The sequence below is a fragment of the Bufo gargarizans genome, chromosome 2, assembly GCF_014858855.1.
Source record: "Bufo gargarizans isolate SCDJY-AF-19 chromosome 2, ASM1485885v1, whole genome shotgun sequence".
Lineage (NCBI taxonomy): Eukaryota > Metazoa > Chordata > Amphibia > Anura > Bufonidae > Bufo > Bufo gargarizans.
Window position 1 is genome coordinate 554,646,123 of NC_058081.1, and position 288,358 is coordinate 554,934,480.

General features: G+C 44.1%; 2 protein-coding genes and 1 long non-coding RNA gene across 5 annotated transcripts; 2 read left to right on the forward strand and 1 right to left on the reverse strand.

Moving 5' to 3' along the window:
• Positions 1 to 21,938: 21,938 nt before the first annotated feature.
• Positions 21,939 to 79,041, reverse strand: LOC122928603. Of its 2 annotated transcripts, XR_006387902.1 has the most exons (4): positions 78,983 to 79,041; positions 78,492 to 78,591; positions 24,128 to 24,267; positions 21,939 to 22,138 (listed from the first exon to the last, which is right to left on the reverse strand). It is a non-coding gene; the product is annotated as an uncharacterized LOC122928603 (long non-coding RNA). The 2 variants fall into 2 exon arrangements; XR_006387903.1 differs by lacking the exons at positions 78,492 to 78,591; positions 78,983 to 79,041 and adding an exon at positions 46,051 to 46,188.
• On the forward strand, positions 47,535 to 163,293 carry LOC122928602 (tetraspanin-4-like). Of its 2 annotated transcripts, XM_044281599.1 has the most exons (8): positions 47,535 to 47,761; positions 133,277 to 133,356; positions 138,802 to 138,993; positions 141,199 to 141,273; positions 142,993 to 143,094; positions 147,862 to 147,990; positions 159,468 to 159,551; positions 159,638 to 163,293. In XM_044281599.1, the coding sequence occupies exons 2-8, from the start codon at positions 133,288 to 133,290 to the stop codon at positions 159,704 to 159,706; spliced, it is 720 nt and encodes a 239-aa protein (XP_044137534.1). In that variant the 5' UTR covers positions 47,535 to 47,761; positions 133,277 to 133,287; the 3' UTR covers positions 159,707 to 163,293. The 2 variants fall into 2 exon arrangements, with proteins under 2 accessions (XP_044137534.1, XP_044137533.1); XM_044281598.1 differs by lacking the exon at positions 47,535 to 47,761 and having other exon boundaries at positions 133,039 to 133,356.
• A 102,932-nt stretch (positions 163,294 to 266,225) lies between these two features.
• LOC122926142 (pleckstrin homology-like domain family A member 2) lies at positions 266,226 to 266,618 on the forward strand. The gene has a single exon (XM_044277521.1). It carries the CDS (start codon positions 266,226 to 266,228, stop codon positions 266,616 to 266,618), a length of 393 nt encoding a protein of 130 aa, XP_044133456.1.
• The last annotated feature ends 21,740 nt before the right edge of the window (positions 266,619 to 288,358 follow it).

Sequence of the window (288,358 nt, forward strand, 5' to 3'; positions counted from 1 at the left end):
GGCGGGGATCATGAATATGAGGACTTGTGATCTTAAATGGAATCATTCACCACGATTTTGGTGTATATTCTGTATCATCTTGGGTCACTGTCACTAGTGGGGTACCACAGGGGTCAGTATTGGGCCCTATTCTCTTCAACATATTTATTATTAATGATCTTGAAGAAGGGCGGCACAGTAAAATATGACACTAAACTGTGTAAAGTAATTAACACAGAAGAGGACAGTATACTACTACAGAGGGATCTGGGTAGATTGGGGGCTCGGGCGGAGGAGTGGCAGATGAGGTTTAATGACTCATTCACACGTCAGTGATTTCCATCAGTGATTGTGAGCCAAAACCAGGAGTGGTTCTAAACAGAACAGGTGCAGATCTTTCCCTTAGGCCTCTTTCACATGACCGTATTCAGTGTTTTGTGGTCCGTTTTTCACGGATCTGTTGTTCCGTTTTTTGTTTCCGTTGTGTTTCAGTTTCTGTTCCGTTTTTCCATATGGCATATACAGTATACAGTAATTACATAGAAAAATTGGGCTGGGCATAAAATTTTCAATAGATGGTTCCTGCAGAAACAGACATGGGAGCACTAACACCTTTAGGCCCCTTTTACACGGACGAGAATTTCACGCGAGTGCAATGCGTGAGGTGAACGCATTGCACCCGCACTGAATCCGGACCCATTCACTTCAATGAGGGCTGTGCAGATGAGCGGTGATTTTCATGCATCACTTGTGCGTTGCGTGACAATCACAGCATGTTCTATATTCTGCTTTTTTTCACGCAACGCAGGCCCAATAGAAATGAATGGGGCTGCGTGAAAATCGCAAGCATCAGTGAGCAAGTGCAAATGCTGTGCGTTTTTCATGCATGGTTGCTTGGAGATGATAGGGATGAAAGCAACTCCGGACCCCATTAAAGTCTATTCACTGTATTTTTTTCCCTTGGTTATAAGGGAAAATAATAGCATTCTTAATACAGAATGCTTAGTAAAATAGGGATGGAGGGGTTAAAAAATAACAAACATTAATTCACCTCATCCACTTGATCGCGCAGCTGGCATCGTCTTCTTTTTTCTTCTTTCAGGACCTGCAAAATTACCTTTTATGTCGTAATCGCGCTCACCATCTTCATTCAGCAGGACCTGCGCTGACCTCATCAAGTGGATGAGGTGAGTTAATTTATTTTAATTTTTTAACCCCTCAATCAACATTTTAGTAAGCATTCTGTATTAAGAATGCTATTATTTTCCCTTATAACCATGTTATAAGGGAAAATAATACAGTGAATTTACTTTAATGGGGTCCGCGGTTGCTCCTCAATCATCTCCTAGCATCACCTATCATCTCCTAGCAACCATGCGTGAAAATCGCACCGCATCCGCACTTGCTTGCGGATGCTTGCAATTTTCACACAGCCCGATTCATTTCTATGGGGCCTGCGTTGCGTGAAAAACGCTGAATATAGAGCATGCTGCAATTTTCACGCAACGCACAAGTGATGCATGAAAATCACTGCTCATCTGCATTGAAGTGAATGGGTCCGGATTCAGTGCGGGTGCAATGCGTTCACCTCACGCATTGCACCCGCGCGGAAAACTCGCCCGTGTGAAAGGGGCCTTAGGGTGAATAGGAGAGGGGATCAAAAGATCCCATGTACTAGGCCCCTAAGGGGGTTAACAGTTATAAAAAGAAAGTGAAAAAAATAAAAAAAACACCAATATATTAAAAGTTTAGATCAGCCCTTTTTTCCCACTTTTACATATAAAAATATATTAACCAATAAAAAAATAAACATATTAGGTTAAAATTCCTGTACAATGAACACTGTAACGAAAAAAAAAAAATGTAAACACTTGATTCAGCATTTTTTGGTCATCCTGTCCCCCAAAAATGTAATAACAGTGATTAAAAAGATGTACATACCACAAAAATGGTACCAATAAAAAATACAGTTCATTACGCAAAAAAAAGCCCTCATACACTTCTGGAGACCGAAATATAAAAAAGTTATAAAGTTATGGCTGTCAGAATATGGCAATGCAAAGAAAATGTTGAGTTTTTTTTAAAGAGAATCTGTCACTAGCAATTTACCAATTTTTTTTTTTTAATCCATGTTTAACAGAGTACCTGTTTTCCATCTGTCTTGTTCTTTTGATTGTGAGTCTTGTCATTTCTTCAAAAAATCGATTCTTATGATATGTAAATGACGCTGTAAGGAGCCCAGAGGGGCGTTATTCTTTCTCCACTGTGCCCAGGAACGCCCCTCTGAAGTGCCGTGCCCGCCTTAATTTGAAAACTAATAAAGCCTCCAAGTTCATCTAAATCGCCTCCCAGAGGCGCGGCTAAGTGCTCAACCCCCCCCCCCCAGCGTCGCGCTCTGCGGCAAACACCCCGATCCTCCTCTCGCCGGCATCCCAAATCCCGCGCAGGCGCAGTGCCGGCACTATGATAAGATGACTGACGGCACTGCGCCTGCACGGGATTTGGGATGCCGGCGAGAGGAGGATCGGGGTGTTTGCCGCAGAGCGCGGCGCTGGGGGGGGGGGGTGTTGAGCTCTGGGAGGCGATTTAGATGAACTTGGAGGCGTTATTCGTTTTCAAATTTAGGCGGGCACGGCACTTCAGAGGGGCGTTCCTGGGCACCGTGGAGAAAGAATAACGCCCCTCTGGGCTCCTTACAGCGTCATTTACATATCATAAGAATCGATTTTTTGAAGAAATGACAAGACTCACAATAAAAAGAACAAGACAGATGGAAAAAAGGTACTCTGTTAAACATGGATTCATGAAAAAAAAATTGGGTAAATTGCTAGGGACAGATTCTCTTTAAAGGTTTTTATTTTTTTTAAAGTAGCAAAAAAAAAATATATATATATATATATACAAGTTTGGTGATGGACATGCAGTTGTGAAGTCACAGCAGTTTACCAGTCTGAAATCCACTTGTGATGTCACCGCAGCTTACCTGATAAAAAGCCACTTGTGATGTCACAGAAACTCGGCTGAATAATCCTCACTGTCTCAAAAGCTTGACAAAAACCCACTTGTGATGTCACAGCAGCTTACCTGACTGAAACCCACTTGTGATGTCACAGTAGATTACCTGACTGAAACCCACTTGTGATGTCACAGCAGCTTACCTGACTGAAAGACACTTGTGATGTCACAGCAGCTGACCTGACTGAAACCCACTTGTGATGTCACAGCAGCTTACCTGACTGAAACCCACTTGTGATGTCACAGCAGCTGACCTGTCTGAAACCCACTTGTGATGTCACAGCAGCTTAGATGGCTGAAACCCACTTGTGATGTCACAGCAGCTTACCTGACTGAAACCCACTTGTGATGTCACAGTAGATTACCTGACTGAAACCCACTTGTGATGTCACAGCAGCTTACCTGACTGAAAGACACTTGTGATGTCACAGCAGCTGACCTGACTGAAACCCACTTGTGATGTCACAGCAGCTTACCTGACTGAAACCCACTTGTGATGTCACAGCAGCTGACCTGTCTGAAACCCACTTGTGATGTCACAGCAGCTTAGATGGCTGAAACCCACTTGTGATGTCACAGCAGCTTACCTGACTGAAACCCACTTGTGATGTCACAGCAGCTGACCTGACTTAACCCCACTTGTGATGTCACAGCAGCTTACCTGATGGAAACCCACTTGTGATGTCACAGTAGCTTACCCGACTGAAACCCACTTGTGATGTCACAGTAGCTTACCTGACTGAAACCCATTTGTGATGTCACAGCAGCTGACCTGTCTGAAACCCACTTGTGATGTCACAGCAGCTTAGATGGCTGAAACCCACTTGTGATGTCACAGCAGCTTACCTGACTGAAACCCACTTGTGATGTCACAGCAGCTGACCTGACTTAACCCCACTTGTGATGTCACAGCAGCTTACCTGATGGAAACCCACTTGTGATGTCACAGTAGCTTACCCGACTGAAACCCACTTGTGGTGTCACAGCAGCTGACCTGTCTGAAACCCACTTGTGATGTCACAGCAGCTTACCTGACTGAAACCCACTTGTGATGTCACAGCAGCTGACCTGACTGAACCCCACTTGTGATGTCACAAATTCTTACCTGACTGAAACTCACTTCTGATGTCACAGAAGCTCAACAGACTGAAATCTGCTTGTGATGTCACAGATTCTTACCTGACTGAAACACACTTGTGATGTCACAGTAGCTTACCTGACTGAAACACACTTGTGATGTCACAGCAGCTTACCTGACAGAAACCCACTTGTGATGTCACAGCAGCTTACCTGACTGAACCCCACTTGTGATGTCACAGTAGCTCCCCTGACTGAAACCCACTTGTGATGTCACAGCAGCTTACCTGACTGAAACCCACTTGTGATGTCACAGTAGATTACCTGACTGAAACCCACTTGTGATGTCACAGCAGCTTACCTGACTGAAACCCACTTGTGATGTCACAGCAGCTGACCTGACTGAAACCCACTTGTGATGTCACAGTAGATTACCTGACTGAAACCCACTTATGATGTCACAGATTCTTCCCTGACTGAAACACACTTGTGATGTCACAGATTCTTACCTGACTGAAACCCACTTATGATGTCACAGCAGCTTACCTGACTGAAACCCACTTGTGATGTCACAGTAGCTTACCTGACTGAAACCCTCTTGTGATGTCACAGCAGCTGACCTGACTGAAACCCACTTGTGATTTCACAGTAGCTGACCTGACTGAAACCCACTTGTGATGTCACAGCAGCTGACCCGTCTAAAACCCACTTGTGATGTCACAGCAGCTTAGATAGCTGAAACCCACTTGTGATGTCACAGCAGCTTACCTGACTGAAACCAAATTGTGATGTCACAGATTCTTACCTGACTGAAACCTACTTATGATGTCACAGTAGTTTACCTGACTGAAACCCACTTGTGATGTCACAGCAGCTTACCTGACAGAAACCCACTTGTGATGTCACAGTAGCTTACCTGACTGAAACCCACTTGTGATGTCACAGCAGCTGACCTGTCTGAAACCCACTTGTGATGTCACAGCAGCTTACCTGACAGAAACCCACTTGTGATGTCACAGTAGCTCCCCTGACTAAAACCCACTTGTGATGTCACAGCAGCTTACCTGACTGAACCCCACTTGTGATGTCACAGCAGCTTACCTGACTGAAACCCACTTGTGATGTCACAGCAGCTTACATGACTGAAACCCACTTATGATGTCACAAATTCTTACCTGACTGAAACTCACTTCTGATGTCACAGAAGCTGAACAGACTGAAATCTGCTTGTGATGTCACAGATTCTGACCTGACTGAAACACACTTGTGATGTCACAGATTCTTACCTGACTGAAACCAAATTGTGATGTCACAGATTCTTCCCTGACTGAAACCCACTTGTGATGTCACAGCAGCTTACCTGACAGAAACCCACTTGTGATGTCACAGTAGCTTACCTGACTGAAACCCACTTGTGATGTCACAGCAGCTGACCTGTCTGAAACCCACTTGTGATGTCACAGCAGCTTACCTGACAGAAACCCACTTGTGATGTCACAGTAGCTCCCCTGACTGAAACCCACTTGTGATGTCACAGCAGCTTACCTGACTGAAACCCACTTGTGATGTCACAGCAGCTTACCTGACAGAAACCCACTTGTGATGTCACAGCAGCTTACCTGACTGAACCCCACTTGTTATGTCACAGTAGCACCCCTGACTGAAACCCACTTGTGATGTCACAGCAGCTTACCTGACTAAAACCCACTTGTGATGTCACGGCAGCTTACCTGACTGAAACCCACTTGTGATGTCACAGTAGATTACCTGACTGAAACCCACTTGTGATGTCACAGCAGCTTACCTGACTGAAACACACTTGTGATGTCACAGCAGCTTACCTGACAGAAACCCACTTGTGATGTCACAGCAGCTTACCTGACTGAACCCCACTTGTGATGTCACAGTAGCACCCCTGACTGAAACCCACTTGTGATGTCACAGCAGCTTACCTGACTGAAACCCACTTGTGATGTCACAGCAGCTTACCTGACTGAAACCCACTTGTGATGTCACAGCAGCTTACCTGACTGAAACACACTTGTGATGTCACAGCAGCTGACCTGACTGAACGCCACTTGTGATGTCACAGTAGCTCCCCTGACTGAAACCCACTTGTGATGTCACAGATTCTTCCCTGACTGAAACACACTTGTGATGTCACAGTAGCTCCCCTGACTGAAACCCACTTGTGATGTCACAGCAGCTTACCTGACTGAAACCCACTTGTGATGTCACAGTAGCTTACCTGACTGAAACCCTCTTGTGATTGTCACAGCAGCTCCCCTGACTAAAAACCCACTTGTGATGTCACAGCAGCTTACCTGACTGAAACCCACTTGTGATGTCACAGTAGCTAAGGGTACTTTCACACTTGCTGCAGGACGAAACCGACAGGCTGTTCACCCTGTCGGATCCGTCCTTCCGCTGGTTCGCCGTGCCGCCGGCCCGCCTCTCAGTCCCGTTGACTATAATGGGGACAGGGGCGGCGATCCGGCGCAGTACGGCAGTGCACGGCGAAAGACCGCCGGACTAAACGTCCTGCATGTCCGACTTTTTAGTCCGGCGGCCTCTGACCGCGAACTGCCGTACTGCGCCGGAGCGCCGCCTGTCCCCATTATAGTCAATGGGGACGGAGCGGTGGCACGGCGAAACAGCGGAAGGACGGATCCGACAGGGTGAACAGCCTGTCGGATCCGTTCTGCCGCAAGTGTGAAAGTAGCCTTACCTGACTGAAACCCTCTTGTGATGTCACAGCAGCTTTCCTGACTGAAACCCACTTGTGATGTCACAGCAGCTGACCTGACTGAAACCCACTTGTGATGTCACAGCAGCTGACCTGACTGAAACCCACTTGTGATGTCACAGTTGATTACTTGACTGAAACTGACTGATTGTCACAATATCGTAACTGATGGTAACAGAATTGTGATATCACAGCAGCTTAGGCTACTTTCATACTTGCGTTCGGGGCTCCGCTTGTGAGTTCCGTTTGAAGGCTCTCACAAGCGGCCCCGAACGCATCCGTCCAGCCCTAATGCATTCTGAGTGGATGCGGATCCGCTCAGAATGCATCAGTCTGGCAGCGTTTGGGCTCCACTCCGCTCAAAGTTTAATGGTAGGAGCTGCTGGCCAGAGGAATTTCAGGATTCTGATGCTTTGAATTTATATACAGATGCGGCAGGTAGCTGTGGATTTGGCGCATTCTGGGATAACCGTTGGAGTGCAGAAGAATGGCCCTCCTTTTGGATAGAGAGCAGTTTTACAAAAAACATAGTGTTATTGGAGTTGTTTCCAGTATTAGTGGCAATGGTTATATGGGTAGCTTTTTTAAGAACAAGCGAATTCTCCTTTTCTCAGATAATAAGGGTGTTGTGTTCGCTATTAACACTTTGTCGTCAAAATGCGAGAGGGTTGTTCGCTTATTAAGGCATTTAGTGTTATGTTGTCTATCATTTCATATTTGGTTGAAAGCTAAATATATAGAGGGTAAGTCTATTGTCATTGCCAGGGCCGTCTTTAATATTGATTGGACTCTGGGCAAAAATTTACTTGGGCCCCCTGGATCCCGCCTTCCCACACCTTAGCATGCAATCACGCCCTCCACCACAACACACACACACAAAATCCACACACCTGGTAGAGTACAGTGAATGACTGTAAATACTTCCAGTTCTGAAGACTCCAGCGGCTCAGGATCAGTGCTCTGGGCAGCCGGGCTCAGGCTGGAAGTGGGCACCGCTCTGCAGGAAGGAGACCAGGGCTCGGCTCACCCTAGTGTTACAGTGCACCCCAGCACCCCACAGTATGCAGTATAGCACCCTATAGTATACAGCAACCCACAGTATGCAGTATAGCACCCTATAGCATACAGCACCACACAGTATGCAGTATAGCACCCCACACTATACAGTACCCCCACAGTATATAGTAGAGCAGTATAGCAGCCCACAGTATACAACACCTCACAGTATACAGTAGAGCAGTATAGCACCTCACTGTATACAGCACCCCAAACTATACACGATACAGCCCCCCACACTATACAGTACAGCAGTATAGCACTCCACACTATACACCACCCACAGTATACAGTATACAGGCCCCCCACAGTATACAGTCCCACACAGTATACAGTCCCACACAGTATACAGCCCTCCCACAGTATACAGGCCCCCCACAGTATACAGGCCCCCCCACTATATACAGTCCCGCACATTATACAGTCCCGCACAGTATACAGTCCCCCCACAGTATACAGTCCCCCACACAGTATACAGCCCCCCACACAGTATACAGCCCCCCCCCCACACAGTATACAGGCCCCCCACACTATACAGGCCCCCACAGTATACAGATCCCCCCCCCACAGTATACAGGCCCCCCACAGTATACAGTCCCACACAGTATACAATCCCACACAGTATACAGTCCCCCAACAGTATACAGCCCCCACAGTATACAGCACCCCACTATACAGTAGTTTACAGTATATTAACATAACAGCCCCTGTCACCTTTTTCTGATGTAATCTTCACACAAAAAAGCTCCACAGTTAACTTCTGCAACACTCAGTAGGACCTGTGATGACCTCATAGCCATGTGACTAGTAATATTGCTAGGTTACTGGTCACATGGTGATGATTTCATCTAAGGTCCTAGATCACATTCACAGCTCTAACAGTACAATGCATGGACTCAGTGCCGGCAGGCATGGCATGGCAGCCCCCCCTGTGAAGCTGACAGCCTGACACCCGGGGCAGTGGCTAACAGGGCTCAAGAGGCCGCTGCCTTGGGCCCCCCAGGAGCAACTGGGCCCGGGGCAGCTGCCCCTTTTGCCCCTTGGTAAAGACGGCCCTGGTCATTGCGGACTCTCTATCTCGGTTTTTCAGTGGTCCAGATTTCGGGAATTGGCTCCAACTGCAGAAAAAGTGGGTGTTCCTTTCCCCCCGCATTTATGGGACCTGGTTCTGGATTAATTGTAAATAGTATCCGTAATTCCTTAGCACCAAGGACGTGAGCTGCCTATGCGTCGGCTTGGAATAGCTGGTTAAATTTTGTCAATTCAGTGGATCAGCAGGATAGCGTGGATTTTGAAAGTGTTGGGCTGGGATTCGTGTCATCTCTTTTAATAAAAAATGTATCTCCATCCCATATTTCTAAGTTGTTAGCGAGAATTTCCTTTTTTCAGAAGCTATGTGGTCAACCCCCCTTGTCGTCTTTATTTTCCATCAAACAGGTTTTAAAGGGTTATCGTAAGTGTAAATTCAGTAGTGATGTCCGTCGTCCTATTTCTTGTGAGCTATTGCATCGTTTAGTGGAGGTGTTATCATCTGTAGCTAAGGATCAATTTGAGTTAGTGTTATTTAGAACGGCATTTATTTTAGCATTTTTTGGTGCCTTTAGAATTGGGGAATTAGGTTGCTCTTAAGAAATCAGAAGATGCAGGATTATTGCTGTCGGATGTAGTGGTTCATGCGGATAAGGTTTTAATTAAAATCAGATGTTCCAAGACGGATCAGCTGGGGAGAGGTCAAAAGATATCTTTAAATAGTTGGGCTCAGTCGGGTCTTTGTCCAGTCAGAGCTGTTATAGCTTGGCTGAACATTAGACCAGCAGTGCAAGGTTCCTTTTTGTTACATAAGGATCTGAGTCCTTTGACAAGGTTTCAATTTAATGCGTTGCTCAAGAGGAGTCTTGCTTTGCTAGGACTAGGGCATTTAAAAATATCTGCTCACTGTTTTCGCATTGGGGCTGCTACAGAGGCAGCGGGTTTGGGGTTGGAGGAGTCAGTTATAAAAAGATTAGGTCGCTGGAACTCTAATTGTTTTTAGAATTAACATAAGGCCGGACTTACTGTAGATTACTTTTCCTTATATTTTTCAGGTGCCCAGTATGTAGTTTGGGTGGTGGGGCACTCCTTTGTGTATTGGGCCCAGAAGAGAGCCAGTAAGAGGAATTATACTGAAAACTTATCCTTTGACTCTAATCGGTTTAAAATATTTTGGTGGGGAGTAAGAGGTCTACATTGGAATGATGTGCTGCCTTTACTTTACAAATTGCTAGTTAAATGGCCTCTGTCTCATTTAGTAATCATTCATTTAGGTGGTAACGATGTAGGCAAAATTGGAACATTGGAGTTTCTGTGGAGGATTAAACAGGATCTAGTTTTTATATTAAGCTTGTTACCAGATTCGGTTTTAATTTTCTCTGAAATTGTACAAAGATTCCTTTGGTCGTCTGTTGAGGGTCGACCTTTTGAAAAAATATAGAAAAAGAATAAATAGAGCAATGTTCAAATTTTTGCCTACCATAGGAAGGCTCAGTTATAGGCACGCTGACCTTGAAGGTTTTGTGCCTGGTTTGTTTAGGTTTGATGATGATGTACATCTGTCTGATGTAGGCCTTGACATTTTTAATTTGGGTTTACATAATGCATTGGAGAAAGGTGTTGCTTTTGGGGGGGGGGCTCGGCTTTTTAAGCCTCGGCCTTGTGTGTAAAAGTCACCCAGTAATGCTGGGTGGACTTGGTGGTCATTGGTTTTATTGGTCTAATATTTGACCTTGGTTCATGGTTTATTAAAGATTCACTGGTTCATTAAATTTCGGTAACCCCATAATAAAGCAACACGGCCTAATTTCTCCAATAAAGTGGTTGGTGTCTTATTTACTAGTTATAGTTATGGTTGGGTCATTATGTGTCCTATGTCCTCCATGGTGCTAATGTTTAGTCACTGTATTGATTATAATTTGGGGCTAGGTCTAATGTGTATATACAGATACTAGATTCTGGTATAGCAGTGTGAGAGTATGTGAGACAGTCCACACCACTGAGCCCCAGGGCCTGGCTGTGCACTGTGTAAATGTCACTGTGAGCAGCATTTACATGTATTCATTGTGCCACTGATGATTATTTTACAGCATTATCAATGATAAATAATGGTTTTAGTGTGGACCTTCTCCTTGTTAACACTGACCAATTATCATGTCGATGGCTGAAAAACACACAAAGCATTCCAATAATTTCATACAGTAAATGGATCTTTAAAGAGGACCTGTCACCACTCATGGCATGTCTGTTTTAGAAAATATTTGTTTTCTTTGTGAAATAACAATTCTAGAACATTGTGTGTTGTTCCTCTGTTATTCCTCCTGAAAATGTATGAATAAATTGATAAGTTGGGGGTGTTTCCCTACACACTGTCCAATCAGTGCCAGACTGTGTAAAACAAAGGAAGCCATAACACCCAGTTGCTAATTTATTTATGAATATTCAGGAGGAATAACAGAGGAACGACACAACACAGAGTTAGGGCTTATGCACACAACTACCCTGTTTTCCCGAAAATAAGACAGCGTCTTATATTAATTTTTGCTCCCAAAGATTCGCTAGGTCTTATTTTCAGGGATGTCTTATTTTGCCATGAAGAAGAATGGCACAGGGGTATCAGGGTGGGGAGGGGGATCACGTATGATGGCACAGGGGTATCAGGGTGGGGAGGGGGATCACTTAAAATGACACAGGGGGATCAGAAGGGGGAATCAAAATGGCACAGGAGAATCAGAGGGGGGGATTACCGTACCATTTTAGTAGCCCCTTCTGATCCTCCTGTGTCATTTTGATTCCCACCTCTGATCCCCCTGTGTCATTTTAAATGATCCCACTCCCCTGTGCCAGTGGACAGTGGATTACCGTATTTAGTCTCCCCCACCTTCACCAGACATCCCCCACCTTCCATCAGATATCCCCCCCCCCATACCTGTCACCCTGTGTGTCCGTTCCAGCCAAGTTGTGAGTCAGCCAGACTCCGTCAGGGCAGAGCGAGCAGCGGGCGGAAGAAGGTGGCAGCTTGTCCTGGCGGCGGCGCGGGCTCTCTGATTTAAAGAGACCTCACACCGCCTGCGCTGCGGCCAATCAGTGAGCTGCGTGGCGGTGCCCGTAGAGTCCAGAGGAGTCAGACGCCTTACGCTGCCATAGCTTCGGGGGCCTTATATTCTGGGGTGGCTTTATTATCGGGGCGGCCTTATTTTTGGGGATGTTTTATTATCGGGGAGGTCTTATTTTCAGTGGGATGCCTTATATTACAGTGAGAGGCAAAACTAGAAGTAGGTATTATTTTCGGGGGATGTCTTATTTTTTTCGGGGAAACACGGTATATGTTTGGTCCGCATTCGATACAATTTTTTTGCGAATCTGATGTGGACCCATTCATTTTAATGGGGCCGCAAAAGATGCCTATAGAATACCACGTTCTGTTGGTATCAGCGTGTCTGTTCCGTGGCCCTGCAAGAATGATAGAACATGTCCTATTCTTGTCCTTTTTGCAGACAAGAATAGGACATTTCTTCAGAATTTTAAAAATAAATGGCGGCATGCACTTGGCCGGGATCCATGTTTGGTGGATCAGTGATTTGCAGACAGCAGAACACGCCAGTGTGCACGGGCCCTTATGAGAAAAGATGCTCCAGAATTGTTATTTCATTGAGACTATAAGTAAGAAGTGATAGGATAATGGTAGCATATTTATTCATTGTACTTATAGCCCCATGTGAATACGGCCCTGCCAACATCCGACGAGACGCCTGTTTGTCTGCATTAGTCACCTATAGCGCTATACAAAACCTCCACAGAGCCTTCAATCTGTCTGCAATAATTCAGAGTGTTATCTAATATTGCTATGTACGCCGTGCAGTTAATCGCAGCTTATAATCATCGCCTTCAAGACCGCAGCGGTTAATCAGGTGGCTGACATTCACTTCTTCATGGTAACCATTTCCAGGCCGTACCTACTTATAATAAGATGCAGTGAAAGGCTCCATCCATGTAATGTGCGGGGCACAGGATAAGCTGGTGGTGGCAGAGGTCTCCCAGCACTATTCATCACTGAGATGTTCTGCCATTTCCAGTAATATCTGCAGGTTCATGAAGTATGAACCCATACAAGCTGGTAATAAATAGCTGCAATCCTCTGTATACCGCGCTGACCTGTGTGAACCCTGATCCGCCATCTCCAGCACTGTTGCCTCCGTTGACAGTATCTGCATGGAGAACCCTTGCCTTTCTCTGCTTCTTGTCGAGTTTACTTCCCATGTTCTACTTTTCTACTCAAAATGTGTCTTTTAAAGGGAGCCTGTCACTGGGAAATTCACTCTTAAACCAGACACATTGGGGCAGATCTACACTTTACACTGTCTAAGAACACGTATCACGTACACGTATACGTCTTCCTATTAGACAGATTTACTATTCTGTAGCATGGACTTTGTAAGTTTGGAGTATCGTTAATCCTGTGCCATAGTTACACCAAAATAATGTCAGTGCGCCGGTTCTGAACCCCTAGAACCCTTGTAAAGGCAAAGTATAAGACATCATTTCAGTGGAAGCAATAACTAGTCTCCGACTCGTACAATAATAGTAAAAGGAACCAACACAATTCACACAAGACGTATTAAAGGGGTTCTGCACTTTCATTTAACTGATGATCTATCCTATGTCAGTGGGCGGGCGGCCCGGGTGTCGCCAATCAGAAGCTGATCATTAGTTAAATGAAAGTGCAGAACCCCTTTAAACTATAAAATGTTCATAGATGAAAACAGTGGCAACAATCTTCCACACCTTACATCACCAAAGGTGCTTTTGCAGGTCCTAAAAGAAGAAGCAAGAAGAGGATGCCGGCTGCGTGATCAAGTAGAACAGGTAAGGCTCCTTTCACACCTGCGTTCAGGTGTCCGCTCGTGAGCTCCGTTTGAAGGGGCTCACGAGCGGCCCTGAACGCAGCCGTTTGGCCCTAATGCATTCTCAGTGGAGGCGGATCCACTGAGAATGCATCCGTCTGCCAGCGCTCAGCCTCCGCTCCGCTCAGTGAGCGGACACCTGAACGCTGCAAGCAGCGTTCGGGTGTCCGCCTGGCCGTGCGGAGGTGAGCGGATCCGTTCCGACTTATAATGGAAGTCAATGGGGACGGATCCGCTTGAAGATGACACCATATGGCTCAATCTTCAAGCGGATCCGTCCCCCATTGACTTTCAATGTAAAGTCTGAACGGATCCGCTCAGGCTACTTTCACATTGGTTTTGCTTGGTTGTTGGCTTGGTTTTGCGTAGCCCTTCGGCTACAGCAGACAGGGTCTAGGTCTGAATCATATATACTGTTTTACTTTTTTACTGTTGTAATCCCCATTTAGTATGTGTTGCACAATTTACAACGCAGTCCAGTGCACATCTTGCATGATGTATGCAGTCCTGGAACAGGAGTTCAAGGGTGCATATCTTTGTTCTAGATGTGAGCAAATAACCCCTTTGGAATCGCAAATCGAGTCTCTAAACGGGCAAGTTGCAACACTGAGAGGCATTGATAATTTGCAAAAGAGTTTGCTTCTCACCGAGCAAGCACTCTTTGGGGTAGATGAGGGGGAGGGTGACAGAGAGGAGTCTGAGGAAAGTGAGGTAGCTAGCTGGGTAACAGTTAGAAAGCGGGGTAGAGGGAAGAGTGCCAGGGAGGCTAGCCCTGATCTGACACACCCCAACAAGTTTGCACGTTTGGCAGATGAGGGGGATGTCAGTCCGGGGACGGCACTGCTGCAGCCGGACACTTCCTCTGCCAGTCAGGGGAATGTCAGCTCCAGTAAGCAGGGAACCAGGAGAGCAGGGCAGGCCAGACAGGTGCTGGTAGTGGGCGACTCCATTATTAGGGGAACAGATAGGGAAATCTGTCACAAAGACCGTGATCGCCGAACAGTGTGCTGTCTTCCTGGCGCTAGAGTTCGACACATTGCGGATCGGGTTGACAGATTACTGGGAGGGGCTGGAGAAGATCCAGCGGTCATGGTCCATATCGGAACCAATGACAAAGTTAGAGGTAGGTGGAGAGTCCTTAAAAATGATTTCAGGGATTTAGGTCAAAAGCTGAGGGCAAGGACCTCTAAGGTAGTATTTTCCGAAATACTGCCTGTACCACGAGCCACACAAGAAAGGCAGCGGGAGATTATAGAGATTAACAAGTGGCTCAAGAACTGGTGTAGGAAGGAGGGGTTTGGGTTCCTGGAGAACTGGGCCGATTTTTCTATCGGCTACAGGCTCTATCGTAGGGACGGGCTGCACCTCAATGGGGAAGGGGCAGCTGTGCTGGGGAGAAAGATGGCTAGAAGGTTGGAGGAGTGTTTAAACTAGGGACTGGGGGGGAGGGTAATTACGTTATAGGACGGGAAGATAGTGCAGATAGAGACCGGGGGCAAAGTAATGGGACTGGGGGAGGAATGGAAGGAGGGACTAGAACAGTTCAGAAGGAAAGGTGTAGGGTAAAAAATATACATAAACCTCTCAAATGTATGTATACTAATGCCAGAAGCCTGACTAATAAAACTGGTGAACTGGAATTAGTGATGTGTGAGGAGAACTATGACATAGTGGGAATAACTGAGACATGGCTGGATGATAGCTATGACTGGGCAGTTAATGTACAAGGTTACAGGCTGTTTAGAAAGGATCGTCAAAACCGGAGAGGAGGAGGGGTCTGCCTCTATGTAAAGTCCGGTCTAAAGCCCATACTCCGCGAAGATATAAATGAGGGACATGAACATGTGGAGTCACTGTGGGTAGAGATACATGGAGCTAAAAACAACAATAAATTACTAATAGGAGTTTACTATAAACCACCTAATATACCAGAGTCCACAGAAAATCTATTACTAAACGAGATAGACGAGGCGGCAAATCATAATGAGGTGGTTATTATGGGGGACTTCAACTACCCAGATATAGACTGGGAAACTGAAACTTGTATATCTCATAAAGGAAACAGGTTCTTGGCAATAACCAAAGACAATTACCTCTCCCAACTGGTTCAGGATACGACTAGAGGGACGGCCATACTGGACTTAGTATTAACCAATAGGCCAGACAGAACAACAGATGTGCAGGTTGGGGGACACCTGGGAAATAGTGACCACAAAGTAATAACCTTCCAATTATCATTCAAAAGAGCGTTTCTACAGGGAGGAACAAAAATACCAAACTTCAAAAAAGCTAAATTTAGCCAACTAAGAGAGGCCATAGGCCAAACTAACTGGGACAAAGTCCTCAAAAATAAAAATACAGCCACAAAATGGGATATCTTTAAAAACATCCTAAAATCTCATTGTGAGAGGTACATACCGTATGGTAATAAAAGGTTAAGGAATAAAAAGAAACCAATGTGGATAAATAGAACTGTAACGAAAGCAATAAATGACAAAAAGAAAGCATATCATTCACTGAAACAGGAGGGGAGCACGGAAGCACTGAAAAACTACAAGGAAAGAAATAGAACATGTAAAAAACAAATAAAAGCGGCCAAACTAGAGACCGAGAGATTAATTGCCAAAGAGAGTAAAACTAACCCTAAAATGTTCTTCAATTATATAAATGTTAAAAAGTATAAATCTGAAGGTGTCGGCCCTTTAAAGAGTAATGAGGGGGAAGTCGCAGAGAGCGATGAGGAGAAAGCAAAGCTGTTAAATATTTTTTTCTCCAATGTATTCACTGAGGAAAATAAATTGTCAGATGACATGCAGAACGCAAAAATAAATTCCCCATTAAAAGTGTCCTGTCTGACCCAGGAAGAAGTACATCAGCGACTTAAAAAGATTAAAATAGACAAATCGCCAGGACCGGATGACATACACCCCCGTATCCTAAAGGAATTAAGTAATGTCATAGCCAGACCCTTATTTCTGATATTTGCAGACTCTATACTGACAGGGAATGTCCCACAGGATTGGCGCATGGCATATGTGGTGCCAATATTCAAAAAGGGGCCAAAAACAGACCCTGGAAACTATAGGCCGGTAAGTTTAACATCTGTTGTGGGTAAACTGTTTGAAGGTTTTCTGAGAGATGCTATATTAGAGCATCTCAACAGAAATAAGCAAATAACGCCATATCAGCATGGCTTCGTGAGGGATCGGTCATGTCAGACTAATTTAATCAGTTTCTATGAGGAGGTAAGTTCTAGACTTGACAGCGGCCAATCAATGGATGTCGTATATCTGGACTTCTCCAAAGCATTTGACACTGTACCACATAAAAGGTTAGTATATAAAATGAGAATGCTCGGACTGGGAGAAAACGTCTGTAAGTGGGTAAGTAACTGGCTCAGTGATAGAAAACAGAGGGTGGTTATTAACGGTACACACTCAGATTGGGTCACTGTCACTAGTGGGGTACCTCAGGGGTCAGTATTGGGCCCTATTCTCTTCAATATATTTATTAATGATCTTGTAGAAGGCTTGCATAGTAAAGTATCAATTTTCGCAGATGACACTAAACTGTGTAAAGTAATTTACACTGATGAGGACAGTATACTACTCCAGAGGGATCTGGATAGACTGGAGGCTTGGGCAGATAAGTGGCAGATGGGGTTTAACACTGATAAATGTAAAGTTATGCACATGGGAAGGAAAAATGCAAGTCAACCGTACATACTAAATGGTAAAACACTCGGTAACACTGACATGGAAAAGGATCTAGGAATTTTAATAAACAGCAAACTAAGCTGCAAAAACCAGTGTCAGGTAGCTGCTGCCAAGGCCAATAAGATAATGGGTTGCATCAGAAGGGGCATAGATTCCCGTGATAAGAACATAGTCCTACCACTTTACAAATCGCTAGTCAGACCACACATGGAGTACTGTGTACAGTTCTGGGCTCCTGTAAACAAGGCAGACATAGCAGAGCTGGAGAAGGTCCAGAGGAGGGCAACTAAAGTAATAACTGGAATGGGGCAACTACAGTACCCTGAAAGATTATCAAAATTAGAGTTATTCACTTTAGAAAAAAGACGACTGAGGGGAGATCTAATTAATATGTATAAATATATCAAGGGTCAGTACAGAGATCTATCCCATCAGCTATTTATCCCCAGGACTGTGACTGTAACGAGGGGACATCCTCTGCGCCTGGAGGAAAGAAGGTTTGTACACAAACATAGAAAAGGATTCTTTACGGTAAGAGCAGTGAGAATATGGAACTCTCTGCCTGAGGAGGTGGTGATGGTGAGTACAATAAAGGAATTCAAGAGGGTTATGGACGTATTTCTGGAGCTTAATAATATTACAGGCTATAGCTACTAGAGAGGGGTCTTCCTCTGGATCAACTTGCGGGATGGCAGGCCGAACTGGATGGACAAATGTCTTTTTTCGGCCTTATGTACTATGTTACTATGTTACTATGTTACTTTCACATTTAGAAATTTTTCTAAGTTATAATGCAGACGGATCCGTTCTGAACGGAAGCAAACGTCTGCATTATAGGAGCGGATCTGTCTGATGAAACATCAGACGGACCTGCTCCGAACGCTAGTGTGAAAGTAGCCTAAGTTAATTTTTTTTATTTTTTAACACCTCAATCTACAGTTTACTATACATTCTGTATTAAGAATGCTATTATTTTCCTTTATAACCATTTTATAAGGGAAAAAATGTAAACCTACAGAACACCTAACCCGAACCCGAACTTCAGTGAAGAAGTTCGGGTCTGGGTACCACAGTCATTTTTTTTATAACGCACGTGCAAAACGCATTGCACCCACGCAAAAAAACTGAACATCAGAACGCAATGGCAGTCAAAACTAACTGCAATTGCGTACCTACTCGCAAGATTTTCCCGCGACGCACCCGCATCCTGTCCGGCCCTCACACGCGACGCCCGTGTGAACCCAGCCTTAGGGTACTTTCACACTAGCGTTGTTTGAATCCGGCAGGCAGTTCCGGCAACGAAACTGCCTGCCGGATCCGGCTAACAGTATGCAAACTGATAACCATTTTTTTTTTCCGAATCCGGTCAAATACCGTAAAAGGGACGTAACGGAAGACATCCTGATGCATACTGAATGGATTGCTTTCCATTCAGAATACATTAGGACAAAACTGATGCCTTTTATTCCGATATTGAGACCCTTTACCAGATTTCAATACTGGAAAACAATAATGCTAGTGTGAAAGTACCCTTAAAGTAATTCTGCACATTGCCACATAACTTTCATACATTCCATCCCATCCTGTGATCTGTTTCCCACATGCTACATATGCAGTAACTCCAAATGTCACAAGGAGCCAAGAGCCCTGCCTGTCTAAGAAGCCAAGTTATTGGTGCTGCAGCCACAGAGCAGTGTAGTCTAGTTTATACACTGTGACTTGCTTTTGCTGCCAGGTTTATTTCATAGCAGCTGAGAGTATACTGTGATTACATTTTTCTCTCTCTTCCTTCTTCAGGGTGTTTCACAGGTGAGTAATTAGGGTGTGGCTATCTAATTAGGAGAGGTTAAATAGCCAGTCTTGAGGGCAGCTCAGTCCTTTGAATCCAGAGGGGAAAAAAAAACAGTCCTTTGAGAGCTGCACTTTTACAGGCAGGCAAACAACGCGTGTTTGTGAGCATTTGCGTTCAAGTGTGTGCTTGTATTAAGCGTGTGACTTAAGATTACATGACTTGAGATTCAGGGACTTTTAGAGGGGACTACAGTAAGTCAGATTCTTATCACTGCACTATATTGTATTTTTTCTCTTTTCTTGTGTAATCCCCACTTAGTATGTGTTCCGTTATTGACAGCGCAGTCCTGGAACAGCTGTTTGAGGGTGCAAATCTATGTTCAAAATGTGAGCAAATTGCCCATTTGGAATCGCACATTGTGTATCTAACCGGACGAGTTTCAACACTGAGAAACGTTGACAATTTGGAAAAGCGTTTGCTGCTCACTGAGCAAGCACTCTAGGAAAGTGAGGTAGGTAGCAGGATAAGGACTCATGCACACAAACGTATTTTCTTTTAGTTCCGTGTTTTTTTTTGTTTTTTTTGCGGACCGTATGCAGAACCATTTACTTCAATGAGTCCGTCAAAAAAACAGAAATCACTCCGTGTGCATTCCGTGTCTATGTCCGCTTGGCTGCTCCGCAAAAAACTAGTGCATGTCCTATTGTCCGCAAATCGGTCCGTGGCTCCATTCAAGTCAATGGTCTGGAAAAAAACACGGAATGCCACTGTATTTCATCGTGTTTTTTTTTTTTTTTTTTTTGCGGATCCGTGCTGTGGTTTCTTAGGCCAGGCCTTTAAAAGCCATGTGCTTTCAGTTTGTAAATAAAGTTTTGAAGGCAGGTGTAGTGTTTAGTAGGCCACAGCAGAGCTTCCAATATGCCCGATTAGATATAGAGGAGCTGACTTCTTTAATACAAGAATGGCCAGAGGTTTGGGATACCCGGTCGGATCACTACCGTGACCAGGTACGGAGAGACTGGTCCTGGGTGGTGACTCGCACCATCTTCGGTTCCGAGTGGGAAGGATGCCCAAAAAGCAAACACGCAGGCCTTGGTAAGCCAACTTTTGCAGATCTTTAATGTTTGCATATAAGGCTACTTTCACACCTGAGTTGGGTGCGGATCCGTCTGGTATCTGCACAGACGGAGCCGCACCTATAATGCAAACGCTTGTATCCGTTCAGAACGGATCTGCTGGATCCGTTTGCATTACCATTAACATGAAATTATTTTATTTTTTTGTTCATGATAATGCAAACAGATCCGTTTTGACTTACACTAAAAGTCAATGGGGGACGGATCCGTTTTCAACTGCACCATATTGTGTCAGTGAAAACGGATCCGTCCCCATTGACATTGTAAGTCAGGACGGATCTGTTTGGCTCCGCATCGTCAGGCGGACATCAAAACTCTGCAAGCAGCGTTTTGGTGTCCGCCTCCAGAGGCTGAACGGAGGCAAACGGATGCATTCTGAACGGATCCTTATCCATTCAGAATGCATTGGGGCTAAACTGATCTGTTTTGGGCCGCTTGTGAGAGCCCTGAATGGATCTCACAAACGGACCCAGAAACGCCAGTGTGAAAGTAGCCTAAAGCAGAATGTCTAGGTGATTTTAAATTTAGCAATCAGCGGCATTCCGTATCCATATAATGGCCACCATCATAGTGTTAATATCAGCATGTCTGAGTATGTTTCAGCCAGCAACTGTCATATAATGTCCTAAATGACTTTTGTGCCACCATAGTGTGACCCATCAGTAAAGTGTGTTTGCAGGTATTGCATCATTTACAGTCTGGCAGCCATGTGCTTTCTATTCACTGCATGTTCTCTCCTGTACTAAGTGATGGCTGTTTCTGGTTATGACGTGCCTCTTGTCCCTCTGTAAGCACATTTAAAGTTTGAAACTTTTCTTGTCATTATAACTAAACACCATTAACTAGTTATGTGCCATAATGTGGGATGCAGTTAGTCATAAGTTTGTGTACTTGAATAAGCGAGCAATAAGTAAATTATGTATTGTATGTTTTGTTTTACAGTCAACAAAGTGAAAACACGTTGCCAGTCCTGCCGTGACCAGTACCGCAGGGAACAAATGCTCTTAAAGGGCCACAGTGGGGATGGTGCCCTGAAAAAACGTATTTATACACTGCACAGTTGCAGTTTCTTGCTCCAGTTCTGGAGCCAAGTAGGTAAGTTACATTGTGTTTTATTATTGTATCATGCAATGTAATTTGGAACCTATGTGTATATGCACATAATGTAATTCCCTATTTGTGTGTATTTTCATGCTCTTTAAATGTTTGTCATTCTCCTTTTTAGTACTGTGGACAACCTTCATCCAGAGGCTTCCGGCGAGTCCTCCTCCAACCCAGATGAGCCAGCAGGGCCCCACCTCCCAGCGGCACATTTCTCAGAGGGACAAGGAATCCCGGCCCATGAGTCCCAACGCCAGGAGCTAATTAAAGAGGCTGCCGATCCCGAGCCACCGGAGAATGTGCCGTCCAGCCCAGAGCCACTCCAGAAAAGGCTGATGTAAAAGCCATATTTATTTTATTTTTCTTATATTATAAAAACTGTTATTTACACTAAATCCTTTATTGGCTACTGTGTTTATTCAACATAAGTATATTACAGTAAAACATTGTATGAGACTTTTCATTACACATACATTTTATTAGCACATACACTTGTACATTTAAACATTATAATATATTGAGCCATTTCTGGGATTTCAAGGACGTCCATGGTTTGCTACGTACACTTCTCATCTTGACAATATGACCTGAAAGAACAAAAATGACAAACTAGTAATACATAAGCACACTTTTCTAAATTAAGGGGCTGGATAACGTATACAATTTTAAATTCCTATGTGATAAAGTTAATATAAGCAGATTACTAAGACTGTTAGTAGCTATATTGCTTCCTATGCTGTGGTTATTATAAGCCATTATACATTGCTCATTTCAAAGGTATAAACACCCTGCTATCAATCAGTGCTGGTAGTGACTTAACACTAGACTAGGGATCAGCAACCTTCGGCACTCCAGCTGTTCAGAAACTACAAATCCCAGAATGCTTCATTCAATATATTAGTAACTGGCTGGTATGATTATGGTATTAAACTGTTATTTGCAAATGTAAGGCTACTTTCACACTAGCGTTCGGGCGGATCCGTTCTGAACGGATCCGCTCATAATAATGCAGACGGAGGCTCCGTTCAGAACGGATCCGTCTGCATTATATTAGCTAAAAAAGCTAAGTGTGAAAATGGCCTCGGACGGATCCGTCCAGACTTTCAATGTAAAGTCAATGGGGGACGGATCCGCTTGAAGATTGAGCCATATTGTGGCATCTTCAAACGGATCCGTCCCCATTGACTTACATTGTAAGTCTGGATGGATCCGCACGGCCAGGCGGACACCCGAACGCTGCAAGCAGCGTTCAGCTGTCCGCCTGTCCGAGCGGAGGCTGAACGCCGCCAGACTGATGCAGTCTGAGCGGATCCGCTCCATTCAGACTGCATCAGGGCTGGACGGCTGCGTTCGGGTCCGCTCGTGAGCTCCTTCAAACGGAGCTCACGAGCGGACCAGCGAACGCTAGTGTGAAAGGAGCCTAAAAAAAAACAAAACTTTAATTTGAACATTTAATGAGGTATTAGAGGGTATATATACTTATTCAAATATATGCTCACTTTATCGGCAAACGTTCTTATGGCCAATATACTGGCACACAAGATAAAATTATTATATTGACCATGTTATCTGCCTATTATATACCCCAGCCTGCAAGGCCACGTCAAGGGTCCTCATTGTCTTGTGAGTCCCTACACTCTAACAGGGATGGGCAAACTCGGCCCTCCTGCTGGTTTAAAACTACAAATCCCATCATGCCCTGCTGTAGGCAGACTGGGAATGATGGGATTTGTAGTTTTAAACCAGCTGGAGGGCTGAGTTTGCCTATCCCTGATTTGGCACATAAAAAAAAAGGACCTAAGGTGCCCAGAATCTAGCATTCATCAATATCTGCCATGAACTGCATCCATTTGCTATGGCAATGTCCCCCTCGGGGATGAAGAAATAGTTGGCATACATTTCTCGAACAGCCATTCCAAGTTGTCTATGGCGGCTCATATCCAACAGATGCAGCTGTCAGATTTTGGTCCACTCCAAGATCTGAAGGAGCATCATGAATCCTGACTAAGTTGTGCAGGATCACACATGCTTGAATAACCTGGGTGGCATTGTCTGGTGACATCTGTAAGGATGACAGGAATACTCTCTATTTGTTAAGTATTCCAAATGCACACTCAACATACTGATGGGCTCTTGTCAGCCGATTGAATATACGTCTGCTGTCCTCAATGTCGCATCTGAGTAAGGGTCGCATGACATAGGGTGTCAAGTGTCAAAGCAAACCCTTCATCAGCCACTATTGCAAACGGAGCCGGTGGTCCTGTAGATCCTGGCAGCTGTCTGGGCTCTGGGAGGGTAAGTTGGTTGGCTTGAAGCCAATCACCTATTCTAGAAGCCCTGAAAATATGGGCCTCTACGGTGCTCCTATAGGCCCCAATATCAACAATAATAAACTTGTAGGTACTATCAGCCAAAGCTAAAAACGCTACAAAAAAATATTGTTTTTAATTGTAGAACTGCGACCCTAAGTGAGGCGGCTTCGTCAGACGGATGTGTTTGCCATCCGTTTCCCCAATGCAGTTTGGGAACTGCGCATCACGTTCAAAGCCCTCAGCGATTCTCAGCCAATCATCTACCTTGGGGGCTCTAGCATCAACGTGTCCTGAAGTTGCTGCCAAATAAATGACACGTTTGACGAACAATCCTGGAAATGGTTGAGACGCCCAGCAGGAACTCAAAATGCAGTGAAGTAAATGAATTGCCGGTTGCCAGGAATCTAAAGTGTAAAAATAAAACAAGAAAAAAAAAAATTCTATTACATTTGACTATATCATAGCCATCGGGAAATGTATTGAATATGACTATAAATGGTAACAGAAATTTAATACACAAACTCATGTAGGAAACCTACCTCATTCCCTGTCGTCCTAACCAGCAGCACAAGTGGGGATTCCTCCCCTGTGAAGCCGAAAAAAGAAAATTACTGCCAAGTATAATTAATTAAACCCACCCCTATATAGGACTCCCCGCCCTGGCAGGAGGTGCTATTTTTTCTGTCCTGTGATCCTAGGACAGGCCAGACTCCGGGTGGGCGCACGGCGCTTACGGCCACGAGGGTTGTATTTTCTTCACCTCCTGTCCTCTATGCGTGTCTGAGGACAGGAGGCAGGTGCCAGAAATATTTATATTTTTTTCTAGATATAGGGCTCTTAGAGACGGATCATTCCTTCTGACCTCACTTTCAGGTAAGAGGTCATCTTCTCCGCCCTCTAGCTATTTAAAGCCAGTCTGCCTAGCTCAGCATTGTTGCTTAGAGTCAGGTGGTCAGCTTGCGATATCTTGCGGTATCCTTGCTATTTTGTATTCTTACTGTATACTGCTAGTGTACTATACTCTGTCTTAAGTATGACATCTCCAGGTTCCGGACATGGGAAATCTAAGAAAAAATAAAAGCATCTTGCGTGCTCTAATCATGGCACTCCATTACCAAATTCGTATGAATTCCACTGTTTCCCTGGGTGTCAGCCCATGCCTCCCAATACGGAGCCTACAGTTCGTGATATGTTTTCCTGGATGAAGGAATACATTTTTCTGGCCGAAAAGACTCAAGGGACCAGGATGTTGAGCAAGGGGAAGCTCCAGAGTCCACCTCCAGGGGCCCAAGGGCATTTAAAGTGGACGAGTCTCTAAGGAAACTAATGACAACTGAGTGGAAATACCCCAAAAAGGATCCGGTTCTCACCAAGAGATTCAAGTTAATGTTTCACTTGCAGGAAAAAGAGTCTGATCTTTGGATACCGCCTCCGAAAGTCGATATGGCGAAATCTAAACTTTCTAAGAGGACCCTCATGCCATCCGATGATGGCAGTAATCTCCTGGACCCCCTGGACAGACGAGCAGAATGCACCCTTAGGCGCAATTATGCCGCCGCAGCTGCCTCAGCATCAGTTGCTATCGAATCTAGTGAGGTAGAAAATTTTATCCGTGCCCGTGTCCTTCGGATCCAATCCGATTTAGAATCTAGTATTGCCAGAAATAATGTCCTGGACCAATTTAGGAACCTCCCCCTTGGAATCGACTTCCTATGCGATGCTGCACCTCAACATCTTAAGCTAGCAGCCAAGACAATGTCTCTTTCTTCGGTCAGTAGACACCACCTTTGGCTCAGTCCATGGGTGGCAGACAACACCTCAAAGTTCAACCTTTGTGGTCTCCCCTATGAGACCGGAAGATTGGGTCCAAGCTCGATCGCTTGATGGAGAGCTTGGCTGACAAGAAAGGGAAGTCCCTTCCGCGACAGGCCTTTCGAGGCAGAGGAAGAGCTAGAGGAGGAAGATATCAGTTTGTCCAGGTCCTAAAGAGGCTCTGAGAGCCACAGACACGGTAGAGGTCGCGGTCGTGGGAAAGACCGCAAGGCTGACCCATCACTCTCATCAACCTTTTACAAGTCACCCTCCCCTACCCCCTGCATGTGGCACTAGTCCCCAATCCTCATCCAGTCGGAGCACGTTTAATTTTGCTCAGGAATCTTTGGTTTTTAAGAAATTCCGGATCTCTCGGTTTTGCATGTAGTGACATCCGAGTACAAGATCGAGTTTATTTCCCCCCCTCAGGAGAAGTTTATCCTGACAAAACCCCTTGCCTACGACAAGCAGCTAGTCATGAAGGACTCCATTCTCCAGTACGTCCAAAAGAGAACTCTAGAGGAGGTCCCTCCTCGCGAACGTGGTCTAGGGGTCTATTCCCCGATTTTTCTTGTCCCAAAGCCGTCGGGCAATTGGCATATGATTATCGACCTACGCTATCTGAATCGCTTTATCAGGCAAAAGTGCTACTGGATGGAGACCATACGCTCAGTAATCAATATTCTGAATCCTGGAGACCTTATAGTCACCATAGATCTGAAGGACGCTTACCTTCATGTTCCCATCCATCCAGAACACAAAAGGTATCTTAGAGTTGCTGTATCCATAAAAGGTGTGGTGAAGCACTACCAGTTTGCTGTACTGCCCTTTGGCATCTCCTCCGCCCCCTACACCTTCACCAAGGTTGTGGCTCCGGTTGTCGCCCAGCTCAGGATTCAGGGACTAGAGATCGTCCCATACTTAGACGACTGACTTCTAAAAGCCGCCACTCTAGACGTCTTGCAATCTCATCTTCAGCTGGCTCTTCAAACTCTTCAACACCTTAGGCTGGCTTATAATTTGGGACAAGTCAGAATTTCTTCCTTCCACCACAAGGAAATTTCTGGGTTTTGTGATCAATTCAGATCACATGACTCTTTATTTTTCTCCGGAGCGGAAAGATCGTGTAATAAGAGCAGCGGAGTTCCTTCTGGTACCCAGACGGGTTTCCATCAGAACTCTTATAAAGATGTTAGGCCACATGTCAGTGTCTGGAGAGGCAGTTCCTTGGGCCTTGTGGCATCTACGTCCCCTCCAAGAGGAAGTGTTAGCGGTTCGGAATCGCAATTCCAGGGGTTTGAACAAGACGCACTCCCTGTCCACCGAAGTCCGTTCTTTACTCAGGTAGTGGAAGAACCTATCAGATGGGAGGTCTTTGATTCAACTTCGTTGGATCATGTTGACCACGGTTGCCTCCCTTCTAGGTTGGGGAGCCCATATGGAGGAGAATCCAGTACAAGGTACTTGGAGTCCTCAAGATAAACTTCTCTCATCCAATATGAGAGATTTGAGAGCAGTCCGTGTAGCTCTCAGTCACTTTGCTCCTCTTATCCGCAACAGGCAGGTGAGAGTTCGTACCGACTTTGTTCTTCCCCATTTTAACCTTTGGAAAGTGTTGACCTTAGGTTTTTGTCCCTAAAGGTCACCTTTTTGTTGGCCATTACCTCGGCCAAAAGGATTGGAGAACTTCAGGCCCTGGGGGCCTCTGCGCCATATATATTGTTTCTTCAGGACAAGGTCCTGCTAAGATTCCTTCCGACCTTTGTACCAAAAGTTCAGTCTTTCAGGAATACCAACCAGACAATATCTTTACCAGTCTTCTGTCCTTCCCCATCATCTCCAAAAGAAGAAATGTTGCATACCTTGGACATCCCTAGAATCCTAAGAATTTATCTGGACAGAACTGTGGGCTTCAGAAGATCTGAAAATCTCCTTTTATCATATGCCGGTAAAAACAAGGGTCTTAAAGCCTCTAAACCTTCTTTGAGCAGGTGGGTAAAGGAGGCTATCCGGGTAGCTTTCCTATCTCAGGATTTGGCTCCTCCATCCTTTGTGACTGCCCATTTCACCAGGGCAGTCTCCACTTCCTATGCCAAAAAGAATCTGATTCCGCTAGACCTGATCAGTGCTGCCGCTTCCTGGAGCTCCCAGAGCACCTTTATTAGACATTATCATCTAGACTAGACAGTCTGAGGGAGTGGCCTTTGGACAGTCTATTCTAAGTGCTGCTCTCGCTTAACAAAAAAAAAAAAAAAGGGGGCCCTCCCAATTTGTGTGCTGTACTCCTTGCTAAGTCCCCACTTGTGCTGCTGGTTAGGACAACAGAGAAGCATTAATTTTTAACGTAAAATTGTTTTCCCTTAGTCCTAACAGCAGCACACAAATTTCCCACCCTATCTGGGTTATTTCTACTTGCTAAAAAGCACCTCCTGCCAGGGCGGGGAGTCCTATATAGGAGTGGGTTTAATTAATTAATTATTGATTGTAGTGGATGGCACTCCTGGATATGATGTTCGGTGCTCAGTGGAAGAAATCAATCATATGTATATATAAGAACCACGGCACTCGAGAAGTCGTTTTTCAAAATTCAATTCATTTATTAGTTGTCCATCCCAAAAGGATCTTTTTTATATATATTGCAAATTGGCCAACGTTTCAGTCCTAATAGGACCTTGATCACGGCCTGAAAATAGTTATAGTATTTTAATATTACATAAATGCAGTTTTATAGAACAATATATAAATGGACTTTGTTAGAGAAATAAGCAAAAATTATTATAATATTATAATCTCAAAAGATGTCTACTACCAGTAGAGAATCAGGTATATAATCAGGTATATAATCTGACAAAGAGATGGAGGTGTGGCAGAATATATATGGTGATAGATAAGGCGATATCGTGTAAATGGTCTTCGTATGGTCTAGCAGGGTCGGTGTGGGCGTCTATATATAGGGAAATTATCGAGAGGTGTGTTACAATATGGCATAATATGCATACAGGGTATCATCTTATGTATAGTAATTATAGACATAGAAAATAGCTGTATAATGAGTCTAATAGATAGTGTATTGAAGATATGGTGGGGACAAAGGGTCAAATAGGTAGGAGTATTGACAACGGGTTTAGTCATAGTAATATTGATCCCATATCTCAGTACCATATATCCACACTATCTATATACTAGACAAAGAGCATTACTTATTGCATATTGAGGCTTATAGAAGAATAATGTATGAATATTATTAGAACCAAAGGTGAACCTTAATATTGATATTTATCATCAAAAGGAGGTAAATATACAGTTCATAAATAAACAAACAAAATCATAATTGGAGGTAGGAAAAGTTAGGAACAGGAATTCTAATAATACAGAGTGAGATGAGAGCAGTAGGGGGAAGATATATGAGCAAAAAGAGGTTAGCTGATATTAGTCATATATGTTTAATGATAATGCCAGGGGTAGGTAGTGTCCAAGTATATAAAGCATATAAAGCAAAGTTATAGACAAGGTACATCAATATGCGCATTATAAGGGGGGCATAAGCGAACGGACAAATCATAAGTGGTGACCATAGGAGGCATGAAGCGAGGTAAGGGACTATATATTGCAATCATATAGTGCCAGACTAATTGTGAACGGCAGGAGCATCTTTAGAGGCGGCAAAATAGCGCAGAATCGCAGTGGAGACACAAAGTAGCTGTGTCGTTACCAACCTGTTGCTGGAGATCATCAGGAACCGGGAGGACTCGCCAGGGTTAGTGAAGAACCCGGCTTTAAATGGAGCTGGGGGAGGTCCGTGCATAATCGGTCAAGCCGAGATATCGCGAGAGTATTAGCGCGGTTCGCGCATGCGCATAAGAAGCGTGATCCGAGCTGGATATTGGCAAAGAGTCTGCGCGATCTATCGCGAGAGCGGCCGCGCGGTTCGCGCATGCGCATAAGCAACATTGTCGGATCGTTTGAAATCTAGTATTGGCAGTGTACTCTGTATATGAAAAGGAATAAGGTTAACTATATGTTAGATAGTATGTATACATTAATTAATTATTAGCGTTATGGTAGTATATAGATCTCTGCAAGACAAATATATAAAGTAATCGAATATATGACTAAATATGGCTCTATGATTATGTGATGATATACTACCTGTATAGATGAGGCTATGGGGATCATTTTGTCTGAAAATAGGAAAAAGGAGAAGTTAGAGAAAGTAATATTAAAACGACTTATGAGTATATAAGACTTAACCTATAGACACATAATTGATTTATAGACACATAATTAGACCTGTATAAGTGTGTATCCGTACACATGCGTAGAATTGCATATGAACAAGTATACACACCCACACACAGAGGCACATCGCCTTATTCAATTCAACAATCATTGTACTTGTTTAAAGGTAATAGAAGACAAGAATTGTCAATTATAGCGACCGATAGGCGAAAAAGTCTCATTCTTATTTGTTCCTTAGGAGTAAGAAGGATTAGATCCGAAAGTCAAAATTTGCAATATATATAAAAAAGATCCTTTTGGGATGGACAACTAATAAATGAATTGAATTTTGAAAAACGACTTCTCGAGTGCCGTGGTTCTTATATATACATATGATTGATTTCTTCCACTGAGCACCGAACATCATATCCAGGAGTGCCATCCACTACAATCAATACATATACTGGATTATTTCCTGTGTGATTGAGCACCCTCCAGATGTCTCTATCTACCTTCTCATATGAAAATTCTACTGCAGAAGAAATAGTATCACAAGTGCACACGTCTAGCAACTTTCTTCATATATTACCCAGCGAATTTCGGTCACGTGATTGGGAACGTGAATCCAAGAAACTGATTGCTACAGAATTGCACTGCACTACTTTGGCAGAATATTTTAAACAGAAGAAAATTCCGAGAGGCCTTCGGGTCCACCTTCGTCCAACTCTTTTTCCCAACAACAACGAGTACTGCAATAAATTTGAATCGATTATCAACAAGTGCTCTTTAGACATCATAGTCTTAAGCATAGAATTTCTCCAAAAATCGATTATCGACTCAAAAGAAAAATTAACAGCGATCGAGACGCAATTAGTCTCCACGATTCCAGCAGAGGAGTGGGCTGATCTTAAACAGAAGACCGAAAGAATCCTCAACGATCACCAGAAATACCTTGAAACAACTAAACGCAACAAATTTTTCCGCGATTCAGAAGACTACCAACTACAGCGAGTCTACAGATGGCAGTGGCAAAGCTCCTCGACGGGCAACGACTACTCTACCTACACCGGCTATGCTTCATCCTCCTCAGGGAGCGAACGATCAACCGGTTACCGGAACCAGCGGTTTTTTCACAGGCGCGGATATCGCCCAGGAAGGAGAAGACCAGCCGCCTACGCCGAGGAAGGGGAAGAAGCCAATCGAAACACGACAGGGATACAGACACGGTCACAGGTACGGACATTGTAGTTAATATATCATCCCGTACATTATCCCCTGCGGAACTAAACACATTAGCCAAAGGTCTTTCTTTTTGCCCATCCGGTTCTTTCCACTCCTTCGCCCTAGAACAGGATTTACAACGGTTTTATAGATCCATTCGACTAAAGGCACATTTCGATCAACAACCTCAAGGTCCCACACATCAAACACCAAGTCCAGTCTCAGACTTATCAATAAATTCCCTTAACCTTAAAAATAAGAGCTCATTTATGCCACCTAAAAACTACCATGCAGCTGAGGCCTTCATTGACCTCGTGAGAAAAGATATAGAGAATATTTTAAAAGAATCGAAAGACAAATCCATGTATATACCTCGTAATATCAAAAGTGAAGAACTGATTGCAATTAATACATTAAGGAAGGACAAAAGCATTATGATAAAACCTGCCGATAAAGGCGGGGCCATTGTGGTCATGGACACCACAGCCTACATTAGCGAGATCAAAAGACAATTGTCTGACACTACTACCTATTGCAAAGTGGACCACAATCCCGTATTTCGTATTAAAAAAGAAATCACCTCCCTCCTAGACAATCACCTTCTCCTGGGGACAATTGACAAACCAACCTATACCTTTCTCCTTAACGAACATCCGGTAACTCCTGTTCTTTACATATTACCAAAGATACATAAAAACTTGACGAATCCCCCTGGCAGACCCATAGTCGCATCGACAGACTCAATTCTTTCTCCACTTTCCATCTTCTTAGAAAAAATACTTACACCACTAATCAAAACTACACGCTCTTTTTTACTTGACACTACTCATTTCTTATCTATTATTTCCTCATTACACAATATTCCTGACAACAGTTTACTGGTAACCCTAGACGTAAACAGTCTTTACACCTCCATCGCCCATGAAAAGGGCATTGAAGCAGTCTCCAGACTTATATCAAATTCTAACTACACACTTAACGCACAAACTTTTTGTCTTACACTTTTGAGATTAGTTCTACACAACAATTATTTTTTGTTCGGAGATGAATTTTACATCCAGAAACGGGGGACAGCAATGGGGGCCAACGTAGCGCCACCCTACGCAAACGCCTTTATGGCAAAATTTGAGGAAGACAACGTTTATTCCAATCCCCTTTTTCAACGATTTGCATTAGTTTGGCATCGATACATTGATGACATCTTCTGCGTCTGGACGGGTGATAATGACTCACTATCACACTTCATTTACCATATTAACAAACAAGATCCGGACCTCACTTTTACCTCTCATACAGACCCAAACAGAATAAGCTTCTTAGACACATTGGTATTAAAAACTCCGACGGGCTCACTAACCACCGACCTTTACCGAAAACCTACTGATCGGAATACACTATTACATTATTCCAGTTGTCATCCTCGCAATACCAAGCAATCTCTACCACGATCACAGTTTACTCGAGTAGCCAGAATAGTACCAGATCCATCTCTCCGTACACAACGCCTTCAGGAAATGGCAAACAAATTCACGAATAGAGGCTACCCCATTAAATTATTAGAGGAAGAACTGACCTTGGCACAACAGACTTCCACACGCCCCACCAGATCCAAAGCATCCGCACGAATCCCGTTTGTCACTACCTACCATCCTTTTGTATCAAAAATTCAAAATATAATCAAAAAACATTGGTCCATCTTGGGACGTTCATACCCTAAAATAACTGAATTCAGAAACCCAATCCGCATGTGTTACAAACGTCCCAGCAATCTTAAAGACCAATTAGTACACGCCGATATTGGCACAATCGCATCTCAAATAAGACAAACCACTTTGGCCCCCCGCAAGACAGGTACCTACCCCTGCTTGCATTGCGCACAATGTACCAATGTTATAAAGGGCAATAGGATTACTCATCCCCACTCGGGCAAAATTTACCAAGCAAGAGACTTCTATACCTGCAATTCTTCTTTTGTCGTTTATCTTATCAAATGCCCATGCGGCTTGGCGTATGTAGGCGAAACCACTCAATGCGTCCGGGACCGTATATCTAAACATAAGTCCGACATTCGATGTAATAGAACAGAACTTCCGGTCCCACACCATTTTGCATCCAACAAACACCAAATCAGTCAGCTTCAATTCCAGGTTTTAGAACAAGTGCCACAACTACGACGAGGTGGCAATAGGATTGCTCGCCTTAAAGAACGAGAAGCTTTCTGGATTTTCGAGTTAAAGACCCTTTTTCCTAATGGAATGAACAGGGATTTTGACTTTCGGATCTAATCCTTCTTACTCCTAAGGAACAAATAAGAATGAGACTTTTTCGCCTATCGGTCGCTATAATTGACAATTCTTGTCTTCTATTACCTTTAAACAAGTACAATGATTGTTGAATTGAATAAGGCGATGTGCCTCTGTGTGTGGGTGTGTATACTTGTTCATATGCAATTCTACGCATGTGTACGGATACACACTTATACAGGTCTAATTATGTGTCTATAAATCAATTATGTGTCTATAGGTTAAGTCTTATATACTCATAAGTCGTTTTAATATTACTTTCTCTAACTTCTCCTTTTTCCTATTTTCAGACAAAATGATCCCCATAGCCTCATCTATACAGGTAGTATATCATCACATAATCATAGAGCCATATTTAGTCATATATTCGATTACTTTATATATTTGTCTTGCAGAGATCTATATACTACCATAACGCTAATAATTAATTAATGTATACATACTATCTAACATATAGTTAACCTTATTCCTTTTCATATACAGAGTACACTGCCAATACTAGATTTCAAACGATCCGACAATGTTGCTTATGCGCATGCGCGAACCGCGCGGCCGCTCTCGCGATAGATCGCGCAGACTCTTTGCCAATATCCAGCTCGGATCACGCTTCTTATGCGCATGCGCGAACCGCGCTAATACTCTCGCGATATCTCGGCTTGACCGATTACGCACGGACCTCCCCCAGCTCCATTTAAAGCCGGGTTCTTCACTAACCCTGGCGAGTCCTCCCGGTTCCTGATGATCTCCAGCAACAGGTTGGTAACGACACAGCTACTTTGTGTCTCCACTGCGATTCTGCGCTATTTTGCCGCCTCTAAAGATGCTCCTGCCGTTCACAATTAGTCTGGCACTATATGATTGCAATATATAGTCCCTTACCTCGCTTCATGCCTCCTATGGTCACCACTTATGATTTGTCCGTTCGCTTATGCCCCCCTTATAATGCGCATATTGATGTACCTTGTCTATAACTTTGCTTTATATGCTTTATATACTTGGACACTACCTACCCCTGGCATTATCATTAAACATATATGACTAATATCAGCTAACCTCTTTTTGCTCATATATCTTCCCCCTACTGCTCTCATCTCACTCTGTATTATTAGAATTCCTGTTCCTAACTTTTCCTACCTCCAATTATGATTTTGTTTGTTTATTTATGAACTGTATATTTACCTCCTTTTGATGATAAATATCAATATTAAGGTTCACCTTTGGTTCTAATAATATTCATACATTATTCTTCTATAAGCCTCAATATGCAATAAGTAATGCTCTTTGTCTAGTATATAGATAGTGTGGATATATGGTACTGAGATATGGGATCAATATTACTATGACTAAACCCGTTGTCAATACTCCTACCTATTTGACCCTTTGTCCCCACCATATCTTCAATACACTATCTATTAGACTCATTATACAGCTATTTTCTATGTCTATAATTACTATACATAAGATGATACCCTGTATGCATATTATGCCATATTGTAACACACCTCTCGATAATTTCCCTATATATAGGCGCCCACACCGACCCTGCTAGACCATACGAAGACCATTTACACGATATCGCCTTATCTATCACCATATATATTCTGCCACACCTCCATCTCTTTGTCAGATTATATACCTGATTATATACCTGATTCTCTACTGGTAGTAGACATCTTTTGAGATTATAATATTATAATAATTTTTGCTTATTTCTCTAACAAAGTCCATTTATATATTGTTCTATAAAACTGCATTTATGTAATATTAAAATACTATAACTATTTTCAGGCCGTGATCAAGGTCCTATTAGGACTGAAACGTTGGCCAATTTGCAATATATATAAAAAAGATCCTTTTGGGATGGACAACTAATAAATGAATTGAATTTTGAAAAACGACTTCTCGAGTGCCGTGGTTCTTATATATACATATAATTAATTAATTATACTTGGCAGTAATTTTCTTTTTTCAACAAAAATTCTGCCATTCCTGACCGGCTTCACAGGGGAGGAATCCCCACTTGTGCTGCTGTTAGGACTAAGGGAAAAAAATTTACGTTAAAAATTAACATATGTCACGATGAGCCGTTCCTCATATTTGTGTGACAAAATGTCAAAGCTTCTCACAGACATATGACAAAACCCATGAAATTTCTCAGGATGCTGTCGCAGATCCATGTACAGCGTGTAGAAGTGGACCTTCTTGCGCGCTGAGAGAAATTAAGCCAGCACAGGAGGACCTTTTCCTCTGAATCGTCAGACATGATCCAAAAGATAGCAGTAGCTAGAAAACAATGCCAGCCAAGCACAGTATTCCAACAAAGCTCTCAATGCTAAAACAAGCTGAAGACCATGCTGTCAAGGCAATGACATGACCATCTTATATAGGGTGTGTGAAAAACAGGCAGTGGCTAAAATTTGTAACTCTTTATTGCCTCATTCTTTCGTCCGTATACGATCCGCAAAAAACTGAACAAATACGGAAACCATACGGATATGTTTTGTAGCATAACGGAACGGATGCAGAGACAAAACAGGAAAAAAACAAACCTCAGATACGGAACAACGGATCCGTGAAAAACGGACCGCAAATCAACAACAGTCGTGTGCATAAGCCCTAAGGGCTCTTTCACACGAGCGGATGCCGTACGGGTAATCTGCTGTGTGAAAGAATGCCAAGCCCCACTCCGCACAGCAGAGACAAGGAGCTTTAATATGATTGATAATGCTCTATTCCTCTCTGTGACCTTTTTACTACAAAATCACAGTGAGATAAAGTTGTCACCGTGATTTTAATCTCACTGTGATTTTGTAGTAAAAAGGTCACCGAGGCACAGAGCATTATCAAACATGTTAATGCTCCATGTCTCTGCTGTCCGGACGGGCTTGGCATTCTTTAACGCAGCGGATTACCCGCACGGCATCCACTCATGTGAAAGACCCCTAACAGTTAGAAAGCGGGGTAGAGGGAAGAGTGCCAGGGAGGCTAGCCCTATTCTGACACACCCCAACAAGTTTGCAAGGTTGGCAGATGAGGGGATTGTCAGTTCAGGGAGAGCACTGCTGCAGCCAGACACTTCTTATGCTAGTCAGGGGAATGTCAGCTCCAGTGCTGATAGTAGGAGACTCAATTATTAGTGGCACAGATAGGGCAATCTGTCACAAAGACCGGGATCGTTGAACGGTGTGTTGTCTTCCTGGCGCTCGAGTTCGACACATCGCAGATCGGGTTGACAGATTACTTGGAGGGGCTGGAGAAGGTCCAGCGGTCATGTTCCATATCGGAACCAATGACAAAATTTGAGGTAGGTGGAGCGCCCTTAAAAATGATTTTAGGGATTTAGGTCACAAGCTTAGGGCAAGGTCCTCAAAGGTAGTGTTTTCCGAAATACTACCGGTACCACGAGCCACACAAGAAAGGCAGCGGGAGATTAGGGATCTTAATAAGTGGCTCAAGAACTGGTGTAGGAAGGAGGGGTTTGGGTTCCTGGAGAACTGGGCCGACTTCTCTATCGGCTACAGGCTCTATCGTAGGGACGGGCTGCACCTCAATGGGGAAGGGACAGATGTGTTGGGGGAGAAGATGGCTAGAAGGTTGGAGGAGTGTTTAAACTAAGGAGTGGGGGCAAGGTAATGGGACTGGGGAGGAATGGAAGGAAGGACTAGAACAATTCAGAAGGAAAGGTGTGGGGTAAAAAATATACATAAACCTCTTAATTGTATGTATACTAATGCCAGAAGCCTGACTAAAACTGGGGAACTGGAATTAGTGATGTGTGAGGAGGACTAGGACACTAGTGTGAATAACAGACCTGGCTGGATGATAGCTATGACTGGGCAGTTAACGTAGGGCAGTTAACGTACAGGGTTACAGTCTGTTTAGAAAGGATCGCCAAAATTGGAGAGGGGGAGGGGTCTGCCTTTATGTAAAGTCCTGTCTAAAGCCCACAGTCTGAGAAGATATAAGTGAGGGACATGAACATGTGGAGTCACTGTGGGTAGAAATACATGGAGGCAAAACAATAATAAAATACTAATAGTAGTTTCTTATAAACCACCTAATATACCAGAGTCCACAGAAAATATGCTACTAAACGAGATAGACGAGACAGCAAATAATAATGAGGTTGTTATTATGGGGGACTTCACCTACCCAGCTATAGACTGGGAAACTGAAACCTGTACATCTCATAAAGGAAACTGGTTCTTGGCAATAACCAAAGACAATTACCTTTCCTAATTGGTTTAGGACCCGACTAGAGGGACAGCCATACTGGACTTAGTATTAACCAATAGACCTGGCAGAACAACAGATGCGCAGGTTGGGGGACACCTGGGAAATAGTGACCATAAAGTAATAACCTTCCAGTTGTCATTCAAAAGAGTGTTTCTTCAGGGAGGAACAAAAATACCAAACTTCAAAAATTCTAAATTTAGCTAAGAGAGGCCATAGACTTCACTAACTGGGACAAAGTCCTCAAAAATAAAAACATAGCCACAAAATGGGATATTTTAAAAAGTATCTTAAAATCTAATTGTGATGGGTACATACCTTATGGGAATAAAAGATTAAGGAACAAAAAAATAACAATGTGGATAAATAGAACTGTAAAGAAAGCAATAAATGACAAAAAGAAAGCTTTTAAATCACTAAAACAGGAGGGTAGCGAAGAAGCACTATAAAACTATAAGGAAAAAAATTGAATATGTAAAAAACAAGTAAAAGAACTAGAGACCGAGAGATTAATTGCCAAAGAGATCAAAACTAACCCTAAAATGTTCTTCAATTATATAAATGGAAAAAGGTATAAATCTTAAGGTGTCGGCCCTCTACAGAGTAATGAGGGGGAGTTGCAGAGAGCGATGAGGAGAAAGCAAAGCTATTAAATATATTTTTTTTCTCCACTGTATTCACTGAGGAAAATAAACTGTCAGATGAAATGTAGAATGTAAAAGTAAATTCCCCATTAAAAGTGCCCTGTCTGACCCAGGAAGAAGTACAGCATAGTCTTAAAAAGATTAAAATCGACAAATCGCCAGGACCAGATGGCATACACCCCTGTATCCCAAGAGAATTAAGTAATGTCATAGCCAGTTTTGTCCCAATACATTCTGAATGGAAAGCAATCCGTTCAGTATGCATCAGGATGTTCAGCTCAGTCCCTTTTACAGTATTTGGCCAGAGAAAATACAGCAGCATGCTGCAGTATTTTCTCCGGCCAGAATTCCGGAACACTTGGTGGATTGCCGGATCCGGCATTACATTTCCATTTGAAATGTATTAATGCCAGATCCGGTACCAAGTGTTCTGGAAAAACGGATCCGGTTTCCTGGTCTGTGCATGCGCAGATCTTTAAATCTGTGACAAAGATAAATACCGATCCGTTTTTCCGGATGACACTGGAGAGACGGATCCAGTATTGCAATGCATTTTTCAGATGGATCCGGAAACAAATAATAACCATTTGCATACGGATTTCCAGATTCTTTTAACGCTAGTGTGAAAATACCCTTAGAGATGCTATCTTGGAGTACCTCAATGAAAAGTAGCCTTAGTTTGCTGTTCACTAAAATTCCTAGGTCCTTTTCCATGTCAGTGTTACCCAGTGTATAACCATTTAGTATGTACTGGTGACTTGCATTATTCCTTCCCATGTGCATAACCTTACATTTGTCAGTGTTAAACCTCATTTGCCACTTCTCCGCCCAAGCCCCCAATCTATCCAGATCCCTCTGTAATAGTATACTGTCCTCTTCTGTGTTAATTACTTTACACAGTTTAGTATCATCTGCGAAAATTGTGCAAGCCTTCTACAATAGCATTAATAAATATATTGAAGAGAATAGGGCCCAATACTGACCCCTGAGGTACTCCACTAGTGACAGTGACCCAATCTGAGTGTGTACCATTAATAACCCCCCTCTGTTTTCTATCACTGAGCCAGTTACTTACCCACTTACAGACGTTTTCTCCCAGTCCGAGCATTCTCATTTTATATACTAACCTTTTATGTGGTACAGTGTCAAATGCTTTGGAGAAGTCCAGATACACGACATCCATTGATTCGCCGCTGTCAAGTCTAGAACTTACCTCCTCATAGAAACTGATTAAATTAGTTTGAGATGACCGATCCCGCATGAAGCCATGCTGATATGGCGTTATTTGCTTATTTCACTCTCACAAGCGGTCCAAAACTGATCAGTTTTGCCCATATGCATTCTGAATGGAAAAGGATCCGCTCAGAATGCATCAGTTTGCCTCCGTTCAGTCTCCATTCCGCTCTAGAGGCGGACACCAAAACGCTGCCTGCTTGACGAAACTGAGCCAAACGGATCCGTCCTGGCACACCAGGGGTGTCGCTAGGTTAAAACATTCGGGACCTGGGCCCCGGATGTTTTGTCCCATGACCCGAATGTCCTGCCTGCTAGATACAACTGTATTGCCGTACACAGAACGCCAATACAATTGAATCTTACACTGGGAAGAGGCGAAGGACCTGTGGTGACATCACAGGTCATGTGATCAGCAAAACAGGCTGTGATAGGATGACCTGGATGATGTCACCATCATGTGACCAGTGCAGGCTTGGACCAGAATGAAGAGGAGAAGGAGCCTAATGGTGATATCTGTACATGAGGAGAGGTAAGTTAAGGGAGAGGCAGATGCTGGGAGTTGTAGTTATTTAACTGGGATGTATGTTAGGGCTGAAGGGAGGGATGTTATTGACATGGAACTGTATGCTTGAGGTGGCTGGGGAAGGGAGTGATGTTATTTACATGGAACTGTATGTTGAAAGTGGATGGTGGGGGAGAATGATGTTTATGTACATGGGAATTATTGTTTAGGCTACGTTCACACTTGCGTTTGGGGATCCGCTTGTGAGATCCGTTTCAAGGCTCTCACAAGCAGCCCCGATTCGTTTGTATTAGATTTGAATTTCTAAGTCTCAATACGGATCCGTCCTGACTTACATTGAAAGTTAATGGGGGACGGAACCGTTTACAATTGCACCATTTTGTGTCAATGCAAAGGGATCCGTCCCCATTGACTAACATTGTAAGTCAAGACGGATACATTTGGCCCTGCAAGGCCATGCGGACACAAAAAAGCTGCGTGCAGCATTTTGGGGTCCGCCTCCTAAACGGCTGCATGCAGCGTTTTTGTGTCCGCATGGCCTTGCAGGGCCAAACGTATCCGTCCTGACTTACAATCCGTCCTTTACAATTGCACCATTTTGTGTCAATGCAAACGGTTCCATCCCCCATTGACTTTTAATGTAAGTCAGGACGGATCCGTATTGAGACTTAGAAATTCAAATCTAATACAAACGAATCGGTCCTGAACGGATGCATTCGTTTGTATTATCGGTGCGGATCCGTCCTGTACAAGTACAGGACAGATCCGCACGAACGCAAGTGTGAAAGTAGCCTTAGGGGGTGATGTTTACATGGGATTGTGTGTTGGAGGCGGCCGGGGAGGAGGTGATGTTATTTACATGGGACTGTATGGTGGAGAGTGGAGTATAACTGCAGGGGGCACTGCAGATCCAGGGGACATTATAGGCGGTCTTATTACTACTGGGGGCTCTATAGGAGGGTCTTATAGATCCGCCTTATTTCTACTAAGCGCACTATGGTGGCCTTATTACTACTGAGGGGTCTGTAGGGAGCTTTATTAACACTGGGGGAACAATAGGGGGCCTTATTTTTACTGGGGACTCTGTGGGGGTATTATTAATATGGTATGACTCTTCTAATAATGGGGGCATTGTTGAGGAGCATTATCACGGTTGGGGCAGTGTTACTAATGAAGGCATTCTAGAAGGGAATTACTATTGGTGGGACTATGAGGAGCACTATTACTAAGGGGGCAGTAATGTTTCTTCAGGATAGTATTTGGGAGTATTGGGGGGGCAGGGGCGTAACTAAAGGCTCATGGGCCCCGGTGCAAGAGTTCAGCTTGGGCCCCCCTTCCCTCAGTGCTTTGTGTGTCTTCTTATGCGGCACAAGTGTCTTTGGGCCCCTTCAGGCTCCTGGACCCGGTAGCGACTGCTAGCTCTGCACCCCCTAGAGCTACACCCCTGGGGGGGGGCACAGCAAGCAGCAGGATAAGACTGTGGGGACTCCAGTTGGGGGATAATGATAGAATGTGAGGAAGCTAAGATGTCTGTGTGTCACACTCTGCAGAGACGAGGCAGCTGAGAGAAGTGTCCGGACCGAGTGGAGAAGATCTACAGAGAAGATGATGACAGAGCGGAGACGTCACCTGGAGGCCCTGGATGTGACATATTGGGGCTTGTGCCCCGGATCTTTTGAGACCCTAGCAACGCCCCTGTGGCACACAATGTAAGTCAATGGGGATGGATCCGTTTTCTCTTACACAATCTGGCACAATAGAATCCGTCTTGGCTCTGTTGCAGATAATGCAAACGGATCCGTTCATGACGGATGCATGCGGTTGTATTATTGTAACAGATAAGTTTTTGCAGATCCATGACGGATCCACCAAAAATGCAAGTGTGAAAGTAGCCTTAGCTGTAGAAACCAGTGTCAGGCAGCTGCTGCCTAGGCCAATAAAATAATGGGTTGCATCAAAAGGGGCATAGATGCCCGTGATGAGAACATAGTCCTACCACTTTACAAATCACTAGTCAGACCACACATGGAGTACTGTGTACAGTTCTGGGCTCCTGTGAACAAGGCAGACATAGCAGAGCTGGAGAGGGTCCAGAGGAGGGCAACTAAAGTAATAACTGGAAAGGGGCAACTACAGTACCCTGAAAGATTATCAAAATTAGGGTTATTCAGTTTAGAAGAAAGACGACTGAGAGGAGATCTAATTACTATGTATAAATATATCAGGGGTCAGAACAGAGATCTATCCCATCACCTACAGTATTTTTCCCCAGGACTGTGACTGTGACGAGGGGACATCCTCTGCATCTGGAGGAAAGAAGGTTTGTACACAAACATAGAAGAGGATTCTTTACGGTAAGAGCAGTGACACTATGGAACTCTCTGCCTGAGGAAGTGGTGATGGTGAGTACAATAAAGGAATTCAAGAGGGGCCTGGATGTATTTCTGGAGCGTAATAATATTACAGGCTATAGCTACTAGAGAGGGGCCTGGATGTACAGGGAGTGCAGAATTATTAGGCAAGTTGTATTTTTGAGGATTAATTTTATTATTGAACAACAACCATGTTCTCAATGAACCCAAAAAACTCATTAATATCAAAGCTGAATATTTTTGGAAGTAGTTTTTAGTTTGTTTTTAGTTTTAGCTATTTTAGGGGGATATCTGTGTGTGCAGGTGACTATTACTGTACATAATTATTAGGCAACTTAACAAAAAACTAATATATACCCATTTCAATTATTTATTTTTACCAGTGAAACCAATATAACATCTCAACATTCACAAATATACATTTCTGACATTCAAAAACAAAACAAAAACAAATCAGTGACCAATATAGCCACCTTTCTTTGCAAGGACACTCAAATGCCTGCCATCCATGGATTCTGTCAGTGTTTTGATCTGTTCACCATCAACATTGCGTGCAGCAGCACCCACAGCCTCCCAGACACTGTTCAGAGAGGTGTACTGTTTTCCCTCCTTGTAAATCTCACATTTGATGATGGACCACAGGTTCTCAATGGGGTTCGTGATCAGGTGAACAAGGAGGCCATGTCATTAGATTTTCTTCTTTTATACCCTTTCTTGCCAGCCACGTTGTGGAGTACTTGGACGCGTGTGATGGAGCATTGTCCTGCATGAAAATCATGTTTTTCTTACCTTGCAGACTTCTTCCTGTACCACTGCTTGAAGAAGGTGTCTTCCAGAAACTGGCAGTAGGACTGGGAGTTGAGCTTGACTCCATCCTCAACCCGAAAAGGCCCCACAAGCTCATCTTTGATGATACCAGCCCAAACCAGTACTCTACCTCCACCTTGCTGGCATCTGAGTCGGACTGGAGCTCTCTGCCCTTTACCAATCCAGCCATCTGGCCCATCAAGACTCACTCTCATTTCATCAGTCCATAAAACCTTAGAAAAATCAGTCTTGAGATATTTCTTTGCCCAGTCTTGACGTTTCAGCTTGTGTGTCTTGTTCAGTGGTGGTCGTCTTTCAGCCTTTCTTACCTTGGCCATGTCTCTGAGTATTGCACACCTTGTGCTTTTGGGCACTCCAGTGATGTTGCAGCTCTGAAATATGGCCAAACTGGTGGCAAGTGGCATCTTGGCAGCTGCACGCTTGACTTTTCTCAGTTCATGGGCAGTTATTTTGCGCCTTGGTTTTTCCACACGCTTCTTGCGACCCTGTTGACTATTTTGAATGAAACGCTTGATTCAGAAGCTTTGCAATTTTAAGAGTGCTGCATCCCTCTGCAAGATATCTCACTATTTTTGACTTTTCTGAGCCTGTCAAGTCCTTCTTTTAACCCATTTTGCCAAAAGAAAGGAAGTTGCCTAATAATTATGCACACCTGATATAGGGTGTTGATGTCATTAGACCACACCCCTTCTCATTACAGAGTGCACATCACCTAATATGCTTAATTGGTAGTAGGCTTTCGAGCCTATACAGCTTGGAGTAAGACAACATGCATAAAGAGGATGATGTGGTCAAAATACTAATTTGCCTAATAATTCTGCACGTAGTGTATTTCTGGAGCGTAATAATATTACAGGCTATAGCTACTAGAGAGGGGTTGTTGATCTAGGGAGTTATTCTGATTGCCTGATTGGAGTCAGGAAGGATTTTTTTTCCCTTTAAGTGGGGGAAAATTGGCTTCTACCTCACAGGTTTTTTTTTTTGCCTTCCTCTGGATCAACAGGATGACAGGCCGAACTGGATGGACAGATCTATTTTTTCGGCCTCATGTGCTATGTTACTCGTCGCATAGGTCAAAAGAAAACTTGACTAAGGGCTCTTTCACACCTGCGTTCTTTTCTTCCGGCATAGAGTTCCGTCGTCGGGGCTCTATGCCGGAAGAATCCTGATCAGTTTTATCCTAATACATTCTGAATGGAGTGAAATCCGTTCAGGATGCATCAGGATGTCTTCAGTTCCGGAACGGAACGTTTTTTGGCCGGAGAAAATACCGCAGCATGCTGCGCTTTTTGCTCCGGCCCAAAATCCTGAAGACTTGCCGCAAGGCCGGATCCGGAATTAATGCCCATTGAAAGGCATTGATCCGGCCTTAAGCTAAACGTTGTTTCGGCGCATTGCCGGATCCGACGTTTAGCTTTTTCTGAATGGTTACCATGGCTGCCGGGACGCTAAAGTCCTGGCAGCCATGGTAAAGTGTAGCGGGGAGCGGGGGAGCAGCATACTTACCGTCCGCGCGGCTCCCGGGGCGCTCCAGAGTGACGTCAGGGCGCCCCAAGCGTATGGATCACGTGATCGCATGGCACGTCATCCAATGCGCATGGGGCGCTCTGACGTCATTCTGGAGCGCCCCGGGAGCCGCACGGACTGTAAGTATACCACTCCCCCGCTCCCCGCTCCTACTATGGCAACCAGCGTCCTGGATGCCATAGTAACACTGAAAGCATTTTGAAGACGGATCCGTCTTCAAATGCTTTCAGTACACTTGCGTTTTTCCGGATCCGGCATGTAATTCCGGCAAGTGGAGTACACGCCGGATCCGGACAACGCAAGTGTGAAAGAGGCCTAAGGCTACTTTCACACCAGCGTTTGTCTTTTCCGGCATAGAGTTCCGTCACAGGGGCTCAATACTGGAAAAGAACTGATTAGTTTTATCCCCATGCATTCTGAAAGGAGAGCAATCCGTTCAGGATGCATCAGGATGTCTTCAGTTCAGTCATTTTGACTGATCAGGCAAAAGATAAAACCGTAGCATGTTACGGTTTTATCTCCGGCGAAAAAAACTGAAGACTTGCCTGAATGCATTTTTTCCCATAGGAATGTATTAGTGCATTCAAAATACCGGAATGCCGGCTCAGTCCTTCCGGCCTGCGCATGAACAGACCGGTAAAAATGGGAAAAAAGATACAAGATTGATCCGTCTGTCCGCATTACAAGCGGAGAGACGGATCCGTCCTTGCAATGCATTTGTGAGACGGATCTGCATCCGTATCACAAATGCTTTCAGTCAGCGGCAGATCGGCGGATCCGGCGGCCAGTTCTGATGACGGAACTGCCCGCCGGATCACACTGCCGCAAGTGTGAAAGTAGCCTTACTGCGCAGTGCACTTTTATTATATAACACAGTATAATATTGCACCCTATTAGAGGCTTTCCTGAAATGAATTTAGCAATTTAAAGTAATTCTTTACATTTTCCAGACCTTCATGGTCTGACAAAACAGTCTCTGTATGGCACATGACTTCAATGTGTGCTTGTTGGGTGCAGCCATTAGAATGATTGCAGATGGAGCTCATACCAGCACTTACCACTAGGTGGCACAAAACTTTTGCATCTTAATATATAGTATAATAATGATACCATTTTTGAAACTGGACTTCCTACAAATATAAGTTCCATCAGATTAATGTTTGAGTTTCACAAGAATTGCATCCCCCAGCTTATTACAGGCACGTTATAGGGGTTGTCCACAATTTATCTTTTTTTTCCCAGTGGGACCTGTGAAGGGAACTATACTTACCTGCCCCCTGTCACTCGGTTCTTGATCGGTGGGTTTTGGGCTGTCTTGACTGCTCTTTTGGTCTCCTTATGTACACTTTCTGCAAAGACCCGGCATGATTGATGATATGGAGGTGGATTGGTGCTCGTTTAAGGTGCCTTTCACAGGGCCCAATGCAAAATGAAAGTGAAATTCAGTCTGTTAGCAGCACAGCCCTTATTTACACAGGGCGATGTGCTGCCAACAAATGACGATATTTGGTGCCATATGAAATATGATGTCACACAGAAAACCAGCATTTGCTTGCTCATTTGTTAGCTAATTGGTGGGAACTTCACTTGGGCCAATTATCAGGAACGAACATTTGTGCAGACTTTTGTTCCTAATAATTGCCAGCCAGCATAAAAGGGCCCTGGATCTGATAAGTGCCTAATTTAAGGTCTTCTTACACCTTATGGTAGGTTTACAAGGGCCAAGGAGCAGCCGATTATTGAGAAGAATGCTCGTTCAGTGGGGATGAAGAGCTACATTTCCATGCAGCGATCACCTCCACAGTATAGGAACGAGTGATCGCTGCTGCTATCCCCTGTCCTCATACAGCTGCATTGTTTCTGGGCAGCAGAGTGCTGTTCACACTGTACGATCTGCTTCCCAGAAACAATAAGTTGCTTGCCTGCTCAAACGACCAATGAACTTGCGTTTCGGTCATTCATCGGGTGATTGGCTGCACCTTTACATAAATTGTCAGGAACGAGTGTTCGTAGGAATGTCCACCCCCGATAATCTGCCTGACAACTGGGCCGTGTAAACCCACCATTAGACAACTGAGTGCTCACTTGGCTTTGGCCTACAACTATTCCTCCCAAGTCCCCATATACACATATGCTTGCTCAGCAGAGTTTGTGCTGCAGTATAAAGCATGATGAAGAGATAAGTGGTCATTCTATAGTTCTTGGACCAGTGTATCACTGTGATAGTCATGTATCCCTACCGGAGGCATCTGGGTTAGTCTTTTGTGCCCAGACATTACATCTTCAGTGTAACAGCCTCTCCACTTGCTCTTATTAACGGGAATATAAAAGATTGCTAAGTGCTCAAAAGTTAAACCAGATGTTGTGAACAAGCAATGCAAATGCGGAGTTTAACATTTCCCCTAAATGATCTTATGTATTACAGGAAAAAGTTTGCATCACTCTGGTCTGAATGGCATCCAAAACGCCAAAAAAAACTTCAAAATGTTTAAAAGGTAAAAGCTCTGGGGACATTTCTTCTGTGTTCAGATTGAGTGCGATCCAAGTATGGAGAAAAGGTTGTTATTGCTGAGCAGAAATTCCTTCAGTTTGTGAAGTGGAAAAAGTTTGGGAAAACTTCTCGGCAGTATTAAAAATAGCCTGTCACACACATATTGTCTGAATTAGCCAGCACCCCTTGCGCTGCTCCCATAGGAGTGCATACCCCCTCCCATTTCCTCCTGTAAGACCCTCACCTAAAAGCTCCCAATCACAAGACTAGTCCCAGCCCCTCTTTGAGCAGTGCCACTACCCCTGCAGCCAGACACTTTGCTGAGCGGACACTAGGGAACTGCAGACACCGAGAGCCTTACAACTGAAAGGGGATTACTGTACAGTTCATGGTGCTGTGGAGAAACACAGAGGAGGAAGAACAACATCTCAGGCGCCCAGCCATCTACTAGAGCTTTGTGAAGCCCCCTTGTTTCTACATCCGTACAGAGGTAAGAGGCATCCATTCTTAACCACTTCATTAGCAAGTGAGAAGGCTCCTGTAAAAAGTTTCACCATTGTTTTCTATGGCAGGCGAGCCATGTCCTGTATGGGTATGAGACTCAGCTAGTGTATTCCCAAGTGCATAGACCCGCGTCAGGAGCAGTGTACAGAGAACCCAGTGCTTTAAGCCACAGAGCTTGCATTCTACACTGAAATATGGCAAACTTGTACCGTAATTATATGACGCAGTGATTTCTACTTTAGTTTCATTCTTAGTCGCCGGTTTCTTCCATTATGATGTGATATCGCTTCCCCGTTTATATTAGGTAACTATATTCCTAATTATTATTCATTTCATTTACTTTAACGCATTAGGTAATCTCTCTATTAGCAATTTCTGAATACTCATAGCCATTACCCAAATGGCGCATTTTAATTAAAGATGGTGATGATGATTAGAGCCCTCTGATATCAGAATTTGTCTGTACCCCCCCACATATCTATTTGGCCTAAGAAATAGCGTACTGACCATACAGGTGGCCCGCGGGATTTGGGCCCTTAAAGAGAGGGGACCCAGAACAGAACAATATGGCTGAATCTATTAATGGGTCAGGAGGACCTGTGCAGATCCTACAATAGTAACAAACATTGGAATGAGGAGTTAGTTTTAGTATCATGGACATGAGATGGGGGGGGGGGGGGTAAACAAGTCCACTTATAGGGGTGTAATAGTATTAGGGTGCATTCACATGTGTCTGGCAGCCTCATTCCCAGCATCCCTTACGTTGGTCCATAGCCGGAATGAAACGGCGGATAACTACACCGGTTTGATGGACATATGTGAACACACCCAGCATCATTTCACTCTTTCAGGCTCCAAATGTTTCAGTAGTTACTCAGTTTTATCATTCACATTGCACTGATGGAACTTCACAATACATTTTAGGAGGTCTGTCAGATTGGTCAGATTTGATCATGTTGTTACCATAGGCATATCTTCAAACATCTATGGAAAGTCTGTGGTCCTCCATAAGAGCCATTTAAGCTGAATATAGTGCGCTCACCAGATGATTCTGTCAGCAGTTAATACTGACACAAGCCGCAGGTTCCAGTAAAACCACAGTTTTGTGCTGCTCTCTCTGCCGTTTACTAGTATTAGCGTAAGATTTTACTAGCAGGTAAAGAACGGTGGTTCCTTTCCACTGTCATTAAATGGACTGACATTTGGCAGGGATAAACATGCAAAGTGATGGTAGCCAAGTGTCTGAAGTACACAAAGTTACTGGCCGCTGCTCCACAGACATTTACAACCCAAAGTTCTGGCGTTGGTGAAGCTTGAAGTGAATTACTTCATGTAATGGCTTAGTCTCCAATGTTTTGAATCTGTTTTCTTGGTGACGGGTCAATAGTATTGGGAGGAATGGTGGGACTTTATTGACTACATCGGTTAAGGCTACTTTCACACTTGCGGGAGTGTGATCCGGCGGGCAGTTCCGTCGTCGGAACTGGCCGCCGATCTGCCGCTGACTGAAAGCATTTGTGAGACGGATCCGAATGCGGATCCGTCTCACAAATGCATTGCAAGGACGGATCCGTCTCTCCGCTTGTCATGCGGATCGACGGATCCGTCTTGTACATTTTTTCACATTTTTACCGATCTGCGCATGCGCAGGCTGGAAGGACGGATCCGGCATTCCGGTATTCTGAATGCCGGATCCGGAGCTAATACATTCCTATGGGGAAAAATGCCGGATCCGGCATTCAGGCAAGTCTTCAGTTTATTTCGCCTGAGAGAAAACCGTAGCATGCTGCAGTTTTCTCTTTTGCCTGATCAGTCAAAATGACTGAACTGAAGACATCCTGATGCATCCTGAACGGATTACTCTCCATTCAGAATGCATGGGGATATGCCTGATCAGTTCTTTTCCGGTATAGAGCCCCTGTGACGGAACTCTATGCCGGAAAAGAAAAACGCTAGTGTGAAAGTACCCTAACTCTGGCAGGGCACAGTTCTCTGCATTTTCAGGCTGGTATTGAGATGGCATTCTGTTTGCTGCTTTGGCTTTTGGAAATTGGAACATGGCAATGGTTAAAACAATTAACTATTGCCATGTACAGCTCCCTTACTCAGTGAACACTACCTAGGACCATTTCCCTTTATGCTGGCATTGGGCATTGAGCAGTAAAGTGTGATACTTACTCAGAAGAGCTGTGTCTGGATATGTAATGTAAGGAAACATAAAGTAACAGGTATAGGATATAACACTCATTAAATTCTAGGAAGGTCTAGTTTATACTAAAGAGATTGGCTCAGTAGGTAAGAAAATGGAGGCGGTTGATATGACTATATAAAGAGGGGTAAAGTATCTGCTCATACTTAGAGCTGCAGATCATCTATGTAGTATAGGTAAGGGTATGTTCACACAATGGTTTGGACAGTGTCAAAATCCGCCACATATCCCATGGCAGGAACCATTGTGGTTTCTGCAGTGGGTTTCTACTTAGAATAGTGCAGTCACGCTCTTGGTTTAGCTCCATTGAATGGTGCGAAAGAGCAAACAGGCTTCTGACGCGGCTTCCTGAGGTGTTTGGGCGATAACTACTGCACCAAGTATTTTTGGTATGGTCTGGAAAACTTCACATGAAAAATCTTCAGCCACAAAATAGGAGGCGGTTTCAGATCGGATTCGGCGCAGTTTTCCACACTGAATCTGTGCTGAAACCCACACCAAAAGTCCGTAGTCTGAACCTGTCTTGGATTGTAGGTTCATCATAGATTAGCTGATTGTGGACGGTGAGGGTTAGCTTGCTGGGGGTGCCCACTGATATCACACACTTCTGTACAGCTGGTAACACAGGGAACCCAACCATCTATTGATTTCAATGGCAACCTATGGTAAACAATTCACTGCAAAAAATGCACCAAAATAACACGCAACTGACAATACTAGCTAATTCCTCAGGCCGATGTTTAAAGCTGAGAACTTTGTCAATATCTTCCAGTCAGGAACATATCGGAGCCCCTCATGCACCTGTGGTAAAGCAGTAAATTAAAGGGGACCCACAACTTAAAATGTGATGTTTTGTAATATAGAAAATGGGGTGTCCATATGAAACATCTTCTTTTCTTTGGTCTTTAAATATGGCGGCTCAGTGGTTAGCACTGTTGCTGCGCTATGGCGGTTCACAGGTTCAAATCTGGCCAAAGGCAGCATATGCATAAAGTTTGCATGTTCTCCCCATATTTCTGTGGTTTTCTCTGGGTGTTCTGCTTTCCTCCCACATTCAAAACTATACTGACACTAAGAGATTCTCGGCCCTAGTGTGTGTGAGATGAGGGAAATTAGAGTCATGACATTCTCTGTGCCGCACTGTAGTATATGGTAGAACTATATAAAAGAATAATCAGTCTACTGAGTAGTCCACCTTGGTTTACATGGTCTTTCTGCAGAATGAATTGGTCATATATGGGAATTAAATGAATAGGTCTGTCTATTGACACGTCCTGTACGTACAAAGCAGACTGGTCAATTGATCCACAGGGATCCCAGTTACAGCTGTGGTCCTCAAGAACAACAATGGCCTCACCCCCATTGTGATGAGCTTTTGGCAAGAGGAAATGTCTCCAGCTTTCTGCTGGAAAATACCACTTCCACCATACTAGACGTCTGTATTTTGCAGCATTGTTAACTTATACGTTGTTTTGGTTGGAAGAAGAACTGACATGTTTTCAACTACATGGAACATCTCTTTTTATGGGTATTGGTGCAGATGATTTTACAAGAAAACCACAAAACCAGCGTCTAAGTTCAACAAGTAATAAAACTGTCACTTGGATGGAAATGCAGACACAGAGGAGGGGAGACGATTGTTAATTGTTAAGATCCCATGTGCATAATTCTGGTCTGGAGATGGTGACATCATCTTACTTATCCAGCCTGCCCTATATACATTCTGAAGTCAAACTGCATCTTCCATCTTTCATAAGTTCTATGTATGTTTACCCAAAGACATTCATGTCCACTGAACTCCTTTTACTCTGGTCTTAATCTGACCTGGTACCAGATTATGAAATGTTCTGGATTTCTGGCTGGTCATAAAAAAGTATAAAGGTGTACTTGTAAGGAGAGGTAACGTCTATGAGGTTCCTCAAAGTGAAATGATTCCATACAATATGGTACTATTACTATTTTAATCCGAGTTGTATTATAATCTTCTGCTCCTGGTTTTGTGTTGTAATGGTCTTCAAAATGCTCTACAAAGAGTACTAAGGAAATCAGAAGTCAACGTCAAGCAATGAACAGCACATGGGAAAGCTGCAGATGTGTACACAAGTCACACATGTTTGTCAAAGGTCACATTCTTTGCAGAGAACAGAAATAGCCAGACTTCATTCAAAGCCTGAGACTTTCGATTTGACTGCAGTTAAAGGGGCTTTAACATTTTCAAAAACCACAATATGCACAGTTGCATGGTGCCACTTATGTGCTTTACTTGATAAGTGTATGTGGCAACCAATCAGTAGCTGCATCACTTCTCCATACGGATATCACCTTCACCTAGAGTTTGACCGCCACCGCAACGTGATGAGTTTGGAATGTCACTGCATTAGCTCAGTCAACAGGCTTCAGAGGATGGATTGTCTGTGTGAGAACATCAGGGGATTTGAAGGGTCAAAATGTGAGAAATTATATTTAGCAAAATACATGTTACACTGTTTTTGTTTTTTATATCCCAACATTGGGGAAACTTAAATATACTGTTCATGCGCAGATGACAGACTCTACAGTACATGCACAGGATTACAGGGCCAGGCAAAGGCACAATGAAGATGCCTGTCAATCAAGAGAATGGGAGTGTGGCTAAGTAGGGAAAACGGAGGAGCTGCGGTGCATGGAGGGTCAAGGATACACCCGCACCACACTGAAGCCCTAAGTAGTAAGATATCTCTGCAATGGCAATAATCATCACAATCAACCTTCCCTGGCAGTTCCTGGATTCCAATACTTTGGCACAGGTGCTAAACAGAAAGGTAATGTGTCCAACACATGTGCACATAAAGGTTACAAAATCCTTGACTGTTTATGGCATTTTTAGAAATTTCTGTCTGATCAGCTGTTCTGTGTAGCTTCAGCACTTCTCCCATTGAAGTGAATGGGAGTGACAAGCACTGTACACTGCAATATTGACAGTGCTGTGTAGCTCCGGTGCCGACTTCCGGCAACAGAGCTACACAGAGCAGCTGTGGGGTTGTCGGATCCCAGCCGATCATGGCTTATCCTAAGGATGGTTGGACAACCCCCTTAAATTTATCAATAATGCTGCAATAAGTCGGAGTGAGAGTTGGCATTTTACTCAGCTGGAGCAACCCTACCAGGCACTGCGCCTGATCTAATACTTCTGGTGACAAATGCTCTTTTTTATTTAAGGAAAGTTTTGAGTTGCTCTAATGCTCAGCATCTTGTCCTCATGTAATGTGATGCTTTCATGCTGTTAAAATGGTTGTAATGTTATGCATTAGGCTTGCCAATTCAGCCATACAATAAAAAAGCAGACATGTAGGTTTCGTGGCCGCATTACTGGAACTCGAGATGTGAGTTGATAACTCAACCTGACCACACAGTTCAATTCGTTACCTTTTTTAAATGGGATATAAGTAGCTAATCTTTGAGTTGGCGTGGCATTGGCAGCATTCATAAAGTATTTCAGGGAACACGGGACCATGAAAACAGAATATGATAGAGAGTCACGCACTACTTGGAAGAGCTTGAGCTAAAAAGAAATTGTTTAGGTCAGAGGGCTTTTAACATAGAAATGAGCATCATGAATACAAGATTAGAATAGGAAGTGTTGGTGGGAATTAGAGATGAATTTTGAGAGGAAGGTGTCCCACCCTGGGGGTCTTCCCTGCAGGAAAAGATGGTACATTGTGTTCTGTCTGGACTCAAAGCTCTTACCCAGAGATCAACATCTGAAAAGCCATTCAATTAAGTAGTGTTTTGAGGCACTAGGGCATATGTTCCTCTTAAAGATACGCCTCAGGGCAAACCACTTGTTATGTCTAGTCATGACACAGAAAGAGAATCAAAGAGGAAATCAAAGCAAGCTAAGATGATGATGACAAGAAAGTTGTTGTCCCTAGCAAGTAGTCAGATTATTCAGCTCTTCAACTAAAGGCTAAATTGAGGGCAGAAAACAGGAAAGCTTTTGGCAGTACAAGCCACAATCTCATTTATCCCTTACTGCCTTATTAATCAGATTTATGTTAACATAAACAAAAGCGGAGAACCACTTTAATGGCTTATGCCAAGATTGGGAAAAGGGGTAGATCCCATGTTCTCCATTACTCTTATAAGCCAAGGGCAAAAGAGTAGAGGACCATTGTCTATGGTGAGTGACAAGAACATCCATGTCTTCCCTAGACTGGTGTAAGAGATAACACACATTTGTACGGGTTAAGGGATATCATAGGAACCGCAAGACCGCCATTCCTTCAATTGTAGGGAGTACCAGAAATGCGACCTCCACTGATCAGAGGTGTATGGTGTATCTTATTAATGTGTTATGGATGTTTATTTGTAGAAATTCTATTTTAAATAATTAGAGGGATTTTCTGGTACTTAGATATTGATGGCCTATCCTCAGGATGGGTTATCAATATTAGATCAGAGTAGGTCTGACACATGGCACCCCTACCAGTCAGCTGTTTTGGGTAGCCTCCAGCACCAGAACCTGTAGAGTGGATGGAAGGTCCCATTCCCTGTGTAGTTTGTGACACTGGTGTACTGCACCTCAGCTCCTATTCATTTGACCGAACCTTGTGCTTTCGTCTCCGCCCACTGTATAGTTTTCTAAACCTACAATAAGCATTGGTGCTATAGCCCATACCAAAATTCATCCACCAAAAAAGTAAACACATATTTCCTTTATTAAATTCAATTAAAATACAGGCAAATGGAAATTAGAGGAATCCATGTGATTGTAGGAGAAGAAAGGGTTAAAACAACCAAACCAAATTTGCTTGTATTTTATTTGAATTTAATAAAGGAAATATATTTTTACATCTCTGGCGGATAAATTGTTGGTATTGGCTACAGCACTAATGCTTCTTGTCTTCTTAAATTTCTGGGTGTGCCCGATAATCGGTCTGGTTTATATAGGATTTACCACTGTATAGTTAACACTGGCGGCTGCGCAAAACATCTGATTAGTGGGTGTACCGAGTGCAGGACCGCATCGATCTGATCTTGATGACTGTCATGAGAATAGGCCATCAATATCTAAGTATCAGAAAACTCATTTAATGACGTTAAAAATAAAATGCCCAAAAAATCTTTTTTTTTGTTTCATATATTTTATTGATTTTTAAACCAAATATTTATATCACAAATCTCCAATTCACATATTCAAATGAAAACAAGTATATTTTAAGGCAGCATGGTCAAGGACAACATCTGCATGGAGTTTGTATGTTCTCCCCGTCGTTGCATGGGTTTCCTCCCACATTCCGAAGACATACTGCTTAGGTTGTGAGCACCATTGGAGGACAGCTTGATGCTAATGTCTGTAAAGTGCTGTGGAATATAGCAGCGATATATATAAGTACATACGGTAAATAAAAAGAAAGAAACCATCCCATCAAGATCATCTTCCACTTTCTAGAAAAACTTGCCATAGCCTCATATTTTACATTTTGTCAACTAATTGCATCTAATGTTTCTCCACATTTAATGAAGTTTATTCTTTCTATCACTCTTTCTAGCTCGACCGCAGTGCTCTTCCAGTTATTTGCATGATGCACTTTACTAGCTTCATAAACATGCTGAATCAGAGCATTCGTCTTCTTGAAGACTTGATCTAAGTGCATCCCCAAAAGACAACTCTAAGGGGACATTGTAACATCTCTTCCCACTACCTTATCCATCCTTTTACTTACTTCCCCTCAAATCCCTCATCTCACAGTCCCACCACATATACTTTAATGTTCCTTTCTAACCACCTCCCCTAAAACATTTGTCCTCCTCAGTGTTATATATCCCTGCTATTTTACGTGGAGTTTAATAAGCTTTATGATACAGTTTTGAAGCTGTTTCCACCACTGACATTTGTTTACGACTTCTACTCTTACTACTTCTCACTTACATCATTGCATTTCTCCCTTGTCCAATTAATCTCTAAATCCTGCCCCCACTTCAGCATATTTTCTAAGTTATCATCCTGTGAATCATTAATGTCAGCTTCGCCATCATACCTGCATATATCATTTCTTAAAGAGGACCTTTCACCAGAAAACAGTATCTAAACTGACTATACAGACGTGTAGAGCGGCGCCCAGGGATCCCCCTGCACTTACTGTTATCCCTGGGCGCCGCTCCGTTCTCCGGTTATAGCCTCCGGTATGTTCATAGTTAGGCTCCACCCAGGGGAACCTGACGGCGTCTCTTTCTCTTATGCTGTAGCGCCGGCCAATCGCAGCGCTCAGCTCATTTTCTGGTGAAAGGTACTCTTTAAGCCATGATTCTTTAGCCCCCTCTTATTATAAACTTGTTTCAGAAAGCCAAAAATCTGTGGTAGCCTAAAAAATTCTCAAACCGAAACATCCCACTTTGACAAATAGCTTTCTAAATTTCCCAATTTCAAACATTTTGGCCTCATAATTCCCTTCTCTATCTACTAATTAATATTCTCATTCTTTCATCCTGGTTTAATCAATTGATTTCCAAAAGTATTAATTACTGAAGACCCTACTGTCCTCAAAGTTCCTGTGAACGCTTGTTCCCGATCTGCCCGTCTAAACGTACCGCAGATCACTAGAAGAACAAGCACAGCGCTCATTCATTAGGTAAAACAATCGTTCATGTGTTCAGCTAAATGATCATTTCTGGCCAGCCGATCATACAGTGTGAACAGACCCCTGATGCCCAGAAACAATGCAGCTGCATGAGGACGAGCGATAGCGGTAGCCATCGCTCATCTTCATACTATGGAGGTGATTGGCAGCGTTTTACGTGCACTGAACGAGCAGTCAGTTGTCGGGAACGCTTCCTTCCTGACCATCGGCAGCTGGTCTCATCATGTAAATCCAGCATTACACAGCACAGTCCTTCTAACCACTGGTTCCTTTGCCAAAGCAAAAATAGCTGGTTAGAGGTTACTATTTAGTCATCAACTCTAGTTTAGCAGTTGGGTGAGAATATAAGGCTTTTAAAGCATTTAAAAGTTTTGTGACAACACTTACAGAGAACATGGATCCGTTGTAAGCAGGATCACATGTGCAGCATGTGGTTTCCATCAGACAGCGAGATCCTGAACACATCTGCCCGGCACCATGTCTCAGGCCTGTGTTGTGTACTTACCATTAATTTAAGGGTTTTCCCCATGACCTCTCCATATCCTGTATGTCTGCTTAGTCACCACTTGTATACAAAGTGAAGATAAGTCTTCATGATCCAGCAGCATCAACCAACACTTCATCCATAGATAATATGTAGGCAGTTCACAGCAAACCACAGCTTGTAGTCAGGGCAGAAAAGTAACATATTTGATGTGGTCACTTTTGTGGGGTCAGCGCAAAATTTCCCTGTAAGGTCCATGGAAACTCTATGGCCATGAAATGGAAACTCTATGGCCATTTCCATTTCGTATGTGAAAATACGATGCATTTTGACTGCAGACCAACATAACTTTGCCACCCTTTAGAGCAGTTGAGCATGTGTAGGGGCCCTCTCATAAATGTATGCCCCCCCCCCCTGCATAATAAAGTCAAATATATATACTTGTAGCATCTTTTTTCCAGCTTTTGTCTATGGGATGTGTGTGTTGCCGATCACCTTGATTTCAAGTAGAAGGGGCTGAGCTTCAGTACCAGACACAGCCTATGGACAGGAGTGGCGCTCTTCATAGAAGAAAATAGCCATGTGTCTCTTATATCACACAGTCCCTTTAGTTATCAGGACATCCATTCAAGATGGTTGTTTTTGAATAGGTGGTGCTTTCTCAAAGCATTATGACAAAGTACAAGATGGCCATCACCTGTGGGGAAGACCCCTATTTGCCACATTCTTCATGGCATACTATTATGCAGAAATATATAAAGATTGTGTGGGCAGGGGCACATTGAGCTAAGGATTTGTCATTTTTTATGGCAGATCTCTTTTTTTAAACATTGATTATGTATTTGTAATTTAATACAGATTGTTGGTGGGAGTGGTAAAAATCAGTGTCCTTTTCATAGTGCCATTGCCTTCCACCACTCCACTCATACCAGCATGGAGCCCAGACTTTTTCTCTCTTCCATTTTTCAACTCTGTAAAGGACTAAACCAGGGGCGGACTGGGAACTTAAAGTGGCCCTAGAAAAAATGATAAAAGTGGCCCTGTTTTCTAGTTGTGTACAAATTAATAGAAGGCAGGGCCAGCAATACCATATTGTGGCACATTATACCACCCCAACAGAGTCAAATACCATAGTCCATCACTAAATCATGCCAGCAGCACAAAATATGTCCCCAAAAACTTCCACTGGATGGCTGTGAGGAGGGCTCAGGCCGCCCCCTGGGCATCGGCCCACCGGGAAATTTCCCTGTAAGGTCAATGGCCAATCCACCCCTGGACTAAAGTGTGTTGTGACCCTTGCTATTTTTACTGAATTTGAGTAATGAGGTGGCCAGCGGCAGCTTCATGACCAAAGGGATTGCACCTAGAGGTGTCACATAGTGTCCAAGAGTGGTGGGGGTCCCTATGTTAAATAATGAACCTTGACACCATATAACCTTTCCAAGGGATCTCAGAATCTAAGTTCTCTACCAGTATGTCTTTGGAGTGTGAGAGGAAACCCATGCAAACACAGAGAGAACATACAAACTCCTTGCAGATGTTGTCCTTGGTCAAATTCAAACCTAGAACCCAAGCGCTGCAAGGCACCTGTGCTAACCACTGAGCCACAGTTAACCTGCTCAGTATTCTCAGTATTGAGAATTGGTAAAATGACAATAAAATCTACATATATGGACCAGAACACCAAATTACGTTAAACTTGCATTTCCTATTCCAGGATTACTGGGAACCTTAAAGCATTTACTGGTTGTGTAGAACATGAAGCATTCTCTGTCTGAAAGGCTTCTACCTAAAGCCTCACTGGCTGTCGCACGCTTTGAGCGCCAAAGGCCCTGAGGTGGGACCATTAAACTCACATCTGGAATTTACATGAATCAATCCACTTTTTCAGTTTTTATTACACACATGTGCTGCCAGCAGCGACTCCCTTGGCCAGTCTACATGGAGCCGCACGAACGCTAGGTTGCGTGCATTGTGTCTCATTCACCTCAGGGCCACACAGATTTCCTGCTGCCTGTTGAGCCCCTGGGACCTCACTATTAGAGGTGCTCGGTGAGGCCTGTCCAGGTTCCTCCCATGTCTCGCTTTATTTTTGTTACTGAGCTTTCAGAAAGTGCATGCACCTCAAACATTGCGCTGTTCACAAATGCAATTAAGGGAGAAACTGGGAAGTTGACAGAAGATAAGAACCAAATGGCCCATGCGGTCTGCACTTTTTCATTTTCTCACTCTTTCTTGAAGGGCAGAAGGTGATAATGAGATTTGGATGGTGGGAAGAAAAGCATGTTATTATTAGTTCTTTTGCCTATATAGCGCCAACTGTCCCACAACTACCTTATGCCAGTTCTACGGGCTGTATTAGACCTGCAGATAGTTGGCTAGATCATCACTAGAGATGAGCGAAGTATTGGAAAATTTGATTCGGCTGCTTCGCCGAATTTTACAAAAAAAGTTTGCTTTGTGACAAAGGACTTTGCGCATTTCTTTTTAAGTAGTGGGTGCAATGACAGGGAGTGGCAATTTCACAGCTTCCTGTCATTGTACCCCTCAGATACGGCGTCCATACATGACTGCGGCATCTGATATACATAACACGGTGTAAAAATAAAAATAAAAAAATACCTAATCCATTTGCTCACGACAGAGCAAATCTGTCATCTTGCTTGAAGACCTGGTGCGAAGTGTTGTGTGGCCCGAGATGACGCCATCTTGTTGGCCGGCGTGGTGACATCATACTTCATCACGCACGGGATTTTGCATAAGATCTTCAAGCAAAATGGCGGCGGTCGGCCCATCACAAGCAAATGGAGCAGATAAGTGATTTTTTTTTTTTATTTCAAGTTAAATCAATTCGATGCCACGAAACACGAGGAAATTTGGCTTTGCGGTGAATCAAATTTATCCTGAAATTTGGATCGCTCAACACTAATTATCGCTAACAAGAGTTCACACACACTCATTCACGAAGCAAGGATCTTCAAACATGGGCAGACATCTGCCTTTAATAGGCGCAGGTCAACGATTTAGCAAGTCGATCGCCATCTGTTTAAGGAACTATTATACAGGCAGATCATTGTCCAAATGAATAGCTGCATGAACAGCCAACTGGTCACTGCTTATGATCCTTTGTGTGGTTGTTCACTTACATAATTGTTGGCAGCAGCTCCCCTTACACAGTATGATGTGCTGCCCAGAGTCAAAGTCAAGCGTTTTTATCCCCACCTAAAAGATCGGGGCAACAAATGAATTTTCCTACATTTATTCCCATTCAATAGCTTTCGTAAAAAGCTCTTCATAAATAGATGCTCTGTCCAGGTTACTAGAAGGAAGCTGGAATGAAGCTTATAGGACATGTTCACCTTTAACTATTTTCTCACGTCCTGAGATACAATTGATAGTGGTCAACGAGTTGTGACTGTCACCCAATGCAAGAATGAAGAGGTCGTATGGACATTATAATGTCATTGCTTTCAGCATATTTCACATCCTTTGGCCTCATGCACACGACCGTTGTGTGCATCCGTGGCCGTTGTGCCGTTTTCCGTTTTTTTTCACGGACCCATTGACTTTCAATGGGTCCGTGGAAAAATCGGAAAATGCACCGTTTGGCAGCCGCATCCGTGAGCCGTGTTTCCTGGCCGTGAAAAATATATGACCTGTCCTATTTTTTCCACGGCCAACGGTTCACGGACCCATTCAAGTCAATGGGTCCGTGAAAGAACACGGATGCACACAAGATTGGCATCCGTGTCCGTGATCCGTGGCCGTAGGTTAGTTTCATACAGACGGATCCGAAGATCCGTCTGCATAAAAGCTTTTTCAGAGCTGAGTTTTCACTTCGTGAAAACTCAGATCCGACAGTATATTCTAACACAGAGGCGTTCCCATGGTGATGGGACGCTTCTAGTTAGAATACACTACAAACTGTGTACAAGACTGCCCCCTGCTGCTTGGCAGCACCCGATCTCTTACAGGGGGATATGATAGTACAATTAACCCCATCATATCCCCCTGTAAGAGATCAGGGCTGCCAGGCAGCAGGGGGCAGACCCCCCCCCCCCTCCCCAGTTTGAATATCATTGTGCGGCCCCCCCCTCCCCTGTTGTTAACTGTTGGTGGCACAGTGTGCGCACCCCCCTCCCTCCCTCCCTCTATTGTTTTAATACATTGGGGCCAGTGTGCGCGCGCCCCCCAACCCCCCCTCCCTCCCTCTATTGTTTTAATACATTGGGGCCAGTGTGCGCGCGCCCCCCCAACCCCCCCTCCCTCCCTCTATTGTTTTAATACATTGGGGCCAGTGTGCGCACCCCCCCCAACCCCCCCCCCCCCCCTCCCTCTATTGTAATCATCATCGGTGGCAGCGGAGTAGAAGATTTTCATACTTACCTGGCTGCTGGCTGCTGCGATGTCTGCGTCCGGCCGGGAGCTCCTCCTACTGGTAAGTGACAGGTCTGTGCGGCGCATTGCTGTCACTTACCAGTAGGAGGAGCTCCCGGCCGGACGCAGACATCGCAGCAGCCAGCAGCCAGGTAAGTATGAAAATCTTCTACTCCGCTGCCACCGATGATGATTACAATAGAGGGAGGGAGGGGGGTGGGGGGGGTGCGCACACTGGCCCCAATGTATTAAAACAATAGAGGGAGGGAGGGGGGGTTGGGGGGGCGCGCGCACACTGGCCCCAATGTATTAAAACAATAGAGGGAGGGAGGGGGGTTGGGGGGGCGCGCGCACACTGGCCCCAATGTATTAAAACAAGAGAGGGAGGGAGGGGGGGTTGGGGGGCGCGCGCACACTGGCCCCAATGTATTAAAACAATAGAGGGAGGGAGGGGGGTTGGGGGGGCGCGCGCACACTGGCCCCAATGTATTAAAACAAGAGAGGGAGGGAGGGGGGGTTGGGGGGCGCGCGCACACTGGCCCCAATGTATTAAAACAATAGAGGGAGGGAGGGAGGGGGGTGCGCACACTGGCCACCAACGAGTTAACAACAGGGGAGGGGGGGCCCACTGGCCACCAATGAGTTAAAAACAGGGGGGGGGGGTCTGCCCCCTGCTGCCTGGCAGCACCTGCCAGGCAGCAGGGGGCAGTCATGTACACAGTTTTTTTGTATATTCTAACCTGAAGCGTCTCCATCACCATGGGAACGCCTCTGTGTTAGAATATACTGTCGGAAATGAGTTTCACGATGTAGCTCATATCCGACAGTATATTCTAACATAGAGGCGTTCCCATGGTGATGGGGACGCTACAAGTTAAAATATACCATCGGATTGGAGAAAACTCCAATCCGATGGTATAACAGAACTCCAGACTTTACATTGAAAGTCAATGGGGACGGATCCGTTTGAAATGGCACCATATTGTGTCAACATCAAACGGATCCGTCCCCATTGACTTGCATTGTAATTCAGGACGGATCCGTTTGGCTCCGCAGGGCCAGGCGGACACCAAAATGACTTTTTTTTCATGTCCGTGGATCCTCCAAAAATCAAGGAAGACCCACGGACGGAAAAACGGTCACGGATCACGGACCAACGGAACCCCGTTTTGCGGACCGTGAAAAAAAACGTCCGTGTGCATGAGGCCTTTCTGGTAAGCTAGGCTTTTTGTCAGGCCAGGTGCAGATAATTTGTCTTAAAGGTTTTTTTTCCATGACTAAAGTAAAAAATGAAATCTCTTTCTAACAAAGCTAGAACCAGCCCTGTACCTCACATGGATCTAGAGATCTCCCCATTCATTGCTTTACTAGATTTATATCACACTGGAAGCTCAAGGGGAGTGTCTTTTCTGCTGCAGCTAAGGGGGCGTGTCCATGCTCTCCCTATCACAGCGCAGGAGGCAGATGAAAGATGGAACTGAGCATGTGCGGCCTTCTCAGTGAGCAGGTCACAGAAATAAGAAACAAACAGCAGGTGGCGCTACACAGATACATTTTATTTTATTGAATATTTTATTCAGATCCAGGTGCTGATTTGAAAACGGTATAATATTGTTGTGAGACAACCCCTTTAACCTACTTGCGCCACATTTTGGAGCAATTTACATCAGACTCTAGGTGCATTCCCATGGGATAAGTTATCTTAAGTGAGGCCCAGATGGCTTTGGTTATCTACTATTGTTGACAAATGTATACTCAAGCCTTGGGTGTAGCAGTTTGTTACTGTGGCCATGTTGAATATGAAAACCAATGGATGCATGTGTGCTTTTTTGAGTGCAGTGTAGAAAATCTGGACGGAATTTTCTAACATTTTCCAAAAACATCCTAAACCTGTAAGAAAGGAACAGAACAATTTGTGGTTTACTTGCCATTACAATTGTCCTCCAGTCCAATAACACTACTCGCTGATGGTCTGTAATCAGCTTGTGTGCAAACTAGACCTCAACAACTCTGCGTCCATAGTGTTATACCATCATGTGCCCACATTGTCCAATCACATTACTTCACTATGGACAAATGCCACTGGGGACTGCAGTGTTCTGACAAAACGGGCATGTGGACATCACTGAGGGCTATTGTATAGCCAGGGAGATGGCCAAAGATGGACACCTTGGGAAGGTTCAAAAATGACCGATGTGGTTGTGTGTGGTGTCCTGTGTTAGCCTACTTACTGGACTTTGATGAACAAAGAGGGATTTGTATCAAAAGAAGGGCTGTCCCTCTAAATAGATGAAATGTATGATGTTGGGTTCTCACCCACCGAGATAGATTATAATATGTTATTTTATCAGTGGCTATGCTATAGGGGGTGAAGAGGTAGCTTTCACATCTCGGCCCCTCTATCACAGAAGAAGATGCCAGTATTATAAAGGACACATGGTAGGTGGGGGCCCTCCCTGTTATGGTTTTCTCATTGGGGCCCATGAGCTTTACGTTTCACCTCTAAGTGGAATGTTACTGTACAGGCATTAGATACTGTGTAAAATGGAATATACTGTTACACAAGTGTGAAAAAGGCTTAGGGTACTTTCACACTAGCGTTATTCTTTTCCGGTATTGAAATTCGGTAAAGGGCCTCAATACTGGAAAAAAACGCATCAGTTTTGTCCTAATGCATTCTGAATGGAAAGCAATCCATTCAGTATGCATCAGGATGTCTTCCATTCCGTCCCTTTTAGGTATTTGACCAGAAAAAATACTGCAGAATGCTGTGGTATTTTTTCCGGCCAAGATCCCGAAACAATACCTCACTTGCTGGATCCGTAATTAATTTCCATAGAGATGAATTAATGCTGGATCCAGTACCAAGTGTTCTTGAAATTGCTGCATCGCCGGATACGGTTTTCCGGTCTGCGCATGCGCCGGGATATAGGAGGAGTGATTTTTGCTTTTGATATTTGAAAAAAATTAAAATACTGGATCTGATACCTGATGAGACGGATCCTGTATTTCACTAGATCTGTCTAATGGATCCGGAAAACAAGGATTTCCGTTTGTATACGGTTTGCCGGATCCGGTGGGCCGGATTCTAATAACGCTAGTGTGAAAGTACCCTTAAACAAAAGTTTGGGCCTACCATATAAGAAAGGGTTATTTAGCCTTGAGAGCCAGAACAGAAGGATTACGCCCCCTCCCCACGTGCGCCTTGCAGCAGGGATTCTCTCCAATCTTCTGGCATTTCATCCAGAAGAACTAACATCTGGGTTGCATTAAGTTGGGCTGTTTAGGCAGCGCTTGCTTGACTCTTTTCTAATAATATCCCCAAGAAGGCCCTCCGGTGTACAAACAATTGATGGAAAACAGTGCAGCATGCTTAAAATAGGAAAAGAATGTTTAATAGCATCGCTCGGGATAACGCTGGCTTTATGAAACAAGAACTTTCTGTCTCATTGTCCAAGTGGAATTTATGAACAAAGGAAAAAGGGAGGAAATAAATCTAAAAAACATTTCATAAGAAATAGCAATTATTATTATTATTATTATTTATTAAAAGAGCAATTCCAGATTATGTGGCTCCATCCTCGGGGAGGTACTGTTTCTCACTGAAGAGTTACTTTGGTGTTTGGAGATTACTTAGGCAACACTTCATGGGAAAAATATATGCAAATTAATTTATACCACCCAAAACGGAGACACCCATCTGTAGACAGCTCTGGGTTCTTGCCCCACATCAGTACAGAGCAGCACTGAAGTAGTAACCTCTTCACATAATGAGAGGCACATAATGGGGTTACTATTAATGTGAGGTACTTGGTTTTATCAGTTTGGACCTTCATGTGCCTCACATTAATAGTACATGATCCCATCATGTACCTCACATTAACCCCATATTGTCCATTATGTTAGGAGGTACATAAAGAGGTTACTATCAATGTGAGGCACATGGTGTTATTCATTTTAATAGTGACAGCATCCTTAACCCCATGTTGCCCATTATATGAGGTACACAATGGGGTCACTGTTACTATTAATGTGAGGCACATGGTGGTACTACAATAATAAGACCATGTGCCTCACATTCATACAGGCATACAGCATGAAGCACATACCGGTCTCCTGCAGCAAGATCCTCCTGGATGTTGTAGGATAAAGAACCTGTGATGATGTCATTGCCATGTGACCAGTAACAAATGGATTCTGATCGCTGTGAGACCTCAGCACACGTTTTGTCAGGTGGCTTTTGTGGGTGCACGTCTCCTAACAGGTTCCTTCCACCCGAGGAGTAGATAAGTAGCTTCTATTAGTGGTACGGAGACAGCACACCAGAGTCAGCAAGTAGATTTGTATTCAATCTTTATTTTACCAGTGGTATAATCTCATAACATTTATTGCTTATAGCAACGTTTTGGGCCCAGTTCGGTGCCCTTTGTCAAGCTGTGAGGCCGGTCATGATATTTCCACGGCGTGCAAACAAATGGATGTTACTGGTCACATGGTGATGACATCATCACAGGTCCTTTAATTTAAAAGCAACCAGCACCACGAGGACCATGGTACGCCCCCCTTCCCCGACAGTCCCCCATCGGGCCACTTGGCATCTCAACTACAACCCTATGGCATCTCGGTGGCATTTCGGTATCGAACTGAACTGGGTATCAAAGTATCGAAAAGGTATTGAGTATTTGATACCGATCTTTCTTTGAACGTCAAACGTTTTATTTTAAAACGTGCATTGCCACCTTAAAATCAGTAGCATATGGGCAGTTTTATATCTTAACTGATTCTGATATATACAGAATGACTTCAACTTTCACATCTGCGTTTTTGCTGGATCCATCATGGGTTCAGCAAAAACGCATCCGGTATACACTCACCTAAAGAATTATTAGGAACACTATACTAATACGGTGTTGGACCCCCTTTTGCCTTCAGAACGTGGCATTGATTCAACAAGGTGCGGATAGCATTCTTTAGAAATGTTGGCCCATATTGATAAGATAGCATCTTGCAGTTGATTTGAGGGATGCACATCCAGGGCACGAAGCTCCCGTTCCACCACATCCCAAAGATGCTCTATTGGGTTGAGATCTGGTGACTGTGGGGGCCATTTTAGTACAGTGAACTCATTGTCATGTTCAAGAAACCAATTTGAAATGATTCGAGCTTTGTGACTTGGGTGCATTATCCTGCTGGAAGTAGGCATCAGAGGATGGGTACATGGTGGTCATGAAGGGATAAACATGGTCAGAAACAATGCTCAGGTAGCCCGTGGCATTTAAACGATGGCCAATTGGCACTAAGGAGCCTAAAGTGTGCCCAGAAAACATCCCCCACACCATTACAGCCTGCACAGTGGTAACAAGGCATGTTGGATACATGTTCTCATTCTGTTTACGCCAAATTCGGACTCTACCATTTGAATGTCTCAACAGAAATCGAGACTCATCAGACCAGGCAACATTTTTCCAGTCTTCAACAGTCCAATTTTGGTGAGCTTGTGCAAATTGTAGCCTCTTTTTCCTATTTGTAGTGGAGATGAGTGGTACCTGGTGGGGTCTTCTGCTGTTGTAGCCCATCCGCCTCAAGTTGTGCGTGTTGTGGCTTCACAAATGCTTTGCTGCATACCTCGGTTGTAACGAGTGGTTATTTCAGTCAACGTTGCTCTTCTATCAGCTTGAATCAGTCAGCCCATTCTCCTCTGACCTCTAGCATCAACAAGGCATTTTCGCCCACAGGACTGCCTCATACTGGATGTTTTTCCCTTTTCACACCATTCTTTGTAAACCCTAGAAATGGTTGTGCGTGAAAATCCCAGTAACTAAGCAGATTGTGAAATACTCAGACTGGCACGTCTGGCACCAACAACCATGCCTCGCTCAAAATTGCTTAAATTGCCTTTCTTTCCCATTCTGACATTCAGTTTGGAGTTCAGGAGATTGTCTTGACCAGGACCACAACCCTACATGCATTGAAGCAACTGCCATGTGATTGGTTGACTAGATAATCGCATTAATGAGAAATAGAACAGGTGTTCCTAATAATTCTTTAGGTGAGTGTATAATACAACTGTCTGCATCCGTTCAGAACAGATCCAGTTGTATTATATCGAAAATGAACACAACGGATCCGTCGCTAAATCCATTGTAAGTCAAAGGGTGCCGGATTCCTTTTTTTTTGTGTCCAAAAAAATGTCTCCGTCTCCATTTACTTACATTGTGTTTAATGATAGATCTGATCTGATCTGTTTTTCCCATTACGTTTGATCTGTTTGATCTGTTTTTCCCATTACGCACTCGAAAAACGCAGCTTGCTGCACTTTTGTGTGCGTCATGAGAACGGAATGCATTTTGGAGCACTCTGTTCTGTTCAGTTTTGTCCCCATTGACAATGAATAGGGACAAAACTGAAGCGTTTTCCTCCGGTTTTGAGATCCTATGATGGATCTCAATAGCGGAAAGGAAAATGCTGATGTGAAAGTAGCCTAACAGAGTAGCCCCTGCTGACTTTATTATTCAGTGGTCTAAGGTTTAAAGAGGTCGTTGGAGCTACAGATGTTTATGACCTGTCCTCTGAGTAGCTCAATATACGGTCAGTGGGTGTCCAACTCTTGGCACCCCTACCGATCAGATGTTTGAAGGGGCCACAGTGCTCATGGGAGCGCTGCTTCTTCTTCGTTTTCATGCATGCCGTCTCCATTGTACTGGCATTGCAGTGTAATTATACCTTGCAACAGCTGTGATTACACTGCATCACCAGTACAATGTATACAGCACGCAGGTAAACATTGAAGAGGACATAGTGTCTTCTTCAAACATCTGATTGGTGGGAATGCCAAGAGTTAGACCCCCACCGATCTGATATTGATGACCTATCCTGAGAATACGCCATCAAACTTTGTAGCTTGGACAACCTTTTTTACTATAAATGTCAGGGCCCCATCCAAAATCTTTAGCAGGACCTACCACCAAGGCTGGAGTGAAGTTTCCTAAAAGTATTCTAAGGACAGTCCACTTCTAATATTCATGACGCTCCTCGCACACGTCTCCCTGGACTTAATGGCAGCACCTTCATTTTACTTAGTAATAAAACAAGGTAATAGATTGTGAAAATACACAGCGCCTTCCCTGGAGGAGTCTGTCTAAAAAGAAATAATGAAATAAAGAACTCAGGCGAGAAGCTGCTGTAAAACGCTCCCGGACAAATTTATTGGCTCCTGGTAAAAACAAAATAAAAGACTTGCCTGGTTTTACTGTATCTCCTACATTGGGGAGACAAGTCTGACATTCTATATTTCACTAGAAAGAGAAGATTAAAAGCCAGAGAAGTCATAGGCAATGGAAACTAGTGCAACGATATGACACACATGGGGGCCCATACCACAAACTGGATTGGGGCCACACTTAGTTATTACAACCGGCAACGGCTAGAGATTTCAGGAATTAGATAAATACTATTGGTCTACATTAATGGTCTCCCCCTTGTGGCTCTCTAGTTCTTGCAAAACCTCAACTGCTGCTGCGTATTAGGACATGCTGGGGGTTGTAGTTGAAGAAGAACTAGAGGGCCAAAGGCTGGAGATCACATATCTATGTTTTTTTCAATGGTACTTTCCTCTATTTTTCTTTTCCTAGCATCTTTTGCTACTTCTCCAATAAACCATCGCTAATAAATCGCTAATAAACCATCTAATAGAGACTGGCCTGGTTGGTAGGAAATAATAAAGAATCAAAGAAAGGGGTGAATGGGAAAGGGAAGGAAAGGGGAGGTGAGGAGGGAAACAGAAGGAGGGAGGGAGAATGACTGTGCACAGACCATTCTGTAAAGACCACCATTTAGAGAAATGGAATATATTAGGGAATTGGCAGTGTCCCCGCTATAGTTTGGTTTAGGTACCAGTTCGTGTATTGGAAACTGGTACGTAATTTTGTCCTGGTTCTGGTGGGAAGGATCTCAATAAATGATTCCCATAAAGTTAAAAACTTTTTGGCATTAGTCTCTTTCTGTTGAGTAGTTTTCACCCAGTTCATTCAAAATAAATGGGATCGTTTTTGTAAAAACAATAGGAAATGTTGGGCCTGGGGGAGAGCCAGTCATACAGGATAGTCTTACATTCCATACTGGGGAGAATAAATAATTGCTTCTGGGGTACAAGGGTAAGTTTGGGAGATGGCCAAATATCGCCCTTGAGGGTGTGAGACGAACAAAGTTTGCCAAGTGGGCAAGGGCTTAATTATTAAGAGGTGCATTCCTCTCAATAATTGTGAGGAGTCAGTGCAGTTTTGTGCGCCAAACTTTGTGACTGAAAAATAGATTAAGATAGAACATTCTGCAATATTTTCTGAACGGACAGATGGTCAGTGAAAAATGCTCACATGCATATACCTATTTAAATGAACAAGTCCAGATTCTGTCTGTTGTAAAATCGGACAACATCTGGACGGAAACCTCTCGTGTGGATGGAATAAATTTCACACTAGCAATGTTTTTGTGCTAAAAATGCATCAAAAACTGATGGTTTCCAAGGACTAAAGCGGAAAGGAAGAGTATTTGAGAAGAAATTACAATAATTTTTCCATCTACAGGCGGAGGAGATGTGGAAAATGGTAGTCCTTGGAAGAAAACACTTTAGTCCTTGGAAACCATCAGTTTTTGATGCATTTTTAGCACGAAAACATTGCTAGTGTGAAATTTATTCCATCCACACGAGAGGTTTCCGTCCAGATGTCGTCCGATTTTACAACAGACAGAATCTGGACTTGTTCATTTCAATAGGTATATGCATGTGAGCATTTTTCACTGACCATCTGTCCGTTCAGAAAATATTGCAGCATGTTCTATCTTAATCTATTTTTCACGCACAACTGTTCAATGGGTCAGTGAAAAAGACAGCATACGGGCGGCATCCGTGTGTGTTCAATTTTTTCCCTGATGGTTTCCAGTAGATGCTATGTGTTATGCTTCAGTTTTTCTTGGCATGCCTGAAAAATACATGAAATTCTGACATCTGTGTGGAAAAAATGCAAGAACTTAACAGATTTTCAGAAAGCACTGAAGCAAACTGAAAAATCTGAGAGAAAAATGCCAGTTTTTTGCTGATTGCGTTTAAAAGCCAATTTAAAGGGTTTGTCCCACAAAAAGCACCTGATTCTGAATACTTTTGTAATTGCATGTACTGTATTTAAAAATTTAGCATAGCCACTGAGTTATTCCAAATAAAATTTCTGTATAGCGCCACCTGCTGTTTTTTCTTTTCTTATTTCTTTGACCTGCTCACTGAGAAGGCCGCACATGCTCAGTTTCATACTTCAACTGCCTCCTGAGCTGTGATAGGCAGAGCTGAGACACGCCCCCTTAGCTGCAGCAGAAAAGACACTCCCCTTGATCTGTCAGCTTGATATAAATCTAGCAGAGCAATGAATGCTCACATCTCTGGATCCATGTGAGGTACAGGGCTGGTTCTAGCTGTGTTAGAAAGAGATTGTCATGTACTGTATGAGGTTTTATTTTTATTTTTACATTAGTCATGGGATAACCCCTTTAAGCCTATTTTTCATTAATTTCTGATTTAAGAACAGTTTAAAGGACTTTAACTACTTTCTTTCTATGGCGACTTTATATTTAGATAAGTCATAAATAGATAGATACAGATTTCATACACAGCAGGAAATTTTCAGATAAATAATCATGACTTCCGTTTGTTTAAAAATGAACCAGAAACTAAGTTCATTTGTCTTAATGCTTATCTTTTCCACAGGGGCATTTTCCTCTGGGAGTTTCCGTGTCCTGCGTATGGTTCTGTAGACAAATGCAATGGATAGAGTCAGTCTATGATAGGGTGACCATACGTCCCATTTTTCCAGGACATGGTTTCCAGGTCCTCTTTCTGGAACCTAAAAACATTATTTAACTGGGATTTATAAATTACCAAATATCCAAAAATGTTTAGGGGTGTCTTCTTTCTGCTGCAATTCTCCTCCTGTAATTGCTACAGTTTCAAGCTTCAACAGTAGATAGGGCTAGTGGAAGTTTAAGGATGGAACTGAGCATGTGCGACCATTCTAGTAGGTCGATGTGCACATTACAGATTAAACACCAGGGGTCACCATTATTATGAAGTAAAAAGAATATCACGCAACTAGAGCATTTTTGTAACAAAAAGTAAATTACCAAAGTTATTGATTTTTCATGCTAAATTATAGTAACCTGTTACTTGCAGCCTCAATGGCTGCTGTAACCATCTCTGTCCACAGTCGATGGAGATGTCTAGTTCTGGAGCCGATTTCCTGCACCAGAGCTACTGTTGATCGTGGGGCTATGGAGTGTTGGACCACCCGCTGATCAGATATTGATGGCCCATCCTTAGGATATGCCATCACTAGTAATATCCTGGACAACGCCTTTAAGACAAGTCAGCCAGACAAGGGGCATAGCTATTGGGTGTGCAGAGATATGTTACCACATATTAGAAACCAATATTATAAATGGCACATAGTAGGTCGGAGGGCTTCTTGCATAGAAACATAGAAGATGGATGGCAGAAAAAGACCACCTGGTCCAACTAGTCTTCCCTTATCCTAATTCTTTTTATCTTAGGATAGATTTGTGTATCCCAGGCAGGTTTAAATGTTTCCCAACCACATCTGTGGGAAGTTTGTTCTAAGCTTCAACTACTCTTTCAGTAAAATAATATTTTTACATTGGGCCCTGAGAGGTTCAAGATACACCACCAAACCATATAGTCGGGGGGGATGGGGGTGGTTCTGCTGCTGTGATCCCCAGAGATTTGCACGCCTATGAAGAAGAGACCAGGTGGGTTTCTGTAATCCTCTGTAATGACCACTTCTTCTTTGATAGACAGGTCTAACTTTTCTTATTTGATGGCCAGGTCTACCATTTCTTATTTGATGGCCAGGTCTACCATTTCTTCTTTGATGGCCAGGTCTAGCACTGGCCTGCTCCGATTTTTGCCTGGGTACCAAAGGGAAGACCATCACTGACCACACTATCATGTGGCGTCAGACTGACAGGTAATAAAAGCACATTGTTTAGACCAAGGGTGCACAACCTTTTCTGTTTGGGGGCCACATTGTCAACCTGAACCAATTCCAAGGGCCGAAAATAAACTTTAAAGGGGTATTACCAAGTGAAATACTATATTTAAGGCATATTGAACATACAGTATATATTATAAATGTCTAGTTACACTTCCAGAACTCCCATCTAATGGGACAATACATTAAAGATTCATGTGAGCAGCCACAAGACATAGACATACATGTCTGCTACCAGGTGGTTGGGGGCCGTATAGAATGGTATTGAGGGCCGCATGTGGCCCCCGGGCCGCAGGTTGTGCACCCCTGGTTTAGACCATAGCTTTAGTCCTGTCACTGTGTACATAACCACAGCTACAAACAGTGAACTAGCACACCTGGCTCTACTACATCTACACCTCTGTGAGCTGCTTTCCGAATACGTAGGATTGCTGTGGGTTCTGCTCTGTAAATCCTGTTAGCGTGAATGTCACTCAGAAGTAAAGACCTAGATCCTGCAGGCTTGGATTTATGGACATTAATATAACATATATTACAGCGGTTGCAGGCACTGCTACTAATCCCATAATCCACATCTGAATGGAAATGGTTTTTGTCTTTCCAAGTTACTACTGACAGAGCGCCAGCCTGCATTGGCACAGATAACATCGCTCCCAGCCGCCCCTCCCTGCTCTCAGGGTTAGCCCTAAACAGCTGACAGGGGGATAGGCCGGGAAAATATGCGCAGCGCAGGAAGCGCTGCTCTGGCTTGGGAAGTGACTGCAGTCTGTCATGTCACAACGCCATTGTTCTACCATAATCTCTGCTTGTAGGTGTCAGCAGTTGTTCGGGGGAAAGATTTTTTTTCTGCCTCTGGTTGGCCAGTGGCTCTGGTTCTTGTTCCAGTGGGATGCTTGGCTGATAACATATCCATATTCTAAGCACGTACATGGAGAACAGTTGTATGTTCTGTGTTGTCTTTACAGCAAATTATTCCAATGATTCAGCTTCTAGGACAGAGCGAAATACTGGTGCACTCATCTGCTGGGGGAAATAATTTAAAGGAAAATGCTGGTTTATAATTTATTATGGAATTTCAAGCATTTGTAAGTATTTCCTTCTTATGATAATATAATAATTATTGGAATTGCTGGAAGCCGATTCCCTATCGGTGTCCTGCACAAGGAACTTGCTTGAAGTTCCTGCCACTTCCTGCAAAGGCAGTGTCTATGATGTTGCTTGTCATAGACTTCCTTAATATAGTCCCCCCCATGCCAATTTCTTAACCTAACCCCTTTGCCACAATGAAAATGCTCATTGCCCATGGCCCTTCCGCTGTCCCCCTCTTGCTCCTACCAGGTGCTGCCTCAGCTGGCCTCATTGGTGGTGCACCCCTGAGTCCACAATGGAGCTACATAGATGTGTGTCAATTATTTGGAGGCAGGTTTTTTCCATGCCAGTCCCTTTATAGCGTACCACTATTACTGGTGTATGCAACTAAGAACGGAAAAAGGCTTGGATTATTCAATTCAAACTCATCGATGGAAAAAGCCATGCACATGCACTCATTTACATTTCACCCGTGGAGGCTGCTAGGACCAGCCTTATGTTGCATCTTCCCTGCGCGGTACTTTGCTTTTTTGACGAATAAAAGACACACAGAGCAGTAAGAGTGGGATCATTTAATACAAAACAAGGAGACTGATGGGCACATATGAATTTCTCTGTAGGGTAAATCCTGGCGACAGAATCCCTTTAATATTGCATAGATTGTAGTGGGAAGCTGGAAAAAATTAAAAATGGGGTAGCATTAGAAAAAAAAAAGAATTCCGCCACAGTTTTATTTTATTTTTTCTACAGTGTTCGCTATACGGTAAAACTAACTTGTGCTTTTCATTCTCCAGGTCAGTATGATTACGGCGATATCACATATAAATAGTTTTTCTTGCGTTTTAATACAAAAAAATATAATTTAAATAAGATTAATAGATTATTTTTTTCTTTTCATTGCCATATTCTGACCTCCATAACTTTTTTATAGTTATGTCTACAGAGATACTGTATGTGTGAGGGCAAATTTTTTGCGACTTGTAGTTTATCGTATTAGGGTCCATTCACACATCCGTGAGTGTTTTGCGGATATGCAAAACACTGACACCGTCCACGTGCACATGGCCGGCACTATAATAGAAAATGCCTATTCTTGTCCGCTATTGCGGACAAGAATAGGACATGTTCTATTTTTTGGTGGAGCCGCAGATCGGAAGTTCGGGGCCATGCAACGGAAGTGCTGATTGGGACAGCACACTGTGTGCTGTCCACATCTTTTCCAGCCCCATTGAAAATGAATGCGGAAAGGATCCAGACTATTCATACGGACGTCTGAATGGAGCCTTAATGTAATGATAAGAAGCTTAGTACAAGCTCAGGCTCGTTACTGACATGGAATGCCTTCCCCGATCTCCACCGGGGGGAGGAGTTGCTGCCCGTGATGCGCGTGCTTCCAGCTTTCCGGCTTCTCAGATGCCGTGGTCAAATGTGCATTTGAGGGGCATTACTGCCGATCGCGGACATTAGCCACGGGTGTCCTCTGTTTGAAACAGCAGGCACCCACTAGCTATGACCCTAGCTCTGCTCCGTCTTCAAAGACCCGACATCCGCCGTACACGTACGGCAGATGCTGTGTAGGAGATTCGTGCTTACTGGGTTTAGTTGTGTATAGTCAATTGCTACCATGATATCTGACAGGTCTTTACCCTAGAGTGCTGCGTTTCCAGGGCCTGAACGGCTTCCCCGCACTGAGATCAAGGGAGCCATTCGGCTGCTTTGGTGGCCTCGAGCCCTCTGAAGGATCTGAAGCCTGTCACAGCGATTTTCCTATGAAACATAAGGAATTATACAGAAGCACTCCTTTAGGGAGAGATTTGCCTAACTCTGCTCCTTGTGATTTAACTTGCAGGACAGTCCCGCAAAAATCAGGTCTGTTGTCAAGTGTGCACCCCACTACTCCCACTGTAAATGTGTCTTTTAGTGTCAACCTGTGACTTTTAAGTCTCTTACAGTTTTAGTCATGAGGGTGCAGTTATTTTTATAAATGAGTAATCCTCAATGGTCAGTAGGAAACTCCCGTTCTTTCCTTGTTCTTTTTATCCATTGTTCCACAGAGCAGTTTCGGGCTGAACAATACGAGACTGGCGGCGGTGTGTGTGAATTTACGGATGACTCATACTTCCATACTTACTACTTTCCTTCCTTGTCGTCATATCTTCTTCTTTATTCTCCAGCAGTTCCCTGCGGCTGAGTTATAGTTTGTAATGCATAAAATTATCAGTGCTCAAAGGAAAACTAGATGAATAATATTTGTCCTCCGGACAGGTCATCGATATCAGATCAGGGAGGGGTCCAACAACCCTGTTTCGGAAACTATACAGTGGACAAAGTTGTAAGCAGCAGGTTCCATCCACTGTGTCGTTTCCAACATCAGTGTACTGCCGCTCAGCTACTATTCATAGCTTCAGCACCGCGGCATGGCCACTATACAATGGATGGAGAGTTCTGCTTCCAGCTCCATCCACTGCATGGTTTCTGGTGCTGGCAGTTGTCTGAAACAGCTGATGGGATATTCAGATTCCCCAACCGATCTGATATCCTAAGGAATAAAGGCATCACTATCTAAAGGCAGGTTTAGACGGAGCGATGGAGCGTTCCTTCCTGACAATCAGCTGCTCGTTCAGTGAAGGAGACTGCTCCATTTACATGCACCGATCTCCTCCACAGTATGAGGACGAGGGATTGCTATAGCGAATCATACAGAATCATTGTTTCTGGGCAGCAGATCACTGTTAAGACCGCACAATCTGCTGCCCAGAAACTATAATTTAGGTACCTGCACGAACAACAGGACTGTTCGCGGGAAAGTTTGTTAACGATAATCTGTCTGACAATCGGGCCATGTAAGTCCAAGTGCTGGAAAAGTCCTTAAATAAGCATTCCAGTGTTTGTTTTTTAGCTAAAATGATAAGGAATTCAGGATTCTCACTTAACACTTCAGTTTCCAGCAGTATTTACTGGTCCAGTGTCTTCTTGAGTTTCCAGATTGGCAGCTATCTTTGTAGCATGTTATCCTTTTCTTTTCTCTGCAGTAAGCACTCTCTCTTGCGTTGTTACCTTCATTCATGCAGCCCAGCGATCCTTAAGGCGGGTCTACATGCGCCAAGCTAAAGCCGATTCTCGGGAATCGTTAGCAGATTACTGCATTTCAGGTTCTTGCACACATCACTGGATAATCACCAACAGGGAAATGTTTGCTTCTTGTTTTATCTAATTCCAGGTCTTATGTTCCTTGGTTTGAAGCTTTGACCAATGCAATACCGCCCCCTCCATTATTAGTGTCAGAATGGCGTTCCTTGAGGCCTACCAGAGAAAATGACTCTTGAAGGCAACCCCTATATAATCAATAAAGTTTAATCGGTTTTAAATCAAAGAAACAGACCCTGGTAGCAACTGATTGGCTCCAAAGGTAGTCCAATTTTTTTTCTCTAGGATCCTTGGGGCTTATTATGGCATCAGTGCTTAGGCCTACACAGGATCATCTGGTATTCTGGTGGACCAGTACCACCCTGTAGGGCCAGGGGGCCTTGATGCACTCACCAAGTCCAGAGGGCCATCCCTTAAGAAACGGGTGGGATGGCTTGTCTATTCTACACTTGCCAAAATATGCTCTAGCTGCTAGCAGTATTCCAGTCAGTACAAAACTGCTTTTTTTGACCACTCTCCTGCCTCTGTGGACATCGCACCCTCTGCTGGCATACACACACACACAAAGGTGCCCTCACCTGCTGATGTGCATGGTTGCACACATGAACAACAAATGAAGTTGTCATAGCTGCCACCAGGGAGGTAGTTTGTGATATCTTCGCTCCTGGATGCTGAGGGGCCCATTGTAACACGTGCAGTGTTCCCTATATGCAGATTTTCATGGGGGCTGCGATACAGATTTTTTAGTGGCTGCCACTTTGGTTTGCACTTGGACAGTCCAGTTAATTAGCACTGTGGTGAATTGGTTGGATTGCAATAACAAAGCCAAAAAGAAGGCATACTAGTCTCCAGACAGACAGCAGTGCTTGCGGCTGAACCAGAACGCTGGGCTGGATTGTGCTTTCAGAGCCTGGGTCCACCGAAAGTCCTCCTGGTACTCTGCTTGGCCAGTCCAACCCTGATTTTTAAAAGGGCTTTCCAAGATTTTGATATCCTCAGGATAGGTCATCAGTATCTGATTGGTGGGGGTCCGACATCCCAGACCCTGCAGATCATCTGTTTAAGAAGGCACCGGTGCTTCTGTGAGTGTCACAGCCATCTCACAGCTGACCAAGCACAGCGCCGTACATTATATAGTGGCTGTGCTTGGTATTGCGCTCAGCCCATTCACTTCAATGAGATGTACCTAGGCCATGTGATTGATGAACGTCACATCACACAGCCTAGGAGAAGCTGGCGAAAGCCGCTGACAGCTAATCAGCAGGGGTCTTGGGTGTCGGACCCCCAGCGATCAGATACTGATGACCTATCCAGAGGATAGATCATCAGTATCAAAATCTCAGAAAACCCCGTTAAAGGGATTCTGTCACCAGTTTAACCCCCTCCAGATAAAAATATGGATATGTTCAGGGAGCTTTACTGATTCCTAATGTGGTCTTATAAATGTAATCTGTAGGGTCATTTTGCCTAAAAAACGCTATTACTAACCTGTCATTCATAAAAATAAGGTGAGAAATCACTGGAGTATTAAACCTACTTTAAAACGTAACTTTTATATAACGATATTAGCTAAAATAATTCCCACAAAAACAAATGTTATTTTAGATAGCTGCAAATAAATCTAGCGAAGTATAGATAGGGTATGCAGTACTCCGGACAGACAAATGATACACATTAGGTCATATGTGGCCACTCATGATTCATGAATAATACACATTAGGTCATATCTGACCACTCACGATTCAGACGTATGGTGTTCGCTGATGGACATTCGCGAGGTTCCCAGATTCCCGGTCATCTGATGTCTAGATCGTGCTGGGGATATGGTCCTTCCGGCTGCTGGTATTCCAGGGTTCAGAAGAAAGGGATGTATTAGGGCACAAAAATGGGAGATCTAGCCCTGCAAAAATAACTATCCCTACCTAAAAGTGGAGATGACCCCCGCCTAAATGCAGAAGTATCACTCCCTAATGGAGCGACCCCACTTATCGATGGCTGTACCCTGGATACTAACCCTAAAAAATTACACCCAATAAGCAGTCCTAAATCCCGACGCGTTTCCTCTGTCACAATAGTGTGACAGGTTCATCAGGGGATGAAAACAATGTATGATGGCTTAATAGCCTAGCTAGATGCTGCTGCTGGTCGTGCTAGATAAAACAGACAGTCCAGAACGATGCTGGATACTGCTGCTCTTAAATACCCCATAGTTGGTTAGAAATGTTCTTACCGGTGTGTGTAATTACTGCACACATCGCGGCGTGCGTTCCACATGGCGCTGGTTTCCTCGTGGGTAAATGAGACGCATCGGCGTCATTGGATAGCATACAGGAAGTGTGTCGCTAATTGGCGACGTCACTTCCTGTATGTGAGCCGCATCGTGGAACGCACCTTCTATGGCAATTCAAAGTGCCGGAAGTGAGTCAGTCCTTTTGTGACGATGCTTCCTGTATATGGGACGCATGTGGAACGTATCTCCGTCTATCTGGATCCACAAGACACTGCACTTCCTGTATTTGATACGCATATGGAGCGCACTTTTGATTTATATGTATAAGGAACGCTGTCAGGCACAGTGAAGCATTGTCTCTAGATTTATAATTTAATATGGAACGCCGCAATTAGAGATATAATTGACTTATTTGGAGATATAATTGGATAGATCTCAGTTAAATATGTATATTGGTATTTAAATATAAAACATTTACCATTTAACCAACTATCGTCATTCCTGGGGATCAATATAATTAGAAAACAGGGGTGACCATATCTAAAAATATACAGGCGGGCAAGGTGATTCAAGGAAATGATGTCTGCATATTCATTTAGCAGTCATCATTCAAAGATACCCTATATCACCCTATGATAGGTTGTGTTAGACCTCTTGCGGTCAGATATCACTTATTTTCTAACGGATACGTTTTCATATACACAGAGGTCTTACAGGTCACTTATTTTGACAGGCAATAACAGTATATAGTCAAATGAAACATCCAAAGGAGAGGATCTCATTGAGGCCCAGTGGGCTCACAGTTTTTAGTCTGTGGGTCCACTCCGCCTCCTTTTGTAGGATCCTGCTATCCAGGTCTCCACCTCGAGGGGAAGGGCGTACCACCTCCACCACGCAGAAGTTGATAACCTTATCTTTATTGTCATGAAAAATTCTGACGTGTCTGGCAATGGCTGTATCTTTTTTGTTCCTAATGTCCCCCAAATGGTCCCCAACCCTTCTCCTCAGTTCTCTTTTAGTTTTTCCTATATACTGTAATCCGCAGATACAGTTGATCAGGTAAACCAGTCCTGAGGTTTTGCAGTTTGCGAAGTCCCTATTTGTATACATCTTGTTGGTGATGTTACTTTTAAATTTTTTGTTTGATGTATAAATGGACAGGCTACGCATTAGGGCTGCGCATCTTCACTCGTCTCACGATTCGATGCGATTACGATTATCAAGTCCACGATTCGATTCGATTCGGCGATGCATCACGATGCATCAAGATTATTACCCAAGTCCCCTTGTTTTTCAATTTTACATCAAAAAATTAATTCAATCAGTCAGAAATTGCACAAAAATATTTATTTGTATCTATTGTCAGGCGGATCCGTCTGACAAATGCATTGAAATACCGGATCTGTCTCTCCGGTGTCATCTGGAAAAACGGATCCGGTGTTTATTTTTTTCACAGATTTAAAGGTCTGCGCAGATCGGAAGAACGGATCCGTCAATGCAGCAATTTTAATGCCGGATCTGGCACTAATACATTTCAATATAAGTTTAAAGCTGGATCCGGCAAGTGTTCAGGATTTTTGGCCGGAGAGAAAACTGCTGCATGCTGCGGTATTCTCTCCGGTCAAAAAACGTAAGAGGGACTGAACTGATGCCTCCTGAACGGATTGCTCTCCATTCAGAATGCATTAGGATAAAACTGGTCAGTTCTTTTCCGGTATTGAGCTCCTAGGACGGAACTCAGCGCCGGAAAAGAAAAACGCAAGTGTGAAAGAACCTGAGAGACCATCAGTATTAGGCTAGTTTCACACTAGCGTTCGTCGGTCCGTTCGTGAGCTCCGTTTGAAGGGGCTCACGAGCGGACCCGAACGCCTCCGTCCAGCCCTGATGCAGTCTGAATGGAGCGGATCCGCTCAGACTGCATCAGTCTGGCGGCGTTCAGCCTCCGCTCCGCTCGCCTCCGCACGGACAGGCGGACAGCTGAACGCTGCTTGCAGCGTTCGGGTGTCCGCCTGGCCGTGCGGAGGCGAGCGGATCCGTCCAGACTTACAATGTAAGTCAATGGGAACGGATCCGCTTGAAGATGTCACCATATGGCTCAATCTTCAAGCGGATCCGTCCCCCATTGACTTTACATTGAAAGTCTGGACGGATCCGCTCAGGCATCTTGCGCACTTAGAAAATTTTCTAAGTTATTAATGCAGACGGAACCGTACTGAACGGAGCCTCCGTCTGCATTAATATGATCGGATCCGTTCAGAACGGATCCGATCAAGCGCTAGTGTGAAAGTAGCCTTAGTCCTGGAGGTTTCAGGTTGATAGATCCTGTGTATCCACAATCACCATCCTCTCAGTAGGGACTGATACACGTGTGAAGGGGCTCTGATGGTGCAGGATCAGTAACTGTCAGTAAATCTGACACCCCAGCAGTTTCAGATCCCTGCCCTTAGCTGAGAGTTGTCAGTGTGGATCACCTCCTGCTGGGAGCAATCTCCTGAATAGTGTGAGATAAATGTAGACATTCCCAGACTGGCCACTAGGGGCCGCTGTTTGACCGCCTTTCATAGACCCGGAACCTAAAGTTCCGTCCACTGTAGACGGAGGGGAAGAATAAGAAGATACACAACCGGAAAAATAAAGAAGAAACATGGCGCGGGCGGCAAAGGTATGAGAAGCGGCAATATGAGCTGTGTAGGTGGCAGGCGGTAGGTGTATATGCTGTGTAGGTGGCAGGCGCTTTGGAGGTAGATAACTCACCTCGCCGCCAGCCACCGCACGTCCGCACTGCCGCCTGCTTCTGAGTGTCTGACTGGGAGCCGGAGATGCGCGGAAACCACGCCTCCGGCTCCTCCTCACTCAGTCAGACCCGGCTCACTCAATGTTGTGGCCACCCCCTCTGACACGTCAGCGGGAGGCGGGAAAGAAGGCGCCCAAAAACTTTTTTCCGACTCGGCTGCACGGCGGACGCGTCGCTAACGTCATTAACATGCATCGATTATTTAAAGCAACCGCATCGATGCAGAATCGCCGGGGGTCGAATCGCGATGCATCGCTGCATCGATTATATTCGACAGCCCTACTACGCATGTACCGCAACGAAATGTGCCAAGAGGTCTTCTGTCCAGCCAGGTACCTGGTTTAGGGATAGGAGTATAGTGGCTGTGAATAAATCTATCCCCAAGAGATCTTCCTTTTCTATATGTAATGGCTGGGTAACAGGGGAGCATGTCTCTTATATCAATATCCAAACGAAGCATTTCCCAGTATCTTTTTAGAATTTCCCTGACCTCTTTGTTACAATCATCATAAGTTCCTATTATGCGAAAAAACGATTCTGTCTCTTTTCCTTTCTGACCTTTCCTAGGATTAAGTAAATCTATTCTAGTGGCCTTCTCTGCTGACCTAAAAGCTTTATGTAGTGGTTCATCTGGGTAGCCTCTTTCATTAAATCTGGTTTTTAGATCCTTAGCTTGATGGTAAAAGTCATTTTTGGAACTACAGTTCCTCCGGATCCTCAAATATTGACCTTTAGGTATACCACACTTTAAGTTGTAAGGGTGGTGGCTCTCCCATCTCAGTAAACTATTTGTGGCCGTAGGTTTTCTGTAAGTTTTTGTACTGATATTGCCATTGTCTAGTGAGATGTACAGATCCAGAAAGGCGAGACCCTTCTCATTTATCTCCGATGTGAAATGCATACCGATCTGATTTTTATTCAGATCGGTTACAAAATCCGAGAATGACCCTCTGGGGCCGCTCCACAAAATGAGGATGTCATCAATATAGCGGCCCCAGAAGGCTATCCTGGGTGTCCAAACGCTCCCTTCGGTGAATACCACCGTATCCTCCCACCAGCCCAGGAACAAATTAGCATAAGTGGGGGCGCAAGCGCTCCCCATAGCTGTGCCCCTGAGCTGGTGGAAGAACTTCGAATCAAATAAAAAATAATTGTGTCGTAGGACAAAGCTCATAAGAAGTGAACCGGCCACAAATAGTTTACTGAGATGGGAGAGCCACCACTCTTACAACTTAAAGTGTGGTATACCTAAAGGTCAATATTTGAGGATCCGGAGGAACTGTAGTTCCAAAAATGACTTTTACCATCAAGCTAAGGATCTAAAAACCAGATTTAATGAAAGAGGTTACCCAGATGAACCACTACATAAAGCTTTTAGGTCAGCAGAGAAGGCCACTAGAATAGATTTACTTAATCCTAGGAAAGGTCAGAAAGGAAAAGAGACAGAATCGTTTTTTCGCATAATAGGAACTTATGATGATTGTAACAAAGAGGTCAGGGAAATTCTAAAAAGATACTGGGAAATGCTTCGTTTGGATATTGATATAAGAGACATGCTCCCCTGTTACCCAGCCATTACATATAGAAAAGGAAGATCTCTTGGGGATAGATTTATTCACAGCCACTATACTCCTATCCCTAAACCAGGTACCTGGCTGGACAGAAGACCTCTTGGCACATTTCGTTGCGGTACATGCGTAGCCTGTCCATTTATACATCAAACAAAAAACTTTAAAAGTAACATCACCAACAAGATGTATACAAATAGGGACTTCGCAAACTGCAAAACCTCAGGACTGGTTTACCTGATCAACTGTATCTGCGGATTACAGTATGTAGGAAAAACTAAAAGAGAACTGAGGAGAAGGGTTGGGGACCATTTGGGGGACATTAGGAACAAAAAAGATACAGCCATTGCCAGACACGTCAGAATTTTTCATGACAATAAAGATAAGGTTATCAACTTCTGCGTGGTGGAGGTGGTACGCCCTTCCCCTCGAGGTGGAGACCTGGATAGGAGGATCCTACAAAAGGAGGCGGAGTGGACCCACAGACTAAAAACTGTGAGCCCACTGGGCCTCAATGAGATCCTCTCCTTTGGATGTTTCATTTGACTATATACTGTTATTGCCTGTCAAAAAAAGTGACCTGTAAGACCTCTGTGTATGTGAAAACGTATCCGTTAGAAAATAAGTGATATCTGACCGCAAGAGGTCTAACACAACCTATCATAGGGTGATATAGGGTATCTTTAAATGATGACTGCTAAATGAATATGCAGACATCATTTCCTTGAATCACCTTGCCCGCCTGTATATTTTTAGATATGGTCACCCCTGTTTTCTAATTATATTGATCCCCAGGAATGACGATAGTTGGTTAAATGGTAAATGTTTTATATTTAAATACCAATATACATATTTAACTGAGATCTATCCAATTATATCTCCAAATAAGTCAATTATATCTCTAATTGCGGCGTCCCATATTAAATTATAAATCTAGAGACAATGCTTCACTGTGCCTGACAGCGTTCCTTATACATATAAATCAAAAGTGCGCTCCATATGCGTATCAAATACAGGAAGTGCAGTGTCTTGTGGATCCAGATAGACGGAGATACGTTCCACATGCGTCCCATATACAGGAAGCATCGTCACAAAAGGACTGACTCACTTCCGGCACTTTGAATTGCCATAGAAGGTGCGTTCCACGATGCGGCTCACATACAGGAAGTGACGTCGCCAATTAGCGACACACTTCCTGTATGCTATCCAATGACGCCGATGCGTCTCATTTACCCACGAGGAAACCAGCGCCATGTGGAACGCACGCCGCGATGTGTGCAGTAATTACACACACCGGTAAGAAAATTTCTAACCAACTATGGGGTATTTAAGAGCAGCAGTATCCAGCATCGTTCTGGACTGTCTGTTTTATCTAGCACGACCAGCAGCAGCATCTAGCTAGGCTATTAAGCCATCATACATTGTTTTCATCCCCTGATGAATCTGTCACACTATTGTGACAGAGGAAACGCGTCGGGATTTAGGACTGCTTATTGGGTGTAATTTTTTAGGGTTAGTATCCAGGGTACAGCCGTCGATAAGTGGGGTCGCTCCATTAGGGAGTGATACTTCTGCATTTAGGCGGGGGTCATCTCCACTTTTAGGTAGGGATAGTTATTTTTGCAGGGCTAGATCTCCCATTTTTGTGCCCTAATACATCCCTTTCTTCTGAACCCTGGAATACCAGCAGCCGGAAGGACCATATCCCCAGCACGATCTAGACATCAGATGACCGGGAATCTGGGAACCTCGCGAATGTCCATCAGCGAACACCATACGTCTGAATCGTGAGTGGTCAGATATGACCTAATGTGTATTATTCAGGAATCATGAGTGGCCACATATGACCTAACATGTATCATTTGTCTGTCCGGAGTACTGCATATCCTATCTATACTTTGCTAGATTTATTTGCAGCTATCTAAAATAACATTTGTTTTTGTGGGAATTATTTTAGCTAATATCGTTATATAAAAGTTACGTTTTAAAGTAGGTTTAATACTCCAGTGATTTCTCAGTTTAAGATACCTACTCAAATATGCATCTTACATTACTGTGAATCATAAAAATAAGGTGCCCAAGGGGATGTAAATGGATCCAAGCTGCCGCCCGCACCTGCCGCTGTTCGTGCCCACCGCCGCCTTTCCTGACCTCAGCGACGCCTCCGGCTCTCCCTCCCTCCCTCCCCCCTCCTTCTGCTCTAACATCTCGCGCGTGCGCACAGGCCTCTGCCTGATGCGCCCGTGCGGACTTCTCCGTTCGGCTTCATGGAGCGAGTGTGCAGGTCATCGGGAGGTTGAGCAAAGTGCCAGCGCATGTGCACTTCGCTCCATGAAGCCGAACGGAGAAGTCCGCACGGGCGCATCAGGCAGAGGCCTGTGCGCACGCGCGAGATGTTAGAGCAGAAGGAGGAGTGGGGAGGGAGGGAGAGCCGGAGGCGTCACACAGGATTATGAGGCGGCGCTGAGGTCAGGAAAGGCGGTGCTGGGCACGAACGGTGGCGGGTGCGGGCGGCAGCTTGGATCCATTTACATCCCCTTGGGCACCTTATTTTTATGAATGACAGGTTAGTAATAGCGTTTTTTAGGCAAAATGACCCTACAGATTACATTTATAAGACCACATTAGGAATCAGTAAAGCTCCCTGAACATAACCATATTTTTATCTGGAGGGGGTTAAAACTGGTGACAGAATCCCTTTAACCTTCTCCTCCCCAACTGAGACAACTTACCTCCCCTGTAGAATGGTCATGTCAATCCAAAGTTACTGGGATGAATCTGCATTTTTTCTTTAAAGCTGGCCTATAAAATACTGTCCTAAGCTGCTGCAGATCTTTTCACAAAGCCTCATACACACAACCCTATTTTTCTTCCGTTTTTAAAATGGATAGCACACTGACCCATACTCGTCAATGGGGCTCTGCACACCTCTCTTTTTGGATCCAGGTGCCCGATCTTACAATCTCAGCACAGGTCCTATTCTTTTTGCAGATTAGGCTATCCCTTAGTATTGAGGGAAGTGAGAAAAAACAACAACCAGAAATTACACAGAAGCTATCCATTTTTCAAGGATTTGTTTTTTTAACAGACCAAAATGGATATGGCTATGTGCTTGAGGACTAAGGAAAGCATGCCGGTTATAATGTGGTTCATTTGAAGGTCATCCTACCCTTCTCAAAGAGGTCCTGCAGCAGCTGAGTTTAGTATAATGCGGATCTGCAGCAGTACATAACAAACATTCCACCTGATGCAGAACTCATATTCTAATTTACAGCAGAGCGTACATTATCCCAGAAATGTGTGCATGTATGATACATGTTTGGTCTAGTGACCCCTGTATGTTTTCAGCATAATTTCTCATGTTATAAGTATAGAGGTTTTGTTATGTAGTCGGTTTGTGAATGTTTGGTTTTGTATGATTTAGAGGAGCAGCTCCGTCAATTTTTCCTTAACCTCCTAAGTAACATAATTTAGTTCATGTTGGGGAGCGGAAAAGGGAGTGTCGTAAAAAGCAATATTTATAGATAGGGCTGAAACAGGATGCAGAGGGCCTGGAAGTGGTGACCTCACTCCTCACCGGCAACGTCTTAGTGTTCTATATAGAATGCTAAGTCTGACCTCACAGCGTTTACATGGCTTATATATATATATATCCGCACATATTCACATCTAATCCTACACATTAGAATACCCCAAATGTAATAACCTATTTACATTTCCAGCTCCTCATTAGTTAAACATACATGTTTTAACCAAGAGGGAAAAAAAATAATAAGAAAGGATAAAAGAAAATTACTAAGTAAGAAAATGAAAATGAAGGTAAAAGGAGTCAGTCCCAATTTTTCCCTCTTGTACTCTTCCCTCAGTCCTAATTTTTCCCTCTTCCCTCTTGTACCTGCATCCAAATCAGGCGCTGACGCAGACTGGCAATCTGCCTTCACATTACAGTACATACTGTGGGCATCGGCCTTACAGTATGTACTGCACATGCGCCTCTGATGTCTCCAGGACACGAGATTCAGATGTAGCGCAGATGCATAACTAGCCCCATAGCAGTCATAGTGCCTGCTATGGAATCTGGACCAACTGGGCCTGGGCCATCAGGCCTGAGAAGGCAGCCAGCACTATTGCTTATTTAAATACATGCACCACCAACCACAGCAGCAGCGGGCTTGGGCCCAACATACCCTACAGTCTGACTTGGAAGCTAACGGAAACACTTGAAAGCCCTTTCTTGGGCACGGACGCCTTTGGACCACAAAAGATAGGACATGTCCTATGTTTTGTCATATATTGCGGATCGCGGACCCATTCCCTTGTGAATAGGGTATAAATTGTTATGGGTCCTACTAGTTCTACTACTAGTTTGATATTTTTAGTGTGCACGGCTACAGTATGTCACTGACACCTTTTTATGGAAATGCAATGGTAATTCCTGCCACAAAATGGCACTCCTTCATTAAACACAGCCAGCCACTGAGAAGTGTCTGTCATAACGCTCATGCCACATCGCATTCCCATATAAAAAGTGTCCATGTAGGTATCCTAATGAAGCTAGATCCTCCGCTGTCCGCAAACACAGCTGGATGCAACATTCTGGGAAGAGTTGCTAGAGGCTATTTTAAATAATTCCTGGAGAACCCATCTAAGCTGTTAGGGATGTGTTGACAACAAGGTTGTGGACTGTTACCAATAGCAACCAGAAGAATTATAAATGCGACTAAAATACAGGCTGTACTGATAGATCAGTACAAGGTTTGTAATACATCGGCACTAGCGCTGATTAATCACATCTCCATCTCCACAAACTAATACTTTGTGGAATGGGGGCGAAAATAGTTCCCAATTTTCTGTCCTTTGTGACCAAGCAGGAGCTGAGAGGCTTTGCTTGCTTCACTCCAAACTTGTTTGAAGCAGTTCCTGCTTGACAAGGTCTACTGGGTTGTGATGGGCCTAATGTAATAATGTAAGCAACCTCCACACTTCTCAATGGTCAACAACTTTCATCCCCTGATCAGCACTCTAGGGGCATTTACTGTGGCAGAACAACACCCTCTCCATAACTTTATTCTGGCTTCAGATACGTTTGCTCATAGACTGTGATATAAGACTGATGATTATGGCTTATAGCCGATGAAAACTACAAAAGTCAGTATCTCAGAAAATGTAATATTGTAGACTGAAGGTGTCACACTCTAATCAGCTAATCTGCAAAGGTTACCTAAGCCTTAAAATGATCTGGTTCAGTAGGCCACACAATCATGGGGAAGACTGCTGACTTGATAGTTGTCCAGAAGACCACAAGGAGGGTAAAGCCACATAAGGTCATTACTAAAGGAGCTGGCTGTTCACAGAGTGCTGAATCCAAGCATATTGATGGAAGGTTGAGTGAAAGGAAAAAGTGAGGTAGAAAAAGGTGCACAAGCAACAGGGATAACCACAGACCTGAAAGGATTGTCAAGAAAAGGCCATTCAAGAATTTGGGGGAGATTCACAAGGTGTCGACTGGTGCTGAAGTCAGTGCTTCAAAGGTAACCACATACAGATGTATCCAGGACATGGGCTACAACTGTAGCATTTCTTGTGTCAAGCCACTTATGACCCAAAGACAATTCCTGTTTTTAGATGAAAGTAAATTTTACATTTCATTTGGAAATCAAGGTCCCAGAATCTAGAGGACGAGTGGAGAGGCACACAATCTAAGATGCTGGAGGTCCAGTGTGAAGTTTTCAGTCAGTGATAGTTTGGGTAGCCATATCATCTGCTGGTGTTGGTCCGCTGTGTTATATCAAGTCCTCCTGTCCATTGTGTCTGTGGCCCATGTAGCATCTCTCAAAAGACAGGAAGTCTTTCACATATTAAAGGGTTTCTACCACTTAGGTGTCACATATTTAGCTGTCAGACACTAGCGATCCGCTAGTGTCTGCTCTGGCCAACCATCCTAATATAATTGCTTTTGGGGCGGTGGTTTGGCTAAAAAAACTACTTTTATTAATATGCTAATGAGCCTCTAGGTGCTATGGGGGCGTCATTAGCACCTAGAGGCTCCGTCTACCTTCAGAAACTGCCGCCGCCCAGCGCGTCCCTCCAGCCCGCCCATCTCTTCCTGAATGCGATCCTCCTTGTGAGCGCCTGTATTCTGCGCATTCGCAGTGAATGTCTGACAGCTTCCCTGCTCAGACATCTCCACTGCGCCTGTTCCTCGGAGCACTATGGCGTCATCGCGCAGGCGCAGTGGAGATGTCTGAGCAAGGAAGCGGTCAGACATTCACTGCGCATGCGCAGAATACATACGATCGCATTCAGGAGGAGATGGGCGGGCTGGAGGGACGCGCTCGGCGGCGGCAGTTTCTGAAGGTAGACGGAGCCTCTAGGTGCTAATGACGCCCCCATAGCACCTAGAGGCTCATTAGCATATTAATAAAAGTAGTTTTTTTAGCCAAACCACCGCCCCAAAAGCAATTATATTAGGATGGTTGGCCAGAGCAGACACTAGCGGATCGCTAGTGTCTGACAGCTAAATATGTGACACCTAAGTGGTAGAAACCCTTTAAGGGCCCAGTGTGAAAACTGCAGGATTACAGTATATACATATTTTAAAATATAGATGGTGACATTGAAAAATAAAAATATGTTTAACATAAAAACATGATCTAAACTATAGGTCACTTTCTGATAACACATTCCCTTTGAAGGGATTGTCCTATCTGGGAGCCGATTTTATCTAAAAAATGGGACCTCTTTGCACGCTACCATGAATTTAGAGCAGGCCGCACATGGGTGGCTCTCTCCCTTCACTGCTATCTGACATTCAAAAATAGCCAAGTAAGGGTACTTTCACACTTGCGTTTAAGTTTTTAAATATTAAGTTCCGTCATAGGGGCTCAATACCGGGAAAAAACGCTTACGTTTTGTCCCCATTTATTGTCAATGGGGACAAAACTGAACTGAACGGAATGCTCCAAAATGCATTCCGTTCCAATTAGTTGCGTTCCCAGACCGGAGAGCAAACCGCAACATGTTGTATTTTGCTTTTCGGCCTGGAATGCGGAGCAAGGCGGATCCGGCATCACCCCAATGCAAGTCAATGGGAATGGATCCTTTTTCTCTGACACAATCTGCAACAATAGAAAACGGACCCGTCCCCCATTAACTTTCAATGGAGTTCATGATGGATCCGTCTCGTCAATGTTAAAGATATGTTAAAGATAATACAACCGGATCCGTTCATAACAAATGCAGATGGTTGTATTATCAGTAACAGAAGTGTTTTTGCTGGACCATGCCGGATCCAGCAAAAATGCTAGTGTGAGAGTAGCCTAAGCACACTCATAGTAGTGAAATGAGAGAGCTGTGCATGTGAGGGGTCCTGTTCTTTAGACAGGCCCAGTTCCCACTTCTGGGATCTCCTATTATCAGACATTTCTCCTGTGGTTATGCCATAAATGTGCAGATGGGGATACCACTTTAACGCCTTAAGGACCCAGGACTAGAATGCTCATCCTAAATGTCTGGTACTTTGCGCCCCAGGATGAACAATCTCGTCATGCGGTCCTTTCTCCCCCAATATGCGGTGCCATGATCAGCGGCAGAGACCTGGCTGTTACTGACAGCCAGATCCCTGCTGCATCCACTAGCATCGGTGATAACGCCGATGCCGGTGGATTAACCTCTCATATGTGTATATGGGAGGTTTGCGCTCCCTCTCCTTAGCCATCGAGTTCCCGTGCCATTCCAAGGCCTTGGCGCACAGCATGTACGGAGGCCCATGAGGCCCAGCCCCCAGGATGGTTCTCATAGGCAAACTATCAGTGTATTAGGCCTCATGCACACGACCGTTGTGTGTTTTGCGGTCCGCAAACCGTGGATCCACAAAACACGGATGGCGTCTGTGTGCATTCCGCAATTTGCGGAACGGCACGGACAGCCTTTAATATAACTGCCTATTCTTGTCTGCAAAGCGCAGAACAAGAATACGACAGGTTATATTTTTTTTGCCGAACGGAGCAACGGATGCGGACAGCACAGGGAATGTGCTGTCTCTGCATCTTTTGCTGCCCGAATGAAGTGAATGGGTCCGCATCCGAGCCGTGTGCATGAGGCCTTACAATGTGTAATACACTGATAGTCAATGCAGTATAATACAGATGTATTGTGCTGCATTGAAACAGGGATCAGACCCTGTAATGTTGAAGTCCCATAGTGGGACAAAAATTAAAAAATAATAAAAGTTTAAAAAAAAGTGTTTTTAACAATAAAAAATATTAGTTCTAAAAAGCCCCTTTCCCATACAAAGAGACATAAAATTGCAAAAAAATAGAATAAAAATAAAAAACAGACATAGGTATCACTGCATGTGTAACAACCTGCTCTATACAAATATCACATGATACACCCTGTCTGGTCAACACCGTTAAAAAAATTAAATAAAAACTGTGCTAAAAAAGCAATTTTATGTCACCTTACATAACAAAAAGTGTAATACCAAGCGATCAAAAAGACATACGCACCCCAAAATCATACCAATCAAACCTTAATCACGCAACAAATGAGCCCCTACATAAGACAGTCACCTAAAAAAATAAAAATAAATATAGCTTTCAGAATATGGAGACACTAAAAAAAAATGTTTTTTAAAATGCTTTATTAAGTAAAACTGAAACAAAAACAAAAAAGGAGTTATATTTGGTATTGTCGCGTCCGTAACAACCTGCTCTATAAAAATACCACATGATCTAACCTGTCAGATGAACATTGTAAGTAACAAAAAATAAAAACGGTGTCAAAACAGCTATTGTTTGTTACCTTGCCTCACAAAAAGTGTAATATAGAGCAACCAAAAATCATATGTACCCTAAAATAGTACTAACAAAACTGCCACCTTATCCTGCAGTTTCCAAAATGGGGTTATTTTGGGGGAGTTTCTACTCTAGGGGTCTTCAAATGTGGCATGGCAGCTTAAAATTATCCCAGTAAAATCTGCCCTCCAAAAACCATATGTCGTTCCTTTCCTTCTGCACCTTGCCATGTGCCCGTACAGCAGTTTACAACCACATATGGGGTGTTTCTGTAAACTACAGAATCAGGGCAGTAAATATTGAGTTTTGTTTGGCTGTTAACCTTTGCTTTGTTAGCGGAATAAAAAGGATTAAAATGAAAAATCTGCAAAAAAAGTGAAATTCTGAAATGTTATCTCCATTTTCCTTTAATTCTTGTGGAACACCTAAAGGGTTAAGAAAGTTTATAAAATCAGTTTTGAGTACTTTGAGGGGTGTAGTTTCTAAAATGGGGCCATTTATGGGTGGTTTCTATTATGTAAGCCTCACAAAGTGATTTCAGACCTGAACTAGTGCTTAAAAAGTGGGCTTTGGAAAATTTCAGAAAAATTTCAAGATTTGCTTCTAAACTTCTAAGCCTTCTAACGTCCCCAAAAAAGAAAATGTCACTTAAAAAATGATCCAAACATGAAGTAGACATATGGGAAATGTAAATTAATAACTATTTTAGGAGGTATCACGATCTGTTTTAAAAGCAGAGAAATAGAAATTTTGAAAATCGCAAATTTTTCTACATTTTGGGAAAATTTTGGTATTTTTTTATAAATAAAAATTTAATATTTTGACTCAAATTTACCACTGTCATGAAGTACAATATGTGACGAGAAAACTATCTCAGAATGGCCTGGATAAGTAAAAGCGTTTTAAAGTTATCACCACATAAAGTGACACATGTCAGATTTGCAAAAAATGGCCTGGTCGTAAGGTGAGACATGGAAGGGTCCTTAAGGGGTTAATCATTGCTGCAACTATAATTACTTCTATTTATTATACACGATAATGATGTGATAGCTGGGATCTGATTGGTAAATTCCACCATTCTCAAATTTGTCCAAAATATATTGACTCTATGCACGCCGTCTAGGGAAGATGTTTAGAACTTGCATCTTGATTGATGGCAGGACACATGATGAGTTGGCACATTTCTGTACGGTACAGTGCATACACTGTATATACAATGCTTCACTTCCTCATGTCACCCTGACACGTCCTCTTCTGAAAAGCAATGCTGGCTCAGCATTTGCTATAATCATTATTGATAGTGGGTCCGAAGTTGGCTAAGTTTTAATCTGCTCTCTTCCTCCTCTGATACATTTCTTGACCTTTGTGGTCACCATTTGCAAAACTGCTCCTCGGATCATTTATAAGCACTAAATTAAAGGTGATTAGTCCTGTGGCGCACAGGGAAGGTTCCTCATTGTGTTGCTCCTGTACGATTGGTAGTATGTTTAGAAGGATTATACCAAAAAGTGTTTGACATCAAAGCTATCTGTGCCCCTCTCCCAATACAAATATTAATATCATAACAATACTAGGCATTAAAAGGCATTTACCATTAACAGGAGAAGATACATTATCAAATTTTCTGACTGTCATATAGAAGTGAGTTGTGTTACGACGCTCTTCTTCCCTGCTACTATCTCCTAAGAGCCTTTACCTTGCCATCTGATATGATTTTACATTATGTCATTCACAAATCTTCATAAACCATGCTAAATACAATTATTGTTGTAATTTTCCATGTTCACCAGTAGGTGGCAGCAATGTGTTGGTAAGGAGTTAGCTTCAGTTTAGTATATCTAAGCTGGAATGGTTCATTCCAGCTTAGCTCCCCCTCTGTGGAGGTGTGGACTATTCCCACAGCCTACACCCTGGGTGGAGAAGGAAGTTAGTGAGTAGTGTAGCCCAGCCCCTGCTAGGGGTAGGGTGTGTGTGTTAGGAGCTCCTGGTTTAGGGAACCACGCCAGGATCTTGTCTCGGCTGAGACATTGATCACAATCCCCAGCCTGAGCCCTGCAGCCTCAGCTGGATGAAGCAAGCAGACAACCACCAGTTCCAGGAAGAAAGCATTCCCTGAGAATATATATGTGAGTAAAGTTCAGAGACCCAAGAGAAGACATATTCCTCCTCAAATAGTCAGTCCCCATAAAGCAGAAGATATAAAGAAGTGCAGAAGCCAAATTCCTACCACCGTTTTAGAGCTACAAAGCAGACGTCCTTTCCTGCAAGCTCCAGGTTTATAGAGCAGAAGATTCATTCCTGCCAACCATTGCTGAAAACCTGCTGGGACCTAAGACCAAAGCTGTACCTTGCTTGGATGAAAGTTACCCTCAGTAAAGACGAGTTTGAACTTTACCAAAGGTCTGGATCTCAATTTCTGCTACAAAATCCCTCTATTACTCCTACCATCACTACACTCCATTTATTGCCAGGAGTCCAGCCATACCCAGGTAGGAGACACTGTTGACACCATTATCACTACCATACAGAGACATTACATCACTCTGGCATTCCTAACTTGGGGCGTGAGTTATAACACCTTTGAAGGGCCCTGTGATAGTACCCTGCGTATGCTGCAATTGGCGTCACGACAGATACAGAACATTTTAACCACCCGTTCCTGGCCACTGCACATTCGCATCCGAAACAGCCCGTCGGATCTGCTGTGGTATATGTGAGCGTACCCTAAAAAATAATTGCTACTTGTCATTGCACAAGTCATCAATACCTGATCGGTGGGGGTCCAAGCATCACAACCTCCTCGTAGTATACAGTGTAGATCGGGTTTATTTGCTATTACAGCCCAGGCCCATTTATTTGAATGGGACTACGCTGCACATAGACCATGTGACCCATGAGTGTGACCTCACTGGCCTAGGTAGAGGCCACATCGCAAACCATAGCACCGCTGCCTCTTCTAGTAGCTGATCGGATGGGGAGCCAGGAGTCAAACCTCAACCAATCTGATATTAAGGACCTATGCTGAATATAGTTTATTAGTATTTTACAGAAAACCCCTTTAATCAGCTATTTGCACTAAATATACACTTAGTTTATGGGCTCTGCTTAATATATACGGCTGGGGCATAATGCCTTGTAGGGCTGATCCTGCTGAGTAAAAGCATACCTTCCATTGGTTTCTACAACGCAGCATTGTGCAAAAAAGCTACTTTTATTAGATATGCAAATGGGAGCTTAAGTGCTCCGAGGGGCGGGCCGTAGCCCCTCAGTGCACCTTAGCCTCACTGCTAAGCCTTGTTGTGCCCTCCCCTCCTTATGACTGACAGGGGCAAGCATCAGCAGCATTATACCTGGCCCTGGAATCCTTCACCTTGCACATCTGCAATAGTAACTCTACTGTACATGCGCACAGGGGCGTAAATATACTGTAGATGATTGGACCTGTTAGGAGGATGGTACAACAAGGCTTTGCTGAGAAGCTAAGGTGCACTGAGGAGCCAAACCCCGCCTTTCCGTGCACTTAAGCGCTCATTTGCATATTTTATAAAAGTTGACTTTCTCCACAATGCTGCATCATAGAAACCAATGGAAGGTATGGATTTACTCAGCAGGATTAACCATAGCAGACGTTATGTTGGATTTAAGAGGATTGATCCTGCTAACAGATGCTCTTTAAATGTGTGCCTCTCACGGGCGTCGTGCAGTGGCATCTCTCACCATAGTTGTATGGAATAGTGCAGTCTACTAATACAGTTTTTTGCAGTATACCTGAAGTATTCTGGTCAGGTGGAGGCCAAAACGACATTTATTTGTGCACCCAGTCTTAGGCCTCATGGACACGGCCGTGCCGTTTTTTGCAGTGCGCAAACCGCGGATCCACAAAATTGCTTTCCGCAATTTGCAGAACCGAACAGGCGCTGGCAATATAAATGCCTATTCTTGTCCGCAAATAGCAGACAAGAATAGGACATGTTATATTTTTTTGCGGTGCCGCGGAACGGAGCCACGGATGCGGACAGCACACGGAGTGCTGTCCGCATCTTTTGCGGCTCCATTGAAAAGAATGAGTCCGCATCTGAGCCGCCAAAATGGCGGCTCGGATGCGGACCCAAACAACGGCCGTGTGGCTTTTTCAGTGTTTTGCGGTCCATTTTAAACGCATCCGTTGTTCCGTTTTTTTGTTTCCGTTGTGTTTCGGTTCCGTTTTTCGGTTCCGTTTTTCTGTATGGCATATACAGTATACAGTAATTACATAGAAAAAATTGGGCTGGGCATAAAATTTTCAATAGATGGTTCCGCAAAAACGGAACAGATACAGAAGACATACGGATGCATTTCCGTATGTGTTCCTTTTTTTTGCGGACCCATTGACTTGAATGGAGCCACGGAACATGATTTGCGGGCAATAATAGGACATGTTCTATCTTTCAACAGAACGGAAAAACGGAAATATGGAAACGGAATGCATATGGAGGACATTCCTTTTTTTTGCGGAACCATTGAAATGAATGGTTCCGTACACGGACCGTATACAGAACGCAAAAAACGACCCATAAACGAAAAAAAAAAAAACGTTCGTCTGCAGGAGGCCTTAGGCTCCATTCACACGTCCGCAACGTGTTTTGCGGATCCACGGATCCACAAAACACGGACAGCAACAATGTGTGGACCGCATTTTGCGGAACGCACATTGCCGGCACTAATAGAATATGCCTGTTCTTGTTCAATAGGACATGTTCTATTTTTTTGCGGACCAGAAGTGCAGACCTGGAAGTGCGGACAGCAGAGACACGGAGCATTAACATGACTGATAATGCTCTGTTCCTCTCTGTGATTTTTTTACTACAAAATCACGGTGAAAAGATCACAGAGAGGCACGGAGCATTATCAGTCATGTTAGTGCTCCAGGCCTCTGCTGTCCGGAACGGGGCTTGGCTCTCTCACGCAGTGGATTACCCGCACGGGATCCGCTCGTGTGAAAGAGCCCTAAGGCCCCACAGACAGGGCACAGATTCACTGAATTCAGTAGGTACATTGACGTTTTTTCGGTGGCCTGTGGATCCATGGAAGAAAGAACAGAAGCACGCACTACTTTGTTCTGTTTTCCAGACCGAACACACCCATTCACCCAACATCTATGAGTGTATGAGAACCACTCTCAGCACACGCATGCCATCCATTTTCGGTCTATTTATCACAGACATTGGTGGAATACGCTCTGGAAAGTGGGATGGGAAAACTTCTTTTTTTTTATTTAACAAAAGTGAGGAACGGGTGACAGACAAATGTAAAAAATTGGACACGTGGACCAAAAACTGATAAGGCACGGAGTATTTTCTCACACACGGAAAAAGGACCTGGACGTGTGAATAAGGCCGCAGCTGAGAAGTTGCAGGTCTGGGGCTTCTGGATGTAGAATGTTTCCATCCACTGACAGCAAGCTAAAATTTTAAAATCGCAGCTCATGGTCATTAGGGGTCTGATTCATAATGCAGTTGTGTGCATGGGTCCTTTATGTGTATAGTGCAGTGCGTTATGTATACTGTTTGGAAGCCTTATGTATGCTATAATGTGGGTGCTGTATAGGGGAGCCCGGGGTCCATGCAGAACACCTTCATACAAGGCATCATGCATTTGTGGATATTCAATGAATGTCAGATAACTGCAAGTCCTACCACTGGGACCTACTTCTATCTTCAGAACGGGGTTCTGAAGTGAAGGGAGAGCAAGCCGCGCATGCGCGGAAACCCTGTGATATTTCCAAAAATAGCCAAGCTGGCTCAGCAATTTCGGAAGTTCAATAGTAATGAATAGATAGGTGGCCGGATCACAGTGATGAATGGATAGGTGAGGGGATCCTAGAGTGTGTAACCACACTCATCTAAGGCTACTTTCACATTAATACCATTCAAAGTGAATAGTTGCCGGATCAGTTTTTTTTTTTGCGTCTGATCCATCTTGCTCCGCATCCCATGGTGGACAGAAAAACACGGCTTGCAGTGGTTTTCTGTCCAGTATCAGAACGCAACCAAACGGAACGGAATGCATTCTGGTGCATTCAGTTAAGTCTAGTTTTGTCCCCATTCATTGTGAATGAAAACTGAAGCGTTTTTCTCCGGTACTGAGATATCCATGGATCTCAATACCGGAAAGGAAAAACGCAGATGTGAAAGTAGCCTACCATATGTGGCATCAATGCGGAGTGGACGTGCCATGGGCTACAGAAAATAGCGCACAGTAGGGTAGTACGTCCTAGTTTATGGATAGGACAGAAATGCTTTGCGATTAGAGGCTCACCTTTTGGGTTGTGCTATGGTAGACACAACTCTACTGAAGTCATATCAAACAAGACACGATTGCCTTTTGGGTGTGCAGCCGCAGGATGAGGATCCAATGTAGAAGGATGTCCGGTCCCTCTTCACTGGTCGTTGCATGAAGGAAAAGAGAGATTCTCCAAAACCCAGGCACGGCAAACTTGAGTGTCAAACTTCTTTTATTCCAATTAAAAGGATATCATTAAAAAAAACAATGCGTTTTGGAGAATTAAGATCCCCTTCCTCAGGTTGGATAACATATGTGGCATAACCTAGTGATCTGCCGTAAATGTCCCAGAGGCGATGACCCCTTTAACCAAGCTCTTCTTGTGCATTTTTATTCGGACACGTGTTTTGTTGTAGGTTCTTGTGCTTCTGTTGTATTAGTTTAGTTTTAAGGGCCTCTTCTGTATATTAATATTGAATATAACTGACAGTGGAATTTCCCATTTAGTTGCTGTTGTAGTAAATTCTGGATAACTTTTCTAATACACTGTCCACCTCGTACACATCAATGGCGGACGTACTGTGGCATTTACGAGACTGATCAGCACATATTATCTTAGTGCATCCTGTAGGAAAGTGTACCGCTGTGGCTGACTGAACCTATAGCTCTTCTTGATATAGGATGTATCTGTAACTGGAGATGTTGGCTGAGCTTCACAAAGGAAATGCTCCCAGCAATGTTTACACTGAAGGAACATCACCAAGAGGTTTGCGGTGCAGGAAGGAAGGATGAGACGATGCTTGGATGTTTGCTGTTATATATTCGGGAACATACAGTGCCACCCTTCCTAGCTCCCTGGATTCATGACCATTTGACATTTTTAACATACTGTATAATGCTAACTCTCCAGCAGTGCAGTTTGCTTCATCCCTGCATGAATCTGAACCATTTTCTTACGGACAGCTGTGTTATGTGTCCGCCAGTTTGACCACAAGTCCAGAGCTTACTCTCCTGTGTAGAAAGGAGGCCAGTCTCTCCTGTGTGACTGACTTCCTGTGAATGACAGGAGGACATCACCATTGATTACATCTCTCCTGACTGCTTTCAGATTCCTTCTTTCCCTACCAAGCCCCGTCCACCTTGTTTCTCTGCATGGCCACCCATACACAGAATGCTCAAAGTATCACTTTTGCCTTATTTTAGAGACTAGGGGGACATTTACTAGCCGTTATACGCCACAATAGTGGCGTATTTAAGTCGCAGATTTTGCAGTAAAAAAGGCGTTTCGACAAAATCTGTGACTTAAAAATGCCACTTTTCCCTGCTCACGCCACTTTTCTGAAAAGGAGGCGTGGCATGGGCGGACAAGCGGTAGGCCCGGCTTTTATCATTTTCCAATGGCAATTTTTGCTGTGGAAAATGGCTTAAATCTACAAAGGGAGTATAGATCTAAGTCTGTTTCACAGCCTGCTTGAGGAATCGCCAAATTTATGTAGAGGCCTGTGGCGCTACATAACTTTGCCATTTCCTCCAGCAGCACAGAGGGACTTGAGACAGTCTTTTTTTTTTTTTTTTTTTATATTTTTAAATGGTGAGGAAAAAGAGGCGCTTAGAGAGAGAGGGTAGGGCCCATCACAGCCCTCCGAGTTTACTATAACTTACGCCGGAAACTGGAGTAAGTTATAGCTCAAGTCTATGCCAGGCCCTAGCTGGACTTTTTTGTTTTTTGTAATTCAAAAAATTCATATCCAAATCATTATTACTTTTATTCCTTTTAACCCAACCCCTAATACCCTCCCTACCCAGCCTCCCACTGCGATGCGCCTCTCTAAAAGAGGAAGGAGTCAAGGCAAAGAAAATCTACATTTCCAAGCACCCCATATCCTAGTCCATTTTTCCTCTATATTTCTTTGTTTATAGAGAACCTTTTCATATCTTTTGATCTTGTTAACCAGGTTTAGCCATATAATCACATTTGGAGTATCCCGTGAAAACCAGACCCGTGTAATCAAGCGTCTTGCCAAAAACATTAATTTTATCAAAAGGATCTTTTTATGTTTATGACAGTTTACCTTGGAAAGATCACCCAATATCCAGCATTCCACCATAAAAGGGATCACTACTTGCAGTTTTTAAGTAATAAAATCATCGATTGCACCCCAGTATTCTTTTAGTTCTGTACAAAGCCAGAACATATGCATAAAGTCAGCCCCAGGTGAATCACACCGTGGACAATTAGATGTATTTCTTAAACCACATTTATTAAGCCATTTATTAAGCCGTCTCACAAATGCATTGCAATACCGGATCCGACTCTCCAGTTGTCATCTAGAAAAACGGATCCGGTATTTATCTTTTTCACATTTTTAAAGGTACGCATGCGCAGACCACAAGGCCGGATCAGTTTTTCCGGAACACTTGGGGGCAGACCTGGCATTAATGCATTTCAATGGAAAATAATGCCGGATCCAGCATTCCATGCTGCGGTATTATCTCCGTCCAAAAAATGTACAGTGACTGAACTGAAGACATCCTGAACGGATTTCTCTCCATTCAGAATGCATTAGGATAAAACTAATCATTTTTTTTCCGGTATTGAGCCCCTAGGACGGAACTCAATACCGAAAAAGTTTAACGTAAGTGTGAAAGTACCCTTATAAAGATATTCCACTTTGAGTAGTACACGCTTTCTTCCCCAGATTACATCATTAATAATTCTCTCAGTTAGGCCTCATGCACACGACCGTTGTTGTGTCCCGTGTCCGTTGTTCCGTTTTCCGTGATTTTCTGCGGACCTATTGACTTTCAATGGGTCTGTGGAAAACTCGGCTAATGCACCATTTGTCATCCGCGTCCGTGATCCGTGTTTCCAGTCCGTCAAAAAAATATGACCTGTCCTATTTTTTTCACGGACAACGGTTCGCGGACCATTCAAGTCAATGGGTCTGTGAAAAAACAAGATTGTCATCCGCGTCAGTGATCCGTGTCCGTTTTTTTCCTATCATTTGCAAGGCAAACTTGACTTTTTTTTCACTTTCCTTCATGTCCGGTGATCCTCCAAAAATCAAGGAAGACACACGGAAACGGATCACGGAACAACGGAACCCCGTTTTGCGGACCATGAAAAAATACTGTCGTGTGCATGAGACCTTAGTTTAAAAAATTTGTCCTCAATCCATATTGGGGAATTCCTAAGAATACATAAGAACTAATTAAGGATATTCTATCGGCTCTGGATAAAGGAAGTCTAAGCCATGTCGCAATTTTAGATCTCATTTTACTTATCAAAGGAATCAGATAAAGGTGCAAGTAATCTTCGATCTTAGGAGATATCATCATACCCAAATATTCAAAGGAATCAAAGATCTTCAACATATTCAGGGGCCCCTCTTTGGAAAGCTCAAGTCTATCTACGGGCATAAGAGTGGTTTTTAACCAATTAATATCAAGACCTGAAACTTCACCAAAGGAATTAACTATTTGTATAATTCTTGGGAGTGTGATATTAGTATTATGTATAAAAAATAATACATCATCTGCATATAGAGAGATGCGATCCTCTCTTTCCAATATTCCAAACCCTTCAATCCCACAGTCTTGCTTTACCCTAGCTGCAAGAGGCTTGATATATGTGGAATAATAATGGGGAGAGTGGGCATCCTTGACAGGTACCTCTAGTCAATACAATGCTATTTGTCAAGCTCCCATTAATAGTCAAACTCGCCTTAGGGGACTTGTACAAAAGCTTAATCATATTTATGAACCTGACACCAAATCCCATTTTTTCCCAAACCTTCCAAAAGAAATCTCCACTCCACCCTATCAAAGGCCTTAGAGGCATAAAAAGACAGGATGGAGCGAGAAACCCCCCGGAAGATTGTATATTCGCGATGTAAATTATAATGCATACCCTTATTGGGAATAAAGCCATTCTGGTCAGAATGTATAATTGATGTAATAACCTTAGCAAGCCTTGTGGCCAGAACCCTTGAAAGAAGCTTCACATTGGCCTGTATGACTCCATATCTAAGGGATCCTTACCTTTTTAAAATATTAATAATGTATCGTAATGTTATTACGGCTTCTGTCATTGATTCCGGAAGGATACCATCCTCCAATGATTCTGTGAATACCCTCAATAAACACTAGAGAATGCCCTCCCTATATTTACAATAGAATTGATATGGGAATCCACCTGAACCAGGATCGGAGTTTCCCGAACAGGCCTTTATTGCAGCCTCTAACTCCAGCAGGGAGAATTCAAGATCAAGAGATTGTCTTTGAATATCCGTAAGAACTGGTAAAGAGATGGAATCCAAATATACATCCATCATTTCATCTGGAATATTCTTATCCGATTAATATAAATTAGCAAAATGTTTAACAAAGATTCCTTTTAAAGAATCCTGATCTTCTATAATTATTCCTTCAGATGAACAAATACTTGCTATCTCTTTTTTTTGGTCCTGATTCGAGATCACCCTAGCCAACAATTTCACTGGGCGGCCCGATTCGGCAAAATATTTTTGTCCATTGAAAAAAAGCGTCTGCTGGGCCTTATCCAGGAGAAAATCGGAATACGCCTGGCTTGCGTTCTCCATAATTCCCCTATTTTCTGTTTTGTTCCTGGAAAATTCCTGCATAGCGCCTGCCGCTGCTTCTTCTAAATCCCTCTCTTTCATACCATACCCCTTTCTTAAAGTAGAGTGGAAGGTCTGCACGGCCCATCCCCTACCGATCCGCCTGGCTTTCTCCTCGGTGAAGTGAGTCTCCACTAGGCAAACAGTCGCTGGTGAGTGTCTCTGTACCAAATCAAAAACCGCCTGTCTTTTTAGTTTATCCCCCAGACCCTGAACATTCCAAGTTATAATTTTAGTCGACATCGCAATCAGTCAATAGAGAACCCCCCCAAAAAAACTATTCAACCTCTCACCCCACACCCCCTCCTCCAAAGAGACCCACCACAATCCATCCCATACACCCCCCAAACATCTTGATCCGCCACATTACTGCACCAGATCTCTTAACCAAGACCACTCCTCCCCCTCTCCTCCATCCCGGCCACAATCATAAAAAAAAAAAAAAAAATCATATAGAAACAACTGCTTAGGTATTATTCCGGTCAAGCCAGTCTGTCACGAGACCAGGCTTATCAAAAAAGATAGTTTCCCCATTGAAAATGATCCGAAATTTAGCTGGATAAACAAATGAATACTTAATGTCCCTTTCTTGCAGCCGTTTTTTGACTGCAGTAAAACTGCGTCTCTTTTCTTGAATCTCATTACAAATATCGAGAAAAAGGGATACTTTACTTCCATTATATAGGATAGGAGGGCATTCCCTAGCCCTTCTCAAAATCGTATCTCTGTCTCGTGAGACCATTATCTTCACCAGAAGTGCCCGCTCTCACGGGGTGCCACTGCCAGGCCCAGAAGCAATAAGCGCTTCCATCAATACAGATGGAAGCGCTCATTGCTTAAGCGCTGACGCCCACATAATGCGGCGGGGCACGGGAGCGGAGCGCATAGTTCCCTGCCCCAACACCGATCACCTCCATAGGCCCTATGCGGTAGTGAAATCCTGGCGTGTCATCGCGCGCCTGTGCCGGGACTCAGCAGCACAGAGCCGGGACTCTGCGAGCAAGCCAGGTGAGTATTCAGCTTTTAGGTTTCTTTTTCTTTATTTTTTTTATTTTTTATTTTATGTGGCAACTTTGGAGGCATGAGGGGGTGCACACAGGAAGACATGTGGGAGAAAAATTTGGTGGGATACTATGTGGGGGCAAATTATTATGGGAGGGATTACTATGTGGGGAGCAAATTACTATATGGGCAATGTGGGGGAAACTACTGGGTGGGGGCAGTGTGGGGGAAACTACTGGGTGGGGGCAGTGTGGGGGAAACTACTGTGTGGGGGCAGTGTGGGGGAAACTACTGTGTGGGGGGCAGTGTGGGGGAAACTACTGTGTGGGGGCAGTGTGGGGAAAACTACTGTGTGGGGGGACACTAATGTGTGGGGGCAGTGTCGGGGAAACTACTGTGTGGGGGGCAGTGTGGGGGAAACTACTGGGTGGGGGCAGTGTGGGGGAAACTACTGGGTGGGGGCAGTGTGGGGGAAACTACTGGGTGGGGGACACTACTGTGTGGGGGCAGTGTGGGGGAAACTACTGTGTGGGGGCAGTGTGGGGGAAACTACTGTGTGGGGGCAGTGTGGGGGAAACTACTGGGTGGGGGCAGTGTGGGGGAAACTACTGGGTGGGGGCAGTGTGGGGGAAACTACTGGGTGGGGACACTACTGTGTGGGGGCAGTGTGGGGGAAACTACTGTGTGGGGGCAGTGTGGGGGAAACTACTGGGTGGGGGCAGTGTGGGGGAAACTACTGGGTGGGGGCAGTGTGGGGGAAACTACTGGGTGGGGGCAGTGTGGGGGAAACTACTGGGTGGGGGCAGTGTGGGGGAAACTACTGTGTGGGGGCAGTGTGGGGGAAACTACTGGGTGGGGGCAGTGTGGGGGAAACTACTGGGTGGGGGCAGTGTGGGGGAAACTACTGGGTGGGGGCAGTGTGGGGGAAACTACTGGGTGGGGGCAGTGTGGGGGAAACTACTGGGTGGGGGCAGTGTGGGGGAAACTACTGGGAGGGGGACACTACTGTGTGGGGGCAGTGTGGGGGAAACTACTGTGTGGGGGCAGTGTGGGGGAAACTACTGGGTGGGGGCAGTGTGGGGAAACTACTGGGTGGGGGCAGTGTGGGGGAAACTACTGGGTGGGGGCAGTGTGGGGGAAACTACTGTGTGGGGGCAGTGTGGGGGAAACTACTGTGTGGGGGGCAGTGTGGGGGAAACTACTGGGTGGGGGCAGTGTGGGGGAAACTACTGGGTGGGGGCAGTGTGGGGGAAACTACTGGGTGGGGGCAGTGTGGGGGAAACTACTGGGTGGGGGCAGTGTGGGGGAAACTACTGGGTGGGGGCAGTGTGGGGGAAACTACTGGGTGGGGGCAGAGTGGGGGCAGTGTGGGGGAAACTACTGGGTGGGGGCAGTGTGGGGGAAACTACTGGGTGGGGGCAGTGTGGGGGAAACTACTGGGTGGGGGCAGTGTGGGGGAAACTACTGGGTGGGGGCAGTGTGGGGAAAACTACTGTGTGGGGGAAACTACTGGGTGGGGGCAGTGTGGGGGAAACTACTGTGTGGGGGGCAGTGTGGGGGAAACTACTGGGTGGGGGCAGTGTGGGGGAAACTACTGGGTGGGGGCAGTGTGGGGGAAACTACTGTGTGGGGGGCAGTGTGAGGGAAACTGCTGTGTGGGGGGACACTACTGTGCGGGGGCAGTGTGGGGGAAATTACTGTATGGCGGAAACTACTGTGTGGGGGGCAGTGTGGTGGAAATTACTGTATGGGGCAGTGTAAGGGAAACTACTGTATGGGGGCAGTGTGGGGGTAATTACTGTATGGGGCAGTGTGGTGGAAATTACTGTGTGGGACAAATTACTGTATGGGGGCAGTGTGGGAGAAACTATTGTGTGGGGGAAACTACTGTGTGGGGGAAACTACTGTGTGGGGGGACACTACTGTGTGGGGGCAGTGTGGAGGAAACTACTGTGTGGGGGGACACTACTGTGTGGGGGCAGTGTGGAGGAAACTACTGTGTGGGGGAAACTACTGTGTGGGGGGCAGTGTGGGGGAAACTACTGTGTGGGGGGACACTACTATGTGGGGGCAGTGTGGGGGAAATTATTGTATGGCGGAAACTACTGTGTGGGGGGCAGTGTGGTGGAAATTACTGTATGGGGCAGTGTAAGGGAAACTACTGTATGGGGGCAGTGTGATAAAAACTACTGTATGGGGCAGTGTGGGGGTAATTACTGTATGGGGCAGTGTGGTGGAAATTACTGTGTGGGACAAATTACTGTATGGGGGCAGTGTGGTAGAAACTATTGTGTGGGGGAAACTACAGTATGGGGGCAACTACTGTGTGGGGGAAACTACAGTATGGGGGCAACTATGTTGTGGGGGCAGTGTGGGGGAAACTACTAGGCACGCCACTGCCTCTACCGATCTAATAGTTATTCCCCACCCTGTGGATATGGGATATCTTGATGTAACTAGAATACGCATTTAACAATCTAATGAAAATTCACTACAACCGGTTAGGGCTGTATTACACTGGCCGAGGATCAGACAGATAATTGCAAATAAGAGTTAGCAGGAATGCTCGTTAGCGATGATTTGCAGTTGTAAAGGTGCCTTCAATTACCTGATGAACGAGTGAAACGCTCATTAATCGGGTAATTGCATCTTTAATTCAGTCACAAAAATCATCGTTTACCGGCGGCAGATTGTGCCATCTAAACTGCCTCTGCTGCCGGCAAATGATGATTCTGTATGTGGACAAGCTATGGCATTAGCAATCACTCCTCTCCGTACTGTGGAGGAGATTGCTGGCTGTAAATACAGTGGTTTCCTTCACTGAGGAGCAGGCGATTGTTGGGAAGGAACACTTCCTTCCCGACAATCTTCTGCTAAATCTAGCAGTGTAAAACAGCCCTAAGTAAATTCACAACTTGTCAAAAAGCCAACAATCTGCAAAAAACCATAGCAGGAGATGTTTTTGTTTTGTATCATACTTTTTCTTGGCTTATGCAGATCAAGATTCTGTGGATTTAGCTATGACATTGGGAATTGTGCAATATCTCATAAATGGAACATTTTCATTGCTAAGTTCCTCTTCTGGAGAAGAATACTGGCTGCATAGAGACCATGTTGTTTTCACATCTTTCTTCCTTTCTTCTTGCTTCATATTTATCATACAGCTGCAAATATTTTTAAGAATGTAAGACCACTACGGACGTTTACAGGGTCCCCACAGATCTCCACTTCCTGTTCCGACGTGATACACAGGTGATGCCTGCTCAACCAATCACTAACAGACAGGGGCGGACTGGGAATTTAAAGTGGCCCTATTTTGTAGTCGGGTCCAAACTGATGGTAGGCAGGGCCAGCAATACCATATTGTGGCACATTATACCACCCCAACAGAGCCAAATACCACAGAATACTGCCAGCAAAAACAAAATACATCCCCAAAAACTTCCGCTGGCCAGCTGTGAGGAGGGCTCAGATGGCCCCCTGGGCATCGGCCCACCGGGAAATTTTATTGTAAGGTCTATGGCCAATCCGCCCCTGCTGGCAGAGGCAGGTCACCTCTTCAACCATTGATTGAAGAGGTTTGTCAAGCCAGAACCAGGAAGCAGAGACCAGTGGAGTCACAGTAAGCATCGGAATGACAGTGGTGAGGGAATAGTTAGATGGGTAATTTTTTTTAACCCATTCCCCCCTTTTTATAAAAAAAATTAAAACTATCCCATCAGACAGCCCATTAGAAAGGAATATCCCTGCAAACAGCAACTACTTGAACCTTCCTCTTGCCTTATTTTGTTATAAGACATTTTATGTCCCACTTCATTACCTTGCTGAGCTTAGATTAGGTGTATAGTATGCTTGAGCACCACTGGCTTAGGTGCCCGGTCACAACCGCGACCCCTATATCTACGCCAGTGTGGGCAGTAATATATATATATATAAATAAAGAATTAGAGCACTAATACTCATATCCAGATATTTAGGACACTGATACTGAGACAGATACTTATTTTTAGGTTTAATGGTTCTTGCTGCTTTTTTGTCAGAACTGCATACCTCCCAACTTTTGAATAGCCTAAGCCTAATTGCAGTAGTGCAAGTTTTTTTTTCACTAACTCCGCCCAGCATCTGACTCCCTTTTGTGCCCCCATACAATAATTATTCCCCCTTACTGCTTCTTTAAAGTAGTTATGCCTCCTTAGTGCCTCCTCACAGTAAGAATGCCCTGTTAGTGAACTCACAGTTATTCCCCTTAGTGCCCCCACACATTAGTTATGCCCGCTTAGTACCCCCACACTGTAGTTATGTGCCCTTTGTGCCCCCTTACAGTAGATGTGCCCCCTTAGTGCCTCTACACAGTAAAATGCCCCCACACATTAAAACAACCCCTTAGTGCCCGCTTACAAGAATGTTTCCCCATTAGTGTTAATAAAAAAAAGTAATACTCACCTAGCCCCGTTCCCCCAATAAACTGAGCACATCAAGCTCTCCCTAGCAGGAAGGCGTGATGCATCGCCTGTTGAGCTTAACAGGACATACATGATCCTTGTCTGTGCACTGTCTAGTCTCCAGCTTGGCAGGCGTGATGACATCACTGCACCGTGCCTGCTGCAGGGCAAAGCACCGGCAGGAGTATGGTGACGGCTCCCTGTTTCATTTTATTCAACTGTGCCCAACAGATACTGTTGAAATCAGCACATATCTCAGCTGTCCCGGGACCGCAGGACAGCTGCTGAAATCTGGGACTGTCCCACCAGATCTGGAATTGTTGGGAAGTATTGAACTGTGCAATATATTTTTCAATATTCAAAGAAAAGTATAGTGTATATATGACAGTTCAGACTGTTTTGGTTTTAGAACAGTCATTAGTATTATAACAACTTATCATCTGCAACCTTTAAATATAGCCCAAATGTTTTACACAGCGCCAAACCCATCCCATCCCAACAACAGTATTGATAATTCTTCTCCACTGTTTCTTTACAGTTCCCCCTCCCCCATGATTTTGCTTGAGACAGTAAAAATTGATTGAAGAAAGTATACAGAATTTCTACCTATAAAATGAGTTACTTGGTTGCTAGGCAACAGGATATATTCCAGGGTGGTTTTGAATTTTACACGGTCCTATTCAACGTAACTTTAGAAAGGAACTGAGATTAAATGAGTGATCACTGAGAGTCCAACCTCAGGGTCTAAGACTGCAACAGAGCTCCTTGCACTTAAAGTTTTTTTTTATTATAATACTAGACGTGGGTAAGGGGAGCATAGCAAGCTGCCACCCCCCTCCCCCTACTTCTAGGGAACAGGGGAAGTTTCAGCAGTCGTACTGCCCAATCAGAAATTCATGACAAGTGCTAGCAGAATACTAGCATTATCAGAATACCCCTTTAATGTTCAAAAATGAGACAAAAGTGCAGCACCGCAGTGCAGTATTTGCAAGTGATATGTTATGTATTGTGTTATGTATTGTGTTATGTAATGTATACCAAGCGTGACATGGTATGGTTGTCAAGGACATGGTTAATCAACCTGTTCCTCCCATCCTGGCAGGAGTGGGCAGCTCCTGCTCCCTGACTAGAGGAGGGAGTTCTGGTCTAGTGTATGAAGGGGAAGGAACCAAGTCCTTGTGCACCTTCTCCTTAGACCTCAGAATCCAGAGACTTAGCAGTTCTCCGAGAGAGTTAGTACTTCTGCTACAGAAAGAGAGAGAAAGATCAGCAAGAACCTAGAATTTGCATGGCTAAAAAGCATAGGAGTCAGCAAGGTAAACTGTGATTTCAGCTATTACAGACTTTGCTGCTTGTGAGGCATTACAGATTAAGACACCCATCACACTTAAACACATCCTGGACAGACGTGCCTCTAAAACCTGTATCCTGCAGTGGACACTACAGCCACAATTGCCAGATTACAGTTGCTAGCCAGAGATTCTAGAAGAGACTTTAGCAAGATAGGATACCAAGAGAACTATTATCTGCCACTTCAGCCTCCATACTTCACCATCTGGGAAAAGGATTTGCACTGTTTAAAGATTATTGACGAATGAACTACAACTCCTATTTTGCACTCAAGTAAAAATAAACATTTATTCTACCTCTGGCCTGGTCTCCTGACTCCTACCACACCATATGCGGACCATTGCACTACTACACCACCTGCCAGGCACCCATACAACCACCAACATCAAGGGCACTCCCAAACTACCATCAGGCAGGACCTCCAGCTACAGGGAGGTTACAGAAAAGTTACACTTTCCTCTGCATCTGACCTAGGGAGCAACGGCCTGAGGGAAATGAATGTGTCAAATTCTATAGGCAGAGCCACTACCACTTCCATCCTCAGCTCCGGCTCCTCAAGCTCGCTAAAATAGTTGGACAAAGACAGTCCACTTATGAATGCAGGAGATAGTGGACTAGACACATGAACAGCAGGGGGCGCTACCAAAAAAAAAAAATGGAACGTACATAAAAATCTAACAATATTTGTATGGCATATATATTGCAGTAATACTTATTATTGCAAAATAATACTTTTTATGGGAAAAGGGGGCTTCACCGTATTCACCGCAATCAAACAACTGAACCTTGTCATGCTGGTTGCTGCATATGCCCTGAATTATCGTGACGCAAAAGTGTTTTGCTAATTGTAGTCCAGGCTTGGATATAATTGCTTGCAGCCAGTCATTCTTCTGCCAATTAAAATGGACATTTTCCGGCAGCTCTCTGCCACTTATAATCATTAGTCTTCCGGATTCCTGCGCCATACTGTGGTCACTGTGAAATGTTTATACAGATGTGGGACCCTCCCAGCACCACTAAGCTATTGACACTGGCCTAAGAAATGCGCTCAGTGTCTTAGACACTCTGTCACCTAGCAACCGAGGATTGTGATGTCAAGGAAATTCCAAGTAGCAGAAGTGATTTACTGTATTTAGAGTAATCTGAAATGTTCGGCCATTTTTTACCTTTTTTTTTTTTCTGTGAAAGTCTTGACCACCATTTGGCATTAAATAATAATTTTAAAACACCAGGAGCTGGTTTTATATTTAAAAAAATGGGCACCTGAGCAACAAGCAAAGTAGCCTACCACTTGATGTTTTTATTTTATTTATTTTTTTAAGTTTAGTTTGAATCAGTTAATTGTAATTTACTTGGTGGTCTAAAACGAGGAATTTTTTATTTATTTATTTATTTATTTTTTTTCTTGTCGGTCCTGGGCAGTATCAACAGTAAATTCAAGTTGCTCCTTTGTTTCCCATCCTCAAGGGACAGTTGTCCAATTTGCCATCCCCTAAAACCAGACCTAGTGAGATGCACTCATTTAGTGGGCCCGTTCTATGACTAAATTACCTCCCAAATTACTATTAGGAACAAAAAAGATAGAGTGTACTATAAACATAATAGGGCACCCATACCAGCTTAGTCACCGAAAAGCTTTGAGAAGGTCCACTTTTAGTCAATTCTCGCTTCGACTGGGCCAAGGAGAATCACTTGCATCTTTTTTGATTGGCCGAGAGGGCTCAGTGAGGGGTCGGAGTGTGATACATTCTAGCCCTCTCTTCCTCTAGGCCCCTTTATTGCAGCTTATAATTGAACCCATCAGTTAACCTTTTTAAGGGCATCTTGTAAATTTCAGGAATTTGCCGAAGTGATGGATGATGCCCTTTTAAAGCACCTGTCCTAGTGTCAGACTCTCCTTATCAAGATCACAGTAAACCTTTCTTTTTTGGGCTTTAATAAATTTCTTGGTAGTGTGATCTATGACTAAATGCAGGAATTTGCAGCAAGTGATAGACGGTAGGGGGTGAGCTTGGTTCTCGAGCTCCAGGCTTCATGTCTTTATTGATAAATTGCATCGATTTCACAGTAGTGCTATTCTAGGACTGTGCTTATCTGACACATTAACTGGCAAAGACTGGAGTTTTTATTAAAAGGATATCATTTATATTAGAGAAAAATGCAATCCTCGTAGAAAACTTTAATAAAGAGGAGAAAATTTTATATTTTTAAAGGTCATCCAAATTGTCAGGTAGAAGTAAGATTAGGACAATTACATTTAAGAATGAGGGGTTGGGTTTCACTGGAGAAGTGAAGGCAATGGTGAGAAACGGAGCAAGATCATATTGGTTTTGACTGTAGATTGAAATCAATTCTTAATACGCCATCACTGTGGATGAATATATGATGCATCAATAGGATAGGTGTGTGGTGGGCTTTGATTATTTACAGGTGAAACTCGAAAAATTTGAATATTGTGCAAAGTTCATTTATTTCAGTAATGCAACTTAAAAGGTGAAACTAACATATGAGATAGACTCATTATATGCAAAGCGAGATATTTTAAGCCTTTTTTGTTATAATTTGGATGATTATGGCTTATAGCTTATGAAACCTCAAAGTCACAATTTTGAGGTACCTTTGCTCAGGGGTGTGGATTAATTAGCTGACTAGAGTGTGACACTTTGAGCCTAGAATATTGAACCTTTTCACAAAATTCTAATTTCAAGCTGCATTAATGCGATTCCTTTTTATTTGCATTACTGAAATAAATGGACTTTTGCACAATATTCTAATGTTTCAAGTTTCATCTGTAGATCCAAAAGTATGACATTTTTAGTCAGAGGAGTAACTTGAAAATTCTAGACCCAAATGAAAAATGAGTAACAGGATCTGCGTGTACCATATTTTATTTATAATATGAGTAAGGACTGCTTAGTCTGAAACGTGTTGATGGACTAATTATGACTCCTCATTTATGCTGTTAATTGCCAGTTGTAATGAAGAAAAGTTTTCAAGGCACTTCAGTGCTGGTTTAAGTTCCTGTTGTTCTTCCATTTATAATACTGGTGTCATCTTATGTAATGGGGGTGAGGGGTGGACACTAAGGCCTAGGTGCAACTGATACTTATGCACCCCCCTACAGCTATGCCACTGGCTTAGTTGTGCTCATGGGGGCAGTGTAGGCCACATATTTGTGATCTTTCCTGATTAATAATAGAAAATGGTTAGAGCTGGCCTGTTTTAGGGAATGGTGGGGGTCCTGGTGTTTGAATTCCCACTAGGGAATGTATATTTATTTATTTTATGCACTTATATAGCGCTACTATATTCTGCAGCGCTTTACAGACATTAGCATCCAACTGTCCCCAGCGGGGCTCACCCTATACTTTTGATCGGCCATAAACCCTCCTTTGGAAAAACCAATTTAAAATGAACCTATCACTAGGTTTGTAGGCTTGTTGTTACAGAATAGGAGCAGAATGGTGTGTAGGTTTATGAGAAGAGAACCAGTGTAAATCCAACATGCCTGATCCTTCTTTCCCTCAAAATCTGCCACTCGGGAAGAGTCTGGACACCCTCAGACATGACATAGTTGGCTCACTATAACGGTCAAGTTTGGCTGACTTTTATCTAATGTCTGTATCTCTATGGGCCCCTTAAAGTGGGTGTCCAGACAAAAGATATTAATAATTTATCTATAGGATAGGTCATCAAGATCAGATTGGCGGGGCTCAGACTCCCAGCCCCCCTGTTGATCAGCAGTTTAATGGGTCTGCTGTGTCTGCATCTTCTTCGATGTTTACCTGCCCATGGTGTCCTCTGTAGCAGTGGTACAGTGTAATTACAGCTGTTCATCCCATTCAAGTAAATTGGTAAGGAAGCTGTAATTACTCTGCACCGCCACTACAAGGGACATAGCGTGCAGGTAAACATTGAAAGGGATGCAGCAATTGCTTGAGCACCATGGCCCCTTCAAACAGCTGTTCGACAAGGGTATCAGGAGTCAGATCCCCACCGATCTGATATCGATGATCTTTCCTGAGAATAACCCCTTTAAGCGGTTGTTCACAGGAGTTAAATTGTATGCATATTGTGGCACATATTCTTTGCCGAAATCCGTGGGTAAACCTCTGCAAATCAGTGTCCCACTGTTTTCAATGGGAATCAGTGTTACTGTTCATATGACAGGCAGTGGCGGATCCAGAGCCTGGTCTCGGGAGGGGCACTTTCAGATTATTTTCTGTCCGCCACCACAAAACAATGGTGCTTATAGAACAGACTACACAGTGTATGCTATATGTGTATAACAAACATATTCCACATGAAAACTTACAGTCACTTGGCCCTTGGGGGTCTCAGTCGCCACTTCCACACTTTGGCCGGGGGCTCGGCTGAGCTGATGTGTTTTATCCTAATGAGAAAGATTTCATAATAAGTATTTGGAGAAGGGGCAGAGGGAGAGCAGAGCAGGGAGAGGCTGGTGCTGCTACTAGGGGGTCATACCATGGGGCAGTAATAACGCCCACCATAATGCCCCCCCAGTAGTAATAATTCTCCTTATAATGTGACAGTGCAAAAAATACCCCCTTGTAATGCCCCCAGTTGAGCTAATGTCCCCATAGTGCCCCCATAATGTGCCAGTATAAAATACCCCTATATAGTGCCCCTAGTAAATGACCCCATAGTGCTCCACACCCTCCTTCCTCCTAGTGCCCCCCATAATGTACCAGTATAAAATGCTCCAGTAGATGCCCTCAGTGTCCCCCATAATTTGCAAGTATAAAATACCCCTTCTTAGTGCCCCCGTAGATGACCCCATAGTACTCCTCTCCCCCCTTCCCTATAGTACCCACCATAATGTGTCCCAGTATAAAATTGTACTGTACAAAGAGCCCATATAAAATACCCCTTCTTTGTGGCCTCAGTAGATGCCCCTATAGTGCCCCCAATCATGTGCCAGTAATAATAGCCCCCCTGTGCCAGTAATAGCAGCCCCCAGTAATAACAGCCCCCCCTGTGCCAGTAATAATAGCCCCCCTGTGCCAGTAATAGCAGCCCCCCTGTGCCAGTAATAGCAGCCCCCAGTAATAACAGCCCCCCCTGTGCCAGTAATAAAAGCCCCCCCTGTGCCAGTAATAACAGCCCCCAGCAATAAGAGCCCCTCTGTGCCAGTAATAACAGCCCCCAGTAATAAGAGCCCCTCTGTGCCAGTAATAACAGCCCCTCTGAGCCAGTAATAAGAGCCTCCAGTAATAACAGCCCCAGTAATAAGAGCCCCCCTTTGCCAGTAATAACAGCCCCCCTTTGCCAGTAATAAGAGCCCCCCCCTTTGCCAATAATAAGAGCCCCCCTTTGCTAGTAATAGCCCCCTTTGCCAGTAATAGCCCCCCCTTTGCCAGTATTAGCCCCCCTTTGCCAGTAATAGCTCCCCCTTTGCCAGTAATAGCCCCCCCTTTGCCAGTAATAGCCCCCCCCCTTTGCCGGTAATAGCCCCCCCTTTGCCAGTAATAGCCCCCCTTTGCCAGTAATAACCGCCCCCAGGTGCCAGTAAAAGTATTGTATATAATGAAAAAAAAAACACATACTTACCTCCATGTCAGCGATGCGATGCAGCCTCTTCTGGCCTGTGTCCCACGCTGTATGGCTCAGGCAGCGCGATGACGTCATCGCGCCGCCTGCGCCGGCCTCTGATAGGCTGCAGGCACTAGGCCGGCAGCCTATCAGAGGAAGGGAAAGGGACACGCCTCTCCCTTCCCTGCCGCAGCACAGGCAGGCATCTGTATCGCTGTCTTGAGGACGGCGATACAGATGACTGGAGATGAGCGCTTCCACAATGGAAGCGCTCATCTCCCTGTGCCCAGCCGCCGCCGCCGCCCGCCGCCAGCTCGGGGGGGGGGCAATTGCCCCGTTGCCCCCCCCTGGATCCGCCACTGATGACAGGTGTCTACACGCAGGCTCGGACTGGCCCATAGGGGAGGCGGGGGATTCCTCGGTGGGCCCCTGGTCTCCTGCGCCCAGAGATAAGATGGAGGAGTAATTATTTCTCTTGTTTCTCAGGAGAGATAATTATTGTAGCCACTAGGTGGCAGTATCGCACAGTGATGCAGTCCCCTACTGGTGTAAATATTACAGGAGGCCCCGCAGTATCTTCTAAACTTCCTGGGCGGCTGGCAGTGAAGGAGGAGAGAACATGTCTGGCCATCCTCCTGCCCTCCCTGCTGTCAGAAAACTGGCTGCTGGAGAGAAGAACTCCTCTGCGGTGCTGGGCTGATTTCTCAGGTGTGTGACAGTAGTGAGCAGTAAAAGACTGTAAGGGGGAAATAGGGGATTTTTTTATAGCAGACACAGATCTATGAATGTGTGCTGCTCTCTGCAGAGTTCAGAGTGGCATTGGGGGGACTCTGCCCTAGGTCCCCCCAATGCCTCTGCTTTAGGTGCACCCCCATTAGTGCCACAGGTCCACATGCCCCCACTCTAAATGCACCCCTAATATTGCCTCTTCTCCAGTTGCCCCCCTAATACCTCTGCTGCAGGATCACCACTATTACCCTGCCTCAGGCGACCCTAATGCCTCTGCTTTAGGTGCCCCCCCATAAATGCCAAATGCCCTAGCTCCAGATGCCCCCACTCAAAATGCACCACTAATACTGCCTCTTCTCCAGTTACCCCTGCTCCAGGATCCCCACTATTACCCTGCCTTAAGTGACCCTAATGCCTCTGTTTCAGTTATGACCCTCCATTTGTGCCCTTTGCTCACGTTGCTCCTCTAGCACCTTTTCCCCTTTTTGATGTCCTGCTGCTCCATTTATTCTCTTTGAAACCACTGAAAATAGCCAGCGCTGTACTCTGACATCTCCAGAGAATTGATGGAGAGGCAGGGCATATGCTCGACCTGCCACTCAGTCAAGAAGGGGGATCAGTGGGGGCTCCAGCGTTCAGACCCCCACGGATAACTTAGTTATCCCCGATCCTGTGGATAGAGGATAACTAGAAAAGTGGACACAGTGCCTTTAACAGGCGAGCATTTCTATTTTAGTTTGACACATATTTTGGGCCAGATTTTTTATTTTTATTTAATTTTTATTTTTTACACCCAAAGAAAGCCTTTAAGGATAGGGAATGTGAAAAGGTCCAACAGCTATGACACGAAAGGTGATAAGTGTCTGATTGGTGGGGGTCTGACTGCTGGGACCCCTATAATCAAGGGATCGTGTTCTTAAGACGCTTGTGTACATAGATTGGTGGTAATGTAATTGAATGTCTCAGGACCCCTTTTTTCATGATCAGTGGGTGCTCCAGCAGTCAGACCCCAGCAATCTGATATTTATCACCTATCCTGTAGATAGGCAATAGGTCATTATGGTAGGACATCCCTTTTAATTATTATGGAGATTATGTACAATCTGAGGAGGTTAAGATTTGGTAAATTTCATGCCAGGCATTTATGCTTAAAGGGGTTAAAGGGTTTGTCTCACTTCAGTAAATGGCATTTATCATGCAGTTAATGCAAGGCACTTACTAATGTACTGTCATTGTTCATATTGCCTCCTTTCCATCACATGATACACAGCACGTATCCGTGGTTATTACCACCGTGTAATCCAGCAGTGGTGGCCGTGCTTACACACTATAGCGAAAGGCTGGAAGTACGCATAGGCCAACACCTTTACCTATAGTGTGCAAGCACGGCCACCGCTGCTGGATTGCAGAGTGGTCAAAACCATGGATACGTGCAGTGTATAATGTGATGGAAAAGAGTCAATATGGACAATCACAATACATTAGTAAGTGCCTTGTATTAACTTTCTCTTCATGATAAATGCCAGTTGCTGAAGTGAGACAACCCCTTTAGGTGTGCTTCACGTAATAGGGTTAGGCATAAATGTCTTGGCGTGTGCATTGCGTGTTTCCTATGTGTGATTGGTGCTATATATGGTCTATGTATCAGTGGTGTATGTGCAGTATGTGACATATGCATCAGTGGCATGTGAGCCATGTATAAGTGTCTTGTGTCCCACATCTGTCCAATGAGTGATTGGTGTGCGCTGCGTGTGTCCTTTTTCTGACTGACTTAAGTGCAGGATATCCATATATGTAAATTCGGCCACATGAATATTTGCCGTCATACTTCATCTTTAATGTTTCTGTTATCACTGTAAGGGCTCATGAACACGACCATCGGATGTTTTGCAGTCTGCAAATTGCGGATCCGCCAAACATGGATCCATGACATAACAAATTACAAATCCACAGCAGATATCCTAGGGTCCGGATTTCTGCTGAGGGTTCTGCAGCAAAAGCACGTCTGATTTATAGTTTGCAGTGTGAACTTGACCTAAGAACTTTCTAATCAAGTTGTGTTCTATGTATCTGTAATTAATGCAATGAAATGTGTGTAAAATATGCAGATCTCCACAAACAATGTGGAGATCTTCCTGTGTCACCTGCAATCTATCTTGGCTTCAAAATTTGAAAAAATACTGGACATCACATCATACTGGCAAAGGCAGAAAGCAAGATCAAGATTCCACACAGCTGGGCAATGTCCGCTTAATGTTTTCTTCCAGAGACTGATTAGCTTGTATCTTAAATGTGAAACCATCAGCTTTGGGTCATGGTGCTTGCATAGTCTTTTGGGCTGCCAGGTCTGTTCTAGGAGATGGATTTGGGTTAACAATGTAGGGTTACGCCTATGGAAACCTGTGGGATGACCACTAAGTCCATAATGGGGAATGAAGTGTGCAGGCGCGTCAAATCTTTTGAACGGCGCTGGATTTCTCACTAAGTGGAGGACGTAATCAGAAGAATCTAGGACGGGCCAGAGGGGTGAAAGGGGAGGGGTTTCGTATGAAAAGCACCGAGTGGCCTGGGCACCGGCCGCTTGAACGCCGCCCCTAGGCACCTCTATATTGAATAAAAGTGTTTTTTCTGAGAAAATCAGCAATGGACAGCAATATGCAAGGTAGCATTCTAATATGGGGAATGTAATGGAGATTCTGATGTTAGTTTTCTCTAATGGTGATTTTAGGTGAAAGACTCCCTTTAAGGACTAGGCCGTTTTTTGGAAATTTGACATGTGTCATTTTATGTGGAAATATCTTTTGAACACTTTTACTTATCCAAGCCATTCTGAGATTGTTTTCTCGTGACACATTGTACTTCATGATAGTGGTAAATATCAATCAATATTTTTCATTTTTATGTATTAAAAAAATCCCAAATTTATCAAAAATGTTTTAAAATTTTTAACTTTCCAAATTTCAATTTCTCTGCTTTTAAAACAGATAGTGATACCTCATAAATTAGTTATTACTTTACATTTCCCATATGTCTACTTCATATTTGGATCATTTTGTGAATGCCATTTTATATTTTGGGGGATGTTAGAAGGCTTAGAAGTTTAGAAGCAAATCTTGAAATTATTCTGAAAATTTCCAAAACCCACTTTTTTAAGGACCCGATCAGTTATTTAGTCACTGTGGGACTTACATGATAGAAACCACCGATTAATGGCCCCATTTTAGAAACTACACCCCTCAAGGTATTCAAAACTGATTTTACAAACTTCGTTAACCCTTTAGGTATTGCACAAGAATGAAAGGAAAATGTAGATGCAATTTCAGAATTTCACTTTTTTGGCAGATTTTCTATTTTAATAATTTTTTCCGGTAACAAAGCAATGGTTAACAACCAAACACAACTCAATATTTATTTCCCTGATTCTGTAGTTTATATAAACACCCCATTTGTGGTCGTAAACTGATGTACAAGCACACGGCAGGGCGCAGAAGGAAAGGAATGCCATATGGTTTTTGGAGGGCAGATTTCACTAGGATAATTTTAAGTTGCCATGTCACATTTGAAGACCCCCTGATGCACCCCTAGAGTAGAAATTTCATAAAAAGTGGACCCATTTTGGAAACTACGGGATAAGGTGGCAGTTTTGTTGGCAATTTTAGGGTACATATGATTTTTGGTTGCTCTATATTACACTTTTCGTGGGGCAAGGTAACAAAAGATAGCTGTTTTGGCACCGTTTTTATTTTTTGTTTTTTACAATGTTAATTTGAAAGGTTAGATCATGTGCTATTTTTATAGAGCGGGTTGTTACAGACGTAACAAAACCAAATATCACTACTTTTTGGGTTGTTTGTTTCAGTTTTATATAATAAAGCATTTAAAAAAAAATAATTGTGTCTCCATATTCTGAAAGTCTAAGTTTTTTTTATTTTTGTCCAATTGTCTTAGGTAGGGTCTCATTTTTGTTGGATTAGATGACGGTTTGATTTGTACTATTTTGGGGTGCGGATGACTTTTTGATTACATAGTATTACACTTTTTGTGACAAAAATTATTATTATTTTTTTACGGCGTTCGCCTGAGGGGTTAGATCATGTGATATTTTATTAGACCTGGTTGTTACAGATGCAGCGATACCTAATATAATATAATATATATAATATAATATATATTTTTTTTAACTTTTAACACAATAAAAGCATTTTTTTAACAAAAAAAAAATCATGTTTTAGTGTCTGACTAGCCAATATTTTTTGCCCGATTGTTTTATGTTGGGGCTCATTTTTTGCGGGATGAGGTGACGGTTTGATTGGTACTATTTTGGGGGGCATATGCCTTTTTGATCACTTTGTAAGATGACAAAAAAATGGTTGCAGAGGTAGCAGAGTGGTAGCAGAGTTTTTATTAAATTTTTCCTACGGCGTTCAGGTGAGAGGGTGAAACATGTGATATTTTTATAGAGCCGGTTGTTACGGATGTGGCAATACTCAATATTTTCAATTTTTTTTTTTTACAATTTTATGTGTTTTATTTTGGGAAAGAGGATTTTTTTTGTTAAAAATGCATTTTTTTTAAATTAAAAACACTTAAAAAAAAAACTTTTTTACACCGCAGGGGCCCAGCTGTCAGTGACTGCTGGGTCCGTGCGGTTGATTGGGCGCTGCACCCGCCTGAGAAGCCCATCGTACATGTATGGTGCTGGTCCTTAAAGAGGACCTTTCACCTAAAAAAAAAATTTAAACTAAGACTATAGCGTTACTTACATGCCCCCATGATTTCTTGAACGTTAATTCTTTTTTCATTCTGTGCCCCCATTTGTCCGCTATGCCCCCCGGAATAATTCCCGCCGTCTATGCTAATGAGCCAGCCTCAAATGGGCTGGCTTTAAAAGTTCTCCCGGTCGTGCCTTCCATCTTCTCCCTGGCACGGAGCGCATCCAATCAGCGCGCTCCACTCTTAGCCAGGGAGAAGACACTCCAGTTCTCGCGAGACTTCAGAGAACTGGAGCGATTTCGTCTATCACGACCGGGAGAACTTTTAAAGCCAGCCCATTTGAGGCTGGCTCATTAGCATAGACGGCGGGAATTATTCCGGGGGGCATAGCGGACAAACAGGGGCACAGAATGAAAAAAGAATTAACGTTCAAGAAATCATGGGGGCATGTAAGTAACGCTATAGTCTTAGTTTAAATTTTTTTTTTAGGTGAAAGGTCCTCTTTAAGTCACGTCCACCAGCGTCGTACATGTACGGGTTAATAATAAATAATAATAATAACCTGTGGTCTGCTTCCCCTGCCCACATATAGAGAAATTGTGTGAATCCTGCTTCCTCTGCCTCCTCATAAAGTCTGTGAGTCCTGCTTCCTCTTGTTAATCATAGAGAAAATCTGTGAGTCCTGCTTCCCTGCCTACTGATAAAAAACCTGTGTGCACTGCTTTCCCAGTCTACTGTGGGATTCACAGCTCCCCTTGTATACAGACTCATACATTAAACGTTATCAATCACTGTGGGTGGTAGGACTCACAGACTTTCTCTATGAGTCCTGGCAGCAGTTAAGCAGCTTTTTACATGAAAATACTGAATCAAAGAGAAACCTATAAATCCCTCAGCTCAAGTATCTATTTCTATCTTTTATTTTAATCTAATTTTATCGCAAAGGCTACAGCACTCTGGAATAATACAGAGCTGTGGACATACAGTGCTCTAGGCCTCTTTATTTTAGACCCCCTTGGAGGTTCTTGCTCACGGACCTCTTATCAATGCAATCTTCTTAAATGTTTAAAGGTGGATAAAAGTGAAGGTGGAGGTATGCCGCCTATTTGAAGTGGTTGTGTTATCACAAACAAACCCTTTAAATTGAGAGTGCCCTACACTGTTGAGATTTAGCTCTCCATTGGCCACTGCTAGGGAAATGTAGTATTAGGCAAGTTTCACACTAGTGCCTGAGATCCAGCCGGCTGTTTCGGCTGATCTTTTTGCATTGCTGGAAGTTTGTAAGTCTCCGTCCAGCCCCATTAACTATAATCTCCGCCGGTCACCATTATAGTTAACAGCCAGCCGGATCGCAAGCGCTAGTGTGAAACTAGCCTAGTAGTGTATTACATGAGTCCACAAGAGCAAGAACCACTGCTTATTAACAGCTCTTTACTCAAGCTCATATAGGGGTCCCTATAAGATATATGGACAGGGATTATTCGGATGCCACAATCCCTAAAACTTGCATACCAGAATCCAGTAAGACCTTTGTAATGGATGAAATGTGTACACAAGGAACATCTTTCATTGACTTCATCTGCAAACCGCTAGATCTGTTTAGCTAACCTAAAGTCTTAAGGTCCACTTCCAAGAAGGTCAGGAGGCCTCTGGAGGTCACATCATTGTTTCAACCTTAAGACGTGGGGTTTCAGTGTCTGGAATCTCACTTGTCCCACAGATGTGCTGCAGATATCTACATGGTCACGTACATACAGTTAGTTGTGGATTGTTCTACTCATTCCAACACATTAATATCTCATCTCTCCAATGAAATCAGAACCTTGCAGACTATTCAGGGAATGTGTGTCAGAATATGCAGGAATAAATGTTTATATGGAGGCAAGCACGTCATCCACAGGTGGGATATGTCGGGCCTGGCGTTGTAAAGAATCCATTGCTCATCTTGACATTGTAGCGGCTGGTTTTCATTCCCTGGATAATATCTCCATGCAGTAACAGCCGTTTATATTGGCATTTATAATGCGGCAATGGAGAGATGGGTCTGACAGTTAGTTTGTAAAACTAATACCAGATTATAACAATGAACGTTAATAACGTTATTCGTCTTTTCCTGGGTAAATTAAAATAAACACATCCCATATGATGAATTAACCAGAACATTAGCAGGGAAAGAATGCACACGATTGAATAGGACTTCACTTGACATCTTTCTGACAAGAGTCCCTGGCGGATACCTTTCTAATAAACAGTTACGCTAAGAATGCAAAAGATAACATTTTGGTTACATTTTTCAAGCAACCATTATAATACTATAATGAACCTGGTTCTGAGCTACTCAAGGAATTAAACTAGATTGCATATTTCACCTATAGGACCATACTTTCTAAAGACTTAGGCTACTTGCGTTCGGAGCGGATCCGTCTGGTGTCTTTACAGACGGACCCGCTCCTATAATGCAAACGCTTGCATCCGTTCAGAACAGATCCGTTTGCATAACTTTTTTTCAGAGGCGTTCCCATGGTGACGGGGACGATTCAAGTTAGAATATACTAAAAGAACTGTGTACATGACTGCCCCCTGCTGCCTGGCAGGTGCTGCCAGGCAGCAGGGGGCAGACCACCCCCCCTTCCTGTTTTTATTTCATTGGTGGCCAGTGCGGGCGGCCCCCCTCCCTCCCCCTGTTTTTAACTCATTGGTGGCCAGTGCGGCCGGCCCCCCTCCCTCCCCCCCCTGTTTTTAACTCATTGGTGGCCAGTGCAGGCGGCCCCCCTCCCTCCCCCTGTTTTTAACTCATTGGTGGCCAGTGCGGGCGGCCCCCCTCCCCCCCCTGTTTTTAACTCATTGGTGGCCAGTGCGGACGGCCCCCCTCCCTCCCCCTCCTGTTTTTAACTCATTGGTGGCCAGTGCAGCCTGCCCCCCCCTCCCCCCCTATTTAAAATGACCGACCCCCCATCATTGGTGGCAGTGGAGAGTTCCGATCGGAGTCCCAGTTTAATTGCTGGGACTCCGATCGGTAACCATGGCAACCAGGACGCTACTGCAGTCCTGGTTGCCATGGTTACTTAGCACTTTGTAATTTTAGAAGCATTATACTTACCTGCGATGTCTGTGACCGGCCGGGCGCTCCTCCTACTGGTAAGTGACAGGTCTGTGCTATAAGCAATGCGCCGCACAGACCTTTCACTTACCAGTAGGAGGAGCGCCCGGCCGGTCACAGACATCGCAGGTAAGTATAATGCTTCTAAAATTGCTACGTAACCATGGCAGCCAGGAATGCAGTAGCGTCCTGGTTGCCATGGTTACCGATCGGAGTCCTAGCGATTAAACTGGGACTCTGATCGGAACTCTCCACTGCCACCAATGATGGGGGGTCGGTCATTTTAATTAGGGGGGGAGGGGGGCCGGCCGCACTGGCCACCAATGAGTTAAAAACAGGGGGGGCCGCCCGCACTGGCCACCAATGAGTTAAAAAAAGGGGGAGGGAGGGGGGACCGCCCGCACTGGCCAACAATGAGTTAAAAACAGGGGGGGCCGGCCGCACTGGCCACCAATGAGTTAAAAACAGGGAGGGGGGGTGGTCTGCCCCCTGCTGCCTGGCAGCACCTGCCACGCAGCAGGGGGCAGTCATGTACACAGTTCTTTTAGTATATTCTAACTTGAAGCGTCCCCGTCACCATGGGAACGCCTCTGTGTTAGAATATACTGTCGGATCTGAGTTTCACGATCTAACTGAAATCCGATGGTATATTCTAACATAGAGGCGTTCCCATGGTGATGGGGACGCTTCAAGTTAAAATGTACTATCGGATTGGAGAAAACTCCAATCTGATGGTATATTAATAGGGACTCCTGACTTTACATTGAAAGTCAATGGGGGACGGATCCGTTTGCAATTGCACCATATTGTGTCAACTGTAATAAATTGCGTGTGCCGCAAGATGTTACGCTAACATCTTGCGGCACACGCAATTTATTACGGTTATATACCTCTCCTTGCTTTGATACTTAAGGCACTGCCCCTGGTCACCCTGTAATTAGGGTCACATAGGGACTCCGTATCAGGGCAAGGCTCCAGACGGGGCCACCCCTTGCGGGGCACGGACCCCGTGTTAGGTCACTAGGGCCAGACAGGTCAAGCAGGGTGGTACTAGGGTAAGTTTCTCTGTTGATGCTACTCTAATACCAGGTCTGACTGAAATTTCGGATATCCTCTTTACCCATGGACATCTGATGAACGACCAGCCTGCTGCACGTGACCACCTCCTGTACTAACCCACTATACGTGGTTAACAAGTGAGGCCTTTCTAAGAATTGGTAAGACCTTTCCATTGTTATTCATCTTGGTCCCAATACCCTATTTTGGGATCAGAATTAATGGATCTTACGGTCTATCCCCCATGGGCCTTTGTGACGTTTGTCACAGGCCTAGGGAGGACGACACCTGATTTGGTGTGCAGACAATACATGCGGCACACCAATCCAGGATCCACATCTGTCATTGTGTGTTTTTATGTTTGTAAGGGGTCTTTTATTCCCTACCCAGGGAGAATAGACATATTAAAAGTTAAGTTTTATTTGTTACTGCTCCCCTTCTCCATTTGTGCTTCACTCCTTTGAGCGGTATCCAGGAGAACTGCACCCGCAGTCATCTACCCTGGAAAGACACCATATATTTTTTCTCAGAAACACAGCTGATCCTGCGATCAGCTGTGTTTCTGCCCAGAGCGCCACACAGTGGATGGATCACAGGTTTTGCTCCTGCACCGTAGCAGGAGCGGAAAGGGTCCCCGGCTATTAGTGAAAGCGGGAAGCCGAGGAGAAGACAGAAGCGCTTTATCAGCGCTTCTGCCTTCTCCTCTATGAGCCCTCTGCAGTGTGGACCTGGCGATCACGTGATCGCTGGGTGTGTCAGGGGTAAAGGAGCGCAGAACTGCAGGGTCAGTAGACCCTGATCAGCTCTGTCCTGGTACAAAGCCCCCCCAGCAGGCTGGTTTCAATGTAACTGGGGCTTCTTTGGATGCTCCAGTTACAGTGGAAATAGTACAAAAAAAAAGTCACTTATTGTCTCCCAAAAATTCTTTCAGTGACCTATTGGGGACAAATTATGTGGTATAAAAATATATATAAAAAATTTACTTAAAAATTATTTTAAAAAAATTGAAAACTAAATAAAAAATATAATAAAATATAAATAAAAGAAAAGAGAAATAAAATATTATGTGGCACAAAAAAATAGGAAAAAATAAAAAGTGCTAAATAAAAGAGTGTTCATTGTCCCGCAACAGTCTTTTTATGACCCCTTGGGGGACCTATTATGTGGCAAAAGTATATTTAAAAAAAATAATGAAAAAAAAATACAAATAAAATAAAAAGGAAATTAAAAAGGAAAAATTATAAAATGCAAAGAAAATAAAAAATAAAAAGGAAAAGTGTTTTTATGACCTCTTGTGGGACATATTATGTGCCAAAAATATATTTAAAAAAAATAAGTAATAAACCAATACAATTAAATATTATTAAATAGCAAATAAAAGTAAAAAATAAAAAGGAAAAAGTGTAAAATTTTTAAAAGCGACGATGTCCCCCACGGTCTTTTTATGACCTCTTGGAGGACATATTATGTAGCAGAAATATAAAAAAATGTTTCAAAAAAAGAAAATACATAAAATAAAAAACACCCACACCAACCAAAACCGTCACCATTACTGCCCCATTCACATGAAACTATACAATATATAAAATGGCCTACACAAAATAGGGAACTAATTATAATAATTTATTTTGGTGTCAGTTTGCATATTTAAAAAATAAGGAGCTATAATTTGAGAAAAAAAATACTTTTTAAAAACATTTTGTACAGTTTCCCCCCCAAATAAAAATTGTTGCAAAAATGATATTGGTAGTCCAACAAATAAGATAGTTACAACCGTTTGAACCACCACGTGTGCTAAATCACTAAAAAGTTTCCGGTCATTAAGGCCTTTTCAGGCCTGGTCATTAAAGTGTTAACCAATAAGCACCTTCCCCACTAGCAAGGTAAAGTTCTTACTGGTTATTGCAGGGCCCCTAAAACTGGGGGCAGGAGGAGGTAATAACCAGTGAGCTCCGTCCTATGCAGTGAAGGAAAGCACTGATTCATGAATAGGAGGGTAGGATGGCAGGAAATGTTGCCACTTTTCTGGTAAAAATGATTTTTAACAAATTCCTGCAGAATGGCCTATGAAATAGAAGATTCATAATTACATGCTCCACGCCGCTCTGGTCCTCTGTGCTGCCTCCATCTTTTGGTCCCCGTGCTGTTTACACCTGGCAGTGCCTGGCAATGGTCACTTGCACAGCTCCAGTCAATGACTGGCTTCAGAAGTGACATGCTGCTTGTGGCCCCATCACCGCGTAAGCCAGTCATTGGCTGGAGTAGGGTATGACCATGTCCATGCACTGCCATGTGTAAACAGCGGGGGCAGTGCAGAGGACCAGAGCGGCGGGGAGCAGGTAAGCATAACTCTTCAGTTTCAGGGGCCATGCTGCAGCACAATATTTGGAACAATTACTGGGAAAAAGTGTTCATATGAACGCTGATATCTTATATCTGGCCGGTCTAATCGTGCAGCTGATCAGTCGATAAATAAGCAATTGTGTAGTAAAAATGAAGGCGGAATGACTATGGCAGCGATCACTCCTCCCCAGTCACTTTGCACTGGCTTGTGTAATAGGCAGATGAGTGCCGATCAACATTTTTTTATTTGCGGCCCCTTGAAATAGAGCAATGTGACAATGCGACCCCCAGACCAAAAAAGGTTGTGCACCCCTGCACTAGTTAGACCACACATGGAGTACTGTGTACAGTTCTGGGCTCCTGTGAACAAGGCAGACATAGCAGAGCTGAAGAGGGTCCAGAGGAGGGCAACTAAAGTAATTACTGGAATGGGTGGATTACAGTACCCTGAAAGATGATCAAAATTAGGGTTATTCATTTTAGAAAAAAGACGACTGAGGGGAGATCTAATAACTATGTATAAATATATCAGGGGTCAGTACAGAGATCTCTCCCATCATCTATTTATGCCCAGGACTGTGACGAGGGGACATCCTCTGCGTCTGGAGGAAAGAAGGTTTGTACACAAACATAGAAGCGGATTCTTTACGGTAAGAGCAGTGAGACTATGGAACTCTCTGCCTGAGGAGGTGGTGATGGTAAGTACAATAAAGGAATTCAAGAGGGGCCTGGATGTATTTCTGGAGCGTAATAATATTACAGGCTATAGTTATTAGATTTCTGGAGAGGTCGTTGATCCACGGATTTAGGGTGCATTCACATGACTGTAATGTTTTGCGGTCCGCAAATTGCGGATCTGCAAAACATGGATACCCACATACCGGCCGTGTGCATCCCGCTGCTATATAGAAAATGCCTATTCTTGTCCATTGTGGCCCAGTGGCCCAGTTTACGCAAAATTATACATGAATAAGGACCCAGCTATGGAGGTCCGAAACGCGTAGACGCTTCATGGAGAGTATGGATTTTATTTGCACATTTGTTGTCTAATAAAGTAAATCACTTTTGGATAAACTGGACTTCACTTCACTATTGCCATTTTTTTCTGTATCCATAATATATTTAGCAAAATAGCCAACACAAAATAGGAAACCATTATCATAACACCTTATTTTGGGGTCAGTTTGCGTATTCAAAAAAAAGAAAAATTATAGCTTGAAAACAAAACAATTCCCCCCCCCAAAAAAAAATTAAAATCTCTAAAAAACATATAAACAAAAAGCCTTAGGTGTCACATAAAATGTTGCAAAAATGATTTTGATAGTCCAACAAATAAAAAAGTTAGGACCATTAAACCACTATGTGCGCTGAATCACAAAAAAGTGTCTGGTCATTATGGCCTTTTTTCATGCCCGGTCGTTAAAGGGTTACAAAAAGGTTTTGTTTTTTTTCTAGAAAAGGCGTAATTCTTATCCATGGGCTGCTTTTTCTATCACACTTCAGTCCCATTCACTTCAGTGGAGCTGAACTGCAACATAATGAGCGACATCGTATGGAGTACATCAACTTCTCTGGAATTACCGTAATCACTTGCTGTCATATGCATAATGTGCTTCCTTCATTTACGTCCGTGCTCAAATCCGTGAGCAGCTGGTCAGTGATGCATCCGTGAAGCTGTCCGTGATGGGTCCGTGTGTCCGTTTTTTGCTGTCCGTGTTGCATCCGTGTTTCACTGACACTGCACAGCTGAAAAATAATTTTCAAAGCATGTCTTCTTAATGATCCGTGAATCATGGATGCAACACGGATTGCATCCATGGTTTTCACAGACCCATAGACTATGATGGACGTGATGGATCAGTGAACACGGACAAAATAGAGCGTGCATCGGTGCTAAAAACACGGATCCAAGGAACGTGCTAAAACACTGATGTCTGACTGCACACATTAAAATGAATGGGGACGTGTGCTGTCCGTGGAGAACACGTACAGCACACGTCCGTGAAACACTGATGTGTGAATGAGGCTTTACTCTGTGTATAGAAATGTAGAGACTAGGTTACCTAAAAGAAGGACTGATGACAGTGAACAATAGCAGAAGCACAGCACATAGAGATGTGGCGCACTAGCAGTTAGTGTCCCTTTATTATAGGCTTTAGGTTTAGTGCCATTGAAAGGAAATCCATCTGTAATGGGGTCATTAGGAAGACTCCCGACACCCCACCTAATTATCACAATAGCACTGCAGCCTCTGATACATAATTCAGGAATCTTTGGCGCGACTGCGTCTGACACTATTTAGAGGGGGCTTCATTATGCTACTTTGGGAGTTGCAGGGACAGAGGAGATCATTATCTACATAGCTTCCCATATTGCATCTGTCACCTTCCATCTGTCTTTGATCTAGGATGGGTCATGTGTCTTTAACATTGCAACCTCTCAGTGGAGTAAAGGCAGCAGGCAGATGACCCTATAGCTGTGCAAGATTTTTTTTTTTAATGCTTTTTAAGTCAAAAGTACAAGTTACTGCATTGCAGTGCAGGGTGACATCCCAGCCCCACACTCAGCTCTTCTGCTCCACTTTCTTTTGAGTATCCCCCCCCCCCCACGTTTATATATATGAATGTGTTAGTGCCTCGCTTTCTGCCTGATCTCTTCCCATCTGTCCCAGTTATCCGCTCTAACCCACACTCTCTCCTCACTGAATATATGTTCCACTGCTGTATCTACCAATTCCCTCCTCTCACATCCCTGACCCTCTCTGTGCCTTGACTACCAATATTTCCCCCCCCCTTAGCTCTGCTGTCCTCCCCCCCCCCCCCATCTCCCATGTCCTCTTACCACCGTGCCTTGGAAGGAGCAGGACCACAAGCTGTCAGCACTGGAAGGCTTTTTTTTGGGGGGGGGCGGATGGGAATCAGGCAAGACTCGATTCTCTGGCGTAAGACAGATTCCTGCAGTTCTGAGATCTCATAATCGGAATTCTTTTCTAATTATTAATAATGGAATTCATGAGCCTAATGATGAGATGCATCCTGAAAGTGCCTTCGGAATATACACAGCTCCCTGAAGATTTAGCTGCTGAGGACTGGAGGATCTGAGAGCAAACTCCAAGAGAGAAGAGGTGGAAAGTGGTTATTTGCTGAGAATGCAGAACAGACAATGAAAAAGCTCCTCTGACGACAAGACAACCCAAGATGCATATTGTTACTGCAACCATTGCCTGCAGTTCGCCTCCTCTGCATCCCGTCTCCTTGTGTTAGTCCCTTATAGGCTTTCTATTCTTTAATATCTTTCATTGATTACAACTGTTCATTTTTTGCATTGGCTGGAAACTGTCTTAAAGGACCCCACTCATTCAGAGAAGAACTTGTTTTATTTAAAAGGGTCCTAGAAGCTTGAGAAGCCAAGGGCTAGCCTCTAGCCATCTCTCTCCATAGACGTATATGGTAGCAGTATGTCAGTTTATTTTTACATCTAGGTAGACCTGCAATGTACCAGGGATAACCTTGACGATCCCAGCTTGAGGAGCAACGGTTTTACTTCAATGGCTTGCTATGCCAGCTTGTCCCTCAGGAGCTGACAAGGGACTTTTCGGACATCTCTGCGGAAACTGAGTGCATACCACTTTAAGAGGCGATGTTCATTTGCTAGAACCTGCAAGAGGAGGACCATACTTTAAAAATAGGCACCCCACCAAGATCCTGTTACACATGAGGACACATGATCCACACATGGTGGACTTTATCCAGCTGGATCAAGTGCTTCATCATGAATAGCTAAACAGTGGAAGCTATGGAAAACATGACCTTCTCACCTCCTTCTATCCACCATGCTTGCTTCTTGACCTCTCTTGTTATCTGACTTTCTTCGCATCTTTAGTTCTGCTTTGGAAATTCCCCCATGGTTTTGTTCTTTGTCACCCTCTTTTGTCTTTATTAACCTCTTCATCTATATTGTTGACCAAGAGTGCCCTCCTCCAGCTTTGTGTATTTCATCATCACCATCAATAATCATGTTGTTTTGTATAATTAGGTTTAGTTAATTTATCGGTTTTAGCATTAATGTGAAAATATGAACCAAATGTTTTTGTTCTTGTGGGTATGTACTAATGGGATCTTTCTTAGTGTGCCACCTACATGTAATAACAGTCTTTAGTACAGTAGAGTATTATAGGCATAAAGTCTGATTTCTCTAGCTACTTACATCTTATCTCCTGAGACATCCCAGATCTCCATATCTTGTAGATCATAGAATGCATATGTAGAAAGGTATGCATGTGAATCATTTTGGATAATGCTGGTCTATAGTGTCTAGAGCCATTTTGGGTCACAAGCCAGGTTGTCACATCAGATGTTTCAGTTATAGCATGAATTATTGTATCACTCCTTATACTGTTCACTAGGATATTGATTTGCAGGAAAATAGTTAAGTGTTCTGGTTCCTTCATCTGTATTTGGTCCTTGAGGGTTGATGTTAGATCCTCCTTACAGGAACTCTGCAAGGGGCTAGAATATCTTTCCATACTTCCTGCCATGACATTCTTGTTGTCTTTTGGACATACATGGTGATATCCCACCGAGAACCACAATCATTAATTGTTAGAGAAATTCTGAAGGGACATTTTATCTGCTTCTATGTAGCATAGGGGGATATTGAATGCTAATTTGTATTCTGTTGACATTTTCTGTTCCATGCTTGTCCTTTTCAGGACCTCAACCTTACTAAAGAGTTTATAAATAATTGTGGATAGGTTCTTGTGCTCTGTTAGGAATCAGCTTTCTCAGCTTTAAGTCATTTGTGCTGACATTTTAACTGGAACCGCTTGGAAATTAAGAGATCAAGTAATAGATATCTGCCCTTCTTTGTTTGCTGTTAATAGACATCTGGTTATCTCTTCCTGACTGTCCATTGAACGAGTGCCATTGATCTAAAGGGGTCATATTCAATGTGGATGTCTCTGCTTCCATATGACCTATAGGGAAACAAGTTATCAGCAGTAGAGTGGAAAGTTGTTAGAATACAAACTCTGATCTCTTTGAAGGTTTGCTTTCCTCTGAAGGTCTCATCCATGTGCGACACTTGGATAGAGATGCATAACCTTTTCGCCATATGGTGAAATTTGCTAAACTCCCATTGTAATTTTTGGAACTGCTTTGCTGTTTCACTAAATATTTTTCTACTTTTTTGTTGCTTTTGTATCTAATACTTGTGAGAGATAACATGAAAGAAGGCCCAGGGGTATGTGGAAACCGAAACTCTAATTAGTGTGAGCTGTCAACCACCAAGCGGAGGTGGCATTGCAAACTACTGTAGGAGATCAAAGGCAGTAATGATTAGAATTTGATCATACTAAATACAGCAATGTTATTTCTCCTCTTTCTACGGCAACCTAAATATATTCAGTTTTCCAATATGTATAATTCATGGCTCTCTTTGCTTAAAGCGTAAGCTTTCTGGCGCAGTCAGTTATGTTGAGCACTGACTCCTATATGTTCTCTGTACACTGCTTGTTGGGTCTTTTTTTGAATTTTTCTAAATAAAAATCATGTTCAAGAGCAAACATATTCTTATAAGAACTCTTGGTCTGGACTTATAGAAAACATGGAAATAAGTGTTTCTATATAGGATCCTAATTACAAGCTCATCTACTGTGGACTGTAAAGTGGACAGAGACTGAAGTCACTTTTCTCAAGTACGATTTAGGCCTAAAGCAGAGACAATGCAAACATCTAGTAGTGATGACCCAAGCTACAGTCAGAGCTCTCCACCTCGGGGTCGCAAGGCTCGATGGAAAGGAGTTTATCGGGGCCGTTGGGGGGTTGCGGACAGCTGTTCCTTCAGTGGGGTACAGTCTAATCCAGAAGAGCAAAACTCAGGGGAGACCAAAAAGGAAAACCGAGTTATTGTCCTGTATCTGGATCTATCTTTTCTTTTGCTTCTAGAACTCAAGAAAATGAGTATGACACGTGGGTGCCTACTCTGCATCAAAATCACCATGTTCATCTTTAACCTCATCTTCTGGGTAAGTAGACCTTTCAGAAGTATTATACTATTAATAAATATTAATGAGTCTGGAAATATAAGTTATTAAGATGCCATCTTGTGTAAAGTCTTAAATGTGTTGTTCCCATCATACACATTTTCTTTCTTTCTGCAACTCCATCTCTTTTGAGGCTAACCCTGATGTCAGGAGAAAGAAGGATTGGGCATGTTGGATTTTAACATGCCTGCAGCCTGATCCTTTGTTTCCACAGGAGATAGGTTAGAGGTGTCTGTCAGGTTATTCTCCTCACCTCATTGAAAACACATGCACCCTTGGCTGAGCCCAGCATGTATGTGTGTGTCATAGTAGGAAGAAATCTAAGGTGGTGTGGTTTCCTTTGCTCCTCTAATGATGGCAACATGTGACACAACTGGAAAATATATAACATTCTGTCCAATGTGTTGTCCAAGTAAAAGCAAACCCTAGATAGATTGCCATGTGCAATGCTCTTGATATATAACCCCTAACAATCCAAAGTTCTATTATGCAAGTTAAGAGGAAGTTCTATACCATGTCTATGCAAAGCAATAATTATTCAATTTATTTAAGGGTTTTTACAGGGGAATTTTTTTAACAGGGGCAGAATGAGTTAAATATAATCATTCACCCTCACTGATACTCCACTGCTGCCATTTTGATGCTGCTCCATTCCTTACCCCTGTCCAATTACTGGTCTCCAACTCAACACACAGGAAAAGGGTTGTACTGCCCGTTCTGACAATTACTGACTGAGCCAGGTCACTGCTACGGTCAATGATTGGCCGAGTGGGCAGTCCAATCCATTTACTGTGTGTCAAGACCAGGAAGTGGAGGGCAGTGGGGAGCGGAGTAGCATCGGAACTGCAGCAGCGGGGATTGATTAGGGTGAGTAATGAATATTTTTTATTTTGAAACCATACTTTACGTGTTTAAAAAAAAAAATTCCCTTGAAAAATCTCTTGAATACGTTATTCCCATATGTACACTTATAGCAACTCCCTCCTTTCTTTCTACAGGAGTTACGAAAATAGCAGATTAAGGCTAGTTTCACATATGCGGCAAGAGATCTGGCAGGCTGTCCCAGCAGAGCAGTTTTTTGTCCGTCTGAGTCTCTGCATATTTGCTGGGTAGCGGCCGGATCTCCTCCAGACTCCATTTAAGTTAATGGGCCCAGCGGGCATTCCGGTACTGTCTGGCAGTGCTGGATCCAGGAAGCTTCCACCAGAGAACAGCCTGCCGGATCTCCCGCCGCACATGTGAACTAGCCTAAGCATGCTTGGCTATTTTTGGAGTTTCAAAAGTTGATAACTTAATTATAACTATATGCCCCAAATATTGCCTACAAAAGCTGCAACTTAGGTTGCAAAATACAAGGCTCCATACAGCTACACCAACATAACAACAAAAAATTTATCATTTTCAGAATGCAGGGAAGCAAAAACTTTCCATACAGCATAAATGCTAGATAAGTGGGGGTTCCACCTCTAGGACCTTTACCTATTGGAAAAATCTGCTTCTCCCCATAGAACTCAATGGAGTCCCCATAGAATACAGTGGCAAAATGGCCACTTTAGCATGCAGGCCTCTCAATTGAAGCCTCTGGGATTAAGGCCTCAGGCACACAACTGTGTTTGTATTTCGGTCTGCAAAAAATGGATCAGCAAAATACGGATGCCTTCCATGTGCATTCCCTATTTTTCTCACTTCCATCAATAGAAAGGGCTATTATCATCCACACTACAGTCCAGAATAGGTCATGTTCTGTCATTTGCGGAACAACCACAGAGATCTATAAAAAATGAAGATGTCTGCATGGCCCCTTAAAAATGAATGGGCCAGTGTGCTATCTTTAAAATGTTCAGTATAGACCTTGAAAGAAAAATACGGTAGGGCCATGCTAAGCAGATTAAGAAGGTGTAAAACTAATCACAATCAAGTACAGTTTTATGTAAAAAACACGTATGAGAAGATTTTTCTAAAAAAAAATGAATTTAATTCAGGTAGAAGCTTAAATTCAATGCAAAGAACAGAAACACAAATGAAATTGGTTAATTATAATCCTCTGCCCACGGTTGTGTCCTAGCACATGGCGATCCACATTTTCAAACAAGATTGGTCTCGCTGCTGTATTATCTTTTTAGTTAACATGCACAGAACATAATTGTCATGTGGTGGGCGGCCATAATTGCCTGAAAATTTTATTTGTTGATAAAAATGTTTATTTAACAAAATAAAAATAAAGAAAAATTCTGATTCCTGTAGCTCATTTATTTTTAATACCTATCAGTGATGGTCAGTTCGCAGTGTTCGCCAGCGAACACTTGCGGGCTGCCATCTTGACTCACCCGTCCGGCGAAGCACAGGTAAGGGCTTACCTGTGCATCGCCGGACAGGTGAGTCAAGATGGCAGCCCGCATGTGTTTGCTGGCGAACACTGCGAACTGACCATCACTGATACCTATCTCTATTTCCAATACACAGCTGATAGATCAGGTCAGGGGGGTAACAAGTACACATAGGGCCTCATAGCACTGGTGGACATGAGAAGCTAGGAATGTTGTAATCCATACAGCTATCATGTTGCCCTCTTCTGCAGCCCCTTGGTCACATTTCTTTCCGTTTTCCTGCACACATTGGTCACCCCAGCTACTGAGCCACATTGTCTGCTACTCTGAATCCCTTGCTCTACACACTGTATACTAAGGGGACCAGTTGGTTTACCTTTGGGCATGTGGCCATGAAAGTGGTCCCCTTCAGCTGCTGGGACCCATAGCTGCTGCTAGGCCTGATCCCTTTGCAGTTACACCTTTAAACGGAATGTGTCATCAGAAAACTACCTATTGTTTAAATCAAATTTTTTAACATATTTTAAAATATTTTTTTATATTTTACATTTTTCAGGTCACTATCTATATTTAAACAAAAAACATAAAATCCTGCAGTTTTCCCACTGGCCACTAAGCCTAATAATTGGCACCACTTCTTGGTCTGTACAGATCACTTTATTGCAGTTATCTGCTTATCTGTCATTCTAATCCTGCCTGTAATGATATTACTTCTGTGTATAGATAAGACAGGATCCACCATTCACAATTAGTGATTGTCAGAGCTTGTCTATTCTTTCCTTGTACAATGACCTCTGCACAGGTCACAGAGCATGCCTAGAAAACTCTACCATAGAAGCCAGAGGTCCCCTTCTGACCATTGTGTCCATAAAACATTGGGCTGCCGTAAAGCAATTTTTTTATGCTGTGTAAATGCTGTTAAGTGAAAGGTTAGTCGGCACTCCTAGTCGATGTGATGGTGCTCAGTGGTAAATATTTCATTACGCCAAAGTATTGACATGACATCAAGGCCGTGAACAAGGTCTAGGTTAGACCGAAACATTGGCCATTGTCTAATTACTACTGTGGATGGAACCAATAAACCACTAATATCTATTTGACTTACCGGTACCTATTGGAGTGCCGTGGTCTTGCTATAAATGCTGTTAAGAACAGCTCAGGCAAGATGGCCGCCCCCATAATCATGTTCAAAATCTGCAATCAGAAAATAGAAAGAGATTAGAAAAAGAATATGTGCAATCAATATGAAAACATTTTTGGTGACACATTTCCTTTAAGCCAAGCATATAGTGTAAAATGTATGAAATTATACAATAATGATGATTATTCATCTTATTTATATGAAATTGGAAAATCCATTTTATGACATACGGCACAAGAAAATACCCTCCGTCCTGAAATGCCTAAGCATTCTGGGATGACTTATGCATTCACCATTCTGGGATTTACGGTATATAGCAGGTGCTGAACTATACCACCTCCTACATTGTCATCCAAACTTAAACACCCACTTTAACTGGCTTGGGGGGGGGGGAGAAAGTTGGGCGAAAGCCACTGAAAGTACATCAAGTCAGAGGAGCAAAACACGTCGGTTCCATTTGATGATTTGGAAGATGGAGAGAAGATCCACCTTTTAACATTGGCAATATAATCTGAAATTTTTACAGCATTTCTTCATGAAGTTTTATTACACATTTTACTCAGTGTACTATATTATTTCTTGTTACCTGGAATCAATCAACAAGCTTGTTAGGTTAGATTTACATCTGCACATCTGAATCTTCCGGTCCATAGGATCATGAAAATACTGTAGAATTCAAACAGTGATGGATCCATCAAATGATGGACATCAGTGGTGCCTGATGGGTTTCTCTCATGGCGTCCATTTTTTTATCGGTATAAAACAGTGCCGCAGGCTATGCTATTTTTTCCCCCCTATCTTTATGACAGACTGTGCTATAGAGGCTCCTCATGAAACCTCCGACACGGATGTGAACCTAGCCTTAGCTGCTGATGACTCAAATTCTTATCAATGTTCTATATCTCTGTTTAGTACTTTGAGTGCACAAGGGTGCTGTGAATGAGTTGTAGGCATAATTGGCTCATTAAACCCTTTAGTTCCATCCATGACTACTTGGCTTATAGGCACACAAATACTGTAGAAAAAGTAAAGACAGGCAATATTAACCAAGATCTATATATATTTATGTGTAAATGAGCATAAGTAGGGGCATAGCTATAGGGGATACAGAAATAGCAGTCACACCCAAGAGAGTCCAAGTGTTCCCCTGCCACATAAGCAGCCATCGGTATTCTAAATGCCATTTGGTAGGTGGCGGGCTGTTACAGATATTCATACGGAGCCGAGGAGCTGCAAGCACAAGGTATTACATTTGAGGCACACATTCCATAAGAAGATCTGTCTTCTACATACAGTATGGTCTTGTGTGCAGTGCAGGGCATAGCATTCAATATGGAAATGCCATCTCTATTGCTTGTTGTGTATGAGACCATATTTTTCCCCTAAAAACTCAACTGGATCATGTGGCAATTTGAATGTAGGTCCTTCCGAATTAGAATACTAGATGCCACGTATCCTGGCGATAAAGCCAATGTTCACCTTAGGTTCAGTTTCTTTTAATTACCACCTCTTTTTAAGAGGAGGGTTATATTGAACTATGCACATAAAAAAAAAAGTGTTGCTTCTAGAGTTAAAGTCGCAAAAGGAAAACGGCCTAAAAGCCTCTAGTAATGACTCTTTCCTTGAAATAATCACCAGGCAGTCATTATAAAATATTGGAAATGGCGCAGGAAGCCTGATTAGAATTACTGTTCATACTGCTGGAAGCTCGATAGGTGTTTATTAAGTTTACTGTGCATTCGCCCAAGCATGAAATTCACAGCAATACCCTCCCAGCTCTCTGCATACATTTTGCTGAATATTATTTTCATGATTGCCACTGGTCTTTGGGACATAAATCGGCACAAGGCAGCAGATAGTGTATACCGTATATATATTATATTATAGAGGTGTGGTATATAGTATATATATATATTTATCCCAGGTGCTCCTTCTGAGATTATGTTTCTTTTGCTGCAGCTTGGAGGATGTGGGATCCTTGGAGTTGGAGTCTGGTTGGCTGTTACCCAGGGAAAGTTTGCCACCCTGTCCATTTCTTTCCCGTCACTTTCAGCTGCCAGCCTCTTCATGGTGACAGGATCAGTGATAATGGTGGTGGGCTTCATTGGGTGCCTTGGTGCCGTGACAGAACACAGATGTCTTCTGCTCACAGTAAGTGTTTAATGGTCCTTCTTTGCAGTATTTTATATTCACACACTGTTGCATTTTTTTTATGTGTTTTACCATTTCGTACTGTCAGGCTACATGCACACGACGTTTTTTTAACAGCCATCACACATCCATTTCAAGACCAATGGTAGTCTATGGGGTTATTGACACAGCAGTTTTTTTTTTATGGCCAGTGAATAACGGATGTAAAAAAATTGAGATCTTGTCCATTTTTCACTGACCATCTGCCCCCCTACAAATGAATGGGTCAGTTTATTAACATCTGTTTCTTAGAAAGGCATCAGTGAAAAAAAAAAAAATCTGTTAAAAATGGATGGTTTATTCGTTTTTAACAGACTTTTTTTATGTAGTGTGCATGTAGCCTTAGGGTCCATTCAGACATTCATAGTGTTTTGTGGTCCTCAAATTGCAGACCGCAAAACACTGACACCGCACATGGCTGGCACTATATAGAGGATTCCTATTCTTGTCCGCACCTGCGGACAAGAATAGGACATGCTCTATTTTTTTGCAGAGCAGCGGACCGGAAATGCGAATGCGGACAGCACACTGGTCACACAAATGTATGTAAATGTTTCTGGCGGTAGACTATTTCCGGGACTTCTGTCAGCTCACCCATGAAGGGTAGATTCACACCTCCATTTAACTGATCCAGCAGGCTGATCCGGCAGAGAACAGCCTGCTGGAGTTCACCAGATCTGGCTTAGCTGGATACTGCCGTTTACCACTGGTTCCCATTGACTATAATGGGATCTGGCAGGGATTCGGCCACTTTCCAGCATGAGTGCCAAGTTTCAATCGGAGAAAAAAACGGTACATCAGTATCTATCCGGTAAACTCTGGAACAGCCTACCAGATCAGTTAAACAGAAGTGTGAACCTACCATAACATAGACAAGAAAAAGACAAAAACACAGCGCCTCATGTGTGGTACTGCCTTATAAATAATATAAAGAGGATCATAAAAAAGTGTGAGACCACTTTTCGGCGCTGCTGGCATATAGATGAATCCTCAGGATTGATAATATTCTTTTATTGAGTTCAAGTCGACTTGAATATTATCAATCCTGAGGATTCATCTATATGCCAGCAGCGCCGAAAAGTGGTCTCACACTTTTTTATTAACCTACCATAACAAACAGTCTCAATCAGCCTCACCTCAAGTCTAAAATGACTGGTAACAGGGAACTACTAAAAAGTAGTCATACCCCTTGAACTTTTCCACATTTTTTTACGTTACCACCCACGAACCTGTCACTACATGATACAGTGCAATCTGCAGGCAGCAGGTTATAAAGCAGGAGGAGCGCAGCAGAATGACATCTAGTTTGTGGGAAAAGATTCCTTAAAATGTGGGCAGTGCCACTCAATGATTGACAGCTAATTCTACATGAGTATACAGAGAAGGCCACCCACATGACTCCTAACTGGCTAAGCATTTTCATGGTGACAGGTTTGCTTGAAGTTTTGTCAATGGATGCTAAGTATGTACTAAATGATATAAACAGTAATAAAGTCACAGCATAAGTACCATTTAGTTTTCATGCTAGACTACTATATACTACCCAAGTAACAGTGGTACATAGTAATCATATAATACCACCATATAATTCCCAGATAATACTACCCTTCAGCACCAAAGTGATATTATATAGTACCTAAATAAAAGAACCATAAAGTGGTCAGGCCCTTGGTTTCTGTGTCTGTCGATGCCACAGTGGTGGGACATAGGGTTCATGTTCTCATGTGCAAGAACAGTATATGGGTCCCTTGCTGTCCTACAACTTGTGTGCCAAGAGCAAGGTAATAGAGATGATTGTCCTATCGTCCAGACATTTCCCTAGGAAGCCAATTTTGATGATATTTGTGAACCAAGGAATATATCTTGTACATTTAGTATACAGTAAGAACAACTTGATGGTGGCGTTGAGCCCACCTCAACAGGTACAGGTTCCACATATGGTTTGTCCACCCCAGGTGATGGGTCAATGTCGCAGCTCTTGTAGATCATCTTGAGATGAATCATGATGACCACTTGATGGCAGAAGCCCTGGAACATGGCCCCTTTACCGTCCCTGTAATCCAGCCTTAGGTGTCCATACATGAGGTGACTGTGTCCACTGTAGATGACTATAACTGCAATAATGTCACTTTTTATATATGTATGTCTCCCTTTGTCTCCTGTCAGTTCTTTGTGGTGTTACTGATCATCTTCCTCCTTGAAATAATCTGCATGGTGCTATTCTTCACATACAATGACAATGTAAGTGCTCAACTTTTATTTCATAATGATTTCAGAACATGATTTCATTAGACTCATACTAAAAGAAAATGACATTTTATGACCCTTGAAAACCTGTATGTGAACAATCTCATTCAGCCATCAAATTTACAAGATGTGACATGGCAGATAATTTTGTGAAAACGACTTTTTAAAAGATGCCAATATTTTTTATATATCAGTGAATCAGGAGCTGCTCAAAACCTCTATATTCCTCCAGAAACACACAGGAATGGCTTTGGTTTTGAGTACAATAAATTCCTTTAATCTGGCATCAGAAGGGCTGTACAGAATTAGAAAAAACATTGCTGCTTTCTTCCAAAAACAACGCCACACCTGTCCATAGGTTGTGGCTGGTATTGCAGGTCAGCTGCTTTGAAGTGAATAGGGCTGAGCTGCAATGCCATGTGGACAAATGTGGGACAGTTCCTGGAGGATGGCAGACATGTTGTTCTAATCCTGTAAAACCCATTTAAATGGGCCTGATAGTTCGATTTCAAATATTCTGAATTATTGAATGTAAGTATATTGAATTTACTTCTCAGTTTTTAGATTATTTCCCCATTCTGTGCTGGAAGCAGGCAAGAAACTGCGCCATTTCTGGACTATATGGTTTTACCTAGACATTATGGGTGCCAATACAGATAGGGGGAGATTTATCAAACTGGTGTAAAGTAGAACTGGCTTAGTTGCCCATAGCAACCAGATTCCACCTTTAATTTTTCACAGCTTCTTTGGAAAATGAAAGGTGGAATCTGATTGGTTGGTATGGGCAACTAACTAGTTCTACTTTACACCAGTTTGATAAATCTCCCTCAAAGTTTTTGACCAGGTTTTTATTTTTGCCTTGCCCCAAAAAGACCCCAAAAATGTTTGGGTAGTGTTTTTAACAGTTTTTTTTAGCACAGACAGTAGTGATTGCTCGTCCCTCTATTGCTGCATGTATATGTAGGTAAATGAGAAAGCAATAATTGGTAATGAAAACGTCATTATTCCTAATCATTGCCCTGTATATCAGCCCATGTAAATGGGCCCTTAAGCTAGCCATACACATTCAGTAGCTATCGACAGATACCTTGCCCCTGGCAACCCCATACACATATATGTTCGGTTAAGCATTTATAAAAAAAAGAAGGGCATGAAGAACCTGCACCACAAATATGCAGGAAATCCGCCATGTCTACATCCATCCAATATGTACAGGATCCCAATTAGTAGTCTGCACCTTTCCCTTCTAGACCCGCTAAGTATGTGATATGTGCTTGAGAGGCTGCAAAAAGTTCTAACCCCATTACTTCAAAATTGGTAGTAAGAGCCTTCATCAGGTACCCACCAAATATACACAGTAGGGTACAAGATGGAGGTTGCCAGACACAAGGGAGTTCAAGGGCATTTCTGATGGTGGCCCTACTATACAGGGGTGGTCATCAGTTCCATTGAACCCTTATGTGGGCCGATAGATAAGCCCGTAAACAACACATATGAGTTGCAATGATAGAGAGGACCTTTAAGGGTTCTTTTACATGACAAAATATTCTTCCCAGTAACAAGCACTGATTGACTGCATGTCAATCGGCACTCGTTACCTGCATTTAAATGCAGCATTTATGGGGATGAATGGTTGGTAATACAATCACTTGTCCCCTTGCAGGTATCATTCGTTTGCAGCACACCATCTAAGTCTTCTTACTTGTTGTACAGTTCCACAGATATGCACAAGAGGACCTAAAGAAAGGACTATCACTCTATCAGACGGAGGGTAATCTTGGTTTGACCAATGCGTGGGACATCGTACAGACAGAGGTATACCTTATCTTCTACCATTGCGTCCCTTCTATAAATTGTATGCAGATAACTCCTAAGTGCCCTCTAGTGGGGCTCATAGTAGCCAGAATTTTATCACGCAAAGGGGTTGTCCAACTTATTTCAAAATCTTCTTAATGTGTTAAAATAGGAATAAAATATTCATATACTAACCAATCAATCCAGCTGTTCCCAGGCTGTAGCGGTGAAGTAGCCATATACAGCTTGTGACCGCTGCAACCAATCACTCGGCTCAGTATGCTTTTGCCTGTGCCATATACCACTCAGGCCTCTTTGACTAATCCCTGTTTTCAGTGATCCAGTGGTCACTGCTACAGGGTTAATACTAGGTTCACTACCAAAGGGTTAATACTATGTTCAGTGTCAGAGTTACTAGGATGCTTACAGTGATACTAATTCTGATTCATGTACTATGTAACTCAAAAAGGCTATGTATGGGTAGAAACACTTAACTGGCAGTTTCTTAGTTACACTTGCTGGGTAATGGGCTGGTCCTATTTTCACCTGCTAGTAAGCAAGCTACAGTGAAAACCTGTTTGGTGTGAGCTGCTGCTTTGCAGACCAAGGTGGATCCTTCTTCAGGATTACACCTGAACTACCTCCAAGACAAAGAAGCATTGACTTATTCCAGTTGGTTGAAGACCATGAAGGCCATGCTTGGACTGAGTCAATAAAGGTAACACATTTATGGCTTTAGACTTTACTGCCTGTGGTTTGGGTTATATTGCGTCTGGCACCCTCCACACTACTCAGTTGGAATGGTCATCCAATCTAAGACTGCACCCCGCATGTGGGCCATGCAAAGAAATATTGAGGAATTGCACTGCTAAGGTCATTTGGGAAGATTGCTAGTGTCTATAGAGAGTGACTCAGGGAGGACCACCATCATAGCCATCTCCTATACACAGCTTTTAGGGAAAAGCCTACTTTGTGAAATAAGTCAGGACCGTGCCTGCTACATATACTTGTACTGTGACCCCTATCATCTATTCAGTAAAGGAGAGACTTTATTTAGCTATAATCAAGTCGGCATCATCTGTGGTCTCTATACCTGATCCTCATCATCTACCTTCTGTTCTCCTGCCTTACAACCCACTGCTTATTTCTTCTTAACATCAAGGGCACCTCAGCTACCACCAAGCAGGTGACGCTAAAAGTTCAGGGTGTGCCCTGCGAGGGAGAAAGGTTGCACCCCTCTGTTCACTGCTCGTGCGGCCCAGGAGATCGCCGAGTCCGGTATTAACCACTTTGAGGACTACAACCCAACGTTAAAATCTGAGAGTACAAAATCTCAAAAAAGTCCCTTTTCTAGCGGAAGAATACATTTGAGCAAAAATTAGCCAGTTTCATACAGCTTTAGGGCCTGGAAAAATGGCACTCTGAGTCAACTTACTTTGGATCTGTTGCTTGGACGTAGAATCTAACATGGTCTTGGTGTTGTACTATCTCCAAAAGAAAAATGAAACAGGACAAATCTCATGCAATTTGCCACTGCAAATCTTTAATAAGTCTCAAGGCAAATATGAAATATGGATGCCTTGAAAAAGCTATTCACTGAGGTTCCCAGCACATCGGTGCTGATTAAATCTATATATGATAAGAACAATCAGTCTGAGCATTGCTGCACGCGATGACAAACTCAAACTTGTGCACTTTACTTGATCCCATTATTCACAAATCACAAAGCGCTCTTGTCATTTAATTTGTGGTTAACAAATCCCACAATCTGGCTAATCCCCACTGAACTGGACTAAGATGTATTGCAGCTTGTGGTGTCGTCTGTAATCAGAGTGGACGAAAGGGTGAAATGTATAATACTGAAATAAATTGAAGACGTGAATAAGGCTGATATTCTGTCTAAATGCTGTATCAGTGTACATAGTTTGCTGCAGCGATATGTCTCAGAGCCGTCCTCCTGAGTGTTCTGCATTATGTCTGACGGTTTAGATAGAATTAGAATAGTACTATAAAAATAACATAATACATGCATGAAACATTATAAAAAAAACATTCACATTATGAAAAATCAAAGCCTAACATAGAGTACATTAAATATCCTATAATAGAGGGAACAACAGCTTCTCCATCAGTATTGCAAACCATTAGGCCTCTTTCACACTACAGTATGTTGAATTCAGTGTTTTGCGTTCCGTTTTTCACGGATCCGTTGTTCCGTTTTTTGCTTCCGTTGTGGTTCCGTTTCTGTTCCGTTGTTCCGTTCCGTTTTTCCATATGGCATATACAGTATACAGTAATTACATAGAAAAAATTGGGCTGGGCATAACATTTTCAATTGATGGTTCCGCAAAAAACGGAACGGATACGGAAGACATACGGATGCATTTCCGTATGTGTTCCGTTTTTTTTGCGGACCCATTGACTTGAATGGAGCCACGGACTGTGATTTGCGGCCAAATATAGGACATGTTCTATCTTTTCAACGGAACGGAAAAACGGAAATACGGAAACGGAATGCATACGGAACACATTCCGTTTTTTTGCGGAACCATTGAAATGAATGGTTCCGTATACGGACCGTATACGGAACGCAAAAAACGGACCGCAAAACGGAAAAAAAAAAACGGTAGTGTGAAAGAGGCCTTAATCAGAGGGCCGTGCAAGATCGCAACTGTCCGCCCCTCAATGGCCAATACCAGCACTATTCCCCATTCACCTTATACAAGTCTTCATCCTGTATCTTACATATGCGGCTGCTGCCTGCCCTCCTTTCAAATACCCCCGGGATGGGTAATGCCACTGAGACTTACAGAGCTAGAAACAAAGGCAGGAAGGTAGACATGTGAAATATACTCTTCCTTTAAGCTATCATTTCCGAATTTATCTGCAGTTCAAGGATGCGTACATCCGTCACAAGTAGACATAAAATGCACCACGTCTGTGAGTGTGAACACCGAGCAAAGGGAGCCCAAAGCAAAAATCAAAATAGGCCTCCTCCCATACCCCCATTTCTGAAGGCATAAAGAGCTTGGTGACCCTGAGACTACATGCACACGACCGTGCTGTTTTTTGCGGTCCGCAAAAAACGGAAGCCGCCCGTGTGCCTTCCGCAATTTGCGGAACGGAACGGGCGGCCATTGATATAACTGCCTATTCTTATCCGTTTTGCGGACAAGAATAGGACATGTTATATTTTTTTTGCGGGGCCGCGGAATGGAGCAACGGATGCGGACAGCACACGGAGTACTGTCCGCATCTTTTGCAGCTCCATTGAAGTGAATGGGTCCGCATCCAAGCCGCCAAAACGGCGGCTCGGATGCAGACCCAAACAACGGCCGTGTGCATGAGGCCTAAGACTATTTATTTGCTCCCGTTGTGGGATCCATAAAGTTAGGGTCAAGCTTGGGTCAGCCCCTATGTATTTATAGTACATAATAGTGGCAAATAGAGCCTTAGCAACATACAGCGTCTAAATCGCACCACAGTATAGTACCCAAATAAGAGTGCTATATACAGCACATACAGTACCAACATACTGTGCCTAAAAAATGCCCAAATAGCAGTTCTATACAGAACACATACAATACCAGAATACAATTCCTAATTAATACCACCAAAATAACAATTCTCTATAGAGCACATACGATACTAGAATACAGTTCCTAAATAATACCACCATCCAGTGCCCACATAACAGTGTTATATAGAGCACATACGATACCAGAATACAATTCCTAATTAATACCACCAAAATAACAATTCTCTATAGAGCACATACGATACTAGAATACAGTTCCTAAATAATACCACCATACATTGCCCATATAACAGTGTTATATAGAGCACATACGATACCAGAATACAATTCCTAAGTAATACCACCATACATTGCCCATATAACAATGCTATATAGAGCACATATAATATCAGCATACAGTTCCTAAATAGTGCCAGCATACAGTGCCCTGATAAACAATATTAGCATATAATGCTCAAATAATACCACCATACAGTGCCCAATTAACAATCCTATATAGAGCACATACAATATCAGCATACAGTGCCTAAATAATACCACCATACAGTGCCCAAATAAAAATGCTATATAGAGCACATACAATATCAGCATATAATGCTTAACTAATACTACCATACATTGCCCAAATAACAATGCTATATAGAGCACATACAATATCAGCACACAATGCCTAAATAATACCACCATACAGTGCCCAAATAACAATCCTATATAGAGCACATACAATATCAGCATATAATGCTTAAATAATACCACCATTCAGTGCCCAAATAACAATGCTATATAGAGCACATACAATATCAGCATATAATGCTTAACTAATACTACCATACATTGCCCAAATAACAATGCTATATAGAGCACATACAATCTCAGCAAACAATGCCTAAATAATACTACCATACATTGCCCAGTTAGCAATGCTATATAGAGCACATACAATATAAGCATTCTATGCCTAAATAATACAATATTCAATTATTAAGGCTATATAGAGCCAATGTAAGGCTACTTTCACACTTGCGGTAGCCTTTTCCGACAGGCTGTTCCAGCATGGAACAGCCTGCCAGGTCCGTGCTAGTCCACCATGCCGAGAGGCGGCCGGACAAAAACTACAACATACTGCGTTTTTTTCTGGCCGCCCCACCGCTTCTTTGCCGTGCTGCTGCCTTCTGCATGTCATCTTTCCTGAATGTTGCACATACTCAGTTACTGGACCAGCTTTATGACTGTTTCCTTTGATATCACAGTTCCGATGCTGCGGAGTGAAGAATTACACTGACTGGCTGGAAATGCGGAATAGTTCACTTGTGCCCCACTCCTGCTGTATGGAACACAGCGCCTCCTGCCAAAGCAACCCCAGCACCTGGTGGACAGAAGTGAGTGGTCTCTGCTTTTTTTTTAAACAGGTCATTAAGTAGAGGTCTAATGGATGACGACTCCAGTCACCTGTGGCAAGGACCTATCGCTATATGAGTCCTGTACATTGTCGTACAAATGGTCGTGACTGTTGTGCGGTTAAATGTGGTCCCTCAGAAGTGAGTACCGTTGTTTGGGTCTGCATCCAAGCCGCATTCTTTGCGGCTCGGGTGCGGACCCATTCACTTCAATGGGGCCGCAAAAGATGCGGACAGCACTCCGTGTGCTGTCCGCATCGGTTGCTCCGTTCCGTGGCCCCGCAAAAAAAAAATATAGCATGTCCTATTCTTGTCCGTTTTGCGGACAAGAATAGGCATTTTGTACAATGGGCCGCCCATTCCGCTCCGCAAATTGCGGAAGGCACACAGGCTGTTTCTGTTTTTTGCGGATCCGTGGTTTGCGAACCGCAAAAAACGGAACGGTCGTGTGCATGAGGCCTCTGTATGAGAAAAAAAAAGGGCATGTTATTCCAAAACAGCTCCACTCTTGTGGGCTGTGTCTGGTGTTGCCTCACTTAGGCCTCATGCATACAATCATATTTTTCATCCATGTACTATCTACATTTTTGCGGCTAGCACGCTGACCCATTCAGTTCTATTAGGCCGTGCACACATCAGTATTTTTTGCAGATCCCTTGTAGAACATGTCCCATTCTGATCTGTATTGAGGATGAGAATAGTCCTTTCTATTGATGGGAGTGAGAAAAGTGCAGGATGCACGGGGAAGGTATCCGTATTTGTGGATCTGTTGTTTGTAGGCAGAAATACGGACACAGCCGTGTACATGAAGTCTAATTTAGATAGGGATGAACTGCAGTCCCTGACACAGCCATTAGACAAGAGTGGCGCTGTTTCTGGATGAGTAAAAAAAAGATCAGTATTTCTAATCTCATACAACCTCATTCTCCCACAATGTAAAATCTGTTGCTCATCATCTTCAAGTGTCAAGTATATCTTGTTTGCTTCTTGTCATGACATATTTAGTGTCTCTGCCTCCGTACATCCAGCTCTGTCTCCTGGGTCCCGGGACTAACAGCATTTGACCTCGTTTCCAAATACCAGGTCTACAGTGCTCCAGTGATGTACGGTGGCTGTCTTATGTCACTCGTGTCATATTTGCTGCCTCTTCATCTAGATACTGGGAAATACTTTGAGCCAGAACACAGAATTTTCCCATTTCCTCTCAATATTTCATATATTGTGTCACTCCCTTAGGGTCTATTCACACGTCCGTTGTTTCTTTCCTGATCTGTTCCGTTTTTTGCGGAACAGATCTGGACCAGATCTGGACCCATTCATTTTCAATGGGTCCTGAAAAAAATCGGACAGCACAATGTCTGATTTTTTTTCAGGACCCATTGAAAATGAATGGGTCCAGATCTGGTCCGCAAAAAACGGAACAGATCAGGAAAGAAACAACGGACGTGTGAATAGACCCTTAAAGGGGTTTTCCCACGAAAAATATTCTTCAGTTTTCAAACCAGCACCTAGAGCTGAATAGAGCTGTATAGCGCCACCTGCTGTTTTCTCTTTTTCTAATTTCTCTGTCCAGGTCACTGAGATAGAAGCACATGCTCAGTTCCATCATTCAACTGCCAACAGCTGCAGTATAAGGGCTCAGGCACACGGCCGTTGTGCAGCCGTTCCATGCATTGGGGACCGCAATTTGCAGTCCCCAATGCATGGGCAACGTCTGTGCGGCGGCCGAGATGGATCGAGACCCATTCAACTTGAATGGGTCCGTGATCCGTCCGCACAGCAAAAAAATAGAACAAGTGAATGGGTCCGCATCCGTGATGAGGGGTGCACACGGCCGGTGCCCCGTGTATTGCGGAACCGCGATATGCAGGCCACAATACGGCCGCGGCCGCACGACGGACATGTGCATGAGCCCTAAAGGACACGTCCCCTAAGCTTGAAATAAATCTAGCAGAGCAATTGGAGCAATGAATGGAGATATTTCTGGTTTCAGGGCTGATTCTAAATATATATATATATATATTTTTTAAAAGACTAGAAAGAGACTGTCGTGTACTATATAATATCAAATTTTCATTTATTGAATTAATCATGGGATAACCCCTGTAAGCACTAAATGGCAGAATGTATGTTAGAAAATGGGGCGAATGGGAGGCAAGTGAATAAAGGGGGTAATTTACTAATCTGAAATACACCTAAATTAGGCGCTGGTCTTAATAAATGTGCCTCAAAGAGTTTGGATCCCTTTTTAGACTTCCTGATGCATCACTGCAGGTACTTAAGTGTTGTAAACAGAATGCCATCAGCTGCAGCAGAAAGGACACACCCCTCAGAAAGGACATGACCGCTTGAAATAAATCTAGCAGAACAATTGGAGCAAAGACTGATTAGATCTCTGGATCCATGTGAAGTACAGGGTTGGTTCTATCTTTATCAGAAAGAGGTTTTTCACGTACTAGATTATGTATGATTTATATTTTTTATATATTATTTATGGGATAACCCCTTTAACTGGAGGAGCCTATCATGTAGTTTTTTTTATCATGAATATAACGCAAGACCTTAAGGCCCCTTTCACACGGGCGAATATTCCAATGCGTGCACAGCCTCATTCATTTCTATGAGACTGTGCACACGAGCGGTGATTTTCACGCATTACTTGTGCGTTGCGTGAAAATCGCAGAATGCTCCTCTTTGTGCGTTTTTCACGTAACGCAGGCCCCATAGAAATGAATGTGGTTGCGTGAAAATCGCAAGCATCCGCAAGCAAGTGCGGATGCGGTGCGATTCTCACGCACGGTTGCTAGGTGACGATCAGGATGGAGACCCGATCATTATTATTTTCCCTCATAACATGGTTATAAGGGAAAATAGTAGTATTCTGAATACAAAATGCATAGTACAATAGCGCTGGAGGGGTTAAAAAAATAAAAAAATAATTTAACTCGCCTTAATCCACTTGATCGCGCAGCCCGGCATCTCTTCTGTCTTCTTCTTTGCTGTGTGCAGGAAAAGGACCTGTGGTGATGTCACTCCGGTCATCACATGATCCATCACCACAGTAAAAGATCATGTGACGGACCATGTGATGACCGGAGTGACGTCACCACAGGTCCTTTTCCTGCACACAGAAGACAGAAGAGAAGCCGGGCTGCGCGATCAAGTGGATTAAGGTGAGTTCAATTATTTTGTATTTTTTTTTAACCCCTCCAGCGCTATTGTACTATGCATTCTGTATTCAGAATGCTATTATTTTCCCTTATAACCATGTTATAAGGGAAAATAATACCATCTACAGAACACCGATCCCAAGCCCGAACTTCTGTGAAGAAGTTCGGGTTTGGGTACCAAACATGCCGATTTTTCTCACGCGTGTTGCACTCGCTTGCACTCACGCAGAAAAATCGTGCGTGTTCCCGCAACGCACCCGCACCTTTTCCCGCAACGCCTGTGTTAAAGAGGCCTAAGAATTGACACAGATAAGTAGAACCTCCTGGTTCATGACTTGCCTGTGTTGACAACTCATGGGAGATTCATCAATTTGGTGTAAAGGAAAACTGGCTTAGTTGCCCATAGCAACCAATCAGATTTCTCCTTTCATTTTACAGAGCTTCTTTGGAAATTGTAAGGTGGGATCTGATTGTTTGCTTTGGGGAAATAAGCCCATAGTTTACCTTTACGCCAGTCTTGATAAATTCCGCCAATAATTGCTAGTGGTGGTGGAATTATCATCACCTATTAGAAAATCTTGGCATAGCAGTGACATCTTCCTTGACTTTTTCCTAGAAAGCCAGAGGCAGATGTTCAGTCGAGTTATTTATGTAGAGATGACGGGTCGAGATTCATGGATTATTCCTCAGGCTTATGTTACTCCTCAGTCGCTCTAGATCCACATATAAATCATTCCCGCTAACCTGGCCGTGGACATGTTAGATACGGCAGATTGGTGAAGCTCCAGCGCAGTCATTGATCAGAGTAATTAGCCATAAATCTCGCCGGGTGGCAGAATTTGACCCTTTCAGAAAATATTACATTTCATTTATATTTGATATGTATCTAGTGAAGGTATAAAGTATAGATGAACCTCCTCACCTTCCTAAATAACTCATCCACTGACCAAAACACATCAGGCATCTTTATATTTAAAGAGAGCTCTGCTGCCATCCCAAATTGAAGGAAACCTCCAACCGTTCCTGAACATGCGCTGGAATATTACCGAAAACTAAAGCTAAACCAGAACCTTCAAACAATATGAAAAAAGGGGTTCAGGTGCACCTACCATGGTGGCAATGTAAAGGGAAAAAAGGACTACAAGTAGCAGCACACTGCACGTGTCTTTGCGCCTGGAGCAAATACTGGAAACATGAATAAATGTGTCTGCTATACTTATGAGAATTAGAAGCTCCTGTGCATGTTTTTGATCGAGGTGCTTCATCAACAAGGTGGCGTCCAACAGGTGGGACCTATGCTAACAGACTTGCCTGTCCTGGGCTTTTGGCCTACTAAATTTCAGGGCAATGTAAAACCCGACTGCATCACACTGTGATTAAAGGGGTTATCCAACCCCTATAATGACCCCCCTAATGCCTGGGCCCCTCATATAGGTGATACCTACCCCGCTCCCTGGCACCCGCGACGCTCCTCATCCCCATATGGCCACCACTGCATCTCTCTGTCGTATGGAACAAAACATCCAGTTATGGGAGCAGCCAATAGCAGGCCGCGACAGGGATGAGCCTCCCTAGCATCGGGGGTGACACTAGGGAGGCTCGTCCACATGTGCCGGGGAGCAGGGCATGTATAATCTATATTAGGGGTCTGGGCATTAGGGGGGTCATTATTCTTTAAGGGTATGGCTACATGATGACATTTGTCACATGACAATAAGTCGTGCGACAAAAGGGTACAACTACAGCAACATTTATGTCACAGTAATGTCGCGTGACATTGTTTGTAATGATAGTCAATGGTGTCCCACAGCGACATGCAACATTTTGCGACTGCAACTTGGATGGGTTTTTGTGCGACTTAAGAAGAAAAAAGGGAGTTATAGCCAGCTCACCTCCGATGTCCCATGTAGCGGTGCGCGGGGCGGACTCAAGCCAGTCCTTGATGTGAATTCAGGTAAGGAAGAAGGCTCCAGCACCAAACGTGGACGTTTCAACAATCCCAATCTTTATTCATCAACATGTTCCATATGGATACAGCAATCAGTGGCACTGTCTCCCACTTAATCCCAGAGAATCAACGCGTTTCGAACAATAGTGTTCTTAGTCTTAGTCATTTTTGTGCGACTGTCTTGTCGCAGTCGCAGCATGTCGCAGTGCAACACCATCGACTATCATTACCAGAAATGTTGCACTACATTGCTGTGACAAATGTCGTTGTGTAGCCCTAGCCTAAAATTCCTGGGAAGATGGGCTGAGGTGCAATATCAAGCACAACTGCTATGTAATGTGTGGCGCTGTGCTTGGTAAGCTGGGAAGAGCTTGGGTGAGTTCAGTGGCTTCTTCAAACAGCTGATTGGCAGGCAGGGGCAGACTGGCTATAGACCCTACAGGGAAATTTCCCGGTGGGCCAATACCTAGGATGGCCACCCAAGCCCTCCTCATGGCCGCCAGTCGGGTACATAAGGATCTTATTCTCTCTTATGCAGATGGCCAGCAGCCGCAGGTGCCCTCCTGAATTCAACTGTATCTCTGTCCTCAGGACAGTAATACAGTTGAATACGGTGGCAGTATTTTGTGTTGAACTGTGATATTTGGTTCAGCTGGGGCGGTATATTGCTCTACAGTATGATATCCCTGGCCTGTCCACTTCTGGTGGCTCTGCCTAATTATGTTGCCCATCTTCTGACGCATTGGACCTACCTACAACATAGGGCCACTTTTATGTTTTTTTCCAGGGCCACCTTAAGTTCCCAGTCCTCCCTGCCAGGAGTCAGGCCCCCCACCGATATGATATTGAGGACCTATTCTGATAGGTCATCAATATCAATTTCCTGGATAACCCCTTTTATTGTTCCTTTAAAAGATATTGTGACACGTTTTTAAGTTATAACTAGCTGATTCCTGGGGGTCCGAACGCTGGGACCCCCGCCAGTCACAAATACAGGGGTTGTGTTCCTCTGTCCTGATGGAGAGGCAGGTCGTGTATGCGTATTGCTGAACCATTCATTCTCTATGTACAGCGGCCAGACCTGCAGCTTTCAGCAAGTTATTCCAAAACTTTTCACAACCCCTTTAATTTTTTTCTGAGCATTGTAGATATCACAATAATTAATCTAAATTTAAAGGTAACAAAACGTAATATTCTAAAAATACAGGCGCATGCACTCACCACATACAGGCACACAACCACATCAGACGGGCACACACATGCACACTTACTATATAGAGGCATGCTCATTTATGCACACTCACTGCATACTTACATACCTGTTTGTGTACATACTGTATGCAAGCATACACACTCATCACATACAGTTAAAGATACTAGCATAACTTTGTGCAGATATATATACACTCTTATGCTAATAGGGCCCCCTGCCCTCTAATGACTACTGCCCTAGGGACCCACTGTGGGTGGCTAGCGGCACATAAAGCCCTGGGACCTAGTAAGCATTGTTGTAGGAGACCCCCTTTAAACTATGTCCCTCTGAACAACACAGTGCAGACAGACGCTACTAACTGAACTGAAGTGAAGAAGAAACTCAGGAATCTTAGAAGACACGCTGATAGTGCCTGGATATTTGTACGTATTTTTATTATTGTGCTTGTACACACAGGACGCAGTCAATGTCATTGGCAAACGCCATAAAACAGTTTGCCAAGTTCAACTTAATATACGTTTGGCAGGCGCTCCAGACTCTACTGATCAATGACTGGTTCTTTTGTGTACATTATATGAGTTTTCTACAAGTCAAAGATCCTGTTTCTCACAATGTATTTTATTACTCAAAATATAAGTGGGAGAAGACAAGGTGACATTGTGTAATCCTTATGTCCCAGGTTGATGGAAGAGATGAAATAAGGGGTGTATATAGAGGCATGAGGCCCTCATAATAAAAAAAGAAACAAAGTACGTAAACCTCCTCCACATGGACTGGTTCGTGCCTTCATCACTCATCATCGCCAGGCGTAAATATGTAATCTCGTATCTATCTACGTATCATACTGCTAATAACTTTTAGTTAAAAACAATAAAAAATTCCAAAATGCAACACAGTTTTGTCCATAAATAAAAACAACTTCTGTTGTCCGTATGTAAGATGACCACCATTAATCTGACTAAGCTTTCACGGTGTCACCTACCTGTGATTTCCCAGCTGCCAAAAAGCATTTGGACTCACTGAAATCCAGGTAGTGTGCCCTCTAGTGGCCTCATTTGCTTGTTTGACTTGCTAGCAATCTGAGAAATTTGCTGGCTTAGGCAAAAAGTCAGCCCTTAAGGCACCTTTTTACACGCGCCAATTACACAATGTCACACAATTGGACCAATAAATCCAATGGGACATAACATAGCCCTTTATTTACTGTGGGTAAAACCATAGAGCTCTTGCCATGGGGACATCATCACTGGTCATCATCCCTCCAATAAGTTGGAAAATGTTATTGTGTCATTGACGTGCTTATTATCTCACCCAATTATCTCGGCCAGATTCTCACCTCAACAAACTATACATAAAATTTTCACAATCTAGGGCCAGCAAAATATGGGCATCAGAGCAGTGAACAGAGAGCACCGGCGGTGGCCTGATGACACATGGCCTCAATTAGAGCCAGTAACCATTTTCAATCTGATGTATCTGTGGATTGATTCCCCCTCTTATTCCTGAGGGACTTCCTCATGTTCTTTCTGATAAATACATCGCTACGTGTGCAGGTTACAAATTATTTTTTTCACCAGTTGTGAAGTGGTTTTTATTGTTTTCCATTTCTGTCCTTCGGTTTAATAGGTTTTAGTCATGAAACCTGAGACCTCTGTAGCATTTACTCAGAAATCAAAAATTTACCTGTACATAAAAGTGCTTCCGTTACCTGCTTTTGGGATATCGTTAAAAATTCTGTTCGGCTATATCTGATTTTTGTTATAGTTAGGTGACTGACAACCAATATGACTGGAGTTATAAACTCTATGTGAATTGACAACCAGCTTTCTCATTAAATCTACCCTATTATATAGCAAAACTCTCTGCGCTTTCATAGCTGTGCGTAACTGACCAGAAATGGGTGATTACCCCATGGAAACAGAAATGTCATCCATATTCAGAGCTACTTTAAACAATTTCAAGGGCATAGTCATAGGGGAACAGAAGTGGTGAATGCAATTGACCCCAAGGGGGGCTGAAAGGCTCCTCTACAATATAAGGAGCTCCAATGGCACATGGTAGGTAGAGATGCAGTTACTGATATTGCATAGGAGGCCATGAACTTCAAGTTATGCCTCTAAGTAATATTTTATAAAATGACAAGTAGAAAATCTTCTAACATGATAAAACCTCCTAGTTGAATTTCTTGGCAAATTGGTCCACAAAGAAATAGCATATTAGCATAAAAAGAGGTGTGCCTGGGCCTTCCCCTGAGGAACCAGGGCATGGCTTAAAAATTCAAATGTTAGGAGCTATTTAATAAAAATTCTAACAGATTCATAAGTAGACATAGACCTGAGGTGTAGAATACATGGAGGCTTTAATCTGCCACAAACAGCTCAATGTTCAATGAACGGGTCTGAATTAACCCCCCCCCCCCCCCCCCCCCTTCCCTCATTCTGACTGGGAGAATTTCCCAACATTACAATTTCCTAATACAGTATATAAAGAGTCAAAAAATTATCCCCAACCTTGAGAGGAAAAGCAAAAGCAGCTAGTGACCCTATTCACCCCTTTCTCCTCTTTACCCTTAGACTTCTATGTACCCCCGTTCAGTGCTTTTCTTGGAAAGCATTAATATATTTACTGATGAACACCCGTGGAGTATGTGCGGGTGAGCTGGCAGGAATGCTGTTTTCTAATGCTCAGAACTGCCATCATTACAGACATAGTAACAAGAACTGTCTGGAAGTATCTGTAGGCTGTGTAGGTTTTAATGCATTGAAGCCATATCTCATGACTCCGACCCATGAAGCTTTGTAGATGCAATGGGACACATATATCAAATTAAATTAAAAGGGTTGTCCCACGAAACATATTCTACATTTTTTAAACCTGGATCTTAATTCTTTTGTAATTGCATGTAATTAAAAATGTAAGTTATTCACTGAAATCTATCTGTACAGCGCCACCTGCTGTTTGCTCTTTCTCTAATTTCTCTGTCCTGCTCGCTGAGATGGAAGCACATGCTCAGTCCAATCCTTCAACTACCAACAGCTGCAGTAGAAAGGACACACCCCCTGAGCTGTCAGCTTGAAATAAATCTAGCAGAGCAATTGGAGATATCTCTGGATCCATGTGAGGTACAGAGCTGGTTAGAAAGTTAAGTTTGTTAGAAAGAGGTTGTCACGTGTTAACCTCGGTGACATGTCAATGGCTGTAAACAAAGAGAAACTTGTAAATAACTCATGAAAGAATAAAGTTACGTTAAAACCAAGCACACCATTGTTTTTCTTGATGTGTCACATGACCCTCTTCTTATTGAAAAAACAAAAGTTGGATTCAAAATGGCCAACTTCAAAATGGCCGCCAGGGTCACCACCCATCTTGAAAAGTTTCCCCCCTCACATATACTAATGTGCCACAAACAGGATGTTAATATCACCAAACATTCCCATTTTATTAAGGTGTATCCATATAAATGGCCCACCCTGTATAATACTAGATCGTCATTTTTTTAATTAAGTATGGGATAACCCTTTAAAGGTACAGTTGACAGATATAGCCCCTGCCCAAATTTTTTTATTTAATTTCAGAATTTCATTCTTAATTGCCGATCATGCATTATTCCAGCATTTACTATACAGTCTGTAGTCAAATTGCACTGCCAAAAGAGAACTCCGGCTGTCTGCATGCTTGTGCTGCATAATATAAAGCTATGAACAATATGGCGGCTTATTTATGCCAACTAATTTATTTTTATGTTTCATCCCTACTTATTGAGAAAATTGGGATCTAGCTGAGTGTGTACAGTATATGGCTTGCATATATTAAGTCTGGAGAGCCTGAACTGTTCTGCGGCGTCTCAGTCTGGCTGAGGACATGGTTAATTCTAGATTTAGTAGGAAGGGATGTTGTGAGCAGTCCATCTCGCCCCCTGCCATTTTCTGCTGCCCACGTCTGTTCTATAATGTGTCTGCCTGCTGCAGCTGATTACACCCAGTTCTTATTCTCCCACGCTCGTCCCATTTCGCTCAACCCACACCTCCCTCTGACTCGGTGTATGTCTCAGATTAATGTGGGTTTCAAAGTCTTTGAAAACAGTCACCATGGCCCCGCAGCAGTTGGCACTGAAGTACAGCATGGGTCCTTTCTCCATTATATGTTCATTCAACCAGTAGATAACATAAATGAATTATCTTTCTAATGTACTATGTGTTTTAATGCCTCACTATTTTCAAAATCGCTGCTTGAAACCAATATTTATTTACTTTTAGAGGGTAAAAACCTGTACACCCCCTCATAAGTCTCAAAGCTGAGGGTTTGCTACAATGGTATCTGGTCTAAGTAATCCTCTGTGATTTAAAGGGGTTGTCCAGGCCTATCCTAAAAATTGCCCATGTAAACTAACCTGTGTAAGGAAGAATCTCTTTTCTATAGATGCAACCTGTCTCACTGCAGATTATTCTGTCCTCAGTCCAGTCACGTGATCTCCACCTCCACAATTTTCCTTCTTCCGGTGAAGTTCCATCCGCAAGATGTCTTCTTTTCTCTTGGCCCCAGCATTTAAAAGAGCGTCATCACTGACTGTAGTCATATGCTGCTCGGAAGACTACACGGGCTGTCCCTTCTGACTCATGCTCAGTACAATCTTAGGACCTTAGCTTACTAGTGCCCGGAAGACTTCTATGAGAAGGCTGTCATCTGGGCTCCAAGAGTACAGTACATGCATTCACACACCTTTAACAGATAGATAGATAGATAGATAGATAGATAGATAGATAGATAGATAATAAAGCCATCAATGTCCAAGATGTAAAAATGAAAAAAAAAAGTTGTTTTATTCACCCAAAGTGGCTCTAATGTTGAGCTGGAACATCAGAAATAAAATGCCAATTAGCTCATGTCAGCCAAAAGAAAGAGTGACCCATCTGTAGACTTGTTCAAGGCAATGCTCCATGGGGAAAAATGTGCTGTTTTATAATTATGGTGTATTCTTATGAGGCAGATAAGACCTGGATCCCTCAAAGCAGTTTCTCGTTTATGACTTCAAGTAACTGAGTATTAGTTACCCAACTAAACGGATCATAGGTGTTTTACTTGAAACACATTTCAGTCTTTAATGGCAACACGTTTCATATTGTTTCAGCCCTGCTATGAGAAAGTGAAGCGATGGGTCGGGAATAACATTTCCTCTGTTGGGATCTTCGGCATCTGTATTCTTGTTGTGCAGGTGAGTGAGGCCACCAAGGACTTTTTATGACCGTTCTTTTTGGACATATGTTGTGAAATAAACTTGGTTTCTTCTGGTCTCTGCAGGTATTTGGTTTGATCTTCTCCATGTTGATGTACTGCCAAGTTATCAAGGCGGAAAAGTATTATGAATAATCCCAGACATTGTGAAGGAGTTTTCAAGATGAGCCCCATGCTGTTCTTCCATATTCTAATATGACTGCCCATATACTTCCAACTGGATGAAGGACTATCTTCAAGCTTACTTGGAACTGCAAGGCTGAATTTAGCATCTTCTCTCTCCGCAAGGGCCAGTGTCTGTTCTACCTTAACTTCCTTCGACACTGAACCATGAATGAAATTCTTGCCCTCGAGCAGCTCGACTTAATCATGTAACAATGAGTACATCACATCAGCTTTCATAATCCAGCTCCAATATGTATATAGAGCTTCTGAACTCTGCAAGGAGGAATAAGGGCTTGTCTTCTCCTTTTTTTTTTTTAAAGCACCAAAGTCATTAAATGGAACCCCCCTCCCCCCCACAGATATGCAGATCCATTGTGGTTTGAAAAAATTCCCAGTATGATCTGAACGGCATTGCCACCCGGCATCTTAGTGAAGTTATATAGAAATAGCACAATGCTTTGAGTCTAGTTAGTGATGCAGTGATAAACACCAGAGACCCGTGACTAGACTCAGCTGACTGCAGAGAAGGACACAGATGTTTAGAATACTTTGCAGTGGGTATTTTTTTATATACCAGTATGTATCCCTGAGATGCTCAATTTAAGGACTAAGCAGATGGTCAGTACCATAGCAGCTTCAACATTATTGTCACCATGTGTAACGGAATCATCGGGGATAAAATTCTGAGATATGGACTTTTAAACTGTATTCATGTTACATTATTCTGTATTTATAAAGTGCCAACTTGCTCTACAGCTCTACATACCGGCATGAATCCAGGCCTACATTGCCTAACCAAACTACAAACTATATTATTTTATACTATATTGAATGTATACAGAAATTCTAAACACCTATGGCTGTGTTCATGATCACTTATGATGCAATGTAACCCTATGTTGGGTACAATGTGTATGAAAATGGCATTCGGATGCTATGATTGGTTAGGTCACATACCTTTGTCTTACATTAAGGGGTTATAGGATTACAGTATGTACTGGGTATGGTCATTGGTCATTGACTGATCGATTTTGTTGTTCATGGGATTTGGATGTCCACTAGGATTGATAAAATAGTGAAAAGCAATTGGTTTATCATAGCTTTATGAATATACAGCATTAAAGATAACAGCATTCATATATCTGAGAATATACCATACATGGCAACAAATCACGTCTGCTTTAGACATTGGGAGCATATATCGTTGCCAAAGGGCCTCAGCTCATGTTGGCTAGTCCTTTTTGTCCATAAACAATGTCCTCATAAGAACACATTTCCAGTGTGGGACTAGGGTTCCTTGGGCTTACCATAGGAGAAAATGATGACTACCCATCCTACATCTACACCAAACATGAACCGGTTCATTATCATTGTACAAGCAGGATATGCAATCTAATGGGTGAGTTGTCCCATGGCAAGTGATAGGGTCCACCTTTATGTCAACAGTTGTCTTATTCTCGAGAGCCTATTAGATGATTTAGGCTCACCAGAGGATTGTCTGATACTCTGGTGAACCAATATACAGTGAATTCGGAAATTCTTCAGTCTTTAACTTTTTTCACATTTGGTTATGTTGTAGCCTTGTGCACTCATTATCCCCATAATGACAAACTGAAAACTGAACGTTAGAAATTCTTGCTAATTTAGTGGAAAGGAAAAACAAAAATATTGCATTGACATAAGTATTGAGACCCTTTATTCAGTACTTCGTTGAAGCACCTTTGACAGTGATTACAGCCTCCAGTCTTCTTGGGTATGATGCCATAAGGTTTCCACACCTGTATTTGGGGATTTTCTCCCATTCTTTTCTGCAGATCCTCTCAAGCTCTGTCAGGTTGGATGAAGGCAGTCGGAGAACAGCCATTTTCAGACCTCTCCAAAGATGTTTGATTGGGTTCAAGCCATAGCTCTGGCTGGGCCACTCAAGGACATTCACAGAGTTGTCCCTAAGCCACTCCTATGTTGTCTTGTGCTTAGGGTTATTGACATTGTCTTGTTGGAACTTGAAACTTGAGTGTGAGGTCCAGAGCACGCTGGATCAGGTTTTCATTAAGAATATCTCTGTACTTTGCTCCATTCAGCTTTCTCTCAAAACTAACCAGTCTCCGTGTCCCAGCTGCTGAAATACATCCCCACAGCATGATGCTGCCACCACCATGCTTCACTATAGGTATGGTTTTAGGCAGGTGATAAGCAGTGCCTGGTTTTCTCCAGACATGACAGTTAAAGTTGAGGCCAAAAAGTTCAATCTTGTTTTTATCAGAACACAAAATGATGTGAGTCCTTTAAGTGCTTTTTGCAAAATCCAGGCAGGATTTCATGTGTTCCATCTTACCAAGGCCCTTCTCCCCCAATTACTTAGTTTGGTAGACAGCCAGCTCTAGGAAGAGTCCTGGTTGTTGCAAACTTCTTCCATTTAAAAATTATGGAGGCCACTGTGTTGTTGTGAAATTTCATTGCATTTTTTCACCAGATCTCCACACAATCATGATACTGAGCTCTACAGTCAGTTCTTCCCTCCTCTTGGCTTGGTTTTTGCTCAGATATGCATTGTCAGCTATGATACCTAATATATAGACAGTGGTTCGTCTTTCCAAATCATGTCCAATCAACTGAATTTACCACAGCTGGACTCCAATCAAAGTGTAGAAACAGAGGCCCCAGAGTTATATTTCAAGTTTCATAGCAAAGGGTCTAAATACTTATGATCATGCAAAATGTTTGTTTTTCCTTTTTGAATAAATTTGCAAACATTTCTAAAATTCTGTTTTTAATTTCACATCATGGGGTACTGAGTTCAGAATGATGAGGGAACACTTGATGGGGGAAAACCAGATTTTTTATTTTATTTTAACGCAAGCCCACAACATAACAAATGCAAAAAAGTGAAAGGTTCTGAAGACTTTTTGAATGCATTGTATTCATAGTTCAACAAGAGCTGGGCAACATTAACAGAGTGTATGACTTTGGCCTCAAACCCTGACTTCAGAGGTCACATATTGGGCACATAGAACTTATAACCCCATAAACACTTACAGAGGCGGACGGAGAACTTAATGTGGCCCTGGAAAAAACCTAAAAGTAGTCCCATGTTGTAGGTGGATCCATATTGACAGAAGGCAGGGACAACAGAAGTAACCAAATACCACAGTGCAGGATAAAAAAAATTCCTCTGCAAAACCAAATACCACAGTGCAGCACAAAAAACTGTCACCCATGCCAAAGTATGAAACAGCACCCCCCCCCCCCCGATCAGCTGTTTCAATATGGGCAGGTACTTATATTTTTAAATACACCCTATAGGCCTACAACCCCTGCCCCCTGCTGGATGGATGGTAACATTACAAAGAGCACAAGTTGGTTACATTTTATTGCTTTTTATTTTTTAATAGTATTTAGGCGGTGCCTTTGTGCCATCTTATGTACCCAGTGTATATATTCTGTACCACATTAGTTGGATGTTCCTTTGAAGTGTAAATAATAGTGGTAACTCAGCAGAAAGTATGTCTATTATCCAGATCTGTGTTATATGCCAATAAAACTTGTATTGTACTTACTCCATGTCTGTAGATTCCTGGCATGCTTGGTGTGGTAACCTAGAGAAGGCTCTCAATAGGACCTCTTGCAGACTTTTGTGGTTTACAAGGCTAATCTTTTCTATTTTTTGTTATATTATCATCTCCTGCCCAGTGCCCCCATACAAGGGAAGTGTGAGGTCTAACCTGCCTGAACAGTGATAAAGCTTCTTATGTAGGCATCATGTGTAGCTTCTCAGAGCAAATTATTATAGATCTATTTAGGGGTGCACTTTATAGTTGGAAAACCCGCCCCTGGTGGGGTTTCCGTGTGAATAATGGCAACATTTCCCCTAAATTTTAGGACCTGTAGGTAACACTAGAAAGACAGCATTCCTTCTTCTGGAAGAGAGCTTTCTTTGCAGTTAAAATAAAGTGAGCTGGTGAGTCTTTTGACAAGCTTTTAGGTGACTTACTGCATTTCCCCCCTAAGTTTCACTTACTTGTTTTTCCATGTTGAGACCCTTGGCCTTCTTCTTGTAGCCCTCAACTAAAGCTTCTTTTTTCTGTGACATCAAGTTGCAGCATTGCAGGGCCTTCTCTGTCAACCCCAAACCAGATTACATACTGCTGTTTTATGATAGCCTGTGTCATAATTATCTTGTAAAGGGGTGCTACTCCAACTGGAAATGTGACACTTGTTGTTGCAAACAGGAACCCTTTTATTTTCTGACAAAGAGGCACACAAATATTGGTGCGGAATGTCACTTTACGCAGGACAAAAGCGTATTGGTTGCAGTCTCTAGAAGAGGTACTCTGCTTGATGGTCATTTACACACTTGGGGGCACAGTCTGTTGAAACACTCTTAACAGTTTCCTATGGGCCTTCAGATTATAGAGTGTACCAAGATGACTCAGAGCTTTTTCGCAAACCTACAAGCTGTCATGGGTCCAAAGGAAGCTTCACCCTACCACAGCAAGCCCTGGTGGGGACTTAGCTCTCTCGGCAGTTACAGAGAGAGCTAAGCAGGGGCGTACATAGAAATCACTGGGCCCTATAGCAAAAATCTGAATTGGGCCCCTTAACCCCGCCCACTACCCACCATGGCCCCTCCCACTTCCTGACCTGGCTCCTCCCATGCCACACCCCCATTAAATACATTTATACATGACCTACTGAAACTGTTAGGGATAAACATTTTTATTTTATTATTAACTAACTTTGTTGCAGTAACGTATAAAATGTACATGTATTTTCCAATAAGGATTTGTTCTGTTTGTTTGCGTTTTGATAGTGAAAAAAAATTCTAAATTGGGAAAAAAAAAAGTTTTACTTTTTTGTCGCCATATTTGGACCCCTATAACTTTTTTGTAATTATGCATACGGAACTATATGGGGCGATCTGAACTTTCCATTCATACCATTCTGGGGTGTTTATGACTTTTTGATCACTTTTTATTTAAATTTATTGTGGAAAAGGAAGCGACCAAAAACAGCTAAATCCGCCTTTTGGACTCTTTTTCCTGTTTTGCTGTTGGGGAATATTTTTTTATATTTTCATACAATGGGCGTGTCACTTGCCAGGCTTGCCAGAGTGGGCACAGGACAGTGGACACAGATGGGCCATGTCACTTGCCAGGCTTTAGCAGAGTGGGCACAGGACAGTGGACACAGGGCGCAATATGTATGCCACACAACTGAGCGAGTGCAGGGCAGGAGCGCATACACATCACTCCTCCTGCCTCTGTCTACTGTGCTAAAGCCGGACGTAAGCCATCCCCCACATCTTAACCCCTTTGCTACCTACGCCATTTTGTCATCACTTCTCTTACCCCAAACCCCTTTAACTCCTTGCTGCTGATGCTGAGTGTGCACATATGCGCATGTGTTTGTGTGTGTGTGTGTGTGTGGGGGGGGGGGGGTTGGCTGGTTGGTGAAATATCATTTGGTGGCTATGTGCACACTCAGCATTAGCAGCAAGGAGTTAGAGGGGTTAATATCCAACCCCTAATGCCCTCCAAAATGCCGGAGGGAAGGGGGGTTGTTAGGAAGGAGTAGGTGTAGGAGGAAAGCACACTGTCCTCTATGAGCCCCCCCAACCCCTAATGCCCCCCAAAATTCTCAGGACAGTGTGCTTTCTTCCTTCTCCCCCATAGGCATTTTGGGGCTCATAGAGGACAACAGGACTCACTGGAGTGGGATTGAAGCATGTCCCACCCTGTCCTGGCTGTCCCCCTCCCCACCCCTCCTCTCTCTTGCTGCCTGGCCTGTCAGGCTGTCAGTGTCTGACAATCTGAGTAATGGTATCTGACATTATCAACATCAGACCCGACTGAGTCTGCTCTCTGCGCTCAGGCCAGGCCAGGGACAGTCCGACAGGGTGCTTCTAAGTTCTTTGTCTCCTCTGCAGGCAGCTCTGCTCCTCAGGCACACTGGCGACGACCGACGGCGAACCGATTCTTGCGCCTCCCTTGCGCACACTGGCCAATCAGCAACTGCCTCAAAACAGTTGCCTTGTGCTGATTGGCCAGCGAGCGCTACTTTCAGTTGCAGGCTGGTTTGATCCTGATTCTGCAGCAGCCAGGACAGGTCAGGATCAGGTCAGACTCCCGGCGGGGGGGGCGGCTGGCTGGCGGTGGAGATTGCGGAAGAAGAGTTGGCTGAGAGTAAAAGCAGCCGCATAGCCGCATGTCATGAGTGGGCGGGGCCAAATAGTGTGGGCGGGGCCTTCTCTGCGCTTCGGGCCCCCCAGTGCCGTGAACCCCATAGCAATGGCGTGGTCTGCCTCTATGGGTGGTACGCCACTGGAGCTAAGCCTCTAGGAGGTAGTGCCCTCATTGCTCCTGGAGGCTCATTTGCATATATTATTTTAAACTTCATTTTTCATATGAACATGGAACCAACACAGATGTCTTCAGCTACAGTCATGTTAATGCTCCGTGCCTCTGCAGTCTGCATCGGGTCTTGGCACTCTTTCACGGAGCGGATGCCACGCACGGCATCCGCTCGTGTGAAACAGCCCTTATAGTTTTATAGCTTGAAAAAGTGCAGCAAGCGCAAAACGGCTGTTGCCCTCTAGCTGTGCTTTACCCGCATGACGCTGATCTTTTTATGTGAATAAAGCTGCAAAGAGTATGCCTGGTGAGTGAAGCATTCTTTTTTTCTTTCTTTTTGCAAATACCACATGTCTTCATGCTGAGCACCACCGTTACTCACATTTGACCAGTGCAGCACCAAATTAAATTCCACACCTACAGCAGTGCTGACCATACTCTCTACACTTTACCAAGATTTAACTATGTTTAAAATAATCCAACTATATCACATTCACTGTGCACATTGTTTCACTGATATTACTGGAGCTGGTTTCTTGGGGCCTACAGTTTGTTATCTGAGCTTCCCAGCCTCCCCAGGCACACCATATGGTTTCAGCCACAGTAAAAAACTTCCTGCTAGCAGTAGATATTTACATTCTGTGACATTTCAGTGACACCTAGTGACAGCAATTATCATTGCAAGTTTAAAATCAATGCATTGTATTAAACACAGATGTAGTTTAACCCCTTAGGGATCGGGCTCATTTTCACCTTAAGGACCACTTTAAGTGGTGATAACTTTAAAACGCTTTGACTTATCCAGGCCATTCTGAAATTGCTTTTTCGTCACATATTGTACTTCATGACACTGGTAAAATTAAGTAAAAAAAAATATATATTTATTTATAAAAAAAATACCAAATTTACCAAAAATGTTTAAAACATTGCAAATTTCCAAGTTTCAATTTCTCTACTTCTAGAATACATAGTAATACCTACAAAAATAGTTATTACTTTACATTTCCCATATGTCTACTTCATGTTTGGATCATTTTGGGAATGATATTTTATTTTTTGGGGATGTTACAAGGCTTAGAAGTTTAGAAGTAAATCTTGAAATTTTTAGAAATTTTCAAAAACCCACTTTTCAAGGACCAGTTCAGGTCTGAAGTCACTTTGTGAGGCTTACATAATAGAAACCACCCAAAAATGACCCCATTCTAGAAACTACACCCCTCAAGGTATTGAAAACGGATTTTACTAACTTTGTTAACCCTTTAGGTGTTCCACAAAAATTAATGGAAAATAGAGATAAAATTTCAAAATTTCACTTTTTGGGCAGATTTTCCATTTTAATCATTTATTTCAAGTTACAAAGCAAGGGTTAACAGCCAAACAAAACGCAATATTTATGGCTCTGATTCTATAGTTTACAGAAACACCCCATATGTGGTCGTAAACCACTGTATGGGCACACGGCAGGGCGCAGAAGGAAAGGAATGCCATATAGTTTTTGGAAGGCAAATTTTGCTGGAATGGTTTTTTGACACCATGTCCCATTTGAAGCCCCCCTGATGCACCCCTAGACTAGAGTAGAAACTCCAAAAAAGTGACCCCATTCTAGAAACGACACCCCTCAAGGTATTCAAAACTGATTTTACAAACTTTGTTAACTCTTTATGTGTTCCACAAGAATTAATGGAAAATAGAGATACAATTTCAAAATTTCAGTTTTTTGGCAGATTTTCCATTTTAATAATTTTTTTCCAATTACAAAGCAAGGGTTAACAGCCAAACAAAACTCTATATTTATGGCTCTGATTCTGTAGTTTACAGAAACAATAAATGGTGGTCTTAGCAGGAAGGACCGTTAAGGCCTCCCGGTATACTGCTCAAAAATGCAAACAAAAGAACTAAAGGGGCAGTAGACTAAATAAAACTTTACTTTTAATACATCAGGAGATAAAAAAGCCCCTACTAGACAAACAACGATTAAGACGTGCCCGGTGGGTATAAGCACCGAACAAAAAATGCCACTGGTAAACAGGCAGGGGGGGGGTGTGATAGACGGGCGGTGGATACGTAAACACAGACCACTAGCCCTAGTACCTCCCTGCTTGACCTGTGACACCCTATAAGTATCCGAGTGACGGGGTCCAAAAAACCCCGCAAGGGGTGGCCCAGACAGGAACTCTGTTCCTAGATACAATTCCCTGGTGAAGCCCTATTAGAGCAGTGCCAGAAAAAATAGGTGGAGTTCCTACTTGGGGATACTGAAGGGTACAAGTGAACACAATACAATAAAGAAAAAAAAAAAGGGGTATAACACCACCTGAATGTAAGAGGTCAGAGTGAGTGCATACCTATATAGTCCCGACGCGTTTCTTCAGTTTAGAGCCCCAAGATTCTTCAGGGGACACGGGGCTGCGTGTTCATGTAAGTCAGACCTTGACTACGCTTAGTTTGCGGCTGCGGTCGAGAGTGGCTGTTAGCGCACTGTGTGGCAAGACCCAGTGTGGTGGTGTCTGCTGCAGTTGTGACAGGCCGGTCACAACTGCAGCAGACACCACCACACTGGGTCTTGCCACACAGTGCGCTAACAGCCACTCTCGACCGCAGCCGCAAACTAAGCGTAGTCAAGGTCTGACTTACATGAACACGCAGCCCCGTGTCCCCTGAAGAATCTTGGGGCTCTAAACTGAAGAAACGCGTCGGGACTATATAGGTATGCACTCACTCTGACCTCTTACATTCAGGTGGTGTTATACCCCTTTTTTTTTTTCTTTATTGTATTGTGTTCACTTGTACCCTTCAGTATCCCCAAGTAGGAACTCCACCTATTTTTTCTGGCACTGCTCTAATAGGGCTTCACCAGGGAATTGTATCTAGGAACAGAGTTCCTGTCTGGGCCACCCCTTGCGGGGTTTTTTGGACCCCGTCACTCGGATACTTATAGGGTGTCACAGGTCAAGCAGGGAGGTACTAGGGCTAGTGGTCTGTGTTTACGTATCCACCGCCCGTCTATCACACCCCCCCCTGCCTGTTTACCAGTGGCATTTTTTGTTCGGTGCTTATACCCACCGGGCACGTCTTAATCGTTGTTTGTCTAGTAGGGGCTTTTTTATCTCCTGATGTATTAAAAGTAAAGTTTTATTTAGTCTACTGCCCCTTTAGTTCTGTAGTTTACAGAAACACCCCATGTGTGGTCGTAAACCGCTGTACGGGCACACGACAGGGCGCAGAAGGAAAGGAATGCCATACGGTTTTTGGAAGGCAGATTTTGCTGGACAGTTTTTTTTGACACCATGTCCCATTTGAAGCCCCCCTAATGCACCCCTAGAGTAGAAACTCCAAAAGAGTGACCCCATTTTAGAAATTACGGGATAGGGTGGCAGTTTTGTTGGTACTATTTTATGGTACATATGATTTTTGGTTGCTCTATATTACACTTTTTGTAACAAGAAATAGCTGTTTTGGCACTTTTTTTGTTTTTGTTATTTACAACATTCATCTGTTAGATCATGTGGTATATTTTTAGGCCAGCTTGTCACGGACGCAGCTATACCTAATATATATACTTTTTTTATTTATGTAAGTTTTACACAATGATTTCATTTTTGAAACAAAAAAAATCATGTTTTAGTGTTTCCATTGTCTGAGAGCCATAGTTTTTTCAGTATTTGGGCGATTATCTTGGGTAGGGTATGATTTTTGCGGCATGAGATGACGGTTTGATTGTCACTATTTTGAGGTGCGTGTGACTTTTTGATCGCTTGCTATTACACTTTTTGTGATGTAAGGTGACAAAAAAATGGCTTTTTTTACACAGTTTTTATTTTTATTTTTTTACGGTATTCACCTGAGGGGTTAGGGCATGTGATATTTTTATAGAGCAAGTTATTACGGACGCGGCGATACCTAATATGTATACTTTTTTTATTTATGTAAGTTTTGCACAATGATTTCATTTTTGAAACAAAAAAAATCATGTTTTATTGTTTCCATTGTCTGAGAGCCATAATTTTTTCAGTTTTTGGGTGATTATCTTGGGTAGGGTATGATTTTTGCGGGATGAGATGACAGTTTGATTGGCACTATTTTGGGGTGCATATGACTTTTTGATCGCTTGCTATTACACTTTTTGTGATGTAAGGTGACAATAAATGGTTTATTTAACACAGTTTTTATTTTTTACGGTGTTCATCTGAGGGGTTAGGTCATGTAATATTTTTATAGAGCCGGTCAATAAGGACGCGGCGATACCTAATATGTATACTTTTATTTGTGTAAGTTTTACACAATAATATCATTTTTGAAACAAAAAAAATCATGTTTTAGTGTCTCCATATTCTGAGAGCCATAGTTTTTTCATTTTTTGGGCGATTATCTTAGGTAGGGTCTCTTTTTTGCAGGATGAGATGACGTTTTGATTGCCACTATTTTGGGGTGCATATGACTTTTTGATCGCTTGCTATTACACTTTTTGTGATGTAAGGTGATAAAAAAATGGTTTATTTAGCACAGTTTTTATTTTTTACGGTATTCATCTGAGGGGTTAGGTTATGTGATATGTTTTTAGAGCTGTCGATACGGACGTGGCGATACCTAATATGTAATCTTTTTTTCCCCCCTATATTTTTTACCAATTTTTTTTAAGTTTATTTGGGAAAAATGACGTTTTTGTTTATTTTTACTTGAAACTTTTAATTTTTGGGGGGGAAAACTTTATTTTTTTCAACTTTTTTTTCACTTTATTTTTTGTCCCACTTTGGGATTTCAACTTTTGAGGGTCTTATCCTTTACAATGCATTCCAATACTTCTGTATTGGAATGCTTTGGCTGTATGAGCAATACTGTGTGTATTACTCATACAGCTTCCGGCCTGTGAGATCCAGGGGGCTGGATCTCACAGGTACGTCACAGGAAGGCAGCGGCGATGCCTCAGGAAGACATCGCACTGCCTTCCATGCCATCAGGTCCCCCCTACAGCCCCATGGGGACCCGATGGCACCGCCGCCTGCAACATAAAAAGTCGCAAACCGCAGGTCTGAATTGACCTGCGGTTTGCGGCGATCACCAACACGGGGGGGTCACAGAACCCCCCCGCGCATTTAGCCAAGGTGCCTGCTCAACGATTTGAGCAGGCATCTTGTTCCGGGCGGCGGTGATCGGAAATACACATGACATACCGGTATGTCATGTGTCCTTAAGTACCGGGACAACATGCCGTACCGGTACGTCATGTGTCCTAAAGAGGTTAAAGGGTTTCTACCACCAGAAATACTGTTATGTAGCTGACTGACATTTCTGGGAAGTCTTTATCATCTACTGACTCCAATTAGAATAATGGAATCAACACCTTTGACCCAATGCTGGGTATAATTACCAGATGTGTATTCAGTTACATATTTATTCCCAGAATTTTTGTACAGTCACTCAGAATTGAGAAAGCTCGTTGGAAGAACGAGTGAAACGTTTTCAAGAAATCTACAGTACGTCCAGTTGCCTTAATTTATTCTTTACAGATATATACATAACAGTATGTTTTTTACCTTTCTCCCTGCAGCCGTTTTGGTAAAATAAGCACTTTTATAATATGCTGATGAGCCTCTAGGTGCTATGTGGGCGTTAAATTTAGCACCTAGAGGCTCCGCCTACTCACCCGTTATCCCGCCCAGGTCCCCTGTTCTGCCCGCCCGCTCCTCTTGATTGATGTGACGGTTTGCAGCATGTTGACGAAATTCCGCGCCTGCGCTGTTCACTTCTGTATTCGGCGCAGGCGCAGTGAGTGAATGATGCGCTCCTGGTGCCGGATTCCTCACTGCACCTGTGCCGACTACGTCACAGTGAGGAAGCCGGCACCAGGAGAGCGGCCTTTACTCACTACACCTGCGCAGAAGACAGAAGTGAACGGCGCAGGCGCAGGATTTTGTCAACGATGCTGCGAACCGTCACATCAATCAAGAGGAGCGGGGCGGGCAGAACAGGGGACCTGGGTGGGATAAAAGGTGAGTAGACTGAGCCTCTAGGTGCTGATTTTATGTCCACATAGCACCTAGAGGCTCATTAACATCATTTAAAAGTGCTTATTTTACCAAAACGGCTGCAGGGAGAAATGTCAAAAACATACTGTTATGTAGTGCTGACATTAGTGTTGTACTAATGTCAGTCAGCTACATAAGGTTATTTCTGGTGGTAGAAACCCTTTAAAGGGAACATGTTACCATGAAAATGTATTGTAATCTGCAGGCACGATGTTGTAGAGCAGGAGGTGCTGAGCAGATTGATATATAGATCATATATACAGTACAGACCAAAAGTTTGGACACACCTTCTCATTCAAAGAGTTTTCTTTATTTTCATGACTATGAAAATTGTAGATTCACACTGAAGGCATCAAAACTATGAATTAACACATGTGGAATTATATACATAACAAAAAAGTGTGAAACAACTGAAAATATGTCATATTCTAGGTTCTTCAAAGTAGCCACCTTTTGCTTTGATTACTGCTTTGCACACTCTTGGCATTCTCTTGATGAGATTCAAGAGGTAGTCACCTGAAATGGTTTTCACTTCACAGGTGTGCCCTTTTAGGTTTAATAAGTGGGATTTCTTGCCTTATAAATGGGGTTGGGACCATCAGTTGCGTTGTGGAGAAGTCAGGTGGATACACAGCTGATAGCCCTACTGAATAGACTGTTAGAATTTGTATTATGGCAAGAAAAAAGCAGCTAAGTAAAGAAAAACGAGTGGCCATCATTACTTTAAAGGGATTCTGTCACCTCCCCTAACCCAAAATCCGATTTTAAAGCAGCCATGCAGCACAGCTTACCTTGATTAGGCTGTGCTCTTTTATCTTGTAATCCGTCCAGTAGTTTCTGTAAAAAACGACTTTTATGGATATGCAAATGAGCCCTGAATGTGCCCAGAGTGGCGTTTTGTTCCTCTTAGAGAGCCCAGTACCGCCCCTCTTACAGTGCCCAGCCTGCCTTCCTTGCACTGTCTAACTGCCCCCAGCCTCCCACAGCCTCTCCTCCCTCTCCTCCCCCTCCCTCACGGCCGAACGAACTCTCGCACAGGCGCAGTACCCACAGAGGGCTGCGCCTGTGCGATCAGCAGGAGACTGTGGGGAAAGAAATCGCTGGCTGGCTTCACTGTGGCAGGCAGGCAGGCTGGAGAAAGCGCAGGGTGCAGCAGCGATCGGCTATCCTCTGCGCTTCCTACCAGGCTGACTGAGGGAAGAGCGAGAAACGGACGTCACTGGGCTCGGCGCATGCCCAGTGACGAGGATGAAGCTCCTGCCCTCAGTCTCCTGCTGATCGCACAGGCGCAGCCCTCAGTGGGTACTGCGCCTGTGTGAGAGTTCGTTCGGCCGTGAGGGAGGGGGAGGAGAGGGAGGAGAGGCTGTGGGAGGCTGGGGCGGTTAGACAGTGCAAGGAAGGCGGGCTGGGCACTGTAAGAGGGGTGGTACTGGGCTCTCTAAGAGGAACAAAACGCCCCTCTGGGCACATTCAGGGCTCATTTGCATATCCATAAAAGTCGTTTTTTACTGAAACTACTGGACGGATTACAAGATAAAAGAGCACAGCCTAATCAAGGTAAGCTGTGCTGCATGGCTGCTTTAAAATCGGATTTTGGGTTAGGGGAGGTGACAGAATCCCTTTAAGAAATGAAGGTCAGTCAGTCTGAAAAAATTGGGAAAACTTTGAAAGTGTCCCCAAGTGCAGTCACAAAAACCATCAAGCGCTACAAAGAAACTGGCTCACATGCAGACCGCCCTAGGAAAGGAAGACCAAGAGCCACCTCTGCTGCGGAGGATAAGTTCACCCGAATCACCAGCCTCAGAAATCGCAGGTTAACAGCAGCTCAGATTAGAGACCAGGTCAATGCCACACAGAGTTCTATCAGCAGATACATCTCTAGAACAACTGTTAAGAGGAGACTGTGTGAATCAGGCCTTCATGGTAGAATATCTGCTAGGAAACCACTGCTAAGGACAGGAAATAAGCAGAAGAGACTTGTTTGGGCTAAAGAACACAAGGAATGGACATTAATCCAGTGGAAATCTGTGCTTTGGTCTGATGAGTCCAAATTTGAGATATTTGGTTCTAACCACCGTGTCTTTGTGCGACGCAGAAAAGGTGAACGGATGGACTCTACATGCCTGGTTCCCACCATGAAGCATGGAGGAAGAGGTGTGATGGTGTGGGGGTGCTTTGCTGGTGACACTGTTGGGGATTTATTCAAAATTCAAGGCATACTGAACCAGCATGGCTACCACAGCATCTTGCAGCGGCATGCTATTCCATCCGTTTTGCGTTTAGTTGGACCATCATTTATTTTACAACAGGACAATGACCCCAAACACACCTCCAGGCTGTGTGAGGGCTATTTGACCCTGAAGGAGAGTGATGGGGTGCTGCGCCAGATGACCTGGCCTCCACAGTCACCAGACCTGAACCCAATCGAGATGGTTTGGGGTGAGCTGGACCGCAGAGTGAAGGCAAAAGGGCCAACAAGTGCTAAGCATCTCTGGGAACTCCTTCAAGACTGTTGGAAGACCATTTCAGGTGACTACCTCTTGAAGCTCATCAAGAGAATGCCAAGAGTGTGCAAAGCAGTAATCAAAGCAAAAGGTGGCTACTTTGAAGAACCTAGAATATGACATATTTTCAGTTGTTTCAGACTTTTTTGTTATGTATATAATTCCACATGTGTTAATTCATAGTTTTGATGCCTTCAGTGTGAATCTACAATTTTCATAGTCATGAAAATAAAGAAAACTCTTTGAATGAGAAGGTGTGTCCAACTTTTGGTCTGTACTGTAGGTCTGTAACCCTCCATCTTATAACCAGTATGCACGAGTTCCAAATGTAATAAAACTGTGTGGAGGAATTGCTACTTATGCAATGGTCTGTTATATCTGTATACATACTAATGCAGATTGCATCATCTGTCCAAAAACTGCAGCAAGTGAGTTGTTAAATGTCACTTCCATTATTAATAGAGGAAATAGAGGTAAATGAATTACACACAAATTTAGGGTAATAATGTTATTTCATGATCTGATTACAGCATTTGTGGAGGAAAATAATCCCAGTACAGGCTGAGGAGATGCCCAGCATCTAGGAAGACTCTATAGTCTTGTAAAATCCTGTAAAATACATTAATGGCTGGATCAATAGACACTGTCAAGTTTGAACATTCACTTAGAAACCTGCCAAGGTTTCCATGTTCTGTACATTACAGAGTAGATCAATGATAGAAGGCTGCAGCATGCAGTGTTAACTCCTTGGCTGTCAGAGGGAATGGGAAACTGGGAGATGAATAAGAACCAATACCATCACAACATTTATTTTTCTCTAAGGGCTTTTATATACCAAGCAATTACAGATAACACATGGTTAAAATGATTGGGAGACGAAGATATTTATTACACTGGATAGAGCTAGACGTTTTATGTTGTTATCAGGCCCGAGTTTTCTTACAGTTTGTCTCACATACTATTGACAATTTCAATGAAATGGGCTTAAAGCAGTTGTAGGAGATTGCATTTTTTTTTCACGCTATTAGTTGAAAATACCAGACACAGCCCATGGACAACAGTAGTGCTGGTTCTTGAAAAAAATATATCATATTTTTCCAATCTAATACAGCCTCCTTGAGTTAAAACAGTTAGGAATCAAGTTGGTCATATACTGTTCTCGCATGGGAATTCTCTGTTGTTAGTTTCTGCAAATGGTATATCACAAGAATGCTACAGTCAGTAAAGCAGTTGTGACACCACAAGTAGGTCTCAGGTAAGCTTCAGTGACATCACGAGTGGGTCTTCAGTAAGTTTCAGTGACATCACGAGTGGATCTTGAGTAAGTTTCTGTGACATCATGAGTGGGTCTTGGGTAAGCTTCTGCGACATCAAAAGTGGTTTAAGCAAAAAGTAAAAAAATATGTTATAGCAGCCAAGGAAATGCCATGACGTATTTACATGTCTCACACACAAAGAATGCAATATATTGACACATCCAATATTTGTTTTTCAAGTAGGACATGTCATGACGAGGGTATTGGTTATCCACGTTCGCCTCAACCATTACTTTCATACCCCCTTACTCACCTCTAACCACCATTACACATTTCCACCCCCAGAGCCCCCATCCCAATAAAACTCGGACCACCAATTGGAAATGTAATGGCCACAGCAGCCGTTTATTAAATAACATTTACAACCATAACATAACATAATACAGTATAACCGAAATGGGGGGAGGTCCTTGAAGCCCCAAAAACATCGAGCTGTCAAATCAGGGTGAGCCATTCTTGCCTCCAGCCGTACCGCCCAGCTCAAAGGCACCATCGAATGACCCCCCCTCGATTCACCACAACCGCTCGGTCCACCTGGGAGTCCAGCCCCCACCGTGGGGCCCCCCCAATTGTCCTCAGATTCCACCGTGCCCAACTCCAAGGACCCCCCCCACCGCCACAAGCCGCCGTGACAAAACCCACTCCCCACAATAAACTCCAGCACCCCTACCCCAATCCCCCTCAGTCCAAAAACCCCGCCCAACAGAACAAAAAAGGGGAGGGTGGGTGGGAGCTTCTCTCTCTACCTAAAATGGCCCCCAGCCTTCCTCTACCCTGCCTATTTAACCCCTTAACTCCACCCCCTCATCCCCCCAACCTATCCTAGCCTATTCTCCCTGCCAAAGCCCCCTCCCTCTCCTCTAGCCCGACCACTCCCCCCCCCCAGCTCACTAAACCAAACCCCCCGTCATGGGGGCCTCCCCTAAAGGGGGCTCCGCCCCCCCTCAGTCCGGCCACTGCTTTATATTTAATCACTGCACCTCTTTAGGTGCTACCAGGTCCTTTTTACTTTTTGCTCTTTGTATACCCAAGTTTGGAATTTTTTGAGTAACATTAATTTTGACAGCCAGTGGCCCCGATGCCACCATGAGTTTGCTGTTGACAGCTTATGGATCACACGTAGCTTTCACTGAGGTAATCTGTTTTAGTAATGAGAACTTCTGTGACATCACAAGAGGGTTTCAGTCAGGTAAGCTGCTGTGACTTCACTAGTGGGTTCAGTCAAGTAAGCTGCTCTGACATCATAAAATGGTTTCTGTCAGGTAAGTTACTGTGACATCACAGGTGGGTTTTAGTTAGAACTGCTGTGACATCACAAGTGGGTTGCGCCGAACTTTGACCCATGACACATCGATCATTTGGGACAGGACAGCCAATTGAGACGTTTCAGCACATGGGCACACTCCCACCCTATAACAGAACCCTATTTGGCAGCCATTTTACATTCTGTGTTTAGCCAGTGTAGGGAGATGTTGCTTTGTGGAGCAGGGACAGACTGTTAGGGACACCAAACGCTAGCTAATAGGGCCACAAAAGTCCTTTTAAGGACTGGTATAGGTGTGCTATCGATAGGTGTGATATACTGAGGGGTGTGATATACTTATAATATACTTTGTGCAGCAGTTGTGTGCAGTTATGCTGTGATACCGCAGCTATATAGAGGGACAAACACTATTGGAATATCTAATTGCAACTGGTGTGATATACCTGTTGCCCCCAAAAAAACTGATTGAGGGGTGTGATATACCTATAATATACTTTATAACATAGAACAGGGGTGTCAAACTCAAATTCATCGGGGGCCGCATCAGCAGTTTGGTCACCCTCAAAGGGCCGGTTGTATCGGACTTATGGGGGATCTGTGGGTGACACTTATGGGGGATCTGTGGGTGACACTTATGGGGGATCTGTGGGTGACACTTATGGGGGATCTGTGGGTGACACTTATGGGGGATCTGTGGGTGATACTTATGAGGGATCTGTGGGTGACACTTATGAGGGATCTGTGGGTGACACTTATGAGGGATCTGTGGGTGACACTTATGAGGGATCTGTGGGTGACACTTATGGGGGATCTGTGGGTGGCTCTTATGGGGGATCTGTGGGTGGCTCTTATGGGGGATCTGTGTATGACAGTTATGGGAGGGATCTGTGGATGACACATATATAGCATCTTATGCTATGTGTCATCCACAGATCCCCTCCATAAGTGTCCCTGTAGTGAATGACCCTTAATACACGGGCTAGGGGCCGGCATCTGCTTTTATAATGACAGCGGGGCCCGTGCAGTGACTATTCTACTACACGGGCCCTGCTCACTGTATAATCGTATCTCTAATAGTTAATGGTTACCATATGTATATAATCGCATAAGGAGCGCTGTGTATTACCGGTACTTACAACTACAAGCACTCGCCGAGAGGAGGGAGGAGGCAGGCCGGGAGGACAGGCGCTGGCAACGTGAGTCATACGTCATGCGCCCACGCCGCCTGCTTCATTCATAAAGTGGGCGGCGCAGGCGTGTGACGTATGACTCACACTGCCAGCGCCCATCCTCCCAGCCTGCCTCCTCTCGGCGAGCGCTTGTAGTTGTAAGTACCGGTAATACACAGCGCTCCTTATGCGATTTATTATCACTTCCTGCAGGGGCCGCCTGCAGGAAGTGATAATAAAAGGTGAAGGCTGGCGGCGGCTACGCGGGCCACATGACAAGGTCTGGCGGGCCGGATTCGGCCCGCGGGCCTTGTGTTTGACACCCGTGACATAGAAAGTATATTATAGTGCATTTGTATTATGCAGCAGTTGAGTGCAGTTCTGCTGCGATACCGCAGGTAGATAGAGGGACAAGCATTGCCCCCAAAAAAACTGATTAAGGGGTTTGATATACCTGCTTCCACAAAATACTGATTGAGGAGTGCGATATACCTGCTTCTACAAAATACTGATTATGGGGTTCTATATACCTGCTTTCACAAGATACTGATTGAGAGGTGCGATATACCTGCTTCCAGAAAATACTGATTGAGGGGTTTGATATTCCTGTTTCCATAAAATAGAGATTGAGGGGTGCGATATACCTGCTTCCACAAAATACTGATTGAGAGGTGCGATATACCTGCTTCCACCAAATATTGATTGAGGCCTGCGATACACCGTCTTCCACACAATACTGATTGAGGGGTGCGATATACCTGCTTTCACCAAATATTGATTGAGGCCTGCGATACACCGGCTTCCACAAAATACTGATTGAGGGGTGCAATATTCCTGCTTCCACAAAATACTGATTAAACGGTTTGATATACCTGCTTCCATAAAAAACATATTGAGGGGTGCGATATACCTGCTTTCACTAAATATTGATTCAGGTGTTCTATATACCTGTTTTCACAAAATACTGATTGAGGGATGCGATATACCTGCTTTCACAAAATACTAATTGAGGAGCTTGATATACCTGCTTCCACAAAATACTGATTGAGGGGTGCGATATACCTGCTTCCACAAAATACTGATTGAGGGTGCGATATACCTGCCTCCACAAAATATTGATTATGGGGTTTGATATACCTGATTCCACAAAATACAGATTGAAAGGTGCGATTTACCTGCTTCTACAAAATACTAAATGAGAGGTGCGATATACCTGCTTCAACAAAATACTGATAAGAGGTTTGATATACTTGCTTCCACAAAATACTGATTGAGGGGTGCGATATACCTGCTATCACAAAATACTGATTGAGGGGTGCAATATACCTGCTTACACAAAAACTGATTGAGGCGTGCAATATACCTGCTTCCACAAAATACTAATTGAGGGGTGCGATATACCTGCTTCCACCAAATATTCATTGAGGCCAGCGATACACTGGCTTCCACAAAATACTGATTGAAGGGTGCGATATACCTGCTTCCACCAAATATTGATTGAGGCCTGCGATACACCGGCTTCCACAAAATACTGATTGAGGGGTTTAATATACCGGCTTCCACAAAATACTGATTACGGGGTGTGATATACCTGCTTCCACCAAATATTGATTCAGGCGTTCTATATACCTGTTTCCACAAAATACTGATTGAGGGGTGCAATATTCCTACTTCCACAAAATACAGATTAAACGGTTTGATATACCTGCTTCCATAAAAATACATATTGAGGGGTGCGATATACCTGCTTCCACCAAATATTGATTAAACGGTTTGATCTACCTTTTTTCACAAAATACTGATTGAGGGATGCGATATACCTGCTTCCACAAAATACTGATTGAGGAGCTTGATATACCTGCTTCCACAAAATACTGATTGAGGGGTGCGATATACCTGCTTCCACAAAAAACTGATTGAGGGTGCGATATACCTGCCTCCACAAAATATTGATTAAGGGGTTTGATATACCCGATTCCACAAAATACAGATTGAGGGGTGCGATATACCTGCTTCTACAAAATACTGAATGAGGAGTGCGATATACCTGCTTCCACAAAATACTGATAAGAGGTTTGATATACTTGCTTCCACAAAATATAGATTGAGGGGTGTGATATACCTGCTTCCACCAAATATTGATTCAGGTGTTTTATATAACTGTTTCCACAAAATACTGATTTAGGGGTGCGATATACCTGCTTCCACAAAATACTGATTGAGGGGTGCGATATACCTGCTTCCACCAAATACTAATTAAGGGGTTTGATATACCTGGTTCCACAAAATACAGATTGAGGGGTGCGATATACCTGTTTCCACCAAATATTGATTCAGGTGTTCTATATACCTGTTTCCACAAAATACTGATTGAGGGGTGTGATATACCTGCTTCTACAAAATACTGAATAAGGATATCTATATACCTGCTTCCGCAAAATACTGATTGAGGGGTGCGATATACCTGCTTCCACAAAATACTGATTAAGGGGTGTGATATACCTGCTTCCACCAAATATTGATTGAGGCCTGCGATACACCGGCTTCCACAAAATACTGATTGAGGGGTGCAATATACCTGCTTCCACCAAATATTGATTGAGGACTGTGATACACCGGCTTCCACAAAATACTAATTGAGGGGTGCAATATTCCTGCTTCCACAAAATACTGATTAAACGGTTTGATATACCTGTTTCCATAAAATACAGATTGAGGGGTGCAATATACCTGCTTCCACCAAATATTGATTCAGGTGTTCTATATATCTGTTTCCACAAAATAGTGATTGAGGGGTGCGATATACCTGCTTCCACAAAAATGCTGATTGAGGGGTTTGATATACCTACTTCCACGATATACTGATTGAGGGGTGCGATATACCTGCTTCCACCAAATATTAATTCAGAAGTTCTATATACTGGTTTCCACAAAATACTGATTGAGGGGTGCGATATACCTGTTTCCACAAAATATTGATTGAGGGTGCGATATACCTGCTTTCACAAAATACTGATTAAGGGGTTTGATATAATGGCTTCCACCAAATATTGATTGAGGCCTGCGATACACCGGCTTCCACAAAATACTGATTGACGGGTGCGATATACCTGCTTCCACCAAATATTTATTGAGGCCTGCAATACACTGGCTTCCACAAAATACTGATTGAGGGGTGCGATATACCTGTTTCCACAAAATATAGGAGAAATACGTACCTGGTATTTTACTTTCCTTGAGTACGGAGGCAGCACATCACGGGTTAATCCCATTCCCTTCAGGTTGTAGGACCGCCCACCTAGATAAATCAGAATAATTAATCAATTAATTAGCTCCCTAATATAGGGCGGCAACCAGAATACATCCTTGTGTTGAAAAAATAGATCCAGACACAAAACAATTCCAAAGAGAAAAAATTTATTAGGGAGGGTATCGATGTGCTGCCTCCGTACTCAAGGAAAGTAAAATACCAGGTACGTATTTCTCCTTTCCCTTTTCGTACTCCGGCAGCACATCACGGGATTTGCATAGATCCCAAAGGGGGGGCTTCTGCATCTAGTACTGCACTCAATACCCCAGTGCCGAAGGCCGAGCTCTTGGTATAGATGTCCAGGCGGTAGTGGTTCGCGAAGGTCAGTGTTGAAGACCAGGATGCTGCGTTGCAGATGTCTTCTAGGGAAACTTGCGCCTTTTCTGCCCAGGATACTGCAGTGGATCTTGTAGAGTGTGCCTTGACTGGGAACGGAGGAGAAATTCCCTCAAGAGCGTATGTTTCCATAATTGTAGACTTAATCCATCTTGCAATGGTATCCTTGGATGGACACTGCCCTCTTCTTGAACCGGCATATAACAGGAGGAGGTTCTCTGCCTTTCTGAACTCCTTGGTTCTGAGAAGGTAAATTTCAATTGCCCTCTTAACATCTAGTGTATGTAATGCACTCTGTTGTTCATCGGAAGGATCAGGAAAGAACGCTGGAAGGAAGGACTCTCTGTTAATGTTAGAAGAAGATGAGACTTTTGGTTGGAAGAATGGCATGGTACGAAGCAGTACTCCGTCTTGAATAATCCTCAGGTACGGATGTTTAGAGGAAAGGGCTCGTAGCTCTCCCAACCGTTTTGCTGACGTAATTGCAATTAGAAAGGACACCTTGTAGGTAAGCCATCTGAAATCCGCTTGCTGAAGAGGTTCGAATGGAGAAGTCGTTAATCTTCTAAGTACCAAAGACAGGTCCCAGACCGGTAAGGGTTCTCGAAAAATAGGCCTTAGCTTTTTTACTGCCTTAAAGAACCTGACGATGAGGGGGTGATGAATGAATCTATTCTCGGTCATGGCATTTATCGCCGTCATATGTGCCCTTAGTGTATTGGGTTTAAGACCCTTCTGAAAACCGTCTTGAAGGAACTGCAGTACAGAAGAGATGTTAATGACTGAACCACCCGACTCACAGAGCCACTCTGAGAACTTATTCCAGATCTTGGCATACTTCATATTTGTCGATTGTTTACGAGAACAAAGAAGCGTATTAATTACTGAATCTGAGAGTCCTCTTTCTTCTAGCGCAGATCTTTCAGCCTCCAGGCTGTGAGGTGTAGTCTGTCCAGATGCTGATGATACAGACCCTCTTGAATTAAAAGATCCGGAACCAGAGGGAGCTTCCAGAATTCCCCCTTGGAAAGCTGGAGAAGAAGGGGAAACCACGACCTTCTCGGCCAGAACGGTGTGATTAGTATCGCCTGAGGCCTCTCTGCCAGGATCTTCCGAAGAACTCTCACAATGAGGGGGACCGGAGGAAAGATGTACACGAATAGGTGTTTCCAGCTGAAGGAAAAAGCATCCACCCGAGTTGGGTCTTCCCACTTGTTCAGAGAGCAAAACCTTGGCAGCTTCCTGTTCCTTCTGGACGCCATCAAGTCCCATGCTGGCAGACCCCATTTGGCCACTATCTGCTGGAACACATCTTGATTCAGCTCCCATTCTGCTGGTCTGATCATCCTCCGACTCAGCCGATCCGCTTGAGTATTGCAGCAACCTTTGATATGCATGGCTCTTAATTCTAAAAGGTGGGATTCTGCCCAGGTGAAGATCTGTTTGCACAAGCTCAGGAGAACTGCATTCCTCGTTCCTCCTTGCTTGTTTAGGTAAAAAACCGCTGGGAGATTGTCTGAACGCACAAGCACAGGCTTCCCTATTATCTCTGCTGCAAACTGGTGAAGAGCCAAGTGGACCGCCTTCAGCTCCTTGAAATTTGAAGATTGTTTCTTCATTTGCGGGGACCAGAGGCCTTGAACCCATTTGTCTTGGAGGTGTGCTCCCCAGCCTTGGCCGGATGCGTCTGTAGTGATTATGACCGGAGACATGAACTCGAAACTCTTCCCAGAGGAAAGATTCTTGGTCTGAAGCCACCAGTTTAGGCTCTGAATTGTTGAAGGCTTCAGCCTCACTCTTGCTTTCAGACTGTGGTGGCTGTGATGCCACGTTTGTAGCATATCCTGCTGTAAGTCCCTGGTATGAATCATGGCCCAAGGGACGGCATCGGCCGTCGCTGTCATATGTCCCAGTGTCTTCATGACTCTGCGAACCGAAGGACGATGTAAGGATAACAGGGTTCGTATCTCCTTCTTTAAAGTCCCAATCTTTACAGTTGGCAGGAAAAGTGTCATGCTGCGCGTGTCTATCGTGAACCCTAGGAAGGACTTGGAGGTAGTAGGGATGATTTCTGACTTCTTCCAATTTACTAGAAACCCCAGGGATTGAAGCAGTCTCACCGCTTGCTGGAGATGGATCTGCAGAAGGAGTTTGGATTGGGCTGCCAGAAGCCAGTCGTCCAAGTAGGGGAAGACTTGTATATTCTGGAGACGAAGAGCCACCGTCACTATGATCGCAATCTTGGTAAAGATTCTTGGCGACGAGGAGAGGCCAAAAGGAAGAGCCTTGAACTGGAAGTGAGAAATGCCTTCCTTCCTCTGAATAGCCAGTCTTAGAAATCTTCTGGATGACCCTCTTATGGGGATGTGTAGATACGCGTCCTTTAAGTCTAAGGATACCATGTACAGATCTTTTGTGAGTACTGCTGTTATTGACCTTATAGTCTCCATTTTGAAATGAACTTTCTTCAGGTACTGATTTAAGTAACGCAGATCTATGATGAGACGGCTTCTTCCGTCTGCTTTGGGTACGTGGAATACTCTGGAGTATACCCCCTCTCCCCTCTGGTGGTAAGGAACGGGTTCCAGTGCGCCTTTTCCTAGAAATTCTTCTAGTAAACGACCTAGTAGAGGATCTCCTCCTCTGTTTGTCAAAAATCTGTCTCTTGGGAAGTGGTCGAACTCCAGTTCGTACCCTTCTCTGATGATCTGGAGACCCCAACTGTCTGAGGTGATCCGCAGCCACTCTGGATAGTAGCTTGACAGATGGCCTCCCACTTTCTGACCTGTGGCGTCAGAACTGCATGTTTGGTTGTTTGGATTCGTCAGGCTTTTTTCCTGGCTTTTCCGGAGCTGGTCTGAATCTGCGGTCAGATCTTCCTCTGGTTGAGCGCCCTCTAAAACTTGGCTTCCTATAATCCTGTCCTCTATAGGGACGAAAAAACTTACGTTTGTCTCCACGTCTGGTTTGAGGGAAATTCAATGTCTTCTCCTCCATATTAGCTTCCAGAAGCTTATCCAGGTGGGAGCCAAAAAGTCTTCCAGGCTCAAACGGCAAGGAGCAAAGATTACTCTTAGACGAAGGATCCCCGGACCATAGCTTCAACCAGAAGGCTCTTCTAACTGAGTTTGATAGGGCCATATTCTTTGCCGTCAACCTTAATGTATCAAGAGGGAAGTCACAAAGGAACTCCGCCGCCATTTTCAATGATGGTAGTTGTTGCAGCAACTCCTCTCTTGCCACTCCATCCTCTATATCCCTGCCAAGTTGGCTTAGCCACACCCTGAGAGCCCGAGCTACAGGGACAGTCGCCATAGCAGCCTTGCTTAGGGAGGCCAGGTAGGTGTGCAGTCTCTTTAGGAGCCCATCTGCTTTCTTCTCCATAGGCTCTTTGAGCAAGGAGGAGTCGTCACTAGGAAACAGAGATTTCTTAGCTAAACGGGTAACCGCCGGGTCTACTCTTGCTGGGACTTCCCAGCTGGTGGATTCAGCAGGATCAGTTTTGTACGCTGCTCTAAATCTGGATCCCAGATTTATCTTTCCCACCGGCTGTTCCCATTCTTTACACATAATGGAACTCAAGACAGGGTGACTAGGAAACACAGAGGCTTTCTTTTTAGGGAAATAAAAAAGATTTTCTTCCTCCCTTTCGGATGTCTTTTCTTTCTTAGACTCCATGCTCCTTTTTACTTCCTTAATGAGCTGGTTAACATTACTTTTGTTAAACAGAAAGTTGTCCTCCACAATCTTGGACTCGGACTCAGAGTCTGAAGAGACTTCACCTTCAGAGCGTGAGGACTGCTCAGAGGACGACCCAGAAGATAACTGCTGTGTCTTGTTACTCTTCTTCCTATTTTTAGCAAGAAATTTCTTAAATAGAGACATCATCTTCCTGGTCTCTGCGTCAGAGGCCTCATCTGAATGAGCACAATTCTTACATATATTGGAGGAGCAATCAGGAGGCAACGGCTGAATACAAGAGATGCACAAGGCTTGCTTAGCTTTGCGTTTCTTAGCAGATCTAGACTGAGACACCCTAGGAGGGTTCCCACTGCACTGCTCACAGCAATCCTCTAGACATTCATCAGGCAGAGGCTGATCACATAAATGGCACAACCTGTGCCTGCTCTTTCTGGCCCTCTTCCCAGGTCTGCTTGAGGAGCTGGACATCTGTAACACATAATACAGGAACCAGTAAATAAGAGAGGAGCTATATAAGGATTTGCCTGACACAGGACAGGCAGAAATTACCTTTACAATACCAGAGCTCTGCTGCCAGGCACATGCGGCAGCGAGCACTACAGACAGCCAGTTTAAATACTTACAGCTGCTACAGGTAGGCGGCGGCATGCAGGGTGACGTCAGACGCCCAGCGCCTGCGTTCCACCAAGCGCTTCTGCGCTCCACGAAACCGGAAGTCCGGAACCGGAATACTGCTGCCGCAGGAGGAAGGCACCCGGGGTGACGTCAGGACGCCCAGCGCCTGCGTTTCACCCAGCGCTTCTTGCGTTCCACGAACCGGAAGGTCTGATGAAGGAGGAGGCACGTGAGAGAACGTCAGACGCCCAGCGCCTGCGTTCCACCGACCGCTTCTCTGCGCTCCACTATCACCAACCCAGGTCGCCGGCCTCTAATGCAGAAAGTGCGTCCTGAAAAAACACAGGCGCAAACGCAAGGGGCCAGGAAATATACATGGCCAAAAAAGAGAAAGGAAAAAAAAAAAGTCAAAAACAGGCTACCTGATCCAGGTAACCAGCCGCTAGGTGGGCTTACTGAAGGACAATAAAAAAACACAAGGATGTATTCTGGTTGCCGCCCTATATTAGGGAGCTAATTAATTGATTAATTATTCTGATTTATCTAGGTGGGCGGTCCTACAACCTGAAGGGAATGGGATTAACCCGTGATGTGCTGCCGGAGTACGAAAAGGGAATGATTGAGGGTGCGATATACCTGCTTTCACAAAATACTGATTAAGGGGTTTGATATACTGGCTTCCACAAAATACTGATTGAGGGGTGCGATATACCTACTTCCATAAAATACAGATTAAGGGGTTGATATACCTGCTTTCACAAAACACAGATTGAGGGGTGCGCGATACCTGCTTCCACCAAATATTGATTTAGGTGTTCTATATACCTGCTTCCACAAAATACTGATTAAGGGGTGTGATATACCTGCTTCCACAAAATACTGATTGAGGGGTGCGATATACCTCCTTCCATCAAATATTGATTCAGGTGTTCTATATACCTGTTTCCACAAAATACTGATTGAGGGGTGTGATATACCTGCTTCTACGAAATACTGATTAAGGGTTTTTTATATACCTGCTTCCACAAAATACAGATTGAGGGGTGCGATATACCTGCTTCCACCAAATATTGATTGAGGCCTGCGATACCACGGCTTCCACAAAATACTGATTGAGGGGTGCAATATTCCTGCTTCCACAAAATACTGATTAAACGGTTTGATATACCTGTTTCTATAAAATACAGATTGAGGGGTGCGATATACCTGCTTCCACCAAATATTGATTCAGGTGTTCTATATATCTGTTTCCACAAAATAGTGATTGAGGGGTGCAATATTCCTGCTTCAACAAAATACTGATTAAACGGTTTGATATACCTGTTTCCATAAAATACAGATTGAGGGGTGCGATATACCTGCTTCCACCAAATATTGATTCAGGTGTTCTATATATCTGTTTCCACAAAATAGTGATTGAGGGGTGCGATATACCTGCTTCCACAAAATGCTGATTGAGGGGTTTGATATGCCTGCTTCCACGATATACTGATTGAGGGGTGCGATATACCTGCTTCCACCAAATATTGTTTTAGAAGTTCTATATACTGGTTTCCACAAAATACTGATTGAGGGGTGCGATATACCTGTTTCCACAAAATATTGATTGAGGGTGCGATATACCTGCTTTCACAAAATACTGATTAAAGGGTTTGATATACTGGCTTCCACCAAATATTGATTGAGGCCTGCGATACACTGGCTTCCACAAAATACTGATTGAGGGGTGCGATATACCTGCTTCTACAAAATACTGATTAAACGGTTTGATATACCTGTTTCCATAAAATACAGATTGAGGGGGGCGATATACCTGCTTCCACCAAATATTGATTCAGGTGTTCTATATATCTGTTTCCACAAAATAGTGATTGAGGGGTGCGATATACCTGCTTCCACAAAATGCTGATTGAGGGGTTTGATATACCTGCTTCCATGATATACTGATTGAGGGGTGCGATATACCTGCTTCCACCAAATATTAATTCAGAAGTTCTATATACTAGGGATCGACCGATATTGATTTTTTAGGGCCGATACCGATAATTTGTGAACTTTCAGGCCGATAGCCGATAATTTATACCGATATTCGGGGAATTTTCATTTTTGAAAAAAAAAATAAAAAATTCCCACAAATCTGCTGAAAATTAATGTTTATTGTTAATGTGTTTTTTTTTGTAAATCTTTAATTTTCATTTATATTTAATATTTTGGTGTTTTTATTTTTAGAACTTTTTTTTTTTTTTAACTAACTTTTAGCCCCCTTAGGGACTAGAACCCTTGTCCTATTCACCCTGATAGAGATCTATCAGGGTGAATAGGAGCTCACGCTGTCCCTGCTGCTCTGTGCTTTGTGCACACAGCAGCATGGAGCTTACCATGGCAGCCAGGGCTTCAATAGCGTCCTGGCTGCCATGGTAACTGATCGGAGCCCCAGCCTTACACTGCTGGGGCTCTGATCGGAGGAGCAGGGGAGAGGGGATCCTGTGGGGGGGGGGGCGCACTGCGACTGGGGTGGGGGGGGCCCTATGCGCCACCACTGCTTAATACTGGGGGGGAGGGGGGCGCATTGCGCCACCAATGTCTAATACTGGGGGGGGCGCACTGCGCCACCAATGAAGCTTAATCTCTAATTTATTCATATACAGGAGGCGGGATCTGGCTGCGCAGTATCACATAGCCGGCTCCCGACCTCTATGAGCAGTAGCTGCGATCCGCGGCACCTGAGGAGTTAACTACCGCAGATCGCAGCTACTGCTCATAGAGGTTGGGAGCCGGCTATGTGATACTGCGCAGCCAGCTCCCGCCTCCTGTATATGAATAAATGAGAGATTAAGCTTCATTGGTGGCGCAGTGGCCATAGCGCCTCCCTCCTCTTGTCCCCTGTCCTTTCATTGGCGGCAGCACAGGGGGAGGAGACACTGCTCCTTCTCTCCTGTGCTGCTGCTGAGGGAACACGGAGAGCGCTGTCAGCAGCGCGATCTGTGTTCCCCATACGCTATCGGAATATCGGCAAAATAAATGCCGATACCGATAGCGTTCAAAATCCTGAATATCGGCCGATAATATCGGTAAATCCGATAATCGGTTGATCCCTACTATATACTGGTTTCCACAAAATACTGATTGAGGGGTGCGAAATACCTGTTTCCACAAAATATTGATTGAGGGTGCGATATACCTGTTTTCACAAAATACTGATTAAGGGGTTTGATATAATGGCTTCCACCAAATATTTATTGAAGCCTGCAATACACTGGCTTCCACAAAATACTGATTGAGGGGTGCGATATACCTACTTCCATAAAATACAGATTAAGGGGTTTGATATACCTGCTTTCACAAAACACAGATTGAGGGGTGCGCTTTACCTGCTTCCACCAAATATTGATTTAGGTGTTCTATATACCTGCTTCCACAAAATACTGATTAAGGGGTGTGATATACCTGCTTCCACAAAATACTGATTGAGGGGTGTGATACACCTCCTTCCATCAAATATTGATTCAGGTGTTCTATATACCTGTTTCCACAAAATACTGATTGAAGGCCTGCAATATACCTGCTTTCACAAACTCTGCTCTTTTCTAGGGACTTTGGCACAGGGTCATATTAAAAATGACAGGCAAAGGAAGAGGCAGGCCGTTCTGCAGGGGTGGTAGGGGTCGGGCAGGTGAACCAGGCCGGAGCCTAAGTGGGAAGTTGGAGAAGGTGCGTACGATTACATTAAAGGACACACCAGAGTTGGTTGAGTGGCTCACTCAGCCTTCCACTTCTGCACTCTCCTCATCCTCTGTATCTGCACCCTCATCACTCTCTGGGTGCTGTGTGCACCCCAAAAGACACCACCACCACCACCAGAGCCCTTCCACCCGAGTCAGAGGAATTATTTTTCCATGGATGTCATGTGGGTGCCCACAAGAGAGGAAGAGGAGGGGAGTTCAGAGGGAGAGACGGAGCAGCAGATAGGGAGAAGAAGGAGGAGAAGCAGGCAGAACTCGCAGTGCACCAAAGGCAAAAAGCAGACTGCAAATGTATCTGGAGCTAGCCATCCACCATGCACGGTCACATCTTGCGCTCCCAGGACGCCGGCACATGGCTCTGCAGTGTGGGCTTTTTTTTAACATGTCAGCTGCTGACAATACAGGTCCTTCTAAAAAAATTAGCATATTGTGATAAAGTTCATTATTTTCTGTAATGTACTGATAAACATTAGACTTTCATATATTTTAGATTCATTACACACCAACTGAAGTAGTTCAAGCCTTTTATTGTTTTAATATTGATGATTTTGGCATACAGCTAATGAAAACCCAAAATTCCTATCTCAAAAAATTAGCATATCATGAAAAGGTTCTCTAAACAAGCTATTAACCTAATCATCTGAATCAACTAATTAACTCTAAACACTGCAAAAGATTCCTGAGGCTTTTAAAAACTCCAAGCCTGGTTCATTACTCAAAACCGCAATCAGGGGTAAGACTGCCGACCTGACTGCTGTCCAGAAGGCCATCATTGACACCCTCAAGCAAGAGGGTAAGACACAGAACGAAATTTCTGAACGAATAGGCTGTTCCCAGAGTGCTGTATCAAGGCACCTCAGTGGGAAGTCTGTGGGAAGGAAAAAGTGTGGCAGAAAACGCTGCACAACGAGAAGAGGTGACCGGACTCTGAGGAAGATTGTGGAGAAGGACCGATTCCAGACCTTGGGGGACCTGCGGAAGCAGTGGACTGAGTCTGGAGTAGAAACATCCAGAGCCACCGTGTACAGGCGTGTGCAGGAAATGGGCTACAGGTGGCGCATTCCCCAGAAACAGCGGCAGAAGCGCCTGACCTGGGCTACAGAGAAGCAGCACTGGACTGTTGCTCAGTGGTCCAAAGTACTTTTTTCGGATGAAAGCAAATTTTGCATGTCATTCGGATATCAAGGTGCCAGAGTCTGGAGGAAGACTGGGGAGAGGGAAATGCCAAAATGCCTGAAGTCCAGTGTCAAGTACCCACAGTCAGTGATGGTCTGTGGTGCCATGTCAGCTGCTGGTGTTGGTCCACTGTGTTTTATCAAGGGCAGGGTCAATGCAGCTAGCTATCAGGAGATTTTGGAGCACTTCATGCTTCCATCTGCTGAAAAGCTTTATGGAGATGAAGATTTCATTTTTCAGCACGACCTGGCACCTGCTCACAGTGCCCAAACCACTGGTGAATGGTTTACTGACCATGGTATTACTGTGCTCAATTGGCCTGCCAACTCTCCTGACCTGAACCCCATAGAGAATCTGTGGGATATTGGGAAGAGAAAGTTGAGAGACGCAAGACCCAACACTCTGGATGAGCTTAAGGCCGCTATCGAAGCATCCTGGGCCTCCATAACACCTCAGCAGTGCCACAGGCTGATTGCCTCCATGCCACGCCGCATTGAAGCAGTCATTTCTGCAAAAGGAATCCGGACCAAGTATTGAGTGCATAACTGAACATAATTATTTGAAGGTTGACTTTTTTTGTATTAAAAACACTTTTCTTTTATTGGTCGGATGAAATATGCTAATTTTTTTAGATAGGAAATTTGGGTTTTCATGAGCTGTATGCCAAAATCATCAATATTAAAACAATAAAAGGCTTGAACTACTTCAGTTGGTGTGTAATGAATCTAAAATATATGAAAGTCTAATGTTTATCAGTACATTACAGAAAATAATGAACTTTATCACAATATGCTAATTTTTTGAGAATGACCTGTAGTGTTGCCAACTTCAGCCGGTGCTGTCAACGCATAATTCGCTGTAAGCCCAACACTCACCTAGGGACGACCACCTTAAGAAGGCACCTGGCTTACCATCATTGAGCCCAGTGGGAGCAACACCCTCTGAACCCACACTCCCGGCGCTCCTCGTCCTGCCTCTTCTCCTTCTGCCTCTTCTCCTTCTCCTCTCTCCTCCCATTTGTCCTCCACTCCACCTTCCACCGTCCGTCATCGAGTTCATCTGGCAGAAGGCAGACTTCCGTGGCCCAAATGTTCGAGTGTAAAAAGTTGATGACGCCAGATAACCCTCTTGCCCAATGGCTGGCCGCTGGCTTGTCGGATCTGCTAGCCCGCCAACTACTGCCATATAAACTGGTGGACCGCAATGGAAGGAAATATTTCTCCCATAAGGGCATCCCAGAGCTATATGGCGACGTTCAGCAGCAATTGAATATATTCTGGCACACAATGTCGGTGCCAAGATACATCTGACCACAGACACGTGGTCTAACAAACACGGGCATGGAAGGTACATAACATTTACTGCCCACTGTCTGAACACATGGCACCTGTGTGGATTTGGTGTTACCGCCACGCATTGCATGCATGCCTGCCTCTTCTTCTCAACCTCCTACTCCATCCTCCATCTCCTCCTCGGCTGACTCCTCCTTTTCCACTGCTACCGCCTCTTTCACTGCACCCCCCAAGTTCCCCAGAACCTATGCGAAGTGCCAGGTGAGACGTTGCCATGCTATGCTGTGGCTGTTGTGCCTGGAAGCCAAGAGCCACACTGGTCCTGCACTGATTTTAGCTCTGCGGTCACAGTCCGTTCAGTGGCTAACCCCGCTCAATTTGACAGTTGGTAAAGTGGTGTGCGACAATGGTGCCAATCTGCTGAGCGTGCTGAAACAGGGTACACGTCCTAAACTTGTGCAGCGATTTGTTGCCAAATACCCCGGGGTCCAGGACGTCTTGGGGCAGGCCAGGAAAATCTCTTGCCATTTTAGAATATCTTACACAGTCATGGCTCGCCTTGCTGACATTCAGCAGCGACACCACCTGCCCGTCAGACATCTTATTTGTGACAGCCCGAAGCACTGGAACTCTACCTTGCATATGCTTGATAGGTTGCTTTAGCAGCAAGGTGCTGTTAATGACTACCTGTACGAACTCTGCAGCAGGACAGGTTCTGGGGAGCATGGTTTCTTTTCACCGCGACAGTGGCCGCTCATGCGCGACGCATGCAGACTTCTGCGGCCATTTGATGAGATCACCAAACTGGTCAGTCGCATTCAGGATACACCATCAGTGACATCGTACCTTATGCCTTCTTTCTGGAGCATGCATTGCGTCGTGTCATTGATCAAGTCGTCGAGGAGCAAGAGCTGGAAAATGAGGAAATCACAATGCTGAATGAATTCCCATGGGGGGGTTACTCCATCTGGTTCAAGTCAGCTGGAGTTTTAAGTCAGAGGAGTATGGTGGCTGGGGGGAGGAGGAGGAGCAGGAAGAGCAGTCTTTGAGGGGGACTTTAAACTTTTCAGGGATCACTGGTGTTGTCAGTGGCTGGGGGGAGGAGACCGAGGATGACCTTCTCATGGGTAATGAGTAGGAGCCAGGGCACTCCACCGTTTCCAATTTAGTGCAAATGGGGGCCTTCATGCTCCGGTGTTTGAAGAGGGACCCCCGTATAAAAAGCATAAAGGGCAAGGACCAGTACAGGGTGGTAACGTACTTAGACCCCTGGTACAAACACAAAATGGCAGACAGAGGGCTGACAGAATGCAGTATTTCCAGGCCTTGCTGCGAGAGATGCTGCATTCTGCTGTTGCGGGCGCTGGCAGAGGAATTTCCACCCACAGCAAAACAAGTGAGGGTACCAATCCTACCATGCCTGCAAGAAGAGGGCAGTTTGAAGATGTGTTGGTAATTTCGGATATGATATCATTCTTGCAGCCAACCCATCGACAGCCTCCCTCCGGATCCAGCCTCATGGAACGCCTACATCGGGTTAACGGCCGATGTGGACGCTCTGAGAAGTGAAGAACCCCTGGACTAATGGGTGTGCAGGCTTGACCTGTGGCCACAGCTGGCACAATTTGCCATGGAACTCTTGGCTTGTCCTCATAGAGTGTCCTGTCCAAAAGGACAGTCAGCGCAGCAGGGGGGATCGTGACCGATAAGCGCACTCTCCTAACTCACAACAGTGTGGACTACCTCACATTTCTAAAAATGAATGAGGCATGGGTCTCAGAGGAATTCAACACCTGTGAGGACCAGGTGTAATTGAATCTCCTCATGCCAGCCCACACATATCCGCCACCACCCAGAACAAAGAATGGTCCTTGTCTTATGTATATACAGCGGCATAAAAGGCCTTTTCTTTCAGCTGAATGCCTAATTTTTGGGGCCTCTACTCCAGTGGCCTACAGTAAAAATGGCAGACAGAGGGCTGACAGAATGCAGCATTTCCAGGCCTTGCTGCGAGAGATGCTGCATTCTGCTGTTGCGGGCGCTGGCAGAGGAATTTCCACCCACAGCAAAACAGGTGAGGGTACCAATCCTACCGATGCCTGCAAGAAGAGGGCAGTTTGAAGATGTGTCGGTAATTTCGGATATGATATCATTCTTGCAGCCAACCCATCGACAGCCTCCCTCCGGATCCAGCCTCATGGAACGCCTACATCGGGTTAACGGCCGATGTGGACGCTCTGAGAAGCGAAGAACCCCAGGACTAATGGGTGTGAAGGCTTGACCTGTGGCCACAGCTGGCACAATTTGCCATGGAACTCTTGGCTTGTCCTCGTCGAGTGTCCTGTCCGAAAGGACAGTCAGCGCAGCAGGGGGGATCGTGACCGATAAGCGCACTCTCCTAACTCACAACAGTGTGGACTACCTCACATTTCTAAAAATGAATGAGGCATGGATCTCAGAGGAATTCAACACCTGTGAGGACCACGTGTAATTGAATTTCCTCATGCCAGCCCACACATATCCGCCACCACCCAGAACAAAGAATGGTCCTTGTCTTATGTATATACAGCGGCATAAAAGGCCTTTTCTTTCAGCTGAATGCCTAATTTTTGGGGCCTGTACTCCACTGGCCTACAGTAAAATTTATATCTAGTGACCGCCTAATATACCTCCAGCCACATAATCACTTGTTCTTTTCTGTCCAGTGAATGCATAATTTTTGAGGCCTGTACTCCACTGGCCTACAGTAAAGTTGTTATCCACTCACTGCCTAATATACCTCCAGCCGCATAATCACTTGTTCTTTTCTGTCAAGTGAATGCATAATTTTTAGGGTCTGTACTCCATTGGCCTACAGTAAAATTGTTATCCACTGACTGTCTAATATACCTCCAGCCACATAATCACTTGTTCTTTTCTGTCAGGCGAATGCATAATTTTTGGGGTCTGTACTCCATTGGCCTACAGTAAAATTGTTATCCACTGACCACCTAATATACCTCCAGCCGCATAATTACTTGTTCTTTTCTGTCAGGTGAATGCATCATTTTTGGGGCTTGTACTTTACTGACCTACAGTAAAATTGTTATCCACTGACCGTCTAATATACCTCCAGTCACATAATCACTTGATGTTTTCTGTCCGGTAAATGCCTAATGTTTGGGGCCTGTACTCCACTGGCCTACAGTAAAATTGTTATCCACTGACTGTCTAATACAGGTCCTTCTCAAAAAATTAGCATATTGTGATAAAGTTCATTATTTTCTGTAATGTACTGATAAACATTAGACTTTCATATATTTTAGATTCATTACACACCAACTGAAGTAGTTCAAGCCTTTTATTGTTTTAATATTGATGATTTTGGCATACAGCTCATGAAAACCCAAAATTCCTATCTCAAAAAATTAGCATATCATGAAAAGGTTCTCTAAACGAGCTATTAACCTAATCATCTGAATCAACTAATTAACTCTAAACACTGCAAAAGATTCCTGAGGCTTTTAAAAACTCCCAGCCTGGTTCATTACTCAAAACCGCAATCAGGGGTAAGACTGCCGACCTGACTGCTGTCCAGAAGGCCATCATTGACACCCTCAAGCAAGAGGGTAAGACACAGAACGAAATTTCTGAACGAATAGGCTGTTCCCAGAGTGCTGTATCAAGGCACCTCAGTGGGAAGTCTGTGGGAAGGAAAAAGTGTGGCAGAAAACGCTGCACAACGAGAAGAGGTGACCGGACTCTGAGGAAGATTGTGGAGAAGGACCGATTCCAGACCTTGGGGGACCTGCGGAAGCAGTGGACTGATTCTGGAGTAGAAACATCCAGAGCCACCGTGTACAGGCGTGTGCAGGAAATGGGCTACAGGTGGCGCATTCCCCAGAAACAGCGGCAGAAGCGCCTGACCTGGGCTACAGAGAAGCAGCACTGGACTGTTGCTCAGTGGTCCAAAGTACTTTTTTCGGATGAAAGCAAATTTTGCATGTCATTCGGATATCAAGGTGCCAGAGTCTGGAGGAAGACTGGGGAGAGGGAAATGCCAAAATGCCTGAAGTCCAGTGTCAAGTACCCACAGTCAGTGATGGTCTGTGGTGCCATGTCAGCTGCTGGTGTTGGTCCACTGTGTTTTATCAAGGGCAGGGTCAATGCAGCTAGCTATCAGGAGATTTTGGAGCACTTCATGCTTCCATCTGCTGAAAAGCTTTATGGAGATGAAGATTTCATTTTTCAGCACGACCTGGCACCTGCTCACAGTGCCCAAACCACTGGTAAATGGTTTACTGACCATGGTATTACTGTGCTCAATTGGCCTGCCAACTCTCCTGACCTGAACCCCATAGAGAATCTGTGGGATATTGGGAAGAGAAAGTTGAGAGACGCAAGACCCAACACTCTGGATGAGCTTAAGGCCGCTATCGAAGCATCCTGGGCCTCCATAACACCTCAGCAGTGCCACAGGCTGATTGCCTCCATGCCACGCCGCATTGAAGCAGTCATTTCTGCAAAAGGAATCCGGACCAAGTATTGAGTGCATAACTGAACATAATTATTTGAAGGTTGACTTTTTTTGTATTAAAAACACTTTTCTTTTATTGGTCGGATGAAATATGCTAATTTTTTGAGATAGGAAATTTGGGTTTTCATGAGCTGTATGCCAAAATCATCAATATTAAAACAATAAAAGGCTTGAACTACTTCAGTTGGTGTGTAATGAATCTAAAATATATGAAAGTCTAATGTTTATCAGTACATTACAGAAAATAATGAACTTTATCACAATATGCTAATTTTTTGAGAATGACCTGTATATCTCCAGCCACATAATCACTTGTTCTTCTCTGTCAGGTGAATGCCTAATTTTTGGGGCCCGTACTCCAGTAGCCTAAAATAAAAATTTTCTTGGCTCCAGCAGGGCACATTTTTGAGAGTTTCCCTTTAAAACGCAAAAAAATGCCCCCAAATTAAATTAATTGTGGGAATTGTTGCCATTGATCCCCCTCTGGTATGTCACTGTCCATGTTGTGGGACTATTTGTGCACTTCTAGTAAGTATTTTGTGGCTGCCATTAAAGTGAATGGTGCCCGCCGTGAATGCCCGGCCGATGTTCGTCTATCACTAATCACAAGTGGGTTTTAGTTAGAACTGCTCTGACATCACAAGTGGGTTTTGGTCGGAAGATAAGCTACTGTAACATCACAAGTGGGTTTCTGTCATGTAAGTTGCTGTGACTTGACAACAATATCTCAGCAACACTTAGAAAGTTCCACCCACACTGAGCGCTCTGACAAAAATGCACTGCTACACATGTGTGATGCCTCCGTGGACAGCATAAAAGACTTTGTATATTCTTTATTTAATCACCAAGAGTGAAGCAACCCAACGGGTTACCATTTTCATATGACAGCATCATAAAGAGAATGAACAATATAAAACATGTGAAGGGAAATTTAGCAAAAATTGTCCCATAGAAGTATTTTCATAAACAAGACACCATAAAGTACAGGCGCTCATAAAAGACTTTGTAAACAATGGGGCATACCCAGTGGCGGATTACAATAGGGACGTTCGGGTCGGCAGCCCCGGGCCCAGCACCGCTGGGGGGCCCAACGCTGACCCGAACGCCCACATACTGCAACGGGGCAAGGGAGCGCATAGCTCCCTGTCCCGTCGCCGATCACCGCCATAGGCTTCAGGCCTTGTAGGCCTGAGGCCTATGCGGTAGTGAAATCCCGGCGCAGGCGTGCGTGATGACGTCATCGCGCGCCTGTGCCGGCCGGGACGCAGCACTGTGACGCGCCTGACTCATCCCGCCTTCCCCTGCGAGCAAGCGCCTAGCCCTGGACATAGGTGAGTATTTATCTTTTCATTTTTTGTTCATTTTTAATTTTTTTATTTCATGTGCCTACTTGGGGGGACACACACAGGAGGACATATTAGGGAAGATAAATCGATTACATGGGGGGGGAATGTGGGGGCTGTATGGGGCCAAATTATTATGGGAGGGAATACTATGTGGGGGCAAATTACTAGATTGGGCAGTGTGGGGGCAAATTGCTATGTGGGGGCAGTGTGGGGGCAAATTATTATGAGTGGGAATACTATGTGGGGGCAAATTACTATGTGGGGCAAATTATTATGAGAGGGACTACTATGTGGGGGCAAATTACTATGTGGGGGCAAATTATTATGAGAGGGACTATGTGGGGGCAAATTACTAGATAGGGCAGTGTGGGGGCAAATTGCTATGTGGGGGCAAGGTGGGGGCAAATTGCTATGTGGGGGCAGTGTGGGGGCAAATTATTATGGGAGGGACTACTATGTGGGGGCAGTGTGGGGGTAATTGCTATGTGGGGACAGTGTGGGGAAATTGCTATGTGGGGACAAATTACTATATGGGGCAGTGTGGGGGCAAATTACTATGTGGGGGCAGTGTGGGGGAAACTATTGTGTGGGGGAAATTGTCATGTGGGGACAGTGTGGGGTAATTTCTATGTGAGGACAGTGTGGGATAATTTCTATGTGGGGACAGTGTGGGGTAATTTCTATGTGGGGACAGTGTGGGGTAATTTCTATGTGGGGACAGTGTGGGGTAATTTCTATGTGGGGACAGTGTGGGGTAATTGCTATGTGGGGACAGTGTGGGGTAATTGCTATGTGGGGACAGTGTGGGGTAATTGCTATGTGGGGACAGTGTGGGGTAATTGCTATGTGGGGACAGTGTGGGGTTTTTTCTATGTGGGGACAGTGTGGGGTAATTTCTATGTGGGGACAGTGTGGGGTAATTGCTATGTGGGAAAACTGCTATGTGGGGGCAAATTACTATGTGGGGGAAAACTATTGTGTGGGGTCAGTGTGGGGAAATTGCTATGTGGGAACAGTGTGGGGAAATTGCTATGTGGGGGCAAATTACTATGTGGGGGCAGTGTGGGGGCAAATTACTATGTGGGGGCAGTGTGGTAGAAATTACTATGTGGGGCATTGTGGGGCAAATGACTGTGTGGGGGCAAACTACTATATGGGGCAGTTTGGGGGAAATTATTGTGTGGGGGGAAATTATTGTGTGGGGGCAAACTACTATATGGGGGCAGTTTGGGGGAAATTACTGTGTGGGGGTAAATTACTATGGGGGGATTACTATGTGGGGGCAGTGTGGTGGAAATTACTATATGGGTGTGTTGCTATTGGGGAGGCACTGTAGGGGCAATTCTATTTCTGGGGACACTATACAGGGATTATTGCCTGGAGCACAATAAAGGGTGTTATTATTACTCGGGCACTCTAGGGGACATTATAGCTGCTGTAGACACTATAGGAACATTTGGGGTAATTTATCAAACTGGTGTAATGCAGAACTGGCTTAGTTGCCCATAGCAGCCAATCAGATTCCACCTTTCATATTTGACAGCTCTTTTGGAAATCCAGTTCTACTTTACACCAGTTTGATAATTACCCCAATTATATCTATCAGGGTTACTATTTTTTCAGCAGTATAGTTCCTGGGGCATTGGGGAGCACAACGGGCACAGTATTGGGGGTGGCAGCAGGATGACACTGTGGGGACACCAGGATGAGGAGGTTGATGGAAAAATTTAGAAATCTCACGTGTCTGTGTTACAAACTGTAGAGACGAGATGCGGCTGAAAGAATTTGCCATGGTGGTCTGGGTCAAATGGAGGAGAAGAGGAAAGAGAAGGTCTACATGACAGGAGATGTCACTGGATGTAAGAGGTATGTGGTGCTGTATTCTTCTCCATGTCTTTTTTATTACAATTGTATGTATTTTAAATTTAGTGACCAAATTTTTCAGTTTAGGACCCAATTTGGGGTATTTTTTTTTAGTCTGAAGATGTCATATGGCCTAAGAAGAGACTGTGGCGCCCATGAAGCACCGCAGCCTCTTCATACAAAAAATAAACTAAACTAAAATGGGGAGGGGGGGCCCCCCGAGTTGGTTAGACAGCCCCGGGTCTATCATGCACTTAATCCGCCCCTGGGCATACCTTATGTAATATTGAAAATGGTACAAAATTTCAATAAAGACCATATTAGTAAGTACCATATAATCATATCAAAAACACATTGGTCAACAATAACCAGAAAGAGGCCAACCCCTTTAAAGAAAACAAACTAATGAAACTGGCCTGGACAAAAATGATGGTACCCCTAGAAAAGATTGAAAATCATTTGACCATGAGGACATGTTAAACTAAGGCAGGGATCAGCAACCTCCGGCACTTCAGCTGTTCAGAAACTACAACTCCCAGAATGCTTCATTCACTTTTATGGGATTTAAAAGAGCAGTCGAGCATGTGTGCATGCTGGGAATTGTAGTTTCACAGCAGCTGGAGTGCCGAAGGTTGCTGATCCCTGAACTCCTGTAATTAAAAAAAATTGCCCGAGAGGGAGAATATTGATGCAAATGTCTCCCCAACTACCACAATTAACCACTACAGGACCGCCGCACGCAGGATTGCGTCTTTGCGGCGGCCCTGTTATTCCTCCTGGACGCATATAGGCGTGCGCGTTCACAGGAACTGCAGGTAAACTAGCTGATCTACAGCCTGCCAGCGGCGATCGTTCGCTGGCAGGCTGTAGATGCGATTTTTTTAACCCCTAAAAGGTATATTAGACGCTGTTTTGATAACAGCGTCTAATATACCTGCTACCTGGTCCTCTGGTGGTCCCTTTTGCTTGGATCGACCACCAGAGGACACAGGCAGCTCTGTAATAAGTAGCACCAAACACCACTACACTATACCCCCCCGTCACTTATTAACCTCCTGATCACCCATATAGACTCCCTGATCACCCCCCTGTCATTGATCACCCCCCTGTCATTGATTACCCCCCTGGAAGGCTCCATTCAGACGTCCGTATGTGTTTTGCGGATCGGCGGTGTCCGTGTTTTGCGGATCCACGGATCTGCAAAACACATACGGACGTCTAAATGGAGCCTTACAGGGGGGTGATCAATGACAGGGGGGTTATCACCCCATATAGACTCCCTGATCACCCCCCTGTCATTGATCACCCCCTGTAAGGCTCCATTCAGACGTCCGTATGTGTTTTGCGGATCCGATCCATGGATCCTCAAAACACATACGGACGTCTGAATGGAGCTTACAGGGGGGTGATCACCCCATATACACTCCCTGATCACCCCCCCCCTGTCATTGATCACCCCCCTGTAAGGCTCCACTCAGACGTCCGTATGTGTTTTACGGATCCACGGATCGGATCCGCAAAACACATACGGGCGTCTGAATGGAGCCTTACAGGGGGGTGATCAATGACAGGGTGGTGATCACCCCATATAGACTCCCTCATCACCCCCCTGTCATTTATCACGCCCCTGTAAGGCTCCATTCAGACGTCCGTATGTGTTTTGTGGATCCGTGGATCCGCAAAACACAGACACAGCGGATCCCCAAAACACGGACACCGCGGATCCGCAAAACGTGGATCCGCAAAACACGGACACCGCGGATCCGCATAACACGAACACCGCGGATCTGCAAAACACGGACACCGGCAATGTGCTTTCCGCATTTTGCGGATCCGCACATTGCCAGAACTATATAGAAAATGCCTTTTCTTGTCCGCAATTGTGGACAAGAATAGGAAATATTCTATAGGCTTTACAAAAAACGCAGTGTTCGCCCGATCAGGCCTGATCTTGGGGGCACGCTTGCGTTCAGTCCGCCCCACCGCAGTGACAGAAATACTTCAATTACTCTTACCGGTAATATGTTTTCCATGAGCCCATGACAGCACCTGTGAGAGATCCTCCTCCCTCCGGACAGGAAACAGGAACTTCCCAGATCTTTAAATTGGTCCCGTGCCTTCTTGACAAGATTCCTGGGACCAGCAACGCACCTATATATAGTGAGAACTAACAACATAGGCGAGAAAACATAATAGAAAAAAACTCTGCGCCAAATATATGCCAGGCATATCTCTTCTTTGGCACCATACTAAAGAGTAGACTTCTCTTTTTTCCCATTATTCTTTATATATAAATAAAAAATATTATTTATTTATTTATTTTTTAATTAAGGGAGGGAATTATGTAGGTGCTGTCATGGGCTCATGGAAAACATATTACCGGTAAGAGTAATTGAAGTTTTTCCATTACGCCCCATGACAGCACCTGTGAGAGACTAGACTAGATAACTATTAGGGAGGGACTGCAGCCTGCAGCACCTTTCTCCCAAAGGACATATCCTGCACAGATGAAAGGTCCAACCTGTAGTGTTTGTAAAACGTAGAGGGGGAACTCCACGTTGCAGCCCTACAGATCTGTTCTATGGTAGCGCACCCTTTTTCTGCCCAGGAAGAGGCTACTGCCCTGGTGGAATGGGCTGAAAAATCTGAAGGGACCTGACAATCTGATAGTGAATATGCCAAACCTATCGCTCTCTTGATCCATCTGGCTAAGGTACGGCTTGTAACCTTGGAGCCCCTGTTCTGACCCTGAAATTGAACAAAGAGTTGCGGGGTCTTTCTAAAGTCCTTCGTAGATTCTAAATACTCACAGACACACCTTCTAACATCTAAAGTATGAAAGGATTTCTCTCCTTCATTCTTTGGGTCCTGACAAAAGGAAGGGAGAACTATCTCCTGAGACCTATGAAACACCGACACTACTTTGGGCAAGAACGCAGGGTCTGGTTTGAAAACAATCCTATCCTCCAGAATCTGGGTATATGGAGGGGAAGAGGACAAAGAGGACAGCTCTCCAACATGTCTGGCAGATGTAATGGCCACTAAAAATACAGTCTTATAGGACAGCATCTTTAAGGGGATGTCCCCCAGAGGCTCAAACGGAGCCTTGGTTAGAGCAGAAAGAACCAGGTTAAGGTCCCATGGGGCTGACTTAGATCTAACTATAGGACAAAGTCTAGAGGACCCCCTAATGAACCTTTTGACCCAAGGATGAGTAGCCAATCGAAAGTCAAACAGGACACTTAGTGCCGAGACCTGCACCTTGAGAGTGCTGGGTTTAAGCTTTTTGTTCAGGCCTTCCTGCAAAAAGTTCAAAATTAACGGGATGTCGGGCGAGTTCAAGTCTAAGCCTGGACCTGCAAACCGAAGGAAGGCTTTCCATACCCTCAGATAGATATCGGAGGTGACTTTTTTCCTACTAGCTAGGAGAGTCCCGATGACCTGTTCTGATAGGCCCCTAGACCTGAAGAAAGACCTCTCAAAATCCAAGCTGTCAGTTGGAGATTCTTGACTTCCGGATGATGTAGAGGGCCCTGATATAATAGGTCCTGTCTTTCTGGAAGCACCCAGGGATCTGCTATTGATAGTCTCCTCAACCAAGCAAACCAGACTCTTCTTGGCCAAAAAGGTGCTATTAGAATCACAGTCGCCTGCTCCCCCTGATCTTCTGGATCACTCTGGGCAATAGGCTGATGGGAGGAAATGCATAGACTAGGCCCTTCCCCCACGTCTGTGAGAGCGCATCTGTGCCTATCGACTGATCCTCCCTGCTGAGAGAAAAGAACTTTTTGCACTTTTTGTTTTCCACCGAGGCGAATAGATCTATCGTAGGAGATCCCCATAGGGCCTGTATTTGGTGAAACACTTCCTGATTCAGACACCAATTCGCCTGACTGAATCTGTGTCTGCTGAGAAAGTCCGCCTGGTGATTCTCTGAGCCTTTCAGATGAACCGCTGAGAGAGACAGAGCTTTCCCCTGCATTAACAAGAAAATCCTGGATGCCAGCTCCATTAGTTGATAGGATCTTGTCCCCCCTTGTTTGTTTATATAAGCCACCACCAAGTCGTTGTCTGATAGGATCCTGACATGTTTTTGAGACAAAAAGGGGAGACTCTTCTCTAGTGCGCACAGGACCGCTCTTAACTCCCTGGCATTTTGGGACTGAGCACTCTGGTCTTTTGACCAAGGACCTTGGAAAAACCCCAAAACTGAATGGGCCCCCCATCCCCAAGGGCTTGCATCGTTGGTTATTATTAATGGGTCGTGTCTCACCCACTCTACCCCCTGATCGAGGTTCGAAGCCTTTAGCCACCAAGCTAGGGATCGGGTTACTGACCCCGGGACCACAATCTTGTGATCCAGGGAGAGCGACCTCCCATCCCATTTGGACAGAATGAGCCATTGCAGTATTCTGGACCTGAATTGGGCCCACCTCACCGCTGGAATACAGGCCGTCATCAGACCCAGAATAGACATCGCTTTTCTTAAGGGGACTTCCTTGATCATGCTGAAAGACCTGATCTTTTGCTGAATCCCCTCTTTCTTGTCTGCTGGAAGATAAGATTTCTGAGTCTGAGAGTCTAACAGGATGCCTAGGAAAACACATCTGGATGTTGGAATCAGGGATGATTTGTCCCAATTTATTAGCCAGCCCAGGCTCGTCAGGATCCCCAGGACCTTCTGTATGTGAGATTTCAACTGCTCTGGGGACTGCCCTACCAAGAGAAGATCGTCCAGGTATGAGACTATAATGATGTCCGACCTCCTTACTTTTGCCATTACCTCCGCCATCAGCTTTGTGAAGAGCCTCGGCGCCTGTGATACCTGTAAGGGATTAGGTAGCGGGGCTGTCGTCTCCTGGGTAGACAGGCACAGTTTAGCAGGCACACCGACGAAGTTACAGTCCACACAGCAGGAACTTTGTTTAACTGACCTCAGCCAGTTTTATTGTCAGGTTGAGGTACAGAACATAAAACATAGCAAACAAAAATCCTAAGCCTGTCCGGCTCTAACTATACAGCAGGAAACCTCCCTGACCAAGTGCCGGCCTAATACCAAGCACCCAAACAAAATAGCAAAGTCCGTACCTCTTGTAGTGCTCTCACAGGCTCCATGCAGGTAACCTGTTCCCAGGCTGAGCGAGCTGTGTCTGCATTCTCAGCCTTATATCAGGCTAGCACACCTGAGGAGTAATTACCTGACAGCCCAAAAGCCGGACTGTCCGGATGGAGTGGGGCCCACCCTTCTCTCCCCACTCCAGCAACACAGGCCCTAAGAACAGGTTTTATGCAAACCCGAATTGCACAGACCTCTCCTGAACATTTCCCTGGTTGCTTTTAAATGACAGAAGTGAGAAATCTTGGGCACACATAGACCCCATCCACTACTTCTCCAGACACTCTGTCACATATCCTCCCCCCCTGTTTCAGACCCGGGGCTGGAACACATCTGGACATCAGACAATGTATACGGGACAAGGCATCTGCATTTCCCATTTGGGTCCCTGGCCTGTGCTTTACGGTAAACTGGTACTCTTGCAGGGCTAAGAACCATCTTGTTACCCTCCTATTTTTTTCCTTATTCTCACACATCCATTTTAAGGGAGCATGATCCGTGACCAATTCAAAGTGACGGCCAAGCAAATAGTAGCGGAGTGCTTCCAGGGCCCATTTAATAGCGAGGCACTCTTTTTCCACAATTGCATATTTTTGCTCATGGTCATTAAGTTTCCTGCTCAGATACAGTACAGGGTGTTCCTCTCCATCCCTTACCTGTGACAGTACTGCCCCCAGTCCCACCTCAGACGCATCAGTCTGTAGGACAAACCCTTTCTTAAAATCTGGGGTTATCAGCACTGGCTGAGCGCACAGGAGGGTTTTTAAAGTCTGAAATGATTTTTCAGCCTCTTGTGACCACTTGACCATGACAGAGTCTTTCCCTTTTGTCAGGTCCGTTAATGGGGCTGCAAGGGAAGCAAAATTAGGTATAAATCGCCGGTAATAGCCTGTAATCCCCAAGAAGGCACGGACTTGCTTCTTGTTTACCGGTTGAGGCCACCTTTGTATGGCTTCGATTTTGTTTAACTGGGGCTTTACTAGGCCTCGGCCTATGATGTAACCTAGATACTTAGCATCTTCAAGACCAATGGCACATTTTTTGGGATTAGCTGTGAAGCCTGCCTCACACAGGGAATTGATAACCGCCTGCACCCTAGATAGATGGGATTCCCAGTCTGGACTTTGGATGATGATGTCATCCAGATATGCGGCTGCGTACTGTCTGTGGGGTCTTAAAATCTTATCCATCGCCCTCTGGAAGGTTGCAGGGGCTCCATGCAAACCAAACGGCAAGACCACATAATGAAACAACCCATCAGGAGTGGCAAAGGCAGTTTTTTCTTTGGCCTCATTTGTCAGGGGAATTTGCCAGGTCTAGAGTGGTTATATACCTGGCATTTCCGAGCCTGTCAATGAGCTCATCAACACGGGGCATTGGGTACGCATCAAACTTAGATATGGTGTTCAACTTTCGGAAGTCATTGCAAAACCTCCAGCTGCCGTCTGGTTTGGGGATCAGAACTATAGGGCTGGACCACTGGCTATGGGACTCTTCAATTACCCCAAGTTCCAACATTTTCCTCACCTCTTCAGCGATAAGCCCCCTGGCCTCTGGTATTCTGTAGGGCCGCAGCTTAACCCTTTTCCCCGGTTCTGTAATGATGTCATGTTTTATGACAGAGGTGCGACCTGGGATCTCTGAGAAAAACTCCCTATTCTTAAAGAGGAATCCCTGCACTTCTACCTTTTGTGTCTTGGCCAGGGAGTCGGGAATTGTTAACTCTGGCAACAGGGGCTTCCCAGAGCACCGCTGCTCTGGTGGGAAGGAGGTGTCAGCTGCAAGTGATAGTCGATCTTTCCACGGTTTTATAAGATTAACGTGGTATATTTGCTCAGGCTTCCTCTTACCTGGTTGACGGATTTTATAGTTTACCTCATTTACTTTCTCTATCACCTCAAAGGGGCCTTGCCACTTAGCCAGGAACTTACTCTCTACTGTAGGGATCAGTACCAGAACCCGGTCACCTGGTGCAAAGGTACGTACTCTGGCACTGCGGTTATACACCCTTTGCTGTGCCCCCTGAGCCTGGGCCATATGTTCTCGTACAATAGGCATCACCGCAGATATACGGTCTTGCATTTGTACCACATGTTCTAGGACACTTCTATAGGGGGTAGCTTCTTCTTCCCAAGTTTCTTTTGCTATATCTAGCAGACCCCTAGGGTGGCGACCATATAGCAACTCAAATGGGGAGTAGCCTGTAGAGGACTGAGGCACCTCACGGATGGCAAACATGAGATAAGGGAGAAGGAAATCCCAGTTTTTCCCATCTTTGTCTACCACTTTTTTAAGCATGGCTTTTAGAGTTTTATTAAATCTCTCTACCAGTCCATCAGTCTGTGGATGGTAGACAGAGGTACGCAGCTGTTTAACTTTGAACAGTTTACATAACTCCTTCATGATGCGTGACATAAAGGGGGTACCCTGATCTGTTAGGATCTCTTTTGGTAGTCCCACGCGACTGAACACCTGCACCAACTCTTTAGCTATGGCCTTCGATGACGTATTACGTAAGGGTATAGCTTCCGGGTAACGAGTAGCGTAGTCCATGATTACGAGAATATGTTGGTGGCCTCGAGCAGATCTTACAAGGGGCCCCACCAGATCCATGGCTATTCTCTCAAATGGTATTTCAATGATTGGTAGAGGTACCAGGGGACTGCGATAGTGTGGCCTAGGAGCCGAAATTTGGCACTCGGGGCAGGTGTCACAATAGTCTTTAACATCTTTATGGACCCCAGGCCAAAAGAACCTTTGAAGGACTCTGTCTGTAGTCTTTTCAGCTCCCAAATGCCCCCCCATAAGGTGACCATGAGCAATGTCTAGTACCGTGCGTCGGTACACTTTAGGAACCACCAGTTGTTCCACCAGATCCTCTCCCATTTTTACCACCTGGTACAACAAGTCATGTTTCACAGCCATATGCGGGAAACAAAGTCTGCCATCCGGTTCCACCAGTTTACCATCAATAGACTTCACATTTTCCCTGGCTCTAGTAAGGGTGGGATCTTTTAATTGCTCAGCACCAAATTGCTCTTTCCGTACTGCCAGGTCTGGCAAATTGTCATTAAGTGAGTCTTCCCTCTCTGGACTGCTCTGACCCTCTTCTAACCCATCACTATGGTCAGAGACCTCAGGCTCCCCTACCATGACAGACAAGGGAAACGATTCACCATCAACAGAAGTCTCTCTTAAATACCCACGCCTTTCGGTGCCCGGTGGTAGGTCATCTCCTTCCTGACAGGCATTTGAAAGTTTATGTTCCCATAGCTGCCAGAAATGTGGGAAATCCCGCCCCATGATGACATCATGCATTAACTTAGGCACTAAACCAACCATAAATTTTTCTGCCCCGTATCGGGTATTTAGATCTACCACAGCAGTGTGATAATTACGGGTGTCTCCATGTATGCAGGTTACCGCCATGGTTTTAGTTTGCCATTTCCTGGGGTTTACCAAATCCGTTTTTACAAGGGTGACCAGACTGCCTGAGTCCAACAAGGCACTCACATCTTTACCTTCCACCGTAATAACACACATTTGTTTCTCCCCCGCAGTATTTAGTAATGCTACACACGCAGGCTGGGCATACAGTGATAAACGGCGGATTATATATGAGGCATCACATTGCATTGGTTCACCATACATTGGGCAATTGGCAACAACATGACCTGGCATTTGACATCTGAAACATTTTATTAAGTCCCTATTAAGTCTCTTATAGGCCACAGAACTCCCTGGCATGGCTTGCCAGCTTCTAGAGCCTGGGCCTCCAGTCTCTCCACTTGCACCCACAGATACATCGCTTCTGCCAGCCCCCTTTTCCCTTAGAACAGTCTTACCAGGTAGTCCCGGAGATCTCCGCTGCAGGGCTGGGGGGCGCTGCGGCAGACTCAGTAGCTCCTCTGCAGATGTGTACCTCTCCACCATCTCCACCATCTGGTCAGCATTCTTGGGGTCACCGTGGCTCACCCACTTGCGCAAGGTAACGGGGAAGGCCCTTAAGTACCGGTCCATCACAACCCGTTCCACCATCTGAGGGCCTGTCAGGAACTCCGGCTGCAACCACTTCTTGGTCAGGTGTATGAGGTCGTGCATTTGGGAACGTGGAGGTTTATCCATACTGTAGTCCCAGTTGTGCACACGCTGAGCACGGACCGAAAGAGTAACCCCAAGGCGTGTAAGGATCTCCCTTTTTAGCATAACATAGTCCATAGCATCCTGATTCTCCAGGTCAAAATATGCCTTTTGGGGTTCTCCTGAAAGGAAGGGGGCCAACAGTCCGGCCCACTGTGCCTTTGGCCAACCTTCTCGCTCGGCAGTCCTTTCGAAGGTGGTAAGGTAGGCCTCCACGTCATCTGCGGTTGTCATCTTTTGCAGAAAGTGACTAGCCCTTATGGCGGCATGAGGGGCCTCTGCCATCCCTGGGACCCGTCCAGCGACACTGGTCAGTTGCTGCACCACAACTGCTAAGGTCTCCCGATCTTTTCTTTGCGCCTCTTGTGCAGCCTCCAGTTGGGCCGTCAGCCTGCGGCTGGTTTCCTCAAGCGCCTTTTGCTGTACTAGGGTAGCCTCCCGCTGCACTCGGGTAGCCTCCTGTTGAGATGCAACAGCTTGCAACATAGCTTTAACCACATCCTCCATTTTCCAAGAGGCAGAAAACAGTCTTTGGACTCTGTCCCTTTAAATGTTCAGTTTTTTTTTTTTTCTCTTATGCCAGAATTTGGTGTGCGCGCATTCTCCACCACATGTAAGGGATTAGGTAGCGGGGCTGTCGTCTCCTGGGTAGACAGGCACAGTTTAGCAGGCACACCGACGAAGTTACAGTCCACACAGCAGGAACTTTGTTTAACTGACCTCAGCCAGTTTTATTGTCAGGTTGAGGTACAGAACATAAAACATAGCAAACAAAAATCCTAAGCCTGTCCGGCTCTAACTATACAGCAGGAAACCTCCCTGACCAAGTGCCGGCCTAATACCAAGCACCCAAACAAAATAGCAAAGTCCGTACCTCTTGTAGTGCTCTCACAGGCTCCATGCAGGTAACCTGTTCCCAGGCTGAGCGAGCTGTGTCTGCATTCTCAGCCTTATATCAGGCTAGCACACCTGAGGAGTAATTACCTGACAGCCCAAAAGCCGGACTGTCCGGATGGAGTGGGGCCCACCCTTCTCTCCCCACTCCAGCAACACAGGCCCTAAGAACAGGTTTTATGCAAACCCGAATTGCACAGACCTCTCCTGAACATTTCCCTGGTTGCTTTTAAATGACAGAAGTGAGAAATCTTGGGCACACATAGACCCCATCCACTACTTCTCCAGACACTCTGTCACATACCCCAAAAGGAAGAGCTCTGAACTGTAAATGAACAATTGATTCCCCCATCTTCACTGCCACCCTCAGGTATCTTTGAGACAAGGGATGGATGGGCATGTGGTAGTAGGCATCTTTTATGTCTATTGAGGCCATCACACAGTTGGGGAACAGATGGAGGACCGTGGAGGAGATGGACTCCATCCTGAATTTCTGATAGGACAGATACTGGTTGAGACCCTTCAAATTTATAATCAGTCTGAACGTACCGTTGGGCTTGGGGACCAGAAATAGGGTTGAATAAAAACCCTCTCCTTGTTCGTCCTTTGGGACTGGAACAAGGACTGCCTTTTCCAGGAGGCTGTTTATTTCCTCCAAAAGTGCCACCTGTTTTGGAGAATTTTGGTTTAATGAAGTAACTTTGAAAGTCCTGGGCGGTAATCTCTTGAAGTCTAGGCGATAGCCTTCCTTTATAATATCCTTTACCCAGGCGCTTGCGGTAATATTTCGCCAGGCTGGAAAAAATAAAGAAAGACGACCGCCCACCTGGGGTCTGGCGTCATTGTTGAGTGGAACTTGATGTTTGAGGTCTGGATTTAAACAGCACACTTTTTGATTTATCAGATCTCCACTCCCTCCTTTTCTTTTGATCCCCAAAAGCCTTCCTTCTTTCATTACTCCGAAATGGCTTCCCCTGTTTAGGAAAGGACGGTGCTGGAAAACCTTTTTTCTTATCGGATGCCTTATCTAAAATGTCATCTAAGGCTGATCCAAATAGAAAGCCCCCTTGGCAAGGTAAGGCACAAAGCTTAGATTTTGAAGCTACATCGCCCTTCCACCCTTTCAACCATAACGACCTTATGGCTGAATTGGAGAGTGCAGCCGCCCTAGCGGAAAGCCTCAATGCGTCAGCGGAGGCATCAGAGATAAAGTCCACTGCACTGGACATAGTTGGTATCGCCTCCAGCAGCTGATCCCTAGGAGTCTTATTCTCTATATGAGACTCTAATTCCTCCAACCAGAGCTTTAATGACCTAGCCACCGAGGTAGTTGCTATATTTGTATTAAAGGCAGAAGTGGAAGCTTCCCAATTCTTCCTTAAGTATGCATCAGCCCTTTTGTCCATGGGATCTTTAAGGGACCCTAGATCCTCAAATGGGAGAGCTGACTTCTTATTTATCTTGGCTACGGGAGCGTCTACCCTCGGTACCTCCTGCCAAGCTGACACTTCCTGATCATCAAAGGGGTACTTTCTCTTGACCGCTCTAGGGATAAAGAATTTTTTATCGGGCTTCTCCCATTCACGTTTAATCAGATCCTTGATACAGTCCTGAATGGGGAAAACCCTAGACTTTTTAGGCTTTAGGCTCTCAAACATTAGCTCTGGTCTAGACCTGGACTCCTTCTCCTCCTCAAGCTCCATCGTGGATCTAACCGCCTTCAATAACAGGTCCGTATCTTCTGCTCTAAACAACGGCTTCCCTGTCAAATCCTCAGAAGAGGAATCCGAGTCTGCAATAGCGCCTTCCTCAGACCCAGAGTCCATAGCATCCTCTGCTACCGCCTGGGGCCTCTTATGTCTGGATGAGCTAGGCAGGGATTTTTTAAGCTCCTCTACTGACGAACGGACTTCATTTTTTACTAAATTCTGGATACTCTGTAATAAAGATGGCGACTCCTCGGCCACTAACTTATCCAGACATGGTTGACAACATGTCTTGGAGTAAGATGGATCCAGCTTCCTCTTGCAAATTCCACACTCCTTAGCTCTTTTGTGGGAAGCTTTCTTTGGGGCCTCTTTAGCCTGCATTTAATAAAACAACCCATCAGCTTAACCTGACCATAAAAAAACAACTCCCCAAAGGGAGATGGTGGGGGTTAACCCCACTTACCCCCAGGAGTACCATGCTTGGTTCCAAAAGCTGCTCCTGTCCGTCGGTGCGCTGTTGTACATCCCCTACTTCTTGCATCATAATGCTGCGTAAAAGGGGCCAATTGAGGGCTGTAGATGCCGCTTGTGTCCTGATCGATCACCTGCTGCTACTCCCACCACGCTGGCTGGCCGGCGTTCCCTTTTTCAAATGGGCCGCGCAGCGCCCCCATGTTAAGCTCCTCCCCTTCCGGCCGATGGAACGCACGCGTCACTTCCGGTGCGACGCGCACGTCCAGCACAGCCAGCCTCAATGAGAGGGGAAGACGCACCTCCCCCCTCATGCCGCGACTTCGCCGGCAGGCAGGGACACGAGGCAGCCCAGGCATCCCCCCATGGCTCCGAAGAAGGGAATAAAATGCAGGCGCCGGGCTTCTCAGCGGCTCCTAGTGGAGACTTACGCCGACAGGTACCTCCACTAGGTTTCGTTTTTAACCCTAGAGGTCCTGCAGCCAAGAAATAGACCTGGAAAAAAATCCTCCTGTCCCTGGACAGGAAACAGGAAAGAACTGAAGGTAGAAGGCACGGGACCAATTTAAAGATCTGGGAAGTTCCTGTTTCCTGTCCGGAGGGAGGAGGATCTCTCACAGGTGCTGTCATGGGGCGTAATGGAAATATATATTTTTCTGATCACTGCAAAAACACCGTAAAATCGCTGCGGCGCTATAAAAAGATCACTTTTGAGGGGCATGGCGAGTTCATAGAAGATTATATTTTTTTCACTAACTGAACTCACCATACCCCTCACGGAATCCAAATGCGTAAAATTTTTTAGACATTTATATTCCAGACTTCTTCTCACGCTTTAGGGCCCCTAAAATGCCAGGGAAGTATGAATACCCCACATGTGACCCCATTTCAGAAAGAAGACACCCCAAGGTATTCGCTGAGGGGCATATTGAGTCCATGAAAGATTGAACTTTTTGTCACAAGTTAGCAGAAAGGGAGACTTTGTGAGAAAAAAATTATAATCATTTTCCGCTAACTTGTGCCCAAAAAAAAAACTTCTATGAACTCGCCATGCCCCTCACGGAATACCTTGGCGTGTCTTCTTTACAAAATGGGGTCACTTGTGGGGTATTTATACTGCCCTGGCATTTTAGGGGACCTAAAGCGTGAGAAGAAGTCTGGAATCCAAATGTCTAAAAATGCCCTCCTAAAAGGAATTTGGGCCTCTTTGCGCACGTAAGCTGCAAAAAAGTGTCACACATGTGGTATCGCTGTACTCAGGAGAAGTTGGGCAATGTGTTTTGGGGTGTCTTTTTACATATACCCATGCTGGGTGAGAGAAATATCTCTATAATGACAACTTTGTATTAAAAAAATGGGAAAAGTTGTCTTTTAGAGAGACATTTCTCTCACCCAGCATGGGTATATGTAAAAAGACACCCCAAAACACATAGCCCAACTTCTCCTGAGTACGGTGATACCACATGTGTGACACTTTTTTGCAGCCTAGGTGGGCAAAGGGGCCCAAATTCTAAAGAGCACCTTTAGGATTTCACAGGGCATTTTTAACACATTTGGATATCAAACTACTTCTCACGCATTAGGGCCCCTAAAATGCCAGGGCAGTATAACTACCCCACAAGTGACCCCATTTTGGAAAAAAGACACCCAAAGGTATTTCATGAGGGACATAGTGAGTTCATGGAAGTTTTTATTTTTTGTCACAAGTTAGTGGAATATGAGACTTTGTAAGAAAAAATAAAAAAATAAAATATTTTCCACAAACTTGTGCCCAAAAATTTTTTTTTGAGGAACTCGCCATGCCCCTCACGGAATACCTTGGGGTGTCTTCTTTCCAAAATGGGGTCACTTGTGGGGCATTTATACTGCCCTGGCATTTTAGGGGCTCTAATGCGTGAGAAGTAGTTTGAAATCCAAATGTGTTAAAAATGCCCTGTGAAATCCTAAAGGTGCTCTTTAGAATTTGGGCCCTTTGTCCACCTAGGCTGCAAAAAAGTGTCACACATGTGGTATCGCCATACTCAGGAGAAGTTGGGCTATGTGTTTTGTCTTTTTACATATAGCCATGCTGGGTGAGAGAAATATCTCTCTATAATGACAACTTAGTATTAAAAAAATGGGAAAAGTGAGTTCATGGAAGTTTTCATTTTTTGTCACAAGTTAGTGGAATGAGACTTTGTAAGAAAAAAAAAAATCATAATTTTCCACTAACTTGTGACAAAAAATAAAAAGTTCTATGAACTCACTATGCCCATCAGTGAATACCTTAGCGTGTCTACTTTCTGAAATGGGGTCATTTGTGGGGGTTTTCTACTGTCTGGGCATTGTAGAACCTCAGGAAACATGACAGGTGCTCAGAAAGTCAGAGCTGCTTCAAAAAGCGGAAATTCACATTTTTGTACCATAGTTTGTAAACGCTATAACTCTTACCCAAACCAATAAGTATACACTTATTGCATTTTTTTTTTATCAAAGACATGTCGAACAATAAATTTAGAGAAAAATGTATATAGAAATGTAGTTTTTTTTAGAATTATTTTTTTTGGGGTGGTAAGTTGCATGATCGAGCAATAAACGGTGACAGTAGTGTAGAGCAGAACTGTAAAAAGGAGTCTGGTCATTAAGGGGGTTTAAGCTAGGGGAGCTGAGGTGGTTAATTTAACTTGAAAAGGCTGGAGGTAGTTAATTATAAAACATAACGTTCATTAGATACTAAGATAAGAAAAAACAAACAATACATGTAGTGCTAAGTGTGGGCACATCACCAATCGTGCAACAAACACGGCAGGAGCAATATTCGACTTCGCGATATTTTGCGAATATTCATCATATATTTGCGAATTTGAGAATTCGCGATTATTTTCTTGATTGCGAAAATTGGCCTGTCCTCTGCACTTGCAGTGTGTGCCAATGCATCTCACCACTTGGCATATAAAAGCGCACACGGAAGGTGCAAACCCCTGCTCCCCGCCGGGAGTCCCAGTGACGTCATCGGAGTATACAGGCAGCCGGGGAAAGCACTCATGGGGACGCGGCTTCGGCGATGCGCAGAGAGCGCTGTGTAACTAGCGCTTCGATCTGCACATCAATATAATGTTAGATAATAACACTCTGGTCTGAGTAATTATCTATGTATTATGGCAAGCTAGGGAGATTTGAGGCTGGCAAAATCCCGATTAACAATACAATGGGGTGACAATAAGGCAGTACTTTTAATGATGGATGAAGTATAGGCTGGAGGCAAATATACCAAAAAGATTTAATATAGTGAATAAACCTCAATCTAAATTGAAACCATGAGTCAAACGACACCACTTTAAAGATATTAACATAATCAGACTGGGCCAAGCATGGGATAATATTAGATTAGGTTACAGACTAATGATGGACCGGTATAAAATCCTATCATCTGATGTCCCTGCTGGAGAAGGACCGAGAGCATGGAGATGATTACAAGAATATCATGACCGGTGTCATAAAATCATTAAACGCACCGGAGGTGGAATGATAATCCATAGCCCTCAAATAAAACAACCAAAATTCAGCTGTTCATTTAGTCCATTTGGACTAGGGGTATTCAGTTTATAGATCCACCAGGTCTCCCTTTGCAGGATGCGTCTGTCCCAGTCACCTCCTCTGGGTGACCTGGTGATGAGTTCCATTCCTTTAAATTTAAAGGGAATCTGTCACCTGCTTTTACCATTTTAAGCTGTCACCATCGCTATGTTCACTAAAGTACCTTATTTCCTGCAGTCGTCTTCTTACTTTATTTCGTTTTGTCCTTTTGATTAAAAAAAAAGCCCTTTTTGTGATATGCTAATGAGGCTCCAAGGTGCCCAGAGGAACGTTTTTTTCCCTCTCTGGTGCCCAGTGACGCCCCCCCCTGCAGTGCCCAGCCAACCTTGATTTGAATCCCAAGAACGCCTCCCGATCCTGAAATAACCTCCCACAGCCCCGGCAAACGGTTCCGCCCCCTCCCCGTGTCATCGTCTACCTTCTAGAAATGCCCCGTCCTTCTTCCTGTCGGCGGCCAGAAAACTCGCGCAGGCGCAGTACCGCCTGCGGCCTGCGCAATCATTACCCTCCTGAGGGCAACATCCTCAAAAAGCTCACTGGGCATGCTCCGAGCCCAGTGACGTAATCTGAGCGCTGTTGCCCTGAGGAGGTTGATGAGGTGAGTTAAATTTTTTATTTTTTTTATTTTAACCCCTCCATCTCTATTTTACTAAGCATTCTGTATTCAGAATGCCATTATTTTCCCTTATAACCATGTTATAAGGGAAAATAATAAAGATCGGGTCCCCATCCCGATCGTCTCCTAGCAACCGTGCGTGAAAATCGCACCGCATCCGCACTTGCTTGCGGATGCTTGCGATTTTCACGCAGCCCCATTCACTTCTATGGGGCCTGCGTTGCGTAGAAAACGTACAATATAGAGCATGCTGCGATTTTAACGCAATGCACAAGTAAGGCTAATTTCACACTTGCGTTCGGAGCGGATCCGTCTGATGTCTGCACAGACGAATCCGCTCCTATAATGCAGACGATGGGATCCGTTCAGAACGGATCCGTCTGCATTATATTTCAGAAAAAATTCTAAGTGTGAAAGTAGCTTCAGACGGATCCATCCAGACTTTACATTGAAAGTCAATGGGGGACGAATCCGTTTGAAATTGAGCCATAATGTGTCAACTTCAAACGGATCCGTCCCCATTGACTTAAATTGTAAGTCTGGACGGATCCGTTTGGCTCCGCACAGCCAGGCGGACACCCGAACGCTGCAAGCTGCGTTCGGGTGTCCGCCTGCTGAGCGGAGCGGAGGACAAACGGTGCCAGACTGATGCATTCTGAGCGGATCCGCATCCACTCAGAATGCATTGGGGCCGTACGGATGCTTTCGGGGCCGCTTGTGAGAGCCTTCAAACGGAACTCACAAGCGGAACCCCGAACGCAAGTGTGAAAGTCACTGCTCATGTGCACAGCCCCATAGAAATGAATCGGTCCGGATTCAGTGTAGGTGCAATGCATTCAACTCACGCATTGCACCCGCACAGAAAACTTGCCCGTGTGAAAGAGGCCTAAATGGTGCCATTAGAAAGTGCTTCTTGTCCTGCAAAAAAAAAAAAAGCCCTCATAAAACCATGTTAATGAAAAAATATAAAAAGTTATGACTTTGCGAGGGCTGAGAGTAAAAAATAAAACAAAAATTTAAAATCACTAGGTCTTGAAAGGGTTCTGTAAGGAACCTGTGTGAAGTTGGCACCCCATGTTCTTAAATTTCAAAAAGAAATACACCGTTCGTTTGTGCTGCGTTTGTGCTGGTTTGTGCCGCAAAAATGAACGTTTGTGCCGGTTCGGTTCCTGAGATATTGCGCGTTAGATTTTTATGAAGCCCCGCCCACTTTCCACCCCATGTTCTTAAATTTCAAAAAGAAATACACCATTCGTTTGTGCTGCGTTTGTGCTGGTTTGTGCTGCAAAAATGAACGTTTGCGCCGCTTTGGTTTCCGAGATATTGCGCGCTTGATTTGTTGAAACCCCGCCCACTTTCCACCCCATGTTCTTAAATTTCAAAAATAAATACACCATTCGTTTGTGCTGCGTTTGTGCTGGTTTGTGCCGCAAAAATGAACGTTTCTGCCGGTTCAGTTCCTGAGATATTGCGCGTTAGATTTTTATGAAGCCCCGCCCATTTTCCACCCCATGTTCTTAAATTTCAAAAAGAAATACACCGTTCGTTTGTGCTGCGTTTGTGCTGGTTTGTGCTGCAAAAATTAACGTTTGCGCTGCTTTCGTTTCCGAGATATTGCGCTCGATTTGCTGAAACCCCGCCCACTTTCCACCCCATGTTCTTAAATTTCAAAAATAAATACACCGTTCGTTTGTGCTGCGTTTGTGCTGGTTTGTGCTGCAAAAATTAACGTTTGCGCTGCTTTCGTTTCCGAGATATTGCGCGCTTGATTTGCTGAAACCCCGCCCACTTTCCACCCCATGTTTTTAAATTTCAAAAAGAAATACACCATTCGTTTGTGCTGCGTTTGTGCTGGTTTGTGCAGCAAAAATTAACGTTTGTGCCGCTTTCGTTTCCGAGATATTGCGCGCTTGATTTTCTGAAACCCCGCCCATTTTCCACCCCATGTTCTTAAATTTCTAAAATAAATACACCATTCGCTTGTGCTGCGTTTGTGCTGGTTTGTGCTGCAAAAATTAACGTTTGCGCCGCTTTCGTTTCCGAGATATTGCGCGCTTGATTTGCTGAAACCCCGCCCACTTTCCACCCCATGTTTTTAAATTTCAAAAATAAATACATCATTCGTTTGTGCTGCGTTTGTGCTGGTTTGTGCTGCAAAAATGAACGTTTGCGCCGCTTTGGTTTCCGAGATATTGCGCTCGATTTGCTGAAACCCCGCCCACTTTCCACCCCATGTTCTTAAATTTCAAAAAGAAATACACCGTTCGTTTGTGCTGCGTTTGTGCTGCAAAAATTAACGTTTGCGCCGCTTTCGTTTCCGAGATATTGCGCGCTTGATTTGCTGAAACCCCGCCCACTTTCCACCCCATGTTTTTAAATTTCAAAAAGAAATACACCATTCGCTTGTGCTGCGTTTGCGCTGGTTTGTGCAGCAAAAATTAACGTTTGCGCCGCTTTCGTTTCCGAGATATTGCGCTTGATTTGCTGAAACCCCGCCCACTTTCCACCCCATGTTTTAAAATTTCAAAAAGAAATACACAATTCGTTTGTGCTGGTTTGTGCTGCAAAAATGAACGTTTGCGCCGCTTTGGTTTCCGAGATATTGCGCACTTGATTTGCTGAAACCCCGCCCACTTTCCACCCCATGTTTTTAACCCTGACTCTAGACCCCCCAGGTGTGCTGCAGCTTGCCCCCCTCCCGCCCCCTTTCACCACTTTTTTTGGGGCACAAGCATATTATATATTTTTTTCTGCGTACTCTGACTGTGGCCGGGACTCTTAGCGTCACTGTTAGCGCATCGCACGCCCCACCGCTGATCAACTTCGGACGGTTGATCAGCGAGTTTGAATTTAAAAAGAAATCACTTTTTTGGGCCTTTTTTTTTTTTTGTCTGTTAGGTTTAGGGTATGTTCCCGAACACCCGTCCCCCCACACACACGCACACCAAATAAAGTTTATCACACACACACACACTTCCCTATGGCCTGCCGGATGTTCTAGGCGGCATATGCCCAGCTTGCCTCCGAGTCCGAGAGCCCCAGTGAGGACGAGGATAACCCCACTTTCCTTTTGTCATCCGCGTCCTCCTCATCATCTAACAATGATGATGAGACCCCAAGGCGGCGGAGACGCCGCCAGGTGGAGCAAGGAGACCGCCATGCTAGGGACCCTGTGGCCCACACTAGTACGAGAAGCTCTGGGGCTCGTACTAGTTTTCCGGCCCACCAGTTAAGACCACCGGAGCCCCCTACCGGTGAACTTGTCTGGTATACCCCAGAGCGTTTTGAGCCCGTGATTCCTGATTTTGTAGGCCAACCAGGAATCCAGATTTCCACAGTGGGCTTCACTGAATGCGACTACTTTAGTCTTTTTTTCAGTGACCCCTTTGTGAATCTGATGTTGGAGCAGACAAACCTGTACGCCCCACAGTTCATTGCTCAACATCCGGGCTCCTTTTTGGCTAGGCCCGGTGGCTGGACTCCGGTCTGTGCAGCCAAGATGAGGACGTTTTGGGGCCTCGTGCTGCATATGGGCCTATTCAAGAAACCTAGTGTCAGGCATTACTGGAGTGGGGACATCCTCTACCAGACCCCACTTTACAATTATGCAGATAATGCAGCATGTCCCCCCCAAGGTGATCCTGCCTATGACCGCCTGTACAAAATCAGGTCGGTCATCGATCACTTTGGGGCCAAATTTGTGCAGGTCTATGTACCTGGAAGGGAAGTCGCGGTTGATGAGTCTCTCATTGCTTTCAAGGGGAGACTCATTAACCGCCAGTATGTTCCCTCTAAGCAGGGGAGGTATGGCGTGAAGCTGTACAAACTTTGTGAGAGTACCTCAGGGTGCACTTACAAGTTTCGTGTGTACGAGGGGCGAGATTCCCGTATTCAACCCCCAGAATGTCCCCCCACTCTGGGTGTTAGCGGGAAACTTGTGTGGGACCTTATGCACCCACTGCTAGATAAGGGTTACCACCTGCACGTGGATAACTTTTATACTAGTATCCCCATAGTTTTATATCCGATTGTCAGGGGCTAAAATGGGGAAGGGGAACATAAATGTAGTACTCCATGGAAGTGTGATACTCCTTGAAGCAACCAATAATGCAGAGGCCCGGATGATCGGGGCACGTGTCACATTGAGTAGTGGTGTCCTTCCGTATCCCCCTCCTGTGACACACTCTGCACCTTTTTTGGGTCCGCCCTTCTTTCTAGTATGGGGGACCACACCTGGAAAGTATTGGCCAGGGACGATCTGGGCGCCTCCAGTTCCCGAGGTACTCCGGCATGCTCTTTCCCGGTCAGAAAAGATCCGGTCCTTGAGGACTGCCTCATAGAATTGGAGGAATGTCCCTGTGTTGCCAGCGCTCCGGGACAGCACAAAAGAGTTGTACAAGGCAACCTGCACCAAGCAGGCCGCAACTTTTTTATACCATGCCGGGTTTTGCGCATGGCATTATATGGCTCGAGGACTTGATCAGAGAGATAAACTCCTCCCATATAACGATTGTAGGCGACGATACAATTGGGCTTGAGGACCGTTGCCGCGGTACCTCGCACAGGGACAGGGGTGATGCCGTTACCGTGAATTGTGGACAGCATAATGACATCCCTCTTGTCCTTATGCCTGACCAGCAACAGGTTTCCACTGGTAAGGGCACGGGTCTCACCCCTGGGGATAGGTACCTGGAGGGGGTGGGCAGGGAGGCCGCGTTGATTTTTCCGCACAGTCCCACAAGCGAACGTGGATCTGGCGGCAAGAGACTGGAACAAGGGGATACTGGTATAAAAGTTATCCACGAAAAGGTGGTAACCCTTATCTAGCAGTGGGTGCATAAGGTCCCACACAAGTTTCCCGCTAACACCCAGAGTGGGGGGACATTCTGGGGGTTGAATACGGGAATCTCGCCCCTCGTACACACAAAACTTGTAAGTGCACCCTGAGGTACTCTCACAAAGTTTGAACAGCTTCACGCCATACATCGCCCGCTTAGAGGGAACATACTGGCGGATAATGAGTCTCCCCTTGAAAGCAATGAGAGACTCATCAACCGCAACTTCCCTTCCAGGTACATAGACCTGCACAAATTTGGCCCCAAAGTGATCGATGACCGGCCTGATTTTGTACAGGCGGTCATAGGCAGGATCACCTTGGGGGGGACATGCTGCATTATCTGCATAATTGTAAAGTGGGGTCTGGTAGAGGATGTCCCCACTCCAGTAATGCCTGACACTAGGTTTCTTGAATAGGCCCATATGCAGCACGAGGCCCCAAAACGTCCTCATCTTGGCTGCACAGACCGGAGTCCAGCCACCGGGCCTAGCCAAAAAGGAGCCCGGATGTTGAGCAATGAACTGTGGGGCGTACAGGTTCGTCTGCTCCAACATCAGATTCACAAAGGGGTCACTGGAAAAAAGACTAAAGTAGTCGCATTCAGTGAAGCCCACTGTGGAAATCTGGATTCCTGGTTGGCCTACAAAATCAGGAATCACGGACTCAAAACGCTCTGGGGTATACCAGACAAGTTCACCGGTAGGGGGCTCCGGTGGTCTTAACTGGTGGGCCGGAAAACTAGTACGAGCCCCAGAGCTTCTCGTACTAGTGTGGGCCACAGGGTCCCTAGCATGGCGGTCTCCTTGCTCCACCTGGCGGCGTCTCCGTCGCCTTGGGGTCCCATTATCATCGCAAGATGATGAGGAGGACGCAGATGACAAAAGGAAAGTGGGGTCATCCTCGTCCTCACTGGGGCTCTCGGACTCGGAGGCAAGCTGGGCATATGCCGCCTAGAACATCCGGCAGGCCATAGGGAAGTGTGTGTGTGTGTGATAAACTTTATTTGGTGTGCGTGTGTGTGGGGGGACGGGTGTTCGGGAACATACCCTAAACCTAACAGACAAAAAAAAAAAAAGGCCCAAAAAAGTGATTTTTTTTTTAATTCAAACTCGCTGATCAACCGTCCGAAGTTGATCAGCGGTGGGGCGTGCGATGCGCTAACAGTGACGCTAAGAGTCCCGGCCACAGTCAGAGTACGCAGAAAAAAATATATAATATGCTTGTGCCCCAAAAAAAGTGGTGAAAGGGGGCGGGAGGGGGGCAAGCTGCAGCACACCTGGGGGGTCTAGAGTCAGGGTTAAAAACATGGGGTGGAAAGTGGGCGGGGTTTCATCAAATCAAGCATGCAATATCTCGGAAACCAAAGCGGCGCAAACGTTCATTTTTGCAGCACAAACCAGCACAAACGAATGGTGTATTTCTTTTTGAAATTTTAAAACATGGGGTGGAAAGTGGGCGGGGTTTCAGCAAATCAAGCGCGCAATATCTCGGAAACGAAAGCGGCGCAAACGTTAATTTTTGCAGCACAAACGCAGCACAAACGAATGGTGTATTAATTTTTGAAATTTAAGAACATGGGGTGGAAAATGGGCGGGGTTTCAGAAAATCAAGCGCGCAATATCTCGGAAACAAAAGCGGCGCAAACGTTAATTTTTGCTGCACAAACCAGCACAAACGCAGCACAAGCGAATGGTGTATTTCTTTTTGAAATTTAAAAACATGGGGTGGAAAGTGGGCGGGGTTTCAGCAAATCAAGCGCGCAATATCTCGGAAACGAAAGCGGCGCAAACGTTAATTTTTGCAGCACAAACGCAGCACAAACGAACGGTGTATTTCTTTTTGAAATTTAAGAACATGGGGTGGAAAGTGGGCGGGGTTTCAGCAAATCGAGCGCAATATCTCGGAAACCAAAGCGGCGCAAACGTTAATTTTTGCTGCACAAACCAGCACAAACGCAGCACAAACGAATGATGTATTTATTTTTGAAATTTAAAAACATGGGGTGGAAAGTGGGCGGGGTTTCAGCAAATCAAGCGCGCAATATCTCGGAAACGAAAGCGGCGCAAACGTTAATTTTTGCAGCACAAACCAGCACAAACGCAGCACAAGCGAATGGTGTATTTATTTTTGAAATTTAAGAACATGGGGTGGAAAAGTGGGCGGGGTTTCAGAAAATCAAGCGCGCAATATCTCGGAAACGAAAGCGGCACAAACGTTAATTTTTGCTGCACAAACCAGCACAAACGCAGCACAAACGAATGGTGTATTTCTTTTTGAAATTTAAAAACATGGGGTGGAAAGTGGGCGGGGTTTCAGCAAATCAAGCGCGCAATATCTCGGAAACGAAAGCGGCACAAACGTTAATTTTTGCTGCACAAACCAGCACAAACGCAGCACAAACGAATGGTGTATTTCTTTTTGAAATTTAAAAACATGGGGTGGAAAGTGGGCGGGGTTTCAGCAAATCAAGCGCGCAGTATCTCGGAAACGAAAGCAGCGCAAACGTTAATTTTTGCAGCACAAACCAGCACAAACGCAGCACAAACGAACGGGGTATTTATTTTTGAAATTTAAGAACATGGGGTGGAAAGTGGGCGGGGTTTCAGCAAATCGAGCGCAATATCTCGGAAACCAAAGCAGCGCAAACGTTAATTTTTGCAGCACAAACCAGCACAAACGCAGCACAAACGAACGGTGTATTTCTTTTTGAAATTTAAGAACATGGGGTGGAAAATGGGCGGGGCTTCATAAAAATCTAACGCGCAATATCTCAGGAACTGAACCGGCAGAAACGTTCATTTTTGCGGCACAAACCAGCACAAACGCAGCACAAACGAATGGTGTATTTATTTTTGAAATTTAAGAACATGGGGTGGAAAGTGGGCGGGGTTTCAACAAATCAAGCGCGCAATATCTCGGAAACCAAAGCGGCGCAAACGTTCATTTTTGCAGCACAAACCAGCACAAACGCAGCACAAACGAATGGTGTATTTCTTTTTGAAATTTAAGAACATGGGGTGGAAAGTGGGCGGGGCTTCATAAAAATCTAACGCGCAATATCTCAGGAACCGAACCGGCACAAACGTTCATTTTTGCGGCACAAACCAGCACAAACGCAGCACAAACGAATGGTGTATTTATTTTTGAAATTTAAGAACATGGGGTGGAAAGTGGGCGGGGTTTCAGAAAATCAAGCGCGCAATATCTCGGAAACCAAAGCGGCGCAAACGTTCATTTTTGCAGCACAAACCAGCACAAACGCAGCACAAACGAATGGTGTATTTCTTTTTGAAATTTAAGAACATGGGGTGGAAAGTGGGCGGGGCTTCATAAAAATCTAACGCGCAATATCTCAGGAACCGAACCGGCACAAACGTTCATTTTTGCGGCACAAACCAGCACAAACGCAGCACAAACGAACGGTGTATTTATTTTTGAAATTTAAGAACATGGGGTGCCAACTTCACACAGGTCTGTAAGGACCATGTTGTGAAGTGATTTATGAGTTAACATGTTATCTTTAAGAACTCACAGGTTAAGCTGTGCAGCTTGCGGTTAGCAATGCAATAAGGATTCTGATGTATTCATGATACGGAGGGTTAACCCTGCCCTCCAGCCGCTGAATGACAGGTTTCTCCATATTAATGTGCATGTAGAGAAACATGGCAATCAGCGGCTGCAGGTTGGGGGAGGGTCAGTTTAAACCTGCATATCGTGAATAATGGTGAGCGGCAGGAGCAATATTCGACTTTGCGATATTTCGCGAATATTCATCATATATTTGCAAATTCGAGAATTTGCGATTATTTTCTTGATTGCGAAAATCCGCAATGTAAAATTTGCATAATGCAGGCAAAATACAGGCGTGGGTCACTTTTGCTACATTTTTCAAGCTGCTAGAAGTTTCTTAAGACTGGGGAAAATGGTTGGCAGGGCAGAACATTAGAAATGGCTTTATATGCAGATAGAGTGCTCCAATATATTCGCGATTGCGCTAATTGGCACTAATGATGCAAATATTTTGGCGCAATACGTGCAACTTCACATTTTAGCAGGTCTGACTACATATTACTGATTGGTGCACTAAGTATTGTTGTGACATCACAGCACTTGGGGCCAGATTTATCATGACTCTGACAGCTCACTCCACTATCACATATGGCTAAAGTCAGTTTTAGCCAAGTCAGATTTATGATCGGCCCTTTAAGACTGTAATAAATGTGGTTTGACTGGTAGCAGTTTATCCGTCAGTAAGCAGCTTTACAAAAGTCGCACGTTTTTATGAAAAAGTCGCACGTTTTTATGAAAAAGTCGCATGTTCTATTAAAAAGTCTCATAAGATAAGCATGGTCCTCACTGGAGTGAAAGTGCGACTTTTTGCGACTTTTTTGCGACTTTTCATGCGGCAGGTCTTAGCTCTTCTCATCCTTCTGCAGGACAGGTAATCCAATAAACATTACCTTTGATTTTTACTTTAAATGCCCTGTAAATGTTTGCAGTCGATTAGCAGAGATTAAATATTCACATTTAGATCCTTCTTAACAGTGAGAATGAGTCTTAATATCTTCTCAGTGAAACCTTAATTAGAGGAGTACACATTGCTAAACTGTTGCAGTTTATGCTCATTAACGCACTTTGCTTTCACAAACCTCTCTCTCTCCAACCTAACAAATAATTCATTAATGCAAGCAGTGCACAAATCCGTGCAAACAGCAGCTCATCTGAACAGAACCAGAGGCGATTCTGCTGCTTGATAGCTTTCTCTAATAGGGCAACGAGATCTGCTACCTGCAGTCTGGTGACAGGAAAGAAATTGATGCATCATTAAATTTGCATTGGCTGCATCTCCCTGACACACAAAGACACCGGTTCAGCACTGCGGGGAGATGTGTAGCTGGTAAACTACTGGATGTGGAAGCATAATGGGTTTGGATTTTTTTTCGCATTCAGTTTACTTAATGATTCAGAACCGACAGCTAATGGCTGCGGTCCTATTATGTGAGTGGGAAGTGCCTAATATTAAGAATGTGTATAGTAAAAAAAAAGCCCTATAAACCAGTATGAATGTCTATTTTCTAGATTATTGGATAATTATAAAAAAAAAAAAAATGGGGCAGATTTACTAATCCTGTAGATGGCATGAAGTTAGACCGGCTGTCTAGACCTGTACCAGATTTATCACACAGGCTCAGGCTGAATGATAAATGTGGGGCAGGGATAGACACTTTTGTCTTACTCTATACCAATTTTGAGACAGAATTTCAAGCCAGGATTGTGGCACAGTGTTCACACAAAATGTTAGCATCTTAGGCCATGTCCCCTTTCCCACACCCCTTTATACTAAGCCATGCCGACTTTTTGGACTAAGCAAAGAAACATTCTCTAAATCTAGATGCGCCATTTACTAAACCTAGGTGCACTCATGTTAGTAAATGTGGGCCACATAATTCACTTGCAACATGTAAGATCCTCACCTGCTTTGCACTCCAGGGGAACCAAGAGGGGTCCTCGTGGAGTTGCGGGACAGGTTATGCGTGTCTCTGATGCACCAGCGCTGACCCCTTTGCGAGCCAGTGCGGAGATGCGTTCGCGTGGACATCGGAGGGGAGGACCGTCGGAGTCCCGGGGACAGAGTGGCCAGGCGAGTGACAAGACGCCGCGGCCAGGGTTGTCTCCGGTGTCTCCTGCGACTTCCGTTTCCGCATCTGGGTCCACGCGCTCGCATACTCGCGCTGAGTCAATCATGCGTCCGTGCGTACGCACGAGGGCAGGTTCGCAAAGGGATACACGGTCGCGAGTACGCGCTTCTTATGCACTTCGTCGACCAGTGGCGCATATTATACTGACTCGCAAGAGCAAAGTGGATTAGGGAGCCAGCCATGGGTTAATCAACTTGTGATTGCCTTAGGCCTTGTCCTCAGGTGCAGGGCAATTTGTTCACCTATGGTAGTGGACACTTGGCACCCTGGGATTGGTCAGCAGGCATTTAAAAGGAGGTCTCTCAGGGTGATCAGTGCCCACTGTTATTTTCCCTCAACCAGGTATAGGTCACAACTCCTAGTGACTGAAGACTGCCAGGAACTTTGTCCTTACAGCGGACCCAAGATCTGGAGTGACTCGACTGCCAAGTGCACAGCATCATTCAGCACTGGTTGGGACTATTCCTGGAATCTCCTTGCCTGGTTTTTTGTTATTATTCCTTGTTACCAGCAAGTGTCCTGGACGTTTATGTTTCTGGTGAATAAACACCTTTTTGCTTTCATCACTGGTCTGTTTGTTGGTGCCTTGCATTACACAACAATAGAGAGCCTTGAGGACGACAACCCCTCAAAAAAAGCTAGTACAAACATTTTACACTATAGATACAGTTTCACGTTTGTTTGTATTATGGGTGCAACAACCAGACCACTAGGGTTCTACTAAACCAAACTCAATAGGATTGTATAATAATGTATTTTCACTTCAGAACTATGGGGAGAAGGATGTGAGTTTATCGATACTAATGCTCAAATTATATGATTTCTTGGTTCATTAGTCATGCTTTGACTATAGGGGAAGTTACTCTAAAATTTTCTTCTATGATCTATCCTACTGTCTTGACCCGGTATTCTGGATAGATGACATGGCTGGTAGAAGAGTTCAAACACAATGGGGTTGCTGCACCTACTCAAAGTCCAGACTCTGCGCTTCCACAGAATATGAAATTCCCTTGAGAAGTCGTTCTCCATTTAAGAATACTGGTTCAATATTTCTACCAGGTGTTAAGACCTATTCCAAGGCACTGATTATCTTGTTCCACTCTTGATTATATCTTCAGCCAGCTCCAGTCTAGGCAACATCTCTGTGGATAATTAAAGTGTTCAACCTCCTTGCAGAAGCAATCTTTGCCAAATCTGAGGTGGACCTTAGGTGTTGAAGTGTATGTCTTTTTCAATTTCTTGTGTGATCTTTCAGCATGGTTCATTTATTTAAAAGACAATAGTTGTAACTGCTTCTGATTTTTTGACCTGCTTTGTGGGCTAGAACAGCAAGGTTCCCCTAGCTAGGGGATAGATAGATATGGATTTTATGTCATCTTTCTATCTACAAAAGATGAGGGGCTCTTGCATAATTTGCATATCCATACACATCAAACTGTATAAAGCTGTATCATCTTTGGTTCATCAAAACCTGGTGGTCACATGTTTTCTCCCATCATAAAGCGCCCTGAATTATACCAATGCTGTAGGCAGAAAATAACCTAATATGAGAAATATCCTACATGAATGCGCTTACTCATCGGCAACAAAGGGACAGAATGTGATTATGGAAGTGATATCTTTAAATGGTTGTGCGCTAGCTGCCTTCTTCCAAAATCAGCAGCCATGTACTATACCTGGATAACTCAATTAAGAATGAAACTATGGCCATCTTAATGCAGCGTCCCACTAGCTTATGTGGGAACTGCAAAAGCTTTTTGTCATCTTCTGTAATTTCATACTGCATTGTACTACTGTGTGAAATCAATTTTTACCGTGTAGAGGAAGTGTGGAGGAGGTAGGAGAGGTCTCCTCTCCTCCCAAAGCATTTTCTCTTGGGCTCCACAGCCCAGAGGAGCCATAGTTGTAACTCAGTTATAAGCCAGGAAGGCAGGGTCAGAAGAAAAGTCTCCATTCTACCATTTACTCTTCTGGAGTAGCAAGTGAATCTTGGTCAAGTTTATTGTTGGACAAAGGAAGGACAAAGCCATTATTCTAGGCTCTAGGCGCCTTTGTATCTAGGTGTAGGCCTTATTAACTTCTGGCAGCCTCACCATTAAAGAGTTGGAGAAACAGAACCAGATTAAAGAGCTGAATATCAGTGAGTACATAACTAACTACCCTAGCCCGAGACGTAACTACATGTACAGCCTGTTACTGGGATTCATCACATCCGACTTGCATGTGTATCAGAGACTGTTTAATAACTGGATTTAAACTGTTATCAAGAACCTGGTTATAGTAAAGTTCCCAGTTGGATTTAAACCTGCCTCATTCTTCTAACTCCATACCACTACCACTCGCGTCACGACAAAACCTAAACCAGGGGCCAAGCCGCACAAGCACTCGGAAACCCAATCACCATCAAGGGCACCTCGATCACCACCTGACCGGTGTCCCCTGTAATAGTGTGCCCCGGAGCATCCTGTGCTGTTCTCCCCTTCACTGCACTGCTGGCCCAGGGAGGCATCTGCTAAACCGTGAGTAACCGATGAACTGTTGTAACCTTTCGGCCCACCGTGAACCTCACGTGTTCTCCCCTGCGGACTGGCACGTTGCATTAATAGAACTTACTTCCTAGACAGTTATGTTACAACACAATACTCAAAAGTATATGTCTTGCCTCATTCCTGTGATACAGATTTTGGTGAAGGGTTTAAAAGACAATTGTTCTGCACAGTTGAGCTGTTCACATTTAAAAACATACTGTGAAGAATTGCTTTATGGTGACCTTAAGAATCAATGGCAAGGAAAAGAACACCAGGCTCAATGTACCATGAAGACATAAAATGCTATTTTTACAATACTAACACCACACACTGAGGTATTCTCAGCACAGTAATTCAATCAGATTGTCCCTTTCAGCTTGCTTTTCACACAGAAGTCCTTAATCAAAAGCTAGATCCAGTGAATGATGCATGCTGGGAAAACTTACCTGTTAATTTTCTAACTATAATATTGTAGGGGAGTTAAAGTAAGGTTGCAAAAAGACATAAATCCATCTAGTTCAACCTATTACCCTGCAGTGTCGTCCTTAGGAAAGCCAATGTGGTCTGCATAATCAGCCTTTCACTGGTCTTTGAGAATACCTAGAAATTCAACATTTTTGGGAAGAAGTAGAAGAATACACAAGGTATGTAACACTGAGGTATTATTAAAGGGACTCTTCTCAGCAATTTTACCAATGCAAAACTGCTGACAGACATAGGTAGAGGCTGGAGACAGGAGGTAATACATGTACCTGTTCTTGTGTTTAATCAATGAGGTGCCTTAAGAATGAGCATTGACTGCCACAAGTGGCACTCACACAAGTGCACTAGGGTTGGCCCCAGCAAGGCACACTGGGAACTTAAAGTGGCCTTGGAAAAATAAAAATAAAAGTGGCTACATGTTGTAGGTGGGTTAAAATTGACAAAGCGGGCCAACACAAGAATGGGCAACAGAAGTAGGCGGGACAGCAACACCATAGTGGTGCACAAAATACCACCCCTGCAGAACCAAATACCACAGTTCAGCACAAAATGCTGCCTCAGCAGAATCAAATATTACAGAGAGGTACATAATACCACCGACTTCACAGCAGTATTCAGATGTACCACCATCCTGAGGGTGACAATGCAGTTGAATTTAGGAGGGCACCTGCGGCTGTCTGCCAACTGTATTAGTAACTGATACTCCTAATATTAATTAATAGTGAGAGCATCAGATCTTAATGTACCCGGCCAGCAGCATTAAGGAGAGATCCAGATTTTACTGTCTTAATGCCAAAATAGATCCCAAAAGTTCCATGCTGTCTATAGCGTTTTTCACTGTATCACATACAACATCTGTACACTGTAGCTATGTATGAGGTGTATGGATTCACAGTTCTACAGGAACCGCAGTCAGCTAAGTGCTGGCAGGAGCACATATAACTGCTCCTGCCTGTGCCCGCTCTACTCAGCTAAAAGCTGTGTGTACCACAATGGTACAGGAGACCGATGTGCTATGCCAGGCTTTAGTGGGGCAAAGTGGTCACAGGCAAAAGCAGCGATGTGCTATGTGGATCTCCTGCCTGTGCCGCCTGCTCTGCTAAAGGCTGACGTAGCACATCGGCGTAGGTTCTCCTGTGCCAATGTGCTATTCAGAGCCTTTAGCTAAGCAGAGAGGGCATAGGCAGAGGTAGCGTTGTGTGGTACCTGAAACAGCCAGATGGCTGACCCTGGCCAATCTGTATCCTATATTGATGACCTAAGTCCTGGAAACCCCTTTAACTGTTTGTACTGCAGCAATATTACATGATATACACTCACCTAAAGAATTATTAGGAACACCATACTAATACGGTGTTGGACCCCCTTTTGCCTTCAGAACTGCCTTAATTCTACGTGGCATTGATTCAACAAGGTGCTGATAGCATTCTTTAGAAATGTTGGCCCATATTGATAGGATAGCATCTTGCAGTTGATGGAGATTTGAGGGATGCACATCCAGGGCACGAAGCTCCCGTTCCACCACATCCCAAAGATGCTCTATTGGGTTGAGATCTGGTGACTGTGGGGGCCATTTTAGTACAGTGAACTCATTGTCATGTTCAAGAAACCAATTTGAAATGATTCAAGCTTTGTGACATGGTGCATTATCCTGCTGGAAGTAGCCATCAGAGGATGGGTACATGGTGGTCATGAAGGGATGGACATGGTCAGAAACAATGCTCAGGTAGCCCGTGGCATTTAAACGATGGCCAATTGGCACTAAGGGGCCTAAAGTGTGCCCAGAAAACATCATAGCTAAGACAAAGGAGCTCAGTGAGGACCTGCGGCTGTGCATTGTGGCTGCTCACAAGTCAGGAAAGGGCTACAGGGCCATTTGTAAATGTTTTCAAGTTCCAGTGGCTACAGTGCAAAGTATTATTAAAAAATACAAGATGTTCCGCACTGTGGAAAATCTCAGAGGACGTGGTCGGAAGCCAAAAGTGACACCTGTGCTGGCTAGGAGGATAGTTAGAGAGGTGAAAAAGAATCCAAGGTTCACTACCAAGGCCATCCTGATGAATCTGGGCTCTGTTGGTGGCAATGTCTCAAGGCAGACAATCCAACGAACACTGCACACTGCTGGGTTCCACGGATGCAGACCAAGGAGGACGCCACTTCTCCAGATAAGGCACACAAAAGCTTGCTTGGCCTTTGCAAAAGCTCATCTGGACAAAGAAGAAGACTTCTGGTGTTCTGTGTTATGGTCAGATGAAACAAAAATTGAATTGTTTGGTCACAATGATGTTTCCTTCATTTGGCGTAAAAAAGGATAAGCCTTCAACCCAAAGAACATCATCCCCACTGTCAAACATGGTTGCTGGGAAACTAATACTTTGGGGGTGTTTTTCAGACAATGGACCAGGGAACCTAATGACAGTAAACGGCACCATGAAAAAAGAGCAATACAAGAGGATTCTCAACAACAACATCAGGCAGTCGAAATGTTTTTTTCCCCCACAATAATGCCTCTTGTACATCGTCTTGTTATCTTTTGGCAGAAACCTATATCATTTCCCGTGAAAAAATTACCTGCTGGTTGAATAAAAGTAACTTTAAGTCAAAATTTGCCAGGGGTATCAATAATTATGGGCAGCACTGTATATATGTATGCAGTACAGACCAAAAGTTTGGACACACCTTCTCATTCAAAGAGTTTTCTTTATTTTCATGACTATGAAAATTGTAGATTCACACTGAAGGCATCAAAACTATGAATTAACACATGTGGAATTATATACATAACAAAAAAGTGTGAAACAACTGAAAATATGTCATATTCTAGGTTCTTCAAAGTAGCCACCTTTTGCTTTGATTACTGCTTTGCACACTCTTGACATTCTCTTGATGAGCTTCAAGAGGTAGTCACCTGAAATGGTCTTCCAACAGTCTATTCAGTAGGACTATCAGCTGTGTATTCACCTGACTTCTCCACAACGCAACTGATGGTCCCAACCCCATTTATAAGGCAAGAAATCCCACTTATTAAACCTGACAGGGCACACCTGTGAAGTGAAAACCATTTCAGGTGACTACCTCTTGAAGGTCATCAAGAGAATGCCAAGAGTGTGCAAAGCAGTAATCAAAGCAAAAGGTGGCTACTTTGAATAACCTAGAATATGACATATTTTCAGTTGTTTCACACTTTTTTGTTATGTATATAATTCCACATGTGTTAATTCATAGTTTTGATGCCTTCAGTGTGAATCTACAATTTTCATAGTCATGAAAATAAAGAAAACTCTTTGAATGAGAAGGTGTGTCCAAACTTTTGGTCTGTACTGTAGGTCTAGAGATTTATGCAAATTTTTAAAGTCAAACATTTTGTTGCTTCCCATAAACCATCAGACAATTAATAAATCACTTGCTGGTTGAATAAAAGTAACTTTAAATCAAAATTTGCCAGGGGTATGAATAATTATGGGCAGCACTGTATATATATATATATGCAGTACAGACCAAAAGTTTGGACACACCTTCTCATTCAAAGAGTTTTCTTTATTTTCATGACTCTGAAAATTGTAGATTCACACTGAAGGCATCAAAACTATGAATTAACACATGTGGAAATTATACATAACAAAAAAGTGTGAAACAACTGAAAATATGTCATATTGTAGGTTCTTCAAAGTAGCCACCTTTTGCTTTGATTACTGCTTTGCACACTCTTGGCATTCTCTTGATGAGCTTCAAGGGGTAGTCCCCTGAAATGGTTTTCACTTCACAGGTGTGCCCTGTCAGGTTTAATAAGTGGGATTTCTTGCCTTATAAATGGGGTTGGAACCATCAGTTGCCTTGTGGAGAAGTCAGGTGGATACACAGCTGATAGTCCTACTGAATAGACTGTTAGAATTTGTATTATGGCAAGAAAAAAGCAGCTAAGTAAAGAAAAAACGAGTGGCCATCATAATTCCATGTGTTAATTCATAGTTTTGATGCCTTCAGTGTGAATCTACAATTTTCATAGTCATGAAAATAAAGAAAACTCTTTTAATGAGAAGGTGTGTCCAAACTTTTGGTCTGTACTGTATATATATATATATATATATATATATATAGTAGAAAAAATGGCGGCACCAATGAACAAACAATATGGTGAGTGTTATGTCCAGGAGTATGGCTCCTTACCCAATAAAATACTGCACAACCAGTAGAAAATACGTGGTGGTTTATTTACCCATGTGGTACAGTGAGGCAACGTTTCGGCTCATACACAGAGCCTTTCTCAAGCAAAGAACACAAGTGAAGTGCAAAATATAAATAGCTTAAACAATTTATAAAAGTGATAATTACATAATTAAAAGGTGGAGAAAGCAGTACATAATAATGTTAAAAAATCACCATAATACATGATAAAATCAAGTGAAAAAAGAGAAATGTGATACATAATTACAATCTCAAATACATGATTGCAGATGAATTATTTTATAAGTGAATATTACTGCAAAAACAGATAAAATAGATAAGTGATGCCAATTAAGCACAAGTGCTATATATTATAATAATAGTGATGAGATGACAGGGGGTGGGAATAAAACATAATAATACCCAGGTGTATTGCGAACCACATGTGATCGGCCGCCACACTCGGCGTGTGATGAATAACAATGCGCAGGCGCCAGGTTGCGCCAAGAGTGTAGGACTCAATGCCGTCAGTGGAGCATGCGTGCTACATGCCTCCCTCCCACTCCTACAGCCATTGCGCAGCAAGTCTCAAAAGCTAAATCCCAGAGCGCATGTGGCCGTAGAAGTAGGAGGCATGTAGTGTGGCGTCCGATCGCATGTGGTTCGCAATACACCTGATGGGTATGATTATGTATTGCTTGCTCCACCTTTTAATCATGTAATTATCACTTTTATGAATTGTTTGAGCTATTTATATTTTGCACTTCACTTGTTTTCTTTGCTTGAGAAAGGCTCTGTGTATCAGCCAAAACATTGCCTCACTGTACCACATGGGTGAATAAACCACTGTGTATTTTTTACTGGTTCTGCTGTCCGTTTCGTGGAACATATATATATATATATATATATTTATATATATATATATATATTGTGACACAGTGAGAGGTTTGGTCTGGGTAAACAGGTATTTTCCTCCCAGCATGTGCTGCTGGGCTGATTTACAGCCAGGTGAGGTCACATACCGGACCAGATTTTAAATGCCGGTCTGGGTTTTGGCAGCGGCGAGAATCGCAGCTCCTTCTCCTGCGAGAACTTGAGCTCCTTCTGGCTAAGAGCGGGCGCTCTGATTGGATGCGCTCGCAGCCAGGGAGAAAATAACCGTGCCAGGAGAAATACAAATCCATGCCTAGTATAACAGAGTCGCCTCATTAGCATATGAGGCGCCAAAAGATACGGGAACCAGAGCAGACGAACGGCGGGTTCTTTAGAGAAAACATAAGTGCCAAGACATCAGTGGGGGCCGCACTATAAGGTATGATAATAATTAGATTAAGGATATCCAGGTGAAAGGTCCTCTTTAATCTATATATTAGATAGGCACATGGATAGAGATGGACAGATCCACAGATAGTCATTTTATCACAAAAAAACTAAAGGCCATGTAGAATAATGTCATTTTCACACTAGGTGGCGCTGATCTCAAGGTAACATATTTCACACCTTTAAAAGGAATTTCTCACCAGTTTTATGGTGTCCTAACTAAGGGTAACATAAACTAGTGACAGATCTTATTAGCAAAATGCTGGGTCACTTGACCCAACCATTTTGCCAAAATCTTGTACTGAACAGCTCCAGCAAATAATAATGAGTCCCGAATATTCTCGAGCTTCTAGTTTTCCCCACCTCTCCCCCTGCTGCTGATTCAGGTAGGTGGGAGAGCCATGAGCTTATGAATATGGGTATTGGCATGTGCGGGAGATGTTAGAAATTAAAAGTGAGGGCAGCAGAAAACTGGAGACAGATTCCCTTTAAGGCCATTTGCATGTACGGTACAGTCTGTATTCACATGAATTGTCTGATGGTTTATGGGAAGCGACAAAATGTTTGACTTAAAAAATTAGCATAAATCTCCAGACCTACAGTACAGACCAAAAGTTTGGACACACCTTCTCATTCAAAGAGTTTTCTTTATTTTCATGACTATGAAAATTGTAGATTCACACTGAAGGCATCAAAACTATGAATTAACACATGTGGAATTATATACATAACAAAAAAGTGTGAAACAACTGAAAATATGTCATATTCTAGGTTCTTCAAAGTAGCCACCTTTTGCTTTGATTACTGCTTTGCACACTCTTGGCATTCTCTTGATGAGCTTCAAGAGGTAGTCACCTGAAATGGTTTTCACTTCACAGGTGTGCCCTATCAGGTTTAATAAGTGGGATTTCTTGCCTTATAAATGGGGTTGGGACCATCAGTTGCGTTGTGGAGAAGTCAGGTGGATACACAGCTGATAGTCCTACTGAATAGACTGTTAGAATTTGTATTATGGCAAGAAAAAAGCAGCTAAGTAAAGAAAAACGAGTGGCCATCATTACTTTAAGAAATGAAGGTCAGTCAGTCCGAAAAATTGGGAAAACTTTGAAAGTGTCCCCAAGTGCAGTCACAAAAACCATCAAGCGCTACAAAGAAACTGGCTCACATGCGGACCGCCCCAGGAAAGGAAGACCAAGAGTCACCTTTGCTGCGGAGGATAAGTTCATCCGAGTCACCAGCCTCAGAAATCGCAGGTTAACAGCAGCTCAGATTAGAGACCAGGTCAATGCCACACAGAGTTCTAGCAGCAGACATCTCTAGAACAACTGTTAAGAGGAGACTGTGTGAATCAGGCCTTCATGGTAGAATATCTGCTAGGAAACCACTGCTAAGGACAGGCAACAAGCAGAGGAGACTTGTTTGGGCTAAAGAACACAAGGAATGGACATTAGAGCAGTGGAAATCTGTGCTTTGGTCTGATGAGTCCATATTTGAGATCTTTGGTTCCAACCACCGTGTCTTTGTGCGACGCAGAAAAGGTGAACGGATGGATTCTACATGCCTGGTTCCCACCGTGAAGCATAGAGGAGGAGGTGTGATGGTGTGGGGGTGCTTTGCTGGTGACACTGTTGGGGATTTATTCAAAATTGAAGGCATACTGAACCAGCATGGCTACCACAGCATCTTGCAGCGGCATGCTATTCCATCCGGCTTGCGTTTAGTTGGACCATCATTTATTTTTCAACAGGACAATGACCCCTCCAGGCTGGGTAAGGGCTATTTGACCATGAAGTAGAGTGATGGGGTGCTGCGCCAGATAACCTGACCTCCACAGTCACCGGACCTGAACCCAATCGAGATGGTTTGGGGTGAGCTGGACCGCAGAGTGAAGGCAAAAGGGCCAACAAGTGCTAAGCATCTCTGGGAACTTCTTCAAGACTGTTGGAAGACCATTTCAGGTGACTACCTCTTGAAGCTCATCAAGAGAATGCCAAGAGTGTGCAAAGCAGTAATCAAAGCAAAAGGTGGCTACTTTGAAGAACCTAGAATATGACATATTTTCAGTTGTTTCAACTTTTTTGTTATGTATATTATTCCACATGTGTTAATTCATAGTTTTGATGCCTTCAGTGTGAATCTACAATTTTCATAGTCATGAAAATAAAGAAAACTCTTTGAATGAGAAGGTGTGTCCAAACTTTTGGTCTGTACTTTACATGTCAGATTTACATACTTACTTTCTAATTTATGAAATAAGGATGATTACTAACGTCGCTAGGGTCAATGAAGATATATGTCTCCCCCTCCCTCCCCCCACACATAAAAAATAATAATACAATTTCCTACAGTGCCAGTGTCTTTTTTCGTATTTAAGTTCAATGCTTTGTTAATCTGAATTTTATGTGATGGATCTGAACACAATAGTTTAAGTTGGTGAAATGAAATGAGAAAAATATATAAATATAATTGTTTAGAAATAGAAAACTGAAAATTGGCATGTGTGTATGTATTCACCCCCTTTGTTAGGAAGCCCATAAAAAGCTCTGGTGCAACCAATTACCTTCAGAAGTCACATAATTAGTGAAATAATGTCGCCTGTGTGCAATCTAAGTGTCACATGATCTGTCATTACATATACACACCTTTTTTGAAAGGCCCCAGAGGCTGCAACACCTAAGCAATAGGCATCACTAACCAAACACTGCCATGAAGACCAAGGAACTCTCCAAACAAGTAAGGGACAATGTTGTTGAGAAGTACAAGTCAGGGTTAAATTATAAAAAAAATCCAAATCTTTGATGATCCCCAAGATCCCCAAATCTATCATTACCAAATGGTACAACAGCAAACCTGCCAAGAGACGGCCGCCCACCAAAACTCACGGACCGGGCAAGGAGGGCATTAATCAGTGAGGCAGCACAGAAACCTAAGGTAACCCTGGAGAAGCTGCAGAGTTCCAGAGCAGAGACTGGAGTATCTGTACATAGGATGACAATAAGCCGTACGCTCCATAGAGTTGGGCTTTATGGCAGAGTGGCCAGAAGAAAGCCAATACTTTCAGCAAAAAACAAAAAGGCACGTTGTGAGTTTGCAAAAATGCATGTGAGAGACTCCCAAAATGTATGGAGAAAGGTGCTCTGGTCTGATGAGACAAAACTTGAACTTTTCTGCCATAAAAAGAAAACGTTATGTCTGGCGCAAAACCCAACACATCACATCACCCAAAGAACACCATCCCCAGAGTGAAACATGGTGGTGGCAGCATCATGCTGTAGGGATGTTTTTCAGCAGCCGGGACTGGGAAACTGGTCAGAGTTGAGGGAAAGATGGATGGTGCTAAATACAGGGATATTCTTGAGCAAAACCTGTACCACTCTGTGCGTGATTTGAGGCTAGGACGGAGGTTCACCTTCCAGCAGGACAATGACCCCAAACACACTGCTAAAGCAACACTTGAGTGGTTTAAGGGGAAACATGTAAATGAGTTGGAATGGCCTAGTCAAAGCCCATATCCAATAGAAAATATGTGGCCAGACTTAAAGATTGCTGTTCACAAGCGCGAACCATCCAACTTGAAGGAGCTGGAGCAGTTTTGCAGGAGGAATGGGCAAGAATCCCAGTGGTAAGATGTGGCAAGCTTATAGAGACTTATCCAAAGCGACTTGGAGCTGTGATTGCCGCAAAAGGTGGCTCTACAAAGTATTGACTTTAGGGGGGTGAATAGTTAGACCTTTTCTGTTATTTTGTCCTTCAAAGTTGTGGGCATGTTCTGTAAATTAAATGATGCAAATCCTCAAACAATCCATGTTAATTCAAGGTTGTGAGGCACCAAAACACGAAAAAAGTCAAGGGGGTGAATACTTTTGCAAGGCACTGTATATACAACCCAGTAAATCAAGACTAATACTGTATAATAACATCAGGAAAAAGTACTGACAGACCGTAAACACAAATTACCACTACTGAGTGTCTGAATACTAATGATAGAAACCATTGTACTAAGACCAAACAAACCACCATAAAATGACCATAGAGTAGTAGTACCTAGCTGTACACATACGTAAGTGAATACAGTACAGCTATATTAAGTGATTTACAGGAAACATCTTCTCAGATTGGATTTGTTCAATTTCATCTCTTCTTGTTTATCTGTCCCAGGCCACCATTCTTTCTCCAGCCATGACTCATGTCTTCAGAGTGTAACGCAAATACATCTTTGGCTCCTCACTTTTCCAGCACCCCGATAGTTATGTCTCTGTTGGTGCTCCCACAGAATACTAATGTCCCCCTTACAATAGTAATGGCTACCTCAGTGCCCCCTTAGAGACCCTTGCATCCGTAATATCTCTGTTAGTGCTCCTTGCTTCCTTTATGTCCCCCTTACTGCCCGTCAGCATATTAATGTCTACCTTGATGTACCTCCGAACACTAAAGATCTCCTTTCAAGCTCAAAAGTAGTAAATAGCATCTGCACCAATACAAAAAAAAAATGAAGAAAGAAGAACGCCTAGTCTCATTCCTAATAAGAGCAGTCCATTTCCAACCGCTCTATGTGATGTGACTGGTGCAGGCAGCGTGACAGGGAGTGACATCATTGCGCTGTCTGATGTCTTCTGTGTGCTCCTCACCTCCTGGGCTCCACCTCTGGATCTCTGGTTGGTCCCAGGCCTAAAGCAGCCTGTGACTTACCAGAGTAGGTGGCAGTGCCAGGAGGCAGAGGCTCTCTCTGCTCCACCATAGTTAATAAAACTGGATCTGCATCCTGAGGATGAGAGTGCAATTAAAAATACTGCTTGCCGGGGGTTCGGGATGGGCCTGGTTGTGGTCGCACCCTCTGTGACTGCTATGGTTACATCCCTGGAGGGAAGCTTGTAAACCAGAATTAGCAGAAGGTGCCTTGGTGCAAACTGTGAGGCCTCCCTAATCCTTGCGGGCACAGATATAAGGTAGCTTTCACTTCAGAGCCCAGGACATCAGAGCTATGTCTCAGCTAGGAACAAACCCTTATCACGTTTTTCATTTATTTTATTTATTTTTTTAAACCTACCCAATATGTTTTAATATTGATATTTTTTGTGTACGGTATAGTTCACTTTATGTTCTACTACAGTGCATATAATGAAATTCAGCAATATGCCTCCATGTTTGTCATCTGTGGATGCTTAGATGAAACTTAGATTATCACTCTCCTTTATAGACCTGGTGCTGGCGCAGAAATAGTCCATAATATTTGATTAAACAGGGTAGCCAATATGTTCGGCTGCCAAACTACAGTCATAAGTCTTCTGAACTGCCGCTCTTATCAGGGAGAGATTATACGGTTTACCCTGCCGCTTTATAATGGTGTCGTTATATACAGTCCTGGTAAACATTAAAGTCCTACATGTGTATTTAATCGGGTGAAGCTGCTGGCACGCCGCCCCAAATCTTCTGCCAATGCTATTTTTAGCAAAATTAATCTTTTTTATATGTGGTATATCTGTGATATGAGCCAGCCTTTATTCCTTTATTTTTAATGCCGAGAGGCTCCGGCTCCAATAAATCAACTGTAAGTGAAACTTCCCCATTAAGTCAATGTATTTTCTTAAAATAAGTACAATAAAGAAGGTCATAATCCAGTGAACGTACGTGAGCTATAGCCATTAGATGTTCACATGATGAGGTCTCGTGACCACAGTATGCGACGTGACTATACAAATCAGGATTTCTGGAAAACTCATTTAAAGAGCATCTGTCAGCAGGATCAACCCTATCAAATCAGGCATAATTCATGGTACGGTTGACCCTGCCGAGTAAAACGATACCTGTCTTATGATGTCTGTTTAGGAGACAATTTACTGCTCCTCCGTCCTCATTGACAGCCACCCCCCCATCCCCTTGATTATTAGGGCCAGGAATCTCGCCCGTCCCTGCAATCCCTGTAGTCTCTGAAGTAGTTTCCACTCAGCACAAGCGCAATACATCTGCCTCTGCTTCCCCAGTAGATATCTACTGCCCATGCGCTGATGCAAACCACTGCACGTGTGCAAGATTGCAGGGTTAGATTAATAGATTTAATAGGTTCAATAGATTTGATCCTGCTGACATACCCTAGCTTGAGTTAACGGGGAAGAGGGTTCCTCATTCAGGACGCAGCTATAAATTCGGGACTCCGCACATTTATGCATTACACAAACAGACTATTGATTTGAATGGGCACTGTGTAATGTGTTGTTTCCCCTGAGGTGGCGCTGCAAGGAAACGGAACGCTTGCTCCCAGGAATCCCCACAGATTAAGTAGTGATGGCTAACCTCCGGCGCTCCAGCTGTGGGGATACTACGACTCCCAGCATGCTCTATTCATTTCTATGGAGTTCTGAGAACAGCCAAGCAGTTGTACATCTTGGGAGTTGTAGTTTTATCACAGCTGAAGTGCCGGAGGTTAGCCATCACAGGATTAAGGGCTCATTCAGAGGATAATATTCGTTTCTGCGGTCCACAAGTTGCAGATCCGCAAAACACGACCATGAGCGTTCTGCATTTTATGATCATGTGAATGGGCCCTCCGGCCCATAACAGAACAGTACTATCCTTGCTCATAATACGGACATGTTTTTTTTTTTTTTTTGCAGGTGCCACGGAACGAACATACGGATGAAGTGAATGGGTCCACATCTGACCCGCATAAAATATGGATCAGATGCGGACAAAAATTACGTTTGTGTGCACAAGCCCTAAAGCTGATTGCTGGAGATCCCAGCACAAAGCAATGTTCTATGGAGGTGTTTCCACATGCAATTATTTTTTTGTTAACTTGATGTTTTCACTGTATACACGCCATAAATTCTGCTGGTTGCCCTTGGAAACAGACAGATGTCTGTCTCCCCCTGCTGTCAGACATCTGACATAACAGTCTAGTTATAACTGGGTGAGCATCCTCCGAGCTCACACAATGCACTGCTCTCTAGGAGGAGAAAACAAGCAGAATTCTGAGTTTAGCTCTAGACATGCATGGAGAAGACAACATGACAAGGATACATGAGATTATGTGGGCTGCTATTTTACCCAGACCATGTTTTAATTATTTTTCAGTCTCCTGATATATTTGCATGTGTCATATTCATGATTAGTAGCTTCAGTGTTTGGAAATAAGCTCCATGATGAAAACCAGGTTTCTAGGAGTCCGGTCAGGGTTTACTCTGCATCATATAAACCCTCAGCTTCTCTCCCTCTATCGTATCCTGCTCCCAGAGAGAGACGACCTGCCAGGTTCTCTTTAAAGAAGGTCTTCTAGATGATTTACCCCTAGGAAACAACTCCCAGTGCTTGGTAGGACATTTAGGATCAGATTTTGTAAACAGACACTATGTTTGACTTTCCAAGCAACCTCATCCCTGAGAAAATCAGCTTGTATCAATTATGCAGATTAGGTTGGAAGTGTCACAAGGGCGGTCCATGTCCCTTCAAGTTCTCCAGATCTTACTTGCAAGCCGTGCCTAAAACCTCCCCTTGTTATAGCCAAGAGGAGCTTTTGGTGGCAGACAATATAGTAAATGACTGTTCATCTCTCAATGTGCTGCTTACATTTTTGTGGGGTTCTTTGTATGTGTTCGGGGGTCTGGGGCTGCTTTAAAGGGTTAGCCCCACAAAGGCAATTTTTTTTAAACCTGCACCCGAATCAGAATACTTTTTCTACTTGTATGTAATTAAAAAATTAGCATAGCCACTGAGTTAGGGCTCTTTCACACCTGCGTTCTTTTCTTCCGGCATAGAGTTCCGTCGTCGGGGCTCTATGCCGGAAGAATACTGATCAGGATTATCCTAATGCATTCTGAATGGACAGTCTGTCCTTCAGGATGCATCAGGATGTCTTCCGTTCCGGAACGGAACGTTTTTTGGCCGCAGCAAATAGCGCAGCATGCTGCGCTTTTTGCTCCGGCCAAAAATCTGGAACACTTGCCGCAAGGCCGGATCCGCAAGGCAACCCCTCTATTGTGCCCCCAGTAGTTATAATGTCCCCTATAGTACCTCCAGTAGTTACTATATAATGCCCCAACAGTGCCCCAACTAGTTATAATGCCCTCTACAGTGTCCTAGTAGTTAACATGTCCCTTTTAGTGCCTCAGCCGTTAAAATGCCCCCTGTAGTGCCCCAGTCCCAGTAGTTATAATGCCCCTGACCCCTGTAGTGCCCCAACAGCTATAATGATCCGGCCTTAAGCTAAACGTCGTTTCGGCGCATTGCCGGATGCAACGTTTAGCTTTTTCTCAATGGTTACCATGGCTGCCGGGACGCTAAAGTCCTGGCAGCCATGGTAAAGTGTAGTGGGGAGCGGGGAGCAGCATACTTACCATCCGTGCGGCTCCCGGGGCGCTCCAGAGTGACGTCAGGGCGCCCCAAGCGCATGGATGACGTGATCGCATGGATCACATGATCCATGCGCATGGGGCGCTCTGACGTCATTCTGGAGCGCCCCGGGAGCCGCACGGATGGTAAGTATACTGCTCCCCCGCTCCCCACTACTACTATAGCAACCAGGACTTTAATAGCGTCCTGGGTGCCATAGTAACACTGAAAGCATTTTGAAGACGGATCCGTCTTCAAATGCTTTCAGTACACTTGCGTTTTTCCGGATCCGGCGTGTAATTCCGGCAAGTGGAGTACACGCCGGTCCGGACAATGCAAGTGTGAAAGAGGCCTTAATCAAATGTATCCGTATAGTGCCACCTGCTGGTTGCTCTTTTCCTCATCTTTCTGTACACCTTGTTGTGGTGAATGCACATGCTCAGTTTCATCTATGAACTGTCACCAGCTGTATCTTCTGTTAGAAACTGTGAGAGTTACAGCTGGAAAGCTACAGCAGAAAGGACACTCACTTGAGAAAGGACACACCCAGGAGAGTTGATAGGGTCTCAAAAGATCCGTGGCTCAATACATATGTGCCAAATTCTCAAAATAACCTCCCCCCCCCCCACACACACACAAACCTAACGCAAAAGACATATTTTACTTGATGGATAGACACTACCAAAGATACAGAACAATATAGCATCACATGCCTCTCACATCCAGTGCCTCTGAGGTGACTTTTCCTTTTAAGTAGACATTATTTTTCCTCTTCTCCATTTGGCCAATGATTACTTATTCCAGCCGCACCTCGTCTTTGCACAGTTCACCACACAGACATCTTAGGTTCCTCACTTTTCTATCATCCTCCCCAGCTTGGTGCTCCAACAGTGTTATCCTGCTACTACCCCCAATTCTGTGCCCGCTGTGCCCCCCAATGCCTTAAAATACTATACTGAAGAAATATAGTGCCATATGGATAGTCGCTCCATAGTAATATAAAAATCCTACCAATAGTATTGCCCTAGAAGTTATTATTATTACCATAAAATACAACCTTTATTAATATCATAACATTAACATCGCCAACAAACCCCCCATATGCAATGGCATATGCAAAACTACTAAGTCCCCATATGTATAACATAGATGGTTAATTAAGGGGGAGGTTCTTGAAGCCCCAAATAAATGAGTTTACCCCACCGGGGTGATCCATCTTGCCTCCAGACGTTCAGCGCCAGCTCGGAGGCACCACCGATGCCCCCCAAATTCTGCCACAACTGACCGCCAACCATGGGAGTCCAGCCCCAACCGTGGAGCCCTCCCATCATCCCCACCTGAGGATATTTCCAATTTCAAGGACCTCCCACCGCTACCAACGCACAGACTTCACCTCTTAAGTCTGTGCATCCCTCCATATCCTTAAAGCAATCTCAGTGCCCTCCTGTAATGCCAGACTCCACATGTCCAATCCGACCACATTCAAATAAACACCATAATCGCGCCCAAAACCCCCAACACCTTTCTCGAGTACCGCGTTCCTCCCCGCCACTGCCCCATTCCGAGCCATAAAGCACCCAATTGCCCGATTCACCTTCACCCGTGCTCTATTCAAACCCTACACCGAGCGAGCACCCCGCCATACCTTCCGCGGAACTATGTCCGACCAGACCGTCACTAGCCTCGGGAATAATGCCCACAACCTCAACAGGTCAAACTTCAAATCCCTCACTAGCTCCCGAAATGGCTGTGCCCCTAAATCATTGCCACCCACATGCAACACCAACACATCGGGTGACCTGTCTAGTTTTACAAACCAGTGAACCTCAGGCAACACCCCTCCCCAAACCATTCCCCTGCACCCCAGCCATCTTACCACCGCCACCGACCGCTCAAAACCAAGCTGCTGTCCATCCAGCAGAACCGCTGCCCGGATGTCTCCCTAGAAGACATACGAGTGACCCAAAATCCACACCAAAGCTGGGTCCAAACCTGAAACGAGAGAAAAACAAAAACACCAAAGAGCAACACAGCTAAAACACTTATCTTTTCTCTAACAAGACAAATCTAAAATTCACACTTGATCAGGACGGATATAGGACCGGAAACTAATGGATTCCCAACACCTGATTTATTTATAACTTTATCCCCCAACCCTCACTGGGCTGCCTCCGTCGCAGCCCCAATCCTAAAAGAATGGCTTGAATATCCTGCCTGCCCTACCCCTAACTGATCTAAGCATCTCCTGAAAATAGTCATAAACTGGAAACGGGACAGAAATGAACCACCTGCATGAACCGATCACGGCAACACTCCTCCCTTTCGCCTTCCCCCCTTATACTCACACATACAACGCATTGGGCACAACAAACACCCTGTAATAGCAAACAACACTACTCTACGCCCTCTTCCTTCCACATCAGTTTTCGACCGCCAAATGAGAAATTCCACCCTATCTTGGAAGAGATCCATATCATCCCTTGGCAAACCCCCTACCCACCTAACTGTCGGACAAACCAGCTCTCCCAACCTCAACGCCCCAAAAAACGCCAATAAAAAAGCGAGTCTAAACAAACGCAGTTCCCATGCAGAACTACACACGCTTTACAACTGTTCTCCTAACCCCAACAGCAATGCGAACGATACTGGCCGCCTGCCGTCCTCCACCGCCTTCAACCTACATTAACCCTTTAATGCCCTAACAACCAAAAATTTCATTTTTATCAACTTGAAACCAAAACCCAACCCCGCAACATGACTGTTCATTTTTGAAAAAGACCGGCCCTCATCTCTACAATGGCCTTCAAACAACAATAACGGCACCTCTAAATCTCCTCCCCCAACGCCTAACCTAGCATACCACTCTTCCCAACACTGCCAAGCTTTTACATAAGTTGCCCACTTACCGGGCACCAATGATGACCGGATAAGTCCCGCTACGGTAAGTCCAGCAGATCCCATAGACAGCTCGAGCACTACCGCCCAACCTTCTCCGCCTCTGGGGCAAGCTGCCGAAAATGCTTCCACTGTGAACGATAGAGAGCATCAGCAATACAGTTATCAACCCCGGGCACATGCACCGCCACCACCCATGTATTGGGCAACAAACACTCCAATACCATCCTCTGTAACAGCCGCACTACCAAAGGCGACGAGGCCGACAAACCATTAATTGCTTGCACTACGCTGAAGTTGTCACAGTGAAAACAAACCTTTTTATTTTGAAAAACCTCCCCCCACAGAATAACCGCTGCCACAATGGAGAAGAGTTCCAACAGAGTCAAATTCCTAACCCAACCCCTCGTAACCCAACTCTCCGGCCATCTTCCCGCACACCATTGCCCCGCACAGTAAACGCCATAACCACCTTCCCCTGCCGGATCGGAAAAAAGCTCAAAATCAAACGCATCCACGACCTCCCCATGAATAACAAACGACTATAATAATTTTCCAAAAATGAACTTGCAAGTCTGCCCCCAATTCCCGACCCAACCGAATGTAATGGTGTGGTGCTGCTAATTTTTAAATCTTCCAGCTTATCTATGGGCAGCCTACATTCCATCCTTACCGTATCAATCACTATCCCCAAAAAACTAAATTCTGTAACCAGCCCCATCGTTTTGTCTGTTGCCAGGGGAACACCAAGTGGAGGTTACGAAAATGAGTCAGCCATCCTACCTAACTTGACGTCTTTTTTTAACTTTTCTGTCACTACTTCCAGATGTTCCCTAGCCGACCTCAAATTCTTTTTAACTAATACCGCGCTCGACGGAACAAACGGAATCCAAAAACACCACAAAACGACAAGTTCTCAGTTCCCTTATCCGGGTACCTATCAAGAAAAGGTTCCATCTTTTCCAGATGAACCGGCGTCTCCCCCTTTGCTATTGGACTCACCCCCTCTTTGTCTGTTTCTGTTGAAGCAACGTGAAGGTTCGTGGGACCCACCACAAGTGGAGCACTCGTGCTTGAACTTGCACTTAGCTCCAAATTTGCACTCCCCTTCATTAAACAGGAAGCACAATCCCCTTGTGAACGCTGCATCAACCCCGGATTTTCCCCCGCCCCCTAATTCCCCCCGAAAGGACTGCCCTGACCTAACTGGCACCGTCACTTTCAACCACAAAGCAATATCTTTGTGATCCCACCTCATGTCTGGGTGCACCGCTTTACGCTGTCTGAACTGCTCATCATAACGCAGCCATGCTTGTCCCTCATACACATGATAGGCTTCGCCGATAGCATCCAAATAGCAAAAATTGCCAAACAAGGCTCCGACAATTTCCCCCCGAACGCCTGCTAATATCGCGAACGCCTACAACCAGTTTGGAAATAAACGCGGTATCAAGCGATATCTACGCTATTCTTCGTCCTCCTTCTTGCCCTCATCCTTCCGTGTTCTATCCAGGTTAAACATCTCCAAAGGGAGCAGGGAAAAAATTTCCCCATAATCCCCTTTCTAAATTCGCTCCCTCACGTCTTGTTTCAAATGCACCCCCAAAGGGCCCTCAAAACACACATAAACTTCTCCCCTTGCCTTATCGTCCAACCTCACCGCTTCCTCCTCCACCGAACCACCAGCCCGCGTTTGGACTGACGCTGTGTTAACCCGTATGCCTAATGTGACCCCACCTGCTCCCTGGACTCACTGGGGCCTCCCGAAACTCCCGTCGGCAACGCCCCCCCATACTTCAACTTGCTAACAAGCTCGCTAGACCTCCCAATAACTGCTCTAAACCCTTTCCTAAATGAGGGCCCCCAGCAACCCCATTTCCCTGAACCCGCCACTAACTGTGTGGCTGCTTTGACCCCATCAGCCGAAGGTCCTGACTCCTGCTGTCCATTCTTCTGCGCCGACACCGACGCTGTCCCCTGTCTGGAATCAAGCCGAGGACGTTAAAGCTGTTCTCGGATCTCCCCACTTGCTGTGTCAGCTGGGGCAAAGCCATCCTCACACTGCTGAACTGAAAGTCGGGGTCTGCTGCACCATGCCACTTGACTTGCTGCATCCCTGTTCCGGCCGCCATATTGCTCTTGCTGAGGGGCCTCTTCACCTCCTGGACTTGGAAGAGCGCCCGCCGTACCAGGTCCAGACTCCACGCTGCACCCTGCTTCTGGCTGAGGGGGCCGACCCCGGGCCCCACGTGAGCTCTGCCTTCTATGAGGATTCCTTCCATGCCTGGGCATGCTGGAGGAAACTTTCCCCTCTTTCTGCAGGCATGAAGGGTCCCGAGAAGGACTCCTGATCCGGCACTGAGCCCTGGGGGGGGTGACTGATCTGGGCTTAGGCGCGCCGGCGGCCGGGACCACCGTGGCCAGAGTGAAGAGGAACGGGGCTGGTTCTAGCTTTGTTAGAAAGAGATTGTCATGTACTATATGATGTCTGATTTTCATTTTTTACATCAATCATAGAATCAAACATCTAGCCACAGGGGCTTAATACCAAACTTGACCCAGATAATCGATTACTACTGTGATAAAATATAACTGGAGTGTGCAAAAGAAAAAAAGTGTTTTAAATATAAACTGTTCCCTGAATTCAGTATCTGATGATTGTGTTTCTTTTGCCTGTAGTGGAGATGTGCACCCCCCCCCCCCCCCCCCCTCACCACACAACACCGATACTGCTAGCCCTTCACTAATGGTCAGATACATCACTGACTCACTAAGAGATCTGGACTTTTTGGAATAAACTGGTTTACATGTTTGCATTGAGGACTGAAAACAGGTGAACAGATCTTAAAGCCTAAAGCTGCCAACATGTTTGGCCAGAGAACTGGCTTCCTCAGGAGTAATGGGCAGAATTTTATCACAGTAGCAATCGATTATCTGGGTCAAGTTTGGTATGAAGCCCCTGTGGCTAGATGTTTGATTCTGTTAATATACCTTTACCCAGATAGGGTTTCTTTTCTGCCATTTACATCAATCATGGCATAACTACCTTTAAGGGATGTGGCTCGTACAATGACGGAACAATTTAAAATAAAAGGCGCTTATTATGGCTGCTACTATTGGGGCATGGGCGACCTGATGGCAGTACGCTTGTACACTGAACCTTATATGCAGACCTTATCTTCCATCCTTGTGGTTGCTTTGTGTGCTAGATCCATACATAGATGAGAGGAGACCCATAGCCCCTATTATATTGCCAGGTTTAGCTACCCAGAAAAGAAGGGTTGGTGCTGGTTTCCCCCTCCATGTGTTTTTATTTAAGCTGCATTCCTCACTAAAATGTTGTTCCTCTGGAGGGGAGAGTCTTGTACAAGTTCTCACCATCCAATAGCAAATATATGGGACCAGCTAGGGTTCTTTTCCCAAGGGCCCAATAAAAACTACATGATCTGTTCCAAGGTTTATATGTCTGTGAAGAATTTTGGGTAATTTCCATTTTGTCCTTTGTTAAATAGAAACTATTAGTTTTCAGGAAATCCTGGAGGCCGGCACCAAGCGCACATGACAGCTGGTTACTGCGTCCACAGAAACACAATCTGCTCCCGGTGCATGACTAAGTAATCAGGGAGTTGTTCACAAGGCTTTGAGGTTTTCGGATACCACTCATATTATCTCAGGAAAGGTAAATGGCATGAGATGGAATGTCTCCTCCGCCCCTCTGGGCAGGGCGCAGGCTACCCCGGGCCAATCAGCGGCCTGTTTCTGGGCCTTCCAACAATTGTCACTGGTTGGCAACATCTCACTTATACAGTATCTGAGCTTCTGTAAAAGCCCATTCATTAAACTCTATTCACATGATAGCCTCAATTACTGGGCAGAACAAAGCTAAATAGTTACCCGGTGCCAAAACCAATAGTAAGACGGAAGTAAGGTGTAAAGGGGAGAAGTGGATACAAGAACAATCAGGCGCAGCACTATACGACGTGCTATGCCAATATTACTTACAGGGTGAGACCTGGATGGTTCAATTGATCTTGTGATTGAAATGAATGCCAGGAATGCCTCTCTGCTTGCACTTAAAGGGGAAATGCAGTGAAAATAAGCTTCAGATATGTCATCAATACATGTGAGAAGAGAACATCAGAGAAGTCTGTGATCTCGGAGAACCACTGATTTCCAGAGCTCAAGGGTTTTACAGAGAGATGAAACCCCATTGGCACTTAAAAGATCGCAATGTAGCGCCCATGTCAGTTCATGCAGTTGCCTAGCAACAGGCCTGGTCTGCCGAGGTGACCACACTTTATTTCTATGCTTAATAAATGTGGGGAGAAAACAAAATGACAGGAAAAATGTATCAAAATTAAAGGGGTATTCCAATACTTAAAGGGGTTGTCCGGGTACAGAGCTGAACCCGGACATACCTCAATTTTCACTCAGGCAGCCCCACTGACTTGAGCATCGGAGCAGTTCATGCTCTGATTCTCTCCTTTGTCCTGCGCTAAATCACGCAGGGCAAAGGCATTTTCAAGCGTTCCGGTGACGTACAGGGCTCTCCATGGGGCTGCCAGGAAGCCCAGTGACGTCACCGGCAGCTGCGGACAAGAATAGGCATTTCTATAGGGGGGCCAGGCGGGTGTGTTGCGGATCCGCAGTTTGCGGGTCCGCAACACACCACGGACGTGTGAATGGAGCCTTAAGGCTGTTTCACACGAGCGAGCCCATCAGGGCCGTCTTTAATATTGATTGGACCTTAGCAGGCAATCACGCCCTCCACCACAACACACACACAAAAAATCCACACATCTGGTAGAGTCCAGTGAATGACTGTAAATACTTCCAGTTCTGAAGACTCCAGCGGCTCAGGATCAGTGCTCTGGGCTGGAAGTGGGCACTGCTCTGCAGGAAGGAGACCAGGGCTCGGCTCACCCTAGTGTTACAGTGCACCCCAGCACCCCATAGTATGCAGTATAGCACCCTATACTATACAGCACCACACAGTATGCAGTTTAGCACCCCACACTATACAGTACCCCACAGTATATAGTAGAGCAGTATAGCAGCCCACAATATACAGAACCTCACGGTATACAACACCTCACTGTATACAGCACCCCAAACTATACACGATACAGCACCCCACACTATACAGTACAGCAGTATAGAACTCCCCCCCACTATATAGGCTCCCCCCCACACTATACAGGCCCCCCACAGTATACAGACCACCACACAGTATACAGCCCACCACGCAGTATACAGGCCACCCCCCCCCCCCAGTATACAGCCCACCACACAATATACAGCCCATTACACAATATATAGCCCACCACACAATATACAGCCCACCACACAGTATACAGGCCACCCCCCCCCAGTATACAGGCCCCCCCACAGTATACAGGCCCCCCACAGTATACAACCCCCCCACAGTATACAGGCCCCACACAGTATACAGCACCCCACTATACAGTAGTTTACAGTATATTAACATGACAGCCCCTGTCACCTTTTTCTGATGTAATCTTTACACAAAAAAGCTCCACAGTTAACTTCTGCAACACTCAGTAGGACCTGTGATGACCTCATCGCCATGTGACCAGTAATTGCTAGGTTACTGGTCACATGGTAATGATGTCATTAAGGTCCTAGAGCAAAACTCATTAAGGTCCTAGAATTAAGATCATTAGCACAGTACGATCATGATGCCTGTGTAGCCGACAGCCTGACACCCGGGGCAGTAGCTAGCAGGGCTCAAGAGGCAGCTGCCTTGGGCCCCCCAGGAGCAACTGGGCCCAGGGCAGCTGCCCCTTTTGCCCCTTGGGAAAGACGGCCCTGGAGCCCATTGTGGGAATCACGCTCGGTGTGTGAGTGTGATCCTCCGCTCAGGACTTGTAGGAGCGCACGGCATTATCGTAATTTATAATGCTATGTGTCTCTGCTTGACCTTACTTCTACAGAATCATACTGACAGCTTTATGTCACTATGATTCTGTGGAAAAAAGGGCCATGCAGAGACACATAGCATTATAAATCATGATAATGCCGTGCGCTCCTGCAAGTCCAGAGCGGAGGATCACACTCACACACGGAGCGTGATTCCCACAAAGGGCTCGCTCGTGTGAAACAGCCATTAGTCTCTGTCAGTGTTAGGCCTATTGCACACGACCGTATGGCTTTTTCAGTGTTTTGCGGTCCGTTTTTCACGGATCCGTTGTTCCGTTTTTTGTTTCCATTTCTGTTCCGCTTTTCCGTTCCGTTTTTCCGTATGGCATATACAGTATACAGTAATTACATAGAAAAAATTGGGCTGGGCATAAATTTTTAATAGATGGTTCCGCAAAAACGGAACGGATACGGAAGACATACAGATGCATTTTGTATGTGTTCCGTTTATTTTGCAGACCCATTGACTTGAATGGAGACACGGAACGTGATTTGCCGGCAATAATAGGACATGTTCTATCTTTCAACGGAACGGAAATACGGAAACGGAATGCATACGGAGTACTTTTTGCGGACCCATTGAAATGAATGGTTCCGTATACGGACCATATACGGAACACAAAAAACGGCCCGTAAACGGAAAAAAAAAAACGGTCGTGTGCATGAGGCCTTAAACAGCAAATACCTTACTGACTGACTCCAATGCTCAGCCTTGCAGACCTTCTATCTTTCTCTCTCTGGAGTACTGTAGAGTAGAGATGGCTTTCTTGGTGCACATATCTCATAGATAGGGATTGTCTGGCCTAGTCTTCTGAGGATTGAGCACATGTAGCTCCTCTAGCTCCACTACACTGAACTAGGGGTGGACGTAGGTCGATCTCCTAGCCTCCCTACAAGGGTAACGTCAACATTGTTAACCCTGACTGATGCAAGCAAGCAGGAGACTCAGAAAAGTTGGAATCAGTTGAATAGATTATTTTAAAGGAGTTGTACAGGAATGGAAAAACATTGCTGCTTTTTCAAAAACAGCACCACTCTTGTTTGTAGGTTGTGTGTGGTATTACAGCTCACCCCATTCACTTCAACAGAGCTGAACGGCAATACCAGACACAACCCATGGACAAATGTGGCGCTGTTTTTTAAAGAAATCAGGCGTGTTTTTCTAAGGCCTGTTGCACACGACCGTATGGCTTTTTTCAGTATTTTGCGGTCCGCTAAAAACGGATCCTCAAAAAATACAGATGACGTCAGTGTGCATTCCGTTTTTTGCGGAACAGAACAGCTGGCCCCTGATAGAACAGTATTATCCTTGTCAATTATGTGGACAATAATAGGACATGTTCTATCTTTAAACAGAACAGAAATACAGAAATACGGAAATGGAAGCTATACAGAGTACCTTCAGTGTTTTTTGCGGATCCACTGAAATGAATGGTTCCGTCTACGGAACGCAAAAAATGGAACATTAACGGAAAAAAAAGTTTGAGTGCAAGAGGCCTAACCCTGTACAATCCCTTTAAGACTTCACACAAGTGGATGACTACTAAATGTGGTGTAACGTATTATTAAGGCATGAGGCATACTTCCTTGAGAACTGATAGGCTGCCTTATAATAAATACTTGTCCAACACATAAAATGGCCACCTCTGTCATATGCGTAGGCAACAGACGCAGTTTAAGTTGGTGTTTAAATGTAATTTGGATTACATAGTTTTCTTTTTACGACTGTGTTAAGATATAAAAAAGTATTGTAAAATTTTTAATAATCGTTTCCCTTTAAGCCAGGGAGATTAATGTCTGTATGCGCTGTGCCAGATGTATATGACTGAGCCTCTTTCCTCAGTAATCCTGTTTCCAGGCATGCCACTGTATGAACCCTGCTGTTATGTGCAATGCAATGTCACCGCTTTCTTTTTCTAAATGTTGATGACGGAAGAGATGAAAGAAAGTAATCGCCTTGTACTCCAGCTCTTACCAACCAGAAAATACTATTACAGTGCCCTCCAGTATATCCGTTAAGAGGTATTTTCAGTGTTTTTAATAATGGTAAGGGTACTTTCACACTAGCATTTAAGTTTACCGGTATTTAGATCCGTCATAGGGTCTCAATACCGGAAAAAAACGCTTTAGTTTTGTCCCCATTCATTGTCAATGGGGACAAAACTGAACAAAACAGAATGCTCCAAAATGCATTCCGTTCCGTTTAGTTGCGTTCCCAGACCGGAGAGCAAACCGCAACATGTTGTATTTTGCTTTCCGTCCTGGGATGCGGAGCAAGACTGATCCGTCATGACCCACAATGCAAGTCAATGGTGACAGATCCGTTTTGTCTGACATAATCTGACACAATAGAAAACGGATCCGTCCCCCATTGACTGTCAATAGAGTTAATGACGGATCCGTTTTGGCAATGTTAAAGATAATACAACCGGATCCGTTCAGAACAGAAGCAGATGGTTGTATTATCAGTAACAGAAGAGTTTTTGCTTGACCCTTCTGGATTCAGCAAAAACGCTAGTGTGAAAGTAGTCTAAGACTGGCCTTATGCTGAATCATGCCCTGTGTGGTACAGATAATTACCAATATCATATAATAACATCATACAGTGCACAAATAATACTAACATACTGTGACCAGATAAAAACTCCATATATAAAGAAATATAAAACTAAAATAAGGGGCTCATCAGTAATTTTTTTCATTTTTTAATGGTCTCCCCCCCCCCCCCCCTCCATGTGCCTGGGGCTGCCTGATGGCGCAGGTGCAACACACACACATCGCGGGTTGTAACTGGGCTAGGATCACGTACCGAATGTCTGGTACGTGCAGGGCTGGAGTTAGGGGGGGGGGAGGGCAAACTGGCCAATTGCCCAGAGCCCCCATCCTCTAAGGGGCCCCCTGCTTCAGTGCTGCTGTTCAGCTGAACGTCCCTGGAAGCGGACAGGCGGACAGCTGAACAGCTGCACAGCTGCACTTTACAATGCAGTGTAACGCCCCCTTCCTGTACTGTACACATAACACAAGTTATTACCACAGTGCTGCTCTGCAAACTGTAATCTCCGGACACCAGCAACACTCTTCTACTGGAGCTATAGGACCTGCCATGATGTCATCTGCAGGAGGCGGAGCTCAGCAGAGAAGAGGGGGATGAAGGACCTGCGATGACCTCACCATCATGTGACCAGAACAGAAGGCAAAGCTATGCAGTAAAGTTAAAGAGGTTCTGCAGTTTGTTTAAACCGATGATCTGGATAAATCATCAGCAACTGATCAGCGGGGGTCCGACACCTGGGACTCCCGCCGATCAGCTGTTTGAGAAGGCAGTGGCGCTTCAGGAGCGCCGCGGCCTTCTCACTGTTTACCGCAGGCCCAGTGACATCACCACTTGTATCAACTGGCCTGGGGGTGGCTAAGTTCTGTTCACTTGAATGGAGCTTAGCCCCGCCCAGGCCAGTTGATACTAGTCGTGACGTCGCTGGGCCTGCGGTAAACAATGAGAAGGCCGCGGCGCTCCTGGAGCACCGCTACATTCTCAAACAGCTGATCAGCGCGGGTCCCGGGTTTCGGACCCCCGCCGATCAGATGTTGATGATCTATCCAGAGGAGATGTCATTGGGACTGCATGCATCAGGATGCAGCAACCCAAGCCACAGATAAAACTGTGATCTGCATCGCAGACAGCGGTGGGGGGATGTAAGGGAGGTGTGTTTTTTTTTTTATACTAAATTTCCACACTGCTGGGGGCACCAGGGAGGGGAGGAAGGATATCATATATACCTGGAACTACTGGGGGGAATGGAGGAGCATTATATACTGGCACTACGGTGGAACATTATATATATACTGGCACTATAGGGGAAAGCATTATATATTGGAACTAGTGGGGGGCACTACAGGGGGACATTAGAGCCACTGGGAGCATTATGGTTATATTATTACTATTAGGGTACTGTAGAGGCACCCGGCACCCCTACCAATCAGCTGTTTGAGGAGACGGCATGCGCTGTGCGCACGTGCCGTCTCCTTTCTCTCTTCCTGCTCACTGCTGTATGGTCAGTGGGGTGCTGGACTGTGTTTTTAGCACATTATTACAAGATTTGGGGCCCCACTTTTGATTTTGCCCAGGGCCACATTTTGTCTAAAACCGGCCCTGGGTACGTGATCCTGAAAGTGCCCACAACCTAATTACAATGGGGAGCACAAGGAGCACAGCACTGGCATGATAGTGATGTTTTCAACATTATCACTACAAAAATTTGCAGATAACCCCTTTAAGATTTGTGGTGGTCACATGCCTTGGGTACAAAGCTATCTATGTCTTCCCCCATTACCGGTGGCTGCCATTATGTCTAAATTTGCTTTAAAAGAGTTGTTCTATAAGGACAACCCCTGTCACTGATTTATGCATACGGGTGTCATATAGGGCTCAGGACCTCTCCTTCCCATCATTGAGGCAGATCCAACCTACACAGACAAGCAGAACATTTATCTGAATAGCGGTCATGTAATACTGGACAATTCTCTCTGATAACACATATTACAAAATTCTTGTAATCGCTTGTACTATTGAGTTATGCAAAGTTGTGTTAAAAGTTAGTGACCATTTTAATGGGCCCAGAAAGCGAGTAGGGTGGAGGACAGGAGTGGTGATAGCAATGATTGTGGTAGTACCTATTCATGGTGGTGGTCTTCACCCTGATGCTCCCTCCCATGCAGTGATGGGAAGGGCACACCTTTTCTTCCCTTCAGGGCACTCCCAGGCTTTGGGGCTCCTGCCTGGTGTAGGGTGCCCTTGGTGTAGATGCGTTTTGAGGTGCAAGGCATGGGATCTGAATGGTGGGCAGATGCATAATACAGTGAGGTAGCAGTACATGTGTTGGTGCAAACAGTTCACTGTACTTTACTGATACATCCAGCAATTGATACATCCATCTACTTGCAAGAGTCAGTATAGTCTTTACATATTCACATAAATCTGTTTTCCTAAGGCTGTGTATATGGAATGCAAGAAGTTTAAAGTTCCCCTCTAAGCCTCTTTACAGATGAACAATGCAGCCTCTTTCATCTGGCCAAAAATGGCACAATTTTTATCTTTATTAATATTTCTGTTTTTCTCTCCTCACAAATGTGATATTTCAATGCCCAGCTCTATATTCTCTTGCTCGGTCATTATTACTGCAGTACCCTCTGCGGGGAAGTTTTGTAACGCATGGCCAATCTGTATGACAGGGTATCTGAAACTTCTAATCCCATCAAATTGCAGTAAAGTCCAAAACAGGCATATATGTGTTACCTTTCATTAGCTTGCATTTTCCATCACTCTCCCTTATGCTCAATACTTCATTTTCTCAGTGGTTGTCTCGCAGGGCTGGAGGATCTTGGTCGGCTGCTATCGCCTCTCACACTCAGACTACTTTAGCAAGCTCCAGACACAACAAGAAAAAGGTGGGGGCCAGTTGTTAGCAAGGGGGTAGATTATTAATTAACTTCCTGCTCCCCATATACACAACCTTTAGTGATGGAAGTGCATTCAAAGATGTATTAACCTCTATGGGATATGGCACTTGTATTCCCCCTGCAATAACAATTTGCAAGTATCTTTTCGCATAATCTACATTGTACGGTTCCTCTATTATTCTTCCTAGAAAATTAGGAAAAAATTGACAACTGGGTGTTACCATTCCCCTTGTCAAAGAGGTGTATCCCTGCAAAGTCTGACACTGGCAGCACTGATTGGACATTGTGAGAGAATGTATGGATACAACCACAACTGGTGACACAGAGATATCAATTTATTTATACATTTCTAATATAAGCAATATAGGAATGGCAGCACAGATTTACAAAAAAAATATTTGTTATTTCATGGGAAATACAATTATTTACCAAGCAGACATGTCCGAAGTAGTGACAGGCCCTCTTTAAAGAGAACCTGTCACCTCAAAAACGCATATAAAACGGCCAGCATTACCTCATAGTAGCCCCCAGTCTGTTAATAATCCTCACCTTACCAAGGAGCGCACCGCGCATGCGTGAGACTTATGCGATCCTGGCCGCACGGCAGGCTGTCAATCTAACAAGAGAGGGGACGGTTAGGGGGCGTGCTTACCTTGACTTGACGCAAGGAAGCCGCTGCCCCCTTGACTTCAAGCTGAACGGCAAGATAGCGCTGATGGCGCTTAAAACATTGTTTTTTGAATCTATGGAGCATTAGACTAACCGATTAAACATATGATTATTAACAGACTGGGGGCTACTATGAGGTAATGCTGGCCGTTTTATATGCGTTTTTGAGGTGACAGGTTCCCTTTAAGATTTCAAAGCTCATACTAATTCCAGGCTCTCCAGGTCTCCGGTCACAGGAGATAGACCATTAGTATCTACTGAGCGTTGTCTTCTTTGTTCTCAATGGCTAGTTAATTTAGACTTCATAGGTAGAGCATTGGTAAATATTTAAACTCTTCTTGTGGTGACAGAACCCTGCTTCTCCGAAAGTCTTCAGGGCTTGAATCGTGCTGTTTTGTAGTCCAAAACATTAGATTCATTTCCATGTAGGTGGTAATTTATGAAATGTCACTGGAAATGAAGTGGTTTCTTCAAATAACAAACTGTTCAGCTCTTTGATGTGGGATTACGTGGGAAGCCTGGGAACAAATCTATTATTTTTAGAGGGTTAACCATAGAAGGAAGTTAAGATGTTCCCTAGTGTCCTACACACTTGTTAAATTAGACTATATGACACCACACCCAATGAGTGCTCTTCCCAAGGATAAGTTGATGTATTTTTAGTTAGTCCTTTTCAGGTTACGAAGTAATAGGGTCCCCTCGTTTATCAAAATTGTTGGGACTCTCACAACAGAGTAGCTCCCTACTTCCTGCTTCTGCCGGGGGCAGGAACCACCTGTGTACTTGCCTGTACGAGCACGCACACAAGTGAGTGGCACAATGTGGCACACAAGTGAGTGGGGATCAGGGGCAGACTGGGACCTTAAAGTGGCCCTGGAAAAAAACTAAAAGCGCCCCTATTTTGTAGTGGGGCCCAAATTGACAGAAGACACGGTCAACACAAGTAGGCGGGGCCAGCGATACCAGATTGCAGCTCGTTATACCACCCACGCAGAGCTGAATCCCACAGTGCATAACAAAATACTGCCCCATCAGCACAAAATACCTCCCCAAAAATTCCCCCTAAGTTGTTGCCAGCGCCAGCTGCCACGTTCTGTCCTCCTACTCCAGGATGTGAGCTTCAAATCATTATTACCATGGCTGGAGCCCATGAGGAGGGCTCAGGTGCCCTCCTGAGCATCAGTCCACAGGGAAATTTCCCTGTACAGTCTATGGCCAGTCTACCCCCCTGGGGATGCAGAGAAGGTGAGGCCAGGAGCTGCTGTTTATGTGCAAGTATGTGCGCTCCTGGCCACCAGAATGAAGGCATGAAGACAACGTATTGAGCAAGTTAAGCCACCATTGTTAGATCCCAGCGGTGGCCATAACCCCTGGCAGTGAGCAGTAAACAAAGCATCATTCTCAGACAACGAGGATTTTTGAAACAGCATTCCAATAGGTAAGCGCATTATTTGGACATTATGCATCATATGAGACCATGTATGTTTAGATGGGACTGTCCACCTTTTCTCATTGTGTCATTTTTGGTCCAAAATTATTGGATGATTAAATTTTTAATATAGATTTATCCTGTATGGAGGAAGCACACAAGAGAGCGCGCTGAGTGCAGGATCACTGGGGTAGACGAGCGTACGGAGGTGTAATGGGACAGAGGATTACGTTCAGTGGTCGTGCCAGCCAGAGATGTAGCTGCAGAAAGTAGAGAAGGCAGTTGCCAGCTTCACGATGGTAGGGATGAGCTCCTCCGTACATTGATAAAGCAAAATTAAGTATGGACGCTTGCCAGGCAAAGAATAAGGATGAATGGTGCATCCAGGGTGTGAAGTTCGATCATAGGTACTTTATTGGCAACGAGTTTCATCACTGGAATAGTCAATCCATCCGGGTGCATTTTTCTCTCCGGCCAAAAATCTTGAGCACTTGCCGGAATGCTGTATCCGTCATTAATTTTCATTGAAATGTATTAGTGCTGGATCCGGCATTAAAATTGCTGCATTGCCGGATCCGTTCTTTCGGTCCGCGCATGCGCAGACATTTAAATCTGTAAAAAAAAATATAAATACCGGATCCATTTTTCCGGATGACATGGAAGAGACAGATCCGGTATTTCAATGCATTTGGCAAATGCATCCGTTTGCATCTGTATTGCCGGATGCGGCAGGCAGTTCCGGAATCCTCCGATGCAAGTGTGAAAGTAGCCTAAAAGATCCGAAGAGCCTCACGCTGGAGCCTACTGATGTCTACAGAGATTGAAACTGCGTGAACTTCGAGTGTGTGATTCGCCCCCAGGATTGGATAATATTGCACCTGATAATCTATGTCTGAGATGAGATAAATCATTCAGTAGTTCAGTAGCTGTAGCCGTGCCTGGTCTCTGCCTCAGCAGTTCATCCTCCTCCCTCCCCTCTCCATAGACTTAAATGGGCTGTGTACAGACTTCTGTGTACAGATGTGGTCAGTCAATTAAGAGACACTGAACGGAGCAGGAATGGGAAGAGAAATAAATGCAGAAATAGACACATGTTTTATTAAAATATAGTACACGGTTCTCTATTTTAACCTATGCTATTGAATGATTAAAAAATAGAAGGTACGCTTTACCCCATATAGCTCTATGTCTGTGCAGGGGATATGGGGCTTGTATCAGAAAACAGAGCTGTGATCAGGGAACTTAAAGTGGCCCTGGAAAAAATACAAAAAGTGTCCCTGTTATGTAGTCGGACTCAGTCGGAAATTTCCTTTTAAGTTCTATGGCCAATCCGCCCCTGGCTGTAATTGATGTAAAGATATATGAAGAATTAGTCAGGGGAGAATTTTTGACCCATTTAAATTTTTAAAAAATCTATAATGATGGACATTTACTTTAAGTGTGAATTAAGCATCAGGGCCACCTGATCTTTTTGCTCAAATAGATCAAGGCTCAAAAAAAAAAAGGCAAAGTACCCTAACTGCTGCAGTAAAGTAATATAACAGACGACCTCTTCTGCGCATCCTCTTCCTTCATGTCAATTTTAGGAATGTGCCCTTATGAGCAGAGCTCACATGATAGGAAATGTTTGTTTCCGTGGCAACCCCAGTGCAAGCAAAATGTTTATATTGCTGCAGCAGTTAGTAGACAAGTCATATACCATATAATGTATATCGGTAAATAATATTTTCAGTTTCAGTGCAATATCCCTTTGAGGAAATGTTGGCATTCCAAAATCATGGTACCCTACCAGGAAAGTGTCCACCATTCCTCTGTGTACAATAATCTCACCTACCTCTTTAGGTTTTTATTCGGGGAAGAATTTTTCATGAAAAAAGTCACGCTTTTTGCCCATTTTACCAGATTAATTTGACAGAAAAAAGCAGAACCAGTGCTTTACAAATACGGCGCTAAAATTCATTTCTATGGACAGTGCTCATTGAGCGCTGTGTAAAGATCCATGGAGGAAAGGCAGGGACGGTAAAAAAACATCCCTGCTTTCTCTATGGGGAGCCCAGCTGTCACTGCTGCACGATTATCTAGATCATCTAGAGATATATGGCGACTGCCCAAACTTATATAGTCAAATAGGTGGTTGGCAAATGGTTGATGGTTTCAGGGAGCTCAGAACAAAGAGATGTCAGTATTGAAGGGCCGGCTCCAGGTTCATGTGGGCCCTTGGGCTATAAAGTCTCAGTGGCCCCCTTGTGGCATTTTGCACAATGCTTGCAGCATTGAAACTGTGTGTATTATAGATGTTGCCAAATACCTTACACAGAGCATGCTACAGAGCGGATATATGCGAATCAGTCCTTATGCGCCTACTTTTTTTTCCTACCCAGTGTTTCAGTCCCTCAGGTCTACTCACGGTATTCTGTTTTTAACTGTACATCCTCTAAAGACAAACTACATACATTGAATACACTGCAGACTGGCAGAGGGTTGCTGAGCTGAAGGCACTTTACCACACAGACTGCCCCACTTTATGCTTATGATGCCTCCTATTCCATGCCGGCACCTAGCCTGTTGGGCTTTCCTGTGGGTTCATTACAGATCACATCACAGAGCCGCCAGCTACTACTGGCTGAGAGACGAGATGTAATTATTCCCCCTTTGTGCCAGCACACAGTAGTAATGCCCAGATGTGCCCCTTCACAGTAACTATTCCCACACTGTGTTCCCATCACAGTAGTAATGCCCACATGTGCCCCCTTCACAAAACATGGCCGGATATGTGCCCCCTTTCCAGATGCTATGCCCACATATGCCCCCTCACAGCAGTTATGCCCAGGTATGTGCCCCTCACAGTAGTTATGCCCATATATGTTCCACCTCACAGTAAATATGCTAAGATATGTGCCACCTCACAGATATGCCAAAATATGTGCTCCCTCACAGTTGATATGCCAAGATATGTTCCACCTCACAGTAAATATGCTAATATATGTGCCACCTCACAGATATGCCAATATATATGCCCCCTCACAGTTGATATGCCAAGATATGTGCCCCCTCACAGTATATATGTCAAGATGAGTGACCCCCTCACAGTAGTTATGCCAAGATATGTGCCCCCTCACAGTGTATATATGTCAAGATGTGTGTCCCCCTCACAGTAGATATGCCAAGATATGTGCCCCTAACAGTTGATAAGCCAAGATGTGTACCCCCCTCACAGCAGATATACCAAGATATGTGTCCCCGTACAGTAGATATGCCAAGATATGTGCCCTCTCACATTACATATGCCAAGATATGTGCCCCCTTCACAGCAGCTGTGCCCAGACAAGTGCCCCCTTCACAGAAGTTATGCCAAGATATATGCCCCTGTAGCGTTACATTACCCTACTTCGTGAGATTTCCCTACCTCCTGACTTCCCGTCGCACTGCTAATGACGTGAGGAGGCGTTTGTGGAAAATCTCAGAGGAGTTCAGCTTCACACCAGGACACTGCGCATGCGCCGCCCGGAGTTAGCCGCGCTTGCGCACTGGGCCGTAATATTTCCCTACTGAGGCTCTCCTGCGCATGCGCAGTGTCCCGGTGTAAAGCTGAACTCCGCTGAGATTTTCCATAAACTGTCGGTTTGCGCATGTGCAGATCGTCAAAACTCAGGAACGCCTCCTCACGTCATTAGCAGTGCGACAGGAAGTCAGGAGGTAGGGAAATCGCACGAGGTAGGGTAGTATAACGCTACACCCCCTTTACAGTAGATATGCCCAGATATGTGCCATCTTCACAGTAGCTATTCTCAGATGTGCCCCCTTTATAGGAAGTGAAAAAAACGGTAAATACTCCTGACCTGTCTCCTCCTATGATCTGCGCTCCCCAGCAGCAGGATTCTGTGACACATGGCGCTGCTGTGTAGGAGGAGCAGAGGCTGATTCCCAGGCTGCCCGGCTCCTCCTCCTATACAGATCAGCAGGACGATGTGTGAGGACATCATGCTGCTGCTGTGGAGCGCCAGTGGCTCAATGGTGGAGCGGGGAGCGAATGGTTCCCTGCTTCACCATTACAATCAGCTGTGCTGTGGACTCCCCTAGGAGAAGTGGGCCCCGGCACTTGCTAGGGTATGCCGGGTGCTGACACCAGCCCCGCCAGCATGGACCTCTAGGTCTCATCACTTACTCATAGGGGGGATTTATCATAAGGAAACTACTTGACGTCAGTGTTACTTTTGTCTGCGTTGGAGTACATTGCACTAGATTTATCAAATGTCAAGCTTTGTTTGTTAAAATTGGAGCATCTTTAAACCCAACACTTTTGTCTAGAAATGCTACTCGTTTTCTTATCCCACCCTTACTGGAGTGAATTTGGAATTTTTGAGGATTTAAAAAAAATTGTCTTAACATATCTAACCACACCCACTTCTCAAAACTGAAATGACTGGTGTAAAATGCAAAAAGTCACAAAATTTTTACACAAGTGACCCCAAAAAGTCACAAAGCCTCTATTTTGTGACTTTTTGAAGACCAAATTGTGGAGTGTAGTGCTTGATAATTTCCTCCTGTAGACACTTTTTTACCGAAACAACCTCTCCAGGCAACACTGATACACCAAGTGTAAGTTCTGAGGAGGCGGAGCATGACACAGGGGTTGTTCTATCAATCCCCCCCTTAGTCCCTGCTGTAGTCATAAATAGTGTATACCTTTGCAATGTTTGTTGAAGCTGAGTAATCCCAACTACACATTCACATGATAACTTTCCCTTTACAACCATCCGTGACCATTAGTACCAGAGATGACTGTTTCATTTTACAAGCGCTCCAATAAACTTCTGCAGGGGCATGACTGTACATCTATCAACTTACACTAATCCTGATGCACAGAGTCATTGAAAAGAATTTAGACTCATTAGATGCCTGTGCTCCTTTTCTACATCGCTGCCATCCCCTCCACTTAGAATTGATTGAATGCTGACCTATTTCACTAGCCTTTATTCAGACCGCCCGCCAATAGCATGAAATAGAGTTAATCCATTCTGTATTTGTCTGCAGTGTGTTTAGCTGCCTTCCAGCAAGGAGGAGCCAACTACATCTCACAATCAGTGAATAACTACAGTCATCCTATTAGGCTGGGCAGTGTTCTTTGCAGCTGCATTTGTGTGACCAGGAAGAACTTACAGCGTCTACCTAGCATTCAGTCCCACCCAGAAGCCTGGGGCATGAATGAGGAGGAGAGTCATAGATCCATCCTACAAGCACAAAGCTGTCTCCCTCTGCAAACAGTTCCTTAGTGTGCACTGCTCTAATCACCAAAAGAAGAGCTGGATATTACATTTTCTGCAGTTCCGAGCTGTCACGTTGCTCCTGCCCCATGATATTGTCCAAGGAAGACTTTGTATTCAATCTACCACTGTAGCCGGCGAAGAAGGTTTGGAAAAGCGTGGTGTTATCTGCAGTGAAGTTATTATTCCTATGGAAGTCTGCAAATATCAGCTGTCATGCCCTAAAGAAGTTCTGCATTGAGAAAGAAGACTTCACTAAAAGAAAGCCTCCTGCTCGTTGCAACACGATTCCAGCTCGTAGATAAAATTATGCCAGACTAAGTTATGGCTAAGAGATCTAACCATTAGAAGGTCTAAAACTGGCCCAATTCATTCTTAAGTTCACTGGCGAAGACCACTCAAAATTAGCAACTAATGAACCACGCCGTCATGGCATCTCCTGTAGCTATTAAGGAAGGGGACCTGGAAAAGAGGAGTGACAGCTTCCTTCAGCTATGGAAGAAACGAAGATGTATCCTGACTGCTGATGGTCTACATTTGTACACAGACTCTAGAAAGAAAGGCAAAGCCAAAATTCTACGATTCGATTCTTTGGCCAAGTTAGAGTGTGTGGAAAGAAAAGGGGAACGTGTCTACTTTACCTTGGTCACCATGGAAGGACAGGAGATAGATTTTCGCTGCAGGGAACGCAGCCGATGGAACGCAGAAATCACCCTGGCCTTGGTAGGCTTTCAAAACAGAAGAGCCGTGCAAGAACTAAGAGCTCGAAAAGAGCTTCAGGCCAGGGATTCAGGGGACCGTTTAAGAAGCTGGGGACCATGATTGCTACAATCTATGGTAAGAGACAAATTGTTTTTGAACTTTTGAAATAGTTTTTCTGACTGGCATCATGCTTAAGAATACTGTTGCCCGAACTTGTGGTTTCAAGTTTGGCGTACACGTTTCCGGTTATCTAAGAATTCCGTTATGGGTTCTGCTACTACAGATGGGTTTGAGTTATCTAAGAATTGCGTTATGGATTCCGCTACCATGGATCTATGGTCCATGGTAGCGGAATCAAAAATGGAATACTTAGATAACCCGAACCTTGTACGCCGAACTTGAAACCACAAGTTCACTCAACACTACTTAAGATAGTTGCAAATATGAGAATATTCCAAGGAACTAGTAATAATAAGTGCTTTCATGTGTTGATCACAGTAGAACATTTGGCTCTTGATGGCAACTACTAGATTTAGAACTGCAACCAAAAGGTAAAAACATTCATCTCATCAGGTAAAAGCCAATTTTCAAAAAAGGTTACTTTGAAAAGGAATCCAGTGGATTTTCTCATTAGCTGCTGGGCACTACAGAGGCAGGGGTATAGTAAAATGAGATACAAGTTTGGCATATTCCTAACATTGGAGAGTTTAGGGTCACCGTTGACCTACAGATATTAGCTTTGTAGGGTTAATGGCTCAACCATTGCTTTTTTGACCCTTTTACCCACTATTCCTATTGTTGTTCATTGAATTAACTTTACGAGGGACCAAAAATGGCTAATAGATCTTTAGTGTGAGGGCTGTACATACAACCCCTCATGTCTCAGTTCTCTGAACTATTAACCCCTCAAAGACCACGGGTTCATTTTCTTTTTTGATTTTTTTAGTTTTTTAATCCCCACATTCCAAGAGAAATAACTTTTTCAATTTTCCGTTTACATAGCCATATGAGGGCTTATTTTTTGCAGAACGTAGTTGTATGTTTTAATGGCACCATTACATTCATCATGTCTTGTATTGGAAACTGGGAAAAAAATTATTTGAGGTTTTTTATATTCTGGTGTTCACTGAGCGCTAAAAATGATATGACATCCTTATTCTGCGGATCAATATAATTATGGCAATATCAAATTTGTATCGTTTTTATTTTGTTTGACTACTTAAAAAAATAAAAACAGTTGAAAAAAAAATTACAATTTTTTATGCATCGCCATTTTCCGACAGCCATAACTTTTTTTCATATTTTCATCTACTGAGCTGTAAAAATGGCTTATTTTTTGTGGGGCAAATTGAATTTTTTTTGGTACCATTATTTTTTATTGGTACCATTTTTGGAGTAAATACATTTTTTTTGTAAACCATATTTATTTTTTATTTTTTTGTCATATAAAAGTATACAATTATACAAAGCAATTTTTTCATACAATGTAACATAAAACATAACATAACCCTCTAAATCCCTCCTCATCCCCCTACATCTCAGATGCAGTGGAATTACAATAAATACTTTTCGGGGGGACAAAGTAAACAAAAATGGTGAATTGCAAACTTTTTTTTTTTGTTACAGCATTCACCACGCAGTTTTTATTATTTATTTTATATGGTAAACTGGTGAAAGCAGCTTTTTTTTTTTTTTTTTTTTTTTTTCAATGTTATCTTTTTTTTTTACTTTCTCTGCGATCTTCTAATCGCTTGTCCCTTGTAGAATACTATTGCAGTTTATGGGATTCTGAGACACAGCCTGCTGAGCTGTGCCTCGTGCATGGCTTTATAGGCAGTTAAAGAGGTTGTCCAGTTTCCGATATTGATTACCTACCGGTATTCTCAGGATAAGTCATCAATATCAGATTCATAGGGGTCCGACTCCAGGTACACCCCCCACCACCATCACCATCATTCTCTTCATTGTTTAATTACAGCTCCTTCATCCCATTCACCTGAATGGGAAGCAGCAGTTGTAGGTACACTCTGTCTCATTCATGTGAATGGGACAGAGGCGTTATAATTACACTGCTCGTTGCTACAAAGTCGACCGTGAGCAGGTACACGGTGAAGAGAATACATCACACATCAGAAGTGCTGCATTCTCTTCGAACAGATGATTGGTATGGCTTCTTGGAGTCGGACCCTCGCCGATCTGATATTGATGACCTATCTTGAGGATAAATCATCAATATCAGAAACTGGACAACCCCTAACCATGACAAGCCGGAGAACCTTCAAAAGGTCCCAGGCTGTCATGGTAACTGATCAGAGCCCCACAATTTTGCTACAGGGGCTGTGATCATAAGGCAGAGGGAGCGTCCCTCCTTCTGCCTAACTTCACAGATGCCACGATCGATATTGACCACGGCATCTGAGGGGTTAAATGACCAATCCCGTCAATTGCGGATTTACGTATGCTGCATTATACAGCTAGCACCCATTATACAGCCAGCACCAGCCACGTATGGAGCAGGCTCAGCACGGCAGCCCACTCCATACAAACCCATAAAAGGGGTTGTCTCACTTCAGCAAGTGTCCTAAGGGTCCATTCACACGTCAGTATGGGACGCATCCGTTCCGCAATTTCAATGGCGCCACAAAAGATGCGGACAGCACACCGTAGTTCCATTCAGCGGCCCCGCAAAAAAAGATAGAGCATGTCCTATTCCTGTCCGCAGCCATGAACAAGAATAGACATTTCTATAACAGGACCGACCATGTGTGGTCAGCAAAATGCGGAATGCACATGGCCGGTGTCTGTGTTTTGCGGATCCGCAATTTGTGGACCGCAAAACGCTTGCGGACGTGTGAATGGACCCTTATGATGTAGATAAAGTATATGCAAACCACTTACTAATGTATTATTATTCTCCATATAGTTTCCTTTGCTGGCTTCATTCATAAACATTGATAGGGACCTTAGATTGTGAGCCCCAATGGGGACAGAGTGAAGCTAAAGTCTGTAAAGCGCTGTGGAATATGTCAGTGCTATATAAGTGTGTATAATTATTAATAAATAAATAATAAATACATTTTTCCATCACACGCCTCGCGTCCATGGTTATGACCACCCTGCAATCCATCAGCAGTGGAAGTGGTTGCACACTATATAAAAAAGCACCGGGACCAGGGTAGCGCAAATAGGCTAGTGCTTTTTTCTATAGTGTACAAGCATAGCCGCTGCTGATATATTGCAGGGTGGTCGTAACCATGGAAAAGAGCAGTGTATAATGTGATGTAATCATAATGACAGGTGTTGTCCAATATTTTGATATTGATGACCTCTCCCCATGCTAAGTCATCAATATAAGATCGGTGGGGGGCTGACTCCTGGATGTTTGAAAAGGCCACGTTGCATTGCTGAGCGCTGCAGCCCCTTCCTGGGCCAGTGCCGTCACGTATATAAACCAGGCGCAGTTCAGTCCCATTCAAATAAAGGGGGGTGAGCTGCCATACCGATCACAGCGCTATGCTTGGTAAGCTCACAGGAGCACCGCGGCCTTCTCAAACAGCTGATCAGTGTCGGTTCAGGGTGTCAGACCCCCACGATCAGATACTGAGGACCTATCCTGAGGATATGTCATTAATATGAAACACATGGAAACCCCATTTAAGTACCACACGGAGGAAATTGTTTCACGTTTCGATATAATGGATTGCATAGTGGTTTTCAATATGACCATAAGGTCAGCAACGACCAGAGTCGAATGTTGAAGTTTGTGCTTTTGGGGTTTCTTATGGGCCCTTGTCCACCATTGAGACTAACCCAAGTGTGCACACACCCATATCTGCTGAGAATTAGATTGTAAGCTCTTCTGTTCAATAAATAGTAAGTGTGAGTTGTGAGAGTGCACAATTGTTAGGTTGAAGTCCTCGCCATTGAGGTCTTAGCTTGAGAAACCCGATAATCAGTTTTAATCCCTGGTGCGGTTTATCCGTGTCAGAGGGTTTAGCAGTACAAGGCTTTGTTGTGCGGGATTAATATGCTCAGTCAGCTAAAGGGCAGCATCTTCCTTTCATTGCCTTTGAATCATTTTCCATCTCACATGCGATGTCCCAATTACAGCAGAAGCCGTGGAGATTCATTTTACATAATTGATTGGGAACAGAGAGTCAGGCCAAACCGGATCACAAGGCTACACAAGAGTTCCAGTGTGTTTCTCATCATAAGGCTTGAAAATCCTGCAAAGCGTTTCATCTACTTTATTTTTTATTTTTTTCAAGGTTTTTCTCAAATTCTGTCAACCTCGGTTGCCAAGGTGACTAAAACTAGTGGCTTCTGGGTATTGTTTCATGCTATTATGCCATTCTCTACGATCTTGTAGGCACTTAGTCATTCATGTAAAATTAACTGTGTTTTGTAATGAGCTATTTTAGGGTTTTGCCAATTTTAATTTTATCATATAGCTAGCACACGAAAGGGCTCAGGTTAGAAAACCATGGCGGCTTTCTTCCCGAAACAGCGCCACTCATGACCATGGGCAATAGTGCAGCTCAGTATTCTGTGGTCATGGGGCGCTAAAGGGTCTGTTAGGCTACTTTCACACCTGCGGTTAACATTTCCGGTATTGAGATCCAGCACACGACCATTGTTTTATTCCGTGTCTGTTGTTCCGTTTTTCGTGATTTTCTGCGGACCCATTGACTTTCAATGGGTCCGTTGAAAACTCAGCTGATGCACCATTTGTCATCCGCGTCCGTGATCCGTGGTTCCAGTCCGTCAAAAAAATATAACCTGTCCTATTATTTTCGCGGAAAACGGTTTGCGGCCCCATTCAAGTCAATGGGACCGCTAAAAAACACGGAGGCACACAAGATTGTCATCCGCGTCCGTTTTTTCCCTATCATTTGCATAGCAAACCTGTCTTAGACTTTTTTTTACTTTCCTTTATGTCTGGTGGTCCTCCAAAAATAAAGGAAGACACACGGAAACAGAAACTGAAACAGATCACGGAACAACGGAACCCCGTTTTGCGGAACGGAACACAACAACGGTCGTGTGCATGAGGGCTTACTAAGAGACCAATATTTAGGTATCTCAGTTGATCACTTAGTCAAGTGGACCCCTATCATTTAGGATGCCTGCAGTGGGTATTGGAACCAGATATACTGGCTTGATTGGAGATTATGAAAATGTTAGGCTCAGTTCACAGCAGAAGCCATGACGCTATGCCAAATCAGTCATGGATCTCAATGGTGTCACACGGATATCCCATGATTAATGGAAAAAAATAAGGCTATACCAAATGTTTTATTACATACAATTACAAAAAAAATCTGACCCAGGTGCTGGTTTGAAAACTGTAGAATATTTTTGGTGGGACAACCACTTTAAAAAGGGGTTATCAGGGTTCTGTTGTGGTATCTGTGATTTTGATGGTAAAAACAGTGCTGCATGCTGTGTTATTTGTGCTGCCAAATGTGAATGCTGAAGGATGTTCTGGTGGCAATGTTAACAGAGCCCTAGTGCAAATGGAACGACAGGGGGAAAAAACTTAAAGGGTTTGTGTCACTTCAGCAAGTGATATTTATTATGAAGAGAAAATTAATACAAGACACTTACTAATGTATTGTGATTGTCCATATTGCTTCCTTTGCTGGCTTGATTCATTTTTCCATCACATTATGCACTGCTTGTTTCAATGCCCAATGCCCAATTTGGGAAAATGTATTGGCCTCTCTGGTGGCAGGGACCATGGGAGCTGCTGAATGGCAGGGTGGTCGTAACCATGGAATGGAGCAGTGTATAATGTGATGGGAACATGAATCCAGCCAGCAAAGGAGGCAACATGGATAATAATAATACATTAGTAGGTGCCTTATATTAACTTTCTCAACATAATAAATACTATTTCCTGAAGTGAGATAGCTCCTTAGTTGAAGCACCTTTGGCAGTGATTACAGCCTCCAGTCTTCTTGGGTATGATACCACAAGGTTTGCACACCTGGATTTAGAGCTTTTCTGCCTTTCTTCTCTGCAGATTCCCTCAAGCTCTGTTAGGTTGGACCATCGGTGGACAGCCATTTTCAGGTCTCTCCAAAGATGTTGGTTTGGGTCAGGACTCTGGCTGGGCCACTCAAGGACATTAACAGAGTTGTTCCTAAGCCATTTCTATCTTGGCAGTGTGCTTATGGTCACTGTCTTGTCAGAAGGAGAACCTTCAGCTCAGGGCACTCTGAATCCGATTTTAATTAAGAATATCCCTGTACTATGCTCCATTCAGCTTTCAATCAACTCTGACCAGTCTCTCTGCCCCATGGCATGATGCTGCCACCACCAGGCTTCACTGTAGGTATGCTATTGGATAGTGCCTGGTTTCCTTCCAAATATGACGCTTAGAATTGAGGCCAAAATCATTGATCTTGGTTTCATCAGACCAGACAATCTTTTTTTCTCACAGCCTGAGAGTCATTTAGGTGCTTTTTCTGCAGTGATGCTTGATCTTCTGGAAGCTCTATGAAAGTTAGGCAAGCCCTAGAAAGAGTCCTGGTTGTTTCAAACGTCTTCCATTTAAGGATTTAGGAGGCCACTGCACTCTTGGAAACTTTCAGTGGAGCAGAATTTTTTTTGCACCCTTCTCCAGATATGTGCCTCAAACACAATCATGTCTCTGTTCTCTACAGTCAGTTCTTCCCTCCTCTTGGCTTGTTTTTTGCTCAGATATGCATTGTCAGCTGTGAGACCTTACATAGACAGTGGTTCGTCTTTCCAAATCATGTCCAATCAACTGAATTTACCACAGGTGGACTCCAGTCAAAGTGTAGAAATATCTCAAAGATGATAAAGAGAAATGGGAGGCCCCAGAGCAAAAACTCAAATGTCATAGTAAAGGGTCTGAACACATGTTAAATTTTAGTTTTTCCCTTAATACATTTTCAAACATTTCTAAAATTCTGTTTTCACTTTCTGATTATGGGGTATTAAGTGCAGATTGATGGGGAAAACTTTTTTTTTTTTACTTTAGCACAAGACCAGAACATAACAAAATATGAAAAAAAGTGAAAGAGTCTGAAGACTTTCCGAATGCATTGTAGTCTTTCGTGGTAGCATATCATTAGTTTACCACTGAAAAATCACAATTAGTTCCACATAAGCCAGATATCTCACAAAAAAATGTGATATTTTTACCTAATGGCTCAAAGTTTTAAAGCTGGGTACTAGGCATTTTTTTATTACCTAAATAGCAATAAAACATGTCTATAACATGTGCTATGAAATGTGCCCAGGGGAAGTAATTGCCCACTTTATGCCAAAGACCACAAAAATGCTGCTTATTGATGCAGGCATCAAGGCTTGATTGGCATAAATACGTGCTCTTTGAGATCAATTTGTCGAGGCTCTTCAATGCTTTTAATTTGCAAGTCATGGGGTTTTATTGCGCAGGACAGTAAACCTGCAGTCTGATTAAAAGGTTTATTATTCCCTAATGGAGAATGGCTTCAGTGGGGACTTTTTAATTTGTGAGTAAAATACGTAGAAGTGAACCATTAAGATTAGGGCGAGAAGGGCTGTAGAGGAAAAAAGCCTTTCACTAAAAATAAATTACCGTAATAGACGTCATAAAAAACAAGGAGCTCTGTTCGCACATCAATGCTGAAAACTAGTATTGACTCACAATATCTCATTTAGGCCTCTTGCACACGAACGTTTTTTTTTCCGTTTACGTTCCTTTTTTTTGCGTTCCGTATATGGAACCATTCATTTCAATGGATCCGCAAAAAGAACGGAAGGTACTCCGCATGCCTTGCGTTTCCGTATTTCCATTCCATTCAAAGATAGAACATGTCCTATTATTGTCCTCATAACAGACAAGGATAGTACTATTCTATCAGGGGCCAGCTGTTCTGTTCCGCAAAAAACGGAATGCACACGGACGCCATCTGTATTTTTTGCTGATCCGTTTTTGGGGACCGCAAAATACTGAAAAAGCCATACGGTCGTGTGCAAGAGGCCTTAATCCTCAATTAAGGAATTTGGGTAGAGTCATTGAAATAACTCCTTCCAAGTCATTCTGGCAAATTATATATGTATACCATAGGTATAAACAGGATATAATAGCACCGATTCACCCAGATATGTAGAACCATATACCCAATTGTATTCAAATTTATCAGACCCACCTCATCTAAACAATCCAGACAAATTATCTTGAGCATCAAAGGAGCAGTGACCTCCCAGTACAAAATAAAAATGGGACCCACCTTCATGCTGAAGGTTCATGTTATCTCCACTTTTCTCTTTCCTCCAGATTTCCTCCTATTTTACTTGCTAACATTGCAATACCTGAGAACACTTTATTTAAAGGGACTTTAACAATAATGGCCGACCCCTTGGAAAAGGCCATTAGTGTTTAAATGGTGGAAGTCAGACTTCTGCGATCAATCAGAACTATTAAGGGACTGTAGCCTGGTAATGCAGCTTGGCCTATACATAGGCCCTGTGGCTTCTCCCTTCGAGCGCCTGTGCCTAGAACGGCAGTTATTCCTATTCAAGTGAATGGGACGAGCTGCAGACAGTATCAGGTACCGGTGCTCCAGGAGGGCACACCCCACCAATCAAATATTGATAGTCTACCCTAGGGATCAGGATAGCACCTAGCCCTTCTGCTGCCTTAGGCAAAAACTGAATCGGCACCCCACCCCCAGTGCCAATTTCTTAACCTAACCCCTTTGCTACAATGAAAGCGCTCATTGCCCATGCCCCTTCCGCTGCCCCCTCTTGCCCCTACCTGGTGCTGCCTGAGGCGATCACTGCCTCACCTGGCCTCATTGGTGGTGCACCGCTGCTAGGGATATCCCATCCATTTTAAAGTTCAGAAAATCCCTTTAACACTCATGAGGAAGTCAAACAGAGAAAGAAAGATGGCCGACACTTTGGTGGATTTCTAGATTCTGATCTCAGTCAGACTTCACATCCTTATTGTTTCTATAGCATCCGGTCTGTCTCATTGGCACTGTGCTGACAAAAGAGAAGGGAATAGCAGTAAAACTATGACAATTTTCATCTCAGCATGCACTATTAGGCCTCATGCACACGACCGTATGTAAAAAGGATCCCCAAAAAATACAGGTGATATCCCTGTGCATTCCCTATTGCGGAACGGAACAGCTGGTCCCTGATAGAACAGTCCTATCCTTGTCTGTAATGCGGACAATAATAAGACATTTTCTATCTTTTTGTGGAACAGAAATACGATCATACGGAAACAGAATGCACACGGAGTAACTTCCTTTTTTTGAGGACCAATAGAAATGAATGGCTCCGTATAAGGTCCGCCAAAAAAACAGAAAAAAACGGAACGGACACAGAAAGAAAATACTTTCGTGTGCAAGAGGCCTTAATCAGATTTTTATATAAATTAAAAAATGAAATGAAAAGGTGGCCAATGACATTTCAGACACATACAGTAGTGTGTGGTTATTTCGGGTCATAGTCGTCCTTTATTTGCTCCGTTCACATGAATAATCCCTATAAATGTGTCAAGTAAAGTTCCTAGATAAGTTGAAAGAAGAACAATGGCTTCCTGTGTTTAATGGCGGGGCAATACTGTCTCCATAGCAGCAGAATCCTCCCTGTACCTTTCAGCAATACAGATGGTTGGTGAGAGCCGTCTCTGGTTTTGATCTTCTCCTTGGCCGCATAACACCTGCTTCAGAAACACAATGTAATCATTTTATTATGGTGCCATAAAGGGGCACTAAATCACCAGCTGCACCGCCATAAAGACACAGATCTGCTTTATTATGGTCAGCACATGTGTGCTATGTTAGCACAGTTGGGCCACGAGTGATTACTATGCTGATCATGAGTTTTAGAATTGATTTGTCATATATAGTTTTAATTCCTCAGAATCTAGTGAAAAAGAACATGGCAGCACCCAATGGACGGCGGGGAGCTGAAATTATGAGAATTTCCTCTTAAAATAGAAAGAAAATCACATTTTAGGTGCAAGTTGTCCCTTTGTGTCACATTTTAGGAAATTCCAGTTAGCCGCTCTTAGTTATAGCTGTTTCGGGAAAACTGTATGACAACCAATATGGCCGCTATTAAAGGGAGTCTGCTTTCACTCCTGACTCCATTTCTAACGGCCATGTTTTCTGATATAGTGGATATAGTGCTGTGATTCTGGTATCGTTTGAAAGCTTGGAATGCCAGCTTTCAAACAAGGACGGATCCGTTATGCAGGCCATAGACTTCTATTATGCCTCTAAAGGCATTCCGTTATGCATTCCGTCATGGAATTGCGTTATGGTAACGCAATTCAGCATATACCCGAACACAAACTCGAACTTCAAAATATGAAGTTCGCTCATCCCTAATTATGGCAAACAGTTTTGGTCACCGCTCCGTTTGCATTTACTTAAATGGGTCCGCAAATCCGGAGATGCGGAACGGAACACTACGAAAGCACTACGGAGTGCTTCGTGATGTTCAGTTCCGTGCCTCCGCACCGCAAAAAGATAGAACATACTCTATCTTTTTGGGGTATGGAGGGATCGCAGACCCATTCAAGTGAATGGGTCCATGATCCCCATGCGGCTGTCCCACGGACAGTGCCTGTGCATTGCAGACCGCAATTAGTGGTCCACAGCACGGGCGCGGGCTTCACACGTTCTTGTGAACAAGCCTTAAAACGGAGAAGAATAGGACATGTTCTATTTTTTTTACAGGGCTACGGAACAGACATACTGATGCGGACAGCACACGGTCCTATCCGCAAAAAAAAAAAAACGGAACGGACTCGGAAACAAACAACGTTCGTGTGCATGTAGCCTAACACAGTTGTGTACTCCAGCACCGAATGATATGCTGAAAAAAGGCTCCTTTGCACAGCCAATTTTGCAGGCGATTGTCAGGAGGGAAGCGTTCCTAACTGACAAGTGCCTGCTCCTCATTGGAGGAGACTGCTGCATTTACATGCAGCAGTCCCCTCCACAGTATGAGGAGGAGCGATCGGTAAATCTATTGCTTGTCCCCATACTGAATCGTTGTTTGCTAGCAGCAGAGGCTGTTTACACAGCACGATTTGCCGCTGACAAACAACTATTTAGGTGACCGCACAAGTGATACAATTCAATCGCTGAGCACCAATCGCTCAATCGCTAATCAACGCCACCTTTACAAAATCAGATACCGTAATCACTAACGAGTGTTCCTATGAATTATCTGATGGATTCTCAGCCCTTGTAAAGGGCCCCTAAGGCTACATGCACACGACCGTACGTGTTTTGCGGTCCACAAATTGCGGATCCACAAAAAAAACTGATCCGTTTCGACATCCGTATGCCATCCGTTTTTTTTTTTTTGCGAATCCGTTGTAACAATGCCTAAAACTGACAAGAATAGGACATGTTCTTTTTTTTTTTTTGCGGGTCTACGGTGTGCTGTCCGCATTTTTTGCGGACCCATTGAAATGAATGGGTCCACATCCTATCTGAAAAAAACCGGAACGGAGACGGAAACATACAACGTTCCTGTGCATGTAGCCTAAAGGCAGACACTCGTCACGGATCCACCGTGTGTTCACACCCAAAAAGACTTTCCAGAAACCAGAGAAAGACATTAAGAAGCACACAGCTTCATGTCCACTAACCGAATTATTGGTCTTAGGGCTTGTTCACCCGACCGTATGGCTTTTTCAGTGTTTTGCATGCCGTTTTTAACGGATCCGTTTTTCTGTATGGCATATACAGTATACAGTATAGAGTAATTACATAGAAAAAATTGGGCTGGGCATAAAATTTTCAATAGATGGTTCCGCAAAAACAGAACGGATACGGAAGACATACGGAATACATTAGACTCTATTCAGACGTCCGTAGAATGTGTCCGCACCTGTTCCGCAATTATCCGGCACTAAATCACCAGGACCCATTCATTCTCTATGGGGCAGGAATGGATGCGGACAGCACGCAGTGCGCTGTCCGCATCCGCAATTCCGGAGCACGGCCCCGAACTTCCGGTCCGCACTTGTTGCATAATTAGACCTGATGGATGGACACTCCTCTTATATAAGTGATAGACATGGCTTTGTTGGGGGGTAAAAAAAAAACACCTAAAATATGCCTGATTCGATCAGCATTTTTTTGCTGGCTTCTTATAGAAAAGTATGTGGTCCCATCCGCAAAGAGAAAAAAGCATTGGTAAAAAAAAATCGTCACGCAAAAACGCCAACATACATTGCACATGTGTTTTTTGAAGCTGCAAAAAAAAACACTAATGGTGGTCTAGGAGAGAAAGACGCCGGACAATGAGGGGAAAAATGCCATACACTCAAAAATGCACCTCAAGGATGAAAAAAACACCACTCCAAAAAAAGAGTTTGTCTAGCATTTAATATTTCCCATAGACTTCCTGGAGCTAATGGCTCCATATAAGGCCTCTTTCACACTACCGTATGGCTATTTCAGTGTTTTGCGGTCCGTTTTTCACGGATCTGTTCCGTTTTTTTGTTTCGTTTCCGTTCCATTTTTCCATATGGCATATACAGTATACAGTAATTACATAGAAAAAATTGGGCTGGGCATAACATTTTCAATAGATGGTTCCGCAAAAAACGGAACGGATACGGAAGACATACGGATGCATTTCCGTATGTGTTCCGGTTTTTTTGCAGACCCGTTGACTTGAATGGAGCTACGGACCGTGATTTGCGGGCAATAATAGGACATGTTCTATCTTTCCACGGAACGGAAAAACTGAAATACGGAAACGGAATGCATACGGACTACATTCAGTTTTTTTGCGGAACCATTGAAATGAATGGTTCCGTATATGGAACGCAAAAAACGGCCCGCAAAACGGGGAAAAAAAAAAAACAGTAGTGTGAAAGAGGCCTAAAACTGAGCTGTAAACCTGCCTTCGGTGTTTATTGTGGGGAAGTAGCCGCAAAATAGTAATAGCTGGCTCAGGTGGAGCATAGCAACCTGGCATGGGATTGACGTGGATACAGAAGCATCTACTCAGGAATGTTGCTTAATCAGCAGTTGCAGATTTCCTCACTAGCTGTGAGGAGGCTTCTTAGCCGGAGGCAGGACAGGCCTGGACATGCCGCGGACTGGTGCCAGTGCACCCACAACAGATACAATCAGTCTGCTCAGTGTTTCCGAGGATACTTGTCATTCTCATCCATTGTTGAAGTCATGTAATTCAGTGTACAGTTTAGGCCGGTGACATAGCTGCGGGATGTGTAAAACCACAATGTAGCATCGCTCTGTAATGAAGCCGTGTAGAGGGTGGGAGGCGTGGTGGTAGATAACATGAGGAATGAAACATGAATGAAATATTAAAGGGCATCTGTCATCATGATTAACCCTATTAAACCACAGATAATAATGTTGAGTTCAACGCCTCCTTTCTTTCTGCTATCGGATGTTCTATTCTAACTTTTATTATATATGCTAATGAAGTGCTCGGAGCCCCGAAGGGTAGGCCTAGCCCCTCAGGGCACTGCTTCAACTCCTCCCCTCCCCTGCTGCCATTCTCCTTCCTCCACTGATTGACTGGGCCAGACATCCTCACTGCCCCGGTGCCTGACCCTGAAATCTCACGCATGCGCTGGCAACACTACAATCGGCGCATGCACAGTTTGGATCTCAGATAGGGGCTACTGAACAAGATCAACTGAACATGCATCAATTGTAATCTCACCGGCACATGAGCAAGGTTTCAGGGCCAGGCATCGGAGATGAGGATGCCTGGTGCTGTCAATCAGTGCAGGACATGGAATAGTGATGGGGAAGAAGAAGAGGTGAAAGGGTGCTCCGAGCTCCTCCGTGCTCTGTGCTCATTAGCATATTCGTAAAAGTTATGATTTATCCTCAATGGGACATCCAATTTCAGAAAGGAAGGTAGCATTTAACAATAAACCCTGCCAGGCAGTATGCCTGGTTTAGTAGGGTCTATCATGGTGACAGATGCTTTTTAAATATTGGGGTACAGTTTGCAATGGAATTTTCCATAAAAAGCTGTTATCAGGAACTGTTTGAGAAAATACTGTGTGTTACACCTCATTTACATGACTTGCACAATATGGTGCACAAAACGGAACTTACTGTTTTGGTCCATGTTTTTGGGGTATATGTTAGAGATACAACATGTGCTGTCATGTGGACCCATGACCCCATCGAGATGTATGATGGCAGGATGTATCTATAGAAGGTACAATCCTAGCTGGACCCTGGTTTCAGAAGGAGGGGGTCCAAGGGCCGATTTACATTCACATAAGAAGGCACCATTATAAATTAGGAGGGGAGGAGACCCTGTTACAGATTATACAATGGATCCCGGGAGCTTGTACGGTAATCAGCACAAGCAAGTCCTCTCAAACGTTCCCTATTATCTTGCCTGTGGACCGCCATGCTGGACTCCTATTTTCTCCTAAGAGGGTATATGGACATTTTAGTTGATGCCCCAACGCTCCCGTCTTAGACCTTATTCATACGTCTATGTCAGTGAAGGCATCAGTATTTCATCCGTGAGGATTTCTGACAAGGGTCCGTTGTTGGCCTGTGTTTCTGGTGTTTGTTCTCCATGTGTCATCTAGATTTCACTGCTAGGCTGAAAAAAGGATCTCCAGAGTGTCTCCTACCAATGGCCAGTGAAAATCACTGACAGAACATTGATGCCATTAGTGATCTATCAGTGGTTTTCATAGACACATAGATCTGAATGGGTGTGTTTGGTCTGCATCATGGACCAAAGTAGTACATGCCTCCATGTTTTTCCCACTGACCCACAGTGAATAAACAAATTAAAGTGGTTTGCACGTCTGCGTTCAGCTATTTTCGGAAATCCCATAGAAAGGAATGGGAAGTGCACCGCACAAGCGCGGCCACCGCTCCATTAACTTCTATGAGGCTGATGCTCTTGGCTATTTTCGGCAGTCCCATAGAAATGAATGGAGGTTGGCCAAGCATGTATGGTGAGCTCTCCTTCTCCTTCAAGAGGTGGGTACCGCACCTATCAGACTTTGGGAGCATATCCTCGGGATATGTCCCCAATGTATGAGATGGGCCAACTCCTTTAAAGACAATGGATCCGTATGCAGTCCGTGGAGAACATGGACAGTGCACATCTGTGATTCACTGACATGTGAATAAGCTCTTATAGTGGAATGTCAGTGCAAAAAATGACTTGGTGCGACTATGAAATAAATGGTAACATTGGCTGCTGCAAAGACAATGGCAAAATTCATCAAGAAGCTTACAAATTCCATGCTTACTTTCTTACTGCCTGGTACATTAGGCCCACCGTGTGGTCTCTGGTAACGGCAGGTCTCCTGCTTGCAGTATTGACCCCATGGGGTTAATGATCCGCAAGATCCTTTTGTTGGCAGCTTGTTTAGATCTCAGCTTTGACTTTCAAACACTAATCCAGATGTAATACATTCTTCACAAGGCTCAGTATAATCATCTCTGCTCAGACCAGAGTAGTAGGGGGCAGAGAGGGGGGCTTTTGGGTTTGTGTGTTTATATATAAACCCCAGATAATGACAGGGCGATCAAACTGAGGAAGAGCAGATACTGAGTGAGGCCGGGACTCCTCAGATGGATGATTTGGGCCTACATATATCAAAGATTTAATTATCGAGAAGACACTACGCAGACCTTCCAAGTGTCCCTCTTTTGGAAGATCAGTCCCTACTTTTACGCCAAGTCCCTGTGTCCCTCTTTGACCTTTAAATGTCCCTCTTTTTGATCTCAGGTATAGATTTGAATTATTATATTTACAAAATTGATCCAGAAAGTGTTTGTCCGGTTCCCATCTGTATATTAACGCTTGCCTTGTATAATGTTTCATTATTTGATGCAATTAGGATTGTAGAAATTTCTATATTCAAATAATTTTTGCGCTATTGTGTAAAAGAAAACGACTAAAGCGTATAAATATGTCCAAAAAATTGCTCTTTCACACAATGAACCATGTGTCCATCTTTGACCATCCAAAAAGTTGGGAGGTATTCACTACGTTTTGTTTGTAAAACGTTAATTTAAAAAGGTTTTTTGTGGCATTTTTTGTTGCTTTTTTGCTGTAAAAATCACTGCGTCCACACGATAAATGTCAGGCAAAAGTAAAATATAAATGTCCTGTCTGTCCTTTTTATGTTTTCTTGTATTTTTTTCATCCCTTGCATTTTTTTTTTTAAATTGCAACATGCACTGGATGTGGTGTTTTTTTTTTCATTTTTATTACGATCTGGGGACCCGTCTAACACAAGGGGATTGTCACACACAGTGATGCTAAGGAGCAACTGGCCATGTGTGGTGACCACGTACTGATTTTGTGGCTTCTCTCACACTAAAATTTTTTGATGGTAATAAGATCCCATAAAGGGGTTGGCCCATATCATACATTGGGACATACTGCTAGGATATGCCCCCAATATCTGATAGATAAAGGTCCCAGACGTGGGACCAGCATCTATCTCTGGAACAGAGCCTGCAAAGTGAAGGAGAGCAGACCGCGCATGCACAGTCACCTTCCATTCATTTCTATGGGACTATCGAAAATAGTACGTGTGCGATCCATTATACTTCACTTTGTGGGCTTCATTTTAAAGATAGGTGCTGGTCCCACCTCTCGATCCACACCTATCAGACATTATAGGCATATCCTAGAGATATGCCCCCAATGTATGAGATGGGCCAACCCGTTTAAAGGGGTTTTTCTGGAGTACAATATTGATGACCTATCCTTAGAACAGCTCATCAGTATCTGATTTGTGGGGGGCTGACTCTCGATCAGCTGTGTGAAGAGGCTGCGGCGCTCGGGTGAGTCCTGCAGCCTCTTCCTAGGCCAGTGACATCATGTCCTTTGCTCACACTGCCTACGAGCAGCTCAGTGTCCGTCAAGTGAATGGGCCTGGGCTGCAATACCAAGCACAGCCACCACACTACGGCGCTGTGCTTGGTAAGCGCTCACCAGAAAACTGCAGCCTCTTCAAACAGCTGATCGGTGGCGGGTTTTCTTTAAGGAAAAATAGTCAGAAAAATCTTTTCCTCTATTTCGTCTTGTTCTGTTTTAAGGTAGTGTGTTCAATGAATCATATTTAAATTAAACATCCATTTTTGAATTCTCCAGTACATGCACAGATTACATAATGTATGATGTTACAATAGCAGTGAGAACAAGGACATGAGGTACAGAGAAAACGGACAGGACAGTCCGCGGTAATGTGGGGCTGAGGTAATAGAGACTGCCTACAAGAGCTGCTGCTCATTACCCCCTCCTCCTCACTGTACTTCATGTCTCCTCATGAACTCTATTCCTACAAAGATTCAGCTGAAGATCGTATCATCTGTATTCAGGATTATAATCCCTGACAAGTAGAGTAGAGAGGAGGAGGCAGCCTTTTACCTCAGCGTTCTGTAGTACCTTGTCCTTCTGTGTGATTAGGACAGGTTTTTTGAGTACTAATAGGACAGCGGCCATTTTATTTCTCCTAATGATTGCTCCCCAGACAAAACGAGCCATTATAATGAATTAAAGGTATTTGGAAATATACCTATAACAAAGTAATATTTAAGTATTTTAATATTCTTAATTCTTGGAGAACCCCTTTGATATGGCAATGGAAAAAAAACTAAAAATGAACAATTTGGGAAAAAAACTAAAAAGTGGCCCCATGTTTTAGGCGGGTCCAAATTGACAGAAGGCAAGGCAACACAAGTAGGCAGAGCCAGCAAAATATGGCCCGAGCAAAACGAAATAAAAAAAGTGCAGCAGAAGACACTGCAGCCCACACTGCTGCATTCAAATTGTACCACCGTCCCGAACATGGCAATACACTTGAATACAGGAGGGCACTTTCTTCTGCCAGACAGGTACATTATTACTTGATGCTCCTAGTATTTATTAATGCTGAGAGCATCAGATCATTAAGTACCCAGCCGGTGGCCATGAGGAGGAGTCAGGTGCCCCAAGGTTGTTGGCCCACCCTACAAATTTCCCTGTAGGGTCTATGGCCAGTCTGCCCCTGGCTAGGGTATGCCATCAATGTCAGATAGGGCGGGACCTGCTCCTATCTCCAGAACAGGAGCAGATGTGCAGCCACACCCACCCTCTGACATTTATGGCATATCATAGCAATATTCTATCAGGCTCTGAGATGAGCCAACCCCTTTATTATATATGCAAATGCTCAACAGTTTTTTTGCATTAGTTTTGATCTCTTCAAAGAGATGGTTTGTATGTGCCCCCTACTGTATACATACATTGGATTTATCAGGGGCGGATTGGCCATAGAACCTACAGGGAAATTTCCCAGTGGGCCGATGCCTAGAGGGCCACTCAAGCCCTCTTGATGGCTACAGGCCAGGTACATAATGATCTCATGCTCAACGGCCAAAGGTGCCCTCCTGAACTCAACTGTATTACCGTTCTCATGATGGTGATACAGTTGAATACTGTGGTTGGGGTGGCAGGATTTTGTGCTGCCCTGTGTTATTTTAGTTCTGCTGGGGCGGTATTCTGTGCTGCACTATGGTATTGCAGGCCCCGTCTACTTCAGTTGTCCCTGCCTACTTGTTTAGGCCCATCTTCTATATGGACCCGTTGACAACATGAGGCCACTTTTAGTTATTTTTCCTGGGCTACTTTCTGCCCCTGAGATTCATGTTATACACGGGTTTTATTTGCTCCATGCTCTGTATGTTTTCATAAGGCCTGTAAGACAGCTGCTGGGCATGCCAACAGTGTCATCTGGTAGCTGTCATCTGGGATGAAAGGTGAAACTACGCTGGAAAGATACAACGGCTGATAACACAAATGTGCCTATATTTCAGATAACACTACTGGAGCCGGCACTTTATGGACTCGCCAATCTGTGTACACACAGCTTATTCACACTAGTGATTTGGCTTGCTGTGTTAGTAATTAACTGACGGTAAAAGTTTTGTGTGCATATTTAAATTTTAGGCAAACACATTATAGTCTTATAATGTACAGCGTAATTAAATATACTATATAAACAGTAGAATACTGAATGCAGGATAGATGAATCCGGTTGTTTTATTAGTCAGCAAATGTAATATTAACATCATGTCTTCATTATATGTTAGGGCTCTTTCACACCAGCGCTTGTCTTTTCCGGCATAGAGTTCCGTCACAGGGGCTCTATACCAGAAAAGAACTGATCAGGCATATCCCCATGCATTCTGAATGGAGAGCAATCCGTTCAGGATGCATCAGGATGTCTTCAGTTTAGTCGTTTTGACTGATCAGGCAAAAGATAAAACCGTAGCATGCTACGGTTTTATCTCCAGCAAAAAGAACTGAAGACTTGCCGGAATACCGGATCCTGCATTTTTCCCCATAGGAATGTATTAGTGCCGGAATGCAGGATCCGTCCTTCCGGTCTGCGCATGCGCAGACCGGTAAAAATGTGAAAAAAGATACAAGACAGATCCGTCTGTCCACATGACAAGCGGAGAGACGGATCCGTTCTTGCAATGCATTTGTGAGACGGATCCGCATCCGGATGCGTCTCACAAATGCTGCTTGCAGCGTTTTGGTGTCCATCTGACGAAACTGAGCCAAAAGGATCCGTTCTGACACACAATGTAAGTCAATGGGGACGGATCTGTTTTCACTGACACAATCTGGCACAATAGAAAACGGATCCGTCCTCCATTGACTTTCAATGGTGTTCAAGAGGAATCCGTCATGGCTATGTTAAAGATAATACAAACGGATCCGTTCTGAACGGATGCATGCGGTTGTATTATTGGTGCGGATCTGTCTGTGCAGATCCATGACGGATCCGCACCAAACGCCAGTGTGAAAGTAGCCTTACCAAGCAGAACGCCGCACATCGTATAGTGGCTGTGTTTGGTATCGCAGCTCAGCCCCATTCATCTAAATGAGCTACTCCTAGGCCACGTGATCAATGAATGTATTGTCACTCAGCCTAGGAAAAGCAGAGAGAAGGCGGCCACCAATCAGATACTGATGACCTACCCGAGAATTCTCATGTACCTATAACTGTAGAAATGTAAAATATCTATCTTAGTCTCCATGGTACCAAACTACAAACTTATCCAGCTTCTACTCTGATCCTGCACTTGTGTGTGGTGTAGTTTAAGGACTACCTTTGGTAGGACCATGTGAAACTGACCATAGATGTATGTCCCAGATTTGTATGGCTGTATGCCACACGTCTGACATTAACACATCTTTTTGTTGTCTTTTGCAGATTTTTGACTTTCCTTTGATGGTATAAAGACCAAACGGCTATTTGTCTTATGGCTTTTCCTTAAATTTTTGGGAGGATCCTTAGGAATAGGTCAGCCAACAAGAGACTGAAGCCACAGCTGACCCTACTGGCTGACAACGGAACATCTAGAATCTTAGCTCTTGAGCTTTACTATGCAGAAGAAGAAAAAACCTTAGATAAACGCTAAGACCTGGAACTCTCAACAAGAAGGAATAAGATGTCTTGACCACTTTCTTTTACTGCTATGTGAGAAATTAGTTAGAAGCAAGGTACATGTACAGCCAACATGACCAGAAGATGGGGAGGGCCTAATTGCTATTTCATTCTTTTTCATTCGGAAAGCGGTATTCTTGAGGGTAACAGAGTTGGTGGCGGTGCATTATGGGAACTCTGACAACATAGTTATTCCACTGCAGTGTAGGTGCAGATGTATTACTGGAGCTCCAGCCACCTAGTAACTTCCCTGCCAAGTAGAAGATTGTGTATTAAGGGAGCCCTGAGAACCTAGTAGCTTCCTGCAGAGTTGGTGCATTATGGAAACTCCAACAACCTCGTTTCTTTACTGTGGTTGTTTTTCTTTTCTTTTTTATTTACCTCAGATGTTGAGTGAAACATAGATTTTTGTGGACATAAAACAAAATAATATTCGAACTACCATTAAAAATGGTAAATTGTTTTGTTTTCCAGTCAGATACATATTGGTTGAGAATGAAACAAGTCCTCATAGTAATGGCTGGCAGCAAATTATCTCTCCGGAGAAGTACTAGACCAGAAGATGTTCTGTGGTGGTCTGATGTCGCAGGGACATTGGGGGAGATATATCAAAACTGGTGTAAAGTAGAACTGGTTTAGTTGCCACAACCAATCAGATTTCACCTTTTATTTTTCACAGCTCCTTTAGAAAATTAAAGGCGGAATCTGATTGGCTGCTATGGGCAGCTAAGCCAGTTTTCCTTTACACCAGTTTTGATAAATCTCTCTAAATAACTACATATATATATAGCCACTATTCAACATGTAGACATCGATGTGGATGGTTTTCACAATTTACTGTACAATAAACGGGCTTTTCCAACTTTGCTTCTTTAAAGTGTCTGTCTTTGTTCAGGTAAAATAAGTGTATGATTTTTCTCCCTAAAACAGTGCCATGCTTGTCCTTGGACAGTGTCTGGTATAGCAGCTCAATACCAATCTGCAAAACCGGGCCACGGACAAGTATGGTGAAAAAATGCAGACCTTTCATTCTAGGCCTCATGCCCACAACTGAGGTGTATTTTGGTCCTCAAACAGGAGATGCACAAACTACAGGTACCTTACATGTACAGTCGTGGCCAAAAGTTTTGAGAATGACGCAAATATTAGTTTTCACAAAGTTTGCTGCTAAACTGCTTTTAGATCTTTGTTTCAGTTGTTTCTGTGATGTAGTGAAATATAATTACACGCACTTCATACGTTTCAAAGGCTTTTATCGACAATTACATGACATTTATGCAAAGAGTCAGCATTTGCAGTGTTGGCCCTTCTTTTTCAGGACCTCTGCAATTCGACTGGGCATGCTCTCAATCAACTTCTGGGCCAATTCCTGACTGATAGCAACCCA

Coding starts and splice junctions, on each gene's coding strand:
- LOC122928602 (XM_044281598.1), top strand. CDS start 133,054: ATGCAAACATCTAGTAGTGATGACCCAAGCTACAGTCAGAGCTCTCCA. Junction 138,994..141,198: donor ACAGATGTCTTCTGCTCACA/GTAAGTGTTTAA, acceptor GTCTCCTGTCAG/TTCTTTGTGGTGTTACTGAT. Junction 143,095..147,861: donor GGGACATCGTACAGACAGAG/GTATACCTTATC, acceptor TTGATATCACAG/TTCCGATGCTGCGGAGTGAA.
- LOC122926142 (XM_044277521.1), top strand. CDS start 266,226: ATGGCATCTCCTGTAGCTATTAAGGAAGGGGACCTGGAAAAGAGGAGT.